Genomic DNA, 232365 nt, shown 5'->3' with positions numbered 1-232365 from the left:
GCGTGGGCGAGAGGACAATTAGCATCTTTGTATTGTGATTGCTGGAGGGGCTTGAGTCAGGACAGGGAGTTTAGTTTGAAGGCCAGCACACATGGCACAGTTGCTGCTGAGGAGACAGAGTAGTACAGCAAGCTATGCCTCTGCCAGGAACAGAGATTTCTCACCAGGTGTCACCACTAAAACCTGGTCCATGCGATGGGATGCTGATCGTAAATAGATGATGAGAGAGCAGGAGTCTGAGGATGCTCCCAGGTTCCAGTTGGAGCACTGTTCGGACTCCTTTAGGGCTTGGTGACCCTAAAGGAAGAGCATAGCTGCTGCCAGATAGGAGGGTCACATGGCACAGGAGCCTAGGGAAGCTGGGCTGAGAGGCTGGGTAGTGAGCTCTGGGGGGCAGATGTGGGGCCAGCGGCTAGTGAAGAGGAAAGGAAAGATGGTCAGAAAGATGTCTGTGTGGGAGGAACTGAGGAACCCCAGGAAGTGAGTAGTGTCCAGCCCTATGAAGAAGGAGTCACACGAGTGCCTGTCCCACTGTTGGATTTAGTCAAGTTTCCCCATGGACCATAGGAGATGACAGCATGTGTCATCAGTAGGTTGAGGACATGGTGGAATGGACAGCTCTGGTACCTATTTGCAACATCTGGTCCTGTTGATCCAAAGTCAACTCCAAAGGTCAAAGTGGCTCCAGAGGGAGGGTGGACAAGGACCCTGCCCTATGTGACTAAAAGGAGCTGATCAACGGAGGTCTTTGGCCTCATGTCAGGAGCCTGGAGTCTGGGAGCATGGCGAAATCCATGCCATCCCTTGCAGGTATCCACATGTTGGCTCTCCCGCCATCTCTAGCCAGTTTCTCCACCAGAAACCAAGCTATCCTTTCACAGTCCCACAGTTTTCTGTGGCTCAAAGATGAGCCTGGTCTACCAAGTTGTTTCCCCAAACACAACTCCTCCTTCTCTTCCTCCTCCTCTTCCTCCTTTTCCGTTCTCCCTACTTCTCCACTTCCCAACTTCTTCCTTTTCCTCTCCCTCCTTCTTCTCTTCCTCTGCACCACCTTCTCCCATATCCCTAGGGTTACATCATCAAGCATATTTGAGGGCACTATGACAGAATATGTGCAGGGTGGCTGTGGGAAGCTCAGGGGTGGGGGAACAGGTCCTGGGGGAGTCACATATGGTCATCAGAATGAAAATATAGCCCAATATTTCTAGACCCTGAAGAACTGAGGCATCCTCCCCACCCCCCTGCAACTAGTGACCTCAGCAAGAGAAACTAAGACATGCGCAGGGCTGTCACTCCCAGGTGGATGCATGCAGAGGACAGCAGAGGCGGCAGCACTGGTGCTATACCCACCCCCTGGGACCAGTCAGACCGTTTTCATCGTCAGCCAGTGTTTGTGACTGAGAGCAATGTTTGGTCATCTCACATTGACCAGAAACGTCTTGGGACTGCTGACTTCCGACCTGAGCAAGGGTGAAAACTTCCCGAGGTGGACTCCTAAGATGACACTGGAAAGCAGCTTGACTTTTCCCAGCTGCTGGCAAGTCCAGTTTACCCAACACAAACCAACTCAGTGATGGCATGTGAGTGTCTTCACAGCCAGTGTGTACTTCTAGGGGCCAGGACCAGATACATGGTCTTCCTGCCTTCCCCGAATTTTCTGAGGAGGTGGCCTGAGGGTCTGGGGTAGTCCAAGATCTCAGACAGAACAGGCTTTCAGTCCATGCTTTCTGGCATCTCCATGTGTCAATCATGTAAATCAGTTCGACAGTTTTTGAGGCCATGAGGGAATGAACCAACAGACTGTCAGAAAGTCAGATAGTCGGGCATCGATTAGGAGATGGCTGGCCACTAGTCTTGCCAGTCAGGCAGTCAGACAGTCTGAGTGTCATTCTCTGCATAGTATAATCTGATCACCCTTCTCTAGAGTCCCCTCTCAAGACACCAGGGGGACTGTCCTCTCTGGAGCCCCGCTTCACTCCCCCACTCAGGAGGCCCCTAGGGTCTGAGGTAGTCCTGGCTGGGTGCCCAGCCATGTCTGAGGACTGGGACTTGGCAGCCTCCTGGCTGAAGCTTACGAACTGCCCCTCCTCCTTCCCCCTCCCAAGGTGGGAACCCAGGCTCTGCCAAAGAATTACTAAGCTGTGGTGACGTCATCTTTCTCTGTTCCCACCACCCTTATAGCTTACCCTTCACTCTTGGCTGACCCTGTGAGGATGACACATCCCACGTGGGGGAGGGGCCATCCCTCCCGTAGGGCATCCACAGAAGGTCCCCTCTCTCAGCTCAGCACATGCAGACCACAGGCTGCCTCCTTGCAGTGGAGTTGCTAGGCTCCAGCCATCATATCCAGTCCAAATGCAAAGTAGGATGCCTTCAGTTACCAGCTGGGTGGCTGGGATGGGTGACTTCACCTCCTGAACTCATATAACTAGGAGCAGTAATAGGTCCTTATTGGGCAGGTACCAGACTGACAGGAGGAGTCCAGCTTCTGCCGTCCTTGTACAGGGACCCTCCATTTACTTTGATTGCCTGTGAGCTGCTCACTCCTGCCTTCTCACTGCTGTCCTGCTTACTTGAGGGAAGGGACCCTTCAGCAATAAGCTTACCATGCAAGGTCAGCATTGGCTTCCAGGGACCATCAAAGCCATCCCCTACTGTGGGGTACCACTTGGGAGGGGGCCCCAAGATACCACATGAAAACTCCCAGCATCATCCCTGTACCCTCAGTATGGTCAACGGCTCCCACCCCAACTCCCAACATGGGCTCTTCTTCCTCGCAACCATGGCTCAAGGTTTATGGAGGATCAGCCTCAAAATTTACCCCATAATTCACCTCACACCCTGCCCCCTGGAGTCTGAGAATGCAGAATTCAGAACATAGAGGGCTAGCTGCCTGCAAAAGTCGGCCTCCATTTGAGCAGGAGGCTAGAACAGGAGTGGCCCCTGCTGGGGTGCTCCATCCACATCCCTATGGGAAGATCATTGGGCTGCCCCACAGCTGCAGCTTGCTTCTCTCAGGTGTGCCGGCCAGAATTCTGCTGCAGTAAGGCATGTCACAGCGCAGAAGCCGTTCTCACGGACAGTACCAAAAGTAGAATCTGAGGGTACTCAGCTCCCCAAGATGGGGAGTCTGTTAGGGAACACACCCATGGAGCAGCCTGGCACGGGAGTGTCTCACAAGATTCTGCCCTTCATGTAAGGGCGGCTGACAAACAGCCCACCACACTAAGGGGAAATAAGGTATGCCCACCTTAAGCACAGAACCATGGGAAGGGGAAACACGCATGGGGAAGTACAAGCCAACCTGAGGTGAGTATACTTTCCATGGATGCAGCCACTGGACCACGAGCTTTGGCAGAGATGCCAGTAGTGTGTGGTCCGTTGTTGGTAATGCTCAAATGTGACTTTCAGGATAAAAAATTTTTAAAATTAGGAAAGCAAAACAAAGAGGGCTCGGGCTAAACCTAGGGGTGGAGTGCTTGTCTACCATGCATGAGGCCCTGGGTTCAATCCCCAGTACTGGAAAAAAAAAAAAAAAAAAAAAAAAAAAAACAATAACAAAACCAGAAACAGTTTCTCTGGAAGAATATAACTTTAAAGATTCTCACAGAGAGCATGCCAAGAAATATGATATCCCGCTAAAATAGTAAATCATAAAACACACAGAGAAAATAGTCCAAACAAACCCAGAAGAAGCATGGGTAGCAGAAGCTGACCAGGGACAAGGAACAGCACTGTGATTAGATTCAGAGGCAGAAGGGGGTGGGAGGGGTTGGTGAGTTGTTTTGAGACAGCATCTCACATAGACAGCCCAGGCTGACCTTGAACTCTTGACCCTCCTGCTTCCACCTCCATTGTGCTGATTACAAGTGGGCAGCACCCCTGTGCCCGGCTCAGGGTGTTCTTGAAAAAAATTAGAGAGCCTTGAAAAACTGAGCATGTTACAAGGGTCCTCACAAACAAAATGGCTTGGGAAGTGGAGCTTCTGGGAATATAGTCTCTACATTGTCAGGATTCAGAGTGTGGGTCAAAGGAACAGGTAAAGCTGAAAACAAAGATGTCCTGACCGTGGGTCTAAGGAAAGGATAGGGTGCAGTAAGGGACCCTGAGAAGACAGCAGGGAGGGCCCAGGAAGCAGGCAATAACTGAAGAGATGACAACTGGCAGTGTTTAAAAATTGGAGAAAAGCATTAGCTCTTCAACCAGAAAACCCAACATCTCTTAGAACGAGTCGCCCACTCAGTTATAGTGGTGCACAGCTTTAATCCCAGCACTCAGGAGGCAGAGGCAGGAGGATCCCCATGATCTTGAGGCTAGCCTGATCTACATGGTAAGTTCCAGACCAGCCAGGCCTAAGCAGTGAGACCATTTCAAAACAAAAGCCAACAAAACAACAAGGAACAAAAACTGGGGCTAGAGAGAGAGCTCAGCAGTTAGAGCACCAAGTGTTGTTCCAAAGGATCCAGGTTCAGTTCCCAAGATCAGCATACAAACCCCCTCTTTTTTCTCTAGCACTGACCCTAATGGACTTAAGCTAACAGTTCCTTTTTCAGCGGCATCAGTATGAGTAAAATACTCAGGAATACAGTTAACAAAAGAAAGGCTAAGATTTCTTCCTAAAAACCATCAGTTATTGCTGACATAAATTAAGGGAAGCATAAATAGATGAAAATACCTCCTTCTCCATCCACTGGGAGATTTCACATTGATCAGATGGCAGATACAGTCCAAATTGATTTGCACACCCAGTGCAGCTCCTATCAAAATTCCAGCAGGCTGTTTTTACGGAAAGTGACAGGCTCATCCTAAAATGAGTATGGAAATTTAGAAGAAAAAGAAGAATTAAAACAAACTTGAAAAAGAACAAAGTTGGAGGCTTGGCACTCCCTGAGTTTAAACCAACCATGACGCTTTTAAGTAATGAAGACAATGTGACTTTGGCAGTGCCTGGATCAATGGAACAGCACTGAGATCCTAGAAATAAACCCGACAGGAACAGTAAAGGTGCCAAGGCAATTCGGTGGGCAAAGAATATTCTTTTCGACAAATGGTTTTCAAGCAACTGAGTATCAACACACAGAAGAATGGAGTTGGGTTCTTTCCTCACACCGAGTACTAAAATTATCTGACGATCCGATCACAAGCCTGTATCAAAGAACTGAAAATGTTAACCCTCCTCAGAGTGTGTAGGAGTGCACATGAAATCCTAAGAGAACCTTAACCCCAAAAGGACATCAAAAGGAAGAGTAGACAAAAAAATGTCTGCCCCATGACAAACACTAGGAAGACAGTTCAAAGGACTGCAGCCCCTGAGAATGTGTCTGCAGACACACAACAGAAGCCAGTGCCAGACTGCAAGGAGAAAGACCACCAAACTGAAAAGCAGGCAGGGGGTTTGACAGTTGTATTCAGGGTAGTGTGCTAGAAGACCAGGCAAAGATTTGAAAAGTATTTTCTTTGACCAACCTGTCTGGGCATGTGGGGGAGGGGCTTAACATCTTTAGCTATTAGGGAAATGCAAATCAACTCTAATATGAGATGTTACTACTTCACACCTGGCAAGATGGCTGTAAAAAGGAGAGGGAGGAGGGAAGGAAGGAAGGAAGGAAGGAAGGAAGGAAGGAAGGAAGGAAGGAAGGAAGGAAGGAAGGGAGGAAGAAGAAGATGGGAAGAAGGGAGGGAAGAGAGGTAGGGAGGTGTGGTGTTTTGAATAAAAATAGCTCCCAGACGCTCATATATTTGAATACTTGTCCCCCAGTTGGTAGAACTGTTTGGGAAGGATTTGGAGGTGTGGCCCTGTTGGAGGAGGTGTGTCACTGGAGGTGGGCTTTGATGTTTCAAAAAATACATGGTGGTTCAGTTGGCTCTCTATCTCCTCCTTCCTGTGGATTAGATGGAAAGCTCTCAGCTACAGCTCTGGGTCCATGCCTGCCTGCCACCATGCTTCCCACCATGGTGGTCATGGACTCTAGCCCTCTGGAACCATAAACTTCCAGATAAAATGCTTCCTTTTGTAAGTTGCCATGGTCATGGTGTTTTGTCACAGGAATAGAAAAGTGACTAACACGGGAGGAGGGGAGGAGGAGCAGGAAATACATTATTAGCAAAGATACTGAGAAACAGGAGTGCTCACACACTACTGGTGGTAGTACAAAATTATGCAGCCACTTTGGAAAGCAGTTTGGCAATTTCTCAAAACATTAAACAAGAATCTATTGCATGATACAGCAATTGGATTCCTGGATATAAATTTCATTTAAATGAAAACCCAACCACATAAACATTATGTCCTGGCTGGTTTTATGTCAACTTGATACAAGCTAGAGTCGTCTGAAAGGAGAGACCCTCAACTGAGAAAATGACTCCATAAGATCCAGCTGTAGGCAAGCCTGTAGGGCATTTCCTTCATTAGTGATGGGGGAGGGCCCAGCCCACTGTGAATGGTACCATCCCTGGGCTGATGGCCCTGGGTTCTATAATGAAGCAGGCTGAGCAAGTCATGTGAAACAAGCCAGTGAGCAGCACCCCTTCATGGCCTCTGCATCAGCTCCTGTCTCCAGGTTTCTACTATGCTTGAGTTCTTATCCCAACTTCCTTTGATGAAGAACTGTTATACAGAACAGTGAGTGAAATAAACAGTCTCCTCCCCAAGTCGCTTTGGTCATGGTGTTTCATCACAGCAATAATAATACTAAGACACATTTGGTACATAAATGTTCATAACAGTTTTATTCTTAATAGACACCTAAACACTAGTTGAAAATGATTAAGTAATAATAAATAGTAATAATAAATAATAAATACAGTGGATTACTATTTGTTAATAAAAGGAATATAGAGGTAGTTACATGGGACAAGATAATGAACCTCATTTTGTTTTAGGCAGGGTCTCATGTAACCCAGGCTGGCCTTGAACTCACGATGTAGCTGATGATGGCCTTCAACTCCCAATTTTCTTGCCTCTAACTCCTGAGTGCTATGATTACAGGAATTGACCACTAGAATGGACCACTGCCTCTAAAAACTATACATGGTATGATTACACCATAGATTGTATGATAAAAACAGAGAAATCTATAAAAATAGAAAATAGAGTAGTTACTGGCTGCCAGGAGCTGAGAAATTTAGGAGGCAGTGTGGAGCAACTAATGGTTCTGTAATTGGTTGGCAGGTGATAAAAACATAGGTTGGCTATTATGTGTAAAAGCCACTGAACTGTACCATTTAAATGCATGGCTTTCATGAATATAAAATGATAGAGAAATAAAGTCCCTGGCTTTTTAAAGCATTTATTTTGTACTTCACAAGGAAGAAAAACATTTCATTTGGAAGACCTAAGAGGCCAAGAGAAGGGTGGGACGCATGTGGTTAAGATCCAAACAACGACTGCCTACTCCACGGTCATAACAGCTGCCGAGGGGCTGCCTAATAACAGAGAAGGGAAGTGCTGGGCAAGAGTGGCACTTGTGTTAGAAGCAGAATGGGTGGAAAGAAAGGCCAGGAGCCCTTCACGCTGTTTAGCAGACGAGTAAAGTGAGGTTGACCTCAACCTGTTGAGTAAGAATAGAGAGATATTAAAGACAGCAACGGAAAGGCAGTGCAGAAAAAATAAAACTGTGAGTCATTAGGAGTGAAAGAAATTGAGCACATGCAAACTCTGACCTTGTCTTATACTGGCCATCCAAGCCTACAACGAGCCCCATGGGGCAGGTGCATCTCAGTCCAGGTGGCCATGTCTGCTGCTAGATCACTGAGCATACCGGTCAACATGGCCCCATACTCTGCTGGCTGTGCATTCCTTTAGTGTGCTTTTTAGACAGGATAAATTCATTCAGTACAATCACTCAGCCCTAAGCTAGTTTGTTTGTTTCATCATCATTATTATTTTTTAACATGGGGTCTCACCATGTGTCCCCAGTTGGCCTGGAAGTTGTTATATGGACCAGGGTGGACTGGAAATCACAGTAATCCATCTACCTGTGCCTCTTCAGTGCAGAGTTTAAAAGAGTGCACCACCATTCCTAGCCAGCTAGTTTGGTTTGATCTTTGAGCCCTCAAGCTTGTCTTGTCTACCTGTTTCTTTTTTTAATAACAGATTTTAAATTTATATTGTATTTATTTAATATTTACGTGTGTGTGTGTGAGTGTGTATACATATGTACACACTCATTCATGCCACAGTATACATTTGGAGATCAGAAGACAAAATTTCTGGAGTCAGTTCTCTTCTCTCACCAAGCCTGACCACCTGAGTTTATGCCTCAGAATAAACTTGGTAGTTGAGAACAGACCTTCATGGATTTTTCTTTGACTTTTACACACATGCCATGGCACAAGTACATATGTCTATACATGAACGCACACACACAAATATAGAAAATACTAAATAACGAGACAAAGGGTTATATTGAATAAGTTCAACAAATAAGATAAACACGATCCAAAAAGACAGAAAAGCAAGAGAATAAAAACATAGGACAGAAGATATTCAGAAAATAAAGACGATACTGTTTAAACCTTATTGTGATGGCTACTTTGGCTGTCAATCTCATGTATTTCTAAATTCTCTGTGAGGGTATTTCCAGACAAGACATACGGGTATGTGAACTGAGTGAGAAACACCCATCCTGACTGTGAGCCCCTGAATCAGAAGGGAAAACGCTCACAGGAACACAGAATCTCTGCTTGGGCAGGAACGGTTTCTACTGACGGTCATGAGCATCAGGACCTTCAGCCTTTGGAAAATGTGTGTACTGTGGCTCTGCAGGAGGATTTCAGCCAAGATGGGGTGTATCACACACCTCATTCTGATCCTGAGGCTCCCAGCTTCTTGGCCTCAGTAACTACTGACAGATGGATGTTACCGTAGGCTATTAAGCTTCTGATCTTGTAAGCTAATCTGGTAAATCCTTCAGTAAGTGATGAACAGAGCCAGAGATGGAGATGGATAGACAGACAGACAGACAGACAGATGCCAGACAGATAGTTCTGTTGCCTTTGTTTTTCTGGAGAACTCTAATATACACAGCAATAATCACATTGAATGTAAATGGCTTAAACATCCTGTCTGTAGAGGGTGGTTCTGATGTCTTGATAGGGAATCTGTGTTTACCGACACTGAAGGTTCTTGCCCCCAGTTGGATTTTGATCTGTCACTAGCCAATAAGGATGCCACTAGCCAATGACTGAGCATGGGGTGGGACACTGAGAGGTGGGTGGGTAGGAAGCAGAGAGAATGAGGGGTAGGTGAGGGTGAGGATGGGGTAAGACTGGCTACTTCCTCGACTTGGCCTGGGATAGCAGGGGAAGATTTAGAAGTTCCCAGTCATTGAGTTAGCAAAGGCGTGTGTGTGTGTGTGTGTGTGTGTGTTTTCTATTCACAGATCCAAGATAGCTCCTGGGCAGGTGCTTGCATGCAACCAGCCAGGAACACAGAGCGGGCAGCCAAAGACTCCTGCAACAACATCCCAGTTAAAAGGAATGAAGACATCAAGGGACTGGAGATGCAATCAAGACCCAATAATACATTGCCTATAAATGTAAATATACAATAAATTTAAAGTATGGGAAAGCTAGTTAGTATTAATTAAAAGAAAATTAGAGTGAATATACTAATTTAAAGCATATTTCAGAACAAAGACCACACATGAGTCTTGTGTAACATTGTAATTTTATGACGATAAAGTAGTCAATTGATAAAAAAAAGGTAATCCAAAATGCTCATGAATTTATAATGAGAAATCAGGTTCGAGGGTAGGCTGTTGTAGCTTAGATGGTAGAGTGTTTACCTAACATGCATGAAGTCCTGGGTAAAATCCCCAGAACTGCTGTACTGGCTGGTTTGTGTGTCAACTTAACACAAACTGGAGTTATCAGAGAGAAAGGAGCCTCCCTTGAGGAAATGCCTCCTTGAGATCCAACTATAAAGCATTTTTTTCAATTAGTGATCAAGGGTGGGAGGGCCCATTGTGGGTGGTGCCATTCCTAGGCTGGTAGTCCTCGGTTCTATAAGAAAGCAAGCTGAGCAAACCAGGGGAGGCAAACCAGTAAATAACATCCCTCCATGTCCTCTGCATCAGCTCCTGCTTCCTGACCTGCTTGAGTTCCAGTCCTGACTTCCTTTGCTGATGAACAGCACTGTGGAAAGTGTAAGATGAATAAACTCTTTCCTCCCCAATTTGCTTCTTGGTCATGATGTTTTGTGCAGGAATAGAAACCCTGACTAAGACAGCCGCATAAACCACGTATAGCGGCACATGCCTGAAATACCAGTACTCAAGAGCTGGAAGCAAGAGAATCAGAAGCTCAAGGCTATCTTCAGGTACATAGCATGTTCAAGGCCAGCCTGGACTCTGTACAACCCTTTCTCAAAAAGGGAGGATAGAGGATGGAGAGATGGCTCAGTGGTTAAGGACACCAACTGCTCTTCTAAAGGACTTCACTCTCAGTACCCATAACAGTTCAAAGCTGCCTGTAATTTCAACTCCAAGGGATATGACATCCTCTCCTGGCCTCGGCATGTACCTGTACTCATGCATATAACCCTCACAGATGCACATACTTTCACATAATTTAAAAAGTAAAATAGGCATTTTTTTAAAAAAGAGGACTAGAAATTACTTTGAATTGAATAAATATTTAAATAAGACAATAAATATTTTATGATACATGCAATACAGAAACCAGAGCCATTGTTGATGCTATTAAGTACATAGATGAGGTAAAATGAGTCTGACATAAATTACCTCTGTTTTTACCCAAAGAAAGTTGAAACAGAAAGGAAATTAAATTCAATGTAAAAGAAATGAGGGAAAGGTGATAACAATTAAAAATAAAAAAAGCATGTGTGAAGAGTGAAATCAAAGCTGAGTCAGGGAGAAGATGAATCAATAACCTTCCACCCAGGGAGAGGGAACAAACTGCCAGGATCAGGAACCAGAGAAGACGCACCGCTTTAAGCGCCTCAGCTACCAACATAACACGAGAACATTATAAACCTTACACCAGTATGTTTGGCAACTTTAATTAAATGGATATCCCTTCAAAGACACAAACTATCAAAGCTCACTCAAGAAAAAAAATGACTTGAGTAACTCAAATTCTAACAACAACAACAACAACAAAAAGAATGCATATTTAAAATGTTCTATAAGGAAGATGCCAAGTTCAGATAGCTTCACAGGGGAATTCTATTAAAACTTTAAAGAAAAAAAAATTATGAATAATACACAAACTCTCTCTCTCTCTCTCTCTCTCTCTCTGTCTGTCTGTCTGTCTCTCTCTCTCTGTCTCTCTCTCTCTCTCACACACATACACATACACACACACACAAATGAGCTCAACTCATTCTGGTGGGTTGGTATTATTACACTGAGGTTATTGGAAGCCAAAGACATAAGAGAATCAGATTACAGCTGGGATACAGGCAGATGTCCTCATGAACACAGGTACAAAAGCCTTACCGCAGGATCGATGGTGCCTCGTGACCAAGTGACTCTCTCACAGAATGTAAAGTTAGCTCGCCACACAAAATCCATCAAAAGAATCCACCATACTAACAGATTAAAAATAGATGCCATTGGATCATCCGAACAAGTATAGAAAAAGTGTTTGTCAAATCCAGCATTCATTCTGTAGAAAAGGCCTCAGGGTAGAATAAGATAACAGGATAGATTAGAACAGAAGGAGAAACTAGGCTGGCCCGACACAAAGAGTTGTGTGAATATATTTTATGAAAGTCTGGAAAATGCAAGCCAAGGGAAAGGGTTGACGGCTAGAGGCATGATCGGAAGTGACCTGGAGAAGACCAGGAGGCAGGGAAATACAAGGGAGCATGGGGTATTTTGTTTGAGCTGTTAAAATAATCCAGACTTTAATAACTTTATCCAAACATGCTTTTAAAAGTATGTGACAATCATGAATTTTTAGACATATGAAACTTACGACTAGCAGCATGGCTCAGTGGGTAGTGCACCTGCCACTAAGCCAATGACCTGAGTTCAATTCCCAGGACCCACATGGTGAAAGGAGAGGGGATGACTCTTAACAGTTACCTTCAAATCTCCACACACTTGCTAGGGCATGCACACCCCCAAATACCATTTAATTAAAAATTTTAAAAAGATTCTAGAAAGATGGTTCAGTAGTTAAGAGCATTTCTGCTCTCAGAGGACCCAGGTTCAGTTCCAAGCATCTTCATGATGGCTGACAACTGTTTGTAACTCCAGTTCCAGGGAATCTAATACCTCCTTCTTGCCTCCTTAGGCACCAGGCAAATATATGATACACAGACTTACATGTAGGTAAACATTTTTGCACATAAAAAATTAATTGCTGGGTGTGGTGGCGCACATCTTTAATCCCAGCACTCAGTAGTCAGAAGCAGGCAGATCTCTGAGTTCGAGACCAGCACCAAAATAATTAATAATAATAATAATAATAATTTCAATTAAACATTTAAAAATAATTGTAAAACTTAAGTAATATGATATAAAAGTCTCTCCTAAGGAGGTCCCACCTGGAACCTTGACCCAGTGATCTCAGGTCTTAATCAGAAGTTTCAAAGTTTCCACAGTTGGTAGCCCACTCAGACAGCTTCACAGACAACTTCTGCCCAAGCACTCCAGATGCAGATGACTCCAGTGTTACCCAGCACACTTAGCACATTTAAGAGGTCGAAACAGAAGAGGAGACAAGTAGCACACGCTGTTGAAGTTAATATCACCTTGACACCCAAGCCACAAGCATGGAAAGGACACTTACACCCTTCTTGTTTTCCCAAAGTTGACACAATATTCTGGGCAAGGTGTAGACCAAATGAATCTTGGAATACATGAAAGCCACAACCTCTCATGGCCGAAGTCAACTTGTCCCAGGGGTGCAAGGCTATTTTGACTTCGGGATAAAAACCTGACACCATGCACTCCAGCTCTGATGTTGTAGAATAGTCATGGCAGACTGGAAAGGAAAAATCTGATTTGTAAACATGAACAGTTCAAAGGAATCCAGAGGTGTATGGTTAGGGTTAAGAAAGAATTTAAGAGCCAGGGAGGTGGCGCAGTGGGTAAACATGCTAACTGGTCAAACTTTGACAACACAAGTTCAGGACCCATGTGTAACCTGATACAGGGACGTGCACCTGTAATCCCAGCAATCCTAGAGTGAAATGGGAGGTGAAGACAGAATTATGAGGAAGCTTATAGACCAGCTAGCCCAGCAGAAACAAGAGGAACCCTGCTAAAAAAAAAAAAAAAAGACAGAAGGAAGAACTGACTTTCTTTCATATGTACACACATACACACACACACCACACACAAACACACATACACACACACCTCAAACAAACAAAAAACCCACTAAAAATTTAAGATTAGTTCATTTTGATTTTAATTTTATGTGTATGAATGTTTTACCTGTGTGTATATATGTGTGCACACATGTGCACTGTCCTCAAAGTCCAGAAGAGAATGGCAGGTGTCCCTGACACTGGAGTTACAGCAGTGAGCTGTCATGTGGATGCTAAGAACAGAAAGTGTGTCAACTGCAAGAGCAACCAGTGCCCTTAACTGCTGAGCCATCTCTCCAGCTCCCCTCCCCTGGTTCTCTTTTTAAAGAGTGGAAAGTATAATGGAATTAACCTTAGTTGTAAGCCTTGGTACCAAGCGTGAGAAGCTCAGAGAGCACAGATGCCCATGCTTACCATGGCTGCGTCTCCACAGACTAAATGGCAATGTCTACCTCCAAGGCCATGTGACCATCAAACAGAATAGCAAAGTAAACTGTCCCAAGAGTAGAGTGGCCAGCTTATTAGAGGTCAGTCCTGTGGCTCTGGGTCCAACTCCAAGAGAGACCATCTGACTGGGCTCAGGTGCCTTGGTCCTACAAATTCTAGAAGCATAGGTAGAAGCTTTTCATAGACATCATTACATAAGGCAGACAATGATCCAATGACAACAGAATAGGTCATAGGTGGTGAGCCCTTCACTTGACACTTGTCCCTGGGCCTTTGACAGGTGGTGAGGTTCGAGGCTCTCCATGCAAGTGTGCTGGGTCTACAGCTGGGGCTGAGGGAGAATGCTCAGGGAAGGGAGGGGCTGGTATGCACCACAGCTGAGTGTAATAAAGAGGAATCTCTGCACCAAAGAGATGGCTACAGATGGTGGGATGTACCACACAGGTGAGAGAGCACAGGATGGGAGCCCAGGGCAGCAGCATCCTGTTCTCTTTTGGTTCACACACTCTCTGCTGGCCTCAGAGCTCAGTAGAGACATCCTATCTGTTCCCTGCTCTGATGACCTGGTACCCCCCCCCCTCTGCCACTCCCCACTGGGGTTTTAGTTTTCTGGCCTGTGGGGGCTTAGAGACCTCTTCTGTCTGTAGGAGGAAATCTCTACAAGGTGTTTACTGTAGAGACCACGGGAGCCAGGGTGGCCTTGAGCCAGGCTGGAGTGCTGACTGGGGATTTGGGAAGGAAGAGGGAAGGGGGCCTGGATGTTTGAACAGCTGGGGTGGATTGGCCATTCCTCTCCCCCCTCCCAGCTTCTGTGTTTAGATGCCCATCCTGCCCTGTCCTATGCTGGGGCCCTGGCTGTCTGGGAGTCCGTTGGTGGGGGTTTGTCAGAACAGTAATAATTTGTGCTTTGTGTTTTCTCTTGAGTGCACTTAAGGCTCAGGCTCTTGAATGCACTCTGGCAGGAGAGTGTCACAGACAGAATTGCAGAGCGGGCAGAGCTGTGGTGCAGAGCACAGAGGTGAGCTCAGGACCCAGCCCAGCCCTAAACACAGATACCCAAATCTATTGGAAGTCATGGCTAAGGTAGAGAGTACCAAGAACCCCTTCTGAACAAAGGACACAGGTTCCACCAGACTGGGAGTGTGCAGGCAACTAGGCTACCTGTCTTTGAGCCTCCTCATGAAAACAAGCTAGAGAGAAAAGTAAGGGCCCTGAAGGTTGTGGGATACCTGAATGAGAGTCCCTAAGCCAAACAAGTCACATGAAAACACCAGCACGAATTCCCTTGTGTGGTTACAGAAATGTCCTGACAGTGACATTGTGGCATCTGATATGTTTAGCACCAGCTTTTTCTTGTTCATCTGCTCATGGTAGGATGTGTAACAGGGAAAACATGTCTATGGATGGTCATACTGAGCCTTCCCCCAGTGGACAATAACCAGGGACTCTGGGTTCTAACCGGTAGTTCAAAGCTGAATGCAAGAGTGTCTTGCTTAGGGAGCCTGTGCTGTCCATACACACACACACACACACACACACACACACACACACACACACACACACACACACACAGATTTGTGCAGGCTAATTAGGGGCATGCATTTAAGTACAGGTGTGACCTACCCACCTCAGCTGGGTACTTCTGCCTGAGTCTTGGCATCTGTAAAAGTTGTGGAGGTCTCCCACTCACATGCTACCATAGAGACCTAACAAGACACTCAGTACTTGTCACAAGAAGGGCTTGCTGAAGGCCAGCTCTTTTGTGTCACCAACCTGGGGCAGTCTTCCAAGAGAGGACCTCCTAGAGAAATCCCCATGCTGAGCCCCAATGTTCATCCACGAAGGAGTCAACAGCCTTAAACCAGGACATGTGGGGAAGAGGCACTGCGTGGCGAGGCCAGGGACAGGATTTTGCTGACTGTGCCCTTTTTGCTCCTGACTGAATCAGAGTGAGCAGTGTAGGGCTCTCTTCATTCTCAGGCAGCTTTCTCTCCCTGTCTTTTCTGCTAGTGAGATTCTCAGAGCCTCAAGCTGGAAGAGGTGGAGGCTGGGCTAGCTCCAAAGTTCAGGGGGCAGGGCTCAACTGTGTCTCCATCTCTGTGTCCCACTGTCCCTTGGATGGTTCGCAAAGCTTTCTCCCCACCCTCAGGCAATGGGCACCTGGGCACTTGGGCAGATCCAGAGTGTATGATGTACCAGGCCCCTGAGGAAAGTTGCCTTACAGGCACCAAGGGCAACACATTGCCCACCACCTAGCCTAGGAGGACACAGTGGATTGTTGCTGTCTCTGCCCCTTCCAGCCAACCAGGGACCTCACAAGATGTTACCTTGCAAGGCACACTGGGCTGAAGTCAGATTTACAACTTCATTTGTCCACCCAGCCTGGCTGCCCAGGAGACAGAAGATCAAGGGTTGAGGTCATTGTGATCCTTCTACGTCCCAGCAAGAGCTTAACCATACACTCTCCTCTCAACAAGTGTAAATATCATTACTCCCACCTTACAGTCAGAAACACGGGCAGGGGAGGGAAGTGATGCAATCACTGGCACAATGCTGGCAAAGTCAGGCTCTGCAAACTACATGGGCTCCTTTTTCAAAAAGCCTTTGCCATCTCAGCTGCCACAAACCCCACAACCAGCAGTGATCACCCTATGCCTGGCACCGAGTTCCAGTAGGCCACACCTATCACTTAGGGTTAGGTAGGTTCTTTCAAGAAGAACGTGTGTGGGGTGTGGCTGGCTGCTGCTTGTCCTGAGAATCTCTGGATTCTACTCCTGGCCCTGCACTGGCTAGGGAGTCTTGGGGAATCATCTCATCTTCTGAGACTCCAGTTTCCTTATCTGCTGCATGGGGCTGATATGGGTCAGGTCAGCTCCACATTGAGGGCACCTGACACCTGTTAGACATCAGCTCATAATGTGGTTCCTGGGTTCCCTACACCCTTTTCCAGACTGCTCCAGAGTTTAAATGGAGCTTGGCTAGGGTAAGAAAGGCAAGACAAGGAGGGCTCAGGTCTGAGATGGTCAGATCAAGTTCAGAGCTAGGGCTGTGGCCACCATTGACCTCCCCAGATACGGGAAAAAAAATACCAGCTTCTTCTCCAGGTTCTGGTGATGTATGCTTTCCTGGAGATGTGAAATAGAGATGAAGAAGTGATTTCACCTAAGCCTAGCTCAGTGAACCAGTGAATTTATTGGGGTTACTTATAGGCATGTATGTGAAGGTTATTTGCAGATGTTGGCATGAGTGGTTGCTAATCAGAACGTGGGTGAGAGGTTATTCACAGGAGGTGAAGGGTTACTAACAGGAACATAGGAGACTCAAAGACAGATGCATCACTCTCTCACACCCATTAGGAATTGGTTCTAATGCTTTGAAATCATCTGGCCTCCAAAATCTGGAATTTGTGTGTCCAAACGCTGAAGGTCCTTATCCCCAATTGGTTTTTGATCAATCAATAAAGAGTCAATAGCCAACAGCTGGGCAGATAGACTGAGGCAGGACATTTAGATTTGCACGGGCTAGGAACTGGAAAGAGAGGAAGGAGAAAGAGTCACCATGACTCAGGGGAGAAGGATGGGACATAAGAGATGCAGGAGAGAAAGCCAACCAGCCATGTAAGAATTCAGGGAAGTGGCCACTGGTCACTGGCCACTTCCCCGATTAGGCCTGGGGTAGCAAGGGAAGGTTTAATAGTGCCCAACCTTTGAGCTAGTCATAGCATGTCAAAAATTAAATGGTGTGTGTGTGTGTGTGTGTGTGTGTGTGTGTCTGTCTGTCTGTCTGTCTGTCAGTCTGTCTGTCTTTCGTTCAAGAATCCAAGGAGCTCCTGGGTGGGTGGGTGGGAGCCAACGTGGTAGAGCTAATTTGTCACTACACACCCAAGCATAGAGACTCACAAAGCTGCAAACTTGGATCTCCTGGATGACTTTCAGCAGCTCCTCAGAGGCCCCTCCCCAGCAGCCCTTACTGCTCATTATAACCTTGAGGAGGGGGTCTTGGGAATCTTAGAAGTTTTAGGAGTTTCTGAAGACTGAAGTTTGGTTTATTTCCTGAGCCTTAATGGAATTTCAGAGGAAATTATCTAAACAGTGGGCAGGTGTCAGGTCATGAGGGGCTGGGAGCAAGCTTGGTGCACTTTGAGAATTGCAGACAGGGTCTATGGCCATATTGCCCTGAACAAGCCTGATCTTGTCTGATCTCAGAAGCTAAGCAAGCTTTTTTTTTTTTTTTTTTTTTTTGGATGAGAGACTTGCAGTCAGGGACACTGCCCATCTGGCCCTTACTGTTCTCCTGGTCCATGCTTTGCTGGTTGATAGACATAGTACCCTCCCAGCTATAAATCTGGCTCACTGTTATTTATCATTGTTTTGTCAACTGAGTACCTTCTGGCTCTAGACTGCATATGTGAGAGGACTGGTGACTGACAGAGAAGCCACACCCTGTTGGTGTTGCTCAGAGAGAGAAGATATATCTTCTCTCAATGCATCTTCAGGCAAGACCGAGAAGAGCCAAGTATGAGGGAAGGTAAACACACTGTGTGAGTTCTCAAAATAAGGGGCCCTTTCTGGAGTTGACACGAACAGGCAATCCAAGGAGAACTTGGGGGCATGGGTCCCTGGAGAGGTGTGCTGGAGGAGTCCCTGGGGTACTCCAGGTTGGAGGAGGTGATGGGAGGCATACGTGCAGGCAGGGCTGTTTGCTGGAGGAGAGGTCAAAGGTGAAGCTGGCAACTTCATCTGCTAGAGCCCTCTACACTTTGAGTTTAAACAGTCCCATGTTTAAACACTTGGTCTGTGCTATACTGGGAGGTACTGGGAGGCTATGAAACCCTTGGCATAGGAAGCTTGGCTGTGGATGTAGTCCACTAGGGTGCAACTTGGGAGGTTCCAATGTAGCTCACTGCTTCCTTGTCTATTCACCATGTGAGAAGCCCTGCCACAGGCTTCCATGGCAAAGGTGGAGAACCAGCCTCTCATTTGTTCTCCATCATGATGTACAAAGCCTTCAGAAACTCAGAGGCCATGTAAGTGCCCTTGTAAGGATGTCAAGTATATTGTCTGAGACACTAGCAAAATAACTGACAAAAATCTACTGTGAGTGGGGCTGTGGGAGGGCAGAAGCACAGTCACATCTCCTACAGTGCCAGGGTGGAGGCACACTCACACCCCCACCAGGCCAAGTCAGAGACACACTTACACCCCCACCAGGCCAGGGCCTCTGTTCTTGTACTTCACTGACTAAATGGAACAAACAGAGTTTCCTTATAGTTTCACAGGGAAGGGCACAGACAGAGCTGGGTGAGACACCTGGCTCCTTGTATGTGCTCACAATAGCTGGCTCTGTGCCACGGTGTTTCTCTGCTGTCCAGCTGCTCCCCAAGCACAGGCCTCATTCTAACTGCAGACCCTCTGACACTGAACTTGCCAGGAGGCTGAACTCTCCGGGCTGCAGAAGCTCTGGGAGGCAGCAGCACCCTGAGGTCCAATCAGAGACACATGATGACACACCACTCACTCTGTGAAGCCTGCTGCTCCAAAAAGAAACAATGCTGAGCCCAGGCCAGGAAGAACTCAGTCATTAAGTGGACAGAGACATGGGGCTGGGGAGGTGGATGGGTGAGAAGGTTATTCCTGCCTCTGGTTATGGTCTAGCTCTCTGCTTTCTAGCCTGGTCACTATTTGAGGAGCCCAGCCATGTGTTTCTGAAGCACACACGGAGAGCCATTCCACCTGTCCTTACCTGCCATGTTGGACTGAAATCATCTGAAACCATGAGCCCCAACAGACCTTTCCTCCCTTAAATTGCTTCTGTTAGATAAGAGAGATGGGGGGGATGAGACACAGGGGTGATGGAGATACAGGTTGTTTGCTGTGTGAAAGATAAAGGGATGGAAAGAGAGGTGGAAGAAAAATGGAAGGTAAGGAAAGAGGAGGGGAGGGTGGAACAAGAGAGATGAATGAAGAGAGGGAAGGGTAGAAGTTGGGTGGGGCAATAGAAGGATAGAGAGGTTCAGGGAGAGATGAAGCTATGGAGTGTTCATGGATAAATGGTTAAGTGGGTGGCTGGTTGATTGCAGGTTGTAATATGGGATGGTGGAGGGAAAGCTTGTTGGTTAGATAATGGTTATGGTAATGGGTAGAGACTTGAGGAAGCAATGGTTGGAAGGGCAGAAAGACAGATTGAGAAAGATGGACAGATTAAGATATTGAAAGGCAGATAGAGGGAGCAGAATGAGGTCTGTTTCATGCTGCTGTAAGAAATGGCTGAAGATTGGTCATTTAGAATGAGTAAATATGTATTTGACTCAATATGGAGAAGATGTCTGGGCAGGGCCTTCCTGATTGTGTCCTAACAGGGAAGCGGGGTTCACAAGGCAAGAGAGAACAAGAGACACTGGTTCACCCTTTGCAGTGAGTTCTCATCAACCCATCCATGACAGCTCTTTGGAGCCCACATCTCACCATCTCCCAATACTAACAACCCTGGGGATAGAGTCCCCAAACCAGGAACTTGATGTCAGAGGGCACAATCAAACATAGCCAATTGAGAACCTGGGGAAGATGGAGAGGCAGAGAGAGGAGGCAGGATCAGGGGAAAGGTGGAGGGAGAAATCTGTGAAGTAGGGCTAACAGTGAAAGATGGTTAGGTGGGGATAGCCTGGAGAGAGAAGGCTGCACAGCCCCACCCCTCCCAGCAGCTTTCTCTGGCCTACCAGTTCTGACTGGAGGTGCCTGAATACTTAGCTTGATTCCTGGGCACTGCTATTGACTTGAAACTAGTGCTGGCCAGCACAGCATGCGCCATGACCCAATCCCACATCGTGTCTCCTGCTTGGTCAGAGTAGAAGGTCCCTTGGGAAAGACAAAGAGAAGAGTAGGGGGGGTCTCCATCTGGGAAGGAGGAGAAGAGGCCATCTCTGCTGTTTGGTCCAAACCTTCTATCCCAGTGGCATATGGGGAACATGTGGCCCTCTCTTTCTGGCATTAAAGAATTGTCATGCCGGAGATGCTGGCAGCCGAGGGCACAGAGCGTTCCCGGAGGGAACTGGCAGGCAGGCAGGCAGGCAGGAGGCAGCACTGAAGTGACAGTCTGGAGCCTGGCTGTGGGGTGGGCCATGCAGGAAGCTGAGCTGAGAAGAAATGGGGTCGAGGCTTGTCTGTCCACAGGGCTGTAGGCTAGGCCAAACATCATTAGGATGCCTTCAGCCCATCACCAAAGCTTCTGCTGGGGAATGACAGAGTCCTGGGGCCACCAGTAAGGACAGGCTCCTATCACTTACAGGGTCCTCTTTGCCACTAGCTCCCCCATCAAGCCCAAGAAAAAGAGTGATGATTTGGGGTTCAGAGATCTGACCCTCAGTCCTAGTTACCACGGCTATACAATGGAACCTCTCCCCAGGCCTTCCGCAGTTTCCATATTGTGCTGATACTATGCTGCCTGGAAGAGCTGATGGTAGTGAGGTTCTCAGCAGCACAACACAAAGCATGGAGCATTAGACAGTCCAGAAACCCAAGGTGCTCAATGTGGACCACTGCTCATCAAGGGGGAGTCAGGCCCACCTTCCTCTTGCAAGTCTGATGCTCAAGTCAGCCAATGCTCTGTGCTTCTGTGAAAAAGGGCTGGCTGGGAAATGGTTCTGCTTGTGTGCGTGTGTGTGCGTGTGTGTGTGTGTGTGTGTGTGTGTGTGTGTATACATGTTAATGTGTGTGATTATGCACATATGCACACATGCATATTGAAGTCAGAGGTCAAGTTCAGACATCTTCATCAATTGTTCTCCATCTTATTTTTTAAACATTTAGTTATTGATTATGGTGGTGGGCACACTGTACCATAATATAAAGGTCAGGGGTCAGCTTTGGGAAATCAATTCTCTATCTCTCTGATGAGTGGGTTCCAGGAATTGAACTCAGGTTTTCAATGGAACTTGGGTAAGCAAGCTTTGTTACATGCTGAGCCATCTTATCAAATCTTCAATCATTACCACCACCACCACCATCATCATTTGAGACTAAGTCTCTCAGTGAACCTGAAGCTTCCTGATTTGGCTGTTGGCTGTCTGGCAAGCCTCTGGGATCCTCCTATCTCTGCCTTCCTAGTGATTACAGATCCACACTACCATGTCTAGCTTTTGACATGGATGCTACAGATCCTTAGGCTTGTGTGGCAAGCATGCTGCCCACTGAGCTCGCTGGTACAAAGGACCTAAGATTACGAAGTACTATACAAGCCCATTCTAAAAGGCCTTTCAGAGAGAGGTAGAATCCCTGTCTTAGGCAGAGCCCAGAATGCTTTCCCTCCCCACATCTCTGATAGAAACCTGATGGCTACTGTGTCCTTCTTGAGTTTACTCACTGACCCTAGAGGTATTTGTATCCTATGGGTGTGGGTGCAGGCAGAGTCCTCTTAGGCCCAGCATGGTCCCTTGCCCCCACACGCAGAGTCTCAACCTGCATTTGATGATCTGTCCTTCTTCTGTCCACAGCTCAATTAACAATGTCCACTCTCTCAGGAATCTTGCAACCAGCCATACAAGGATACCCCAGGACAGCTCCATACAAGACAGCATGGGCTGCCAATTCCTCCCTGGGAGCATTCTGTCTGGAGAGCCTCAAGCTTTGAACTTAAGTTCAGTCTCCACTGGGCTGGGTGGGTCAGGCCACACAAGACAAGACTAAAGACTGAGAATGTTCACACATGTGGACGACTGATTGGGAACACCCTTCCACCTACTGAGGCCCTGCAGGCCCAAAAGACAGATAAAGGGCCCCTTGGAGGTGGTGGTATGTGGGGCAGAGGCTTCCCAGGCCAGGCTGGATCATCACCTGGGAGCTTCCCTCGGTGTCTTCCCTTCTAGCCCCCCTTCTCTAAGACCAGCCATTCTCAACCACTTGCAGAGAAACACCCACACCCCACGGGAGACGGGCCAGCTCAGCAGTTTCCCCGTTCCAGCTGGACTCAGCTGCCCTCCTGCTTGGGGCCGACAGTAGGCAGCCTGGGCAGCAGGGCTGCTGCAGACAGACAGAACCCAGCCCTGCGCTCTGCTTTCCTGGATATGAGAGTTTACATTCATTTATTATTTAGCAAATATGTCCTAATCACTGGCTAAGGGATTCGTAAAGTGCCCCAGAGGATGAGGGTGTGTGCGCACTTGGCTGGGAATTCCTGTGTGTGTCCATCTCTCTGTGTATACACACATGTGTGATTGTGTGCATATGTCTGTCTGTGTATCAATGGTTGGATGAAGGCTCTCTGAATGAATCCAGAGGAGTCCTCTATGTTCCACAGGGCCTGCTGGAAGCAGGTTGGGGGAACATTCACAGGAGTGTACTCCAGGCCCTGAGTCCTTGTCACCACTGTGACAGGCTCCAGATCAAGTGAGGCACCTCAGACTTACTAAGAAGATTCTGTTTATGGACGGAAAGGAAGTGTGGAAGGACTTAGATTTAAAACTTCCTTTATCTAGTGTGTGTGTGTGTGTGTGTGTGTGTGTGTGTGTGTGTGTGTGTGGTGTAAGTCAGAGGACAGCCTTAGAAGAGCTTCCCCTTTGCTGTTCTGCCTTCCAGGAGAAGCATTATCATCTGCTGTCCCCAAGACATCCCATGTTGACGGGGACATTATGCTATAAAGGCTCTGTGGCTATGGGGATCGACCCACAGTTCAGGAGGGTAAGAGGCAAAGAGGTGACCATCAGCATCTTCAACTAATCACTTGGGCAGGGTGGAGCTCAGAGTCCCACCTTTTGGTCACCATGCAGTGTCTTCTCTCTTGAGCACACAGCAAGAAGCCTGGAACACGGGCGATCTTAGAGCCCTCCTAAGACAAGGCTTCAATCAGCAAGGGTCAGAACTGAGGCAGGAACCCATGGGTGGCTCCTAAACAGGAAGTTCCTGGTGGACCTCTTTCCTCGGTAGGTGCAAACCGAGCTTTGGCTATACCTCAACTGGCTTGTCATTGTTGGCATCTATGGCACCTCTTTAGATGGCCTCTCTGTTGTCATTTACAGAGCTGGAGGGACCATGGAGCCAGCTTAAGGTGACTAAGTGGGGGTGAACCTGTGGAAGGCTGGCAGCTGGTGCACCACTCAATAAGGTTTAGTGCAAGTGAGACTGCTGAGACTGTCCCCCCAGCTTCCCCCAGCCTCCCTCGTCCCAACAGCCTGTTAGTGTAGGGCACTGTGAGTTTCATATTCAAGGATGGCATCAAACCTAGCATGTAGCCCAGGATGACCTTGAACTTCTGATCTTCCTGCCTCCACCTCTAGGGTGCTAGGCTTATGTTCTGTTTCTACAGTGCTGGAGATCAAACCCACAGCCTCCTGCATGCCAGGCAAGCAGTCTGCCAACGGAGCCACATCAGACCTTGAGCCCTTTCCCCAACTCTCTGTGCACATTCCTTGCTCAGAATAATTCCCCAGCATCTGGCGCAGTAGCTAGCACGGTGTCCAACACAGGAGAAGCTGTGAGAGTTTGTTGAATGAATAAAAGAAGCAACCAGTGAGGGAGGGATTGTAGCCATTCTGCCTTGACCTTAGAGCTGGCCTACAGGGCTCATGAAGGGCTGTGGATTGAATGAAAGGAGAGGATGAATGGGTGTTTTCTTCAAGTTTATCTAGCTCTGGCTGCTTATGATGAAGGTCCCCACTTCTACCAAGGGTGACAAGAACCCCTGAACCAGACTCAGGAAAAGACAGAGGATCCGGGAGCAGAGTTCCATGTGTCTGAACAGCTGAGCTGTGCATTGTTCCCTGGGAAGGGAGTAGGCTGCTTGATCATTGCTCACCCAGCTCGTTGGGTAGCTAGGATTCAGGGCCCTTGTAGATTAAAGAGTAAAGGGTCAACTGGGTAAAGGGTTAGGAAGACAATGTGGGTGGATAGATGAACAAATGAGTGAATGAATGAACAAATGAATGAATACATGAGTGAGTCAGTGAATACATGCATGAACAAGAGAATAGGCCATCTGGCCACGTGGGTAGATGCAAGCATTGTGTATGTATGTACTGGGGTGTTGGCCCTGGTTCTCCGGCAACCTATGCGGCCGTGGTCCCCTGCCACCACATTTTTGGATGACTGCCTCAGTACCAAGCCTGTGTCTTCTACATCCTGGTCTTGACTACTTCTCACTGGCAATCGTAATCCTAACGGGTGGGCACAGACCTCTGTCATCATAGTATCCTTCATACCTGACCACCCACTCCCATGCCTCAACCCCTCCTCCCCCTACCCCTCCTCACTTCTCACTAAAATAAACATCCATTTTGTAGGACTTCCTCTGCCTCCAGCTCCCAGGGCTGCCCTGGTCTGGCTTGTAAAACTGCCTCCCCTGGATTTCCTCTTAATTGTCCTCTTCCTTTTCCTTGCTGGGGTGGGGGTGGGGCAGAGAGAAAGGAGGAAAACAGAGCTGGGCCTGCCCAGCTGTTTCCCCAGAAGCCTAGAAAGGTTGGTCAGGAAAGGGAAATGGGAGACTAGGTGACAGGCCAGCCCCCATCCTGGTGAGGATTAAATTTAAGGCTGCCAAATGTTCCCGGGCATTTCCCTGCCCCACCCACCCACAGGACCCACCCCCAGCAGGAACTGGGTAGAGGGTTTCCTCCTAGCCGGTCCCTTTTCTTTCCCTTGATCTTTCTGAAGTTGCAGTCCCTAGGATTGATCTGTTGTGTGGCCCTGGGCCGGGCTTCTGATCTCTCTGGCCTCTTAGTTTCCCTTGTGGTGGGCTAGGCAGAAATGACCAGGCTGGGAGGGTGGAGGACATAGCTTTACACTCTGAGACCTACCCACCCACCCATCCACTAATCCCTTCATCTTTCCTCTGTCCAGCATCTACAGGTTAGTTCATTCTGTCTCAGAATGGCCTGGCCAGGTGTTGGGGACATAGCCAGATGGCCAAAGAGTGAACACGTGCATGCGTGCATGTGTGTGTCTTTGTGTGCGTGTGTGGTGGCAGGAAGGGGACAATAGGGCAGACATGGAAAAGACAAGAGAATTGAGCCACAAGGTTCTTGGCATGTGGTATGGGGGTGGGGTAGGGGTGGGACACCAACGAAGGTTGAGACAGTCAGCCCTTCTGTTACAGGGGATGTCCTCACAACTTAAGTGGGCCCTGCCCACTGGTGTCAACAAGGCCCACCTCTCAGCCACCATCTGGCTGCTGGCACCTTGTAACCAGGACAGCTTCCCTGGGCTCCAAGTGCCCTTTGTAAGGCAGGGGTGGGGGTGGGGGTCACTTGTCCTCCCCCTGGTGTGTCACCTCTACTTTCCTGAGTTCCTCTCTTCCCTCCTTTGCACTTGCCTTTTAGATTCCAGTCCTAAATGTTTGAGTTCTCTCTACCCACACCAGGAAGGCAGAAGTAAAATACCTTTCAGGGACCATCACCCTGTAGGGCTTGCAGGAGCCAAGTCAAGCATGGTGGTATATAGATAGTGAGGCAGGGGGATCACACAGTAAGTTACTGAGAAACATCTGTTAAAATTCTCCACCCAAGACAAATAATGATAAAAATAATTGAACCCCAACATGGTGGAGAACATGCCTAGCATGTTTAAGGCCCTAGATTCAATGCCCAGTATTTCACTGAAAGAAACAACCCATTTTAGCTGCTGCCCTCACCTTCTTCCTGCACAGCCAACCTCCCCCACCCCCCACAACTACTTAGCTCTGGTTTGCTCAGTGCCCTCTGAGGTCTCAAAGCCCCAGTGTTTTCTGGGGGCTTGGTAGAAAAGCAACAAACTGAAACGTTTGGAACAGGTTCTGAGTGATTCCCAGACTTCTGAGAAGGCTGAGGTGGAGGGAAATGAGATGCTGTGTGGGATCCTAGGTAGTCAGGAGGCTGAGGCAGGAGGACTGCAAGTTCAAGGCTGGGTCCCATAAGTTTGTGAGGCCTTGTCTCAAAAGAAAGAGGGAGGAGGAGAGGGAGGAGGAGAGGGAGAGGGAGAGGGGGAGGGGGAGGGGGAGGGGGAGGGGGAGGGAGAGGGAGAGGGAGAGGGAGAGGGAGAGGGAGAGGGAGAGGGAGAGGGAGAGGGAGAGGGAGAGGGAGAGGGAGAGGGAGAGGGAGAGGGAGAGGGACAGAGAGAGAGAGAGAGAGAGAGGACTCAGCTTGTAAAGTGCTTGTAAAGTGCTTGCCTTGCAACCATGCAGACCTGAGTTCAAATCTCTTCAGAACCCTCATAAAAAGCAGGGTGTGTGTGGCATTTTCCATCTGCAGTCTCAGCACCAGAGGAGCAGAGACAGAAGCATCCCCAGGGCAGGCTGGCCAGTCTAGCCAAATCAGTGTGTTTGAGGTTCAGAGAGACCCTTTCTATTGACGGACACTCGGTGCTGATTTCTGCCCTCCACAGGTACACGTCTGTGTCCTCCACACATAAAGTAAAATGAGGATAAAGGCTATAGCTCTGTGATGGAGAGCATGCCTGTTTAAGGCTCTAGATTAAATGCCCAGTATTTCATTAAAAGAAAAAAAAAAAAGACAAAATGCTATGGCCCCTGGGAAGGTGCCCACCCTAGCCACTGTCCTTAAGGGGACAGTCTGGCTCCATCAGGCTCCAAAGATGACCCTTCCCTCACTCAGTCCAGTAGGAGCACCCCCCCCCAGCAGTCTCCCACCTGCCGGCCACTTCCTCTCTTTCTGCAGAGAACAATCACAGTATTGTTTTCTGTAAAAATATACATTTGTTATCAAAATGAATGATAATCTATGGACTTGCACAATGTAAGTTACCAAAGTTCATCATCTAAGGGAACTACAGTTAATGTTTAATTGACGCATTTCTAAATATAGCCTTAGGCAGATGTACAGAAAGAAAGGCAGACAGACAGTGGGAACAATAGAGGGTTGAGCCACAATATTATGGGCTAACAATAGCCTGTGGAAAGTTGAGATAATTGCATTGAACTTCATGGATTTTTAATTTTTTGCCTTGTGTGTGTAAGTGTAAGCAGACCCGTTCAGGCTATACTGTCTACATGTGGATGTCAGAAGCTAATCTGTGGGTGTCAGTTCTCTCCTTCTATCCTGTGGGTCCCTGAGATCAAACCCAGGTAGTCAAACTTGGCAGCAAGCACTTTTTCCTGCTGTGCCATCTTGCCAGCCCTTTACCATCTTTCTAAACTGCATTAAAACCAAGTTTGGGGGGAAAAAAAAGAGAGCTGAAGTAAGTAACTCTGAAAACCAGTCGACAGCGTTGCTTGGATACAGCAAAAGCTGAAGAAGAAGAGAGCTAGGCACGAACACTGAGCTCCTTCATCCATTTCTCAGCCGGCCCAGGTTAGGAATCTTAAAATGACTTTATTTGTCTGCTAGGTTGAACAAATAAGTCCCCATATGGTGGGTAACGTGAGCCAGGCTTCTCTCAGCAAGAAGCTATCGGCAAGTAAGTGCGGAGCTGCAGTGAATTCTGCAGCACTAGATGAACACACGATGAAGTCATGTCTGTTTTAATGCACTCTTATCCCTTGGGAGAGCAGTCCAAGGACCTGCCACGGACACAAAACTCTTCAGCTTCCAAAATCCACAGATGCTCCACTCAAGCTCCTTGTAAAAACCACCTGACATCTGCATGTAACCTGCACACCAGCCACACCTTCCTGCAGGGATTATCCCTAGGATGCTTCTAATGCCTAATGCAATGCAAAAGCCTCATAAATCCTGGTTAGATCATTGTGCTTAGGAAACACTGAGAGGGCCAGTGAGATAGCTCAGCAGGCAAAGGTACCTGCTGCAAAGCCTCACTACCTGAGTTCAATCCCCAGGACCACTGGTAGAAGGAGGGAAGCAGCTAGGTATCCTCTGACTGCCGCATATGTGCAGTAGCATGTGCACACACATATAAGACATAGATGTAATTAAAAATGTAAATGTATGAATTTATTTCCAATTGTCTGTGCACTACTTTTATGCTTGCTGACTGTAGAAACCAGAAGAGGGCATCAGAGTCCCTGGAACTGGAGTTACAGAGAGTTATGAGCTGCTGTGTAGGGCTGGAAATCAAACCTAGGTCCTCTGGAAAAGTAGTCAGTGCTCTTAGCCACCGATCCATCTCTCCAGTGTCCTAAAAAAAAGAGGGGCCAGAAAAATGACTTAGTGGGTAAAGGGCCTGCTGAAAAAGCCTAAAAACCTGAGTTTGGATCCCTAGTACCCAGATAAAAAGCTGGGTGTCGTGTAATCCCAGTACTGGGGAGACAGAGATGAGCAGACAGTGTTACTGGATTAGTGAGCTACAGTTTCAGTGAGACCCTGTCTCAGAAAGATGGAGGACAACGGAGGAAGACACCTGGTGCCAACCTCTGGCCTACACACACACACACATACAGAGAGACACAGAGAGAGCGAGAGAGTGAGAGAGAGAGAGAGAGAGAGAGAGAGAGAGAGAGAGAGAGAGAGAGAGAATATGGAAAAAAGTTGTGGGGGGAATAAAGGTGTTTTCCCAACCCAAGTCTCTACCCTACTCTGTGTCCCTCCAGGTCCTGAGGTCTCTGCCTTCCTCCCTTAGGCCCTGGCTGGTCCCTGGCTTCTAGATGAGAGTGGAACATTGTCTGGGTTGCTCAACTTACCTTGTCTCTGCCCTGGCTGAGTTAGGTTGCACAGTGGGAGGCCAAGGTTGGGTCACCATCCAGCCCAGTTGTCCCCCAGCCAGGCCATCCATCTCTGCTAGTCACTGTCTAACCATGATGCTTTAACATTTGGAATGTGTACTAGGAACTTGGCTAACTCTTAGCTCTCCTGTCTTTGTCTTGTCTCCTATATACAGACAAATTTCTTCTTTCTGAATATCTCTTACCCAAGTTTTGTTAAGTCTATGAGTGTAGAACCCACAGATATGCAGGGCTGACTGAACAGACATGTAGCTAAAGAATGTGGTTTGTGTTGAGGGAAAAAAAAAAGTAGTGATCTTACAGGAGATGTTCTTGACCAAGTGAGCAGGGTATAATGGCATCTGCAGCAGGTCACATGGGCATCATATCTCTCCTGATAAGATACAAGAAGGGCTCTTCTGCCTTTGTGCTATTTTCCTCCCTACCCACCTCAGTCAAGTCAATAGAGAACATCAGGATAGTCTGCAGGATATCTGCACAGGAATCCTCAAGAGGTCCAAGGTCATCAAAAGATGAGGAAACACCAAAAGACTGTCTTAGATTGGAAGAGATCTAGGAAACTTGACCTCAGAGGTACTGAGGTGTTAGGGTCCATTGTGTGAAGGTGTGTCTCTGTATTGTCAGTTGTTAATTTCTCTACCAGCAGAGAGCTAAGTACTAGCCAGATCTTGGTATTGTTATTCCTATGGCCCATTACCTGCCTCAGATCTTGTAAACATGCATCCTTCCTTACCTGCTGATTGGCTATAATAAAAATCTGATGGCCAATAGCTGGAGCAGGAAGGGAGGACAGAACTTGCAGGCAGAGAGTGGGACTCTGGAGAAGAATTGAGAAGTGGAATTTGCCAGTGGGATGTAGAGGTGGTTGGGCCTAAGCTATAATAACTATTAATAAGTCTCTGTGTCTTTATTTAACTACTGATGGGTCCAGAAAGTCCCACTTATTGTGACATCCCAGATTCAACACTCACACTGAAGGAATCAGGGAAGAACTGGGGAGATCTGAATTAAGATGGTGATTTCATCAATAATATCACATAAAACCAGCCTCTTCATCTAGACAGTGGGTTGGCTAAGGAAGCCAAGCTAAGAGTATATTTTCAGTGTTTATTTTTAAACTGGCTTTTATTATTACATTATAGTAACTGTATGCCACAGCGTGTGTCTAGAGGTCAGAGGACAACTTGAGGGAATAGGTTCTCTATGTCCACCATGTGGGTCCCAGGGACTGAACACATGTCATAAGGCAAGTGACTTAACTCACAGAGACATCTCTTCAGCTCTTCAATAATAAAACTATTTCAGAATCAAAAGCTTAAGAAAAAATAAATGGAAGAAATTGCTAAATTTCACATAAATTTCACATAAATGATTGACATGAAAAAAATATTTCACCACAAGCAACATGACCTCCTACCTAGGTCCTTTAAAGCTAAGAAATATAGGACTTAAAATGGGAATTAGGAGATTATAATAATTGTGTTATTTTCAACATGACATTTCCCCAATTTGACATCATATTGCATGACTGTCACCGTGAGGAACAAAGAAATAAGCATGTTCACAGTGTTCCTTGCCATCTCTCATCTGTCTCCTGGGTCGTACTCACCACATTTCTACAACTTTTAGTGTTGATGTTTATAACATTAATGGTGTGTTATATACACCAAATTCACAGTCTCACTTCTGTATTTGATGGAATTGACCTTATGACTGGTGTGTTACCCAGCTCTCCCATGCTCTACCACTTGTGCTGACAAATCCCATTGCCAACTGAATTTTCTTGCCCAATAGTATGTTTCTTTGTGGAAAGACAAAGTGCCACTTCTTCCCCACAATTTTCGTTCAAGGGCATGTCTGCGTGTGATGGTCTCGGCTTTAATTGTCAACTTGACACAAACTAGACTCACCCATGAAGAGTCTCGATGAGGAATTGCTTACATTGAGTTGGCCCATGGACATGTCTACAGGATGTTATCTTAAGATGATTGACATGGGAAGACCCAGCCCACTGTGAAGGGAACCATCCCCTAGGCAAGGGGTCATGAACTGTAGATGAGTGGAGAAATTGAGCTGAGTATAAATAAGCAAGTAAGCATGTATACATTCATTTCATTGGCTTTTGACAGAATGTATGTATGTATGTATGTATGTATGTGTGTATGTATGTATGTATGTATGTGTGTATGTATGTATGTATGTATGTATGTATGAATGACTGTATGCATGATGTGACTGTTTAAAATTCCTGCCTTGCTGGGCAGTGGTGGCACACGCCTTTAATCCCAGCACTTGGGAGGCAGAGGCAGGCGAATTTATGAGTTCGAGGCCAGCCTGGTCTATAGAGTGAGTTCCAGGACAGCCAGGGCTACAAAGAGAAACCCTGTCTTGAAAAACCATAATAATAATAATAATAATAATAATAATAATAATAATAATAATTCCTGCCTTGACTTCTCCCACAATGATAGACTGACCTGGAATTGTGAGCTGAAATATACCTTTGTCCTCTGAGTTGCTTTTCGTCAAGGTATTTGATCACAGCAACAGAAACAAAACTAGAACATTGCCTGTTGCCTGTCTCTTTGAAAGAAACACATCTGGTCGATTTCTTTGTTCATATATTTTTTATCCTTTGGGACCTTGTGTAGCCCATCACTCCAAGACCATAGACTTCTAGAAAAAAAACCCACACAGCCCCCGAGTCCCCAGTCCTGGGACTTGAGTTTCAGCATAGTGCTCTCACTAATTTCTCCCTTTGTCTCAAACTCACATTCATTAGAATGTGGTGCTTAATACTGATGGTCTAGTGCCCGTGTCTTACTGTCACACTCATCTCTATTTCAGAAGCCAAGAGATGGCTAAGTCAATAAAGCACTTGATGCAGAAGTCTGAGTACCCAAGTTTAGCCCCTAGAGCTCACATGAACATGCCAGGTGTAGTGGTGTGCATGGGAATCCCAGCACTGGGTGCCAGTGGGATGGAACCAGAAGATCTCTGCTACTTGCTGGTCTTTTTTTTTTTTTTTTTTTTTGATTTATTTATTTTTATGTGCATTGATGTTTGCCTGCATGTATGTCTGTGTCTGTGTGAGGGTACCAGATCCCCTAAAACTGGAGTTACAGACAGTGAGCTGCCATGTGGGTGCTGAGAATTGAACCTGGATCCTTTGGAAGAGCAACCAGAGCTCTTAATCACAGAGTCATCTCTCCAGCCCTACAGCTCCTCTTTTTATTGTTTTATTACTTTTAGTTTTCATTGTGTGCGTGTGTATGTGTGTGCGCGCACACGCGCGTGCACGTGTGTGCACGACATGGCACATATGTGGCAGTCAGAGGACAGCTTGTGGGATCTGGCTCTCTCCTTCCACTTTTTGGATTGCCAAGTTCAAACTTGGGTCCTCAGGCCTGGTTTGGTGGCAAGCATAATACCCCTTTGAACCATCCTCTCCTTACAATTTTCTATTTTCAATGTGTCATTTATTTCAAAACATCTCTTTCTACTTCCATTTGTTTCTAGAGTGCTGTTGACAGGCTTTCCCTCCCATGTCATCTTAGCTGCACCTTATGGATTCCACACATCTTTGCATCTTTGTGTCCTGTCCATGGGGGTACCTTGTTCCGTACTTTAACTACCATCTCTCTGCTTTTCTTCAAGTCCCTGATGTGTGTGTGTGTGTGTGTGTGTGTGTGTGTGTGTGGTGTGTGTGTGTGTGTGTGTGTGTGTGGTGTGCGTGTGCGTGTGCGTGTGCGTGTGTTGAGAGGAACGAGAGAGGAGAGAGAGAGAGAGAGAGAGAGAGAGAGAGAGAGAGAGAGAGAGAGAGAGAGAATTACTCATCTTGGAACAAGGCCAGCCATTGCTGTGGGGTGACCACGAAGGAGACAGTGTGAGAATTCAGAGGGCAATGGGGTTGGTGCCCTCCAACATGCTGATTCTAAACCTCTTCTTTCTTTCCCTCAGAGTCCCCCCAGCTCCAGAACTGCAGCCTGGAGTGCTGACCTAAAGGTCACTGTCTAGGTTGCTGAGCTCCTGAATGAATTTGCTGCCTGCCTCTTCTGCTTCACTTTCCTAATCTCTGGAGCCAGGGAGGGAGAAATGACATCAGCCAGGCTCCTCCAAACCTGGGTTCTCTTGGGTGTGGAACTGTCTCTGCACTGTCTCAGATATCTGTGTGGCTGAAACCCAAGCAGACACTGTTCTCCACATAGGAGGCCCCCAGCAGTGCTTTATGAAACCTAAGGATCTTACTGTGTTTCCCTTCCCTCCAGACTGATTCTTGTGTTCATGGATCTTCAGAGGAAGGTACAAAGACATGACCTCAGGTAGACCCTGCATACTGAGAATCCTGTTCCCATTCTCCTGGGATGCAGATCGTTCCAGTCTCCACTTGGTCTTCCTTCTCCAGCTTCCCTGCTCCCGTTCTTTCTTTGAGTCATGAGACGGCAGGAAGGAAGCAACTTTGCATAGTTTGATGCTGTGCACACCAGAGGAGTGTGATATCCTCAGCTTTGTCATGAATCTCCACTAGGCATTTTGTGACTGTAGCCTTGAAGGAGCACACTGCCATCTTGTTCCCTCCGTAGGCCAGCGACTCTGGAATAATAACCAGGGCCTCAAAGATAGAGGAGACTTGGCCAGATTTTCTTCCATCAGCCACAGGGCCTGAGGCTGGAAATGGAGGTCTGCGGTGGCTCTCAATGTCTTGGGTACTTCCCTGGACTCTTGTGTGGGTGTCATAAATGGCATGGCAGTTTCACCAGGTTCCTGAAGTCCCCTTGTGGATCTGCCCAGCAGCCACTGAACAGAAAACAGGGCCTGGGCGATGAGAGTCTACCCATGTGAACGATTCTCAAGTATACTGTTATCTACCAACCCATTAATACCTCATCCATCTATCTATGCATCCATCCATTTACCTATATATCCACTCACATCTGTGCACACAAACACTTATATATCCAATATCTGTTATCCACCTACATATCCATCTACCCAACCACTTGATGTGGGGAGCAGATGACACCTTAGAGTATGAAGTCCTGAGTGGGTGAATATTGTTGACGTGAGCTAGATGTATCAAAGACCAAAGCTTCAGACCCATAGGAAATTGGTGAAACTTTCTCCCCGGTTGAGGCTAAGAGAGTTAGCAAAACCTTTTTCTTCTAGTCCATTGATAGAGTGTACAGAAGATGTCCACCTTAGCTTTCTCTTCCCAGATGCTTACATTTGGAAGACTGCTCCATATGAGCTTAGTAGAAGAGACTGTCCCTACTGAGATGAACTACACCTGCCTTCTTGTTCAGCTCTATTTTGTAAACCCTTTCTCCTTGATTTAATATTATGAAATAATGCCATCTGCTATTCAGTTGTATATAATAAACATGTCTGATGTTCTGCAGTGCTGCGGCTTCTCCATCAGAGAGTCCGGTCCATCCATTTCCAGTCTCTTTGTATGTTTACTTTTTCCTCATTTCCTCACTGCCCCAGTCAAGCCAATTCCTAGAGCCATTCAAGGATGCAGCACACTTATCCATCTACCATCCACCCATGTGTGCACCTCATCCATCCACCCACCCACCTATTCATCTATCCATCCATCATCCATCCATCCATCATCCATCCATCCATCCATCCATCCATCCATCCATCATCCATTCATCTATCCATAACCCATCCATCCATCTATCCATCATCCATTATCCATCCATCCATCCATCCATCCATCCATCCCCCATCCATCATCCATCCGTCTTCATCTATGTACTTACCTGTCCATCCACCACCCTCTCATTCATTCACTTGCCCATCTATTAATCTATCCATCCATCCATGCAACCTCACACCCATCTTCTTATCCACTCATCTATAATTCATCCATCATTCATACATACATAAATGTGCCGTGTATTCATACATTCACTCACTCTCTCACCTACTTACTCACTTATCTACCATCCACCCTTCATGTACCCATTCCTCTACTTATCCATTCATGCATCCACCTATCCTGAGATTGTCCACTCATCCTTAAGTCATCACTCCCCTCTTATCACCATTTATATTTTTAGCCTTCCATTCATCATCCATCATCTGTCCATATGCTCATCACCCATTCATCCATCATCCATTCATTCAGTCAACCTCCCATCACTCTATACATCCCTTCTTCAAAGCCCACAAGCTGAATAACCACTACAGTGATAATCTGAGTACAAACCATAGCCGGTATTTGCTGAAAGTTTGTGCAGATTGTTTGCATAATCTCACTAGGTGTGTGTCTATCCAAAACATACCATGTCACACAGATGAGGACATTGAGATAAAGTACCATCAAAACACTTCCCTAGGGGAGAAAATATGTAGCTGGCATAATTTCTCTGGCTTTCTGTGTTCACTGAGGAGAGGGAGAGAGAACGTGTACTTTCTGTGCTTGCTGATCTGTGAAAATGCACAGCATTCATCTCATGAGAAGCACAGAGAGCAGCATAAAAGTAATAAACACATATGATGCATTGAGCATATCCTGGACAGCATTATGTGTATTTGCTTGCATTTCTAGACTTTCTTAAAAAGATACTCTATGCAGTAGATATGCACGATTACAAGATCCACCCCCATGATCATCTACAAAATTTAGCCAAAGCACTTCGGGGAAAGGGGACAAAGTACAGAGTGTGATGCTGGGATACCTGTATGGGAAGGCTTGGCTACAGACATGCCACTGGGGTTGAGTAGTCAGTTGCTAGGCAGAGAAGGGCTTGAAAAGCAGAAGTCACAGCAGAGACAATGGCATAAAGGTATAAAGGTGTGGACTGAGAGGTCAAATCCTTTCTGCTGCTCAATGGAGGCATCATGGAAATCTCTTTCAAGGAAACAGTCTTCAGCCAGTGGGGTTACTGGAATGTTAGCCAGGGCTGTGTTCCTGCGGTGCTATTCTTGAAAAAGGTGAAAAGGGTGCTAGATTACCAAACTATTTGCCATTATGTATGTTTATAGACGGGGACTGGAACAGTATTCTAAAGCCATAGAGCTTTCTGGGTAGTGGAATTTGAAGTAATTTTTCCTTTGTCCTGCTGATTTCTCTTCAGTGATCTGAGGCGAAGGGAGCCAGGCTGGAAGACAGGAACCTGAGTTCTGATCTTGCCTGAGTCCCTGACTTGCCAGCAGCCCTTGGCAAGGCCCTTCATGTGTCTGGCTCCAAACTTCCTCATCTGCAGAACAGCAGATGGCCAGCGTTCCCCCAGGGTCCCAACTGGCCTTGCGGCTCTAGGCTGGGGTTTCTCAGGGTATGCGTGGCAGTATATTCTTAAGGGCTCTTGCATTCTATGAAAATTGCCCCCAAATGCTTACATGCATGCATCTTGATAAAATTTGAAGAATGAATGTATCCATGTAAGCATTCAGATCATATCTGGCAGCTGCAGCCCACACATACATGTGGGGTTTTTTATTTCTTTTTCTTAAGAAAGAAAAGCTGGGGGCTGGGTAAATGGCTTAACGGTTAAAAGCATTGGCTATTTTTTTTTTCCAGGACCCAGGTTCAATTCCTAGTATGCACATTGTGGCTCACAACCATCTGTAATTTCAGTTCCCAGGGAATCCGAGGCTCTCTTCTGACTTCCAGGGGCACCAGACACACAAAGAGTGCACAGACATAAACGCAGGTCAACACCCATGCTCAAAAATAAAATAAGAATTAAATTTTAATACTAGAGAAAGAGAAGCTGTGGACATCTGAAAAAACAATGACTCTGCTTTGCCACTTTAGAAACACAGTTGTCTAGGGTAAGATTTTTGCTCACTTCTTGGGCTACTGTTTTTCATACTGGGGCTTTCTGACATCAGGAGTCCCCAAGACACACTATCAGCTATAAGGGGGTGTGGCCTGCTGTTCTGGTTTGAGTGGGAAACAAAAGTCTAGGGCCTCTGAAGGGGTGTGAATGCACCTCATGGGTTCTCATTCAGCCCAGTGGCTGCCTCTTGCCTGGGATTGAAGGTAACTTTGGAAACACAGGCACCTTTCCCAGGAAAAAAGAGTCTCCAAGGAGCCTTCCTGCTGCAGGCTCACTCCAGCACCTGTGTTCTGTAACGCAGCCCTAATTGAAATCACATTAACATTATGATTCCATTAGGAGGAACAAGAGGCTGGCTGCAGGAACGCACCCCGAGGGGCCTCATCAGCTGGACCGGATCATTTCTAAAGGGCTGCGCATCTGCTCAGACCTTCAGTGTTAAGTAAGGCAGACAGGGCCTATTCATTATTAACAAGCCTTTATGCATTTGGCCAGGCAGGAGTACAAAGCTGGCCTCAAGGAGAGTCTGGGGAAGAGAGGCATTAAGGCACTGGCTGCAAATGTCCCGTTCCCTTGTCCATTGGTGGAGTCCAAGATGGAGACGCTTATGCCCTGGTGGAGGAGACCTGCTGTCAGCAAAGCCCTGGCTGTGGCTCCCTGTCATGCTGACGACAGTGGCTTGAATGTCACTAATTTGTACCAGGACAGATGCGTCCTTAAGCTGTTGCTTGACCAAGTTCACCCGTGACTAGCCATGCTTCTTGTGATCTGTGTTCCATCTGCCAGTTCTCTTTGAAACCGTGATACAGAGAAAAACACCGGAAATCCAAGAAGGTAATGAGCAAAGTAGACAGAGTCTTGGTTCTCCCATTCATTAATCACTTTCATAGCTCTGACTCCATCAACAATCCCGTGGGATTGCTATGCTACAAGTTACTATCACAGTGATGCTACCAAACATGGGTTCTCCAGAAGGCCAAGAGTCCCCAGAGCCCCTGCTCTGCTGGACCTATGCATCAGGTCCTAGCTATGTGTGGTCTCTTTGGATCCTTAACTATAATGGATGAGCTGTGGCTATGTTATGTGTAAGTACCATGAATAGAAAATGCTACTTTCTATTCCATATAAAAATTCCTCTGTCAGATTGAATCCTATGGATTTACATCTAAAGGCTGCTTCAAGACAGCTGAGAGCAGGGCCTCTAGAACATGACAGACCCAAGTTCCAGTGTCACTGTTATGTGATGTCACCTCCCTGTGTCCACCCTTTCCTGTTCCTTCTGCCTGGTTTTGTCCTGGGGAAGGAGAAAGGGATGGAGGAGACAACAGGGAAAGTGATGTTGGTTTCTTGGAAGAGGATGGGTTCATGGTCCTAAATTCAGCTTTGGAGTAGGAAAGAGCCTGCTGGGAGGTAGAGTGTGGCCTGGAAGTGGAAGCTCTGAAGGGGGAGAAGCAGTCACTGCGGTCACAGCTCTCTGTTCTAGTGACTCTGTGGCCAGGAGTGGGTATCTGCATCAGGGCTGTGTGCTGCACCTGTCCAGAGAGTCACACTTTAAAGCTGCCCCCAGGAGACCCCTGGCATGGTGGCTCATGCATTTAAATCTCACCACTTGGGTGGCAGAGACAGGTGGATTCCTGTGAGTTTGAGCCTGTTCTGTAGAGTGGGTTCAGGCCAGCCAGCTTTGGGGACTGGGTGAAATTTTGGTGACAAGGTCCACATACATGGCACAGGTTCCCCAAATAAAGGCAAGAACAACAACAACAACAAAGCCCTTAGAGTAAATGTCACACAACCTCCTCATCATCACAGAGGGACATCTGGAAGTCAAGGCATGGTGGAGTGTGCATAGCTTGTCCTAGCTGTGAGTCTGGGGACAGCTTTTTTTTGTGACTGTGATATTTGGATATGATGTAAGGAGGTGGGAGCAGTCCTGGCCTGAGTGTGTCTTGCAGGAGTGGCCATGTTTGAAGGCAGACCAACTAAATGTATATGTGTAGCTCCATAGCTGGGCTAAGGTAGGGGAGGGGAGAGCAACTCAATACTCCACCCCAGGAGAGTCCAAAGGGGAGTGGCATCAAACATCCAGAGGCCCCTTGTGGGTGATGTCTACCAGAAAGTGCTGCATAAGGAAGCAGAAGGTAGGCAGTTCTGGTCCCTCCCTGTCCCTGTATCTATGTCTGTTTCACTGGGTCTATCAGATGTCTATGTCTTAGCCTTCACTGAAGTGGAACTGTTCAGTTCCCTTCCTCCAGGGTACCAGGGACCTTGATCCTGTCCAAAGAATCAGTTCTATATGAACAACCATCCTTTATCAAGAGTAAGATGATCCACATCCTCTGCTGCTGTTGTGTGGGGAAGCAGAATGAGACACCCAGGGTCAGAGAGGTGACTTAAGGGACCACTCTGCATGATGCCCACTGGACAGTGTCTGTATTTAGTGATTCAGGGGGCATCTTCCTATTCCACTCTTTATTCCACCACAGACAAGAGACTGGGATGGCAGAGGTCTAGCTCAAGGTTGCACTGTGGTAGTAACCTCGTGTTATTTGTTCTTTCCTCCCAATCTTCTTGTGGGAAAAAAAATTAATAGTAACCACACCGCTTCCCCCTGTTTGGTGTGCCCGGTAGCTAATGCTACAAGAGTGACATTTCTCTGGATCACATTCGCTGTGGTGGCGGGCATGGTCAATACATTTTGCCCACAAGGCCATCGACTTTTAGAGAGGTAGAGAGGCATGCAGATCTGAGTGTCTGGCTTCCTGCCCTAGAATTTCAGCTTGGCTTCCTCACTCTCCTGGCAGAAGCTGGAGCTAAGAACTGCTGGTCATCAGTACCCACTGGGGGTGGGGCTTGCTGGTACGCCATCTCACAGGTGAGATAACAGGTTCATAGACATCCTGCAACTGCTTCCCATATGCCCAAGACAGCTGGGACCAGAACCTGGAGCCTCATCTCCTCTGCCTCCTAGCAGGGGCTCCTGGTGACCTTTCTCATGCTGGGGCTGAAGTGTGGTCCCCAGGACAAGGTAAAGCAACTCAGCAAGGGGACAGGAGGCAGGATCTCCTTTCAAAGCTACTGAAGACCCTGGTTGTTTTCACCCAACTGGCCTTGATTAAAAATAGAGCTTGTGTGCCCCGCTGCCCAGCAGCCAGGCTGAGATCAGAAGCCCTTCCCAGCAAGCCTGGTCTTTAAAGTTATTTATCTGTCTGCATTTTGCATCTTTTGCCATTGATTCGCATGGGCTCTTCTTGTGAACCCCTCTGGAGCCCGTCTGGCATGCAGAAGCTCCAAGCTCCCTTCGCCTTGCAGTGCCTTTTCCCATTGTCAGCTGCTCCTTTGTGACTTCTGTATTGTTATCAGAGCTGCTATGGTATAGACCAAGGGACCCACCCTCTTCTTACTTTGCTCTCTTTGCCCCAAGAGGTTGACCTGTAGGGATTATACCCCAGCATCACATACACTCTTGACTAAGATTAGGTTTGGGGGCTGGGAGGTACCTGCTGGACCCCAGAGAGGAGATGGGGACAAAGGGTCAGGCCTTTCTAGTTCAGCTGACTGCTCCCTTAGTGCTTGCAGACCTGGGAGCTTTGTGGCTTCCCACTATTGTGCTGGTGCTTGTATACTGTGCCTCAGTTTCCCCTGTCTGTAGCCCTTTCACTGTGCTATGCTCAAGATCTGGGGTGAAGGGCTTCTGCTTCCTGACCAGACCCTAAACTGACCCAGGGGAGCCTTGGTCTCTAGGGCATGCAGACATGTAGGCACAGGCAGAAACAGAAGCCCAAGTTAGGGAGGTCAGAGATCCCAAGATACACTACAGACCTTCTATTTAGACAGAGCTGAACCTGGACTTGCAGCTTGATTGAAGGACCCTCACAAGAAAACAAGGGACCCATCTACAGAGCTCTCCACAGAACCATAGTGTTCCACTGTCTTTCCCTGCTGGGTGATGTCAGGCAATTTGTCCATGAGGCTGATAGCAAACTTCAGTTGGCTTCCTTGTCTGTAGGTGCTAGAAAACCAGCGAGAAAACCCTGATGAAGGAGAAAGGCATCATTCTGTGTAGCTTGTTCTGAATGTGGGTTGTCCCCAAAGGCTCAAGTCAATACTTAGTGCCTGCTTGGGGACGTTATACAACTTTCAGGGGTGCAGCCTTGCTGGAAGTATGCCACTCAGAGTGGACTTTAAGAATTTATAGCATTGGGGGGGGGGTGGGAAATGGGGAAAGGGGATGGCATCTGAAGTGTAAATAAAATATCTAATAAAAAATGAAAAAAAAAAAAAGAATTTATAGCCTTGTCCCAATTCCAGAGCCTTCAGTTCACTTTCTGCTTCATTTTTGCAGCTGAAGATTGGATCTCTCAGCTTCTTGCTTCATCCTCCTGCTGCTGGGCCTCCTCCGCTATTATGGACCTCCTTCTTGGAACTGTAAGCTAAAATAAATTCTTTCTTCCAAAAGTTGCTTATAGTTGTGGTGTTTGTTTTATCACAGCAACACAAAGTGACTGATAACATAACAATGGATCCCGAGTTGGCAAATTCAGGAGCACAATGAAGGAGGACTCTTAGTTGGATTTTCAGCTTGCCTCTTGGCTTCCCCTTCACAATCACAAGATGGATGCTACAGCTCCTTCCATAGTAATGTCTAAAGAGGAAAGATAAAAGTCTCTGCATTAAACTCTGACATAGCCATTGTTACAGTAACCAAAACAGTAGTGGGATTGATAAATACTGACATTTATTTTCCTCTCTTTTTCCATCCCAAGACCAGTTGGCTGTTAATGGGGGAGCTCAGTGGTGTTTGGACAATGTTTCTCTATCTTGCTATCTTCGCTCACAATGAAGTAGCTGACAAATCATTGTGAGTGTACCAGTCATCCAGAGGAGAGAGAAAGGGGAAGACATACTCCTCCCTTCATGAGTACAACCACAGAGGATGCATGGACCACCCACATCATAGAGTAGAACTTGGTTACATGACCACACCTAGCTGCAAGGGATGCTGGCAGATGTCACTGTTGGTCTGGACCAAGCTACAAGCTCCCTTGTTTTACAAACCGGAGAAACAGGTGTGTGTGTGTGTGTGTGTGTGGGTAATACAGCATTCTTCTCTTTCCAATGGAAAACAAGACCACACAATTGAATATATATATATATATATATATATATATATATATATATATATATATATATGGCAGGGAATTGTGGGTCTCAATGTGCAACTTCTCACAGGTCATGACTCACATGCCCTTTGAACATGAGGATCCTTTCCCAGGCACCCCACTAAGTCCCACAGAACCTCTGCCATCCTTCATTCTATGCCAAATCAGTGAAGGCTGGCTGGCCACCTCAGCCTCTGCCAAGAGAAAGAAGAAAAGAAGGCCTGGCTGGTGTATGACCCACTAAGAATGTGCAGGAGACAATTGGTCAAGTAGCTTTATTCTTCTCTGATTGATTGACCGATTGATTGACTGGTTGATTTTTCTCCTCTTCTGGAGAACAACTGAAATGAGCATGCCTTAGCCAGGCCAACAACACCAAGAGTCAACAGCCGAGCTTGGGAAAGCCTGAGGATATGAACACAGGTCTCTCTGTTCTTCATGCAGGCCATCTTTACTTCCCTTCCTCAACACTAGTGAGAGACTGATTGCCTGTGCTCCTGCCATTTCTCACCACCACTAGGTAGAGACCCTTCCTCCTTTCCATCTTGAGAAACCTGACAAAGAAGCCAATTAACCATCTAGGATCAGTTGCCCTCCAAACAAATTAACAGTGACCTTAGAGTGGAGCCAAGGTCCTGGAAGCCACAGGTAGAGACAGCTCGGGGGAGGGTGGGATCACCAGAAAACCCTGGGACAGCCCAAGCCAGTCAAGGCTAGGTGGGCTCAGTTCTTGAGTAGAACTACAGGGTGAGCTGGGGAGACAACTTTGGGGTAAGAGGAGATGGTCAGTTCTAGAAAGCTTCAGGCCAGGCAGAACTGTCCTTGGCTAAACAGTGTGACTCAGAGTCTTCATGTTTCCTGGTTTGGGTGCAAATATGGTGTTTAGTGGTCAGTGCCTTGGTCTTCAAACTGTGCTCTAGGTAACCTCTGGAGCCAGAGCCAGGCAGCAGCATTTTGGTCATTCATTGTGCTATAGTTTTACACCTTTAAAATAATGATAATATTGTGATAAGAGTTATTCATAGGATTATTTTCTGGTTTAGAGTAGATGATCCAAGTGAGGTGTTTGTCTTCTAGAAAGTGTTCAGATGTATTATTATTATTATTATTATTATTATTATTATTATTGTAGTAGTATTTGTAGTATATTCTTCACATGATATTATTTGGAACAGGTGTTCGATGGACCAGTACTACTACTACTTGGTGAGATGCTATGTGATTTTAGGCAAATGACCTCCCTGGACCCATGGAGACACAATGAAGACAGCATACTGTCTCCATCAGCGTGCCCCTGTGAAGTCTGAGGCCATCAGGCTAGTGACATTATCAGATAGCAGTGAACACTCTGGCTCTTGGGACTATCAGTATCCCAGGCACCGCTGCTGCCCCAGGATACTGGGTGGCTTGAGTGACAGGGATGGAGGCCCATGTGGCCCATGGACCAACATCTAGTCCCATATGTTTCCTCCTTGGGCCCCAGAGTAAGAGCTTACCCTGTCTACCTCGGGGCCTGCTAATGCCATTAACTCTGCTGGCCACACCTCACACTCAGCACCTTCCTCCCCAGAGTCCTATCAGTTGAGTCTGCTTCCCCCATCAAGACCACCGCTCATGCTGCCTCCGGGTGAGAGAAAAGCAGGTTCTACCTCAGTGATTGAGGGACTGAAGGAGGTGGGACTGCAGAAGCCCAGGGTAGAGAGGGAGGTTCCCACAGGCTGGCTAACAGCTCAGGGAATGCCCTCTGTGCTGGGACAGCAAGCAGTGAATACCAAGTCACCCCTGGATGAGGTGGCCCAAGAGGAGAACAGACAAGCCCGGCCCCACTGGCTGCCTCCTTCCCTCTCCAGCCAAGGGCCTGGGGTTGCCAGATGCAGACAGCAGACATCCTCATGGATGCTGCAGTGTGTACCAAGGCTGCTGAGATGATGCTCTAGCACCCCAGCTCTCACACAAGCCAGGAGCAGAGCATGTCCAGCCCTGCTACTCAAGCACACCCCACCTCACTGGACCCCAGCTTCCCTATGCGCAACATGGGCTCTTATAAAAGCCCATATTCCTGGTTCTGGAAGCATGCATTGTCAGACCGGGTGACGCACTCATGGCTATTCATTCCCTCCCTTCCTCCCTGGAAGCCTTTCTGATAGCTGTACCTAGTGAGCATGGTAATAGAAAACAAAACAGGCTGAGGAGAAAGCAGAGCAGGCAAAGTGTTCTGTGCAAACGCGAGGACCTGAGTTCTATTCCCGGGCCCCACATGGTCACAGGAGAGAGCTGACTGACTCCTGAAAGTTGTCCTCTGACCTCCACATGCTCACTACGGAGTGTAACACCACCACCACCCCCATACACCTCATACACATAGACACAATAAATGAGTATAAAAGAAGAAAAGAAAGACCACAACATTGACTAGTGGTCTCCATACCTGCTAGTGCACACATGTGCAAAGCATGCACATGTACAGACACCACCCACATATGGCAAATCTAAAAACAATCAAAGGCCTCTCATAAACTACCTGGAGGAATGAGTTAATGCCCACCAAGAGCTTCTAGTGCCATGATCCAGTGACTGACCCGGGGCTGGTTTGGCTACCAAAGACTGCACAGCTCTCTGTGGTCAGCCTGGCCATCCCCCTGCCTCTGGTCTGGACAAAGTTCCCTGACACCAGCTGGGAAAAGCCCATGCATGTGCATGCCCTCTTCAGAGTCAGCACGAGGGGTTCATTGCACCACACAAGGATCTTGCTTGTTCAGGCACTGACCTTGACCCAAGCCTCAGGATTGTACTGTCTGCTTTTCTTCTGAAGGGCTTTTGTTCTTGTTTTGTGTGGCCACCCTCAGATGGTGAGGAGAGTCCCATATGTGGAACCTGCAGCCTTGGGCACAGACTCCTGGACTCCCAGGTAGAGTCTACTTATGCAGGGAGATGAGTCCCCCAATTCTCACCTCTATGGCTCTCTACCTCCACACAGTCATACCTGCTTCCAGGGAATCTGCAGGAAGTCCCCCATGACTAGCCTGTTGCTGCTTTCTGCCTCAGCAGCATTCCTGCCTCTGAATGCCCTATTCCACCCGCATGCACTGACTAGTATATCCTGATCCTTCCACACACTCAGCCCAGGCTGCCTCTGAGCTAGACGTCTGTCGTGGATGCTCTGCAAATAGACACACCCACTGTTCTGCAACAAACACAAATACAACTTTATAACACATGCACTGAAACCTGATGGCCCAATGGAAATGTCAGCATGTCAGGCTTCAGGTACAGCTGGGTCCAGGAGATCTGGGACTCAGCTCTGGCCATCTCTCTGTTTAGTTCCTCAGGAGATCAGGAGTATTTGACTTCACTGTAGCTCAGACACTACAACTTCCCTTCCCCCAGAGTCTCAGCAGGGGCCAGAGTTAATTTCTTTCTCTCTAGATTGGTCCTTAGTGTCCATCATGACCCTTGTTCATGATATCTTCTCACTAGAGGCTCATGAGTGAGGGTTTCCTCTCTGTATAATTGTAAGAGCTAACACCTAGGAACACAAGGGCCATGTATTTAGTTAACTCCTCTGAGCCTCTTCCCCATCTGAGGGTCAGCTCCCCAAACCAAATCTGCTCTCCTCTCTGCTCCTCCCTTCCTGCTCCTCCCCTCTACTCCCCCGCTCTTCCCTAGCACTTCTTCCTGCTCCTCACCACCTTCAGTTTTTTTTTTTTGGGGGGGGGTGTTTCGAGACAGGGTTTCTCTGTGTAGCCCTGGCTGTCCTGGAACTCACTCTGTAGACCAGGCCAGCCTTGAACTCAGAAATCTGCCTGCCTCTGCCTCCCAAGTGCTGGGATTAAAGGCGTGCGCCACCACCGCCCGGCACCACCTTCACTCTTAACCAGACCCACGGGATTCATTGCATCTTCCCCTGTCTCTGCATGGGAGGGGCAACAGTATCCCTCTTTTGCAGCTAGTGCAGCAGAGGTTCAGAGAAGCAAAGGGAATGGCCTGAAGTCACACAGTAAAATGAATCTGGCAGAGACAGGAGTCCTGGAACAAAGGCACAATTAACGTGTTGACAGTCTTCAGAGAGACCTAGAGGAGAGAGGAAAAGAATGGGTTATGAAGCAGTGACCCAGCTTAGTCCAGCCCAGCCCAACCCAGGCTGCCCAGCCCAGGCACTTTTCTGTTGTGATACTCAGGCTCTGGGCAGAGGAGAGCCGGGGAGAGAGAAGCAGTTCAGTCCTCAGCCTCACAATGAGGGCTGTCATGAGGTTGTAAGGTAGGCCTGGGGGCTTCCCATGGTGACACACACAGGAGGGATGCTCCTAGGATCCCACAGGACAAGTCATGGAGCTAGTCCTGGGTAGTGGTTCAGAGCCATGGGACCAGCCAGACTCCAGTCCCCACCACACCACATATTAGCTAAGCTTTCTCCTATAAACACCTTTGCTCTCTCTTTTAAAAGAAGATTTATTTATTTATTTATTTAATATGAGTACACTGTAGCTGTCTTCAGACACACCAGGAGAGGGCATTGCAGAAGATCTCATTACAGATGGTTGTGAGCCACCATGTCCAGAACTCAGAACCTCTGGAATCAGTGCTCTTAACCGCCGAGCCATCTCTTCAGCCCTTGCTTTTTTCTTTGTTTTTTGGATTACATCTTGTCGCAGGGGCTCATGCATGTGCCATGCTGTGTATGTGTGGTTCAGGGGCCTGAACTCAGGCCGCCAGGCTTGGTGGTCGACAGCTTCACCCACTGAGCCATGGCACTACCTTACTCCTCTCCTTTTCTGTGACTCAGTTTCCTGGTGTGTGAAACAGGACAACCATTGCTGACTCTTTCTAGAATCATTCTGAGGACTAAGCAAGACACTGTCTACGTCTCCTGGTATGTGTGGAGTTGTGAGCTATGCTGAGGTGTGGTGTGGTCTGTCATCCACTTTCCCTCTTTTTTTTTTTTTTTTTTTTTTTTAAGTTTTTTTGAGACAGGGTTTCTCTGTGTAGTCCTGGCTGTCCTGGAACTCACTCTGTAGACCAGGCTGGCCTCAAACTCAGAAATCCGCCTGCCTCTGCCTCCCAAGTGCTGGGATTAAAGGCGAGCGCCACCACCGCCCGGCTACTTTCCCTCTTTTTCTTTTCTCTTTTCTTTTATTTTTTTCTTCCCCTAGACAGGGTTTTTCCGTGTATCCCTGGCTGTCCTGGAACTTGCTCTGTAGAGCAGGCTGGCCTTGAACTCATCGATACCTGTCTGTTTCTGTCTCTTGAGTGTTAGCCAGTTACAGTCACAGCAATACAGTGAAATGCAGCTGCTCTCAAGTTTTGCTCTATAAAGTCAAAATCACCTATGCAACAAACATGGGGGACTGCCCAGAGCTCTCCTCTTCTGAGAACTCCCCAGCAGACACTGGCTCAAGTGCACAAACAGAAACACGGGAAGGTTTTTTTGTTTGTTTTGTTTTCTAACTTTCATTTGGAAAAATAAGAAAGGAACATGGGCCATATGAGCAGCTAGAGAGAAATTAGCATCTTATTAAGTCTTCACCATATGCATGTGTTCACTCTATGAGAAAAAAAAATCAGTTTAATGAAACCATTTAAAGACAAATTAACAAAGGTGCGTGCACAGAGAAAGCACCGTTAAAAGAGCCTACTTGCTGGCAGGCGGCCTCCGAGCCCCACGCACCGTCAAAACAGACTTTGCAGTTAACAGACACAGTGTGTTCTGGATTTTGTAAAGAGAGAGAGGAAAAAAAAATATTTAAAGTGAGTGGGCTCAGGGTTGAGCAAAAACACGGAGCCAGCCACAGTCAAAGTCATTAACAATGCTATCCTGCCTCCGGATTGTAAAACAGGGGAAAGGAACGGAAAATTCCCAGCTCCAGTGCATACGCAGCTCTTTTGACAACAATCATGACTTACTTAAAAGAGGAAAGCTATTAAGGCAAGAGAGAAGATGTGAATCTGAAGCAGAGGCCTACCCCGTCCACCATTCTGTCTTTCCTCCTGCCTGTCGGGCCTGGTTGGCACTGAGGACAACAAGGCCTTGCACTCATCTCCATACATCAAGGACCCAGGTGGAGAAGTGGACAGAGTGCTGGGGACATGGTGGAGGGTTGACTGTAGCATCATAGTCATTGTGTAGGGCCATGATCAAGGGGACCGGGCTCAGGGAAGGGGACTGCATGAGCAAGTGTGCAGAGGACAGGCAGGTGATGTGCTTAGAGCCACAGGAGACCTCAGCTATGTGGTTTGCCATTGGCAGGTCATGGGAAGCCATGGGAGGATTTTTGAGCCACCACTCATCCCAGTTATCAGAAAATTCAAAGGTAGATACTCAGTAGTTAAGTGTTTGCTGTTCTTGTAGAGGATCCGAGTTCTGTTTCTCGGCATAGAGGGTGAGTAGCTCACAATCACCTATGACTCCAGCTTCAAGGGAATCTGGTCCTGAGGGCACACACACACACACACACACACGCATGCGCACACATGCTATCATGCACAGATGTGTACAGCTGAAAATACTAAAAGTAAATCTTTTATGGAAATGTAAGGACGGTGCTCCCAGGCAATAGTTCCCTGGAAAGAGCTTGCCTGGTCCCTTGCCCAGAGGAGTCTTTCATCCTTCCCATCCCAGAGCTGTGTGGCCTCCATCACAAACAGTAACTGCAATTAATCTTGTCCAGCTGGTTTTATTATTTCTAATAGTAAGGGATCTTCCTACCTATAGTCCCCTCTCAAGCTGTATTTGTCACACATTGGTGCTTGAAAACTGTTCATTGAATGAATAAATAAAATATCATATGCATCAAGGAAATGTCCCATGAGTACTCAGAAAGGCCCCCTTGACACCACCCCTTCCTTCTTGATGTCATTCCTGCTGGTTCACTTTAAAGTCACAGGAAGAGACATTAGCATGTCTCACTGAGACCTAGTTAGGAAGGGATTCGGGCTTCTAAAAGCCTTGGACAGAGACTTTGAGGTTTCTGTGGCTTTCTCCACAGAAGTTCCCTTGACCCTGGATATTCAGGGGGATTTAAGCTCAGAACCCAGAGCCCAGATCCTTCTGGAAGTTCAAGGCATCAGGATGCCAGCAACAAATTTCCCAAGAAATCCTGGTGTGGTAGCCAACACAAGCTCAGTAGAGGGTGGCCCCTCCATGCCTTCATACGTTGCTCACCCCCGATCCATCGCTCTTGGTTCAGCTATGACTTCCACTGTCCCTGGGTGATGTGACTGTGATGACTATTCATGGTTGTCGACTAAGATTGGCCCTCCTTTTGGTAGACAGCCATTGCTGAACTAGCTGGACCACAGCCTGTATGCCATTCTAATAAATCCCCTGTCTCTCTGTCTCTCTCTGGCTTCTGGCTTCTCCCCTCCCCCAACACACACACACACACACACACACACACACACACACACACACACACACAGAGCATATCATCTGCAAAAGTAGTTATCTATCTATCTATCTATCTATCTATCTATCTATCTATCTATCATCTATCGTCAGTTCAGTTGTCATAGGTGGAGGCTGGGTAAGAGCTATAGAGCTAGGCACATCTTCACATCACCGCATCTGCTCAGCCCCATGCCTGGACACTCCACAGTGGCAGACGGAGTAAGTCTCCAGTGCCTCTTTCCCCACCCCCATCCGCAGGGCCCACCTTCTCTCCCTATCTCCCTAAACAGGAAACACAGCAGGAGAGAGATAAGGGAGCTGGGAGGCTGGGGCAGCTTCTCTGAGCCTCCAGCCTCACCACAGCTGCCCTGTGGACAGGCCAGAAGAATGGAAGGAAGCAGGAAGAGGCCAGAGTTTGCACCTGTGAGTAGGAGGCTGTGGGCGCTAAATAACTCTGTCTCCAGGCCAATCTCTCTTGGAGACAGGGAGGCCTGAGGCCAGAGGTCTTTCTGTGAGGCTGGGGTGCGCAGCCGTCATGGGATCTCATGCTCTGGGTTGTAGTTGACCAAGCAGGTCATGTCTCTCCATCCACAGATCCTTGAACACCTCAACCATGGTCATCTTCATTCCATCACTCCCAAATCCACCTCCTTGGTGCCTCTCTGCCTCTGGTGACTACCTGCCTCCCCAAAAGGCCACTCCTGCCACCCACACGGATAGTTTTGGTCATGGAGAGCAACTGTCGCTGCCTCTAGCAGTTGTTCCTGCCCACGGTGGTTGTACTCTGCTTCCACGGGGGCTGTTCCTTCTGTCCACTGTGTCTGTTCCTGCCCGTGTTTTAACAGGGACTTTCCCTACAGCCACGGTGTCTGCTGCCCACGGAGGTTTCTGCCCAAGTATGTGATCCTGCAGCTCACAGCAACAGTTCTTGCCTACCGTGATGTTTCCTGTGATGCTGACTGTTCCTGCCTAGGACTGTTCTTGAGCCCACAGTGATCTCAGGGACTAATTCTAATACAGCCACTGTTCTTGCCTACAGTGCCCACCCCTGCCCAGAGTGCCCACCCCACCCACCCACAGTGCCCGCCCCTGCCTATGACAGCTGTTTTTGATTACTTCCACTGTTTTCCTCACAGTGCCTGTTCCTTGTCAGAAACTGTTCCTGCTCACAGTCACTGTTTCTGCTGATGTGACAATTCCTGTTCATCCTTCCACACTGACTGTTCCTGCCCACAGTGACTGTAACTGCCCACACTGACTGTAACTGCCCACACTGACTGTTCCTGCCCACTGCAACTGTTCCTGCCCATAGTGACTGTAACTGCCCACACTGTCTGTTCCTGCCCACTGTGACTGTTCCTGTCCACTGTGACTGTTCCTGCCCACAGTGACTGTTCCTGTCCACTGTGACTGTTCCTGCCCACAGTGACTGTAACTGCCCACACTGACTGTTCCTGCCCACTGTGACTGTTCCTGTCCACTGTGACTGTAACTGCCCACACTGACTGTTCCTGCCCACTGTGACTGTTCCTGTCCACTGTGACTGTTCCTTCCACTGTGACTGTAACTGCCCACACTGACTGTTCCTGCCCACTGTGACTGTTCCTGCCCACTGTGACTGTTCCAGCCCACACTGACTGTTCCTGCCCACTGTGACTGTTCCTGCCCACACTGACTGTTCCAGCCCACACTGACTGTTCCTGTCCACTGTGACTGTTCCTGCCCACAGTGACTGTTCCTGTCCACTGTGACTGTTCCTGTCCACTGTGACTGTAACTGCCCACACTGACTGTTCCTGCCCACTGTGACTGTTCCTGCCCACTGTGACTGTTCCAGCCCACACTGACTGTTCCTGCCCACTGTGACTGTTCCTGCCCACACTGACAGTTCCAGCCCACACTGACTGTTCCTGTCCACTGTGACTGTTCCAGCCCACACTGACTGTTCCTGCCCACTGTGACTGTTCCTGCCCACAGTGACTGTAACTGCCCACACTGACTGTTCCTGCCCACTGTGACTGTTCCTGTCCACTGTGACTGTAACTGCCCACACTGACTGTTCCTGTCCACTGTGACTGTTCCTGCCCACTGTGACTGCTCCTGCCCACTGTGACTGTTCCTGCCCACAGTGACTGTTCCTGTCCACTGTGACTGTTCCTGCCCACTGTGACTGTTCCTGCCCACTGTGACTGCTCCTGCCCATTGTGACTGTTCCTGCTCACTGTGACTGTTCCTATCCATTGTGACTATTCCTGTCCATTGTGACTGTTCCAGCCCACACTGACTGTTCGTGCCCACTGTGACTGCTCCTGCCCACTGTGACTGTTTCTGCCCACTGTGACTGTTCATGTTCACTGTGACTGTTCCTGCCCACTGTGACTGTTCATGTTCACTGTGACTGTTTCTGCCCACAGTGACTGTTCCTGTCCACAGTGACTGTTCCTGTCCACTGTGACTGTTCCTGTCCACTGTGACTGCTCCTGCCCACGATGACTGCCCGTGCCCACTATATCTGTTCCTGCTCTACACAGCCACGGCCCTTTCTCACTGCCACTGTTCTTGCCTCCCACACCACATTTTTCCCTGTCTTCTCGCTGCTTTCCCCCAGGTCTTTAGGCAGAGCCAACACTCCCAGGAGCTGTTGTTTGACTCTCAGATTCAGTGTCAGGAGGGCACAGCCCTTGTCTGTCTATAATGTTGGCCATAGAGACCACTTCATATTCTCATGCCCTCCCTTGCCCTAGGAAATTGATGCTGCAGATCCAGGCCTGGCCCACAGTATGTGCTCAGTGACCTCATCTGGAAATGGTTTTCTCCTCTGATCTGCTTTGTATCTCTGCCCTCCCTATCACCCCATCCAACACCTGCCAGAGCTAGGCCTGCAGCCTGCCACTACCTGTGAGGGGAGCAGAGGCTGTGTAGGAACACACAGGCTGAGAATCTTCTGGAATGCTAGAGTGCAGGCTTTCAGCTTGGAGGGATGGGTGGTTAGAGGTGCTTGGGGCAACCACACAGCAGGAAAGCTGAGAAGTGGGAGAAGCCCATGTCCTAGGAACCGTGGGAGTCAGTACAGAGAGAACTGAGGCCAGGAGAAAGCATAACCAGATAGCAGAGAGAGAGACCAGGTGTCACAGACAGAGGGCAAGATACTCTGTCCCCATATATACCCCGGATGCATTTGGGGAGGCACATCCTGCCTCTGAGGCAATGAGTGGACAGATCTAAGGGGGGCAGCTGACTGCTGGCCTCCTCCAAAGCACTAACTATAGTCACAGGCTTCTGTGAAGGGTGACTCACAGCTGGTGTGGGGATGGGGTCAAACAGGCGAGGCTCTGGACACAGATCTGGCTCCAAGGATTAGACATCCACAGCCAGCATGGGCACCTCAGCACAGACAGGCAGTGCATAGGAGTGGTCCAGCCAGCTCCAAGCCTTCCCAGCCTTGAATGAGGGAGGGTAGCCTAGAGGGGTAAACTTCTGAAGTGACCAGGAAGAGGGGAAGTCAAGGATGAACCTTGCAAGATCCCTTTGTGTGTGCAGTTGGTGTGTAACTGGCTCAGGGTCATTCCTGTGCTTAACTGAAGGCTCTAAAATCCATGAGTTCAAAACTTAGCCCGCAAATTCGGCAGCCTTAAGAGGTGGTGAAAAGGGTAAGAGGGGTCCCGTTGGTCATCCTGGTTGACAGAAGCAGCAAGAGGGTTTCCAACAGCAATCTGACAGGCAATGAGACCCTCAGAGCAAGAGCAGGGTAGCAGCAGCAGGCACACTTAGCCTACTGCAGGATAGCCACAATGTCAGTCCTTGCAGCCAAAACCAAGCCCACACTCCCTGGCACAGCAGACTACTTTGTCCAATGGCTATCAGAGCTGGAACACAGGGAAATGTGGGGTTCCTCCCACTTTCCTCTCTTCTGCTGAGAGGTCAGAAACAGGAATAGAAAGCACAGGTTGGGGTGGGGGAGGGGCTGCTGAGATGGCTTAGTGGTTCAGAGTGTCTGCTCTTCTAGAGGGCCTGAGTTCTGTTCCCAGGTCCCATGTCAGGAACCTCACAACTGTCTATAATTCCAGCTTTAGGAAATTTAGACCCTTTAGCTTCCTGTGGTGCCTGCATACATGTGTACAGACCTAATGTGCTTACACATATACACTTACACACACAGAAAACCCTACACATAAATTAAAAGATAATTGTATATTCAAAATAAGAAAAGAAAAGGAAAGGAAAGGAAAGGAAAGAAAAGAAACGAAACATGGGTTTTGGGAGGCTTTCCCTTACCCAGTGTTAACATCTCTCATGTAATTCGTCCTGTTCTACTTATTTGCATGCACACATGCCCAGCCAATCACAGCCCACTGGGCTGTATATACTGTGGGTCCCCACAGCATTTTTGTCAGTCTGGATCCTGGCTAGGGTCCAGCTCTCAGCCAGCTCTGTCCATTAGAGAAAACTGCTCCCGAGACTCACCAGACTCCCTTCCTCAGCTCCTGCTGCTCCTGCCCTGAGAGTTATCGCTCCATTTCTGAGATCCGCCATTCCAGCCTCGGCCTTCCAGACTTGCTACTCTCTGTCACCCTCATTGGTGACCTGCTTTCTGAATCCTTACTCTGCAGGCGACTGCAGCATTTGTTCTACCCTGAAACCTGTGGAGTACATGGGGCTGTACTAGGAACTTCTGTTAGGTGGCCATTCTGCTGCAACTGGGGGCTTCAGACTCTCCCTCTTCCCTACTGGACTGTCAGGAGTTCGCCTTGGCTTGTGGGCCCTTTGCTGTCTGCAAGCTCAGTTCTCAGAGAGAGGAGAAGTAACTTGAGTGGGACTTTTGTGGAGCTGGGTGTGACAAAATGCCCAAGAAAGCAGCTCCAGGCTGAGGGCTCACAGGTTCAGAGTTCAGGCTGTGGTCTCCTGGTGCTCTGACCTAACAGAGAAGCACAATGGAAGAGGGCTGAAGAGTTTCTTCATATGGTGGACAGGAAGCAGAGAGTGGGGACAGCCCTGGGGACCTGACATCACCTGCAAAGGGCAAGTAGCAGTGACTACTTCCCATTGTGAGATCTGGAAACTAGCCTGCCAGGAGTGAAGATATTCTAAAGGGGGACTTGTTTCCCTGAAAGAGACAGGCCGTCTTACAAAATGAGACTGAAGCTCAGATAAGGGTGGGTCAGTGGTGGGCCAAATTACGTCTTAACTAAGACCACCTGGATGTGCAAACTCTGAGTCCTTTATTTAAACGTTGATTTAACCTCAGAACCCTGGAGATGGACTTGAGCAGGTCACTGGATCTCTTTGTCCTTCTTCCCAATGTGTCCGAACTGCATACATCTCCTTGTTGTGCTTTCCGCTTTGAATCTGGTTCTTTTCATTGGCTTATTGCGGACAGGTAGTCAGACCCAACTCGGGGAACAGATTGTGACCCCCAAGTTGGGTAACAGTCTTATCTAACCAAGTCCTCACCATCTCCAAAAGTAATTCCACCCTCGGGGGACAAAATGTTCAACACATGAGCTTGTGGGGACATGGCATTTCTGAAACATGGTGGGATGATCAGGTACAATGGGTCTGTGGATCGATACAGGAACTGTGGGAGTGGGTTAGAGGTCAGAGGCATGGATAAGGTCTGCCTGTGTACTTGTGCCAGCCCGCCCTTCCCCATCTCTCACATCTCTCTCAGTCTCTGTCTTTATCCTCTTCCTCATGGAGGTCCCCATCACATGGGAGCCTCTTGACTTTGGACCCCCAGCCTAAGAAATCAATCTCTGATCTCATGACCCAACTTCAGGCATTCTATTATAACAACATAAAGTGGACAAAACATCACACAGTGGGACATGGAGTGAGCGGGAAGCCCTGGGGGACAGTTTCCCTCAGAACCAAGTGCTCAGCCTGGCCTTTTAAAACTTGGGGTCTTAACAAACACCCAGCCTCACCCAGGCCAAGATCAAGAAGTCTAGATTCTCCTCCACCCAAGAGAGGGACTGATTAATGAGGAAGCATTCTATCAAGAAACCACTGTGTGGGCTGGGTATAGGATTCTGTGGTGTAGATTTTTTGCTTAGCATACGTCAAGACTTGGACCCAGTCTAGATGGGCATGGGGGAGAGAGAGAGAGGAAGAGGGAGAAGGAGAGGAAGAAAGGGAGAGAGGGAGGGGGAGGGGTGGAAGAGAGGGGGACTCACTTGAGAGAGAGAGAGAGAGAGAGAGAGAGAGAGAGAGAGAGAGAGTCATTTTCTCTCACTCAGACATATGTCTCAACCTCTAAACAGTAGTCAGTACTAAACACAGCACCCTGTATGAGCTGCTACTGATGGGTGGCAAGTGACTCTAAAGCCTAGTGTCTTAAGAGACCCTACATGCATTAGCTCATAGCTTCTGTGGGTAAGAACCCCAGTCACTCCCACCTATGCCCTCTGCTTCCAAGTGTCCTCATAACAAGGCTGCAGTGGACTTCAGCTGAAGGCTTGCCTGGGAAAGGGCTCATTGCTTAGATCATCCTGGGACTGGAGGAAGAAGCCCTAGGCAGCAGTGACCAAGGCCATGTCCAATGGTCTTCCCAGTCCTTAACCCCCAGGCTTCTCCAACATGGCTGTCAGCTTCCCCAGGCTGCCAGCCAATAGGAACCATGGACCTCTCCCAGGGCTAGGTGCCCTTCCTATCCTGGTGCAGCCCTGTTCAGAGGCACTATCTTGGGCTCCCAGGTGAAGTGTGACTCTACTCTCATTTTCCACCCACCCCTGCCCTGTCAGAACACGGTCAGAGAAACACTCCATGGTGGAGAACTCCTTGGGGCAACTGTGAGAGAAGCTCCAGGAGAAAAGGCAGAGGCCTTTGACCACAGGTGCGTGTTGAACCCTGCATTGTTATTGGATGTGGTTTTGTGCCTCCTGTGACAAACACTTACGTTTAATTTATAAGACATGTTTATTTTTGTTGGATGTCAGGACGTAGCTATAGCGTCGAATCTGGTGAAAGGATGTTCTGAGTGCCGGATGCTGTCCTCACTGCACCCCAGATCTGGCCATGGCCTTCTGCCTTGCTTTTGTGCTTTCCCAGATACAATCTACATTACATGCCAGGCTATTGTGTTAATGTTGTTCTGTCCTGAGACAGTTTTGGGAAAGGGCTGCTCTGTTAGTATTTAGTGTGTGCCTACTGATGTTTATTTACATGTTTTTCTGATCGTGTTTGTTTTTCTGAACTCAAAGAACCTTCCTTGGATCATTGCTCTCTTTGTTACATCCGAGTACAAAAGTACGTTGAGACTAAAATGAAGCGACTGTAGTCTGCTCCATTCTTCAGGTCCTTGGATCTCAGGTCCCACAGACACGGATCTGACATTTGTGTCAGGATGGGCTTTTATTTAAATCTGGCTGGAAGGACCCTTGCTTCCCACTCCAAGACTCAGGGCCCTGGCTTCCTCTCCAGTGTGACAGCGGAGCTCACTATAGCCGCTGTCCGCAGGCACCCCATAGACATCCATTCAAGGAGTAAATGAGAGACTGAAAGAATGAATGAAGGTTTTGCATCACTGAGGGGTCAGTCAGGGGAGGTGTCTCAGATCCTTCCTCCACTTCTGGCTCATTTCTCCATTCTTTTACCTTCTGTTTCTAAAAGAGCAGGGTAAAAAGGAATTTTCTGGAAACAGCTGTAAGAAAAGCTCCCCTGTTGTGACTCAAAATAGGATAGAAAATGGCTGGAGGGAAAGCGTTACTCTAGAACCATCTTCCAGCAGCCCTGGCTGCCACTAGCCATGGTGCTTCAGTGCTTGCCCCCAAGGCGAGCCCATCTTACCACTTCTGGTGTCCTTACCACCAAGTAACTCTGCTCAGGCTCAGCTGTGACTATTCTAGCTTAGATGTCACCTGGCTGGCCAGAGTAGACCATTTTCTCAAACAGTGATCCATGGGAAAAGGCCAAGCCCACAGTGAGTGGTGCTATCCCTGAGCTGGTGGTCCTAGGTTCTATAACAACTTTCCCAGTTCTTAGCAAAGCAGGTGGCTGCTGAGAACACCTTCCCTGTCCTCTGGCCTTTGGGGGAATCTTGTCTTTCCCACCTCCTTTTACTTCAAACAGTTCCTGGATAGAGATGAGGCCTTGTGTTCCATTCACAGTTAAAGAAAGCCTTAGTAGGAAACCACAGAGCAGCTCATGTTTGGTGAAGTTGTATCAGGTGTCACAGCTAACCTCTCAAAACTCACACTGAGGCCTTAACTGCCCATTCCTCAGATTGTGACTGTGCATATCTGACCTTGGGGATCTGGGCCTTTAGAGAGAGGGTAAAGCTAAAGTGAGGCATTGGGTCGTGAACTTACACCATCGGAGGAGAGTTGAGGAAGCAGACTTCAGAAGCTGGGCACAACACTGTCATCCTGGAGTGGGGGTGGGGGCGGAGGCAGAAGGGTCAGAAACTCAAGGCTTTTCATAGCTATGAATTAAGTTTAAGGTCATGCTGGAAACATGAGACCCTGTTTCAAAAGATAAGAGGAAAGAGGAGAGGGGACAGGAAGGAAGAGAGGTGAGGAAAGAGAAAATGAAGTCAAGCACAGGCGCACCCAGAGGAAGAGCCTGTAAAGATGCAGGGAGAAGACACTAACAGTAAACCAAGGAGATCCTCCTCCTGCTGCATGGAGAGCAGTGAAGCCTGACATTGCGATCATCAAAGGGGGGCTCTAGGAGAAAGGGGATCACTCTCTTTGGGCCCATGGGAAATGCCTGGGCATGTTAAGCTTAGGCCTGCTGCAGCCATTTTGTTATCATGAGGCAAAGAAGAGAGATGGATACACAGAAAGTTAGAGAGAACCTTGTTCTTGATATCACTGAGTCTTATACCTCATTTTAATTCTGCACTTCTATTTATACAAGAAAAAACTACAGGTGGGGAATGCATAGGTTCTACTGGGGAAGCCACTGGCTTTTTTTTCCCAACTGGGTATGATGTGCCTGTGAAATTGCCCGTAGACTAGTGCTCCCCCAGCTTTGGTGAGAGAAGTTTGCTGTCTCAGTGGAGCATCAGTTGCCAGAAAGACCCATGACTGGCCAAAATGTTAAGAATTGGACTGAGCAGGGGTCCCCAATGGAGGAGTTAGAGAAAGGACTGAAGGAGCTGAAAAAAGAACAACAATACAACCAACCAGATCCCTCTGAGCTCCCAGGAACTAAACCGCCACCCAAAGAGTACACATGGAGGGACCCATGGCTCCAGCCGCATATGTAGCAAAGGATGGCCTTGTCTGGCATCAATAGGAGGAGAGGCCCATGGTTCTGTGAAGGCTCAATGCCCCAGTGTAGAGGAATGCCAGGGTGGGATGGTAGGAGTGGGTGGGTGGTTGGGGGAGCACCCTCATAGAAGCAGGGGGAGGAGGGATGGGATAGGGGGTTTCCGGAGGGGAAACTGGGAAAGGGGATAACATTTGAAACGTAAGTAAAGAAAATATCTAATAAAAAAAGAGAATTAAGTGACTATCAAATACTCAGTCCAAGATATGACATCTTAATTGCCCCTTCCCCAAGGCCCAAGGAACTTAATGGAAAAGAGGGTTGGAAGAATGCAGGCTCTGGGGATGAGGTGGCATATGGAGGAACACTGTCTTCTGGGTAGGGCATGGCTGTCAAACTCTGGAACTCACAGCAGCTGTGATTATCAGCACAAGCCCCTCACAAGGCAGGACCAGTCAACCTTTTGTCATGGAGGGGGAGGGGCTCCTGCGGCCTCACTCCTCCCTGAGGATCCATAGGCAGATAGTGGCTGGGATGAGGGTCAGGTATTTTCTTTAGTAGCGTGGCCACTGGAAATCTGCTCATGCTTCTGTGAATAGCGTCTCCTGCAGATGCATGTATGCAGCTCTAATTAAACTCACTGGTCACACACAAAGAAGATACAAAAGTCAAAAAGGACGAGGAGAGAGGTCAGCGTGTAGGGGAGGGCATGAGAGACGGTCACCATGGTCGAGTGTGATCAAAATGCATTAAGTACATGTAATGGAAATGTCACCATGAAACCCACTATTATGTAGATTAATATACACTAATAAAATCCTGTTTAAAAGTTTCATTCGGGGTTGAGAACAGCTCAGTGGACAAGTATCTAGTCCACTCCCACTCCCATCCCCTTCAAAGAAAACAGAACATCTTGTCTGTTTGGGCCTCTTGGAATCAGGACTTTTCTTTGCATTGCACCCAGAGATGGAGGCAGGCTGGGGAAGCCCCTCTTCCACGCTCAAGGAAGCATCCTGAGTCTAACCAGACAATGAGTGAGTGAGTTTGCTCTTGGCCTCAGGCCTCCTCCTCCTAAGGCAGGAAGTCTCAGCTCTCTGGACTGGGTCAGGCTCCCATTGACATTTTTGGATGGTACCTAAGTCCAATCTTCTGAAACTCTGTGAACCTAGTCTGTCACAGGAAGCAAGGACTTGGGGAAGGGGACTGAGCAAAGAAGACAGCATCTGAGACCTGGATTTAGGGGATCCAGAACTTGATCAGAGCTGGAACCTCAGCGGCATCTCAAGAGACCCAAGGCATGGAGATAAGTCTCAGTTACCATGGCGATACAGCAGGATCGAGGATGGCCCTTCCGCTCAGTCTGTGCTGAGGATTGACAGGACTATGAAGTGCTGAGTGCTGCCTCCAGCCCATCATAAGCTACAACAGATCTCATCTCTCCCTGTCACCAGCAGCACATCAGTCCTGACTACAGCTCTGCCCAGTCTCTGTCCACTAGGAGCAGAAGCATGAAACAGCAGCAGAGTTTGGAAAATTATCTAGGAATTTGATGCGGCTAGAGGAATAGTGGCTGGGTATTGTGAATTGAAATTCAGGAGTCTGAATGGCAGTTTCTGGGAGGGCAAGAGTTTGACTTCGGTGGTGCTCAGGGGACAGGCTCAAGTTACCATTGTGTCTGCCACTGGGGACGATGTATTTGTTTGTTCTTTTGTTTGAGACATGGTCCCAGGCTGGCCCTTAACTCTACCTATATAGCTAAGGGTGACCTTAAACTTCTGATCCTCTTGCCTCTACATAGCACCTGCTAGTACTAAGCTTATAGGCGTGTGCCACCATGCCTGGTATATAAGGTGCTGGGGATGAAATCCAGGCTAAGCTGGTGACGTGGAGGTGGAGATTCCAGAGACTGACTGACATTTGAAAGGTAGCTACAACACTAAGACTGGAAGCCCTCAATCTACCTGGGTGTGTTTCAATCAAGGATGCATGCCCCCAAAGAGCCAGAATTAGGAACTTGGGTGAGGTTAGTTTTGTGTAAATGACCCATAAATGGTGCAGCCAGCCTCTGCTCTTTTACTCTCTTGAAGCCAGGTCACAGTTGAGGTCTAGCAAACCTCTGAGCTCCTCTGGAGCTCCTGAATCCCATCTCCCCATGAGTCTCCATTTATACAGAGGCACATGTGCCCTCGAGCTCCAGTGACTGTCCTCCAGACTCAAGCTAGAGTCTCTAACACAAACACTCTACCAACGGAAGCATCATCCCCAGCCACCCAGCCACCCAGTGTTCTTCAAGGAACAAGCCACCAGATCAAATAACAAACAGAAAACCCTGGGTGGCCAAGCCATAATGTCCCAATGCTTTTCTCTTAAGCTGAGAGTCTTTTGGAAACCTGCCTGCTGGGACTTGGAGTACCTCAAAGTTCCTGTGACATGGTCTCTCTCTAGCCCAGGCTTGTCTGAAATTCTCCATCATCCTGGGTCTGCCTCCTCGATGCTGGGACCACAGTGTGCTTCCACACATTCTGCCGGTCAGAACCTCGGTCCCAGAAGAGCAGCTCTAGAATAGGGGGCTCATGAAACACATTAGGTGGTGAAGGTCCATCCCCAGGAGTGATGGAAAGATGTTACTACAAAAGACCCTATCCAAGCCCAAGAAATGCCAACCTCATGTTCTGATTAGTGTGGACTACATTGGGTTTCAGATAACTATGTCATTTAAAGGTCTGAAACAGAGCTGGTCTCCTGTTTACTCCAACTCCTCTTGCTCCACTCCTTTCCAGTATAGATGACACACCACGAAAGCCAGACACCAGCACCAGATATTTGAACTTCAGAACAGTGACCCTAACACATTTTCATGCATATAAGTTACCATCTCAGACATTGTGTAATTATAGGTTATCCTCCTCGTCCAGCTTTTCTTGCACAGCCATTATTGTCCTTATCTCTGGCCTGCATGGGACCTTCAGCATGAATTCATTCATTCATCATTCATTCATTCATCCATTCATCCATTCATTCATTCATTCATTCATTCATTCATTCATCATTCATTCATTCATTCATCATTCATTCATTCATTCATCCATTCATTCATCATTTGTTCATCCATTCATTCACAGAGCATATGTTTAATATCTGTATGCCAGATGATGAAGAAGTCACTAGGGCTACAACTTCCAAAGTGTTAGCAATCTCCACATCACATCCTTCTCCACCCAGGACCTTTGCATAAACTGTCTCCTTACCTTAAATGCCAGTTGTATCTTCCCTGTCCCTATGTACCCCTTAAGTTCCCTGTTAGCTAGAAGCCTTCCAGATGTCCATCACACAGGAGGTCATTATGTCCAGAGTCCTCTGCACTGTTACCTGAGATTCTCAAGTCAGGGTAATGTCACATGCATTGAATGACTATCAATGAGAGACCAGCACTTGGTCCCAGGCCACTCCTACACTTGACTAATTTCATCCAGGTTAAGGACCCAAGAGGTTGAGCTTGCAATGGATCTAACATCTTTTCAAAGAAGCAACCAGCCAAGTCCCTTGGAAAGTTGGGTGTCCCTCTCCAGTTTATGTCAGGAGATGAGGTCTGTTTAGAGTTCCAGGTCCCAGAATCCCCAGAGATGCTTTGTGTCTTGACTGGGACTGGTTCATACCATCAGCTCTAGACTTCCCCTGTGGTCTCTGGGAACCTCCATAGTTATGGCAATTGTCCTCCATCCTGTCGGCTGCATGGAGAACAGAACCAAGTCCACAGCCACATTGGATGGGAGGCAGGGAACAGGATCTCAGAGACCAGGGGACTGGTATGGTAAAGGGTATCATTCATGTGGCAGACTATGTCTCAATGGCCTTGTGCTTTATGCAATATGAGGTCTCCAGGCCTCAACCCTTTCCTAAAAACCAGGAAAGAAAGGAGAGTGAAATTAGGAGAAAGACATGACTAATGGGAGAGGAACAGGAGAAAAAAAAAAACCAGGGATGGAGAGAGTAGAGGCAGACAGATATAGACACAGAGAGACAACGACAGACACCAAAACACAGAGAGAGACACAAGGAGAGACAGTCAGAAAGACAGACAGAAACTCAAAAGAGAGATACACAGAGAGACATAGGAAGATAGAGCCAGACAGGAACAAAGAAATCCATCACCCATCTATCTATCCACCTACTCACCATCTATCTACCCATTTATTTTCCTCCTATCCATCCACCTACTTATCCATCTATTTATTACCCACCAATCCAAGTGTAGACTTGCCCACAACTTATCTATTATTCATCCATCTATCCATTTTTCTGTCCATCCATCCACCCACTTATCCATCCATCCAGTTCATCTACCCATACATTCATCTACTTATCCATTTATCCATCTACCCATCCATTCATCCACCCATTTATCCATCCATCCATCCATCCATCCATCCATCCATCCATCCACCTATCCACCCAGTCCATCTACCCATACATTCATCCATTCTTCCATCAGTTTATCACCAAAATATCCATGCACACCATCCACCTATTCACCTACCCACCTGCCACTCATCCCTTAATCTATATTTACATTCTTCAATATAATCCACCCATTTATCCACCTATCTAACCATCCACATAGCCACCCACCCACTTATCCACTCATCCATCCATCCATCCATGCATCCATCCATCTACCCACCCATCTACCCACACAACCATTTTTTAAAATTTTAATAAAGGAGATTAAACCCAGGGCCTTATGAACGTTAGGCAAGAGTTCTACCACCAAGCTGCACCCACAAGGCCACTCCAATGCCATTTAATCTTAAGTTAGAGCCCTACAATGTAGCCTGTTGGCTTTGATTTCAGGTCCTTGTAGATTGTGTGTGTGTGTGTGTGTGTGTGTGTGTGTGTGTGTGTTTGTGTGTGTGTGTGAAGAGAATATGCTATTTGGTGTCCCCCACCCCAAAGGTTGTAACCTCTTAATTCCATTACGTTAATGCTAATATTTATTGGTTATTTGCTTTGTTTATTATTTTCTTTTTTGATTCAGGGTCTCATGTAGCTCAGGCTGGCCTCCAACTCCCTATGTAGTTCACAACTGGTACTTCTGACCTCCCTGCTTCTACCTCCTGAGTGCTGGGATTAAGGCTGTACCACCATGCCTGACATGCTGGGGCTAAACTCCAGAGCCTCCTGCATACTAGGCAAGCACTCTTCCAACTCTCCAGCCACGCTTGGTTCATATTTTGATTCACTAAATATTCTTTTTGAGTCCCTTTTATGAGTCAGGCACTGTGAATGGACCTTGGGATAAGGCTGTTGCCAAGCAGCTGGCTCACGCATGCGCAGACCTGAGCTGTGGTGCGCTGTGCTGTAACGGAAGAGTCTCGGGGTCTTACAGCAAAGGCTGGATTCTTAAAAACCAAGCCACTAAGCAAACATTCTGGGGAGCTTTATGGAGCTCAGCTGTTTGTACTGGGCCAGGCCGGCATCTGTAAGGAGATCTCCTGGGGATGCTTATGTACCTTGTAATTGGCTCCTGCTCCTCTGTCTCCAGGGAGTGGTCAGACAGAAGCGTGTCTCTAGTTTATTAGAGCTTTACATGCTTGGGATAAAAGTAAGGAATCAGTGGACAGTTGCAGATCTGGAGAAAACCCAGAAAGAGAGGAAAGCTAGCATTAAGATGAGTATTTGCAGCCATGGGTGCGGCCATTGGCATGTTGCCTGGCAGAGCAAACTTGGCCAAGGCACGTTCCCATTCTGACCTGGGATGCTCCTTTTCTGATCAGAATCATGGTTTGCCCGTTATCAACAATGTCTGTTTGCTCTTTCTGCCTGGAGCCTCATCCCTTGCCTTTCTTCCTGCATAGGACTCCTCTGTCCTATTTGGCAGACCACAGTGGGGTGGTAAGCAGGCTATGCGGTGACAAACACACCCTGGCAAAGCAAAGCTGGCTGCCGGCCAAGAATAAGATGCAGGTGTTCTAGGAAAAAGGCTTTGGAGGGTCAGTCTGCAGTCGGGCCTGTAAGCCCGCTCTTCCCACTGAGTCAGGCAAGATCAGAGTGTTCACTTAGTAAGAGAACCAGCCTCCCTCTGGAAAACAAAGATGTCATTAGGCAGGATGGATGACTCCCATACACAAGCTTACACCATCATACCGGACACAGATGTGTCTAGACTTCTCCATCCAGAGGATCTGTGAACGCCACAGTGGGATTCAGTGGCACAGAAGAGCAGCAGGTGTCTCCTAGGTAGGGACTCTTGTTGTCCTCAAACTTGCTTTCTAGACAACTTAGCCACAGAGCACAACAAGAAACTGGATGATGGCCCCTCCCAGTAGAGGCTCCAGACCCCTGCCCCTTTTCTGTAAAGTGTGTGTGTTTGTGCGTGCATGTGCCTAGGCACATTCAATTAGCCCCTATTTCTAGTAGCATCCCAGGTGGGAGGAGGCAGTGGTCCCTGGAGGGTTTGTGCTAAAATCTCAAAGACTTGGCTGGGCTGTGGGCTGGAGGAGTGCATTGGAAAAAACGGGAGCAGGACTAGGGTTGACAACTGTTTTAAGACCTGGAAATGCAAAAAAAAAAAAAAAAAAAAAAAAAAAAAAAAAAAAAAAGAAGCATCCCTCCAAACTCAGGGGGTGTCCTTGGGACCTGGGAATTCATTTCAGTGAGAGGCTTTGGGAAGATAAACAAATGCAATCACTCTTGAGTGTATATTTAATGAACTGTCAATGTTTTGGGAAATGATTGCAAATTACACATAAAAGGAGACAATTCAGAAAAAAAATCAAGGAGGCAGTGATTAAAATGTTCAAGTGCCTCAGGGAAGCTAGATTAGATTGGGAGGTCAACCACCTGGGGGTGGGAGTGGGGGTGGGGAGAGCTGTGCTGGCAGGTGTCCTTCAGGAGTAGCTTTACCTAGTAGGGAATGTGTGCCAGAGATTCCCCCCCCAGTACCTCACCACCCACAGTGCCAGGAGGATAACCACTATGGGGCTTTAGGAAAATTTGGTGGCTTGGGCCGGCAAGAATAAGATGTTAGTGAAGGAAGCCTTACCACTTGAGTTCAGTCCCTGGAACCACATGAAGGTAGGAGAGAACCATCTCCACAAAGTTGTCCTCTGAGACGTGTGTGTTGGGGCGTGTGTACTGCTGTCCCATACACACACACACACCACATACACAGGCAACACATACATACACACACACACACCATATACACACACACCACATACACATACACCACATACATACACACACCACACAAACAACGCATACATACACACCACACACACACCACATAATGCACACAACATATACATACACACACACCACATACACACACACCACATACATACACACACCACATACACACACACACCACACACACACACCACACACACACACCACACACACACACCACATACATACACACACCACATACACACACACCACACACACACCACATACATATACACACACCACATACACACCATACACCACACACACACAACACATACACACACACCACATACACACATACCACATACACACACACCACATACATACACACACACACCACATACACACACAACACATACATACATGCACACCACACACACACAACACATACATACACACATACACACACACACCACATACATACACACAACCCACACATACAACGCATACATACATAACACACACCACATACACACACACACACACACATTCACAGAGAGAGAGAGAGAGACAGGGAGAGAGAGGAGAAAGGAAGCAAGGGAAGCAAGGAAGGAAAGAAGGAAGAAAGAAGACCAGAGCTTTTAAGTGGCCTACTGCAGTCAGCAGGGTTGGAATTCCCCATGCAAATGCCCGAGGGTAACCTTCACTTGGGGTGCTGGAAGCAAGGCAGCACTCCAGTCCTAAGAAGCTCAGTCTAATGGCCTTAACATTACTAAGCTGGAGTCCCCTGCCATTCTTCCCTATGCTTTCAACCCTTTCTTTGTAAAGACACTTGCTCTTTTAAATCTTAAGTAGTTTGCCATGGCACAGGGACCACCACAAAGGCCTTGGTGGAGCTGGGGAGAGGAGATGGTGTTTCTGTCCTTTTTCATAATTCTCAGGGTCTGATGGTCCAGCCGGAACCCACGTTCACATCTGGGGCCTCATGTTCCAGTAGGGAGCACTGAGGCTGGGTGAGGGCGGAGCTCCAGGCTGCAGGCTCCTGGCTCCTGGCTCAGGGCTCTTTGTGCAGGATGTCATTGCCCCATGTCCCTTGTTCGGGGGCTGAGTTCCAGCACCTGACTTGTCCAGGCCAAACTCTGATCCTAACAGACTTGAGACTTTTAGGCCAATGGGACATTTGGAGCTTTTTCTTCTTGTAGATGCCAGAGAAAAGAACTCCAAAAGAACTCCTTGAGGGGAGAGGTAAGCATTTTCAAAATCCATGTCTTCCGCTGTTCCTGTATTACTTTCCTGTTGCCATGGCAAAATGCCTGTGGGCAGCCGTTTACAGAAACAAGGGTTTGTTTTGGCTCACAGTTTGAAGGGACAGTCCGTCACCAGGAAGACATGGTGGGGAAGGCAGGACAGCTGGTCACATTCATCTGCCATCGAGGCTCAGAGAGATGAGATGTGACGCTCAGCCCCCTTTCTTCTTACTCAGGCCGGAACCCCACCCCCACTCTCCAGCCCCTGCTAGTGCTGCCCAGGCTCCTCCCACTTCCATTAGCCCAATTTAGAAACTCCCTCATAGACATAACAGATCCATCTTCTAGATGAGTCTAGATCCTGTCAAATTGGCAATATTAACTATCAAAATCCTCCCTAAGGCAGGGAGTTAGGAGGCCTTGACCTAGGTAGGATTCAGGAGGCCCAGGTCACGGCTGAGCTTCTCATTGGTCAAGACTGCTACTATTTCTCAGCATCCCCATCTAGACAGTGAAGTAGCTGGACTACAGTGAATTCTCCACAAGGTTTCTTTGGAGTGGGCAAATGAAGAATCTACAACTTTCTGAGCCAGGTTGCTCCTGGGTCCATGCTAACCTGAACTCTCCTTGGTCAGGGCTGGCCAGCCCTTCTTTTTCACCCCTGGGCTGTCTCTCTCCCATCCCCACTCTCTCCCCTTGGAATATTCCATTGTCTGCCTGCAAACCTGTGATAAGCCACCATTTGGGGAACTTTCTTGCTCTCCTGACAGAACAGTTGAAGGGATCCTACAGGTTGTTTGCTCAATTTTGCATGTGGAATCACTAAGACTAAGATTGGTCTGTGAATAGGAGACTAGCTCTCCCAGAAACAAAATGTGGTCTCATTTGGGACTAAACTTCCAGGGTCCCCATTCTGGGGGAGAAAAGGGCACTTTTCTGTCTCTGATATACAGGTATCATGTTTCCTCATGGTGTCCCGAGTTGGTTGCTAGTGTGACTTTAGTAACCTTTCTGGAGCTCACTAAACTCCAGGAGGGAGTGAGCCAGGAGGGAGCAAGTGATGTTCAGCCCTGCTTAGCCAAAGCAGCCAGTGGGATCTTGTTACACTTTCTTTTATTATGACTGAAGATCCTGTTGGAGTTTAATGACACCATTTTATTCGAACTGTGTTTGTTTTATGCTACCCTTCTATTTATAGCAATCCGACACTGCTTTTCCATTTATGGCCGTGGTAGAACATATCACTGTTTAAAAACAAACTCATTTAAGTAAAACAAAATATAAAATAAGTGCTGATTTAAAGAAAGCACTTAAGCAGGCAGCCCTCATCCTGGGGCTGTGTCACGCTCACGTTCTCAAGGAGGCAGAAGGAGACTGAGGCCAGGAGCCAGAATCACTGTCCCAGCAGGATGGGAGATGTGCAGCCATCCCAGTCTTTTCTTCATCTTCTTAGTTGGTTCTGGGGTGGAATTCAGGTGTCAGGCCTGGTGGCAAGCACCTGTAAGCAGTGGGCCATCTTGCTGGCCCCAGCTTGTGCTGTCTCCCCTAAACTACTCTGTGCTTGCCTTTACCAAAGCTAATCTTTAAAGGCCCCTCCTGTCTGCCAAGCCCGAGCCCGCTTGATTCTCCTTATGTTCCAGTGATGCTTCTCCCTGCTCCCAGGAGGTCCATGCAGCCGTCTTTTACAGCCCTGCCTTGTAGTAAGGAGCCTGTGGGGGTTCTCAGCCAGAGGGTTGGGCCTTCCCTTGACTCTGTTTGGAAAGATGAAGAGGTGTCTATGTATCGACAGACTTCCATACCTATGCCACTGGTCCACTGGTCTAGCAACTGCAGGCCACTCTGGCAAATCCCCTCCTTGGCCTCTCTCTTGACTCTGTGAAGTGGTTCAAAGGAATAGCCCTGAGACCTTAGACATTTTACTTCTTGGACTGTGGGCTTGAAAAGACCAAGTCTGTTTTTCTGTTCACCCTTCAAAACTCTGTCTAACATGCGGACCTCACCAACTTCCACACCGAAGTCAGAGTGTCTGTCCTGGGTGACATCAGTGGGGTAAGCAGTCTCCTGTAGAGTGTAGTTTGGGGTGTGTGTGTGTGTGTGTGTTGCCTCACAGGACTTTTCAAAGCTGTGACACTGATAATTGCTGCCAACGAGAGAACAGGAGTGCAATTTGAGTCCTCTCATGACAGTTTCCCTTAGGTAGTGGCTCTTGTGAATTTTGTATGGGCCCTGTATAGCATAGTGAACCCCAGTGCCCAGGTGGGGGAAGAGGATGAGGTGAGAGCCTCAGGTCTGGTCCTTAGTAGTGCTACAGTTTACAGCTGATGGGGTTGGGAGGCTCACCAGGCTAGAAGCGGTCCCCAACAATGAACCCAAATAGAGCTTGCTGCACAGGCTCCTATCCCGTACTCCCCTGGCAGTAAAAGGGAAACCAAGAGGCGGCATCGCAATGGAGAGTACCACATCCCAGCCCTGCAGTCCCACACAGGGTGTGATGACAGCGAGAGACCTTCCAGGGAATAAATGTCCCAGTCCAGCGTGCCACCCTCGTCCTCCTCCAGCAATCTCCTAAATTCAGACGCTGAGGCTAGGAGTGCAGAGGACGTCGGGAGAGCACAGCCTCAGAAATCACGCGCTAGGACCGGGTGAGAGAGCGGCCGTGGACCATGAGGGCCGTGTCCGCCCCGGAGACGCGCCAGCACCGCGGGCGGCAGTAGTGGCGACAGGAGACCGAGGGGCGGAGGCTGGGGCGGAGGGAGCGGGAGGGCGGGCCGGAGGGTGGCGGGAGGTGTGGCCGGCGGCGGTGGCGGGTGAGCCTCTGCAGCTGCCGCCGGCGTCTCAGGGGCTGCAGGCTGCGGGCGGACGCAACGCTGTACGGTTCTGAAGCCCTGCCACGCCAGGCCATCCGGCCCTGGCCCCCAGCGGGCGTCGCCGCTCCTCGTCGCCTTGACGCCTGGCCCAGCGCTGCGGCGCAGGACTACCAGTACTCCGCAAGTTGCGAGCGCACTCTGCGCCTGGGGAAACTTTACCCCGCGGCCGAGTCTCTGCCAGGTAGGATTCAATCACTAAGCCCCCTCTGTGCGTACTGGCCCCGGGACACCGCGCGCTTCAGGGGAGATCCCGGATCAATTCGGGTCTCAAGACGCTCGGGGAAGCGGCCCCCAAGTTCTGCTGCGACTCCCCTGGGAGCGGGGACAGCGCTGCACTGAGTGACCCCAAGCATGCTCGGGTCTCGGACTTCACCCTGGTCAGGTGCAGCCATTCTGCGCCCGGCGATCTTCCGGGGCTCAGGCGACAGTAAGGCGGCAGGTGGGACTCCCAGGGCCGGTGTGTTGGTCGGGGCTGTACCGAGAGTGAAAAGGTGAGCCCAGGTGACCCTGGGCAGGGGTAGGTCACGACGGGGGACTGGGAGCCAAGCTTGGGTGCGGCGGATCGCCGATCGGGTTGGGGCACAGAGCGCTCGTCGCCTTCATGGGACCCTGGTAGCGGGCCAGGAGAACGCTCCTAGATTTGCTCTCGCACTCAGGTTATCATTCCCTGATCCGGAAGGTGTCCAGCTCCGTGGATGTGGAAACCCAGGAGGCTCACGGGCGGGTCCGGAGCTCCTTGCGGCCGGATGTGGGGTGTGGTGGCCGCGGGTTCTCAGCGTGGCTGGCCGAGGTGGGCGCGCGCGGGCTCCGGGTCCTGCTTGCGCTAGGGGAGTTGTCCCGCCAGGGGGCGCCCTTCTCCGGCCCGATCGGCTTCCCAGACCAACCTAGGCGCTTCTCAGACCGAGAAGGCAAAGATTGTGGGGTCTGTCTGGAGGAGCTCCCCACCTTGTCCCAGAGAATAGGGCGGAAGGCCCCACTATGGGACTGGTGTGCAACGATCAGAGGGATCATAAGTTGGTCTGCTGGCAAGTATGAGTGAACAATTTACACCCAGCACAACAAAAGAAACTTTACGTGAACAGCAAGCCAGCATGGAGACAATGGGATAGAACATTAGTTGGGATTTACTTGAAGTTACTGAAACCCAGACCTTTTTTTTTTTTTTTTTTTTTTTTTTTTTTTTTTTTTTTTTTTTTTTTTTTTTTTTTTTGTAAAAGTAGCATCTTTTGTCCTGGTCCTAGCCAGATCTCTGGGCATGGTGGGCAGGATTTGTCCTCTTTCTGGACATAGGTACATTAGGGGTATAGGAATTTCTGTTGTTTCATCAAAAGGGTTACACTCCCCAGCCGTCATTGACAGCTCCCCATGTCCTGGCCCTGAAGTCCCACATGCATCTATTTGATCACGTCCAAATATGCTGGTGAAAACTCATCTTCCTTCCTGTGCTCTTAGACTCCTGTATTGTGTCAGTGGAAAGAGACATGCTGACTGCCATAGTCTGTGGAAGTGTCATCTCTGTTGTGTGAAGGGCTGTTCATATGGAGGGGACTCTGGAGGGACTGGTGTTTCCTCTTCTGTCTAAACTCTGTTCCCCCAAGAGAGTACAGATGAGCTCACCAGAGACCATGGTTTCACACTGACTGGAAGTTTTTATGTGTCCTTGCTAGGAATTTGTGTTCACTATATAAACTACCCCACCACACACCCCAATACACACACACACACACACTAAGGTGTTGGGAATGGGTTCTAAAGATACACATGGGGTTCTTCCTTTAGCTTGGGTAGAAGCCACATGTGTTTATTGGATGCAGCTTAGTGCCCTGGTCCAGGACAAAGTTTCCATCAGACAGATCATCCTATCAGGATGGCTTCTGTTTGGAATGGCAGAGCCAACGAAGAGAGGCAAAGGGGGGGGGGGGGCTTGTCTCTGGGTTTGTCTTTAAGATATGCCAGAAAACAAAAGGAGTGTGTTGTTTGTTTTGGTTTTAATGATTGTGTGTGTGTGTGTGTGTGTGTGTGTGTGTGTATGTGTGAAGCCTAATAGGACAGCCCCGCCCACCCCTAGGACTTGGGTATTAGCATGTTCCCAACCCTAAGACCTGCATATTCTTCTCTTTCTGTCTCTTCTCTTTAATCATTACTCATTCCAACAACCACACTGAAGAGAACACAGGCTCTTCACCTTCTAAAGTTGCTCGTGCCTCTGGTCCTGCCTCTTGAGCTCCAAGTAGATTCCCCAGTGTCTGACTTACCTGTAATCCAAGCCCAGGCTCATTTCTTTGTCTCCTCTGTCCCCAAGTCCAAAATGCCAGCCAGTCATTGAATCTCCAGGGAGCTTTGAGGAAACAAATCTCTGGACTTGCACCTAGGACAGACTGATCTGAATCCAGAAAAGACCCCTCCCCTAATCTTTTAGTAACTTCCACACCAGCCTGGGAATAGTTCCCTACCATGTAAATGACACTTAGCCCAAGCTTTGGGCTCGGGGCTGGCTGGGTTTGGAGTCAAGGTATTAGGGGGATTTGTGGGAAGGGGGCTGGTAGAGGAGAAAGGGCAGATTTGACATCTAGCCAGTTAGCTTCTCATTGAGGCCTTGGGTGAGCTCCTTCCCCAGTGGCTCTGCTTCCCTCTCTGTAAACAGCTCTGGGGATGGGAGTCCTTGTGACTTAAATCTAGGGAAGCCTTTTGGGGTTCTGGACAGCCAGGCTGGATGCTGCCTCTGGTCTAGCTGAAGCAAATGCTGCTTCTTCTCCAGGGAGCTTGGCCTCCTCTCGCTTAGCCTCGGGTTCTAGAACCCAGTGGGTTCACACCCAGTGGTAGTCATTCAGCTTGTGTGGATCAGTTCAGCAACTTGGGGTAGAGAGAAGAAAATGGTGTGACCTATTCCTGCTAGGAGTGTCACAGCAGCTGGTGCAGGTGTCTTTGTCTGAATGGCTATCTAGCCCCCATTCCCTGGGAAGAGCCAGGGCCTATGGCTGGACCACACATTTTAGTAATTCCTCCCTGTTGAGAGAGGTGCTCTTCTGGCCTATGTAATCAGCCACTGCAAAGGGGAAACAGGAACGTTTGTCTGAACTCAGCTGGGACTCCATAGAGAGCGCGCAGAACCCAGCACTCAGTCCCAGGGGACAGGTGACGGCAAGTGATTGGCATCCCTGCAACCTGATGTTCTTGGGCAAGCACGCCAGCTTGGGTTCCTCCTGCCACCAGGACTGGCACCTTGGACTAGTGTTGGTGCTCTATGTGACGGTGTGGGGCAGATCATGAGGGTTTTTTACAAAGAGAGATGGAATGACATGGTGAACCCTGGGTCTGCAGCTGACACAGGCTCTCAGTAGGTCCCTGACTTCTGGGTTGAACATAAGCAGAACAGGCTCATGAGTGCCGTGACTAGACACAACAGAGTAGACAACCCAGAGAACCAGGAATTAGGAGGCTTGATCTGCCATAGATGTGTGACCTCAACTAAGTCACTGTCCTTTCTGAGCCTCGGGCTCTCTGTTTATGATACTCTAATCATGGTGATTAGAGTAACTGGGTTTAAGTTCTCTCTATCAATTGTCAATTATGTGACCTTAGGTCACCCACCTTCTGGTGCCTTCCATGTTCTATAGAATTTGCAGTCTCTCCCTTCAGCCTGCAGTGGCCCCTCAGTGAGATGATCCTTGTGAAATACTCGGCACAGCAGACATTGTTATCTTCCCATTGTTGGTGTTTAGGGGTGGTATATTGTCAATAAGTTGGTCTCCTGGTTGTTTTCTTCCTCTCCTACCTCAGTGGGCAGCCCCGTCCCTGTTGCAGGAGAGCAAGTGTTATGTCTAGTCCCTCCGCCATTGTCTGCCAGTCCTTCCTTTCCTCTCTGCTCTGTTTCCCACCTTAACTGGGTACCAAGCCCGCCTATGCTGATGAGAAGCTGGCCCGATAAACAGCTTCCAAAATTACCCCAGCCATGGGCTCTTCTAAAGCACTTTGGACTTTCAGATAAATGCTCTTGTGATCTGTGGGCTGCATTTCCCCAGCTGATCCAGATTCCCTCTTCGGATGTGGGCGGGGCCAGGTCTGAGGTCTGTGAAGTGGGACTGTGTCCATTGTCTGGGCTGGGGCAGCTTCCTCAAACTGCTTGGGAGGGGGCAGTTCAGACTGCACCTGCCTCTTACCTAGGAAGGCTGTTCGAGTCCATCGTGACCATGATGTGTGCACGCTATTGACACTTGAGACTGTTCCTATGAGTCAGGGCTGGACTACACACTGTCCTCATCTCCTGTTTCTGGGGGCTTTAGTTATTGTTCCCATTTTATAGGTAGGAGACCAAGGCTCTGAGATAGTGGAGTCAACAGTGGGGCTTGGGTTTGAGGTTAGCCCATCTTGGCTCTTCATCTTGTGTGCTCAGCCACTGTGTTGTGCTTCTTCCTCTGAACCCCAGAACCCCAATAAGACTCTTTGAAATTGGGCCACCCCCTCAACACACACACACACACTTTTGACCATTCTTTCTCAGGGCACCGTCCTGAGAATCTTTCCTTTTACTTGCAGATATCACTCAGCCATCTCTGGGGACAGGTGTGTTAGGAAGTTTGAAGACATAGTTGCTCACAGGAGGGGCTCAATCTTAGGAAGCCACAACAGGCTGTAACAGGAAGAGGTGGGTTGCTGCTCTGGATCTGCAATTAGTATGCTGTGGCGTGGCCTCCGATTCCTTGTCTGTGGAAATCAGAATGATGGCCTCTGCGCTCTGTTGGGCTGAGTGACGGTGAACCTCCACGACTGAGCACGTTAGGTTCCCTGCTTGCTCACCTGCTTGGCTTGGCCTCCGTCTCTGCTTTTTGTGGTGCTTTGCATGGTGACCCTGGAATGTCTACGGCTGCGCTTCTAAACCACGTAGATGACACTGAAGTCACTACAGGAGGAGATGATGGGAATGCCAGCAGGCACTCCATGCTTCAGCAGGAGGTGGTACAAATCACTCAGCTCTGGTATGTTGGCCAGATCTGTTACCTGGTCCTAACCAGCCACAGGGCAGCTGGGACCACGAGAAACCCCAGCTTGTTGTTGGCATTTGCAGCAGCGTCCTGAGAGGAACATTCAAGGCTCCTTTGGAATGACTGGGTCACCAGCCCTTCAAACATTAGGCTTATCCCTAACTGACCCCGCTGGGACACAGTATGCACGTGGGGGCATTATTTTAGATGATCGTATTAGGCATGTGACACACTGCAGGTGGGCTGACAAGTGGCACTTGGCAAACACACTCAGCCATTTCTTGACTTTCCACCCAGTACTCTGTGGCCTCCTTTGGCTTGCTGAAGCTTATTGCTTTGAGAACTTTCCAGAACTTTCTCCAAGTTGTTCCAGTAATCACTTCTGGCCCTATCTCCTTCCATTTCCTCATAAGGTGACTCTTCTCTGTTCATCTCTGTGGGAGTGGGGATTCAGAGAGCCAAGGGCGCTGGACTCAACTGGAAGTCGGGAGAGAAGGGTGAGGGTGTGGAAGGAGACTCTAGTTTGTGATATACAGTGTGAACACTTCAGTGTGAAGCCATGTGCCCTGGCAGAACAGCTAGATACTGTCCAGCACAGGGACAGGTTCTGGCTATTGGTGAAAGGTTCCAATTTCTGTCCATTCTGATCCCCCTATGAGCTCAGGACTGATCTCTCTCTCTCTCTCTCTCTCTCTCTCTCTCTCTCTCTCTCTCTCTCTCTTAACAGAGCTTCTGTTGAGAGATAGATTTGGAGTGAACTAGCCCTTTCATGGGTCCTGAGCCCAGAGATACTGCTAGGAATGGCTTCCTGCCACCCACCCCACCCCAACATGGCCATCTCTACTGCTGAGACAGATTGCTCTCAGGCTGGCCAAGTGTGTACAGCCTCCTGGGGAGCAGGCTGGGCCACCTGCTTCCTGACATTCAGGGACCCTGCGAGTGGAGCAGGCTCTCTCTGCTCGTGGCTGTGGCTTCAAGCAGGTTTAGCAGGCACACATGGGAATGACGGGAGTAAGGCGCTGGCTCCGGCTCAGTCAGAATGGCCCTGTGGACCCCACATGGAATGACTGAGGGCTGGATGTAAGCAGCAGAGGAAAGGCCATCCCTGGCCCCAACCCAGGGAAGCTAAAGGGTTCATATACCCAGGTCCTCTCCCTGACGTAAGAATACAGAGGAGGCAACTTGTCCTAGGGCATAGGGACAGGCATGTCTAAGCACAACCACCTGGCTGTGTTCAAGTCCCCAGCCAAGCTGGAAGCTATGACAGATAATTGGCCTTTACTGAATCCCTTCACTTGTTATGGCTTCCTCCACACTGTTCCACACTTGGCGTTCACTCGCTCACCCTGTATTGGCCTGCCTTGCTTTAGTAGGGTATTTCCAACAACAGATCTCCAGCCGTGGATTTGAGGGCCAATCCTTTATGCATGAGAAAGATGTGAGTTGCCCTCTCTGGGCTGCTGGGCCCAGTCCTTTGAGGACTCTCTAAGCAACTGTATAAAACACACTTCAGTCTTTCCACCAGGCGGGAGAAGCTCGCGTGTTACTCTCCAATTTTAGTGTCGCTAATAAAAGGATGCTCTCAGAGGTTCCAGCTCCTGGATACTTCCAGCCTGCCTTCTGGCCAAGAGGCACTGCTGAGTACTCAAGGGAGGGATGACCAGAGAGAGCAACACCTTTTAGCAAAGCCTCAGGAGCTCTTGCTGGACCACCGGCACATGCAGGGTTGGGAGCAGGGCTGGATTGGAAACACAACTCACCTGCCGGAGGCAGAGGCATGGATTTGTGATAGATTCAGTTATCTGTGTGGATGGCCACATGCTCATTCTTTCCCTGCCAAGAGACTGAAGCGTCACATACACCTCAGCAGATAACCAACATCACATACACCTCAGCAGATGATAACCAACATCACATACACCTCAGCAGATAACCAACATCACATATACCTCAGCAGATAACCAACATTACATATACCTCAGCAGATAACCAACATCACATACACCTCAGCAGATGATAACCAACATCACATATACCTCAGCAGATAACCAACATCACATATACCTCAGCAGATAACCAACATCACATATACCTCAGCAGATAACCAACATCACATACACCTCAGCAGATAACCAACTCATGCGACTTCTGCCTCTCATGGTGTTCTGCCCTTCTCTGAGCTCTACCTGTTCTCTATCCATCTCGACTGGGTTCTCACAAAAATTGTATTTGCGTTTGCATCTCCTGGGGTCCAGGGGCCTGGGCTTGGCAGGGTCAGGAGGACCATCTGCTCCCTGCCAGGCCTTGTGAACTTTGACTCAACAGGTGAAAATGGAGGGCCATTTTCACTCTCTCCCAGACTCCTCCAGATTGTGTTGTTGGTCTTCAAAGGGCTTTTTGTTGTTGTTTGATGATTTTTTTTTTTTCTGGAGGTGTCTTGCTGAGAAAGCCAGCTGCTGAGCCAAGGCAAGCAGTAGCCTCTGAGGCCCTGCCTACTTATGCTGTGAGGGAGCAGGGCCTGGTTGCTTGGTGCTGCTGATGCGTCAGATCTGTAGCACGAGCTGAGAGCTTCCTGAGGGACTGCAGACCTGGGGGCCTTTCCTCCTTTGTGTCTAAAGACTCATAACATGAAGGGGCCAGGCTCTGCGCCTGGGTCCCTAGCAGGCTTGGGAATATATCATCTTCACAAAGTGAATGAAGAATTGGACTAGACTGTCTCTCATACTTAGCCTGCAAGTGGCTGTTGGTCACCTTTCATTATAGAGTGCTTGGGACTAGGAGTCCAGAGCTGCCACGCCTTGGGTTCTGTGTTCTATTTAGCTCTGGCAAACTCTGTATAGTCGGTGGGCTTCTGAGTGTGTGTGTGCGTACATGCATATATAGGTGTATGTGTATATATGTGCATTGAGGTCAGAGGTCAGTGTTAGGTATCTTCCTCCATTGATCTCCATTTTATTTTTGAGACAGGGTTTCAAAAGAGACTGAACCAGGTGCTCATAGATTTGACTAGACTATGAGGCCATTGAGACTCAGTGGATGCTACAATCTCCCCTCTGTCCCAGGATAAAGATACATGCCACACATCCAGCTTCTTTGTGGGTACTAGAGATCTGAACTCGGGTCCTCAGGCTGGAACAGCAGGCACAGTACTGGCTAGACAATCTTCCAGTCCTACTGTGAGCTTCTGATGTCTCATCCTCATAGGAGAAATGAATTCTGGTGAGTTTTGGGGTCTCTTCCAACACCAGAGTCCCTGGGTTCATCTCAGAGTCTTGAAAAGGGGAAGAAAGGGTTGAAGCCGAGCATCTCTCAGGAACACACTCAGGAAGGCCACCATGGTAAGCAGGGTGTGATCTAAATAAAGAGGGATAGGTTTCTTTTCAATTGCTGAGAATATATATATATATATATATATATATATATATATATGTATATGTATATGTATATGTATATGTATATACATATATATACATATATATATTATTATTCTTGTTTGATAATCTTTTCTTTTTAAGATGGTTTGAAGAATACAAGCAACAGATGATTGCCACATAATAAGCTCAAATAAAAATAATCTTTTAAGAAAGTGGTTGCTATGTAATTGAATTTAAATAATGAGTATTTTTGTTTCCCAGTAGCACAACTACTGGTAAAGATCCATTCAAACCTGTGTGTGTGTGTGTGTGTGTGTGTGTGTCTGTGTGTGTGTGAAGTCCTTGGTGCTGAGAGCTCCTCTCTAGAAAATAGTAATAGCAGTAACAATATCGTCAGAGTTGTATGTGTGTTCACACATGTCTTTGGGTGATCAACATATGGATCCCTATGAAGCACTTTTAGAAGGAAGTGTTCTGAAAGCTTCTAGAATGTTCCCCTGTGTTCCAATGGGGCCGTGAGCAACTGAGGCCGGCTTCAGCTTTGTAGTCCCACAGGTTGGGATCAAACTCTAACCCTGGTCAGCTGTGTGGCTGTGGATGACTTATATAGTTTATCGAAGCCTCAGTTCAGGGGTGGGGACAGTAAGGCAAAATCAAGTGCTCCGGCCCTTCCTCACGCACCTGCACAGAAACAGGGCTCTTGCTGAGGACCAGCTGGGCCCACACACGGTGTCCTGTAGTGCCCAGCAGTCTTGTTACAATGGGTTTTATACATGTTTTGCAGAATGGAGACCTAAGGTGCATACGTTATGTGTTTGGTAGATAGCCAAGGAAGGGGAAAGAGGTGTGAGGTTTGTCTGAACCCCTCCAAACTCGGGCATGGTCCACATTAAGTTATGACAGCTTCATCTGAAATATCTCCCACAAGTTGTTGGGAACATTTGCCAAGTGGCACTACTTTTGGACACTGTGGAGCCTTTAAGGGCTGGGGACTGGCTTGTGGAAGAGGGTTGTTAGGGGTGGGATTTCGGAAGCAATACCCATCTCTAGTTCTTGCTGCATTCTTTCTGGCTGCCACTACACACTACAGCATCGTTGAACTGAGCCGCTCTTCCGTGCTCATCCTCACCGCCATGACTGCCCAAAAAGTCACAAGTCAGAGTAAACTCACCTTCCCGAAGGTTGTCTCTGTTACATATGTTGGACATTGTGACACAAAGGCCCTGATGTGTAAGGGGACGCCTGCCTGGGTTTGTTGATATGCAGTAGCTGCTCCCTCATCCACTGTGTACTGAGGACTTTGAGTCTGAGGGTGGGGACCCCTGACCAGCTGCCTGGGCACAGAGTCCTTCCCACCCTCACATACACTTCAGCCTGCCCTAGGTCCTTGTCTCCAACTGGGGGAGGGGCCCTACCTAAGCTTATCTCCAGTTGAGGTCCCCAGACCCTATCTTCAGTGCCACTCGAAGGACCTAGAGGGCTTTTTACCATGTGAGTAACTGGGACTGGGCATTGTTAATCTGGCAGGCCCCCCGCCCAACACTGATCTCCACCCCCTTCCTGCCTTTATAAACCCTTGTGTTGCTGTGGCTCTCTCTCAGGTGCCCTGACCCAGGACATGGTTAGGCAAAGCAGGCTTACCTGGTGAGCTCCCCCCGCCACCCTCCACCCCCCACCCCTGTTCCCTGGCAGAGAGTTGCTTCTCCCTGTGCTTTCTTCCCAGCACTGCCTGGTCCCTGTTGACTAAGTTACCACTGGCTACCTGGAGGGGGTTCGTACAAAACAGTCTCTCTCCATCACTGGCCATCTGCCTTATGCACATCTGGAGTCTCCCCTCTTGTTGGTTACCAGGCTGTCAGCGGCAGCAGCCTGACCCCCTCCAAGACCCAGGAACTGGTGATGCATGTCTAAGTACTGTGTGTATGGAGTAGGTATGCTTTCTATCGCTGTGATGGACACCATGACCCAAAGCAAGCCACAGGAAGAAAGGGTTTATTCTCTTACACTTCCACCTCACAGTCCATCTTCAAGGGAAGTCAGGCTAGGAACTCAATACAGGAACTGAAGTATAGACCATAGAGGAAGAAGGCTGTTCACCGACCAGGCTCATGTGTAGCTACCTTTCTTATACCTCCTCAGACCACCTACCCAGGGGAAGCATTGCCCATCACCTACGTTAGTCACTGATCAAGAAAATGCCCCACAGACTTGTCCACAGGCCATAATGAGGGAGGCTTTTTCTTGAGTCGAGGCTCCTCTTTCCTAGTTTGTGCAAAGTTAACAAAAGGCTAACCAGCAGTGGTTGTGCCATAGATAAAGGCGCTTGGAGGCAGAGGGTGATGGTTAGAACAGTGGTGGTAATCACGCCTTCCCTGCTGGCTTGTGGTCATTGAAAGAGCCTTGTGGTGCAGTGGCTACACTTAGCCCCGCTGTTTCTGACTGGGGTGATCTCTTGCTTTAGTGACAGTGACAAGACAGATGTGGTGGATGGGAAGACAGAGTGGCTGAGTATGGGACACACTGAGCCCAGCATGACAGCAAGGACTCCTGTGAGCATCTCCTCTGACATCTGAGGCCCAGTGAGACAATCCGACCAGAGCTGGGCCTCTCTTACAGCAGGAGCTGCCCCAGTACTGTACATGTTCTCTCAGAGTAGGGGCAACAGAAAAGTCCTACAAGGATGGCTTCTCAGGGGTCCTGCCTCACTTGCTGACGCTACACACAGGTCAGCACTTCCTCTCTGGCCTACAACCCAGTAGAAGACTTTGGGTGGGAGCACCCAGCAGCTCTGAAGAGAGTATGTTCCATTGTAACTCAATCCCAAGGCTCAGGACCAGCCTCAGAAAGGCAGGCTGCAGATGCTGGGAAGGATTCAGGTTGGGTTTTGTTGTTTGTTTTCCTTGTTTGATCTCTTCTATGGACGGAGGAGGGGTCAATGTGAGAAGGAGCCAGCGTCTGGCCTGGCTGAGGGGAGAAAATGAGATAGCTTGGGTTTCATTTGCAGCCAGGCGCACTGTGAGCTTGTCTGCAAAGCTTAATAAAGACAGGAAGCCTGAGACAACAGAGGTCTCCTGAGCTGTGCAGAAACACCTCCCACAGCCTCCTCCAGTGGGCTGCCTCCTCCTCAGGCTTGTGTATATTAGTGCCTCGCAAAAGGGCAATTTTCGGCTATGTTGGATTTCCAATCTCAGCTGCATTAGTGAAAATCTCTTTCTTAAAGCCCAGGATCAGCTGGAGAAGGAGGCGGGTCTGCTCTGTGCCTGGCCCCATCAGCTTGGAGAGCCCAGTCACCAGCCAGCCTGGGCTGACACTTGCTGTTTATTGTTTAGCAGGGAAGAAGTAAGCTGTGGGATTAGGTGGACTGAAATGGGGCTACCAGCCTAGCTGTGACTCTTCCAGGGGCTCCCAGTTGACCAGGAGAAACTCTGTGGGGTGGAAGACACAGCCCTTGATTAAAAATTAGTGCAATATCAAGTTCTAGCTTTACCACAGCCTCTCTGGGTGACCTAAGGCAAGGCTCTAGATTTCTCTGGACCTGTTTGCCATCTGTAAAACCTGGGGATGTGATAAGGAACCCAAACCAACTAACCAACCAGCCAACCAGCCAACCAGCCAACCAGCCAACCAGCCAACCAGCCAACCAGCCAACCAGCCAACCAGCCAACCAACCAACCAACCAACCAACCAACCAACCAACCAACCAACCAACCAACCGACAATGAAACTATACCACAGCAGAGACAAATAATGAGGTCAGGTTTGGTTTGTTCTTTCTTTTTTTCTCTGCTAGTCACTCTGGGTTCAAGAAGGCTGATCTACTAAGGGAGAAACCAGGCTTTGGGGACCAAAGCTGACCAGCAGGACCAGCATGCTGTAACAGTACCTGGCAGGCATGCGTATGTTTGATCTCAAATGTCAGTGCTGATCGATTAATAGGGTCTGCCTTGAGCCCCATGATGGGTGGATGGGTCTGTTTGATCCAGGCACAGCAGGATGGATTGCCAAGATCAATTATTGATGTCTGGCAAGATTAGAAAAAGAAAACAGAATGACAGGACCATGAGGCTCTGGGTACAGCCTAGGGACTGAGAAAGCTGTTGCCAGTCATGTGGTCATGTGACCTAAGGACTGAATTCAGTTAAGCGTCACACATAATCTCCCATGGATGTCTTCCTTGCCCAGCCATCTGAGGCTGGACATTAGAATGTAGAAGAGTCTGCTCGGGTGATCTGAATGCAGTTCACCTGAGCAGAGCAATGCTAGACACAGTAGTCAGCATCTGCCTAGGCTCCACTCACTCATCGGGACTTAGGGTACTTACTTCGCTATATGAATATGTGAGGCACCCGTGAACTCACAAAGAGGATATTTGGTCCAGTAGAAAAAGTAAATGAAGCCCACTGGCAAAGGATGAGGAACTGTGGCCTACAGTCAAGGTGCCTGGATATTTAGAAGAAGAAGCTCACTTGACATTAATGTGGTGACTTTGGATGAGACTAGCCCCAATAGGTCCGTATGTTTGAATACTTGCTCCCTAGTTAGTGGAACTGTTTAGGAAGGCTTAGAAGGTTTAGAAGGATTAGATGCTCGTTCTTGATGGAGGTGTGTCACTTGGGGTAGGCTTAAGGCTTCAAAAGATTTCAAAAGCATGTCTCTCCCACTCTGCTTTACTTCTTGTTTGTGGATCAGAATGTGAGTTGTCAGCTGCTGCTCCAGCACCATGCCAGGCTGCCTGCCTGCTGCCATGCTCCCCACCATCATGGTCATGGCTTCCCATCCCTCTGGAAACTGTACGCCCCAAAGAAATCCTTCCTTCTGTGAGTGGTGTTTTATTACATGTTAGAAAAGTAGCTAAGATAAGGGACCGTTAACTGAAATTCAGTTACAGGTGCCCTGTGAGCGAGTACACACGCTCTTTGAAGGACAGCTGTGAAAGGGGCTTGCTGTGTAGCTTCAGGAACTCGGGAACTCAGCCAGGAGTCCCGGCAGGAGCATCTTCTCAGGTCACTCTCATTAGTCGTGACTGTTTGCGGTGGCCTCTCAAGTGTCTTTAGACCAGTGGTCTTAATCACCTAGAGACACATCTTTTGGTATTTCAGCTGATCTTTTTCCTTTCTTCCTTGTGGATAAAGAGGAAGACTGGTTGGGTGTCCACTGAGATGTGAAGAAGTGGAGAGAAAGGAGCCCTTCTTTTTGAGACACGGTGTTTACCCAAATAATTTTGCCTGATCCCACAAGGGTCTGGAAACCAACGAAAATATATTTGAATAAATAAATAAATATTAATGTTAGGTGCGATGCCACCGATTCTTGTGATAGCTTCGTTTTGGCGAGACATGTATCCTCCCTCTCCCCCTCCTCTCCTTGTTTTGCAGACCCCCCCTGCCCCCAGTTTGGTTTGCTGCATCTCATAACTTGCTTCCCTTAAAACCTCATTCTGCATGTATCCAGCCAGCAATGACCCAGCACATGAGGCACTTTTGTAAGAATTTATATATTAGGAGAGTCTCCTGTGACTGTAAAGCACCCTGTGAGGCTGGGGAGTCGGTGAAGAAAGGCTGAAGCTAGGGCTCAGAGCCCCTTTATTTTAAAGACAAGGGGATATGGTTCAGAGAGGCGTGGTGACTTGGCCAAGGCCAGTGAGTTAGAGACACAGCCATGTCCCCTGGCGTTCCTAGGCTGGAGGCTTCCCAGCACGCTGAGACATTTGTTGGCTGAAGAAGACAAGCCCCTTGCTTTGTGATGCAGTAATCAACTACTCCTGCATTGTGTTTGGAGGTGATGATACAGTTGGGGCAGGTTGGGGGTCACCTCTGTGTGTCCACTGTCCCCAGATGATGGGAAGAGCAGAAATGGAGACTCAGTGCCTGCCCACGGATGGTGAGGCTACACATGTGAGTTCAATTCCAGGCTGGCGCAACTCGGGCTTGGCTCTCAACACACTGTGTGTTCTGGGAGTGGGTGGGGACACTGTCTTCTGCAAGCCTGCCCCTGGCAGCTCAGCAGATGTGTTTATTTCTTCCTTCTCCACTTAGGAGGCAGGCAGCAGGCCTCTGTCAGGACAGGGAGAGGGAGGCTCTGGGGCTGATGCCTGGGGCTCTGATGTGGCAGTTCAGTGTCCGCACCTAGGACCTCAGGCTACCTGCTGTGCTCATTTGCAGTGTGGGGGCTAAAGTCATCCTTTCTCATGGAAGGTCAGGGGCCTCAATGCATTAGTCAATTCCTGAGGGCTTAGGAAAGTCCCTGATTGGGGAGCAAGCTGCCTGCCTTAGCTCTTAGCTTGAGAACTCTCAGAAAGGAGCATGTGTGACTCTGGAGTTAAAAAAAAAAATCCTGCTTGCCCTTCTTTTTTTGATTATCAGAATCAAAGATACATATGCCAACAACCTAGAGGTAGCATTCTGCTCATGTTTCTTGCTGTATTTATTTCCCCTGTGCAGTGTGTGTGTGTGTGTGTTTGTGTGTGTGTGTGTGCGTGCTGTTAATTACAGTTTATGAGAGGCCATTGTTTTGGATTGAGCTCTACAAGGCCCCAGCAGGCCACCCAAAATGGAAACAGGCAAGCTAAAAAGTTCCAAATAACTAAATTAAAACCTGAGGGCTGGGTAAATGGCTCAGTGGGAAAGGGTACTTGCTATTAATCCCGACAACCCAGCATGATTCCCAGAATCCACATGGTAGAAGGAGAGAATTGACTCTCTAAAGTTGAAGATCATAAATGCCATGCTCACACGTGGGCATACACACATATAAACACACACATACACATCACATATCACACACGCATGCACAAGCACACATATACCATAAATAAATATAATACAAACATTGAAATCTCAGCAGTTTAAGAGCCGACCTGAGGAGCCAGGTTAAAGACAATAACTACCTCACAAGTAGGCCATCACTGACTAAAGTGGTAAGAAGTCCCCTGTGCCTTAACTCAGATCAAGAAAGTGAGTTTAGAGGCTGGGGAGATGGCTTAACAGTTAAGAGCACTGACTGCTCTTCCAGAGTGAACCAGGTTCAAATCCCAGCTCCCACATGGCAGCTCACAATTGTCTGTAACTCCAAGGTCTGATGCCCTCACACTGATGTACATGCAGGGAAAACACCAGTGCACATAAAATGAGAATAAATAAATTTTTTGAAAAGACAAAAATTTTCCCATCTGACTTTTGATCCTTATTTTTGCTTTGCCAATCTTTATTTTTTAGATTTCAAAAATTACTTTAAATTGTGTGTGTGTGTGTGTGCGCGCGCGCACCTGTGTCTGTGTGAGGATATGTACATGTGGGACTAGTGCCCAGAGAGGCCAGAAGGAGGCACTAGAGACTCTGGAGGTAGAGTTGCAGGAGCGTAAGAGCTACCTGATTCCAGTGCTGAAACCTGAACTTGATTCCTCAGGCCCTTAACCAACAAGCCATCTCTCCAGTCTCTGCTGCCTAGGAAGCCCCTCATCAGTGCTCACCTCAGTGAGTGCCCAGCCAGACTCAGCCCCATTCATGAACCACTGATGAAGCCATGAACTCTGCTCACCACTATGAAAAATACCTGACAGAGGCAACTTGAGAGGAGAAAGGTGTACTCTTAGCTCTTGATCTAAGAGAGCACATCATAATTGTCAAGTCCTAGCATTAGGAGCTCAAGGAAGATGGCCACAGTCACAACTGCTCAGGACAGATGGACACTGTGGTTCACAACCACTCAGGAATCAGAGAGTCACAGGCTCTGGTTCAGCTCTATTTTCTTTCTTATTCAATTCTAGTCCCCTCCCTGCAGGATAGTACCACCCACAGCTGAACCTCCCTCAGCTGACCTCCCTCAGCTGAACAGTCTCTGGAAACACTCTCACAGACATTCCCAGGGGCACGTCTTCTGGATGATTCCGAGTCCAGTATGCCATGAAGATGGACCATTGCAAGCCAGTTTGATTTCTGATACTCAACTTGCACAGATTTTGTTGACAATTTGTGTATGTGTGCATGTATATAAAAGTACATGTCCCTATTCAGACACACTACACATATAATTGAGCATGTATTATCAGTATAATTGAGAAAAAATTGAAACCAGGCCCACGTACAAATCTAGCATGAACGCAGTCCAAGGCTGATGTGACTCTGTCTGGAGGAGCCAGCAGGATGTTGGAGGGCGTTCTGAGAAGAACCAGAGACGGAGATGGTACAGGCATCAGGGGAGGATATGAAACCGGTTAGTGTCCTATGTAGGGCGATAAAAACATAACCTTGGGAGTGATCTTTTTACACGGCGGGGAAAAAAGTCTGCAATATACTCTTATGTAGCCCCACAAAGTTCATTCCTCTGGAACCCCGAAGAGAGTCCTCCACACTCTGGGTGGGCTGCTAGGTGGTGGGAGGCCAGGCTTCTCCCCATCTTTCCCCATGATGCTTAGTAGTGTCTGAGTGTGCTGGCCACCAAGACACAAAATAGCTTCACCTTCCACACAACAGTGATGTGTATGTGTGTGTGTTGCCATCTTGGACTTCAGTTTTTGGGGTACTGAAGAGTGAGAGGAATTTGCATTTATCAGCCTGGTTGGAGAAGGAGCCAGGAAGCCTCCAAATGTGTGAGCGGCTCACAGGCACACCTGTGCCTCACTCATTCACTCTGCTTCCTTGAGCTGGTCACGTTCCCTGTCTCCTTCAGCTGAACTGAGTCTCTAGGTTTCAGAGGTTTGTGGAGCTGACGTTCCCTCCTGAGCCTCTCATCTAGGGGGGCTAATATTCTGGTGCACAGAGATTCAGGCAGAGATGCTAAGGTTAAAAGGCCAGCCTTTGTCCATGACAAACTGATGAGCCAAGCTGTGGGGACGGGCAAGGGTTCCTCGCAGGAACTTGGCCTTGTTGCCTATGAGTACAGACATTTCCGGCTCTCTTTTTTGATTCTGCCATTTACAGTTCAGAGAGTTGGACACATTCCACATAGAAAACGGCCTTGGCTCTGCTCTTTTAGGATAGGACCAGGCTTCTAAGTTTGTTTCACAGTCAAGGCCCTGAAAAGGGGTAAAAGTTGCTGGCTATCTCCAACTGAGAAGGGGAGCTGCAAAGGGCTGTTTTAATCTGCACTATGAATTTTAAAGCCCTGTAGCTTCATGTGTTGGGAGACCCCATCAAAATGCTAATAGCTCTGTGTTCCTACCTCCTGCAGCCCCTTCTGCATTCGGGAATATTTATGTGGGAGCAGGGAAGAATTACAAAGAGTCGAGGTGCCGTTTGCCTGGACTCTACCGCAGCCCTGTAGGTTATAAAGTCTGAATTAATAACCCCAGCTGCGCAGGAAAGCTGCGGTTGGCCACAGGCTGGGCACTTCCCTCAGCGGCAGGTTCAAGTTCTCAGCTTTCGGCTTCCTTTCTAGCGGCAGGGTGGCCACGTTTAAATATCTCTATTACCGCCATGTGGCTTTTAAAATACTGTGTCTCCGGGAGGCAAAGTAGCCGAGGACATGTAGTTCACAGGGGTACGGCTGCATATTGCAGCCACATGGCATTCAAGGTCTAGAACGCATGGAGACAACTGGCACCAAAGCCCACACCAGCACGGAGACTGGCGTTCTAGATTCCTGTGCCAGAGCATGGGAGGGTCCAGAAGCCTTTGAAACACTAGATGTCTAGACTTAGGCAGTCTAGTGACATGGGAGCATGACAGTTTGGGTGTCTCTATGGAAGGATACACATCATGGTGCTGCTCACCAGATGCCTGGTGTTGTACCTTGGGTGGCTTTGACTGCAGTCATTGGGTTTTGATGTTCCCTCTTCCAGGTTTGGCTCTGTGGCTTAGACAGAGCCTTTGTCTCCCTTGATCCTCACCATCTTGTGTAGGAGACACCTGCCTCTGTCTGGAAGCTCTGTAAAGCCCACACCTTCCACAGGCTTCTTCAAGCAGATGGCTCCCCAGGAAGGCTATGGGACTTAGGAGTCTAGGTTCCACCCCTATGGACAAGTCCCTTAAGCCACCAAGGCTTGTAGGTTTCTCTGTTGCAAAATACCCAGTAAGTCTGCCAGCATGGGTGAGCGGCAGCCAGTAGGATTAGGAATCAGGATCCGGTCCTTCCTCTATGAGTCCTCATCAGGATTTAATTGTACATATGTGCTCTGGATCCCATCCCCTCTGCCTATAGAATGGGCATACTGCTCATGATTCCCTTGCAGCTGGGGCCAGGGAGCAGGATGAGAGTAGGGTTCAAATGTGAAGTGAGGTTCTGGGGTGCTCTTAGCCATATTCTTCCCCAGACCAGGAGCAGGGGACTCCATATGGGCTGAAATGGACACAGAAGCAGTTTCATACCAGCTGATGACAGGAGGGATCCAGGGCCATACACTCTCCCTCCTGCCTGTGTGTCTAGGGCAGATCTGCACAGGAAATCACAGTGAGACTCTGGCTAGCATGTGCATTTGTCACAGACAGTCCCCAAGCCCCTGAGCAGATGGGAGGCGGGATGGGAGGGTTATTAACAGTGGGTACCAGGAGTCCACAACTTCTGTGCTGATTCATGGGGTCAGTACGTTGGTGCTTGTTTTCTCTGACTCCCCGGGTCCTTGACAGCTGACCACTGGGAGTCTTATATGGCCCTGGAGCTCTTTTGTCATCAACTGCTGACAGGCTGCATTTGTGCCCATTTCATCCTATCTCGATCCACCTGCTTCTGGCCTGGAGCAGGTTTATGGTCAAGAACACCTCAGGACCTCACTTTATATTTGAACCCTACTCTCATTCCTCTCCAGCTGCAAAGAAAAATGAGCAACATGCCCATTGTCTAGACACAGGTGATGGGAACCACAGCAGGCATGAGCAATTGAATGCTGGTGAGGCTTCATAGAGAAAGAGCCGGTATCATGACATCCTATAAGACCCTTCCTTGGAGGACCCTTGCTGTGATGTCTAACAGACCCTGTGCTGTTGGGGTGGTCCTCCATTCATCCTTTATGATCTGAGCATGCTGTGATCCCAACACCACCCTATTGAGACCCTGGAGCACAGTTAGAAGGCTGACTTGGGATTTATTACTAGGTCTGGTGAGGCTGTTTGACAGGACTGGTGCAGAAGCCCCACCCCTATTTACAGGACAAGTGCGGATGGAGAGCCTTGCTGAGCCTTGGATGGGCCCAACACCCCAGCAGCTTCATTAAGGGACCCATGACATACAGGACACAGCAGGAATGCATCCCAGCATGCCTGAGTTCTGCTCACCCTCCACTCCCAAGCTAACCACCCCCTCCCCTGTAGCTCATTTAAAACAAAGCAAAACAAAGCCATGACTTGGTTTGGAGCCATGAACTGTGGAGCTTTTATCTGTCTGCAATAACGCCTCAGGTTGGCAGAGGGCCAGCCTGGGTTCTGGGTCTTAGCATGAATGCCCTGCAAGGTGTTCAGGGACCGCTCCGTCTGGACTCCACAGCCTCTTCCAGGGAACCGAGACCCCGAGTCCTGGTCTCAGGACTCACCAGCAGCTAGGAGGTATTATAGTGGCTGCAATAGAGCAAGGAGCCAGGGTAAAGAAGGGGGTGCAGACAGGGAGAGAAATAGAGTGAGGGGCTTCAGGCAGGAGCTGGTTTAGGAAAAGATGGGCTGTCTTCATCCTGGAACAGCCTGCTGACTTGGGTCCCACCACATGGAGAGACTAAACCCATGTTCTTCAACATTATCTGGGAACAATGTAAGGAATAGTCCAGAGTCCAGCTGTTGCTGATTAAATGCTGGCTTGTGAATGGGGAGGAGACATATCTGTTCTCTGGGCAGAAGCCTCAGAAAAAGAGGAGGTGGCCTTCTAGGAGTATAACTAGGGCACACTCGTTTTGGCCACTCTCAATTTTGTTATTGTAGTAAATAAATACACATAACACATTCACCATTTTGAGTGTGGTGTGTGTGTGTGTGTGTGTGTGTGTGTGTGTGTGTGTGTGTGTGTCTGCTGAAAGCCAGAAGCCATCACTAGGTGTCTTCCTCAATTACCCTCTACCTTATTTTTTGAGATAGAGGCTTTCATTGAATCAGCTTGCTGGTTTGGCTGGACTGCTCAGCCAGCGATCCAGTCTGAGCCTCCACAGAGCTGATGGGTGCTGGGGATCCAAACTTAGGTCCTCTTTTTTTCACTCCTAACTAATGATCTTATCTTAGAGACCCATTTGTCCTTCACCTGTTCTTGTATTATCCACCCACCCATCCATCCGATCAGTCACCCACCCTCCCACCTATACATTATCTAACTGTCTTTATGCCTACCTACTTACCCCATATCTTTAAGTTTCCATACCTACACCCATCCACACATTCAGCCACCATCCATTTATACAACCACCCATCATTTATTCATTTACACCCTGCAACCATTTACCCATCCACACACCCCCACATCTGCCCACCCTCTATCTCCCCATCCTGGCAGTCAACTCTGACTCTACTCCTTTCAGCCATACAAGTTTTCACATGTCATTCTCCACCTGCCCACCACCCACCTCATAACGGCCCTCCATCCATTCAACAATTATCTTCTACTAAGCCTGGGACTGAGGTTCACAAAAGGGCAAAGAATAGGGTAAGATTCTGTCCCTATCTTGGCAGAGGCTATAGTCAGGTAGGTGGAAAAGAAATCACAAAACCCAAACAATATATATCCTGTTATCCCCACACCCAGACACACATTATTAGGATAACATAAGAGAACCATGTTTTATCATGTCTGCCATGATACTGGGAACACTCATCAGAAAAGATCATTGAAGCGAGGTTTTGAAGGTAGTTAGGAATTTTGTTAAGTGTTGGCAGGACTAAAGTTTGGAGCTGGAAAAGGAAAAGGGGGAATTCCAGGAGGAGGGAACATTAGTTAGGTAGAGCCAAGCATGCTGGCAGGGTCACTCAGGTGAGTTTAGTCTGACAGGCATGTGTTCCTACCATGTCGGCCTGAGTGGGCCTGGGGGCCAGTGGAGGATCAGATGACAAAAGATCTGTGTACCAGCAGCAGGAGGCCATGAAACCCTCTGCAGCAAGACAGAGACAGCACTTGCTGTACACTTAGCGGCTCACTGTGACATCAGAGATGGCAGGCTGGTGGGAAGAGAGGCTGGAAACTGGCAGTCAAGCCTCAATCTCCTCTGAAGCCAGTGGACAGGCAATCATGAACTTGAGCCTTGGTGGACATGGATAGAAGCCATGACAATGGAGGATTTAGAAAAGAGGAAGGCTACCTGGAGAACCACACGGCAGTGTATGGCATGTTGGTTTTATCAGTGCTATAGGACTCAACAGACACCACTGTAATGGCAGAGGGCATTATCAAGGGGGTACCCATGCTGTGTTAGCTTGCTGTGTTTATTGACTTATGTTTGTGTGTGTGTATATATATACATATATATGTATATATATGTATATATACACACATACATGTATATACATGTATATATATACATATATGTGTATATACATATACACATATACATCATATACATACACACACATATATACATACATAGACATAGACAGACAGACAGACAGACAGACAGATAGATGTTTTATCTGCATGGATGGATACACTTCACATGCACACCTGGTACCCAAGGAGGCCAGAAGAGGCCATCAGATCCTCTGAATCAGTGTTACAGATGCTTATGAGCTGTCAGTAGGTATAAGAGCAGCCAGTGCTCCTAACTGCTGAGCCATCTCGCCACCCCCAACCTGCTGTATTTAAATCAAAAGGTAGGGGGATGGAAAGAGAGATGCCCATGAGTCCCTCCAACTCGGGCTTTGACTGTGAGAGATTTTTAAGATGTCACTTTTTTCAAAATTAATTTTTAGTATCTCAGAAACCAGGCTGAATCACATAAAAAGTGAGGTCATAATTAATTAAATTAACTGGTGCTATTAGGTGTAATTAAAACTACAGTGATTGTGATCTTGGAACTTGGTGTCAGGCTCTCTGCTGCCTCCATCTTTGCCTTTCTTAGGGAGTCACCCATCAGCCCCCTAGTTACCAAACTTGGCTGTCTCCCAGATGTGGTTTTGGGCTCTGTGTAGGTAGATCTCTTGTACTCAAGCCACTTTCTGTTTCATTCAAGGCTACCTCAGACATCAGGGAGAGCTTTATCCAAGATAAATCTGGCCTACAGGAGTGGCAGTCGGGTGGGAGTTGAGTCCCTTCTGCTCTGCCCCGGCCTTTCCTTTCATTAGGTCAAGGGTCACTGCCAACTTCATCTGGCTACCATCTTTCCACAATTGCTTCCTCAGATCCCTTTCTTGTCTCCCGGGGGTCTCTGGCTGGAACATGGGGGACCCCCTCTCCCCAGGGGCAGAAGAAGTGGGAAGGAGATCCCAGCAGAGTGGCCTCTCTGGGAAAAGGCTTGGCAGGAGGTTTGTCTGTCCCGGCTATGTGGTCACAGCTCATCCTTTAGGCTGCAGGATGGAGGGATCTGTCTGCCCTACAGATGCTCCAGTGGGAGCGGCTGACACGGAAAGTGATTTTGTCAGAGCTGGGCCCTGTTCAACCTCCTGACACGAAGCCTGCAGCTGCTTCTGGCTGGAGCCTTTAATTTCGTTAATGTGTGACATTCACCCAAGCTGCGTAGCTGACGGGCATGCTTGACATTAATACGTGTTCTGAGTGTTCCCTTGAGCTCATAAAAACTCATTATCAGTTCTGAGCCAGTAAATGTAGTTCCCGATCCTCAGAGGTGCCCCGGGCAGTAGAACCCTGGACATCTGTCTTCACCAGCCGTCAGACTCCTCCCTTTGTCCTGGGACTCAGTGTCTCAGCTCCGGGGTGGGAGGAACCAAAACAGACATCCCCAAAGCAGAAACCTTGTTTCAGGTTTACAACCAAGACAAGAGGCACCTTCTGCTTGTACTTGCTCTGTATCTATCTGATGAAGACATGCTGACGTGGACACCAAAGCATGGTGGTAGAAAGGTTCTTGTGTCCTGAAATAGATATGGCCATGGTATCTGATAGGCAGATGGTAAAGAAGTTTGCCCCACAAGCAGTATGGGATAAGTTAAAAGCCAGGAGTATAGCCATTCTTACATTCAAAGGGGTACAGTGCCTCAGACTCATGAGGTGTCCATTCTCTGTGTCAAGACTCCGTTTGTTGTCTGTGTATCATGGATGCGTGTGCCGCACGGTCAGATAGTCATAGATGTGGGTCACAGTCTACAGCTGTACCAAAGTTCTATCGAGTATTTTGGGTTGATGAGGATGGCCACTTCTGTGTCTAAAATGAAAAATATAACCAGGAATGGTGGCTCACAGCATTAGGGACTTGGAGGCAGAAGGATCAGGAGTTCAAGGTCAGCCTTACCTACAGAGTGAGTTGAAGGTCTTCATGAGGCTAGGTGAGATTCTGTCTCCAAAATATAACAACAACAACAAGAAACAAATAATAACAATAAAACCTTCCAAAATGAAAATTCTGTATGTTCATATGTATGCACATGTGTATGAGATAGAGAAAATACTTTTCTCTGTGTGCATGCATATCATATGTGCACGTGTGTGTTTGTGCGTATGTCCAAGTGTGAACATAGCATATGTGGTATGTATATGTGCATGTGTATATTGTTGTGTGTTTGCTTGGATTTCTTCAACTGAAGCTGTCTTCTGGCCCATGATGTATGAGGTTTCCAGGGCTCTGACTGATAGCACTACAGAGATAGCCAGGTAAGGCCAAGCCTTGCCCCCATCTGTACCGCTCCCCATTGGTTAATATACTGAGAGTCTGACTCATTAGGGGACCTTACACTCACCCACACCCTACTGGGAACTCCCTCATGTGGAAGCTGTACCCATGTCAGTCTGGGCTCCCCAGGTCTAAGTTCTGATCACCTTGCCAAAACTTTCTTTTTAGACTTTGAGAAGTTTGCTTACCTCCTTTGTGCTCAAGGTCTTCAAAGCTGAAGCAGACAGGCTTTCTTGTGGTGGTGTCCTGGCTCCTGTCTGAAGTGGCATGAAATGGCAGGGCCTCCACTGATCAGTTTGGCTCAATTTTTGTGGTCCCAGGGTCACAACTGAAACCTTGCTCCTGCCTACTTGCCATGGTGGCTGTAAGCCTTGCTTACATTGTTCCTCTGTACTGTGACAAGCCAGTTCCTAGGACTAGCCTAAGCCTTGGCTAGCGAATACGTCACTAGGATGTGGTGAATTTTACCCTTCCTCTGAAACAATTCCTCCTCCTCCTCTTCCTCCTCTTCTTCCTCTTCCTCCTCCTTTTCAAAGTGACAGGAGAGGCTGAGCTTCTGGGCCACACTGTGAAGCTGAGATGTCACTTCCAAAGCCTCTCTTCTGGTTGCTCATCTCTTTGTGCACAGTACTTGAAATTATAGGTCTGCCCAAAGAGCCAGCATTCGTGAGGTGATGCTGGACTCCCCTTTTTCAGTTATCAGAAAGGCCTTTGCAGCTCAGAGCAAAGATGTACATGCTGGCATTGGGATCCACAGCTCATTGTCTTGGGCACATGAGTCCCAGTGGTCCAGGGCTGGCGTGGGAAGACTAACAAGATGGAAGATGCGTTTCTTGCTGGCTTGGGCTCTCTGCCCTGCTCTGGGAGTCCTGGTCTGGTTCAGATTCCAGGGGAAGGGGAGCCTGGAGTGAGAGTGTATGCCATGTATGGGCAGAAGTGCTCTGGAGGCCACATGTCATGCCCCACTAACCCGCGCTTTCCCTCTTCCCCATCTAGAGTTGCCCTGACGCTGTCATCAGGAGACTTCAAAAGCATCTCTCAGTTCCTTCCCAAAAGGAAAAGGACAGCTGGAAGAGGTAGGGTTTCCTGACAAGGTGGCAGTGGCCTGGCTTGTTCAATCATATAACTAAACTCTCATCTGTCTCCTGCCCTCCAGGACCAGCTTTCTGAGGGAGGGAGAGTCTTTGGGCTCCTGCCCTAGGGATAGAGGGCAGGGGAGGGCAGCTTTACATCGGTCTCTGTCTCCTGATGTTAATTCAGGGATGACAGAATCAGCTGGGGGACCATCCAGAAGGGAGAACTAGCTCTTGGAGGAGGGCACACAGCTCCCAGGAGCCCTTTCTGGTCTTCCTCAGCATCCATCTCAGTCATGGACTGTGAAGAAGAAGCAGATCCCTTGGGTACTCACCACCCTGGGGGTGACACTTAACATTTAACATCACAGAACTAGTGTCTGTCCCCTTGTCCATGATAATACTGGGCATGACAAGACTGACTTCCACCTCTGGGGCTCTGGGACCCCAGAAATGCTGGGTGGCCTTGTGGAAGATTCCTGAGTGAGGAGTTAAGGCCTACTGTCTCCTGGCCAGCTGTAGCCACTTCAAGGTGTGATCTTGGCATTATATCTACCTCTGTTTTAAAAGAGAAAAGAAACTTGGTCTTAGAGGTGAAGAGACTTTCTTGGGGGGTCACGAAGCACTGAGTGGTGGTGGTTGGGGGTTGAATCCCTGACTGAACAGCACCAGAGTTCTGGGTCCTTTACTCATTCGATGACTTGATGGTCAAGATTAAACTAAACCTATGAACTAAGTTGCCTGTGTGAAATTCTGGTTCTTGAAAAAACATGAAAGCCGTTTGTTCTTTTGTCTGGAGTTTGTTCTTTCACACTGAACTTTTTATAAAATAGCCATGGGTCTTCTTTTTCCTGTTCTTGTTTTTCTTCCTGTTTTTTTTTTTTTTTTTTTTTTTTTTTTCTGTTCCTAAAACTAGAAAGAGAGTAAGTAACATCTTCTCACATCATCTGGGGAGAGCTGAGATGAGGAAGATTCTAGAAGTATCCTACACAGTTCCTTGTGTGAGCCCTTCTGATGCTTTCCCCATGCCAGAGGTTGTCTTCGGCAGGACATGGTGCATGCGCACAGATTCGCTTTAACAGTGGGCTGGTGGTACTTTCTTTCTAGCTGCCCTGCTGCCTGTGGCTGGCCTGCACTCGGCCGCCTTCCTCATTCCCAATTCAGTTCCTCAGCTGTTTTTTTTTTTGCACTGTGCAGAAGGCTGCCTGTGGTTTGTTCTGGCTGTGATCTAAGACTGAGGGGCTAGCAAATGCTGAGATGGGCTGAGGTTCAAGTGGATGTTGGTCTTTTGGGCATCTGTAGCCTGCAGTTCTCTAGCTTTGCATCCTCCAGCAGTAGCTTCAGCCTTGATCTCCACAGGAGGCATGTATATACACAGAGCCTGGATCTTCCTTTGTCAGAGGCCTCCTGCTACTGGGAGTAAGCTTGCCTCCCCAGCACAGTCTTTCTCCCATACACATCTTTGAACACCACAAACATCAGGAGTCATCACTGGGTGGCCTTCTGGAGAAGTCAGAAAGCCTGACAGTTGAGCCTGGGCCCTCCTGTAAACAGACAAATGCTTGTCACAGAAAACAACATAAAATCGCCTCAGATTAACAGGCAGAGGCCAGGGCTGCATGGCCCTACTTGTGCTGGGGCCTAGCTATATCCAGCAAGTGAAGGACAGCTCATCTGTGAAGAAGACCAATAGCATGCATCTCTTTGGGCCCGGGTTATGTACACTTCCCAGGTCATCTGTTCTATCCTCTCAGTCTCTAACCACCCTGTAACCACAGCACTCTTATCCCATGTCCTGAGGGAAGGTGATGGCCAGAGGGAGTCACCTACTCTACTTGCTTAGAACAATGACAGCTCTCTTGGGGTCCTGTGGCTTCTCAGAGGACCTTCCTAAAAATACCCAGGCTTCAAGGCATGAGCGTGGGTGTTTATCACCGAAGAGTGATGCTACCCAGGAGACGCATACCTTTTCCTGAGCCTGGTCTAAAAATGGCTGGGAAAGGGGTCTGGCTTGTGTCAGTGAGCACTCAGTTCTCAAGTCCTGGGGCTCAAGGCCATCGGGGTGTGAGCTGCCTTTCCCAGCTTCTACTCCCAAGTTGACGTAGTTCTCCCAGTCACTCTTCCTGGGCCCTTTCAGCAGGAAACTACTGTTGATTGCAACAACATCCAAAAGCCAACTTCATGAGTTTCTTATGGGTGGGGTCATTTGAGCTTCAGAGAAATGATGCTCCAGGGTACATGTTTACCAAGAAGTTAGGGGAGAACTCACGACGACAGGCTTCCTGACCCTGAAACTGTCTGCTGAACATGCAAAGGCCACATCTTCCATGCATGGCGACAACCTTCCCTAATTCTCTACTCAGCTTTGTACAGTGTGCACAGGACAGGACAAAGGGTGTTCCCGGTCAGGCACCTGTAATCCCAACACTTGGGGAGACTGAGGCAAGATCAAGAGAGGCCAGAGGGCTACACAATAAGATATTGTATGTGGAGATTATACATACATACACATATACATATACACATATGTGTGTATACGTGTGTGTGCGTGTGCGTGTGCGTGTGCGTGTGCGTGTGCGTGTGCGTGTGTGTGTGTGTGTGTCATTCCTTCTTACACACATAGGGTTGGGAGGGCACCAGCGGGTCAGGATACAAAGAGTTGGAGTAGCTGAAAAGTGACTGAACAGATTGAATCTCTATCTTGGGGTTCTTCACTCTCAGGAATTTATACTCCCACTGCTAGGAACTGGCTCTGATGGATAAGAACATCTCCTTGGGCTGAGCAAAACCCTGTGTGCCCTGTCTGCCTGCCCCGAATATGCTCCCTGGGGCTGCAGAGATGAGTGTGGCTACTTTTCTTCTCACACTCACCCAACCCTGCTCATCTACTGGCTGAGGATCCCCAGCCACCTTGGCCTCCTTGGCAGCAAAGGTAGGTGTTGCTCCTCTCCACCCTTCTCTGAGCAGACTCAGCCTGCATCAAGTCCCTCCTCAGCCTCAGAGCCCAGCCTGACTCTAGCTGGGTTCTGACCCCAGCCAGGAAAAGAAGCCAGCTGTCTGTCCTCAATGCTGGGTGTGATACTGAGATACAATGATTCTCATATCCTGTTGGGATTCCAACTTCTGCTCTGTGTATTTTCAAGGTGTAAAAGGAGTCTGCTGTGGTGGCGGACACATTTGCCCGTGGTTCATCCCTAAGCATGAGGGTACCATGTGATGGAGAGAACTTCAGCCCCTCTCCTTGCTTGCTATCAGCCTAGGCGATGTCCTCAGTCCATTCTCTAGCCCATGAAGATGTCCGTGAGCATCTCTGCTTTCAGGGCAATGACTGTGATGTTGGAGAACCAGTGTCCCCAAAAGATGACATCATTGTCTTCTGCCAACTCCATACAGCCTGACCTGAGGCCTCCAGCCAGAACATAACTTCATGAGCCATCATCCTGCCCACGCCTTCTATAGATTTCTCCTGGCTCTGTGCCTGAGATACTTGTACTGAGGGGCCTCTTCCTCACTCATCTCAGTCAGTATCTTCCAGAACTTTCTAGCTTCAGGCTGGTCCTGTGTGTACCTGTAACTCACAACAGCCCCTACCATTTCCGCCCCTTTTGAAGGCTTCCAGCCACATCTGTGCCTTCTTCCCTTTACAGGTTCAGGGTTGCTGTTTTGTTTTATGTATTTTTAGATTTATTTTACTTTGAGTGTATTAGTGTTTTCTTCTTGCATGTATGCGTTACATGTGTGCCTAGTGCCTATAGAGGGCTTCAGGTCCCCTGAGTATAAGTCACCAAGTGAATGCTAGAAACTAAGCCGTCATCCTCTGTGAAACCAACAGGTGTCCTTAACCACGGCCTATCTCTCCAGCCCCTCAAGTTTAGTTTTAAGTCTACACAGAAAATGTTCACTAGCAGGGGTGGGGGAGGAGCACACACTTGTAGTCCCTACAGGAAGCAGGGCCAGTGGACCTTCTTCTGGGAGCCTGCAGATCTCTGGCATGGTTGTCATGGAGCCAGGCAGACAGATCTGCTTGCTCACCGGGGTCTCCATTCTAGGACATTTTGGAGATATAATGATGTGTTCATTTCCCCCGGCGAGCAAATTGATTGTCTGTGTCACACAGCAGTGATGAGCTGACACTGCCCAGAAGCTGCCACTGTTTAATAATGATGCAAATCCAAGCTGTGAATCACAGCTGGAGAAGGACTTCAGCTGCAGACTGAGTCGGATGACGACTGCATCATCAAGGGCCCTCTCAGCATCAGAGAAGGGTAGTGACAGGCCCAGGGTCACACAGCAAGTAGAACTGGACCTCACTATATATTTTCTGACCTGCTCTGTACCCAGCTGCCTCTTTTCTTGGTGAAAAGATAAAATAGAATATCATCTTAAACAGCCTGCAAACAAAGGAAGAAGCCTGGCCCCCTAATCTTTATCATTTGTCCCCTGCCCCAAGAGCTGCTGACTACAGGACAAGGGAGTGACCCACCCCATGTGTGAAGGAAGGAGACTGTGGGATTAAGTAAGAGACTTTCTCTGGAACCTGAAGCTTTCTTTCTTTCTTTCATTTGTTTTCTTAAACAGATATTACTTGCCAGAGAATTTTCATGTTCATAGCAATTGAAGGAAGGAGGGGGCATTCTAATACACCCCCATCACCACAGACACAGCTGCCCACTAAAAACATGCCTCACTGAGACTGTGCCACATAGTCAGTGAACACATACTGACATGTCACTGCCACAGTCTGAAGCCTATATAGGGGATCATTCGTGTCTGCTCCGTGTGTTCTGATAAATGAGAACATGTCACGTGTCTCCTATCAACATGTCCACAAGAAAATTTCACTTTCCCAGAGGTGTCTAAGCACCACCTGGTCATTCCTCTGTTCTCCCTAGTCCCAGCACCCACATATGTTTTTGTGTCTCCACAGAGCTGCCTTTTCCAGGGCCTCTCATGACTCGGTAGACGACTGAGTCCCAAGCCTGCCATTGAATCTGCATCTTCTCATGACTAGAGGGCTCACCTCTTTCCCCCACTATCTCCCTCCCTCATTCCCTTTCTTTCTAAAACCAAGTCTCACTCACCATGTAGATTTAGCTGGCTTCCACCTTGCAATTCCCCTGCCTTGGCTTCCTAAGCACTGGAGGTACAGGTGTGACCACAGTGTTGGGAAAGGTTATCTACTTTTTTTTGTTTTGTTTTCGTTTTCTTTAACAAATTATATAGTTTCACATTTTACATTTTGGTCTGTGTTCCATAATTTTTGTAAATGATGGCAAGCCTTTGTCTAGATGATGATGGTCGTGGTGATGGTTATGATGGTGGTGATGATGGCTGTGGTGGTGATGGCTATCGTGGTGATGGTTATGATGGTGGTGATGATGGCTATGGTGGTGATGGTTATCATGGTGGTGGTGGTGGCTATGGTGGTGATGGTTATGATGGTGGTGGTGGTGGTGGCTATGGTGGTGATGGTTATGATGATGGTGATGATGGCTGTGGTGATGATGGCTATGGTGGTGATGGTTATGATGGTGGTGGTGATGATGGCTGGGATGATGGTGATGGTGATGATGGTGGTGGTGGTGGCTATGGTGGTGATGGTTATGATGGTGGTGATGATGGCTATGGTGGTGATGGTTATGATGGTGGTGGTGGTGGTGGCTATGGTGGTGATGGTTATGATGGTGGTGGTGGTGGTGGCTATGGTGGTGATGGTTATGATGGTGGTGATGATGGCTATGGTTGTGATGGTTATGATGGTGGTGGTGGCTATGGTGGTGATGGTTATGATGATGGTGGTGGTGATGGCTATGGTGGTGATGGTTATGATGGTGGTGGTGGCTATGGTGGTGATGGTTATGATGATGGTGGTGGTGATGGCTATGGTGGTGATGGTTATGATGATGGTGGTGGTGATGGCTGGGATGATGGTGATGGTGATGATGGTGGTGGTGGAAGTCATGGTAACAATGGTGATGATGACTTACGTGTAGTGTCTAGTTTCCCCAGCACTACTTATTGGATAGACTCTTCTTTATCATGTCACCTTTGCTTCTCTGTCACAGATCAACTTTATGAGGTCTGTGTCTGTGCTCAAGTCTGTTCCATGAACAAGTTTGCCAGTTCCTCTTGGTCATGATTACTCTAGCAGTGCAGTATGTCCTCACCTCAGTAGCTCCTGTCTCCCCATCTCCGTTCTTTCACACTGGATGGCTGTCCTGATTAACTGGGTTTTGGTTTTGACCATCTATATAAACCTTAGAATCAGTTTGTTATTATCCACAGATGTTTTGAGAGATTTTGAGCAGATTCTGCTGAATCTGGAGCTCCAGTTGGGAATCCCTGACGAGTGGGTGGTAGTGAGCCCTCCCACCCACGAACACGGACTGCCCTTTGTTTTGGCTTTCCTTTGATTCTTTTCATCCAAGTTTTGTGTTTTTCCAAGTTGGTCTTGTACAAATCTAAAGTCTTCCTTTTGTTTGGGTCTTAGTAGAAATGGTTGCATGCTTTTTAAAAACTTACTTTATTTTTAAAGTATATGAATGTGTCTAGTTCTGTGCACACCAGTGAGAGTGCCCATGGAGGCCAGAGGCACTGGGTCTTCTGGAGGTGGAGTGAGAGGCAGTTGTGAGCTGCCCCACATGGGTGCTGGGAACCTAACTGAGATCTTCCACAAAAGCAGTGTGCTCCCTCAACTGCTGATCCATCTCCCCAGCTCTGTTTTTTTTTTTTTTTATTTCAAATGTCATATGCTTATTGATATGTGAGAAGGCAGTTGGTTCAGTAGAACTATACCTAGGTGTGTTAGACAGGGTTTCCCACAAGAATAGAAACAAGAATCAACAGTGTGTGTGTGTGTGTGTGTGTGTGTGTGTGTGTGTGTGTGTGTTATAAGAAATGGGCTTCTGCAAAGATGGAGGCTGAAGAGAACCAAGGCCAGCACTTGGAAAGTTGGAGATCCAGCAAAACCAGTGGCGTAAGTCTGAGGGCAGGGGAGGAAGGAAGGACAGCCAGTGTCCCAGGTCATGAAGTCCTACAGTCTTTTCTCACTTAGAGTCTTAGTCCATTTTATGCTACCCAAAGTGCGAGAAGAGGCACTTGCCACCAAGCATGGTGGTCTAAGTCTGACTCCTGGGACCCTCATGGTGGAAGGAAAGAAATGGCTTCTCAAGTTGTCCTTTGTCCTCCATGTGTGTATTGTGTTTGCATGGTCCTATGTGCGCACACACACAAACAAAATGAAAGAAATAAATGTGATTTTTAAAGGGGAAGGACAAAGCCATGAAAACCAGTGAATTGATACTGTTTTGTTTTGTGAGACAGTGCCTCCTTGTGTAGCCCAGGCTGGTCTTGAACTCACAACCTACTGCCTCAGCATCCTGGGAGTTGCATTTGCAGGCATGTACAACCATATCTTGTTTGATTAATACTTTAACATTTGTATTTGTATTTTATTTTAACATTTTTACATGCAAGGACCCTTTGCCTGCATGTAGTGCACCATAGGCATGCAATGCCCATAGATGCCACAAGAGGTCATAGCATCCCCTGGGACCTGGAGCTACACATGTGACCTGTCATGTGGGTGCTAAGAACTGAACTCAGGTCCTCTGAAAGAACAGACAGTGCTCACACCCACTAAGCCATCTCTCCAGTTCCTGTATTAACACTTTTTCATTACACTTACAGATATTTTCACACAGAGAAAAATGTACTTGAATAAATCCCTGGAAGTGACACCCACAAGGTTCAGTGATTAGTGCAGATGGGACAGTAGTGTTGACAGCAGCCCAGTGTGCATGTCCTCTTCCCCATTGCCACTGTGCTACTGTTTATTTGAAAACTGTCGTCTAACTGCAGGGTAGCCAACACCATGGGGGTCTCCGACGACTGTGGCTGCTTGCTCTGGAAAGGAGCACATGACTCTGAATCCACAGCTGTTTGCTCTCTCTGAATTATGGGTATACTCTACCCAGTCATCCACACAAGCATCATGCTCTTCAAAGGCTAAAGGGCCAGGCAGGGGTAGAACACACCTGTAGTCCCAGCCCTTGGGAGGCTACGGCAGGCAGGTGGATAAAGCAAGCTCTAGTTTAGCCTATGCTACATGAAAAGACCTTCATATATATATATATATGTATGTATATATATATATGTATATATACACATATATATAATTTACTGTCCATGTATGTATACATACATACATATATACATTCATTTTTTCTTTTGTTTTCTCAATACAAGCTTTCGCTATGTAGTTCTGGCTGTCATGGATGCTCTCTGTAGACCAGGCTGGCTTTGAACTCAAGGATCTACCTGCCTTTGCCTCCAAAAGTATGTGCTATCATGCCCTGCGACATACATGCATGTGTATGTGCACATATGCATTATGAATACACGAAGCATGTGTACATGAGTGTGCCAGGGCTTGCGGGGAAGGGGTCAGAAGGCAACTTTCTAGAACTGAGTCTCATCTTCTACTCTGGGTGCCAGGGATTGAACTCAAGTCATCAGGCTTGAGTTGTAAGCCTTTTACAAGCTGAGCCATCTCACTGGCCCATAAGACCTTCAAGGAAAGAAAGAATGAAGAAAGGCAGCTACACAGACATATTCTTTGGAAGTATTCATCATATTATTAAAACCTGCTAGAGACTGCAGCATTTTCTCAAACCCTATGAGATTGCAGTGGTCACTTAGACCTTGTGAGATTGCAGCAATCGCTCAGACCCTAGCTCTCCACAAGGTCATTCTCAAGGCAATGTTTTATTCCTGACCCTGCTCAGAACTGTTTGCTCTTAGTTGGTCTCAGGTTTGGTTTTGGTTTTACTTTGATTTGTGTGTGTGTGTGTGTGTGTGTGTGTGTGTGTGTGTGTGTGTGTGTGTGTGTCTGTCTGTCTGTCTGTCTGTCTGTCTGTCTGTGTATGTGTGTATATGTGCACTATGTGTGTGCAGTGGCCTTTGGAGGTCAGAGGAGGCATTGGAGCCCCTTAGGGCTGGGGTTACTGACAGCTTTGAGGCACCATGTAAGTGCTGGGAACTGAACCAAGATCCTCTGCAAGACTAGTAAGCAGTTCTTGATGGCTGAGCCATTTCTCTATCCCCTGATTTGAGGTTAGTTTCAAAATCCCATATATGCAAGTCTTACGCCTGTCACTTGTCCCCTGGAAGGATAGCCTATTGCCCTGTTCCCTCACTACTAATGTGGAGATGGCTCCCAGGGGTCCTTGCAGGAGGATGGGCTGGAACTAGGTGAGGACAGGAAAGGGACCTCTGACGGAGCCCTGCCATATGACTCTGGAACTTCAGGTGGCCTGTCCTGGAGATCAGCCCTAACTTGGTATTGTTCAGATGTAGCTTCCTATGGACAGAGTTGTGGGTACCATCTTTGTGTCTGGCCTGGTGTTTGAGGAACTGAACACAAAGCTTGGTCCTCAGAGTGGCAGCTTACTCTGCTGGCCTCTGGGAAGTCAGTCCCACTTGCTTTTAGCTCAGTGATACTCCTATTTTTGCCCAAGCCTCTCCCTCTCTCTTCACCCCTTTCCCTTTCAGTACAGCTCTGTGTGGAGGCAGCTGTTTTAATTAAAAAATTGCATAAACACCAAGAGATAAAGATCCAGGGGTTTTTGTCTTGTATTTCTGCCAAGACTCCCCAGACAGTCCTTTCAGTAGGAAAGGTCCCTCAGGATCTAAGATCAACTTCAAAGAGAAGGCTTCTTAGGAACCGTGGAGCCATAAGGCAAGCGTGTTCCGCAGGAGACCCTGAGGCTGGAGCATGAAGTGCCGAGCCTGTCTGCTGTCTTGCTATCCAAGTCCTCTGGCTTGTTCTGCATCCTACAGTGGCAGTCTGGATGATGATTGGGAAAGGCAGAGGACATCTGTCATCACAGATTGGGGTTCAGGCCAGAGACTGGAATTGGGATTTCCCACTGTCCAAGTAGCATCCATCCCATGCATGACCTTGAAGCCTCTGGAGGCAGTGAGGAGAGCCAGGACAGCACTGTCCACTTCCTTTAGAGAAGTCCCTGTGGCCTTTAGGAGGTCCTTAGCACATGGACTGGCCAGCCCTGGCATTCGCGTCTAAGCAGTCTCTGTTGCTCATTCTCCTCCCCGTCTCCTCTCACAGGCATTCCTAGCATCTCTTGGTGTAGACATTCCAAACCTCAATCTCTGGCCTCAAAGTGCTTGCTATAGGTTAGACCACCAGAGCATTCTCCAAAGATAACAAGGTTGCGTGAGCGTGTCTGTTATTGTTCAGGCGGAAAAACAGCAGTCGGGAGCTAAGGAGAAGCAGCAAAGCCGTGCTCCCTCTCAGGATGAGAGGCCCCTTCCTTTCCTGCCTTTGTTCATGCCTGCCCAGACATGGAATCCTGGCGAAAAAAAGCCTCTCTGTTAGCTTCCTGCTTTTCTTTACTCCCGTCTCTCACGGCAGGACAGTGTGTGTGGCTGCATCCCAGCAGAGGGCAGAGGCCTCTGCTGCTCACAGAACCACTGACTTCCAGCAGACATCATTGTCTGATTGCCTCTTGAGAGCCTTTCCAGGTCTCATGAGCAAAAATCACAGATGCTCCATTACAAGTGAACTCCATACAGACAGGGAAGACATTTGTGCATGTGTAAATATGTGCATGTTCAAGCATGTGTGCACACATCTGCATGTGTGTGTGGAGGCCAGGGGACACCTTCAGGCGTTATTCCTCCTTAGGACCATACAGTTTGGCTTTTGAGGCAGACTCTCTTGCTAGGATCCGGAGCTCAGCAGGGATTTTTCCAGCTTCCACATCCCTAGTGCTGAGATGACAACTGTGCTGCCATGTCTGGCTTTTTACAGAGTGTGGGGACGAAATGTAGGCTCTTCTTGCATGATGTGCTGGCTAGTTTTACATGGAGGAGTGCTGCTTACTGGCTTGCTCCTCATGGGTTGCTCAGCCTGCTTTCTTATAGAACCCAGAACCACCAGGTCAGAGGTGGCCCCACCCACAACAGGATTACAGGCTTGCCTACTGTCAGATCTTAGAGATATATTGTCTCGACTGAGGCTCCCTTTCTCCAGTGACTAGCTATGTCACCACAACCTGAGGAACTGTATTAAAGGGCCACAGCACTGGGAAGGTTGAGAGCCACTGCTCATCTAGAGGTTGGTGGCTTCCTTCCACCCATCAGTGATTTCATTTTAATTCTGACAGCTTTGGGGTGTTAAAGATTTAAGCTAAGTGTCAGACTGCTAAAAAGCAAAAGCATAGAGGGAAAACCTTGGGAAGAAAGGGTGCTGCCTTGTGGCTAAGTGGATTTTCTGTTTAACTGAGGGTTAAGTAGGACACTTGTTCTGATTCCACCGCCGTTGTTGCCAATCTTTCGAAAATGTATTACCCCGCTCCCTGGTTTTCCTAAGTGCACCATAATGACCATAATTGAATCTCTGTGCTGGCAGAGGATCCTTTGGGGTGGTGGGAGCACCACGGGAAATGTCAATCTTCATGGAGTGGCCCAGGCCTGACTAGAGGAGCCTGCAGGCATGAGTGATACGCCCTGTGTGCTTGCACTCTATGTCCCTCCATACCCTGCACCGAAAGCTCAAGGAAGCTTTTCAGACTACAGCGTGGACACGGAAAGTCAGGTCCACCTGGTGTTTGACTTGCAGTCACATCTGGCTGGTGAAAGAGCAGAGTCTAAAACCAGCAACAGTGGCCATGGTGTTGGCACCGAGAGAAGCCCTGAAAGAATCCAGGAGCGCCACAAGCACCTGACCCTCAGTTTCCTCCTTTGTGAGGCAGGCCCATCCTTACACAGGGTTGGTATGCTAAGATGATGTGAATGTGCTGGGAACTAGGGTTTTTGTATATTTAAGGTGATAAAGCACACCCTTCCTGGTCCATCAGGATCACACTTGTCCTGGGATTCTGTGTGTCCACCCACTTGTCATTTGCCTTCCTTTCTTCCTTCTCTGTGTCCTGGTGGGGAAAAAACCTGCAGCTAGGATAGCCACTTTAAATTTGGATTCTGTCCCCTTCTCCCTGTGTGACTACAGTTCTGGGTCCCAGTGTGACCTGAGCTGCCTTCCACAGCCACCAAGGGGATTCAGTGAAGGGCTCTTGACTCCCAGGTACTACCATGGCTTTGGTGCCATCACCCCAGGACTTGGTGAAGCAAATTCAAGTCCCCAAGCTTCCATGAGTTTGGCTCATGGTGAAGATACGATAGGACTGGGCTCTGGTTCTCCACCCTCAGCCTGGAGAGGAGGGAGACATTAAGCTCCTGACCAGCTCACTTACTGCCAGATCTCCCCAATCCCACCTGGTTTCAAGGAATGGTCTCTCTTCAAAGGGACTGTGGGTAACCTGTGATAGGTCCCAGGACCCAGAAGATTTCTCTCTAACAAGGATCAACTGTAAGCCCCTCCCAGGGCTGTTCTGGCCCTCTGATAGCCCCTCTGCTAGGGACCTTCCATGTATTTCTCCTTGGGCTATAAACGTGGAACATTTAACAGACTCCCCCTCCTCCTTATCAAAGGATTTAAGGAAAGCAGAAGTGTATCTGTGAGTGACCTCTGACCCTGTTGAAGGGGAGGGGTATTTTGCTGAGACAAAGTCAACCAGGTGAGTCCACTTGATGTGGTCTCTTAGGGTGCTGGGTCAAACACTCCTGGGTCCTGTGAGACAGTCTGCTTCCACTCCCTGGGAAACAATACCTATTCCTGATGGCCTTGGTCACACATCCCCCTGGATAGTTAGTCCCAGGACTATGTATGGCTGGGGGTAATTGCATCAAACCAGCTAGTCACTCTGGGGATGTAGCTTAGTTGTTGAGTACTTGCCTAGCATGTACAAAGCCCAGGCTTCCCCCTCCAGCACTGGATACTAGGTGGTTTCTAAACCTGTATGTTAAGATGACCCTGTGTGTGTGCTGGGCACCAGGGTCATTGTATATTTAAAGGGATAAAACACACCCTCCTGGTTCATCAGCTCTGGGAAGGTGAAGGCTGGAGAATCAGGAATTCAAGACCATCCGTGGCTATAAAGTGAGCTCAAAGTCAGGGTGAAATACTGGAGACTGCTTTAAAACAAACACACCAACACAGTCACTGTCATGTTTTAAGCGCTGCCTGGGTACAGAGCACCTACGCTGGCTTCTTTATTTATGCATTTATCTTTAATGGGAAGGCTGAGAGAAATTGCATGGTTTGTGAATATTTACAGGCAAATTACAGGGAGGAAATGAATTCACTCTTCTCTCCCACTGTTACTAGATCATGCTGGTCCCTGCCTCCCACATCCCTCCCTTTTCTTTCTTGCAGTTTCTTGTAGTCTTTCTGCCAGCCAGCTGGGTAGATGTGAGGGTTTGATGTATTGTTGCCTATGGAGTATCTGCTGTATGTGGACATACAGCCTGGAATACATTCGTATGTGCAGGATACTGGCTGGCCTAGTGATCCTGTGGCTGCTACCTTGCTGGAGGCCGCTGTCACCTGTGTACTGAGTCACTGTCACCCAGGTTCTAGGCAGAGTCCCTGGCTCCTCACTGCTTTGGTAGAAGAAGAGGCAGGGCTTTTTTCCCCCCATGAAAGTCCAGATGATGTAGGCTTTAGGGAAAGGAAAGACAAGGCTGAGTGGGTTTTCTTAATTTTGAGAGAAGAGGGGAGGGGGTGTTTCATAAAGCTCAAACTGGCGTTGAGCTCACTATGTAGTGGAAGATGACCTTGAACTCATAATCTTCCTGTGTTTTCTGCCTAACCCTAAGGCTGAGGTTACAGATGTGTGTTACGATGCTGGTGATCAATCCCAGAACTCTGTGCAAGCACTCTATCAGCTGAGCTACCGCTACAACTCTGCGTAGCTTTAAAAGAATGTTTTAACACCTTTAATCGGATATTAAAACATCTAATCTCTGTGATGCTTTGGCACATACCTCTGTGTACACACAAGCATGCAGGTGTCCACTAAGCTTTCTTGGTGGATGATGGACACTGTGGTGCCACCTTCTGTTCTGGGGGTTGTAAAAGCACACAGTAGGTCAACAAATCTTTGTTGGCTAATGGTGGAATCTTCCAGCAAAACATCATATATTTACAATGTTCTGTAACAATACAGGGCTTTACAGGTTCTAAAACTGACCTAGAACTCCCACGAACCTCCATCCAACCACATTTTGTTCCCTCACCCCAGAGAACTGCAGGTCTTGAATGACCCAGTGACAGCTCAATCCCTTTGACCTTGCACAGCACAGTCCCGTCACGATATCGGAGTTTCCGTCAGCCCAGAAGTCTCTCCTGTCCAGCTGGCAAGATGACTCAGTGGGTAAAAGCACTTGCTGCCAAGTCTGGTGACCTGATTTCAGTTCCCAGAACCCACACGACGGAAGGAGGGAACTAACTCCTGCAAACTGTCCTATGTCATCCATGCACATGCGTGGCACGGTTGGGAGTGCAAGCTCACACCTATGCATACCCATAGATAAGTACATTTAAGTTTTTTAAATAAAGTTTTCTTCCGTCTGTTTCTAATCTCTCATTGACCCCCTCCCCGGGGACAACAGTGATTTCTATTTCTACACTCTAGCTTTATCTGTTCTAGAACATCCTAAACATGGAATCCTACAGCAGGGGTTTCCTACCTCCAGTTTCCAGGACTGAGCTTGATGTGTTAAGACTCATCCTGGCCATTGCCAGCATCAGTAGCTGATTGCTTCGAAGTGCTGAGTAGAGCTTTTCTCTCTGTGTCGGTAACAACTTGCTTAGCCACGAGTGTTGATGACCTTTCTATTGTTTCCATTTGAGGCTATGATGTAATTAAACCTCAATGAAAACGGAGTCCAAGTCTGCACTTGGAGACAGACTCCCCCCCACCCTTGGCAAACGTCTTGGAGTCATAGTAATTGTATCAAAGATCAAACATAGGCTTAAGGTATTACGAGACACCCCTGAGGTGTATTCTAAAGAGCAGATGGCATTCCAGGCTCCTACCTGTGGTTTTTGAAGCCTGCTCCTTCCTCCACTGTTCGGTGTTTTTGAGGCTCACCTTTCTACTTTCTCTCTTCTATGCCTTCCACTGTTGGAGCTCTCTGTGTCTTGATATTGTTAGCTGCGTTGTAGACAGAGTCTTGCTATGTAGCCCAGGCTGGGATCTTTCTTCCTGCCTCAGCCTCCTGAGTTCTAGGATTATAGGTCTGTGCCACCATGTCCCCCCCCCCCCCCGTGTGTGTTTGTGTGTGTGTGTGTGTGTGTGTATGTGTGTGTGTATGTGTGTGTGTGTATTTTCACATGTGCACAAGTACATATGATATGTGTAGATGCCAGAGATCAAGGCTGGGGTGCCTTTCTCTATTGTTCTCTATCTTATTTTTGAGGCAGGGTCTCTCCCTGAATCTAGAACCCACTGACTAGATAGACTAGCTGGCCAGAAGGCCCAGAGCTCTTCCTGCCTCTGCTTCCTCAGCGCTGGGATTAAAGCACATGCTACCACAGCTTTTTAAGTGGGTGCTGTACTCATGCTTACTCAGAAAGCACCGCTGGAACGAAGCCCTCCTTGTCTTCGGCTGCACTCTGTTGAGCCGGTGGTAGTGAGCATGTTTTGCTGCGAACTTTCCGTCATTTGAATATTTTCTTGCCTGAAATTATCTGTCTACTTGTCTCCTCTGTCGGGTTTTTTTTTTTTTTTTTTTTTTAATTTGTGTTGTTGTTTTATTGTTAAGGGAAAATTTTCAATTTCTCACAGAAAATATAGGGAACCCTCTTTAAGACCTTGTAAGTAGGCAAAGATTTCTTGGGCCATTAAAAATAGTAACCATAAAAGGAAGATTCAATAGATTGGCCTTCATTAAAATGAAAAACCTCTGCACAGTGTTAGGAAATGAACAGGAAAGCCACAGACTGGGAAACAATAACCACAGCGTGTGTATCTGGATGCCTTGGCACTGGTTCTGAGCTAACGCACACAGGAACCATACCCAGTTCTCTATGCACCTACGATTTAACTCCCTGCACATGCTAGAGAGCTCTGCAGGACCCTGTCTATCGTGGATGGCCCCATGGAATTCCCTAGCTCTCTGGATTGTTCCCAACACCTTTGCCATGGCCATAGGTTTTGTCTCTCTCCTTTGCACCATCTGCACCAGTATTTTGTGTCCTGCCTCCCAGACCCCACAGCATCATGGGAGCTGTCCTCTCATAAGCTGTTCTCCGGAACACACAGTCTCTGGCTGTTCATGCAGCTTCTTCAACTCACCCAAGAGGCTTTCATCAGGCAAGCCTCCAGGGATCCCAGGAGCACATGAGAGGAGAGAGGCACAGCCTCTGTGATTGGCTTGAGAGAAACTGAGGCACGTCTTAGAAGCAGATCATCTGATACAGGCACCATCCATAAATGGTTCGTAGCAAAGTAGGGTGTGGGTACTGATGGGTTTAGGGCACAATGGCCATCATGCTACTGTCAGAGGCTCCTCCTGGGACAACCCCCACCTTAACTGTCAGGCCTGGGGAGAGACTGGAGCAACAGTTGATCACCAAACAGCTGTTTATTTAGCATCTTTACAGTAGCCATGTCAACCCATTATCTTCTCCCAAAGCCAGTGCTCCCAGCTCTGCCCTCAAACTGGGCTGGACTTCTTGCCATTGTAAACTCTCCAGAAACTGTTGCTGTGATGAGACACCTACCAAAAAAACTTGAGGAAGGAAAAGGAATACCTTTCCCTCGAAGTTTAAGGGTGCAGTCCATCAGGGAGGGGACGGCACAGCAGCAGGAGTTTGATTCAGCTGGTCACACTGCATCCGCAGTCAGGAAGCAGGAAGAAATACATGCTGGTCCTCCTCTCACTTTCTCCTTTTTATTCAGTCCAGGGACCCCTAGACTATGGGATGATGCTACTCAAATTCAGGGCACATCTTCCCTCTTCAGGTAGACATCCCTGGAAGCACCCTAACAAAAACACCCAGTGATGTGCCAACCAAGCTAACACGTTTAACCATCACAGGGAGTCATCAGGGACCCGAGCTCCCGCCTCTCATGTTTATTTCAGCATAAGAAGGTGCCATTGTGACATTCTTTGTCCACTGTCTGCTTTTCTTCCTGGACAGTGGACTCTCAAGGTAGCCAGTCCCTTAATCTTGCTCTCTGCTTATGTCTCAGAGCTCTGAGCTATGCCCAGAGCATAGAAAGGGCTCAGATATCTCAGGCTGATCCAATGCCAGCACATAGCCATCTGCAAGCTGTATGGAGTGAGAATCTTCTTCCTGTTGGGAAACTGAGGCTGGGGGGGAGTGGGGGGGAGGGGTTTCACAGCAGGTTCAGGGAGGGTTAGGAAGTGGGAAGCAGATGTAGTTTTGAGAATTTCTATGGAAGGCTGATTTTACTCCTTATTCTAAATTATTCACCGATCATGCCTGCAGCGAATGCTATAAAAATGCAAGGTACTATATAAATAAAATGTATCATTAAAAATCTTGGTGGTGATTTTAATCGCCCTAAACATGGTAACAAGACGAAGTGTTGGGGCTAAATCTGAATAGGGCAGGCTCTGAAGTCAGGTGTTGCTCAGGGTTTGAGAGACTCCATGTCTGCAGAGGCTTTTGCTAACAACAATAAAAGGACACTTGTGGAGTAAAAACAAGAGATACACACAGCCATTCCTGGGCCCCAAGGCCAGGAATTCAGGAGTGACAGCTTGCTTTCTCCAGTCAGAGTTCACTTGCAAAGTAGATGGCCTCTGACTGCTTCTGTAATCTCTCTGGGTTGGCGTGTTAACAGCAGGTCCAGCTGAGTCTCCTGTAAATAGTTGCAGTTTTCAGATGCCAGTCTTGAAGTTGGGAACTTTAACTCTGACGACAAATTTTCCTGTATTTATGCATCCCACCACCCCCTAACACCATCCTTCTCTCTTCAAACACCCCCTTTGTCTTTCAGCTATTGCACCCCTGGGGGTGTTTTCAACTTTCCACAGACCGTGTGCAGCTTTGGCACAGTGGGTTTCTAGCGTTCACAATATCCTCTTTGTTTGGAGGTTTCCCCCTTTCTTTTTTATGGTGTAGACATTGGGGTATTGACTGGATTTAGCAGGACTAGATATAACATCCTGTTTGTTTGGAGCAGGGTCTTATGTAGCTCAGACTGGCTTTGAGCTCACTATGTACCTGAAGATGACCTTGAACATCTGACTCTTCCTGTCTCTCCTTCCCCAGTGCTGGGGTGACAGGTGTGTGTTGCCATGTCCAGTTTATTTAGTGCTGGGACTCAAAGTCAGGTCTTTGAGCATGATAGACAAGCCCTCTATCACTGAGCCACACCTCCAGTCACTCACTGTACGTCTATGGGAGAATGACAATGGGTTTAGTGGGCCACAAACTCCTCATCTTTTGATGAAAAGGTCACAAATTTAGAGCTTGGAAATAGGAGCTGGCTGGTAAGTGTTGTTCCTTTCTTTCAAGGGCCACATGAGAGTTCAGAGGGCAGAGTTCAGTAAACATTTGACAGGTGGAAACTTCAGAGAGCAGGGGCCCCAGGCAACAGCCTTTCTTCCTAGGATGGTTGCTCCCAGGACACTATGATTTATCAGCAAGGTCATCTCTACAGCTCTCATTGTATGGAGTTACAATAGAATGCTCCAGATGTGTGCTGTCCAAACTGAGATCCGTAAGGATTTTCTTTTAGGAAGTCATGGAAGATAAACCTTGAGGAAGCTTGAGAGCTTTGAGGTCAGCTATGATGCATAGAAGGCTGGCTGACCTTGAGTCATTTTATCATTTGGGGGAGGCATGCTCTGGAGGAGGCATCAGTTTTGAGGATGCTGATCTGGAAGCCATTCAGGGGTGGGGTGCATGCTGAATACCAGGGATTATGGTATTTGGGGAATGAGAAGAAAAATATCCCCAGAAGCAGCAGGAAATGTCTTTATTTTTGCAGTCTGCTGGTGAGGCACACTGGGAAGGAGGAAAGCAATGATGTGTGCTTAATTAAGTTCTAGGGGCTCTGGAGGCAAGTACCCGGACATTCTCTTCACCTCGTATCTATTAGGAACATGCAGGGCATCAAGGACCCTGAAGTCCTCTCAGATCCTCAACCTATAGCAAGGTACTTGGGTGCTTATTTGGGGACCTAAGGGTGGAGGGACACACAGCTCATGCTCAGGGGAGTTAGCCTATCAGGGTTTTCAGGGTAGTCAGGTGGACACCGTCATGTATGTGTTTCCACCCTGGCCCTGAATGTGGGACTTCAGATATCACGGACTCGGTGCCCTTGGTCGGTCACTGAAGCAGGAGCTTTGTGGCTGAACTATAAGGGCCCACGAAGAGTGGAGTGGCTATAAGTGTGGATGAGAGTGGTGTGCTTAGCCTGCAAATGCCCCCTTACTCTGAAACAGGAAAGCAGACAGACAGACAGACAGACAGACAGACAGACAGACAGAGGGAAGGAGGGAGAGAGAGAGAGAGAGAGAGAGAGAGAGAGAGAGAGAGAATATTAGAGAGTCTATGGATATATCTGGTAGTTTTGAATAGGAATGGCCCCCATAGTATCACATGTTTGAATGCTTGGCCCATAGTGTGTGTCACTATTAGGAGGTGTGGCCTTGTCAGAGGAAGTGTGTCACTGTTCAGGTGGGCTTTGAGGCTCCATATGCTCAAGCTAGCCCTAGTGTGTCTGTCTCCTGCTGCTGCCTGCAGATCAAGACATAGAACTCTCAGCTCCTTCTCCATGTCTATCTGCACGCCATGTTTCCACACCATCACAATAATGAACCAAATCTCTGCAACTGTAAGCCAGCCCCAATTAAATGTTTTCTTTTATAAGTGTTGCTGTGGTCATGGAGTCTCTTCACAGTGATAGAAACCCTAAGACAGTGTCTTAGCCTGGCACTGAGCCAGAGTAAGACAAGCCAGACAGACATTGTAAAGTTTCCAAGTGGACCTTCCTGTCTGGGGCATAGCCATCTCACCCTGGATGACAGCTGGAGGGGACATTGGCAGCTGATGGTTGCAGTGGCCACTGGAGGCTATCTCCCACGCTGAAGAACAGCTCAGTTTCTGTCCTGTTACACAAATGAGTGCTGTATTTGTTAGTTTTCTAATTGCCATGATAAAAAGACCCAATAAAAGCAACTTAAGGAAGAAAAGGTTTATTTTGTCTTATGGTTTGAGGGTGTCGTCCATCAGGTCAGAGAAAGAGCCTGAGGCAGGTGGTCACATGGCCTCCACAGTCAGGAGGCAGAGAGAGATGGACGCTGGTGCTCAGCTTGCTTCTCCTTCTTCTTCAGTCCAGAACCCTGCCCATGGGATGATGTCACCACCTTGAGTTCTGGGCTGCAGTGAGTCGTTTAACCCAGGCAGCTTCCGTATTTCACGGCTCTTATAGCAAAGACTGTCGCAGTGGTGCTAGCCTTAGATTATCCACGGGAAAACATTTATTGAGCACCTTAAGTATAGTGCTGGCCGTTTTCTGAATCCTAGAGTTATAACACTGGACAAGAACAACCCCCTCCATGGAGTTTCCACTCTCCTTGGAATGCCGACAGCCCAGCGTGGATTCGGTGTGAATGAATTCATAGATGACAACTACTTCCCCATATGTTATGTGATATGATGTATTCATAAATCTATGCACACACAATTAAATATCTATTCTTGGCTCATCTTGATTATGTATAAATATATTGAAATATATACACATATGCAGCCTGGAGACTGATGAAGGATGGTGGTGAAGGCTAGTTGTCTTTCTGTGGGCTGACATCTGAACAGAGACAGCCTGATCATATTCTGTGGCATGGCCGTGGGCAGAGGCATGGCTGTGAGCTCTTAGGGCTGAAGATAGTGACTGGAGCAGAGAGTGACTTAGGCAGAAGCAGGTGAGGAGGAAGTAACCAAAGGCAGCCATGTAGGGCCTTGCAAGTGCTTATGGGACTGTGGTGTTTATCTTGCTGTTTGGCACACAGTAGGTGCTTCATACATACAGCTTCACTCCTTCTGCTTCCTTGATACTTTCTCAGTGGCACACCATAGGTAGGCAGTAAGAACTTGGTGATGAAGACAAGTAATACCCTTGTGGTTCATGGCAGCCCCAAGCAGCAGGAAGGAAGCTGGTAGTTTACTATAGGACTGCAGTAAGCTGGGTGTGAGTGACATCATGGCTCCCTGGCCATGGTGGGATGAGGGCCAGGAGGCCCTGCATGGAAGATACCTTGGTTGGTGTGGAAGGTCAGTAGACCTCATTCTGGGCAAAACCAGGAAAAACTCCAGCAGAGTGGACGGACAATGCATGCCAAGGGCCAGCTTGGGGGGAAAGGATAGATCTCAGAGCAGCAGAAATCCCAGGGTGTGTGGCCTGTGGAGACACAGGAGATGCAGCTGGGCCAGGCTTCTAACTAGCGATGTATCTTAGAAGTGGATCCAGAGGCAGGAATTGAAAAAAAAAAAAAAAAAAAAAAAAAAAAAAAAAAAAGGAGCTCTAAGGGTGAAGGCTTGGGCATAGCTTCACTGCTGGAAGTGAGTAGCCTAAAGTCCTTCTCATTTTCTGTTCTGAGTGAGCAGCTCAGGCCCCGGGGTCCTCCTGTTCACCAGTGACAGGTAGGAGTGTAGACTTGGTCCAGAGACCTTCTTGGCTTCAGGTACCCAGCTGGGACTCTATAACTAGTCATATCTACTATGATGATTTAATCTGTTAACCCTCATTTTCCTCCTCTGTAAATGGGCATCACTGAGTCAGCTTCTAGGAAGAACTGGTAGGGAACACTAGGAATTACCTGGGCAGTGTACAGGCAGCTGGTGACTCCATGCTCTCAAGTGATGATGGCAGGCTTATCCAGAGCTGGGTCCGCCTGGTTCTTCCTCTCCTACCCTGCCTTCCCCCAGTCATTTGACTGCTGCCCCATGGCTGAAGGCCAGGGAGGAAGCTGTGTCTTTAAGTGTTCCAAACCACACTGAAGTGTTATGACAGCATCTCACAAGGGATGCTGTTTCCATGGCAACATCACACTAAGATAAGCAGTCTGCCTGTATTTTTTTTCCTCCCTGAAAGGTTGAGGAGCAGGGAGATGAGGGAATCAGGCGGGCTGTCAGCGGGTGGGACTTAAAGACAAGAGCCATGTCCATTAATGCACAAGCTCTGATTGCTCCATCCCAGAATAAATGCAAGACATTTGAGATGGGAGAAACAGGGGCCTCTTTCCAGCACCCCATGTCGTGGACCCAAGCTGGGGCCACCTCTAGATATATGGCAAGAGGAACAAAGAGAAAGACACACTGCACTTTAGTTTGAGAAAACACAGCCCTGTAGGCTTCATTACTCCTATCAAGAGCTCCCCAGTACCTGAGAGTGTCTGGCCTGCAGTGTCGTGTGTGTGCGGGTGCGTGTGCGCGCGCACGCGCGCTCACGCGCGTGCATGCACGCACATCTGTGTCAGTGTGCTGTTTATTTGGGGACAGGTATTAAGGACTCAGGCTCTGCTACTGACAGAGAATTAGATGAACCACCCAGGCTGCCAATATATGGGGAAGTTGAGACTTAAGAAAATTCAGCTGATTCAGGACTCTCTGGCTAGGGAGTGAGCCCTTATGTCTGAATCCTGTTTCTTCATCTATACAGTGGACAATAATGGAAGCATCTTCTCCTACAGCAAGCATGAGGATTGACTGAGAGGTAGAGTATGTGTGGCAGTGCTTGGCCCACAGTAGGTGCTCAATAAATGCTCATGACTAACCTTATTGTAATGAACTGGACCCAGGAGGACAGTGGTGCCATTTGGTACAGTGTTGTTTGGCATACTCCGTGGCTCTGGGGGAAGTGACATCACAGCCTGTCCCCAGAAGATACTTCCCTTTCTCCCCTCCTCCACCCTGCCCAGGTCTTCTCATGGCTCCCTGGATCAGACCTGTGAGCTAGCTCCTGCCTTCACTCTCTTTACTTCAGCAACTGGCCTCCCCAGCTCCTTCCACCAGCTTCTGTGCTGGGGTTTTCCTCTCTGACGGAGAAGAGTTTTGACATCACCTCAGGGATGCTGCTGCCATAGACTACTCCCCAGTCCTGATTCTTCAATGTCCACCCTAGAGCTGCTCTGCCTAGGATTAGATGCAAGAGCTCACTAGCCACCGAATAAAAAGCCAAATAACAACAGTTTCTCTCAAGTACTTTGGGGTTTTCCATGTGGGGTATTCTGCACCCTGAGATCTATGAATTTGGTCCCAGGGCCTTAAGCCTTCAGGATAATGTGAGCCCATCACACATGCAGCCAGACACTGCCTGCCCAAGTCCTCGGGGTGTACCCCAGCTGTATGTGTTTAGCCTGGTCCCACTTCGGTCCTACACAGCCCTGGAAGGTGTTCCTGGCTCTTCCTGTGTCCGGAATTCATCACACTCAATTGCTCTGTGTCCAGGAGACCCCATGCCCACAGTCAGCTTTCAGAGAAGAGCTGAACTCACAGCATGGCAAGGCCCCTGGTTCCCTGCTAATTTATTTTGACAACTGTAATTTCATTTTAATTATTTATGGTCCGGCTTTGGAGTCAGTGGCAGTGACCCAGGGCATGTGTTCTGTGTGGTAGAGCGGATGTAGCAATGAGAAATTGCAGCTTTCATGTTTTTAATATTCAGTTGACTCAGTGAAGGGGGAATGAGGGTCCTCTGCCCCAGGCTACCCCACCTTTGGGGATTCTCCTCCACCAGTCTGGAAACTTGTTCTATTTCATGTCCTGGAGTTACAAGATGAGAACATGGTGCCCAGGGCCATGTGGGCTGGCTTGAGTCACTGACCTCATTCCTAGCTGGTCTCCTTGGATTTTATGGTCAGCTGGCCTGTAAAGTATGACAGACTACAGGATGGAACCCAGACGACAAAGGAGAAAGCTCCTTATTCCTGCTCACACTCCTCGAGTCTGAGCACCGGAGAGGCTCCAGACCAGAAAAAGGAATATTCTTTATCACACAGCAACAAACCCAGGTCAGCCTAAGCTGAGCCCACCTCCCTGCAGGTTCCCCTTCATTCCTGCCCTGACTGTCAGAGCTTATGAATGGGCTTGTTTCCTATCCGAGTCTGCAGGGCTGTCTCAGGCTGTAGGCTGGTCCCCCAAAGTGTGCTCAGTTTGGTGGCTGGTGAGGTCTCATGGTGCTGGCTTTGAGGGTGCTAAGAATGTGCCCCTCCCCCAGGATGTTTCAGGTGTGTACCTTTGAAGTCTTCCTTGGGGTGAACATTGCTCTCTCATTCTAGATGTCCTAAGAGAAAAGACTCCTGAGGCCCTCAGGAATCCCTATGAACGCCTCCCCTGTTGTCTCTTGAGCCTGCTGTACCATCTCTGCCTTTCCACAACAACCCAAGAGGTAGACAGGGAGAGACTGACTGAGGCCATTTCACAGATGGTCACAAGAGACCCCAAAAAATCTGCACCTTTGAAGGCACATGAGAGCAGAGCAGACCTAGGACAGCCGGAAGAGCTGCTTACAGGGCTGGGAGGAGCCTCGAAAACTGGTGAGACCTCCCATTGTTCCCCTGTTATTTTGGCATCTGGAAAAGTGATCTGAGGTAGGGGCTTGAAGGGAGAGAGGACCTCCACGTTTACCACAGCGGGGCTTTCCTCTCCAGTGTACAGACATGAATCCTGGGTGAGTCACACCCCATCCTTTGTCCACCATTTTTCATATGCAGGTGTCAGGCTCTGAGCTGGTCACAGGGTGAGTCCCCACAGGGAGGCAATGATACAGGGTATTGGCCCCCAACACTAAAGGACTTGTAGCAGAACAATCTAGAATCTGGTATGTAGTCTGCCTCCATTTCTGGAAGCTCAGAGTGTACTTGAGGTGGAATAAAAGCTCTGAGAAGAGGCCTTTTTAGCTCAGGGTATTCCTGCAGTCCCCAGACCTGTTGCATGCTTTTTCTGTGTCACTACTCATAACAGAGGTCCCTTCATCTACTCAGTGTTTGGCTGCTCTTGAAGAGGTATGGAGGGCACAGTGACCCTTGCTCTTTGGAAGTCTCTGTCTGCTGTTGAGGGCATGCTGGAGATATGCCACCATCAGCCTTGTGGCCAAGAACTATGTTCAATCCAGCAATTCACAAAAAGCTCCGTGTGACAGAGACCCTGTCATCCCCAACCTTACTGTAAGGAGGGAAGCACAGCTGGCAAGGATGGGGCCACTCACTCAGAGTCACCCCAGAGCTGGGATGTAGGCCTAGGAAGCCTGCACACAGCACCCCCACCCCTCCCCCACCCCGCACGACCAGCCACTCTGTCCACTGCCCTATCCATCCCAAGCCTCGGCCAAGCCACATAACCCACATCCAGAGTCTGCTGCTAGCTCGGGTCTGGACTCTGTCCAGGAATATCCCACCCCACCCTCCCTTAGCCCTGCTGGAGCTGAGGCAGAACATACCAGAAGCCCAGGGAACTGGAAGGTTTTCAGCAGGAAGCTGGTATAACTTTGGTCAGGAGCTGGAGTAGGGGTGAGGAGGCTCTGCCAGACAGGGCCACATCCAAGAGAAATAGAGAGGGTTTAGTGTTTCAGGTTGTCCGTTCAAGGGATGGTAAGACCAATAAGGGAGTTTTATTCAACCCAGTCCAGGCCTGACCGGCATTCGCTGTTCCAGTTCCCACATTCCTGCTTATTGAATTGAGCAGGACAGGGCCCTTCAGGGGAACACAGATCACTAACTAGCTTTATCTCCTTGCACTCACCCTGCCCCCTCCAACACCATTGTTACTTGTGTAGCCCTCTCCTCCATCCTCTCTCAGATTCTGTCCCTAAGGGGCCTCCCTCCCCATCACCCCTGCCCTCCCTAAGCTGTGTTCCTCTGGGAGCTCTCAAGAGTATGGCCACTGAGGGGCCCTCAGTTGGCTGGGACACAATGGGAAGCTTGTAAGGCTGCAAACCCCCTGCCCCCTCTCCAGGGTCCTGTGAACATTCCTCACCCTTGCCCAAGACCTTCCTGAACCCTTGTCTATTTGGAAAACCAGATTAAACTGGCTTGGTGAGGAGGGGATTTTTCCCCACCCTAGAACCCTTCCAGTCCCTCCCTGAGACCTTCAGAGCTTCATATTCCCCTGGGGGGGACTCTAAACCCGTGGTCTAAGGTCACAATCCCCAAACAGCTCTGGCCTCAGATTTCTTTGATTCCTCATGCACTGGTCAGCTCATTCTTTCCAAGGGTCCCTCCCCCCACCCCCCAGTACATTTCAGTTCTGCAGACATCCATCTGCCCCTGCAGGGGTGGGCTTGATGGAGCCAGACAGACTCAGAAGCAGAGGCCATCCCTTGTCCTGCTCAATTTAATAAGCAGGGATGTGGGAGATGGAAAGGCAAATGCCGTTCAGGCCTGGATGCGTTGAATAAACCCCTTATCGGGTGCTCACTCCCAGGAATGTTGCACAGAGTTGCATTTATTGAGCATTGACTGTGTGGAAGCCCTGGCTGAGATGGGTAGGTCGGATGAGGAGATAGGTACTACTGTACCCTCTTTCTGCAAAGTGTCACACGGAGGCATGGAGAGCAAGGTCCTTGCTTAGGTTATGAGTAAGAGGAAGCTTCCCTGAACAGCACCCAGCCCTTGGTTGAACATTTGGGAATACTGCTGACAGAGCATTCTCCCTCCCTCTGGCAGGCTCAGCTCGGCTGAAGCTCTGAGACCACAGTGTGTTCTCGGCTTTCTCTTGAAGCTGACAGAGGCCCGCGTTTTGTTCATGTCGGTGACTGCTGTCTCCCCAATGCTTCCTGGGCAGGATGCTGGGCAGCAGTTTCCTGCAGAGATTTCTAGACCAGGGTTCTCCTAGGTCCATGTGGCTCCTTCCCTGGAAGGAGTTGGTAGGCATTGGGTGAAGACATGAAGACAGGAGCAACTGTCCAGGTTTCCCTTCAGCAGCTACTTGTCTGTCTCCTGGGAAAGGCCAAGGGGACACAATGACTTCTATGAAGGTCCCAGCTGGGCTGAGGGGCTGTGATTTGATGACAGCCCAGAATCACATGTCTGGTGAGGCCAGACCTGGGCCTCACACCTCATGCCTCCTGGCCACACCACATTTACAGATGTCTCTGTAAAAAGCATGGTAAGTATTGCCAGGGCTGAGCCACTGGGTCATGGGTCCCTTGCAGTACTTTGAGGGTGTGCTTGTGAGTATTTGTAAATTAGTCAAATGATCAGTTACGCTGATGAATGAAGGGCCAGTTCTTTTCTCAGAAGGGCCTGAGCCAAACTAGAATATTCTACCGCCCCTTTCCGCAGCCTTGGCTTTCCATCCTTCACTGGCTGCGTTGCAGCTGAGCAAGCAGTGCCATCTGCCTTGTTCGTGTCTCTCACTCATCACTGAGATCTTGTTCTAGACTCGCCTCAGCTTCTCAGCCCTTGTGATCTCCACCGGGAGAATTCAAATGAGACAAAGAGTAGTGTAGAAGACAGGCAGCATGTAGTGTCGACTGGAGAACACACTAGGTGTGAGCGTGGGTGGTGGCCACAGGACCCCTGCAGAGCAGACAGTGTGAGAGTGGAGAGTGGCCACAGGGACTGTTGATAGACCCTGAATTTTACACAGGATTTATGCTGTCTCTAAAGCCCCCAGAACAAGCCGCTTACTAGTGGGACATGTTCTTGCTCAGGTGATTGACAGGACAATGTTATTTACTCTTATCAAAAGGGCCAACAACATACGTTTGTTCTTTATCAGAAAGCCTCATGCTAAACAGTACTCTATTTTGAAAAATTCACACTACATTTGTTTGCTTTGTTCATGCCATAGCACACATGTAGAGGTCAGAGGACAACTTCCAGGAGTCAGTTCTCTCCCATCATGTGGGTCTCAGGGACAGAACCCAGGTCATCAGGTTTGGCAGTAAGAGCCTTTGCCCACTGAGGCCTCTTGCCTGACCTCCTGCTGGGCGATCATCTTATAAGGGTTAGAACACTTTCAAGTGGTGACCTTCCAAGTTGTTCAGGAGGTCACAAAGTCACTCTTCCCAGGCCAGAGTTAGAGCTCAAGTCACTCAAATCTTGACTCTGACTTCTAGTCAGAAATTAAAGATGTGTGTGTGTGTGTGTGTGTGTGTGTGTGTGTGTGTGTGTGTGTGTGGTGTGTGTGGTGTGTGTGGTGCGTGTGGTGTGTGGTATGTGTGTGTCGTGTGTTGTATGTGTGTGTGTTGTATGTGGTATATGGTCTATGTGTGTGTTGTGTGTGTTGTGTGTGTGTTGTGTGTGTTGTGTGTGGTATGTGGTGTGTGGTATATGTGGTGTGTGTGGTGTGTGATATTTGGTGTGTGTGTTGTATATGTGTGTTGTATGTGGTATGTGTTGTGTCTGTGGTGTGTGTGGTGTATGTGGTGTGTGGTATGTGGTGTGTGTGGTGTATGTGGTGTGTGGTATGTGGTGTGTGTGGTGTATGTGGTGTGTGTGGTGTATGTGGTGTGTGGTATGTGGTGTGTGTGGTGTGTGTGTGTGGTATGTGGTGTATGTGTGTATGGTGTGTGTGTGTGGTGTGTACATGTGTGCCTTATACAAATATGAAGGTCAGAGGATACATTTTCATGAGCCAGTTCTCTTCTTCCACCTCGTTTTGAAGTGGGGGGTCTCTCTTGTTTCTGCCACTGTACTGTGTGCTCTCCTGTCAGGCTAGCTGACAGCTCTCCTGTCTCTGCCTCCCGTCTAGGGCTGTTAGTGTTACGGATGTGTGCCACCGCATGTGGTTTCTTATATGTGGCCTGCAGCTCACACTTCCGTCCACTGAGCCACCCCTCAGCCCCACCTGACTCGTACTTGAGAGTCCTAAAGCTCTAGGCCTGAGTTTTATAAGCTGCTGTCTGAACTCCAGCCCAAATGCCCTTGAATCCTGCTAACGTGTAACATGCCGCCTAGCCACTCAGCTAGCTGACTTTGCCAGGTGCGTCTGTGTCTGTGGGCTCAGAGTTGGCCATGCAGGAGGTTCCCACTCAATACCCAAGGGAGAAATGAATGTCTGATAGGAACCTGGAGACCCCTCCGAATTTGCAGACAGGGTGAGGGAAGTGGGTGTAAGTAGGATCCCACCCATCAGAGCGTGGTTGAGAGTCAACCTGGAAGGAAGCTGCTGGGTTCAAGCCCTGGCTGTGTCCTGCTTCCCCAGGAGAGGGCCTGTCCTGCTCCAAGTCTGACCACTGATCTTGTCGAATGGTGACAGCCATTGTCTGTCATTGTCAGAGATTGTCAACTGTACACTTCCAACTTGGTTAGAGGTGCATACCCCAAGGGTGAAGAGGCCACAGTGGCTGGTGTTGGGGAACGTTGGTGGTGGAGTTGAGGCTGTCCTCAGATTTGGATGGATTGTGAATCCTGTGAAAAAGGGGACTGGCTCACACAAAGGATCTGCACTGATTATTCTGTACTGGGGACCCAGCTGAGGCTGTGAAAGGGAGGTGGCTAGCTGGGGTTTACATCTTATTCTAAGCACATGGAGAAACCTTTCCAGGGTCTGAAAGAAGCACTCCAGGGTCTAATTTGCATTTTAAATAAATCCCTCTGGCCGCTTCGAGGAGAATGAATTAGAGAGACTGATGGGGGCTGAGACCTTATAAGGGGGAGGCAGCAGTCCCTAGCAGCCCCAGTGTCCACTGGGAGCAGGCAAAGTGCTGTACTCAGGGCACACAAGCTCACATCCACTCACTGGTGTGCCCTGCCTGTAGAGCTGGGGAGAGGTGGCTGGACATTAAATGGTAGAAGCTATGGGGTAGGAGCTCCAGGACATGAAATCTGGTGGGAAGGAGCCTCAGTGTGCCCGCCGCCCCATGCTGGAAAGAAAGGGGAAAATAATGAAAAAGAATAGCCCAGTCCTACTCCACCCCATCCTGCTTACAACCTCTTCAATACTACCATGCTGTTCAGAGCGTTGTTGTGAGCCATGACATGAGCTCATTTGGACAGTGGAGGGATAAGTGTATGAAGGAGGTGTGGTAGATATATGCAGTTCAAAGGAGGGTTGCACACCCACCCATCACTTGAGTGCCATATTTTTCCTAGGCCACCGACCAGTTAGCACTGGATGTTTGCTAGGTGTGGAAACTTGTACAGCTTCTATGACCGAGTTTCCACCACAGAGGATGTCAGCTTAGCAGGAAACTAATAAGAACCGTAGATCATGGTGTCACAGGTGAGATGTGATGGCACAGGGACAGTCTGGGCTTTTCAGAGGACACGAATTGAAAGAGAGGTCAAGAACACCTTTACTGAGGTCTCTATAAAGGACTGAGGCTGAGAAGATGGCCTTCCCTGGACATGGGACAGCCCGTGGTCATGCTTGGATGTGGGAAACATTGGTGTGTTCCAGCCAAGGGATGTTCCTTTCCTATGACAGTTCTGCAACATGTTGAGACTCTGGGACAGTAGAATCATAAAGGCAGGCCAGGACCAGGCTGCAGAAGTCCTTAGGAGTCCCAAATTGGGCCAATGGCCTGGGGGTCTGGCTCTGATAGGAACAGAGCAGAGACTGAAGAGATGAAGAGACAAGAAGGCACAGTCTGACCACAAAACAGAGTCCCTGGCGTGGACATCGGGAGCAATGCAACCAGTAACAGGAGGACTTGGTGAAGGCCGAAAGCACAAGGTTAGAAATGTCCTAAATGTCTTAAGTTCTGCACTTAGAGATGTTAGGAACAACAGCAGAAAGTTGAACAGCCAAGCACTGTAGCATGGACCTTTAATCCCAGCACTCAGGAGGCAGAGACAAGTGGTTCACTGTGAGTTAGAGGCCAACCTGGTCTACATAGTGAGTTCCAGGATGGTCAGGGATTTGTAGTGAGACTCTGTCGCAAAGCACCAAAAGAAAAAAAGGAAAGTTAGGGAATGTCAAAAGAGCCAGAGGCAGGCTGGATGACAACCAGGCTTTGGGCAAAAAAAGTAAAAATTCCTTCTCGTCCCCTGCCTACAGCTGAATCCCCTCTCTTCAAGATTCTCTGTCCAACAGAGAGGGGGAGAGAAACGTTATTCTTCTCTATTCTATAGAGCTGCCTCCCAGAAGCCCCTTCCTCGGCTGATAGTAAGGAAGCAGTGGGCAGGGTGAGTGATTCATCGTGGGCTTGGGTCTGGGGCTCTTTGGCTCCTGCGGTAGCTCAGTGCTTGTGCTTACAGCGGGGTGTGTTTATCCCTAAGGTCTGGATCGACATTTTTCTTTTAAGTCCAAAGGCCTTTTACAAATCCCAGCCTAAAACAACAACTGGATTGCATTTCTGAGGAGGAAGGGGGTGGGGGAGAAAGCAGAGAAGAAACCGAGAGAACCTTTCCACTCCCCTGCCCGCCCTCCAGCCCTCCACCCTGGCCACTAATGATCTGGGATGGAGTTTGAGCAATAAAAACACAACGGGGTGTTTAAGTGGGGTGATCTGCAAGGCCCAGCCCCCAGAGGGCCTGGGAAAAGGAGAAGAATCAGTTTATGGAGAAATAACAGACCTTTCTTTGTGGGCTGTATTTAGTAGTAGGAATCCAGCTGCCCTGGGGAAGGGGATTGGGAGGAACACCCTGTGGCACCACGTGGGATGTGCCCTGGCCTTTCTGATGGGAGCCATGCTCCTTCCCAGGGGATGCATCTCCAGGGATAGATGCCATCAAGAGAGGTTGTCATGGTTGGGCACACTGCTGTGTGAGGCTGCCTGGTAGAATGGAGGCAGCCCATAGGAGGAGCCCTAGATACTGGTGTCTTTGCAGAGTCACAGAGAACGCTGAGGCACTTGGCTGGGAGCAAGGGCACCTATCTGGCTACTTGCATAACTTTTTATGAGGTGGACATTGTAGTAGGACATTGGTTCCTACTAAAGGCATCCGGCCGGGCAGCTTCTGAGGTCTGTTGGGAAGGGAAGCCTGAGGAAGGCTCTTCAGATCCCTCTCTGCCCCACGTGCTGGCCTGGCTTTGGGAGTCCAGGAAGTGGTAGGTTCTCTTCAGATGAGCTCCTGCTGTAGACTGGGAAGCTGACTCCTAGCCCCAGTTCTAAAGGGAACTAGTTTTGGGGTCTGTACTCCATCCTTCAGGTCTCTGGATGTTTTTATCTACCTCTTCTGTCAGTTTCCTCCTGTGCCAATTGCATGCTAACTGAGAAGCTTAAAGCAACGCAATTGCAACCTCAAACTCATGAGGCCCAAAGTTGCCTACAAGGTGGGAGGGACAAAGTCTCTCTGAGACCTCAGGAGAGAGGTCTCCCTGCCTGCCCCAGCTGCTGACGGGTTACTGGCCACTCTGGACATCGGTTCCTCAGGCTGAGGCTGCTTTGTCTAATCTGACAGCCCTTCCCCTGTGCGCTCTCATCTGTCTTTAAGGACACAGACGTGGGACCTGGCATGACCTCATCCTGCTAGCTACATCAGCAGATGTTTTCCAAATAAGGCCACTTTCGGAGTTTGTGGATGACAAGAATTTCCAGGGGATGGTATTTAATCTCGAGGACCTTCCTTCTACACACCGCTGCTTGTACTTTACACAGCTGAACATTTGTAGTTCACTAACCATTAGTAAGTGTCTGTTGGATACCGAGTTCAGGGATGAGCTCCACCACAGGGAAAGAGATTCTCTCCTGGGCTTTCAACCTTCACTCATAATTAGCCACTGATTGCTATATGTGTGTGCAGCCTGTCAGAAACAAGCAAGGATTCTTCCCAAGATTCATCTCTTTTGCACAGCAACACCTGTGGCCTTTGCCGTGACAACTTCAAATCTGCTCAGATGTCTTAAACAGTGAAAGCGCTCTCTCATGCTCTCCCTTCCCATCTCTGACTCTGTCTCTCTCTGTGTGTCTGTCCTTCAATCTCCTCTCCCTCCCTCTTCCTCTCTCCCTCTTTCTCTCTATCTCTCTTTGTCTTTCTTTGTGTGTATGTGTCTGTCCTCTCTTTCTCCCTTCCTCTCTGTCTCTCTCTCTCTCTGTCTCTCTCTCTCTGTCTCTCTCTCTTTGTCTCTCTCTCTTTGTCTCTCTCTCTCTGTCTGTCTCTCTCTCTCTCTCTCTTCCTGTCCTTCCCCCATCTCTGTGTTTGTCTGTCTGTGCTATTTCTCTCCCTTTCCCCTCTGTCTCTGTGTGTGTGCCCATGTGTATGTAAACACACACCAATAAGAGTATGCCTACTATCATAGTTTGTATGTGCTTGGCTCAGGAACTGGCACTCTTAGAAGGTGTGGCCCTGTTGGAGTAGGTGTGGTCTTGTTGGAGTATGTGTGTCACTGTGGGTATGGGCTATAAAACCTTCATCCTAGCTGCCTGGAAGCCAGAATTCTGCTAGCAGCCTTGAGATGAAGATGTAGAACTCTCAGGTCTTCCTGCACCATGCCTGCCTGGATGCTGTCATATTCCTGTCTTGATGATAATGGACTGAACCTCTGAACCTGTAAGCCAGCCCCAATTAAATGTTGTCCTTGTAAGAGTTGCCTTGGTCATAGTGTCTGTTCACAGCAGTAAAACCCTATCTCAGACACCTATTCATGCTGAAGAACACTAAAGGTTCTCATGAGTGCAGCTCATCGTGTCTGAAGCAAGAATGTTATTGGCAATGTCATTAGGCCATGCTTATTGGCCAGAGAACCACAAGGCTCCTTCTCTGTCTGCCTCTTCAGCACTGGATGACAAGCACAGGCCATCAAACCTGCCAGCTTTAAATGGGTGCTGAAGCTCAAACGCAGGTCCTTGATCTTGCAAAGCAAAGCACTTTACTGACTGAGCCCCTTCCCCAGCACCCCAATTTTACTTTTAATGTCACCCATCTCCATATAATAATCTAACTCACCATGGGGCTGAATGCCTCTGATTCCAGCAACCCTCTTCAACAGTTGTGGGGACTCTGGCCAATAATCTAAGAAGTCCTTGGCGGAACTGAGTCAAGTATGACGTGAGGCTGGCAATGGTGCCGTGTGATTTGTCTGACTCATGTGACTCAAACCCTGTTCATTCATATGGTCCTGGAGTTGCCTGAATGAGTTGTTGGTAGAGTATATTTAGCTGGTGGATTCTTGGGTAGTGTGCCGAAATAAGGGTGTGCTTAAAATATGAGTTTGTTTTGAAGTCATTTGAAAGAAAAACATTTAGTAAAGAATAGTGTGCTGGGAGGACGCTGGAAATGGAGTAAGCTGGGTGCATGCAGGATGCAGATTGGGTGCAGGTGGGATGCAGATTGGATGCAGGTGGGATGTAGCTGGATACAGGTGGGATGCAGATTGGGTGCAGGTGGAATGCAGCTGGGTATAGGTGGGCTGCAGCTGGGTGCAGGTGGGATGTAGCTGGGTGCATGTGGGATGCAAATTGGGTGCAGATGGGATGTAGCTGGGTGCAGGTGGGATGCAGATTGGGTGCAGGTGGGATGCAGATTGGGTGCATGTGGGATGTAGCTGGGTGCATGTGGGATGTAGCTGGGTGCATGTGGGATGTAGCTGGGTGCATGTGGGATGCAGATTGGGTGCAGATGAGATATAGCTGGGTGCAAGTGGGATGCAGATTGGGTGCAGGTGGGATGTAGCTGGGTGCAGGTGGGATGTAGCTGGGTGCAGGTGGGATGCAGATTGGGTGCAGGTGGGATGCAGCTGGGTGCAGGTGGGATACAGCTGGGTGCAGGTGAGATGCAGATTGGGTACAGGTGGGATGCAGCTGGGTGCAGGTGGGATACAGCTGGTTGCAGGTGGGATACAGATTGGGTGCAGGTGGGATGCAGCTGGGTGCAGGTGGGATACAAAGGTGTGGCTTCTGCAAACAGGAAGATGAAGGGCAGCTGAAAGCTGGGTCCTCTACTCCTGATACTGGCTATCAGGGAGCAGTTTCCACAACTTTCAGTGTCAGAGCTTGGGTCCTGGCAACCCTAATGAGCTAAGTCACCAAGCTCCAATAGACAAATTAAACAGACATATAACTAGTGCAAGTCAGGGAAGATTTATTTAATGGGACCACATTGGGAAGCGGACCAATGACTCTCCTAGGTGCATTCTCAGGATCCTAACATGAACTTTGGGCTTTCAACGAAGGCAAGATGTGCACATACCTTGCTTCACCCAGCTCTGTCTCTGACCCATCATGGTCTCAATGCCAGTGGTCTAACAAGTTCTCAGATGTGTGAAGTCTCTTCCTGGGAAACCGGCTCACCCATCAGCTGGCACCAAGTTTCAGCACTTTCCTTCTCCCATCATGATAGTCCTCGGAAATTTTAGTTTCTTGGGGTCCATTGTTTCAATATCTAACAGCCAAGGGATGGACCCAACTTCCTCACCAGAATCTTCTTATCCCTGCAGGACAGTTACAGATTTAAAATTTACTCCTGGGCTTGAGTCTCTGCTGTGTTGCTTATAGGCCTGGTGACCACAGGTCTGTCACTTGTTGAGCACCTGCTTCTCATCTTCCAATGGTGTGGGAAACACCCTATGGTGTGGGAGACCTCTGACATTGTTGGATGTTGACACCAAATCCCAGGTGGCTCCTGTGGGATGTGGGGGCAGACATAAACCCCAGTACTTAAGGGAGGGGCCATGTGGGGCTGGCCTGGTTCCAGGACCAGAGAGGTTCCCTTGAATGCTGTATGTTAGGGTATAGCTCTTGGAGACAACCACATGTGATCCTAAGATGGGAGCACGTCCTGGAGAAGACACTGTTCTAATTGTCCAGGGAGATGTATTTGATTTCTCCCATGAGCGTGTGTGTGTGTGTGTGTGTGTGTGTGTGTGTGTGTGTGTGTATGAATGTATGTTTATCAGTGTAGGCAGAAGGATACCATAGTATGGTATGAGGGTCAGAAGACAGTTTCCAGTTTGGGGTTTGCCCTTTACCTTGGTTGACCAGGCTGGCTGACCTATATGAGTTCCTGGAGAGTCTATCTCTGTCTTTGTGAGTACAGAGATAATAGCTGCACAGTGCCGTTCCTAGCTTTACTGGGGAACTAGTTTTCTGGAGAACCTTCTCAGGCTCTTGTGGTCACACATCTTATATACACAATAATCAGTGTCTGGGGAGATTGCGGTCTCTCCCACCCTGAGCATCTCCCCAGCCATTAACTCTGCTTTTTTCAGGCTCCAGGTATACATCGGGTGCTTCACATGAATGGTTCTTTCTCTTGTACCATCCCTCTGAGGAAAGTGATATTACTGCTATTTTATAACCTAAGGCATTGGGGCTCAGAGAGGCAAAGTAAGCGGACTAGGTCAATACAGCTAGAAGAAGAAGCAGGGGACAGATCAGAAACCTGTGCCGTCTTCCTCTAGCATGTGCCCTAGTGGGCATTCACAGACAGCTGTGGCATTGGACAAGAGTCAGGAGACCGACAGAAAGCGTCTAGCCCTATGTAAAGAAAGCTCTCCCCCAAGAAGAGAGCTCCAGGGAAGGGTGCCCCTGGCATCTCAATCACCCCCTATTCTTGTGAGTTGGTGTAGAGATACCATGGAACCTCACTGTTCAGTTCCATCAAGGCACAGAGTGAGTGTTGATATTCAAATTCATCCCCCTGAAGCCCCAAGGATAGGGGGCTGCAATCTTGTAGGATTAGAAGGCAATTTGAACATGAAATTACCCCCTGGGGTCTTCTCTCTCTGGGGAAGGAGTGGGATTTGACATTTCTTGGAACTGATATCCCTGCTCCCCAGTGGCTCTATGGATTTGCAAGCAGCCTCCGGTCCCATCTCCTCTCCACGGTGTGTGTTAACTGCCAGCCTCCCTGTTTATATGAGACTTGTGATTCCTCCCAGACTTTAGAAAACAGGCTTTTCTGGTTGGACAGTTTTATATTTTACAGTTTATCAGGTAACTGCCTTCTCCTTAGGCATGCTGGGTCTCACACATACTAGAAACGCCCTGTTGCTCAGTTGTCTCCCTTTCATTTTAAGACATCATTTATGTGCATGGGTGTTTTGCGTGCTTGTATGTCTATCTACTCTATGTGTGTAGTGCTCAGAGATCTCAGAAGAGGCCATCCCCTAGAACTAGACTTACAGATGGTGGTGAGCCACCATGTGGGTACTGAGAGATGAACCTGGGTCCTCTATAAGAGTGGACAGTGCTCTTAACCTCTGAGATATGTCTCCAACACCACTTTCATCTTGTCTTATTAATTTTTTTATTATTCTGCATGCAAGATGTGTGTCTGTGTGTGTGTGTGCGTGCGTGTGTTTGTACCTGGGTCAGGACATGGGTGTGGAGGTCAGAGGATAGCTTTGTGGAATTGGCTCTCTTCTTCCACCTTTTTGTGGGCTCTGAGGTCTGAATTCAGGCTGTCAGGCTTATGTGGTAAATGCCTCTACTGGCTGAGCTGTCTCGGTAGCCCAACCTTCATTTTGAAAGAACAGGCAGATGTGTGCCCCATTGTCGTTTCTTAATACTACCCAGCAGGCATTTATAATTAAAGAATTTGGCTAATATCTGTCTCATCCCAAATAATAATAGGCTTCCTGTTGTACAAACGAAGCTGGAGCTCTTTCATCGGCTTCTTCCATAATTAGAATTTTAAATGTGTGCGTGTACCTCACCCTGCACCCCACCCCCACTGCTGTTCATCCCTAGCCATGATCTGATGTTTTGATTTTTTTCCCCTTCTGCCTCTCTGAGGCCCCTGGAGCCATTCAAAGTCTGTGAGAAGAAAGAGGGGAAGAAAGGTGTTCTCTGCACTGAGCCTTAAGGGCTCCACACAGTGACCTTCCTGGTAGTGAACTCTGCAGCCTGTGTTATGTCTCTGCCCTTTCAGAACATCTAAACTACTTGTGCAGTGGACAGTCACAGGAGTGGTTGCTTGGGTCTCCAGCCATCAGTGTCACTGACGATGCTGCCCTGGCGAAACCCAAAGTCTCAGTAAGAGAATTAAAGAGACAGCTGAGATGACACCTGTCCTGGTCTCAGAGGCCCTGTCCTTCTCTCCCCCTAGCACACATAGGCTTAGATGCCAGCCTTGGGTTGCTCTGGGTTGGAGGGAGAAATGTCATCAAAGCAAGTCTCACCAGGGAAGCCTCCAAGCTAGGAGCATCTGCTGTCCCCCACACCCACCCCAAAGCCAGGTGGGTCATAAGGCTAGGATAAAGAACATATGCTTTGCACACTGTAGACCTAGGTTCAAATCTAGGCCTGGCTACTTCCTGAGTGTGTGATCTTGGTTCCCTGCTAGAGTTACCGAGATGACTACATGAGCCTGAGCTGCTGTGTTCAGCGAGCTCCCAGCAACATGACAGGATGGTCTACTGCTCTCCTCCATGGTTTGGGTATTTCCCATATTCAATGCACAGTAGTCTCTGTAGTTGATTAACTAATGGGCTTCTCTGCTCTCTAGTCACTGGTGCATAAACAGTCTCAAAGGGGGTCCACGGGCACCTGGAATGCAGGGTGAGATGGGAGAGCTTCCGTGACAGTGGGACCCATCATCATTGGGCACCACCACCTCTAGGGTAGCCTTAATGACAGCTTCTTCCTCAGGCCTGGGGGAGAGCTGAATCAAGGTTAAAAGGTAGGGCCTGCCTTTAGAAGAGGTGGAGGGATAGTTTGGTCTAATCCCAAATCTTTTTAAGGCGGTCGCAGGAGGGTAATGTTTAAGACAGGGTTTCTCTGTGTAGCTCTGGCTGCCTGGAACTCACTCTATAAACTGGGCTGAACAATCTGGTCACCCCCCACACTCCCCCCAGAGCTATCACTGCATGGTGAGGCTGCTGAGCCTCAGAAGCCACAGGAGCACCGAGGGAGACACAGGCAGCCTCACCCCGTGTAGCTGCCGTGTTCAGTAGAGCCTTAGGGTTTCCGAGAATGTTGCTATGTCAGTGTGTGACAGGGGTGGGTTGGGGAGAATTTATTTTGCCCTGAGACAGAGACTAGCACTCGGAGAGCAGCCTAGTCTGCTAGTATGGCTTCAACTCAGGTTTCTCTCTATGTGTCTGTGCTCCTCACCTCTCGGCATCTGCTGAGTGCACAGTGCTCAGGATTCCCCTAGGGGACAGGGATTAGACATGATGCTCCATAGCTGTGATGATCCCACCTGTTACCAGCATCTTGTCACATCCTCCTCCAAGAAAGATGTCAGGTTAAGCTGTTTGCAGAGGTGACCCCGAGCAGGTGACCCCGAGCAGAAACGGTCAGTTGGACAGCTTTGGGCAAGGACTCACAGATGGTGGTACAGGGCCAGATCAAAGGCCAGAGTGTTCTATGAGTGGATATGAATCCTGTTAGTTGATTACTGTGTGTTCTTAGACAGGTCACAGAACCTCTCTGAGCCTTAGTTTAAATGGGGAAATCATAATACAAGCTTGCCTTTGTATAGTTGGAACAATATATGTAAAGTACCCGGCATAGCCCATAAGTTCTCCATATGGATGTTATAAGAACGGAGTGTGTACGTTGTAACATGCTTGCGGTTTCTCAAACCAGAGAGCAGCTCTATGGTATTTTTGATGTTTCCAGTTAGCCAGCAGTACTGGGGGAGACCTCTAGGTACTAACCTTTGCCTTCCCTTGCTGTGTGACCTTGACCAGAATGCTTGTCATCTCTGAATGAGTCTGAAAATGGGGTTTTGCGCAGCAGTGCCAGCTACCAGAACCTAGCTGCACGAATAGTGGAAATGTGGCTCTGAAGGTGTCACCAGGTACTCAAAGCCTGGCACAGACAGGGCCAGCATGGAATGCTTGAGCAGGAGGTCTGTGACCCCATCTGGTCATTATAAAGACCAAGCTGAGTGGGAGCAGATCTCGCTCCACCCCTGCTGGCCCTCTGTGTGCGGGGATCCATTCACATCGACAAGTGGAGAAAAGAACAAGATGCTAAGACATGAAAATAAAAATCAGGGGCCAGAGACCCTGGGAACGGGACCTTGTAGACAGAGCCTTCAGAATCACCAAACTGCACAAAGCAGCAGAAGTGTTTTTCAAAGGAGACCCAAAATAGAAAGCAGACAGAAGTCAGAAGGGCCTCCACAGTGGTTTGATTCTTCATTGTTTGCTGGGGAGTCAGCGTTGTTGGGCCATCTCTCAGAGTGCCGGGATTCTCAGAGTGCCGGCGGAGGCCCCAGGATTCATTTCCTTTACCAGTAAAACTGCTCTGAAGTTGGGATCTACATCTACAGCCACTGCCAGCTTCTCGAGTGGATGTTTCCCAAAGCAAGCCAGTGTCAGCTCCCGCCGCACTGTGGGTCTGCTTTTGCATGCACTGTGCCTTGATTCGGGCTGTGGCTTTCAGAGAAGGGCCAGCTAGGAGGACCAATCCCATTGTCCTCATACAGATGTGGAGGAATCACTCGTTCATTTTTCTGCTCAGTTATTCATTTGTGCATCTATTCATCATTCATTTTCACTTGTGCATTCACTAATTCATCCATGTGCCCATTCATTCATGGGTGTCATTTATTCATCCTTTCATTCATATGCCCATTCATTCAACTGTGAACCCATTCACTCATTCATGTTCTCATCCATCCATGTACACACCTGATAATCTATGCACTCATTCATTAATTCATGTGCCCTTTCATTTGTGCGCCTGTTCATTCATGCGTTCACTCATTTGCGAGCCCATTCACTCACTCATGTGCCCGTTCATTCACATGTGTACCCACTCATCTGTGCAGTTGCTCATTCATCCGTGTGGGCATTCATCCATCCGTCAGTAACTCCTCGATTTGCTGTAGCATACATGTCAGCTACAAGGACAAGCCATAAACAGATTTACACGGTCCAACTTTCTAAGAGGATCTCTGGTTAGGAAGGAAGTCTGTACCCTAAGGGCAATGAGTCAGCAATAAGTCACCACTGCCAGGATACCTCTGTCTCCCCTTACTCTTGCCAGTCTCTCTGCCTTTGGTGGTGGATTCTGCTAGCAGGTCTAGAGCTGAGTGGTCCCAGTGGCTGTCCTCCTAGGTGTGGGGGCAAGAGCCTGGCAGCATGGCCACCCAACAACTAGCTGCTACTTCTTCTTTACACCATTTTAGCTCAGTCTTGCCTTGAACAAAAGAGTGCTGGATCAGCGGTGGGTCTAGGCTGGATTACTGTTAAAGACAAGAAGCCTATATATGGTCTGGTGCCAGGCCTGTGAGAGCCCTTCAGGAGGGTTTCTGGGGTAAAACTTCCCCCGAGAAAGCATGAGCCTAGAGTGGGTATCCCAAGACTGGCTTGGCTTCTGTTATCTCCAGATCAGCCTGTATGAGAAGCTACCTGGGTGTGCCCAAGGGTCATACTGGGTCTCAGCGTAAGCCTTACTGTCTGTTAACACTGTGAGTTTGAGTGAGTCCCTTGGTCTGTCTTTCTCAGAGTGAAGTGGGAACTATAATAGTCACCAACAAAATCATTCCACTTAACAAAAGCCTCCAGAGCCCAGTAGCTCTGCATAGCTTTGGTTCTCAGGGTCAACGGCTGCAGGCCAGCTGCCACCTGGCAGGGCTGGTATAGAGTCCAGGCCTTCTTCAGGTCTCGTGTGCAACTTTGGTTTGAGTCTAAGTTTTCTGGGACCTGTGATCTTGATCTCTTGTAAATATTCATCCGAGGCTCAGGCTGAAGTGGCTTTCACTACTGAGACCTGTCCTTTGGGCTGTTGGCCAGCAGACAAGGGGCCTTGGCATTCCTGACATTGGATTCATCCTGCCTCAGCTGTGGTATCCCATTGGCCAAAGTGAGTCATGTGGTAAAGTCAAGGTTGGGGAAGTGGACAGTCTACAGGGGAGCTAGGAGGTAGCAGATCCATGAAGGGAAGCAGACAGGGCCTGGCATCTTAACTGGGCAAGAAAGATGGCAGACTTCTAAGACAGTGGCTTCCTTCTCACAAAGTCTGGTATGTGAGGTTATTCTTGTATTTTAATGCTTTATCTGCCAGAGAAGTCAAACCTAATCAAGACTCCTAAACAGAAGCTCTATGAGGCTAAAGCAGGAGTGTGGAGACAGTAGATTCAGGAACTGTAGCTGTGGTGGAAAAGAACTTTGGACAGATGCTGACCCAGGCTTGTACTCCTGAGCACACACTGTATTCCACGAGCAGTGAAAGGCCTCCTTCCGGTGTACATCACAGAGGGCGAAAAGTCCCTGGAGCTGAAGTCCCACCCAGCTCCTGACCCTGGCTCAGCCAGTCACCATGGTCCAGGTAATTTTCTCAGTATGGTTTCTCTGAACATCTGCCCAACAGGGTCCACAGAGGGTCACCATGGCTGTCTCTGCGGAACCTGGGAACACCGAGGACGCCAAAGAGAAGCTTAAAGCCAAGTTAAGATCAGCTGACCTGGGAGGGGGAAGTGAGAGTTGATAGGGGCAAGCAGATGTTGAATCCTTTCCAGGCTGTGTGCTGACATCTGTGCCCTTTATCCTGAAACACGTTCTAGGTTAGGAAAGCAGGGTGCACCTGCCTTCAAGTCAGGAGATCCCGTTTTGCAGGCAGCTGGATGGTGATGTGGCTGAGTCCTGTTGTTTAACTTGGCCAGGGTAGAAGTGTCTGAATGACAGGAAAGGCCCTTTTTCTGAAGGAGCACTGTCCTCACAGCCCTCCTGGGCCAGGCATTGCTATTTCCATACATCCTTCAGGATAAGACCCTCCCAGACCTCTGACCCTTGCCTTCCTCTCTCCTCAGCTCTGCAGCCAGAGAGAGCCAGGGCCAGGGGCTGCAGGATTTCCTGGCCCTGCCCACTAGCTGCTAAGCATTGGCAGAGCCCTACCACTGTTCTCCATGTTTCCCACTGGTCAGCGTGGGTGGTTGCCCCAGTGTCCTACATCTGCCTGAGACCTGAGTCCCTAGTGTTCTCTTCTGGGAAGCAAGAGGGCAGGCCATCCCACAGGCCGGAAGAAGGAGGAAGAACTGGAGCACCCTAGTTTCCCTTACTCCTTCTCCCTAGCAGCTCTCCAGAGCCACCAGTGTCTGCTTCTTATCCTTGAATAGCAAAGAAGAGGGCTGCTATTGACCTTCCCTTTCTGGACCAGATATTGTGTAGCAAATTACTCCATTGAAATAATGCCAGATGATACAAGCTATCTGAGATTAGTTTATGGCATCTTTGGAAGAGAACCTCAGGCCTAGAGAAAGTACTGGGGTTGATTTTTAGGAACCTCCAAGTAGCCCAGATGACCTCGCCCATCTGTCCTGACCATGCTGTTGCAGAGGTAGACTGGACAGGCCCCTGAGGAGAACAAGGCATCTTCTTACTCCAGATGTGAGAATCATCTGGAAGCCTTCCTCATCCTTAAGCCATCAGTGCAGGCTTACATCTAGATGCCTTTAGATGTGAGGGCATTCTCTCCCTCTGGGGCCCCTTCCTTGGAGGGTGTGGGGCTTCACAGGCCTGGGCTGTCTCTCCTGGCTGATCTGGAACAGTTTACCTGAGTCAAGACAGGCGTAAGTCTTCACTGTATCTTTGAGCTTCTAGCCTAAGTCTGAACTTCAGTGCAGGAATTTACTGAGATGAGATTCTTGTGGTGCTAATTAGAGAGAAAGGTGGGGCTGGTGATTGCAGGGACTCTGGGGAGTGGGGACTAGGAACAGAAAAAATTGCGACACATCATGCCATTTCTGGGGCCTGGCTCCACATGTATGTGCATATGTGTGTGAGTGTGTGTGTGTTATGTTCTTTAAAACTGCTAATTGCCAGGGTGAAAATATTTTCACACATCAGCTCTTGGGGAGAATGTCATTAAGGAACACACTGGCAGCCTGGTGGAAGTCAAACGGTTGCAGCCAACATGGAAGTCCTAATTAATAGCTGTTCCCGCAGCTCTTGGGCACGGCAGCGGAAGTAATTATCATGATTTAATTGACTTTTCTCCCCTCTGTTATGCACTCTGCTTTTCCCATTTTCTTGAGCTGGAAAGGTTTTATTTCCCCCTCCCTCTCTGTTTTTCCCATCATGCATAGTTCCTTACACCTGCACTCTGTCAACTCTTATTAGACTGAGTACCGTGACAGCTCAAATCTTTATGTCACAGAGAAGTCTGTAACATAAGGTCTGATCGATGACTCAATTTTTACAAACATTGGTTTTGTAGAGGTGTGTTGTGACCCAGCAACAGTGTAATCCATGGATAAGAGAATCGTTTCCCTCACAGGTTAGTTCCTAGGGACTACGGGGGGCGGGGGGGGGTAGGGCCACTTGTCATTCCACCAACCAAGAAAGGTGGCTCTTGTGCCATCACAAGGGTTCCAGGGATTCCTAGAGAAAAAATGTGGCACCTCTGAGCTCCTGGAGTCAAAAGGTAGGACCTACCTTTACTGTGGCTTGGTACCTTCTCTGCTTGGGCTGGCTTGGCCCCTGTTGACCTTCACGCTGTCCCACCTGGTGATGGAGCCCTGAGTCCTCATGGTTTGACTTCTGCCTCTTAGGTCAGCCTGAATGCCTCTTCAGGGCGGGCTGACACACCAGGCTGAACTTTATGCTTCCTGGGTCAAGGATGAGCTCCCTGGGGCCAGCTCTGCTTCTTGGTCTCAGCCATGGTGCTTGGGTCCCGTTTCCTGGCGCACCTTCTGCTTCTCAGAAGCACAGACAGGTCATTTAAAGATTTGTGAGAGGCCAGCATAGCACATACTACTTAGATGGCTTGGGTCTACATCCCGATCTGGCCACCTACATGCTGTTCAAGTTACTGGACAAGTTATTTAAACTTTCTGGGCCCAAGAACTTAATGTTATATCTGTAACATCACCTGCTTTCTAATATTGTTATGCAGGACAGATGATTATATCTTAGGGCACACACACATGCAGTGGAGCTTTAGCTTTTAAGGTGCAGGGGAATAGGTAAGGCAGCTCCTGGTGTCTAATAAAGCAAATGAGAATACTGTGGAACCACAGAAACTGAAGCCAGAGAGGTCTGCCTCTGCCCACTGGGGCAAACACAAGGACGTGAAGTACAGGAGACAGCAGGTAACCTTTTAGAAGGTCAGATAATATTGGCTGATACTATACTGGACTATTTCTCATGGAGCTAAAATCGAGACCAAGACATTTTCTTGGGTCTCACTGGGGATTATTGAGCGTGCTTGACTTTTAATTAGAACATTATAGGTAATAATAAAATCAGCAGAAGAGATGATGAGTAGGAATTTCTCTCCCTCCTTTGTCCCTGCTTGGGAATTGAGCCAGGCTTATGTAAGTACACACACACACACACACACACACACACACACACACACACACACAGAGAGAGAGAGAGAGAGAGAGAGAGACACACACACACTCAGAGTCCATAGTCTTTTTCACACATTCCATGTTGGGTCTTCAAGCAACAGGATGCTTGCTAATTAGCCATGCCATTTTAGATACTGGGTTTCTCTGAGCCTCAGTTTCCTCATCTGACAGACAGAGCTATCTCCTCTGCCCACCTGGACTCAAAGCTTCTCCAGGCTAGAAATGGTTTCCTCATCTTCTCTGACAAAAACATTGCCTAGCATGTGCTAGGTTGCCGCTATGTGGGCAGGCTCACTATGTGGGCAGGCTTTTGAGCTCTGAGGCCATTCTAGTAAGCTGAGGTTTGAATGTCACTTCCAAAATCCAGTTGAAATGAGCTATGCTATGATGGGATGACGAGATGGCCTTTATGATGTGATGGGGGACAGGGATGTGATCACAGACAGAGTGCATAGCCAGCAGGTACAAGCACCAGTGTCCAATTCCCAGAACCACAGACACCTGATGTAGTAGTGTACATCTGAAATCCTGGTGCTTACATGTGGAGCAAGAAGATCAGGGTCATTCTTAAAGGTATTCTTAAGGCATTGTTAAACAGCAGCCTGAGCTAAAACAACAACAGACCAAATAAACAAATAAAGACCAAGAAGAGAAAGAGAAAAGAAAGAAAAGAAGGAAGGAAGGAAAAAAGAAAAGAAAAGGAAAGAAAGGAAGGAAGGAAGAAGTGGTCAGTTGGTAAGGATTCTGTCTCCATAGATTGGCCAGTGCTATTGTGGAGAGAGTGAGGTGGTCACCAGAGGCTGTGGGCACAGCACAGTCTGCACCTTGTGAGCTCTCTTGCCTCTATGCCTTTCTCTATGGGATGGTGCATCATGAAGATGCACCACTTCTTCCTTCCTTCCTCCTTTCCTTTCCTTTCCTTTCCTTTCCTTTCCTTTCCTTTTTTCCTTCCTTCCTTCTTTATTTTCTCTTTCTCTTCTTGGTCTTTATTTGTTTGTTTGGTCTGTTGTTGTTTTAGCCCAGGCTGTTTAACAATGCCTTAAGAATACCTTTAAGAATGACCCTGATCTTCTTGCTCCACATGTAAGCACCAGGATTTCACTCACTAGATGAAAAGTAAATTCCTTTATAAATACCAAGTCTGCAGTCATTTGTTAACAGCAGAGACAGTATTACGACAACAGAACTATGGTTATCCCCACAGACTTGTGTGAGACTCCGATTTTCACAGTTGAGGTTACCTGTGATCTCAGTTACCTGTGGTTAAAGATATAAAATAGAACATTCTAGAGATAAACATTTCACAAGCTTTATATTGTGTGCCATTCTGAACATTGAGATAAAGTCTTGCACCATCCCCAGTCCATCCAATCCAGAGTACAGGAATTATTCTGTTGTCCAGTGTATCACAGTGGGTACACTACCCTTCCGTAGACACTTAGTAACTATCCTGGGTTTCAAATGAACTGTTGCACCTCAGAGTTTATTTTTTAAGCAGTTCTTACTTCTTAGTAAAACCACCAAAGCACTGTCCCTGCTGCTAACTCAGATTCACAAAAGAAAAACATTGAAGTGTTTCCTTTAAGTATCAGGGTTATAACAGGAAGAGCAAACTAACCTTGCAAAATGAGATGCTGAGAGAAGCCATGTTCACATACTTTTATTAAGTATATTGCTTTGACTGCTCTATTTCATTTTCAGTTGTTTTGCCAATCTCTGTACCAAGTACACACACACACACACACAATATATATATATATATATATACACATATATACATATATATGTATACACACATATATATGTATGTATACATATATATGTATATATATGTATGTATGTATATGTAAAAGAAATACAAAGAACTGAGCACCTGGGGAGTCAAAATCCTCCTTACCATGACCATAATGTACGCGGGAGGCCAGCCAGCAGAAGTGAGGAAGAGAGTGCACTGGGCGGGAAGCAAATTCCTCTTGGAAGTGAGTATAAAGGACAAGAAGCAGGTGTGCAGGTCCTGTTTTAAAAGAGTTCCCACCTGAGGTCTCTGGATTGCTGGGCTTCCTCAGCTTTCTGGAACATGTGGATGAGGTAACTGTAAATGGTGCAGTTCTCAAGAGTGTCTATGGTTTAGCCCACTGCTAGTATCTCAGTCAGCAACGGGGCTGTGGAAGGCTGGTGGCGTTTCCCATATCGTTTAGAGCCCAGATTCCTGACCCCACTCCTTCCACCTACCCACATTTGCCTTCACATGGTTCCCAAGGTCACCACAGAGGAAGCAAGAGTCCTAGAGAGGGCCCTTCTGCTCCCTAATAAAACAAAGCTTAAGAACACTTCCATCAGTGAAAACAAGTTACAGACACATGTGTGCAAAGCATCCTGGGTAACCCCTTTCTTTAAAAAGGACACAGTAGTGTTGTGTTGGGAGTGGGTCAGTTGGCCTTCTAGGCTTTGAACCTCTTTCTGCAGTGCTTCCCGAGAGTCTCAAGAGAGGACCTGTCTTAGGGTTCTCATCAGAGGCAAAACCAAGTTGGGGTACTTTGAGCACCCCCTTCAGTAGCATCCTTCCTTATCTCTGCTGTGGGACACTGGGGCCCCTGCCTCACCCCACACCACAAAGGGCTTCACATAGGACAATTGCCAGAACTAGCAGAATGCCTTCAACATTCGATGACCACAAACTCATGTGTCGAGTATTGCTGAAGGGGGTGCAGAACAAGAGGGAGTGGGTTGCCCTGCCCAGAGCTGTTGCTTCTAGAAGTGGAAGAACTGTGAGCCTCGGCTTGTGTGTTTTAGGACCTTATGCTGGAATTGTCTCAGCCTTCCTCTAGGTATCAGTTCAGACAGAGTCCTTAAGTCTTGACACTGCCCCACCCCCTCAAGCCTAGATCTTATTCCCACTCTACACCCAGCCAGGCTAACGCCAGTGAGGGCTTGGCTTTCCAGCTGAGTGACCCCAGGGTCTCAGACCTCCTGCATTCTTCTGTCAGAAGGGGGAGAGTTTGTCACTGCCCCCACCTGCGGTCATTGTTTAAGGTCCGAACTTATTGACCCTGGTTATTTATTTGGCGGGGTGATTTGTAGCTCTCACCTCCCCCATCCTTGGTTAATCAGTGGGACTCTTTGCAGACCTCTGACCAAATCAAACTGTAACAGGAGCGAGCTGGGCAAGGTCCAAAGGAACATCAAAGAAGGGAACTAGCCTCTCTGCTCCTTCCTTCCTGTACAGTCAGGGCCCCCTGTGACCTCTGCATACAGACATACAGTGCCCTTGGTCTGGGTCTCATGACACCAGGGAGGACAATGGGAGGAAGGAGAAAGGTCAGCAGTAAAAAAAAAAAAAAAAAAAAAAAAAAAAAAGGCCTGTGCCTGGAATGTCTCTCAGCTTGGCCCCACCAGGAAAGAAGAGGAGGAAAGGGCCTTTGGAGACATGGGGCCAGGCTTCCACCCTCTGTGGCTAGGACCAGATTTCTCCTGCTGTTATCGATCCCAAGAGATGACTGAATCAGGGTAGGCTGGACACCTAGTGCTTCACAGAGACCCTGTTATCATTTATCCATTTCTTTCTTCATTTGTGCCATGGACATTAATTGGCACCAGCTGGATACCAAAAGTTTTGCCAGTGTTTGGAAAAAAATTATCAACCCTCCCTGTTCCCTGTCTGTTTCCCTAGAATGTTTCCACAATCATCCTTGTGGTCACAGACTAGAGGCCCTGCCCTTGATGGCTCCTGAATGTTTAACTGGGTGGCCCCCAAACCCTAAAAAGTAGGGAGACCAGTGGGCCCTTAACCAATGCATTCCTTGTTCCTGGTTGTAGGAACAACCAGGACACCCTCAAGCCAGAACTGGCTTCTGTTTCCCTTCACAAGCAGGGCAAGGCCTGGCCCTCTGGGCAGCCTGAGTCTGGGGCCCTCTAGTATGCTGATGCTTCTGCCCCTCCCCCACCCTCCTTTGCTCCTTGCATTTCCTAATTCTCAGCAGCATCGGGTGGAAGCAAGGCCAGGCAAGCTGTCATGCTGACCTGAGGTGGTTGGGCAATCAGGAGCCTCCTGCCAGTTAATGGCCTCGTGGAAGTTCATCTGGTGATCATATGGTCCCTCTGTCACCTGCAGCCTGTGTTCTCAGCCAAGGCTGTCATTGGTTTGACAGTAAGCCTTGTGTTACAGGCCTGGTCACTGTACTACTTCACAGTCAGGACTGCCCTGTCTCTTTCCTCCACAAACTTGCCAATACCTAAAAAGGATGGATTCCTGTATGCTGGTTCTGATAACAGCCCCATTTGGACCCTCCAATCAGCCTGTCACCTACAGTACTTCAGCCTGTTCCAGCTTCTGCCCCCTGCTCCTTGGGATTCAGCCTTACGTTCTCCTTTGGTTCTTCGGAGCCTTAGAGCCTGAATGTCTATGTAGGCCAGAAGGGCAACATCCCAGGATCAGGTCCTAAAGATTCTACAAGGAGCCTGCACAAGTTGAGGTGTGTGGGGGGGGCGGGGGGGGATGGAGAACGAAGCCTGACATCAAAGGGATGGTGGGCGTGTCCAGGCTGCTGGTGTCTCACAGGATGATGGTGGATCCAGGGCTTGGCTGCAGTAGAGATGGCTGATTCTTGTCCCCAGTCTGAGTACAGGTCATACTACCCTCCTGGCTCACTTGGGAGTTTCTTTCCTTCTTCCCATCCTTCCTTCCTTCCTTCCTTCCTTCCTTCCTTCCTTCCTTCCTTCTTCCTCTTCCTCTTCTTCTCCTTCCTCCTCTCCTTCTTTTTCTGTTCCTCCTTCTCCTCCTTCTCCTCTTTCTCCTTTTCTTTGTTTTTTTTTGTTTGTTTGTTTTGTTTTGGTTTTTTTTGAGGCAGGGTCTCACTATGTAGCCCTGACTGTCATAGAACTCACTACATAGACCAATCTGGCCTTGAACTCACAGAGATCTATTTGTCTCTGCCTTCCCAAGCCTTGGGATGAAAGGCATGTGTCACCACACCAGCCCATTTGGGATTTCCAACCCCTCTCAAGACACTCACTTCTGCACACCATGCTTTTCTGTCCGGGACACTCACCTTCCTTTGATGGAAGGCAATACTGAGAGATAGAGATCAGGTCATTTGTGTGAGGTGGCACAATAGGTGCCCTGCTCACTCTGTCATGTAGACGGCAGGATTTGTGGCAGTTCTCCCTGTTTCAACAGGACTCAGTTCCCTAACATGCAGAGAGGGCCCCCAAGACCTCTTCAGGTTAATGCCATTAAAGGAATCCGCAGTGTGATCAGCTCCATGGCAGAGCCGGGGGGGGGGGGGTGTGGAGCAAGGGGGCCTGATAGAAGTTGTCTTTGCAAGCTCTTGTGTGTTCAACAGCCCCTGTGTGCTGAAGCCTCCAGGAGGCTTAGCTGGATGACTACCTTCCTTCCCTCCTGATCTGCATCAGCCTATATCCTGTTCCCCTGTGACCCCACTCTGTAGCCTGTGTGAGCAGGAGTCCTCCCAGTGACTTCACTCTGTCCTCCTCCCTCCCCATCAGCTCACCAAGGGGTTCTGGTTCTTAAACAGGGAAGAATTAAGTCCACCCTTCCTTTCTACCATCAACCTCACCAACGTTACCACCCTCTCTAGACATTGTCTGGACAGTGGTCTAGACACTGGCCAGCCACCCTGACTTCTGCCTTTCCACCTACCCTGTATCATATGCTGTAACTCAGACAGGCCCTTTAAAATCTGTTGGGTTTTTTTTTTTTTAATTGACTTTTTAAAAACAGAGTTTTAGGTTTACAATAACAAAAACAAAAACAAAAAAGCAGTCAGAAAACAGTATTTCTCCAACCTCTGAACTGAGATAGCCACACCTTTATTCCCATTTTGTGCTCTTTGGTGTGTTTGTTGATACATTGTTGTTAACTGGAGGTCATAGTTCACATTAGGGACCCTTGTCCCCCTTTGAAATGTAGCTTTCACAGGTTGTGAGGAATTCCAGGTGGCCACCATGGCTGTATCACTGTCTTTGCCTTCAAATTCTTCCCTGAGTTGTCTTTTATTTCTCTCTGCTTCATCCAAACCCCATTTTCTGTGTCTTCCTAGTCCCCTTCAGGAATATTGTGCAGCTGTAACCATACATTGTATAGGCCTTTCAGACCAGCTCCCCTGCCCGGAAGGATGCATTTAGGTTTCTCCGTGTCTTTCTGCGAGTGGTAGCTCACTTACTTTTATCTCTGGGTAGTATTTTACCATATAAGCACGGGGTAGCTTAGTTGTCAACTCCCCTATCAATGGAGCTTTTGAGAGTTTGGGCAATTATGAATAAAGCTATGGTAGGGACATGAGTGTTTGACAGCTTGAGTCAGTATTATGGAGGGAAGTTGTTAGGTGGCATGGCAAGGTCCTTGTATTTGTGGAAGAAGCCACTAAACTCTCTTCCAAAATAGCTGTGCCAGTTTCCTTGCTGGCAGCCATCAGTGAGAGTTCTAGTTGCTCCATGTTCTTGCTGGCATTTGGTATCATCCTTTAAAAAATAGTCATTTTAATAGGTGAGTTGTGCTGTCCTATTGTATAACCCCAGATGACTGCATGTTCGCAGTTGGGGCATGAGTTTGGATAAGCCATGTGTGTGAGCATTCTCTGGTTCCCACTGCACTGAGATGAACCCTCACTTCTTTGATGGTACTGGGAATGCTGTGAGATCCCACCCTGCCCACTCAGCACCTCTCTGCCTAGCTTTCCCCTCCCCCACCCCATGCATCCACACCAGCCTTCTCCACTTGAACCCTAGAACACTACCTGTCCTTTCTTACCTGGAAGCCTCACACAGGCTACTCCCTCTGCCTGGAGCTTGTCCAGCCCTTCCCCAAGGGAGCCCCTCACTTCCTCAGTGCTTAGCAGATCACCCCTCTCAGAGGAAACTACCTGGGTTCTCATTCTCCTCTCAGCATTGCTGTGAATGACTTCCCACTGGAGTCATGGACGCATTTGCTCAGTTATTTATGACATAACTGTTTGTAGGGCTGGGGAACAGAGCTTAGGAGGTAGTGTTTGCCTAGCACGCATAAACTCTATGTTCAATCCCCAACATTAAATAAACCAGTTATGGTGGTCTGCATCTGTAATCTCAGGTTTCAAGAGGTCAAAAAGGAAGGTCAGAAATAGAAGTTCAAGGTCATCCTCAGCTACATAATGAGCTAGACACACTTTCTTAAGACACGGTGGTAATGATGGTGGTAGTGATAATGATATTTTGCAAGGCCCCCAAGGACAGGGACTTTGCTGGTTGGCTCATAAGCCCTCCCAGTGCCTTGGCTGACCCTTTACCAAGATGTTGCTTTATGTTATCAGCTACTCAGGGAATGAATACCTGTATAGAAATAGGCATGGACACCCAGGAAGCTATGAGACAGTGGGCAGCTTGAATAGAAACCAAACACACAAGCAGACCAGTAGCTAAGAACATTTAAAACCTGGTCCCAGCAAGTGTGAGTCACCAGGACACAGAGGGGACTGTGGTCCACTCCAGCACATGCTCGATGTTCTTGGAGGGATTATTTCCGGAATCCAGCAGCTGGGGGGCACCTGGGCCTGAAGGGGACTGTAGTTCAGCACAGGCTCTGTATCCTGGAAGGGGATAATCTTTGGTCCTCAGACTTTCGAGAATGGCTTTCGCTATTGTTCAACACTGCGGATCTACTTCACAAGGCTTTAAGTGCCCCTGTACCCCTGATGTGTTGTGCCAAGTAAGCAGGGGGCCCAGTAGATGCAGGGAAACAGATGTGAGAGGAGTCTCCTGGGAATCTCTGCCTGTCCCACCTCACCAAACCTGTTAAAAGGCATTTTTCTGCGTTTTCAGAAACTAATGAAAACACCCTGTGTGTCCAAAGCTTGGCATTCAGACCAAAGATGTGGCCCAAAGATGTCAGGAGCACACTCATCTGGACCTGTTGTTGTATTTCCTTATCTCCAGTTCTCAATGCGAGGGAAACCTAGAACTTGGCATTGAATAAATGTGTTGAGAGACCAGATCCCATAACATGGTCCTCAAGTGCTCCCAGCCCACCGGAGAAGACTGGGTGGCCAGTGTTTGGGTTAGCTGTGACTCAAAACAGGGGTTTCAGAAGTGGTAGTGCAGAAGAGGAGGGGAAGAAGGGAGGGAGCCATAGCTTCCTATTTGAATGTGAACCAGATACTGCCTGGGCACCTGGCTTGTCACAGGCATCTCCTGCCTTGTGGCTCAGCATCCCTGGTCTCCATCAGATAAAGGCAGGCAGGTAGAGACCACGCACCTCTGCCAAGGCTGGCACCTGGCCTCAGGCAAAGAGTGCGTGGGAGGGCCCAGGCAGGCTGCCTTGTGGTGCCTTTTTCTGTCCACCCACCCATATAGTTCTGGTTCCCTGCACAACGCCTGGCGCAGCCCATGCTGTAAGGGATGGATGACCTTGCCACACTCTTCTGGACAGAAGCAAACCTCTTTTCTGTGCTCAGCTGCCTCCCTCCTGCCCTCATCTCCTCTGTTATTCCACTGTTATCCATCCAGATCCCGATGCTCCCACTCCACTCCTGCCAAAGCGTCTTCCCTGATCTGCCTCTCTCCATGACAACTGAAACATGGGCCTAGAGCAAAACAGTCATATTCCCCCTGAGCCAGCCCGTCCTAACCCAGAGAGACCCATTCCTCCTTCTGGCACCGTCTCGCACTCAGAGAGGGGCCTCCTGGCTTTCCTCTTCTGATCTCTCAGCCTGAGCTGCTGACCTGTCTCCTATCCACTCTATTGCCCCATGGCCCTTTGCCTCTGCTCTTGGGAGCTTGGGCCACTCTGGAGACACCCATGGAACAGTCTTCATGATCTTGGGACAGGAAAAGCTAGGTGTCCTTAGTGTTCCCGGCACTGCTGTTTCCACTGATGCCCCTTGGGAGCCTGCCAGGTGAGGCTGTTCACTGCCTCCACTCCACCTTCCCTCTCTGGGCCCTTCCCTCACAGCCTCCTCCTCAGCACTGCACCTCTGCTCTTCTCTGCCTGCCTGGGTAAAACTTCTGTGTTTGGAAGGCACCTCTTCCAGGAGGTGCCATCTACAACAGAAACACTCTTCAACTTGAGCTCCAAAGCCCATTTATTTAATGTTCATTTATTCATTGATTTATGTGTATATGGGTGCTTTGCCTGCATATATATGTGTATATGTTTATGTATATGTATATATGTGTACACACACACACCACTTGCACACAATGCCCATGGCGGTCAGCACAGTGACTCGGGCCCTCTGAGAGAGTTTCAGATGGCTGTGGGCCACCCTGTAGGTGCTGGGAACAAAATCCGGTCCTCTGGAAGAGCAGCCAAGTCTCCAGGGCTCAGTCTTGTTCCTAATTCTAGCTCCAGGCAGGGGATAGTGAGGTTACTGGGGACCAGGAAGAAGTTATATTCCCCTTTTCTCCATTTCCAAATGCTGTAGTAGTGGGGGCATTGGGGAGCATGGTGGTTTCTGTATTTCCCAACATGGACCTGAAACAGGCCTGACAGGGAGACCTACGAACCCTTTGGGCCCCTGGAGTCTAGTCTCTAACTTAGGAAGTAAGTCCTGACCTGAGCTTCAAAAGGCTGCATGTGGAGGGAGCTAGTCCAGGGGATAAATGCCAGCCTGTGTCCCAGGGCTCACTGTGTCTGGCTCCTAAGATGGCAAATGAGACCACAAGACCCCATGAGGCATTTTTACTGCCATTCATTCCTGCGTGTATCTCCCCAACTCCCGCTTTCTGTTCTTTTGGGTCTGTAGGGACTTGGGCAAGGCACTGAGGTGATGAGGCACAGGTCTGGTGTCAGGTAAGTACGAGTTCAAATCTCAAAGCTGGTAGCTGGTTCTGTAACATGGGCTTGTCACCTGATTTCCTCCTCCGAAGTTACAACAGTGGCTGTACTGCCCACAGGACCATCAGCAAAGGAAATAATACCTGCAGCCTCTAAGGCAAGGGTCTGCGGACAGGGAAGCAGAAGAGGCCATTCAGGGGCCATGCCATGCCCACCGGCTGCTGCACTCTGGGATTTGTGCCACCCCCACATTTAGTTTGTATCAACCTGGGATAAAAGAGCTAGGTCTTCATCCCACCACTCAGTGACATTGCCCTGAGGGCCACCTGATGGGGAAGGGCTGGGAGCTTCCTGGCACTTCTGACTTCTATAGGAGACTCCACTAAGTCTAGGGCAGCCCTCCCTGCTGAGTGTCTAGAGCTGCTTTCTGAGACACACAGATATAGAGGAGTCTGGAGGGGGCCCTGTACCTGGAGCCAGGGATCAGAATCAGAGAGGTTAGGCTGTTGGCCTGGAGTTGCAGAGCACAAGATTGTTATTGTTAGAGCTGGCATAGACTTGAGTCAGAGTTCAAGGCTTGGTCTTATTCCTGATTTTTCTCAACCCCCTTCAGGGCATCTGAGATGCTCTCTGGGAAGGAGGCAAGCTTGGGTGAAGCCTGTAGCCCAGCTCTGAACCAGCTACTCTGGCATCCAGTCTCTGGGTCCACTGTGTTTCCTGGTTGATGGTGGCACATGGATGGACCCAGTCCACAGTTGATGAGCTTCTGGGTGGTATGGTGGACAAGATGACACTCCCCTAAGATGTCATGTCCCGGTGTCTAGGGATGGTGAGTGTAGAGACAGCCCTCTGCTTATGATGGCTCAGCACATGATTTTTTTTAATTTATGGAATTGTGATAATAATATGTATTTAATAAAAATGGCTCTTTGGGGATATAGAGGTGGCTCAGGAGCTAAATACACTTGCCACCAAGTCTGGCCACTTGAGCTCCATCCTCAGAGCCCACACAGTAGGAGAGAATCAGCTCCCACAAGTTGTCCTCTGGCTTCTCACACATGTGCTGCAGTGGTGCTCCCCACCCTCCACACATGTGCTGCGGTGGTGCTCCCCACCCTCCACACAAAACAAATAAATAAATGCCTAAAAACATTTTAATGCAGAAATTCTATCTGTAACTCAAATCTCCTATAGTCTATATGCTGCCTCTCAGGGTGTGGCTAGGCGAAGATCAGTAGGTTAGAAAAGTTTCCAGTGTTTTCCACATAAGGTGTTTTCAATTTACGATGGACTTGCAGGGCACACTCCGAGTCCAAGTGTGCTTAGGTATTCTACCATGGCTAAGGTGACTTTGTAGATGCAATGGAGTTAACAAACATTGGGGGACAGTGGCTATTCTGGACGATCCATGTGAGGCAACCTACTCACACAGGATCTCCAGACAGGTCAGGGGAGGTCAGAGGGACCCATGCTCTGGGAATGATGCTCCCAGCATGTCCTGGGATGACAAATTGTTAAAGAAGCTATAAACAGCAAGGAGATGTCTCAAACACTAATCCCAGCCTCTGGGAGGAATATAGTCCAGCTGATGCCTTAACCCCGTGAGAACCACACAGAAGGCCATGCACAGGATGAGATGTGATTGAGTGTAGGAACCTTTGCTAGTCTATGGGATAGTTTTACTTCACTGCAGCCTCCACCAGGCTACAGGGCCCAGATAGTCTTCACAGGCTGCCATTGGGGTTGTGGCGAAAGTATGCCGATGTGGCTGGTGGCTGACATCCTGAGCCAGGAGGATATAGGTCCTCTGAGAGTTAACTGTTTCACTGAGAGGCCTTGAGAGCTAAGATGAAGGTTCTCTGAAGAGCCATGGTTCTGCCTCAGACCTCAGCTGCAGCTCCTGTTCTGGTTTTCAGCCATTACCTGCCCGGCAAGCTGGCTCCAGCTGATCCCATGAAACACTGTAGCACAAGGATTAGTGGCTGGGATGCTGCTCAGACCTCTCCTGTCTTGTTCTCTTTAAGGCTGACTCCTTTGCCGTTTGCCTCCAGGGACTGTTTCTCAGACACACTGAGATTAGATCAACAGCCCCCCGCCCCCAACCCCTGTCTGCCATCCCATAAGGAGCTCCTCCACTTCTTCCCAGACCTTTTCCTGGGACTCCACATCACCTCTTTCCCTCCCAGCAGGTCTCTGGTAGCCTTTACCACTCTCTTTCTTCCTCTGCACAGCCCCTGAGTCTAAGTACCTCTCATCCAGCCTCCCTGTCTTCTTGCTTCTCTCTCCCACAAAGGTTCTGTACCCCAAGACTGTATGTGGACAATTCCCTACTACTAATAACCTCCTCTCTGCCCCACTCACCTTCTCTGATTGCTTTCTGGAGTCAAGATGTTCAAATGAGTGTGGGGGTGGGGGCAGAAATTTCAGAAGCGTAAGGGGTACAGCAACCAAGACAGCCTCAGGTCCATGAACGACCAAACAGCAGGAACAACCTCAGCTGGCTGTCAGTCTAGGTGGTCAGGCCCTATCCCCCCAAGCATACTACCTATTCTGTGTGCAATCCAAGTGCCATACTCAGCATTGGTGGTCATCCACGGTCCCCTGACAGAACCATGACAGGAGAAAATGTCTTTGGTTGACCTGGGCATGACTCTGCAAGGAGCAAACACAATACCTCCACCAAGTCCTCCAGGGAGACTCTTCAGAGGCCTCATTGCTAATGAGGGAACCAGTAGTCTATTTACCAATCTGTAGAATGGGCTGGTGAGGCTACCTGCTGAGCAGGTGCTACTTGAGGTGCCTCCCTTGCACCCTGATGTGAGACAGGGACTGGAGACTCCCAACAGTATTGTGGTAGAGAGGCAGCCCCCTGCATTCTCCCCCACCTCCCTCACCTATCCCTCCTTGTCTGTCTTTCCAGAGAGCCAATATAATTATAACTAGATGTGTAAGACATCAAACGATAACATTTGCATTGCACTTTAGAAAAAATGCAAAGTGCTTTTGGTAAGCGATCTCCTGTTGGCTCAGCAGCCCCGGGGTGGAGAATTATTCTTTTTATTTTGCAAATGAGAGAACTGAAGTTCAAAGGACTTCAGTCGTGGGTGCCCAGGGGCACCTGAGTCTGGGCTGGGCAGGAGCCTGATTCTAGATTCTTCAAGTAGGGCAGAGTAGCTCCAGGAGGCACTCCTGGGCTGTCGCCAGAAGGGACCTGAAACAGACTCTGGTGGACAAGGCAAAGCAGGCTTCCAGATTTCCTTTCAGCCCTGGCCCAGCTGCCTGCTGCTTGGCACACGGTGTTAATCACTCTGCTTATTCATGTTCCAGCCTGCTACCTGGCTGTCCCACTTCGCAGACAGGAAAGCACGGTGTGGAGAGCCGGACTCACACATCTGTGTTCCTCAGCCAGCAGGAGGCACAGGGCCTCTGGTTACCATGGATGACCGTGGGCAGGCCTTTAACTCTCAGTTTGCCTTCCTCATTGACATCCCCTCCAGAGTTACCAAAGCTGAAGCTGACACCTTCACCTGGTGGGCCTCCACACACAACTTCTTTCTCTCTCTGGGAAACTCCTACACTGGCCTCCGATGGCAGCTCTGCGGTAGCACCTGGGAAGCTCAACAAATAGACACTTTACTTTTTGGTAGGCCAGCAACCTGTAGCCTACAGAACCCGTGTACCCCGGGATAGCCATGAAGGCGGCCTAACACAAAATCTTAAACTTACTTAAAACTCAAATCTTACTATAAATTCAAAGTTGCATATAAAGATGTAGATAAAGCTTTGAACAGGAAGGGTTAGGATGTGATTTAAACTTTGGAAATAAAGCAGTTGGAAGCTGATGACACAGCTGAGTTGGTAGTGTACCTGCTTAGCATTCACTAGGCCCTGTTCTCAAACCTCAGCCCTGCCTAGACTGGATGGTGGCAGTGTCTGTAATACCAGCACTTAGGAAATAGAAGCAGGGGGATCAGAAGTTCAAGATCACCCTTGACTCATAGTGATGCTGAGGCCATCCTGGGCTACAAGATTCTGTGCCCATAAAAAGGGAGGAAGGAAAGGTGAGATGACTCCGTGGGAAATAGCACTTTCTGCCAAGCCTGATAACCTGAGTTCTATTTTCCAGGACCAGTTGGTGGAAGATAGAAGTTGGAGAGAGCCAACTCCCACCAATTGTTCTCTGACCTCCACGTGTGGGGTGGCACCATACTGGATTGTTTTCCGTTTTGTGTGCTTGTGGTAGAAGCTTCAGTGAACATTCTGCTCCACGTCTTTCTGTGGTCAGGTGCAGACATTCCTCTTGGGTATATGACTAGGAGTAGGATGCCGAGTGGGGCTTGGCTTTCATAGCTGTCAAATTGAGTAGGCGTGGCATCTGCCTGCAGTGTGCGAGCCCTATACTTGGCTTCATCCCTCTGCTCAGTTTCAGCCTTCTGTCGGAGCTGTAGTGATGTCTCACTGTGGATTTTAATTACCATTATCCAAGCAATGATGATACAGGGAACAGACATTTATTCCATAGATGGCAGGGAGCTGGGCTGGTCCAGAAGTCACCTTTCTCTGCTTTGGGTTTCACCTGGAGAAAAGATGATCCCTCCCCTTATCGTGTCCCAGCGTCTGCAGAATTGCAGAGAGCTGTAACCAGGGAAACTGTCGCTGCACTCTGGAGTCGGGAGAATTTCTTGGCATCTTCCCCTAGTTCACATTCTGGTGCAGATTATGAAGTTTCCCACAGGGTATTGGAAGGGCTGCTTCTTGGTGTTTGGGATTATTCTCCATGCCAACCCTTCAATGTATGATCTCTTTGGTGTGTAAAGTGCTTCTGTGTTTGTGTGGCTTTACATCCATTAGTTTCAGTCAGTGAGGGAGGCGTGGCATCTAATGAGAGATCTCAGCCACTAGATATTTTTACTGAAGACTTGCCTGCAGCCAAAGGCACAGCTGAGAGCAATGGAGTCTAGTGAGTAGCATGCAGAATAACGTACCATGAATAATATATCACAGAGACTCCCTAATCGCTCAGGAATATAACTGTGCAGTGTGTGCCAGATGCCATGCTTTTTGCTTAGGGAGACACGCACACAGGAGGAAGCATGAGTTGGGCCTTGAAAGATGGGCCATAGTTTCATCAGATGTGTGATGTTAGAGACCAGCAAAATCACAACCCTGTTATCCTTATCCACAGTTACCTGTGGCAGGACATAGGTGGGTGGTGTCTTCTAACCCAGCTATAGGTACTGAGCTGAGACTCTATGGGTGTACTCTATATGATGTATTACTCAACTCCTCCTCCTCCTCCTCCTCTTCCTCCTCTTCCTCCTCCTCCTCCTCCTCCTCCTCCTCCTCCTCCTCCTCCTCCTCCTCCTCCTCCTCCTCTTCCTTTCTAGATTTATTTTATATATGTGAGTACACTGTAGCTGTCTTCAGATATACCAGAAGAGGGCATCCGAATCCATTACAGATGGTTGTGAGCCATCATGTGGTTGCTGGGAATTGAACTCAGGACCTCTTGAAGAACAGTCAGTGCTCTTAACCACTGAGCCGTCTCACCAGCCCCTCCTCCTGCCTTCTTGTCATCTCTCTTTCTGCCTGCCTCCCATCTTCCTTCCTTCTTCCTTCCTGTCCTCCTTCCTTTCCTCCCTCACATTCTATTACATCGTCCCTCACATTGTACGATCCAGCAGCTGCAGGCACATCCACAACATTGTATGGCCATCACCTCTGTCTGTTTCCAGACCTTTTTCTCACCTGGAAAAAGGAAAGCACTACCAACCCTCTTCTGATGGAGCCAGAGTTGGAGACTGAGAGGAAGGGGGAGGCTGTGACAGTGAGATCACCCAGAGGGGATCTTTGTCCTTTCCTATCTCAACCCCAGGCACTCAAGTGCTGTCTGTCCATAAGGATCTTCCAAGGGTGGGATTTTCACAGAATGAATCCTGGATGTTTGTAATCTGGCCTTGGCGGAAGCTGCTTCTCCTCCACTGATACAGGAGCTTCCTCCACACTCCTGGTGTCAGGCTCTGTTGTCTGATGGCAAGATTCTGCCATCTGGAGACAGGGCCAGGACCAGAGTTGCTTCCCCTTGGATGCTATGAAAATAGGGATGCACACCCCACGTGCAGTCTTCTTGAATCTGGTGTTGGGTTCCTTCTGGTACAGATCCAGGAGTGAACTTGGTGTGAAATGTGGTGATTCTGTGTTGGAACTCTTGCGAGCATGGATGCCTCTTTGCGCACTACAATGATAGCCATCAAATGAAAGACAGAACAGGCAGTTAAGAAATGATGCAAGGCAGCAAGGCAGCAAGGCCTCGGAGTGTCCGGGCAGGCTACACTAATGAGGCTGAAAGGCTGGGCAAGCAGAGAGAGACAGGAGGCTGCATGCTCCATTGACTGCTTCTGTCCCTGGGCCAGCAAGCTCTTAGGGGATTTCCCCATAGGATGGGAAGGAGGAAGCAGGTGCCTGGTACCCTGTGAGCCCTGAAGCCTGGGGTGGGCCTGGAGGCTGCGCCTCAGTACATCCTCTCTCAAGGAACAGGCTCTTATGGATTCCTGTGCTAAGGAGCCCCAGCCTGCTGCCTGGGTGGGTTCTTTCATCCGCCAGATACCCCTCACTCAACTTTGGTGTTGTTCAGGCTTGGCCAGCAGCCCAGCCTCTCTTTGTGCCTCATGCTGTCCCTGATACCTGCTCTCCTCTGATGGAGCCAGAGGTGGAGACTGAGAGGAAGGTGGGGGGGGGGGGGGGAGGCTGTGACAGTGAGGTCACCTGGAGGGGATCTTTGTACTTTCTGCAGGGTCACAGCATCCTGGTGACTCCTACTCTTGCCTTCCTCTCTCCCAAGTTTCTTCCCCAGAGGGGCTGGACATGGTGGTGCATTCCAGTAATCACAGATTGGGGTGTAAGGCAAGAAAATCATCTGTGAGTTTAAGGCCAGCCTGACTACAGAGTGCGACCCTGTCTGAAACAAACCAAAACAAAAATTTTAAACTGACAGAATGCCAGGCCACTGGGGAGGAGGCTGCAAGCCACCTGAGCCCTGAATGATTGGGACATCAGCCCAGAAGAGTCATGGTAGGGAAGGGAGGGAAAAGAGAAAGGAGAATGCTCGCTGCCCACCAAATGCCCTGTGATTAGCAAACCCAGTAATAAAATATTTCTTTCCCGTGTAATTGCAAGGTAATTATGCAGTGGGGTTTGTGTATTAATCGTGTTGATTAATTACACTCAGGTACTAATTAAACATCTGCTTCATAATCACACACAGCTTGAAGCATGGCATACACATGCACACACACATGCACATGTGTGTGTGTACTTGCCACTCACTGTAATCCTCATGCTCATGTGTGTGTGCACGTGTGTGTGTGTGTGTGTGTGTGTGTGTGTGTATGTGTCTGTTAGAGCCCACTGAGTTTAGAGACAACTATTCAACCCAAACACAAATGCATACAATAAGCCTCATCTGGGACCCAGAGAGCTACTGACCCAGATTGGAGATTGGTGTCATCTACAGCCCCTTGGTCCAGAGCACAAGGTCCCCAGAGTGCGGTTCCTTCCTGGTCTGGCACATGGGCTCCACCCCTGCACAGGCAACTTGGACATTAACATGTGCCCCTTTGCTGTGTAGCTTAAGGGTCTCTCTCTCTCTCTCTCTCTCTCTCTCTCTCTCTCTCTCTCTCTCTCTCTCTCTCTCTCTCTGGCTGCTGGTCTGTAAAACAAAGAAATCTGTAAGCAGAGGCTCCCCAGCCCTTCCCAATTCTCTCATACATGGATTCTAATTTCATCCTTACTAATTAGGAACGAGAGACAGTTTAAATTCAGCACCTAGCATCCTTGTGCGTGAACAATGGGAAATAACTCCTTCCTTTATGACTTCCTGGAGACCCCATGAGTGAGGAGAAGCCACTGGGATCCGTGGCTGCTCCCCTGCAGCCTCCCCCATATTCGTTCTTGCGCTTTAAATTTTCATGCTGATGTTTATGGGCCACCGTGAGGTGACGAGATCCTTCCTGAAGGTTGTTTTTTTCATTAGCTTAACTCATTTCACTTATTAGCTGGAGTTTAACAAACAGGCTGTTCAGAGTAACACAACAGTCTTTTTAATAATATTTTAAGATCAGACTTCTGAGAGTCATCATGGTTTATGTGCTTGTAACTTGCTACTCCTGCGATACAGGGCCTGATGAGGCCTAGAGAGGCCAACCCTCACTGGCTGTTTGACCTAGAGCATCAGGGTCCTTCTTTGCAACAGGAAAGGCATGCTGAGAATACAAATCAATAGCACGTCACCTAGCACCCAGCACCCAGCACCCAGCACCCAACACTCTGCACCCAGCACTCACTTACTGTATTTAAAGTGCTTGATTGAACTCTCTAGCTCTATGAGATGGTTTAATTTTTTTCCATTTTATGAGTAGTGGGTTGGGAAAGTGAGTCAAATGACTTGCTTGAGGTTACAGTTGGTGGCAGTGACAGACAGGCTGTGAATACCACAGTTCACTGTCTTGCAGGGTCTCTGCCTCATCTTGGCTTGCCTTACAGTTCCTTCACAGCACCTATCTCCCAGGACCCCTCTATGCTCAGCCTTCTAGGCCCTACCCATCTCCTGTCCACCCTGCCATCCCTTTTCCACTTACCTGGGCTCCCTGCTGTCTCCGGTGTGTCTGACGGAGACCTCAGCTCTGTATCCCTCAACAGTTCCTCATGGCCTGTGGCCTCAGCGTCCTCAGCCTGACATTCGAGGACCTAAACCACCACCTCTGCCTCCCTTCCTTGCCTGTGTCATCCCAAGCTGGTCACCTTGGCACATGGCCTTGAGTCATGTCTATCCCACACTTGGGCACCGGCTTTCCTCAACCTCTCAACCTCATCTCTGCAACAGTGCCCTCTCTAATCCTCAGATATTCAAATATGCCCTTTGCTCTGAGAAACCTTCCTGGGACCCATCTCCCCTCTGAAGTCAGCCACATAATTGTTAACTCTTCCCTCCTTCCCACACTTGGGCACTCCAGGTCCCCTCTAATTCCAGCAGTGTGGTCACCCTCCCTTCTTCCATCTCTCTCTCCCTCCAGCTCTCCCTCCCTCTCTCCCTCCTTCCATCTCTCCCTCAACTCATCCACCCTCCCTCAACTCATCCACCCCTCCCTCCTGCCACCCCTTTATTGATTCCATCCCCCCATCTGTTTTACTCCCCTCCCAAGGTGGCCCCTGTCCTTCCTGGTCAATGGCTCAGACACAAGTCACTTTTTTTTTCTCCCCTTGTCCAAACTTTCCTGCCCATGACTATTTGTCCAGCTCCTGCTGCTTGAAGGATCTCTGGTCTCTGACAGGTTGTTCCAGTGAGGGCCTGAGAAGTATGAGGCAGTGAACACAGGACATGGAGTTGAGGGACTGTGTGCCCCGCTGCAGTGAATGTTCCTTTTTGCTTTAATCATGCTGGCACCAGGGCCTGGCACATACTAGGGGAGTTCTCTTCCACTGAGTAGGTAGCACTTCAGCTGATTTCTCAGTTTTATAGAGGGGAAAACTGAGACCCAGGAGGGAGATGGGATTTTACATAAAGGCATGGGTGGGTCCTTGGTCAAGGCCTACTGGGAACTTGGGAACTCTGGACTGTTTCTTTGGCCTGTGCTGGCCTCTAGGACAGGGACTAGAGCCCTTCATAGTAAATCCACTCTGCCACATACGTGTCTGCAGCACAGGTTCAGATACTGTCCTGCCTGCTGTGATCATGCAGGCAATAGAAGCTAGCGTAAGAATGCAGGCTTGAGGCTCCACTGGACCCCTCTTCCTCCAAGTACTTGAGAACTTCCCTACACATGCAGCAGGCCCAGGATACACTAGCCTCCATTTGCAGGACCAGTTTCCCCAGGCTGGATGGGCCACCCATCGATGGAGATACTGAGCCAAGGACAATGTGAGGCTGACCCTCTGAGAAGGTCCATGTGGACAGATCCAGCTCACTCAGGCTGGGTGCCTGTGGGGTGATCTTGAGCCTGTGGCTGTCACACCCACTGGGCCATGCCCTCTCCAGCTGGCCCTTCTAAAGTCAGGCACTTCATTCTGTGACAGAGATGACACACATGTACCACATGTCCTGCTCAACTTGGAACTGGAAATCCCCACTGCCCTATGTCCTGCTGCACACATGTGTGTGACACCTGTGGTGTTCTAGACGTGGCCTGTTTCAACACACGCAATGGCACCATTTCATGGTGACCAAATCCTGAAACCATGTACAACTCTGTCTGATGATTTGATCTTTCTGAGCTTCAGTTTCTCATCCATAAAATGGGAATGACAGTGCCATGAGGCTTAAATGAGAAACCTGTGGATTGTGGATCAGAGGATTTTCCCCACCTGTTCAGCTGTGGGCCTTTGCACTGTCCTGAGAGACGGCAGAAGTGGATAAAAATCACAAGTTACTTTTCCCAGATGGGGAAATCAAGGCACTACAGGGCAGGCAGGATCTGTGGAAGCTAGCCTGGCCTTGTGGCCAGAACTCTGATTCCTTGCTGCCCATCCCTGGAGGATCTGCTGCCACTTCTGAGAGGAAGACTTCACTCTAGGTCACCTCCCTGTCCATGATTGATGCCTCTGGTGGCTTGAGGGGTATGGGTGCAGGTAGCCAAGGGCCCCCAAAATAAATCTCTTCAAGGGCGTGGGGGATACAGAGAGAAGAGGAACTCTGGGAAGGGACTCCCCAGGGAGGCTGAAAGACTTCAGCCTTGGTAGCTGAAGTGGGGACAGGAATAATGAGCGCCATCCAGGAGCACATGGCTTGCCCTGCTTCAGAGATAGGCTTGCACTATACTGTTGCAACTATACTGTTGCAGCTGTTTGCTCTTTATAAGGTCCCTTTGAGAACTCGGAACGATCCCCCTAGATGCTCCCCAGTGTCCCCCAGTTCTCAGCTCTGGTTGCCTTCTGGTGCAACAGTAGCATTCAACAGCTTGTGGCGTGCTAATGACATTTGTGTTTCTCTGGCTGGCAAAAGGTGGTGCTTGGTGGTTGGGACAGAGGACATCACTGGCAGGTGGGGGATTGGAAGCCCAGAGAGAGGGCCAGGAAAGCCAGGTGGGGGCCTAGATGGGCTGTGAGAGGAACACTTGGTGTGGGAGGGGGGTGGGGGGAGGAGCGACTGCAGAAGTTTATAGTTATTGTGTGTCTAAACATTTGCCAGGACACCAATGCATGCTCACCACCCTTTCATATGTGGTCTACACACATGCACACGCACCTGCACATGCACACGAATGCATACTCATTCCATTACCTGCCTATGTGCATTGAGCAGCTGCTCTGTGCCAAGACTCTCCCACTTCCTCAACTGGTGAACACCTGCTGGACAGCTTCAAGCCTGCAGGAGCCAGCCCTCCAGACACTGCTATCTCTGCAGGTGAACTCCTGGAGAGTTCACCTTTCTAAAACACAGCTTCCTAAAACACAGCGACACAATCCTATGCAGGCTACTCAACTCGGCTACTACGCAAGGGAGTGGGTCGCTTTTTAGGGAAAAAAAAAAGATGGTCTTGTTGTCACTGAGACCATCGGCAGGTCACCCTGTCTTGCACCGCACTATCCGATCCTGATAGGTCAGCACAAGGACTCAGTGATCAAGCATCTAAGAGGCCAGAGGTTCCCACTGTGCAGCCCATGTCTGCCCGATCCACAGGTGGCATCAGGCTTACCTGTGAGCTCCCTTCTGCCTCCTGAATGGCCACCCTGCTGTCTGAGCACCCCAGAGCCTGGATTGAGTTCTGTTCGCCGGAAAGAGCTCCTCCTTACCCCTTCATGGTGGAGGAACTGGATTTAGCCTCAGAAGACCCAGGTCTAGGATGGGCCCTTCCCAAGGACCAACTCAGCCTGGCCAAGGAGGGAGGGAAGCGGGGGACACAGTCTCAGGGGAACAGGCCAGCCTGGTAGCTCCCACTGGGGAACCTGAAAGCAACAGTTCTGCTCTGTATTTAGGGTGTGATATAGAATTTGATGGTGGTGATGGGGTGACCAACAAGAAAGATTGCTCGGCAAAAAAAAAAAAAGGAAACGATTGAAAATCACAGCTTAGCACGCTGCTGCCAGGCGGCTGTGGTCAAGGGCTGCTTAAAGTCTGCCCTGTGCCTGGTGCTGGTCAACCACAACCCTTCAAACCTTTTGGCCCTCCACCAGAATACATTCTCTCTCTCTCTCTCTCTCTCTCTCTCTCTCTCTCTCTCTCTCTCTCTCTCTCTCTCTCTCCCCCTCCCCTACTCTCCCTCCCCCCCCCCCCCCAAACTCTGAGTCACCACACAGACCTGGCCTTATATGGTGTGCTTACTCCTCATGGTCAAAACCTGCTCACTCCCTGGTCTAGCCTCTGGGTTCTGAGTGGCTGCTATGTGCTGTGTGGTTGGGCACTGGGGACTGGGCACGAAGGCCTTTGCCCTTCTGCTCTGTTCTCCATGAGATCCTTTGAGGATAGGATTCTCCTAGGCGGTTTTATCTTCCCCCTACCACTCCTAAGGATCTCCCTCTGTGTTCAACTCTAGTCAGGCATGGGGAGTGTTTGCAGGGCCTGTTAGCTTTCATAATTCTTTAAAGGCCTCCTCATGTGGGTCTGATACACCAATGACTTTGTCTGTGCCTTCCAAGGCTCAGAGTTCCAGATGGCCTAGATATGGAAAAAGCCCTACTAGAGATTTCCGTGCAGACCTCTTGGATTCCAAGCCATTCTGCAACCTAACAGCCAGAGCCTCTTGTACTATTATTCCAAGCTTCTGGGGTTCCTGGGTCACTCTGCAGGAGACCTCAGGCTCCAAACCAAAGGGAAGAGATGCTTCTTTGCTGGACAGTAAACTGGGGTCTCAGCGTCTAGGAACTGGGTTTGAAAACTGGCTTGGATACTGGCTAGAAGAAGACACTTGGGATGTCATGCGGGAAGCAAGAGTACATGTCAGAGAACACGAGTCCTCAGAGGAGGCCAACCTGGTGCACACTGAGACTGGCTGAAGGCCTGGGACAGCATCCCTGCAAAGCCACTTCAGCTGGAGCCAACTAGATCTTCTCTCAGTTTCTCTTTTGCTCCTGGGAAAGCCTGTAGGAGACTTTCTGAGGAGCTTGGCCACTAACTTCATTCCCTAACTGCTTTCAGGATTTCTCTGGCTTGTTCTGGCTTGTTTCTTGTCTCACCATCTAGTCTGGGCCAGCCTCGAGGTCACCATCCTCCTGCCCTCACCTTCCTGGTGCTTACATTTCAGGAACACACCTCTGAAAGCCTCATGGAAGACCCTGATTAGATTTGGCTATATTTGTTTTGTTTTTGACATAAGAGTTCATGATGGCCTCGAACCCCTGTCCTTTTGCCTATAGCTCCCATGTTCTGGGATTGCAAAGCCCATGCCTAGCCACTGTTTGTTTGTTCGTTTGTTAATTCATCCATTTATTCTAGTTTTTGCAGGTGATGACCCCATCTTCCCTGTACTCCAGTTTGTCATCTGTGAAGTGAGAGCAAGCCCCCCCCCAGCTTTAACTAAGTTACCCCCAGTCAGTAGCCATCCACACACTCCTCTCAGTGTTCCTCTGCCACTCTCAAGGGCCTCCCTCCATGCTGGGAAGCACACATAATCCACTTTTTTCAGAACTCATGTGCCGATCTGATGTGCTTCCAGAGTACGCACTGATGAGGCATGCCAATGCCTTTATTATTTAGATTTCAACTTGCATTTTAGTCTTGGTTATGGTGCATATGTGTCTGCACACGTGTGTGTGTGTGTGTGTGTGTGTGTGTGTGTGTGCACGTGCGCGTGTGCGTGTGTGTGTGTGTGTGTGTGTGTGTGTGTGTGTGTGTGCATGTGTGAGCGTGTGCTAACCAATGCACATGTAGGTCAGAGGACTATCTTTATAATTGTCTTCTTCCTCTACCATGTAGGTCTTGGGTATTGAATTGGGTCCTTGGGTTTCCTGCTGTGGTGGTTTGAATGAGAATGGCCTCCTTAGGCTCTGGGATTTGAACACTTGGTTCCCAGTTGGTGGTGCTGTTCCAGGAGGTCTAAGAAATGTGGTCTTTCTGGAAGAAGTTTGTCTCTGGAGGAGGTCTTTGAGGTTTCAAAGCCACACACCATTCTCAGCTCCTGCTTGCATTTTAAGATGTGAGCTCTCAGCTGCTGCATCTCCTGCCTGTGATGGCCATGGCCTCTTCTCCCTCTGAAAGCATAAGCTCAAAGAAACTCTTCCTTCCATAAGTTGCCACAGTCTTGGTGTTTTATCACAGAAACAAAACAGTAACCAGGACAGGTGGCAATCATCTTTATCTGGTCAGACGTCTTGTCAACCATTAGATTCCAACTTGAACATTTTAAGCGGGATTTGGCGCACGGGTTATTCATCTAAGCACCCAAACTCTGGTGTTGGGCTGGGAACCACACCCCTAATTACAGCTTTCTTCTCCCTCTACACTCATTAGCTGATATGTAGCCTGAGATGCTACCCTGAGCCCTTAGCATCCCCTTGAACAGGACACCATGTGACCCGCTCACATGGCTCATTGGGCCTGCAGACCAAAACCTTGGGCATAATCCCACTGCCCTAGCAGCTCCTAGAACTTTCATTAACCCCTTCTTGCCTTCCTAGACCAAAGTCTGAGTGAAATTCCGGGGCCTAAAGTAAGGGTTGAATTGCCAAGGGAAAGCTCTGCCCTCTGCCTATGGAAGTGTCCCAGGGAGGCCAGAGGGTCTGCTTGTTGGCAGACATGGTAGCCTGACACTTTATTCTCGATGCTTGGATCCTGAATTAGAAGGGGCTGGGGTATTTGTAGACAGCACAAATGTAGAGGCTGCAGAGGTTCCTTCTTGGCCAGCATCCTCCTTGCCCCTTCCTAAGGACTGTGGGCATCTCTCTGCTCCTGACTCTAACAGTGTGCGGAGCCTGGTATGTGCAGCATCTGGGGCTGGCGGATGGGTGGGACCAATGGACAGATTACAATGACTCTCTGCAGTCTGTGTTTCCCCAGTTTCAGGCCATGTGTAGAGATTCTAGTCTCCAGCTTTGTGTCCCTGTGATAATTTGATTTTGCTCCTGGAGAATGTCATATGTTTTCCAGTAATGCAGTGGACAAAGAACAAATGGCTTTGAGTTCCTCGGTTTCTACATCAGTGGCAGGAGGCAGCCTGTGGTGTTGGCTGTTGAAACTGAGAATTTAGGCCCAGCTTCCAAGCAGGACGACCTTGAACTAATTCTCATGATGTCCAACTATAGAAGGCTGTGACAAGCATTAAATTGAACCCTGTGTACAAACCACCTCATAGCACATGGGATAAAGTTTAGGAAGGATGCTGGGAGGGGGTGTGCATGGACCCACTTAAACTGTTCATTGTGTAAAGCCTTCTTCCCAGTAGAGTTCAGCTCAGTGCTTTGCTTAAGACAAGACAATTTTATGAAAATTGTTTTAAGGAGAAGCTGAAGGGATGCTTCAGTGGTTAAGAGCACTTGCTGCTTTTGCAGACGACCTGGCTTGGGTTCCAGCACCTACATGGAGTGGATCGAAACCATCTCCAGTTCTAGGGGACCAGACACCTTCTTCTGGCCTCCACAGGCACTCCATGGTTGTGGTGCATGCACATACACTCATGCATGGCCACGTTCACATAAAATAAATGAAATAAATGAATGCATCTCTTTTAAAAGTCATTAATAGGACAATACATTTTTTTTTAATTCCAAAAAGGAATTGGAGTTGTTGGCACATACCTTTAATCCCAGCCCTCAAGAGGCTGAGGTAGGCAGATCTCTGTGAGTTTGAAGCAAGCCTGGACTATATAGAGAGTTCCAGGATAGCCAGAGCTACATGATATAGAGATCCTGTCTCCAAAAAACAAAGAGGGCAAGGGTTGATAACCGAGTGGGTAACATGCTTACTGTGAAGGCATGGAAACTTGAATTTGACTCTCAGACCCCATGTAAAGAAGCACAGGAACATGTTCATAATCCCAGCACTTCATGAAGCAGAGACAGGAGGATCCCCGCGGCTCTGTGGCCAGTGAGCATAGTCTTCTTGGGAAGCTCCAGGCCAGTGAGAGACTCCATCTCTAATAAAGGTAGACTGGCCTGAGAAATGGCATCTGAGATTGGCTTTCTGCCTCTACATGTATGCACGCATGTGCCTGTATACTGGCTCACACATGTCACATACACATGAACAAAATAAAACAAAACAAATTCAAACCATTCAGAAGGCTTAACCTAAGAAGCAAGAACCCCCTGCCACCTCGCAGCTCCTCCATGCCCACTCCACAGTCGTGTTCTCTCTCAACATGGAGTTTCCCCAGACTACAGTGTGTCTCCATGGCTTTTCCTGCTAAGAACAGTAACAGGAGCGTAGTCAAGAGGGGGCAGTCAGCCAATGGCTGCCATGGGTCATGCTGTCCGTGCCATAAGGTTATAGAGATGTCAGTGCAGAACCATCCCATGGGAGTGGGGCACCCCAGCTTCCCTGCACTTTCAGGCTATGACCCAAGTCTCTGAAGCCTCAGAGACTTGGGGAGGGCAGAGCGTAAGCCCAGCCACATTCTGCCCAGGCTGGAAGAGCCAAGTAAGCAGATGTGGCCACGTGCTAGGTCTTTCTCTCTCATCACATGTTCTAGGTCTTAGTGAAGCCCAGCTTCCTACAGCCTGATGGGACAGCTGCTGGCTGCTCTCCACCTGTGGAGGGTCTGTGCCACACTCAGTGTCTTCCACTGCCTTTCTGGGGAAGAGGCTGAGGCTGAGAGAAGACAGTTGGTGCTAAAGGGATAACACATTTGACCCTGACACTGCCATCTTCCCTTTCCTAAGTGGTGGGCGAGAGGAGGGAGTGGGAGAGCAGGAAACCTCTATGTGGGGTCCAGGCTTTCTCCTAGGGACACTAAGGAGCCATGCATGGCAAGGTTTATAGAGAGAACAGCTGATCTGTGCCCTTGGACAGGTGGTAGGAGAGCAGTGTCCAAGGGCAGTGGTCACGAACGAGTCATGGAGGGCCCATCAAGGGTGAAGGAATTTCTGGTATCCAGAAGCTGTCACTGCAAGGCCCCCAGCCAGTGCCAGCTTCTTTGGAACATGGTGAGCCTTCAGGTAGATGGGGAAGAAGACAGGGCGGATCTCAGATGCCCTTCATCAAGGAGGAGCCCTGCGCTAGAGCTAGAAAGTTCTTTCGTGAATAAAGCCTGGAGTCTTTCTGCTGTTCCTCCTTGTCTGAGGACTCTGAGCTCTTGGAAGGGAACGGGCTGGGTGGAGGGACCCTGAAAGAACAGGCTCTTCTTGAGTAGTGCATTAGGGCTCCTCCTGTGGGAGCCCACCTCAGGGAGGAGGGACATCTGTAAAGGGCGGTTCAAGCCTGCCCCTAAGGGCATTAGCAGAACAGAGGGAGGGTGGAGCTCCCAAAGGTCCAGAGTAGGCAGGGATTACAGGGTCAGCCAAGTGGAGTCCCGAGCAGGCCCTGCTGTACTGGGGTGGCAGTAAGAAGGGTTACGCAGTCTCTCGTTCACATGTGGCCATAGCCCAGGCCAATCTAGGCTAAGGTGAGTTGGCTCAGAGCCCATTAAAGGTTACTCTGGTCCTGATCTGTGTGTGTTCAAATGTCACATCGGCTTCATCTAACTTTTCACAGAGCTGTGACTCGGGCTAGAAGGTGCCATTCAGGTCCTACCCTCCAGTCAGGTGCCACCCTCCAGTCCCCTCCCTTGGGTGCCTCCAAGCCTTCTCCTTACTTGACCTAGAATGTGTAACTCTCTAGGGAAAAAGGTCTGGGAGGATTTGTCCCTCTGAAGGCCAGTGACTGGGAAAATGACTCTCTGAAGGGTGGCCACTGAGTCTCTGTTTACATACCTCTAGCAATGGCCAGCTCAGTGCCAACCAAAAAAGCTGAGTTCAGACTGTTTTGAAAGTTACCCGTCCCTGCTTTCCACAGGCACCTGCTACTTGCTGTGTGCCTCCACCAGGAACTTACCTCCTGGCACTCGGCACCTTCTTACCTGAAGTGGCCTTGGTAAATGTCACCCTCACCTATAATCAGATCCCTGCTGTGTCAGCGGACACAGAGGAGCATTGAGCAGGGGGTCCATTCTTGCCCTGGCTGCAGTTGACCCTGGGACAACCTAATAAACATGTATGTTATTTAACGATAGCAGACATGATACGTGTCATGCTGTGTGCCTTCAGCCCCACAGTAGCCTGGTGAGAGGCATGCTCATTGTATGTATCTTCATCGTGCAGGTTAAAAGAAAGAAAGAAAGACCACTAAAGCACAGAGAAGTGAAGTGACCTGCCTAAGACCACACAGTAGTCAGTTAATTATTCAAGGCATATTTTCCAAACAGAGTCTGTCTGGGCTGGCCACCTGGCTTTGCCCTCCAGAGAGTCAGTCTTGTAGGTGAAACAGAGCTGTGAGGATGCTTCCTGGAGGAAATTTTTGTTTGTTTGTTTGTTTGTTTCTTTTCTTTTCTTTCTTTTTTTTTTTTTTTTTCCAAGACAGAGTTTCTCTATATAGCCCTTGCTGTCCTGGAACTCACTCTGTAGACCAGGCTGGCCTCAAACTCAGAAATCCGCCTGCCTCTGCCTCCCAAGTGCTGGGATCAAAGGCGTGCACCACCACTGCCTGGCAAAATGTTTCATTTGAAATCAGAAACAAGATGGGAAGTGGACTTAGATTGGGACCAGAGGTGGGAGAGTCCATGGTTGAGGTTCTTGAAGGCGAGCTGATGACTGCAGTCCTGTGGCAGTGTGAGACCCCACATGGCCCAGAAACCTCAGAGCCTCGTGTGTGGCAGCGAGGATTTCAGGTCATTTCTAGGACTGTTTGGCAGGAGTTTGTCCAGTGCATAAAGAACCCAGGAGCAGGCTGGTAAAATGACTCAGCAGGTAAGAGCACTGGCTGCTTTTCCCGAGGTCCTGAGTTCAATCCCCAGCACTCACATGGAGGCTCACAACCATCTGTAATGGGATCTGATGCCCTCTTTTGACATGCAGATGTATATGCTTCAGAGCATTCATACATTAAATAAATAAAATTGAAGAAGGAGGAGGAGGAAGAGGAGGAAGAGAAGAAAAAGAGGAAGAGGAGGAAGAAGAAGAGGAGGAAGAAGAGGAAGAGGCAGAGGCAGAGGCAGAGGCAGAGGCAGAGGCAGAGGCAGAGGCAGAGGCAGAGGCAGAGGCAGAGGCAGAGGCAGAGGCAGAGGCAGAGGCAGCAGAAACAGAAGCAGAAGCAGAAGCAGAAGCAGAAGCAGAAGCAGAAGCAGAAGCAGAAGCAGAAGCAGCAGCAGCAGCAGCAGCAGCAACCAGGAGCTCTTGCCATACTTCAATGGCCCATAGATCTTTGATAGTCTCTGATAGATCTCTGATAGACACTACTATAGTCAGCGGGCACAAGACAATGGCAGGATGTCAAGGCAGCTTCAGGGTCCTGTAACCTCTGTGGGTGTGCCTGGGGAAAGAGGAGTGTATAAATACAGGGTGGGTGACCTGGTTACTTTCCCATTGCTTTCCCATTCCCAACACCATAACCAAGACAACTTATAACAGAAAGAGTTTAATTGAGCTTCTGGTTTCAGAGGGTTAGAGTCCACAGTGGCAGAGCTGTGCCACTGTGCACTGCTGTGCACTGATGGATGACACCTAGAGACTGCACTGGGGATGATTGGGAGAATTTTGAAGCCCCAAAGCTTGCCTTCAACAAGGCCGCACCTCCTAATCCTTCCCAAACAGTTCAGCCAACTGGGGACCAAGTATTCAAACCAATGAGCTGCTCCTGCTGTGCACAGCCAATGAGACCTCTGCTGTCTCTGGAGCTCAGACAGGAAATGAGTTGCCCAAGTTCACATAGCATCCACAAGCAAGTTGCTCCTCTCCCCCTGGCACCCAGCAGAAGTTCAGCCATGTTCCTGTGGTCCCTGGGAACACCACAGGCATTCAGAGCCTGTGGGGTTTTTCTGTCCCCTAATCACCTGACATCCCTCACATCTTTCCACTCCCAATGGGGAGGCTCTGAGGCCCACTAATCTTAGCAGGTCCCTGTTCTCCTCAGGCCACCTTAGCAAGTGGCTTTGCATAGTGATGCCTCTCCTTTCTCTGGGGGGTCACACCCCCAGGACAAGGCTAAAGGACTGATGTACAGGCCCCACACAAGGCTTCTGTAAGAGATGTGGTTCTCTCTCTCTCTCTCTCTCTCTCTCTCTCTCTCTCTCTCTCTCTCTCTCTTTCTCTGTGTGTGTGTGTTTGTGTGTGTGTGTGTGTGTGTGTGTACATGTGTGTACTTGTATGCATACACATGTTTATATAGAAGAGAGAAGGAAGGCCAACAGGGACTCAGAGATAAAATTCACATGGGTCTCAAGGCCAAGAGAGTAGAGCCTGGCAATGCCCCAGAGGCAGCTGGCTGGCCTCGGAGTCCACAGTTGACTCCCTTTATCTTTATAAGCTTAGGGACTGAGAGAAAGTTCCTATTTTGACTATTTTGGAGCAAAGCATGGTGCACCTGGGGCCATCCATCGGCACCTGGCAGGGGCTCACAAGGGGCACACTCCTGGAGACCAAGGTTATTGCTGCCATGTACAAGCATGTAAACATGTGTGTAACCTTCCCTACCCAGCTACGATGTGCGTAACACACACACACACACACACACACACACACACACACACACACACACACACACACACCATGTGGCCCTGTGTACCAGTAGTAGAGAGATTGAACACTCACAACAGATGGACTTCTCTGTGCTCTAGTACGACTAACTCTTAAACCCTGACCCTGCTGAGTAGGACCAGGGTTTGGGCTAGCCTCACATTTAAGGGACGAGGTCTGTTCACTGCCTGTGCAGCTCACATGTCCATTTCCAGAAGGACCATTCTAAGGCCTGCTGGCCCTGTAGAATGCCCTTGGGGAACTGAGACCTGAGGCTGAGCCCCAGGGGCATGGACTAAAGCTCTTCTTAAGAACTGGATGCTACAGTCTCTTCTGGAGGACTACCCTGCTTCCTCCTGTGTGGATCCTGTGAATGTTCTTATGACCAGCAGGACTGCAGGAGCACCTGGGCTCAGAACAGCCAAGGTCATACAAGGTGACGAGCCAGGAAGAAGATCCCACTTGATCTTTGTTCTGCTCTCGTTTGGTTTGGTCTACTACAGCAGTCCTGCCCAAAGCACCTTACAGATGAAGGGCTTTGCTTAGTTTACAATTCCAGGGTACCATCCAGCACTGCAGAGAACTCACAGAGGTGAAGAGCTTGAGACAGCTGGCCACACCACATCCACAGTCAAGAGCAAGGAAAGCCAATGCACCTGTGCTGCCTGATTACTTCCATTCATCTGGCTTTCTTCACTTTCCGCAGTTCTCAGCCCAGCCTAGGGGATGATACTGCCCACAGTAGACTGGGTCTCTCCACATCCATTAACATTCAAGACAGTTCTCCAGTTAAGGCTCTCTCTCCTTACAGATTGTGGCAAGTCCCTGGGTATCCAGATTGCCACCACACCATGGACTTTGTAGTGGGTTTTCAAATTTTGGACAGCTCCCTGTATTTCTCCACCAGCTTTGAGATACCACAAACACTGCTCCAGCCTAGATGCCAGACAGAACCACAGTGCTAGGGTTCAAATGATGGCCTAAGAGCTGTGCTACTCAGAGGACATCACTTCACCTCTCTGATCTGTAAAAGAAACATAATAATTATATCTACCTCATGGGTTGCCACAGGAATTAAATGAACTACTAGATGCAATGTTGACATCGTGCCTTTAGTAAGTATGTATGTCCCCTTCTCTCACTGTTGACACTACCATTACTACCTCAGTCCCCTTTCCTATACTCATGTCTAATCCTTTTGTTCAAGCTGAGTCTCTGTTGTTTCTTAAAATTAGGAGACCACTGGTACAGCCCCAACTCCTGCTCAGTCTTTCTCTGAGGCTAGACTGTCACAGAGCCAGGCCCACCTTGCTCAACTCCAGCCCTCTGTGATGGCGTTCTCTGGCAGGGCTGATAGGCTATGGCTCAAACCAGATAGCAGCAGAGCTCAAGTGTGTCTTGCCAGTGTGGGACGTCATCACCTCACAAGCTTTGACCCCACCTCTCTTGTCCCCTTCAAGTACCCCCTGTCCATTCCCTTAGCTCCTTCCGACTGCTGACTGCCGACTGCAGGCTATACAAGGTGGAGCTAGGTAGGGACCTCTGTCAGTTCTCCAAATGCACAGACCAAGAACCCAAGGAAATGGTGGCGGTGGTAGCAGTCACTGTCTCTGGGCCCTACTTTGACATCTGAAAATCTGAAGCATGAAACTCCTGAAGAGTTCATGAGATACTCATGAATTTGGGGTTAGGGATATTCAAATAATCCAAACCCTGAATAACTCAGAAATCTGGACTGTCTCTGGTCCCAGGCATGTTGGATAAAAGCCAGGATGAAGTAGGAGACCCAGCTAGAGCTCTGTCTGGAAGGGCCAGCATCTTCCCTATCTCTGAGTGGTGTGGAAATGGTAACCAGCCCGTCTGTCTCCTTCACACCCTCACCCATCCATCCATGCCACACATTTCTTGAAGACTCCAGGAAGTAGCTGAGCTGTTCCTTTTAATTTTTAAATTTATTTTATTAATTATTATTGTTATTATTATTATGTGCTGGGGGTGTACATGCTGTAGCCGTCACGTGGAGTTAGAGAGCAATGTTGTGGAGTTCTGTCTACCTTGACGTAGTTTCCAGGGAGCTAACTTGGGTATTAGGCTTGCATTGTCGGGTGGCAGGCACCTTCACCCACTGAGCCCCTTGGGTCATGTGAGAATGGATGTAGCTGCACTGGAGGCCCCCACCTTCTGCATTTACCATCCTGTGAGCCCTCGGGCCTGAGTTCTGCTTCTGCTACTAAGGTGTTCCTGGCCCTGGCCTGTGGGAAGCCAGCTATGGAGAGATCCATCCCCAGCCCTGGAATCTGAGTTTCCCAGCAGTTCAGGTAAGAGGAGGTGAAACTCAGTACCGAGAGAGGAAGACAGTGAAGACGACAGAACAGTGATAGGTCCAGGATGAAGGAACCAAGACATCATAGTGGCAGGAAAACTGAAGGCCAAGGGCCTGAACTAAAGCAAGCAAGTACAGATGTAGCTGTGCCACTTAAGGGGGGATCCTTAACCTCTCTGGTCCCCTCGCCCCATAAAACAATCACCTCTTCCTGCCTGGGTATCGTAAGAATCAAGTGAGAGCATAAAATGAAGGGCTCAGGGGTTGTCAGGCAAACGGATTGGTGCAGGGTTGGGCTGTGATTGAGCTAAAGCAGGTGTGAATATGGTTAGATACCAGAAAGAACTTCCCCACCTGAAGAGGCATGAGAGTGAAGCTATCCTCTCGGAAGGTCTTTAACATCCATTGGCTGTTTAGAGATCGTGGTAATTGATACCTCAATTTCCCCATCTGTGAAATGGAGTTAGGACCTGTAAGGTCTGTGAGCATGTTTGCTGCTGTGAGTAACTAGCTGGCACCGCATTTCCTGACATGGTTTCTGACAGGCAGGCTGGGTACAGAGAGCACTGGCTTGCAGTCTACTGCTTGGCAGCTGTGTGGCTTTGGGCAGGTTACTTCACCTCTCTGATCCGCTCCTCAGCTGTCAGGGATGACGATAAACCTGCTCTGTGGGGTTATGGTGAGACTCGGATGAAACACATCCAGGGAAATGCAGTGTCCGTTTCCTACCTGTGAAGGGAGAAATTCCTTCAGGACACCCCCTTAGCTCACCCCACCATGTTTCAGGACACCCCCTTAGCTCACCCCACCATGTTTTCTCAGGACACCCTCTTGGCCCACCCCACCATGTTCTCTCAGCTAGCACATTGCTCATCTCTCCCTCTGCCCGACTGACCCATGTCACCTGTTTAAGCCTGTCAGACACATCACAGCAATGGCGACCAAGATCCTTTTCCTGTGGGGGTTGGGAGACAGCTCCATGAGGAATTCCTAGGGTCCCCTATGCCCCCTCTCCCCAGTCAGACCTGTGCCCCTGCCATCCCAGTTCCCAGGCCCCCTTAATACCCGTGAACCCATTCACCATTTCAATTGTGGCTGTTTGATAGGCCAGGTTGCCCCAGCAACAGCACTAAGTATTTTGGGATGGATCACTAAGCCTTTCAAAGGGTCTTGTTCCAACTCAGGCTCTGAGAGATGAAAGACAGAAAGGGAGAGCAGATGAGGGTGAGAGGAAGCTTCCATGAGGCAGAGGGCCTGCTGAGCAAGGCCTGAGACCAGGGCTTCTGCAGCTGAATTGCATCCCAGCACTCAGAGCTACCGGGAGTTAGTTCAGCAGGCTGGCTGTCCCTGGATGACTTCATCTGGGGGAAAGAACTTTTGTCTCGGGAGCTCCTCCAACCTGTAGTGTGTTTGATCTAATGACACCATGTCTTTATCTGAGACACAGGGATGCCACCTCCCTGTGTAGACAACCCAGCAAGGTCAAGTGTGCCAAGTGCTTTTGCTAGTCAACCGAAGGCAGAGAACATTCTGAGGATCACAGGATAAAGGGTCAGCAGCACGGGCTGTCGGAGCTTGTGGTTCTGGACATGTGTGTGGCTTGTGAAATGAGGAGTTAGAGACAGTCCCCACCTCGTTGCTGTCTTTGAGGATTCTCTGGTGGGAGGAACCCTGGGAAGTGTCTGAATGCAACAGGGGGACCATGGCAGAGCTAGAGCCCCAAACCTGGCTGGCTCACAAACTTGAATTGAGGCCTCCCAGATGCTGCCTTGCCCCGCAGCCCTGGATATTCATGGCTCAGTGAGCACCCGGCAGGGGAGGCTGTCCTTTGAATTCAGTTTCACTACAGTGGCCCTCCCCTCAGGCACTGCCCCTCTGGAGCCTAATTAGGCTTTCGTCCCCTCCCCTTTCACTGGGTCTGCCCTGTGCCGTGGGCAGACTCCCCAGGATTTCAAGCCAATTGCTTGTTTACGAGCCCAGCCCGTCTGTCTTGGGAAGAGGCCCAGAGGCACAGCCAGTGAGCCAAAGAGCCCTCTCCACCCCCTATCCAGAACTCAACGGCCTGAACTGGTGCTATGCTCACAAGTGCCTTACACGTTAGTGCAGGTTTAAGTCTCCATCTCAGCCAGGTATCATTTTATCCATTTCTGGGACTTTCTAGCCATTTGCAGCCTGTGTGGCTTCATCCTGCCTACCGTAGTGATAGCATCATGAACTTTTACTGAGCCTTTGGAAGATCAAGTGAGCTTACAGGCCCTGGCATCATCAGCAGTTCACATTAAAAAAAAAGTCAGTCCCTGCCCCTCCCCCCCCCCACCACAACTCAAGACCTCCAGGCCCCTCCAGATATGCTGGGTTGGTGCACTTTATCCTGTGTCCTGCCTGGCATGCCCAGGCGGGCTGAGGGTGTAGCTGTTAATACTTGGAACTGGGTTATTGGTCTTCACTAGTACTGGTGGCAGTGGAGAGAGGATACAGCCTCTAGCCTCTGCTGGACCAAACCCAGGCTTGGTTCTGTAGATACTGGGAGAAGAGTGACAAGGGAACTACTGTAAATCTTAGCAGCTCTTCCATCCAGGCAGTGACCAAGGGCAGGGGGTGGGGAGTTGGAGCCGAGCATGCTCATGTTCCAGGTGAGAGGTGCAGACTCCCCCAGAGGAGAGGAGACAGGAGACACAACCATCCTCAGCTTGTTGGAGTAGAATCCAAATACTAGTTGCACTGGGACCCAGTGGAGGCTCCACCCAGGACCACAGCACCCTCTGCTGGCACCAGTGTGTGCAAGACAAGCTGGGCCTGGATGTGATTCCTCAGACCACCTTTCCATCCTGCTCTGGGGGCACTGAAGGCAGAAGGAGTGATTTATGAACCCAGCTATTCTTCTTACACAGGGCACCCCTCCTAGCCCCACATCCCTGCAGATGGGCTGAGCTGCCATCTGGGACCATGAGAGGGGCAAGATTAATAAAGCTGTCTGGCCCAGGCGGGAGCCTGCTGAGGAAAGCCCCAGGGCGCCGCCTAACCTCAGCCCCATCCCTGCCCTCTCTGGGTCCAGGGGCTCCCATCTGTCAGGGGATGGCAGGGCTAGGTCCTGCCCCTACAGTCTCCAGCTGACTCAGGGGAGGATTTGAGCAGCTTTCCCAGGCTCTGTGCTCAGCTACTTAGCTCAGGTCAGAGATATTGGGGACCAAGGCATGGCTCTTCTTCTCTCAGGGGCTGCCTCTGCCTCTGTTCCATGGACACTGTCTTTCCGGGAACTCTGGTTTTCAGTTAAATTACCTGCATCTGGATCAGAAATACCTTACTAAGCAGGAAACCCTGACATCATCTCTAAGCCTCTGCTTCCTCAGCTCTGAGGGGGTCCACTCTTGATTCCAGTTCTGTAGGCAAAATACAGATCTTCTCCTGGGTCTGTAAACATGTCTGGGCTATAGAAATCCTCACAGATGTGACCAACACAAGCCTCCACAAAGTAAGCCCGGCTTCCTTTGCCCTGCTGGGATCTGGCTCTCTCAAGAAACCTTATAGGGAATCTTAATGCAGAACCAAGAAAGGCTCTCTGCATCAAATTTCTCCCTAAGGGGAGCCTGCATTGCTGGGAAAGACTTGGTGGCATGACCCTGCTGCAGAGATGTCCTAGCAGATGTCCAGATGGCATCAGACGGGTAGCCACCGAAGCCTGCCACTTCCTCTTACTCTAAGGTCAGCATGTTAGTCTCAGAGTAGCATTGATGATGACACAGCTCCCATGCAGCCAGCAGGGTACAGGGGACTTCTGTGTGGTCAGGAGATAACCAGTGCAGCCCCCCCCCCACAGGTAGCATGGAAGTCTCAGCAGCTTTTCCTTAGTGCCATGGGCCAGTTAGCAAGCCATTGCCTGGGTGCACATCAGGAGCCCTGCCTGGGTGCACATCAGGAGTCCTGCACTCATTGTGTCCTGATGCCCAACATTCTGTCATGGTAAACTTTCTCTTCTAGGACAAGCTGGGCTGCTGAGAGACATACCTGAGCCCCTCTAACTTGGAGACTTCATCCTGTCAACTCCTGGAGAGCTGCCCAGGTGAGGCTTCTGTCTCCTGTCACTGTCCCCCACTCTGACTCTGTCCAGTCTGTGTCCTTTCCTGCAGCCTTCCTTGCTCACTCTCTTATCATCCGTCCCCTCCCGTTTCTCTCCTGAGTCCCCATTTCTGAGTTGCTTACTCTCACCGTTTTGTTGTCTCTTGTCTCGTTCCCACCATGCATTCCTTCAGTCATTCATGAAGTTGTATCAACTACTGCCACTGTGTTGGTCTGTATACTCTGGTCATGGCCTGGTGCTTCTGAATAACCACACAGCCCCTATAGTGGGCGGTGTATGTACAGCGATATGCTCCCCCAGGCAGGGCCCATCACTGCCTGGTTATACAGCGTGGTCACTGGCCACATTAGTACTTCTCAACTCTTCAGAACGAGTGATGACTTTCACTGATGCGCTAGTGATGTAAAGCATCCCAGGCCAATCCTAAATCAGCTTAGAATTGTTAGCTGTGTCCGACATAAGCACCCCTCAAAGCCCCAAGGTTTTAATCTACTTAAAGCAGTAATTTGGATGACATGCATCTGTAAGCATAGGACTCTCCGAGGCTTGGCTGAGGGATCTCTGGGATAAGCATCCAAGCCCTGGACAACAGGTCCAGGCTGTCACTCCTGTCTCCCTGGGTTGTCTTATGGAAGGGTCATGTGGAAGCAACTCCCAGCCTGCTCTCCACTGCCCTCCGCCTGCCCCACAACCCCAGTGAGAGAACTGGGTTCACACAAGGTCAGGTTGGCCCTGGACGCTGGCCTTGCTTCTATCCTTCCAGGCCAAGACTGAAGGACTTTATCTATGTCCTGTCTTTATCAAACATCCATCATTCTCATGGGCCTTTGTTCTGCAGAGTCACGCAGGCCAGAGAACTCCTGAGCAATCTGAAAACCACGGTCTCCTCAGGGGACTTTTCTTCTCCCAGTCCAAGACACTGGCCCCTAAACCTGCTGGAGAGAAAGGCTGAGTTCTGGGCTGTGTGGGATGTGGGGGATTCTGAAGATAATTAGGGTTAGGCTGGCCTCAGAGAACCCAATCAGAACAACTGACTACAGCCATGCTTCCCAGTGAAAACCCCCAGCCTTCTCCAAACCTGGCTTGCTGCAGCCAGGTCCCTGGTGTTCAGGAAGCATCTGGGCAAGAGGGAGGAGATGGCAGGATGGAGCCTCCAGCCAGATATAGAGAAATGAACCCTCTAAGTTGGGTTTTTAATCCTCCATCTCTGCAAGTCCTCAGGGAGCCCAGCATTTATTTCCGAGGAATAAATAAATAAATAAATAAATAGACCCTAAAACAAACCCTGCGGATACCCTAGGGTGGTAGGGCTGGTCTGTCCTCACAGCCTTTATCCTCATGTCCTGTGGGCTCTGGGCCTGACACTCCATGAACTGTCTCTTCCTTGGTATTTATTTGTGTGTGATATAGTATATGGAATGTAATGTATCTGAGTGTGGTGTGTGGCATGCACCTCAGAGGAGGGTGACAGACCAGAGCCAGGGAACTAGACGGTGAGAGTTAGGGTCCCAGATTAAAGCTCCAGCTGGTCTTGTCCAGTTGCAGATCTTAAAAGAGAATTGTTACTGGGTCTCCTGGCTGGGGCTTGGGCTGGGCTCTAACTGAGAAATCTGAGTGTCTCCAAAAGGATTGAGTGACCCTGTGTTTTCTAGGTGAAGAACCATGGAGGGCGACTGTCTGAGCTGCATGAAGTATCTGATGTTTGTTTTCAATTTCTTCGTATTTGTAAGTGCCCCTCGCTCTTACTGGCTCTCCGCTGGCCCTCTCCCGAGTCTCCCTGGCTCTCCTCAGCTCTCATCCCTGGCTCTCCCCTGGGTCCCTAGCCTCTGCTGACAAGGATAGCCTTCTTCCTGAAATGCCCACAGGAGGCTGAGTACCCACAGGCAGAAGTGCCTGACCAGTAGGCTTCCTGGGAGTCCTGGCACTGACTGCCCTACTCCTGAGTCCCCGCCCCCAGTCCCATCACAGTAGACATTTCAGCCAGAGCTTGAGATGGGACAGCCTCTGGCAAAGGATATGCTAGAAAAGGAACTAGGGAGATGGGCTCATTTACAACCCAAGTTCAGTCCCCAGAACCCACATTAAAAGCCAACAGACACTTGTTCATAACTCTAGCTCCGAGGGACATCCCAGAGGCTTTGCCTAACCTAACACTGTCTCAAAAAGAGTGTGTATGGCTCCTGAGGAAGAACATGTGGGATTGAAATCTGGCTTCCACATGCACACTCTTGCACACTCACACACATGCACATGCACACACATGCATATGCACCTGCTCACCCCCCACCCCCCAACCCCTACCCACAATCAAGCAGTGACCTCAGAACTGTTCAGGCCAGCCTTGTAGTTGGAAGCTTCTCAGAGGAGGCTCTCTTGGCACCCCAGCTCTGCAGCCTGGAAGCACATTTCACCACTCTGAACCTCAACATTGTCCTGTCTTCATGAATCACCAAAGTGGACTTTTGAAAATTTAGCAAGATCCATGAACAAGGTGACTCGAATGTGGCCAGTATAGTTCTCCCCTCTCCCTCCAAACTCTGGTATGAAGGAACAGAGGCTCTGGCATCAGGCAGCCTGCCCCATGCTAACAGGCCATCCAAGACCCTGATCAGGCCTACTACCCCTTTCTATAGCCAAGCCCCCTCCCCTTAGGCCCCCATGGCTTCCCTGACCAACCCAGGCCTCCATCTCAGGCACCACTGCTGAACTCTCAGGACAGTCCTGGAAGAAGAATGCCTTTGTTGGCAGTGCAGGCTGCCATTTTCATGTCCCTTTTCATACCTTTTTGTGTCTCCCTGAGATCCACGTCCTGGACCTTGGGGCTAGGCAGCCTACAGATGTGAAAATGGCATTCTCCTAGCTGGGGACTCCAGCCCATTTCAGCTATGCCTGGACCTTCCTTGTCAGCCCTTGTCAGCAGATGACTATTGAACCCCAAAACCACCCACAGTAATGGGAAGAGCAGACTTTACTGAAGAATTTGTGGGGAAACTGAGGCAAAAGTTAGGGCACAGCAGACAGCAATCAGTGTGGGCCTCTCCTCTCCAGTCTCTCTACTCGCTCCACCCCATGCACCAACCAATCAATGGCTCTCACCTCTACCCACAGCTCACAGACCCGCTGAACTAGCCAGAGCTGGCAGGGCACCCCCAGCCTACCAGCTGTCCCTCACCTGTGCTACCAGGAACATCACGCCCTGTTAGTCCCTATAGTCAATGTCAAACCAGTTCTGCACACAGCAGACCCCCTTCCAATACTGTCCATAATCAGGATAAACGGTGTGTCTTGCTCACTGAAATCTGCCGTGACTGCTCTGCTGAGGCTGCTGTGTGAGACAGGAATTCAAGCGGCTGGTTAAACAAGAAGGTGGTAAGGCTCGGAAAGAGTCAGCCACTTAAAGCCACACCAGCTAATAAACAGCAGACATGGCCCCTGCTCTGGCCTAAGTAGTTTCTTATCCAAGATAAGCAAGGCATAAAGAGAGATGGGCCACACAGAGACATCAGTGAGAGGCTTTGGGGCACATATTTAAGAATGGGAGCTCACTGAGCAAATCCTGCCCTTAGCATGGCCACTGTGAGCTCAATATCACCTTCAGAGCTTGTCCATGGAGGAGTCAGACAGGCCTAGGCTGCAGCATTGACTCTGCCATGAACTTGAGAGGTGACCTTTGAGAGTCATTGGTCTCCCCTGGGCCACAATGTGGAAACCTCATAAGCTTGGGTCTGTGACATTTAAGAAATGTATGAAAGTCACAAATAAACCCCGTGGGGCACAGTCTTTCACAGCCTGAGGTGGCAAATGGGTCAGAGATTAGATTGAGAGGGTGTGAGCTACGCTGAAGGCCAAGGAACTCCACAGAGACTCAAAACAGCCAGTGGGCCTTAGAGATCTGGGTTCAGCATGAGATCCTGCCCAACTCTGCAGACCCCAGCACCTCAGCCCCATGCTTCACTCAGGTGACAGTGTAGAAGGAGCATCTGACTTCACTGTCTCTCTGTCTTCTCTTCATGCCTGCCGATGGACAGCTGGGAGGCGCTTGCCTGCTGGGCGTTGGCATCTGGGTCCTTGTGGATCCCACCGGCTTCCGAGAGATCGTGGCTACCAACCCCCTGCTGACCACCGGCGCCTACATTGTACTGGCCATGGGTGGTCTGCTGTTTCTTCTGGGCTTCCTGGGCTGCTGCGGGGCTGTCCGAGAGAACAGGTGTCTGCTGCTATTTGTGAGTGACCCATCCCCCACCCCACTTTACTTATGGTTGCTATGGGAGGGATATATAGAGGGCTGTTGACTCCCAAACCCAACCTGGCTTCAGAAATCAAAATGTTCTTCCCACCAGGATGGTTGTCAGCATTAAGGCCATTGGGTCCTGGGATCGGGGATGTAGCTCAGTGGTCAAGTATCTATATGCCACACACAAGGTTGGGTTGAATCTCCATCCTACTGACTGTTGTCAGTGGTCCTGAAGCCCTGAGGTGTCCAGCTACTTACCCACAGCCCTGCAGGAGGTTGATGCAGAGGCCACCTGTCATTGGTGCACTGAATTGTCAGGCCATCTGTTACTCAAGAACTAGACAGTTATCCCACCCTGGGTGAGGATGCCTAAGGTCAAGGACCCTGTCCCAGGGCATCTTTCCAGAAACATGAAACAGAGACAAAAAGAAAGGTTGAGAGAGCTTTGAATTTGGCAGAAGTAGGAAGACATGCTTTTGGGAAGGAGGTCAAGATGAACATGTGTGAGGGAGTAAAGAACCGGGTCCATCAAGTCTTGGTCGAGTGAGGCTTTTGAGGTGGGTGTGAAAACTGAGTTCGGCCCAGGATGACATTAAACTTTTTAGTAAGAAACTGGCTCTCCACTTCTGTAGACCAATCATAGAAAAAATAACTAACTACATTCTATTACCATTGGTTTAACTTTGGATCTGCTCAGGTCTGCTTTGAGTAGCCCCAAACTCAAGGTGGCTATTTAAAGATAGCTAACCACATGGTCACAAGCTTACCTTTTAGCTTCTGGCCAGGAGGGAGTCGGTAACTGTATTTACTGTCACCAGGAAGGAGTCAGTAACTGTGTCACCAGGAAAGAGTCAGTGACTGTATTTACTGTCACCAGGAAGGAGAGTCAGTCAGTAACTATGTTTGCTGTCACCAGGAAAGAGTCAGTAACTGTGTCACCAGGGCACAGTAACTATATTTACTAACACCACAATGTAGATGTAGTTATTGTCATCAGTTTGCATTTTGGCTTTGTGACCAGTTGAAAGGCCTGGGCTGTTCTGGTTTATTCATGGCTCAGCAGTGACAAGCAGTTTGAGGCTGCTTGGTGGAACATTAGTGTTGGAAGATTCTTAGCTGCCTCTTAAGACCATCTCCCTCCTGTCTCCGGGTCTAACTCCTTGCCACCCCAATATTTAGAATGGCTTTGTGCTGCCTTGGGGTGTCCCACTGTGTCTCTGGGAGTTCTCCTGGCTCCCCTATCTCCCCGCCTCAGAAGGTCAAGCCATTGTCTTTGGCTGTGCTCATGCTAGGGAGCACCTCTGGGCTCTGAGATGAGTGTACTGCCCTCTGGGAACAAGGCAGCTTCCAGGCTTTGCTGCCTCGCTCCTGAGCGTGCTGGTTTGCATGGAGCCTCTGCCCAAAGTTCTTGGGAGTGGCCTTGGCCTCTGAGTTTAAACAGCCTGGCTTCTCGGGATACAGTCCACTGAGACATTAGCATTGGCTATGATGTCCTCCTTCCTTCATGAGCCCTGATCTATAAATCCAGAGTAGTGAAGCCAAGCTGGCTCTTGGCCAGATCACTCACCCCGCAAGTCTCCGTTTCTGGAGTAGAGACGATGGAACTCTTTCCAAAGAAGCTGATTCTTAATTCTTTGCATCTGTCACTTTTCTCATGGCTATGACAAAATGCTGGGCACAGGCAACTTAGGGAAGGAAAGGTTTCTTCAATGTGGAGGTATACTGTATCTGGGAGGGAAAGGCATGGTGGTGGCAGGAGCTTGAGGCAGCTCGTCACAGCATCAGGAAGCAGAGAGAGATGCATGCTGATGCTTTGCTCACTCTCTCCTCTTCAGTCTGTGGGATGGCGATGTGTACATATAGGGCACCTCTTTCCTTCTCAGTGAACCCAGCCTAGAAATCCCGCACAGCCATGGCCACAGGTAATTCTAGACCTTCTCAAGGTGACAGTCCACATTAGCCATCACAACCTTCTACTCCTGCTTAGGGGTTCACCCTTGCAATTCCTTCCATGTTAGAGATGTGTCAGGGCCCTGGAGTAACTGTCTCCTCCCTCATGCCCAAGCTGTGAGAGGTGACCTCACCACAGAGGTTGTAATAGGCAGGATGCAAGCCTGGGTGTGAGTGTGCACCTTGCTCCTTGCTCCGTGCTTCCCCTCTGGGTTCTTAATCTCTTGGCCATGGCATCTTTGCCTGTCAAGGAGCCGACTAGCTCTGCTGGAGGCTGAAGCTAAGCAGATCAAATGGCAGCAGAGGATCTTTTTCTAGATGACCCTGGACTGTAGAGAGGTAGGCCACTGCTTTCTGTCCTGGTCTTGGTAGGTGGGTTTCTCACCCAGGAGTATCGGTGGGCCTGTCAATGTTGAAACATGACCTGCTGCAGGGTTCCTGCTTAGAGGTGCATGCATACTCAACTTGCAAACGTTCCTTGTGTGTAGATGGCATGCAATTCAGTGACAGGGCCACCTGGGCTTGTGGGCTGAAGGACTTTCTTGTGGGGAGCTACTTCACAAACTATGGGCAGAGGCCCAGAGAAAACAGCAGGCTCAGAGCTGGGGCAGGAAAGGCTGGCCAGTGCCTCACTCCTGGAGAGTAGGCCACTGAGTTCAGACCCCATGGGGATTCCCTGAGCATGGACACAGCCAAGAGTTCAGAGATCAAAGGCACTGCCTTGCAAGCACTGCCTTTCCTACAGTCAGTGGCACCAGGCATGCTAGAGGAAGACATCTGGCCTGGGGCTTCTCCCAGATTAAGACATCCCCAAGTGGCTCATTCCTATCATAGCTGTGTGCTCCACCTCCCAGAGAGGAAGTGCAATGGCCTGTGACACGAGCTGCCGGGGAGTTGTAGGTCCCTTTATTTCTCATAGCATAACATGGCCAACTTTACTGGGAGAGACAAAGAAGCCTGCGGGTGCCCCCTGGTGGACCGTCCCCTTCCCTGACAGCTCCTGCATGTAGCAGCTCTGGCTGGGGAGTCAGAGGCTTTAAGAAAGACCTGGTCTCTGTGTGTTGACCGGCTGTACTGCTCCCAGGCATGTACCCAAAGGGCTCCGTATCCTCCTACGGAGATGCTTGCTCATCCCTGTCCACGGTTGCCCTGCTCACGATAGCCAGGGGACAGATGGATGGATGGGTGGATGGATGGGTAATGAGAATGTGGTGCATATACACAAAGGAATTTTATCAAGCCATAAAGAAAAATGAAATTTATTAAATTTGCAGGCAACATGAGTGGAACTGGAAAATATTGCATTAAGTGAGGTAACTCGGGCTCGGGAAGACAAAGAGCTCCTGTTCTCTCTCATGCAGATCTGAGCTTCTAATTTTTATTTATGTGTATTTATGTGGGAGTAAGTATTGGGTAGAGGCCAGAAAACTAGCAAGGGGCCTAAGAGAGGAAAAAATGAGGCCTTAAGGGAGGGGATGGGAAGATACCAGAATGTATATGATATGAAAGGGGGGCTGGGGAGTCGGGAAGGGAAAGATCGAAGGGATGGGGTATCAAGGGAGCACATGGGGGGATGAACCAAAGCTCAGGTGTTGTGAAAGTGGCATAAGAAAACAGGCTGCTGTGTGTGTTAGCTGAACATATGCATGTATGCGTGAAAAGAGAGTTTGTGGGCCCTGCATGGTGGTGTGCGCCTGTAATCCCAGCATTAAATTAAGGGGGCTAATGAAGGACCACTGTGAGACCAAGGCCAGCCTGGGCTACAGAGTTAAAGTCTGGAGAGAGAGAGAGAGAGAGAGAGAGAGAGAGAGAGAGAGAGAGAGAAAGAGAGAAGGGATCCAGAAAGCAGGTTGTGCCTTCCCCTCCTCACCCCCCCCCCCCCAGGGATGCATCACTGTTAATGGGCCCATCTCTGCAGCCAAGCCCGGAAGGCAGCCTGTGCTCTTGGCTGAGAGCAGGCTGTGCTCGGCTGCTTTGCCAGCCTCGGCTAAGTGTACCCTGATCCCTGCCAGCCGGAGAGAAAAATGGGACATTTGTTTTGCATGAAGTTTAAGAAGGTTGAGGGCTGGGGACAGGCTAAATTAGTCCGAGAGCTGGCTACCAGTCAGGTCCTCTCTGACCCTCCGTTTCCACTTGAGCCTGCTCACCTCTACCTCGGCCCCTCCTCTCCCCTTTATCTTCTTCCATTTCTCAGTCTCTCTTCCTGCTATCCCCCCGCCTCTCCATGATCCCTGCTCACCCCTCTCCCAATCCCAGTCCACACAAGGCTAAAGTCAGTGTGGGTCAGAGGCAGGGCGTAATGCTAGTTCTCAGACTGCTGCCATCGAAACCAGGCCCCGGCCCAGAATACATCTGGACAAGCTAAAATCATGTGCAGGAGGGATACACTGGGGATGTAGGCATGTATGTGTGTTCTAAGTGAGTATATACACGTGTGTGTGGTGTGTGCGTGTGCAGTATGTGGCACCCTATGTAGTTGTATATAGTTTGCTATAGTGCATGTGTGCATATATGTTTGCCCGGTGTATATGATGTGTGTACCTCTGTTGTGGGTTTTGTGGATTATATAATAGTGTGTGGCTTGTGTGCAAACACATGTGCAGGTGGCATGTGTGCGGTAGAGTGGAGTTGCCGGGGCACAGAAGCTTTGAGAAGCTTTTCTATTTTTCTAAAACAGGATCTCATGTTAGCCCAGGCTTCTATGGGGGCAAGGATAACAATCTTGAACTTCTGGTGCTCCTGTACCCCTCAAGCGCTGGGGTTATAGGTGTGTCCCGTGTCCAGTTTATGCAGTTCTGTAAGCCAGCCCAGAACTCCCTATATGCTAGGCAAGAACTCTGCCTGCCGAGCCCTTCTAGAAGGTAGTTTCTAAAAGGTCCAGAACCTAAAAAAAAGTTCTCCTTTCCAGCCTAAAGCTGGTTGTGTAGTTACTCCAGTAGAAAATGGCCACTGAGTCAGAGTTTAGTAGCATCTGGGGGCTTCCTGAAGACTTTTGACTTCCCCCATAGCCAGTCTACCTAGAAAGGGCAAACAGCGGCTCCAGTCATCCTAGGATCCTGGCCTCAAGATCTGCGTAGATATGGAGCAACCCCTGCTTGCTTCTGGGACTGAGAACCCCAATTCTGAGGACAATCGGCCCTGTGACCAGTCACCTAATGACTGGCTTAGCCAGTGACAAGAGCGCATGTGTAGGTCAGTGTCCCCCCCCCCCCCCCATTTCCTGTGTGTCTCCTCTGAATGTCCCAAACACTCCTGTGGCCAACTTACCTAAAGACTTTAATTTTAACAAGGGCAGTGGGGTGGGATAGAGAAAGGAGGAGGGTAAGGAGGAGAGAGGAAAGGAGGGGGAGGGGAAGAGAATACATGAGCTATACTTGTGGAACTTGAGGACTGCTTACCAAAAAGGAGAACCCGGCCCCTCCCCATGAGTAAGGGCACCAAGGCCCTGCTAACCTCACAGCTTAACAGAGGTCAGAGGATGGGAATTCCCTGGGAGGGCAGCATGTGGCCCCTGGGGAAAGTCCCTAAGCAGCCGGAAGCTGTGGGAACAGGAGGAAGCCACTGGGCTGAAGGGGCAGGGACAGGGTGTAGCATTGTCTCTGTTGTGTGTACTGCAACCTGTGCTTTCCTCTTGAAATTCACACCCTGCTGAGATGGCTCAATGGTTAAGAGTACTGGCTGCTCTTCCAGAGGTATTGAGCTCAATTCCCAGAACTCACACAATGGCTCACAGCCATCTATGAAGGGGTCTAATGCCTTCTTCTGGTATGTAGGTGTACATGCAGACAGAATGCTCATACAATTTAAAAGGAATATAATTTTTTAAAAAATATTTATTTTTAAAAAAGGAGCGGAGCTTGATGTTTTGGCTGTGTGTCCTAGGGATGGCTGTTTAACCTCTCTGAACCTAAGTTTCTTCGTATGCAAAATGGGGACAACCAGATCTTCCCAGCTATCATTCTATGGTCACAATCCCCTGGGAAAATGTGCATCTTGCTTAGCTCGGCTCCTGACTTCACTTGATACATGGGAAATAAAAATACTTAGTCCTGGCTAGTCACAACTCTGCTGGCCATCAATAACTCTTAAAAACTAGAAGCTCTTGCAGTCACTCCTAAACTGCAGTAAACTCCTCTTAGAGCCACAGCCCAGAAGTAAAATGGAGGGTTGCTGCCCAGGGTCTTGCCCCTCCCCCATGCTGCAAAAATCAGACCACCATGAGTGGCCTGTAACCCTGAGCTGGCAGCATGCCAGTTGCTGTTCTATGGCGCACAGGCTTTTGTTGGTGCTCTGTGGCCTTCCAAGAGACCAGCACGGGTTGCTGTCACACAAAGCTCATCACCTACAATCTCATGCAGGGTACAAAGTGACTGTCCATGTGTCATCCATAATTTGTGACTCTTGGCCACAGCAGGCAATGCTGGTGTCACTGTGAGGCCAACAGCCTGAGGACCTGCCAACAGTCGAGGAGGACACAGAGCAGGGAGAGGGCCATGCTGAGTAAAGCTGATGACCAGCCAAATGGAAATGCCAGAACTCTGGGGTGTTGGGGGGAATGGCCTGAAAAGAGACACTCTCTCAGTGGCTGCACCACACAGAGCTCTCAAAAGCATCCACCATGGCCCAGGGCACCCAAGAGGTCAGGACTGAGTGGCTGAGTTCTTAGCAAGAGGAAGTTTCTACAGCTTGTCCAAGTGGCCCAAGACCTACATTTTCACAGCGTAAGGACACCGTCCATTCCCTTCCATTATATCACCAACCCCTCTTTACTGGGAAAGTGGGACCCGAGATATCCTCAGGCTGAACCCAACACTGCCCTCTCTTCTCACTCAGTTCAGCCAATACAGGCTGACCATCCCGAGTGTGGTTTCTACTTGGCCAGGATAAGACATAGGGACCAGGATTGGACATAGGGATCAGCCTCTGTGTGTGTTCCCGGTGAGTCCCTCTGCTGTTGGCTCCAGCTGGGATGAGACCAGAGTTTGCAAGTGTACTGAGGAAGGCAGGCCAAACTGCTTCTCTCTCTCTCTCTCTCTCTCTCTCTCTCTCTCTCTCTCTCTCTCTGTCTCTCTCTCTCTGTGTGTGTGTCTCTCTCTCTGTCTCTCTCTCTCTGTCTCTCTCTGTCTCTCTCTCTGTCTGTCTGTCTCTCTCTCTCTCTCTCTCTCTCTTTTCATCCAACTCCAAAATAGTGCCGAGACACTGAGACACACAGCATGCCACAGGGTCACAGTGACAATCTGTTCTCAGACCTCTCAGGTGCTGGAGGCAGCAGCCTGTAGTGGCTGGGTGCCTCTGTTCGATGCTATGATGTGGACATGGGCCCCTCTGCTGGGACAAGTCAGGACAGCCTCTAAGGGGTGGGGCTGGAGCTTAATTTGGGCACAGGGAAGCACCCAGCATGGGAGGGCCCCACATCAGAGCATCCTGGGTAATCTGTGGAACACAGGGATTTACTGAGTGAAGACAGGGCTGTGTGTGAGACATCAAACACCCCTCCCCGAGTCTCACTACCTTTCTGCTCATCTTGTGTCTCTGTTTCAGCTGAAGATAGCATGATCTCCCTACTGCCACTCAAGATAGCATGGCCTCCTATTTCCACAGCAACCGGAGACATGGGGACAGGGAAAAGTGGCCTTGAGGTTGCCAGGGTAGGAAACTCAGCCTGGGATCCCCAATAATTTGGGATCCCACAGCTTGGACAATTCACGAAAGGAAATGTCCCCAAAGGGAGCCTCCTCCCAGGGCCACCAGGTAGGGCTGCTCAGGTCGTGCAGGGCCCAGAGCAGTGTCTCTCAGCCACCATGTGCTCAGGAGACAGATTTATTTGTCTGCATCGCTCATACTTTCTGTCACAACTGTGCGGCTCCAAGGGTGGATCGTCGATGTGTTTGTTATGAACGCGGTGATTTATGGGAGTGAAGGTCTGTCTGTCTAACAAGATGAGTGCACTCCATCCATCACATGAGGATGTGCAGTAAGACTGCACCTGCGTGGGCCTCACCGCTGCCCCCTCTCTCTCTGCAGTTTTTCCTGTTCATCCTGATCATCTTCCTGGTAGAGCTCTCAGCAGCCATCCTGGCCTTCATCTTCAGGGAACACGTATGTACCACTCAGCTTCCCATCCTGCTACATTGGGGGGGGTTACTGAGTGACCCCTGCCAATTCAAAGACACCCTTAGAACTAGCTGTCTCATCCAGTGCCTCGAGCCTAAACATGACCTCAGGGAGGTTTTGGGGTCCAGAGAAACCCAGCCAAGCGAGGTCTCCTCCTATAGGGGTAGTTAATTTCAAAAGGCCTCCAGCAGGGGTGCCTAAGGGTCCTCACTCCTGGAGCACCTGGTATAGGCCCCAGCCTGGTTCTAGAGTCTCCATTTGATCTAGGACAGTGTGATGATGGGAGTCACATGGTCATGTGGTTGGAGACGGCAACCCCAGTCTGGGCATGCTGTGTAGCATGCTAGGCCACCAGCCTCTCCCTGCTTAGCCTACACCACAGGCTGTTCAGTCCAAAGGCTTCAGCCAGCTCCTCACCCTGAGCCTAGTGAGCCTGGTACCACAGATAGAAGGGCTCCAGATCGAGGGACTGAAGGACAATGAAGGAAGCTGTTGAGAACAGTGACTTTGAGGACATAGCGGGCAGCTATGGGTGATTGAAGTCTCCCTCTTTACCCACACCTTGGCTTCCTGTAGGTTGGGCCTCACACCTGCTGATTCTGAAGGATAGAATGGCAATCATCTCCCCTATCCCCAGCACATCCCCATACTCATCTTCTGAGGAGAGCTGCAAGGATGAGCAGGGGTCCCAGTGTCTTCCATCCTGGAGTTAGATGAGGCCCATAAATGCAGATATGCTTGTCTCAGCTCATAATGACACATCAAGGTCCCAAGCCTTGGGAATTAGGTGCCTGCTCAAAATGGACAGCTTAATATCACTCGGAGAAGACAGGCTGGGAGGACTCAGTGCCCTCTCCTCTGTCCCCAGCTCACCCGAGAGTTCTTCACCAAGGAGCTTACCAAGCACTACCAAGGCGATAATGACACGGACGTTTTCTCTGCCACCTGGAATTCGGTCATGATCACAGTGAGTGCCCCTCCCCATGTCATCCTGGGATGGCATGAACACTCAAAGCCACAATGTTGACATGAGAAGGCCTGTCCTCTAGAGCCCTCCTAGTCCCTTGCCTGGGCCAGGCATCAACAATCCATCAAGAATTACTGATCCCACTCTTGGCCTGTGAATCATCATTTGCACAGCTCTCCAAGCTGTTACGGCTAGTGGATCCCAGTCCACGGGCCCTGACTTAGGTCCTCAGTCAGTACCATTGTGAGTGATGTCAGTGATAATCAGTACAGAGGCTAAGGGGATGGGTGAGTCAGTAAAGTGCTTTGCTGTGCAATCAGGAGGAAATGAGTTTGATCCCCACCACCCATGTAAAAAACCAGGCGTGATGATGTATGCCTACAATCCTAACACTGGAGAAGTGGAGACAGGTAGGTTCCTGGGACACCCTGGCCACCTAGCCGAGCCTCGTCTATGAACTTTGGGTCCCAATAAGAGCTCCTGTCTGAAATATAAGATGAACAGATTATTTATGAAGAATAACATCCAAGATTGACTTCTGGCCTCCACGCATATGTACACATGCTCCCACAACACACATTCACACACACACACAGTTGCACATGAACAAATGTACACCATCCAAAGCAAAGATAATAATTAGCATAATATAACATCATGACAACTATATGTGTACTGCCTACCAAGTGCTGGTGAGGTACGGAACATTAGCCATGCCCCTCTTACAGAAAACCCAGAAGCTCAGGGACACAGGTCATCACCACAGTCACATGCAGGGCAGAGGGATCTTGACCCTGGCAGAGGCTGGCATCCCCTCCAGTCCCACACTAGCTCCCACACTGGCTTGGCTCTCTCCTAGTTTGGCTGCTGTGGGGTCAACGGACCTGAAGATTTCAAGCTGGCCTCGGTGTTTCGGCTGCTGACGTTGGACACTGAGGAGGTGCCCAAGGCCTGCTGTCGGAGGGAACCCCAGACTCGAGATGGCGTGGTGCTGAGCAGGGAGGAGTGCCAGCTGGGGAGGAATCCGTTCATAAACAAGCAGGTAGGTTCCCCAGGCGGGGAGACACTCCACACATATGGGCAAAGCTGGGGGAAGCAATGTCTGCCCAGAGGGTCTGATGGTGGTCCGGAGCTTTGTAAACCATTCTGGCTGCGGCACAGGCTACCCTTGCCTCTAAGAACCAGAGAAGTGGGCAGAAGATCACACTGACAGAGGAGATAAGCTGGGTTCAGGCTCGGGTGAGAATGTCCATGGTTTCAGGGTGAGTTTTCCAAACTTTTGATAATAAAAGAGGAGGGGTAGGGCTCCTTAGGCATGCACTGTATTTATGGGGAAGCTCACTCCAGCCAAGAAAGAGCACTCCTTGATCTTAGAGGAGCAGGTTCTCATTGATCTGGCCCCAGACAACCAGGTTCAGAGTTCTTTCTTTTCTTGTAATCTGAGGCCTTCCTCTCAGCCTTTGCCCCAAGGCAAACAGAGGTCTTAGGTTTGTCCCCCCCCCCCCCCCCCGCAACAGGGAGCACAGCCCACTTCACCCTTGGTCCCTTCCTTCCTGCTGGCCAGAGACCACCCCCTCCATCCCTGTCCATAAAGAGAGGCAGGGAGAGATTGGTCGAGGCAGACGGGGAGGAGGGAAGGGATGAGGAGAGCCACACCTGGCCTTCTCCTTTGGTCAGACTTCTGGGAGAATCCAAAATACTGGGGAGCTGACAGGACACAAGAGACAATGCCGAGCTCCCACGGGAGAGGTGGTAGACGTGAGCCAGTGAATAAAAGCGAGCCTTGCCCACAGGGCTGGTTGTGAGAGTGAAGACGCTTGAATGAAGTGATCTGAGTGTGCATGGCCTGGAGCTTAGGGTTCTCGGAGCCCCAAGGGAGGGCATCGCTGGCCTGAGACCCGATTCCATGATCTCAGCTTGACACCAAGAGCTCAGCTCCTGACCTTATACCTTCCCTAGGGCAGGCAGAGCTCGGTTTGTCTGTTTGTCTGTCATACATCCTGCTTTCCGGGAAAGAGACAGAAATGAAGAGGAAGGGCCCTCCATGTCATGGAGAGAGTAGGCCACTGAAGGTTTCCATTGCAGGGATCTATGGGAAGATCGAATAGAATTTGGGAAGGATTAAAGGATGTGGGGACCCTCATGCTTCCATTGCTGACAGGCCTAGGCTGACACCTGCCTAGTGAAAGCCAAGCCTCCGTGCTCCATTACTCCTCTGCTGGAGAAAAGTCCGCCACAGCTCAGGAGTGTGAAGCAGAAGCCTTGCTTCTCCTGATGTCTCTCAAAGGCCCTGGAACCACACACATTTAACCAAGGGAGAGCACATTCTGGTAACTGAGTCACACCCTCTTGAGAAAGTGTTGTACCCCCCAACTTCATCCAGAATGCAGCCACTCAGGACCTTACTAAGGACAGGGAGCCCTGAGGTGGCAGAAGACATGCAAACAAGGAGCCAGACCACTAGACAAGATGCACAGTTACCTCACAGAAAGACCTACTGGGGCTCCACAAGTGGGTGGAGTTGGGAGAGAGCCCCACAACCAGAGTCCTGCCTTTCAAATGCCTCTAGCCAGCCTCAGAGAAGCTTCTCGGGACCCTCAGTCCTGAGCGTTCACCATAAGATACTTCCCCATGAGAATCCTCCTGCTGTCTCCTGCACTGAGGACCACACAGCCAGATTGATTCTCCATCACAGATCCTCCTCAGGCCCAGGGAGACTAACTCCCAGGACTGGTCCTCCCACGCTCATCCCCTCTGAGCCATATTTTCTGTTAAGAGCCTCCACTGGGAGACCATCTTCAGTTGGGTTATCTCCAGAACTGCCTCCTACAAAGCCCAGGACACATTTGTGACTGGCACAAACCACACTTGTAGAGTATAGAGTTCCCTTGGGGATGAACATGGCTGGGTTGGCACTCAGGCTGCTCTGGGGCTGGGAATTCAAGACAGTTCTGCATGAACAGCAGTCCCAAGGAGGGTGAGGTGAATTACTGGCCTTGTAACAGATGTCATGAGTCCAGGCATGTGACAAAGGTGCTTCTCTGCCTTCTGGGTTGGGGGACATTGTGTGTGAGGTTTGGGGAATGTTGAGAGTAAAGTACCTTTGAAATATCTAGGCAGGGGTCCCAGTGGGAGGTGGGGTACTCATCCTGGAGCCTAGGAATGGCATGCTAGTGATGAGAATGTGGGTGTTGTTGCCCAGGACCAGGTGCTCTCTGTCTAGTTAGTTTTGGGGTGACTATGAGCAAGAGCCGAGGTAGGGAACATTCCTCCCTGAACATTGGAGGTGCTATGACAGGCATCTAGACAGTGATGTTCCATTCCCTGTGCCAGATGGAGATGCCTCATTGTGGGCTGATACCCAGGGCATAGTCATTTCCAGGCTCTGATCAAAGGGCTTGGCTACATAAGGACAGGAATTTAAAAACTATAGTTCCCGTCCCCTCCATATAAAGGGAAAGGAATCCTAGGCCCCCTTTTTTAATTTGGGCTTCCCCACTTGCTGTATGTGGCCTCAAGGGAGCCACTTGCCTGCTCCGTCCCAGTTTGTAAGGAGGTAAACCACAGATAAACTACTTCTCAATAGGGGCTGCACAGAGGACCAAATGATGCAGGGCACATAGAACCTAGTAAGACCCTGGAAGAGGATGCAAGTGTAGGTAGTACTTTCCACTCTGCCCACTTATGCCAAGGGCTTTCCTGTCACCAGGGAATTTCCACCAGCCAATCTTCTCCTCAGCTCAGGTCACTTGTGTTAGGCAGAATATGTCTACCCACTCCATAGGGCTCCAGGGACAATGGGGTCTCCCTTGCCCAGTTCCTAGTCAGTCCTCACTTAGAAAACACTGTGACTCCCATGGTCCTTGGTCAGGTCTTACTGTCTGCGTGCTCAGATTTAGCCTCCCCAAGTCCACATAGCCAAAGATACTGGGAGTCTGGGTAGGAAACAGCAAGACCCCAGTCTCATCAGAACCTAAAATCCAACATGTGCCCCACACAGATGGGCACAATTCCTACCCCTGCTCAACCACCAAGCCGTTCACTTAGACATCCTCTAGTTAGGCCCAAAGAACATTCAGGTAGTCATAAAAGAAAAAAATAACTGTTTTCTTAAAAGAATATGTTTCAAATGGCTGAGGTTATATGGCTCAGCCAGTAGACTTATCCAGCATGCACAGAAACTAGGTTCCATCCCAATACCTCATAAGCCAGATAATGCTAGCACTCAGGTGATAATGACAGGTTTGGAAGTTCAAGGACATCCTCAACTACAAGGAGAGCTCAAGGGTAGCCTGGACTACATAAGATCCCATCTCAAAAAAGTGCATATATCTCATTCAGGGCTGGGGTGAGTATGGCTCAGTGGTTTGATCCCCAACACTGACTGGTGTGTGTGTGTGTGTGTGTGTGTGTGTGTGTGTGTGTGTGTGTGTGTGTGTATGATGTATACGTATATGATGTATATTTATATGATGTACATGATATACAGTATACAGTATATGTATGGGACTTGTGCCTGTGGCCTGCATGGGAGTGGGGAACAGTGGACACAAAGTACAACGTGTTTGGGGCCCAATGGGAGAGGTCTTGGCTCATCCTGCTTTATGTCACCCACAGTGCTAGGGAAACGTCAGGCACACGAGTCATATGAAGGGCTGCTCCTGTGGAGCTGGGCTGCCGGTCTCTCAGCAGTCAGGCAGGACAAGAGAGAGACTGGAGGCACTGTGGACCTCTGTGAGCTACTGTCCCACCTGGGGCGGGGCCACCATTTAGCATTCTGATTGAAGAGATGCAGCCCAGCCTGCTCTGCCCTGGGGGTCTGATCTCCACTTCTGAAGAGCACCAGGAGGCCTGGGCATTTAGACCTATTCTAGGTCTGTGGCTGAGTTAGCCGCTGTAAGTTTTCAGCCTGTCTTGGGGACTGGATGTTGCAGAGGGAGGGATGTTGGTGACATTCTGCCAATGACCGGATGCTTCCCCACATCAATATAAAAATACCAGTCTGCAGCTACTGAGCCCCGGGGCCAAATGCCAGGGACTTCAGAGCTGACAATGGTCCTGACTGCAGGCCATACCTCCCTGCTGTGGTTTCATCTCTGGCCTTTCCTTCCCAGGGCTGTTACACAGTGATCCTCAACACCTTTGAAACTTATGTCTACCTGGCTGGAGCCTTTGCCATTGGGATACTGGCTATTGAGGTGAGTGGGGTCCTGGGGGGAAGCCCCAAGTCTGTACACTCAGCCTACTTCCCAGGTCCACAGCTGCTGCCTGCTGCCAAGGTCTGCTGCTAGAGTCATTCTTGTGGCCTGAAGCTACAGAGCTGTGCCTATCCTGCAACCAGGAGAACAGGCAGGCTCAGAGAGACACCCCACCTCACCCAGCTCAAGTGCCAAGAGGCACCCCACCTCACCCAGTCCAAGTGCAGGAAGGCTTCTCTGAGGTCGTGCCTTTGCAAATGTTCAGGGGTCTTTTTAACTTGGCAATGGAGTACCCTTTAGTACCCTTCATCCCAGGGCCCAGCACACAGCTGAGTGGCTGTCAACTTTTGAGTTACCACTCAGCATCTCCTTCTCACTGCCCCTGCCCAGTTCAGGGATGTACTCTGAGGCAATGAAGCTAGCAGCCTAATGCTCAGCCCTCACCTTCTGCTCTTTGGGGACCCTTTCAAGGAAGCTCTGGTCACCTGGCACCCTGGTGTGCCACTGTTCAGTGTCCCCATGTGCCTTGTCTCTCAGGATAACGGTGCTGTGTAAGTCACAGAGGAAGTACAGGAATCATGCAGTCACTAATTTCACATGCATATATTGAGCCCCTGCTGTTTGTGCCAACACTTCTGGAAGTGAACAAAGCCTCCTGGGAGAGCTAAAAGCAACAAGAAACATGCAGATCTTCCTGAGGAGGGGTAGATTTCAAGAATGTGTCCAGTGCACATGGCCTTGCCTCGCTACAGCCATAGATCAGGGTTAGGGGAACAGCAGCCTCTGCAAACCTCACCAGCTTCCTGTGAGCTAGCTGACAGTGCAGGCAGGGGCTTAGAAGCAAGGGCTCTGGGGGACGGTGTGTCTCTGCTCAAGCTAGGTTACCCCACTGAAGCTGTGTGACCTAAATCAGGTTGTAGGGCATCTTCACACCTCACTTCCCGCTGAGTGGAGAGGCTGCTGATAACAGCATTTAGAAACCTACTTTACAAGGTAAGCACTTGGTACATACGCAGGTGCCCAAGAAGGGTTGTGCTTTGCTTAAAGTCGCTGTCGACCCAAGAAAGGCAGACTGTTTCAAGTAGCCCCTCGAATGCACCCAGTCTGACTCCAGATCACCTTCTTCCTTTCTCCACAGCTCTTCCTCATGGTCTTTGCCATGTGCCTCTTCCGGGGCATCCAGTAGGCCTTGGCCTGAAGACACTCAGCCCACCACTGCCCAGAAGCCAGCCCCCTCCCTTCCCTGTCCTCTAGCCCCAGGGGAGGAAGCAAGGCCAGCCCAAATGGCCAGGAGCATAGAGCTGATTTTTTAAAAAACAAAACCAAGACAGACGTGAACTGAAGGGGCCTCATTTAGGCTCTAAGGCAAGGGACATGGGCTCTACAAGGACCTAGGGCTGTCCTGGGACCAGCTGTTCTAGAGACCAAAGGTTCATCAGCCTCAGAGCCCCTTGGCCCTCCCTGCCAGACTAGAGTGTCCCTTGGCCCGGGTCTCCTCTCTTGGCATTTCCAGGATCTGAGCAACCAGGAGGCAGAAACACATCCCGGAGGAGAAGCCAATGAATGCTCAGGCCCCAAGGAGACCGCTTTTCACAACACAAGGACAGACTCTGCAGTGCCATCTGCTGGAGAGTGAAGCTGTCCCTGCTCCTGACTGCTGGCTGAGGGTGGCTGTGTGTGGGCACTGGACCGGAAGGTGGCTCTTTCATTTCCTCATATTTTGGATCAAAGCCTCTCCATGGCCCAGGAAAAGGCAGTGGCCCATTCAGTCACACAGCATGTGCATGACAAGGTCATCTCCAGGCTGCTGTTTCTCCAGCCAGGACTCCGCCCCAATGTAAACTGGCCAGGAACTGCCCGCACCAAGTTCTACAGCTGAGAAAAGTCCATACTGTGTCCACTCTGCCCTGCTTGTACCTCTGTCAGAGATCCAACTGTGATACATCACCTGTCCCCGTGGGTCACACCCCATCCCTATTCTCCCAGGTGGAAGACACCCCCAACATTGTTCATTTCTCTTTCTACCCAGAGCTGAGGCTTGAATGTGTTCTTTAAGGTCCCTGCCAAGAATTCCCCCTTGCATATCTCCACATATGGAGCTCACTACCTCCCAATGCAGCCCCCTGCCTTCAGATGCTCTGATGTCACCATCACCTCAGCAGACAGAAGGGGTTTCCATTCCCCCTCTGTGTACCCCTTCACTCTCCTTCCTAGAGGTTAAGGTCATGCCTCTTGTCTGCGGACTTAACCCCATAGCATCTCCTACCATGACACTTTCTGACCTTTTGCTGTACATGTATTTTGTTATTCTCTCTGAGCTCAGATTACCCAGACTAATAGGTTTACAACCAACACACACACACACACACACACACACACACACACACACAAACTTGAACTGCAGACTAGGTTAGCAATTGCTTGCAAGATGTCCGATCCTGCCAGGACCGTGTTGAATCCATTAGTGTTGTCTGTCGAGATCTCAAGATTGATTAATTATGCCTGCCGAGGGCACAGCAGGGAGGCAGTGGTGGAAGGACTAAGACAACCCAGGCTGACTCAGAACCTAGTAGTACTGGACTCCAACGGTCTAGGAAGGCAAATGGCTCAGCTGTTGATTGGAAGCTCATGGCCAGGCTGAGGACAGAGTCCAACCCCAGCAGCTGCCACCCAGAACTAGCCCAGGCTTCCAGAGACCGGCAGGGCTCGGACAGAGAGGGCTGAGAAGGCGGATATCAAGCCTAGGCAATTCCAGAGTAGATCAGAGACTCTCACCAGAGCTTTCCACACGTATGCTGAAGCCCTCCAAAGTAGCCCAGATTCAACCCAGCTGCAGATCCAGCTCCTCAGATAGCATCCTCATGGGACCCGCCAGAGATAGTCTTCGCCCTCTGAGGTTGCTAGTAGCCAGCTATAAGGCTGTCTGAGGACATCCTGGTGGGGCTTGGTGAGCTGCTCTGTGTACTCCCAGGGGAGGGGAGAGCCCTTACTTTCACCTCTCACCTCAGGCCCAACACCCTCACCTAGGTGTGAAGACCCTCACCCAGTGGTGAGCAGAACAGCCCTTTCCTGTCCCAGAGCCTAAGAGACAACAGCTGTATCTGACAGGCAAGGAGCTAAGACTGGATCTGTGGCTCATGCTCCTCAGTCCCCTGTCCTAAGACCCTGGCATACCAGGGTTCTGAGCCCAGTACTTTTATCCTTGCCCCCAGGAACTCTGTTAACACACACACACACACACACACACACACACACACACACACACACACGCCATATGCTAAAGTCTATTTTGGAATTTGTAGATGTCCCTTGCAGTAGGAAACAGAGCTAATTTATCATTGTATCTCCCAAGTCCCCCCTTTTTATATTCTATATCAAGAGAAATTTTGTAATATAAAGCAAGACACCAAACAGATTGTTTCTCATTGGTTTTTTTTGTTTTGTTTTTTTGTGACTGTTTCTTACAAAAAGAAAAAGGACCAAGGAATAAATAGTGACCATGACAGAGGCGGTCTTTGGGGCCAGGCAGAAGCACGAGGAGGAGCTGGGGTGGGGAAGGGGCAGTCAGGGCACCCTGAACTCAGATTCAGGGTGGAACCCTATCTCCATTGCTGCCACCTTTCAAGCTGATGTCTCCCGGAGGCCACAGACGTCTATACACCAGCCTTGGTCTGGCCTTGACCCCACCCTATCTAAATGTATCACTGCAGTCATACCAGGCTGACCTAGCCACCACCGCCAGGGCAGGCCCTACCACTTCCTGGTGCTGAGGGGAAGCCTGGCAGACGTTTTCTCAGGCTGTGCATGGCTGGCATCTTTCTTTCTGCGACTACCTCCCTTGGGACTCTATCTGCATTCTTAGAGGATTGAAGAGAATAAATCCTTACCACCTCTGAGAACAGTCAACAAATGTCACCTGGTCTACGGCAGCTGGGACTGTACTAAGAGCTGGCAGTGGCTGAGCCTGTGCTCCGAATCAAGTGGTGGGACTGAGGGACTGGCACAAAGTCAGTGACAAGAGGCAGATATACACAGTGGGCCCTTCCTGAACACGCAGGGACTCACCACTCTGCCAGACCTTGGTTACAGAAAAAGCCCTGGCCAGTGGTGAGCATGTCTTCCGCTGAAACTTCCTGAGTCCCTTCCACTAGGCATAGGCCATTGTCATGGGGCACTTGGCAACAGGAACAACTGAGCCCAGGGAGGCTCTGAGCCCAGGTGTGCTAGAGAAAGATTCCTGGAGCATAGGGGGCTACCCCCGTGCAGAAGGGAGAGGCCTCAGGCCAAACCTCTTACTTGTGTGCTTTGCTGCTAAAGGACAGGAAGGTGCTGGGAGTTAGGACCAAGGGGAGGGGCCACACAGGCTGGTGGCGCCAGGGGCGTGTCTTCAGCTCTAGAGGCCCACTAGAGGTTGCTAAGGGATGGGAGGCTCATTTCTGTCTCTTCCTGTTGTTGCATGTGAGGGGCTGTTGGCTTTAACCAGTAGGCCTTGGGGCAGCCTCAGGCGGGGATCTGAAGGAGGCATTGAGCCAGGTGTAGCCATGCAGGCCTTGGAGGCCATGCCAAGGAAATGTCCCCACTTTGCTTCTCCTCAGAATTCCTCATGCACTAGGAGTCTACAGACAGCCAGGTGCCAGGGACTGTCAGGCCTGTGGTATATTGTCTAACCCTGGCTTGTTGAGAAAGGACTCCAGGGCTCTGGGATGCAGCCAGCCAGCCAGAGAATCAGAACATCTCTTACAGCAGGCCAAAGAGAGGGTCAGATGTGCAGGCTGGGGATAGGGAACTTGGCCCAAGGGAAGCAGTCACTCCCCTTGCTAGAAGACCTCAATTGGATTTGGTCTCTAGAAACGTGTGTGTGTGTGTGTGTGTGTGTGTGTGTGTGTGTGTGTGTGTGTGTGTGTGTGTGTGAGAGAGAGAGAGAGAGAGAGAGAGAGAGAGAGAGAGAGAGAGAGAGAGACTCACACACTGGGTTTCTGGCTGGGGAGAAGCTGAGAGCCGCTGCTGGGGCTGATACAATCTCCTAGAAAGGGCTTCCCGGCAGAGGAACTAACCTTGACTCAGCCCAGACCCCAAAACTCTACTCTAGACTGTGCCTGTTTAAGTCTCGAGGCCGAGAAAGACAGGGCAAGGAGTTGTCCCTGTGCCGGGTGAGGGGTGAGGTGCCGAGGCCACAGTCTGGTTTGTCACTCCTAGAATGCTAGGAGATCCAAGCTGACTCCATGGAGTGCCCGGGAGGGAAGGAAGGTGTGTGCACCCTGCCTGCCTGCAGGCCTGCCTGGGACCCAGGGACAGTGAAGTCCCCAGGCGCTCTGGCCCAGGTTCAGGCCCAGGCAGGTCCCAGCCCGCTACACTTTCTTGGGTTTCCGGCCGACTTGGTAATAGTAGTAGATGCTGACAAGAACAAAGAGGAGGCGGCTGGCCAGGAGCAGCAGGGTCCCCAGGGACATGAGGCCGGTCTCAGCAAGTGTGGCAGTGACCACTGTGAAGGAAGTTGGGGGAGCCAAAGGTCAGGGGCAGACACGTGCTTGAGTCTCTCCCATCATGACGCTATGCTGAACACCCTCCACCATCCCTGTGGGGGTGGGGTGGCTGTGGAAGGGCTGGCTGACCTCCAGAAGTTGAACAGGAGCCTAGGCCAGCTGACATTATCCCTAGTCTGCTGCCCCCAAGTGGCAGGTTCCTAGAAGTGCACCACCCTGAGTGTCAGTGGGTGGTGGACTTAGAGGATACACCTATGAGACGAGACGGGACGGCTGGGATGTGGATTCAGGACACCAGTCTATGTTGCAGGAGTACCTAGTGCTCCACCCTCTTCCTCCTGCACCCTGCTAGCCTTCCCACCTTACACCACTCACCCAAGGACTGCACCCCGAAGTAGCAGGCCTCTGTGAGCAGAGTCCAGCGGATGATGACCTTCTCGGCTGTGTAGAGTGCATTCCACATGATCAGAGAGATGCCTGGTGGGATCAAACAGAGGGGCAGCTTGACCCCTAGCCCAGGAGTCAGAACCCACTTTTTTCACAACACCCACTCCTCAGATCAGACGGCCCCTCTTCCAGTCCCCAGCTCTGCAGATCCAGCTTTCCCCCGAGGCAGCTCACATTGCTTCTAAAGCCCTAATCCAACACAGGCAGGGTGCTCATTCCCCCAAGACTTGGTATCTTTATCTACACAATGGAGCGAGGGCCTCCAGCCCCAAGCTAGCTCTGTCCTTGTGAGTCTATGTAGAGAAGTTTGGAAACTTAATTACCTGGGCCTACAATTTAGTGTCCCTTAAGAGAGGAGCCCCTGGAGACAGGAAACTTGTGTCAAAGAAGAACTTACTCTAAGTAATTCTCCTGGGAGAGAGAGAGCAGGGCAAGCCTTGATTTTAGTGGAAGGACAGCTATCATGGCTAATCCCTCAGTGTCTGATCTCTGGACACCAGAGAAGTGGCCAGAGCGTGTTCATTTGATGACAGCCACCACCACTGCCTCACTCACAGCAAGCTTAGGCCCAACAGTCCTAAGACTGGATGAAGAAGCTGCATGTGAAAGGCCCTGTGGTCTTCTGAAACTGAAGAGTGAGCGTCTTTAGTGCGGCTGCCATTGAGACCCCACATATAACACAGAGGAAGCAGGTATGGGAAGAGAGGCTGGATCCCCTGAAGTACCCAGACACAACACGGGCCTTGAATGACAGACATAAATGCCAGACTTTGGTCTGCACACAATGGTGAGCCATATAAGGTTTAGGGAGTGGAATGATGTCACTTGTGTTGAACTATAATTTGGCTTCCTGTCACCTGTTGTGCCCTCAGATTAGAGAAACCAAAAGGACCAATGCCTTGGGGATAAAGATGGAGTGGGAGAGGAAGTCTGGAGGACACTGTGCTGAGAGTCTGCCCCTCTTCTAGACCATGAGACCCGCCCTGGTAGGCAGGACCTGAGCTTCATTCACCTCTGTACTTCATTGCCAGTGAACCAACTACATACGTTCTAACAATGGCCACATGGTGGCAGCACAGCCACGGATGAAGGCGCCCAGGCTACCAGCCTGCTGGAGAAGGAAGGGAGGCTTTCCCAGGATCCCCAGGAGTCCAGGAGTGGCCTTGAGGCCAACTGGGCCTCCCCACTCTCCCACTGTTGGCCCAGCAATACTTACTAAGGAGGGCACCACCGTAGAGGCGGATGGGGGTCTTGCTCGTGACCTCAGCCCCATCAAAAACTGCATCATAGAGCTGGTCAGGGAGGGCAAGGGCCTGTGGGTAGCAGAGGAACACAGGGTCAGCTATGAGCTGAGACAAATGCTAGGGACATAGGACAGCATCTGATGCTGGGGTTCCCAGAGCCCAGCACATGTGTGCTGGTTGCTTTGGGGCACAGCACCAGTAATAATAGGCAGGATGTCCATCCAGGAGCTGACCGAGACTGGGAAGGATGGGCTTCAGAGTGGAGATAGCAACAGATAGGTATGGCATGAAGGAGCATCTCAGGGAAGGCAAAGTGCCACACCCAACCATCCCCCCCACCCCCCAATCTAGGTCTAACTCTGAGGTGCAACTAGCTGACAAGCACAGGACCTACTTGCAGCCTGGGCAGGGACACACAGGACTCACCATGATGGCCACACTGGAGAACAGCATAGCAGAGAGAAACTGCCAGACCCTGGGGGAGGGTCAGAGAGGACAGTTACAGCCACATTCACCCTGACCCCCACCGTCAACCCAGACCCTGGGAGGAGGCACCCCGTGCAGTCCAAACAGCCAGGCTATGGGAGGAGGCATGAACAGTGTGGATGAGATTCAGAGCAAGGCCCAGAAATGGAGGACCTTACACACACCCGGGACACAAAACTCCATCCAAACAAGACCTGCTGCTCACCTGAGCCCCAGAGGCTCCCGCACAGCAAACTTTATCTCGTTGCCCAAAACCTGGCTGATCTGTGAACACACAAGTCAGAGGTATCAGGGAGGACAACCTTCAGCATCCCAGCCACCCACCTTACTCCAGCTCCTGTGTACGCCTGGGGCCCATCAGAGCATCCCTGATTGAGATGGAGGTTTCTCTAATGCAAGCTCAACCTTTCCTGCCTCCCTTGGCAGCCAGACAAGAGAAGCTGAAAAGAGCTGGTTAGGAAACAAAGCCCAGGGTCTGCCCTCCATGGGCTGGAAGCCGGGTTCTGTGTTACTAATATAACCTTAAGGAAGTTACTTAGCCCTTCTGAGTGAGTCTTAGCTTCCTCATCTGTACAGTGGGTCAATAACCACATGGATAACTTGCAGGGATCTAAGACAGTCTACGTCTGTACCCTAAGAAGCACTGAGTTCTTGCCCAAAAACTTGTGCCACTAGCCATATCATTCCTCCAACACTGCAGGGTCCTAGAAGCACAGGGAAGTCGTAGGCTCACGGCTCCTCTTCCTAGCATGGCTCACCTTTGACCGGTGTACTTCTCCATCATCATCCTCCCCGCCCACGCCCAGGATCTTTCTGGTCTTCAGGCGGCTCACAAGATCTGTCTGGCTGTGCTTCTTCATGAGCGGAGGAGGCTGTTTGGCTGCCATGTTTTCTTCTGCTGAGGAACATGGGGAGACACTGGCCTCAGCCATCGTTCCTGCTGGACTTCCAGACCCCAGGTCCCAGTGTAGGGTGAGAAGGATATGGCCAGGCCCTACTTAGGGCCTAAGAGAAGATGGTGCTGCGGCTGCCTCAGTATCCTCTCCTGTAAAATGGGTTGAGGAGGATGCTTCCAGCCTGGCCTCCGTGGACATGACACAGACCAGGTAACTGGGTCAGACAAGGCCTTACAGCCAGCCCTGGAGCAGTATATGGACTTTATGAAAGGCATTGGGACCAAGATGGAGCTCAATGACAAGATCTCTGGGTCATAGAGATAAAGGAGACTTCAGAAAGGTAAGGACCCTGCCCAAGCTCAGAGTGAGCCTCTTAAGTCCTAGGCTACCTGCCCTGATAATCCCCACTGCCTACAAGCTGGCCTGCTGGTCCTTCTACCTCCCAAACAGCCTTCACTACCCAGAACCTAGAGGAGGAGAGGGTTAGTCATGAGGGAAAGAGACATTAAGCCCAGAAAATGAGGTTTTAAGTATTAGCCACACTGCCCAGACCTAAACCACTCCCTGGCACCAAAATCCATAGCCTCTACCCCCTCTACGCCTACATCTGCCACCATCTTCCACAGCCCAGAATCATGCCACCCCATTCCACAGGCCAGTCCTGGGCACGTACTGAGATGGGCAGTGAGCAGATGCTGAGATGTGCACTGGAATCTGAGACGAGGGTACCTCTCCTGTGTTCGGTCCTCACAACCTAGGAGAGAAGACACGGCATGGAGGGGAACAAAGTGAGGCTTTGGCTGACCCCAGTCAGCTCCAGTCTCTGCATCACAAGGTTTTGAAAGATGGGAGCAAATGAAGACCACTCCACACATGAGGAGAGCTCAGTCAGAATGTACAGGGACCCACTCAACATTAGAACAGCATCCGGGTCTCTGCATCCCCACCAACCTGTACACCCAGCCAGTGCCAAGAGTCCTCTGTACCCCACCATCTCATTTTCACCCCAGCACCCCGCCCCTGGCCCCAAGCAAACTCATTTCAAGACAGATCTTAGAAGTTCCTCCTTCCACCTGCTGTTCAGCCCCATGTCCCCATGTCCCTGAGCAAATGTCTTCCAGCCCCAGGGAATGTCCCCAGATCATCCAGATTCCTTTTCAGACCTCCGGAGTCTTGAAATGAAATAGACCATCCCAACAAATACAACAGCAGAAAGGTGCAGCCAGTGTGGGTACAGGGTGCAGTGGCTACATCCAAAGAGGTCCTGGGGGTTTTGTTCAAAATGATAACACCACAAACCCAGTCACCACCGGGGCTGAAGGGCAAGCGAGACCTGGGCCTGACACACAGCCCTGCTCTTCATGTGTGAAATGAATGGCTGTTTTCCTTCCTGTACCTGATGGGGGTGGGGTGCTGCAGACAGGATGGGACAACAAAGGCTGCCCATGCCCCATAGAGAGATACCTCAGCCCCCCTAAGGGGAAGCAGGGATGTCCTTTCAGTCACACTGTTCCAAGTGGGGCCCAAATCCCCAACCCAGACCACCACTTTCTCCTGACCCCAGACAGACTGGACACCACACAAGGGTGCAGAGCTCAGCCTGGCCAACCCTCCTTGAAGGACAGAGATATCAGTCACCTGGTCACATCCTTCCCATGTCCCTTCTGACCCCTCATATTAACCCACACAGAAATGATGGTGCAGATAATTCATGTCACAACCACCACCAGGTCAGGACACAGTGTCTTCACTTGTCCAGACTGCAGTGTGCTATCCCAGGTATACCCTGATCTCCCACTTCCAGCAGTTACAGGTCTCAGCTCTGTCACTCTAGCTTCGTCTAGATTTTTCTCAAATGTAGCAAAAACAGAGTCATAAAGCATCTGAACATTTGCCCGCCCAGCGTCTCCCACTCAGTGGGATGCCTTTCCCAGCTCGACCAGGCCCAGTGCCCCAGCTGTTCATCCCTTTCTACTGTGCATCAATATTCTGTGTGACACTCGTGCCAAACAGGGACATTCGGTTGTTTGTACCTGTGCTTTGTGTGGTTCTGGTGGGACCACACATGTGCAGGCCTCTGAGGTAAACAGCCCAGGGTGGGCCTGCTGAAGGGTGTAGACAAATGGAACACCAGGGCACCACACATGCCTTCCAAGACATACGAGCTCCTCCACACTGCGGGCAACACTTGCTGTGGGCTATTTCTCCTTTAGCTATACTCTTTGGGAGCTCTGGATTCTTATACTTTCTCATGAAGCCAGATGTGACAAGCCACTTGATTCGATCCTGCTGTGCCCCTTGGGCGAGTCACATCACTAATCCGAGCCTCAGTTTCCTTATCTGTGAAACAGGACTTCAGCTCCAACTTTCTAAGACCTTGAGGTAAATATAAATCACAGTACGAAGAGAGGCGCCTGCACAGAAGACAGCCCATCCACTGAGTCCCTCTGTGTGTCAGGCATGGACAGTGAGACACCAGGGCCCTACTGGTGTCACCAGTAGTCAGAGAAAATTATTTCTTTTAGTGTTCTCATCAGGGATATGGAGACAACCACCCACCCACACACCTACACACAACCCCACCCCAAGCTGATCTAAGGAGAATCAAGACCCTGGAAAGAGAGACTTATTCAGAACATGACTGCTGACCCACAGCTGGAAGGACTGCTCAATCTGCTGCCTGGACTCACATCTGGGATCGCTAGTGTTTTAAGTGGCCTGTAAGCCATCTGCTTTCCTCTGTTCCTCAGCCTCCTCTCTCATAGGGGAAAGAAGGGGCTAACTCTCAGAACGCTGAGAAGCAAGTTGTCTACCTCAACTCAGTGGTCAGCGTCCCGCGTTGGACAGTGTCCAGTGAAAATGGCAGTTATTAGACAGGATGCCGCCACCCTCCCGAGTATTTCCTCTACACTGGGTGGTGGCTCTTGACAGGGCCAAGAAAATGATCTTATTCTCCTTTTCCCCACCACACGGGACCAAGACCCCAGACCTCAGCATCCCGTGCAAGGCTGGTTATATCATGTCCCTCTGTGTTGAGCTGGAAGTGTCCCAGCTAGGGGCAGTTTTCTTCTGCTCCGTGACTCATTCACCAACACACACACACACACACACACACACACACACACACGGCCTTTTGGCCTCTCCTCTCTCACTCTTCCCTACCAAAGCTTTTTGCCAAGGGTTTCAGGCACCTCTCCCACTCCATTCCTGGGAAAGCTGGCTACATGCTGGCTTTGAAACTTGGTTCTACCCACTTAGGAGCTGCAGGCTTTAGGAGAGCCAGTAGGGCACCCCCCCCCCCAGCCTCAGTTTCCCTCTGTGAAAAAGGTGAACAGGGATGCAGAAGTGCCAGGGAATGTAGGCTGGTACCCTCCAGCCATTACCCCTGCCCTGGGCGTGGTCTGTCCTCCCTCCCAATGACCCTTCTTTCCTCACCCTGATTCGGAGAATTGAAAAGGCCCCTTCCACTCAGGCCTGCTTGGTCTCCTGCATGCTGTGCTGAGGGCCTCCACATCCCCACTGTGACTGTGGAAGTGGGAGGAGGGGCTAATCATCCACCTTCATGCTCACAACTGTGGAGACGAAATAGGTGCCTGCAAGACCGAGTCCTGCCTCCTTTCCCTGTCAGAGTCCTTGCGAACATCCCCAGCAACCCTCCATCCTTCTAGGAGTGACAGTCACTCTGAGCACTCGTCCAAGTGGGACAGTCCTCCATGCTCTCCACAGGCCAGCTCTACTCTGCCCTCCTCCTCGGAGTTCGGTTGGTCTCCTGTGTTCATCCCTCGACACCTACAACCTACGCCTCCTCACTTCCCATTCCCTAGTTCCAAAGGTTTACCCAAGAGAAGAGCAGAGAGTCTGCTCCTCAGAGCCTCTTTCCTCTCAGCCCAGGCCTCCCCAACTCTGCAGTCTACAGGGACAGCCAGGGAGAGAGAAGAGGCAGGCTGTAGCTCCTACCACACACTGAACAGGCAGGAACTTCAGGCCCATGGGGCAGGATCTGCCCTCAAATACACTCAAACTATCGGTCCAGGGCGGAGAGGGCTGTGTACCAGGCTGACTTCCAACCTGGTCACTCTCTAAGAGGCGGGGCCTTTGTTCCAGTAGTGTCATCTGAAGCTCCAGTATAATGGCTTAGATGATAATACCTTCCTGGGGTGCTGCAGGCTCCAGGGGAGTGGGTATCTAAACACAGGAAAAGGAGGGTTCCTGGGTGTACAAGGCCAGAGGATGAGAAACGACACCCCCTGCCCTTTTTTGGACACAGAGTTTCCCTGAGTAGCCCTGGCTGTCCTGTAGACCAGGCTGGCCTTTAACTCAAGAGATCTGCCTGCCTCTGCCTCCCCAGTGCTGGGTTTAAAAGCACATGCCACTACACCCAGCAGAGGAACACACTCTTAATGATTAGGAAAACTTGGAGTCAAAGTTCAACTCTTTCTCTTCATTACTCTGTGACCTTAGGAAAATTACTTCCAAGTCCTCATCTAAGAAACTAGACTGAGTCTACTCAGCAAGTTTGTGATTGATACACCATAGAGTGCAGCCGAAGAACCAGGCTCCTGGTCTGTGCTACACAAAGGACAGCAAAATGTCCTGTGTTATTAATGAACTCCTAGCCAGACTCAGCCCTGGGCAGCAGACCTGATGAGGCAGGGGCCCACACCTCCCATGCTGATCCTGGAGGACTTCCCCATCCTTCCCAGGAAGCCTGGTTACCATAGAAACCAATGGACTGCAGAGCTGTCCCGACAGGGAGGCTGTGCCCAGGAGGGCTGGCTTAGGAAACCTGCTGGCCTGGGAGGGGGAGGGGAAGAAGGGACCCAGAACACCCACAGCTGCTCCAGTGACTTCCCCTGAGTAACAACCACAACCCCTCAACCAGGGAGCCACTTCCTCCCCAGTGTGGGCACAGGTGCAGCGGCTGCAAATGCCCTCCCGCCAGTGAGGAGAGAGCTAGCTGCCCACACGTCCTGCCTGAGCTGGGGACAGCAGCCAGCTTGTCAGCACATCCAGCCTGGGAACCCCCTGAAGTCCACATTATTGCCTGTGACAGTTGCCATATTTCCATTCCATTTTTCAGACGAGAGCACTAAGGCCCAAGCGATGACTTACTTAGTTAAGAGTCCCTGGCTTTGGGGGTGTGGCTGAGCTGGAATTCAAGTTCACTGTGAGCTGAGCTTACACTGGACTTCCTGAGAGGATCTGGGGGGGGGGGGAGGCTGGGGGAATGGATGTGTGTGCTTGTCTGTGCACAAGTACCTGGAATACCCCTCCCCCAAAGCATAACTGAGCTTCAAACGGTCTTCTAGAGCATCCTCCCCTGAAAATCTTGGTGTGTCCCCAGTCTGAAGCCTCACCCCTATCCCTGTTGGGGTTCTCTTGGGTTCAGGGCCTGTGCTGTGGGCAGGGCTCAGGAGCCAGTGCCACCAATGGGAGCCCATTGTTCTGTTATCGCTCTGTGTAGAATAGCTGGAAATGGGTCTGAACAGGGCTGCATTCAAGTGAGGACAGAGACGGGCAGAGTTCAGAGTTTGTGGGCTCTAGGCCGTGGAGCCTGTATCATCTGAGGCCTCTTCTAGGGAATCCCACTAATCTGGGACAAGATGGAGGGCTAGCAACCTGCTAGGAACCAACTGCTAGGGCCCTGTGGCAAATTGGCCTACATCTTGAGGTTGTCAAAAGTGACAGAGGGTGAAGGTACCACATTCCCACCCTAGGCTTACATTCCCAGACCTGGACTCAGGCAGACCTGCTGCCCTGCAACACATTCCCTGCAAATGGGGGCCACGCCTCACCCACAAAGCCAAGGGTCATGGGACACAGCCAGTAGGACTGTACGGGTCTCTTCAGAGATCTTCCGGCCCAAACAAAGGGGAAATGGAAGAGACGCTACTGTGCTCCGGGCCTGCTGGCAGACGAGCAGAGCCTCAGTCCCTAGAGAATGGAATTATTCTATAGCATGCTGCCTGGGTGGACAGAGCAGTGCTGGTGGGCTGTCACCTCTCCGCCACCCACCTCTCACCAGCTTGATTGTCACTAAGATGCTGTGAAAGGTGCAGATGACAAAGACCATGCTGTGAAAGCCCTTAGTGTGGCATCCCAGTGACAAAGCTATGGAGTCCATGCCAGATTCCTCGAACCTTCAAGATCCTGACTCTGGGATCTGGAGTCACAGAGTTTGCCCTACCACTGGGAGGTCGGGGTGCCCTGAATCACTATACTTCAAGGAGGACAGCTGAGGTCACAGGCATGACGAGCCAGGGCTTGCTATCAGGAGAGTTTTCTGTGTGGGTGGTGAGTGTGGTCTCAAGGGCCCTCCCCAGGTCTGACTAGGCAACCCTGACTGATCCCAGCTATATAAACACATTTATTTGCATTTCAATGAGGCCCTGTCCAGCTTCAACAGGCCCTCCAGCCTCTCCCACTTCCTTGTGGAGATTTTCTCTTCTCATCTTTCCTCTCTGTGTCTTTGGAAGGTGGCTGATTTCCAAAGGGATGGAAGGAAGCCCCTGAGCTCTGATCTGAAGATATATAACATATATCTTCAGAGCTTAGGGGACAAAAAATAAGCAATCGTAGCTATGTGGGAGAGTGTGGGTGGGGCTCAGGTCTGGGAGGCACACCCCTGCGGGGAGGGGGGTTTGGCTTCACCCAGAGGTCTGAGTCTACTGCCCTATGTAAGCCAAGGCCAGCTTCTCAGGCAGCCTCTCAGAAGTCACTGACAAGGCCTTTCCTGTCCTTCTGTCGCAGCATGGAGAATTCCTGTCCTTTTCAACCCTGAGTGGGCCAGCCTCCCTGGGTCCTGGTGACCGAGTCAGTGCCCTCAAGGGCAGCTGGCTCTGTTGTCCATTAGCTTCTAGTTCTCAGGGGGCCAGGGCTCTTCTGTGAATGGGCAGCAGCTCCCCTCCCCAACTATTGTCATTCCTCCCCAGGCCTCTTCCTTGCTGCTCAACAAAACAGAGGGGCAACTAGGGGCTTCCTTGAAGACATGCTTCATGTTACCCAGTGTCTCCAGACTAGACGGTCTGAAGCCCTGCTTTCCCCTGGGCAGGGATCACAGTCCAAGGCTGAGACTTCCCTCCTCATACTGGTGTTCTGGCTGAGTGGTGAACAGGGCAAGCCACTCCTCCAAAGCTCCACACTCACATCCTCTACCCCATACCCTATGAACTTGCATGGCGTTAGAAGAAAGGCCTGCCTCTCTAGGCCTCAAAGTTCCCCATCTGTCAAATGGGCATAATGACACTTACTTCCCCCTGAAGAGAAGATGCCTGCAAACATCCAGAACAGTTTTGTAGCCAGCGATCAACAATGCTACTGTTCAGACTGATAGACTCAAATACTTGGCCTCAGTTTCCCCCTTTACTAAAGCAGTTTCCGAGCACATCCCCTTCCAGGAATCCAAACCCACACAAACAGGATGTTCCAAGGAGGGTAGTATCAGGAGGAAGTGGAGCAAGCAGAATCAAGGTGACTCTGGGTCATGACCAGCACACTGACCCAGGCAGGCATGAAGAAGCATGAGGGTCTTGAGAGTCAGGGGGTTTCCAGGGCACTCGGCCTGAGCGGCCGTCTTCCTGTCCCTGTCTACTGTGGCTGTGGGAGGGACACAGAGAATGCTACTGGGGATGTGGTCTTCCCACCTGGATTCAGAACAAAATGGCTGCCCTGTGGCTGCCCCTCCTAGCTAGGGGCCTGGGGCATGCTGGCTTATAGATCCTCTCTTACCTATGAGATAGGGAGTCCCCACCCTTTCTCACCAGTGCCTCCTATCTCTTCCCCACCCCACTGCACAGGAACAGCACGGTGCTGCCTCAGGCTCTTTGCACAGGCTATTCTGCAAGACTCAAAATGCAGCACGGACCACTCCTTAAAAATGGCCTCAATACCCCACACTCTGCATGTTCCCCTGACTCTGGCTTTCTTTCTGAGACGGGGTCTTCCTACATAGTCCAGACTGGTCTGTAACTCAGACTCTTCCTGCCTCAGCCTTCTGGGTACTGAGACCACACCGAGGCACGGCACATGGCCCAGCGACATATTTATATTCCTCTTCTTGCTCAAGTCACAGCACTACCTAGAGTCTTGACAGCTTCCACAGGTGTGCAGGGACCTGTGGGCCCCATGCTGGCCAACTGCGACATCACTCTTTTGTAGAGTACTCACAGATACTTGGGGCAGTAAGCGAACATACAGAAAAGCCAAGAATAATTCGTGAAGACCCTGCTCCTAGCCAGCTGCCTCCGTTCTCTCTCCAGCAGAGGGGGCTGTCACAAGTCCAGGCTGTGAGTTGGGATGAGAGGAAGGGCAGAGGTCCTGGACTGGGAAAGGTCAAAGCCAGGGACAGCAAGTGGAGGCAGCCAGACTTGAGAGTCTTGAAGAAGAGAGAAGCGAAGGCAGAGGGCACCTAGGGCACTGAGGCTAGCGGGGACTCTGGGAGAGGGCGCTGTCTGTACGAAGGCGACAACAGAAACCTGAAGAATATTCTGACTTCCCAACGATCCTACAGGAAAATAATATTTTCTTGCCTCGGACTGAGCCAGAGGCTGCCACTAAGAGGCAGGTGGTGTTCCTCCGGATTCTTCCAGGAACCCACCACAGTCTAGCCGGCGGCAGGTGGCGGCCTCTCTCCAGGAGCCTCCAGACGAGAGCCACAGCCGGGTGGGTGTCTCTGCAACCCAGGGACTGCTACACTCTTGCCAGGCCCCATCCAGAAAGTTTGACTAAAAGAAACGAAACAGGAAGTCCGTGCTGGGGGGACTTGAGAAGGCCTTGGTCGTGTGCTTAAGGCTTTGGGTCAAAGTGGGAGTGGGTCCTGGGCCTATCCCTGCTCCTCCACCTCACAAGCGGCAAGAGAAGTACGCTCCATCCAGGATGCAAAAAGGCGGCGAAAGGGGACCCGAAGCGAGCGGCTGGCCTCGAGGTGCCCTGAGGATGGTGCGCGGAGTGTGCACTACACGGGACCCCAATCCATCCTGCGCCAGGCAGTGGCGCTACACCACACAGCTGTCCGAGCGGTTTGGAAGAAAGAGTCGCCTGGGTCCACCTGCAATACACTCCTGACACCACCACCCTAGGCTGGGGTCAGGCCCAACCACTTTTCTGGCCGCTCCACTCCAGCAGGGACTCTGGAATGTCACTGGCTTTGCCCCTTCCCCCTCTGATCTATCCTCATCGCCACGCCGAGGACACTCCCCCACTTTGTGAGGCGGGAGTCCACGACTCCTTCAGCCCCCGGCACCCACACAAAAGGTCCCGCCAGAGCAGTGGACAGCGGGAACCCTTCCACCTTCTCCGCCCGCGCACCCGTGGGGCGAGGACCCGGAAACTCGCAAGTTTACACAGCGCAATCCTCGGGCCAGGAAACAAAGGCGAGAGGGGGAGCGGTGGCGAGAAAGGGGGAGGGGACCGAGAACCAAGCGCGGAAGACAGAGACCCCGGGATAAAAGAAACTGTTTTACTCTCCGCTCTTTCTAGCTCCGAATCAAAGAGATAAAGCCCGGGAGGAGGCCGAGGGTGAAATAAACAGCCCCTGGGGAAGGAGGTGGCGGAGAAGAGAGCTGGGGGAGAAAGGGAAACCGAGTCAGTGCAAGGGGACAAACAAAAAGGACAGAGGATGGTGCAACGAGGAGCTCAGCGGGGGTCCCAGGCGCCTGCCGACCCGCAGGTGCCAAGCTGTCCCGGGGCCGGCTGTCGTGCCTAGGGTGCTCGCTGCCCCCAGCGGTCCCTAAGGCCCCTGGCGTCCCCGGGCTGCGCTGCGTAGTCAGCTGCCGGCGCGGTGGCAGCGGCGGCGAAGTGTGAGGCTAGCGGCTGCAGGCAGCAGACTTACGTTCCTAGCGCGCGGGGTGCTGCGCTCGCGGAGCTGGCGTGCCCTGCGGACGCTCCGGCCCGGGGAGTCTCACATCGCGGCGCCGCGCTGGGCGGGCAGGGCAGGGCAAGCTGGACTCCTGGCGCTGCCGGGCTTGCCCGAGTCTGGCGGCCCGCACTGGTCCCTCCTCTAGTGCCGCGCACAAGCCAATGGCGCGCCGTCCCCTCCCACGCGCTGGGCTGCCTCGCCCCCGAGGTGGCCGGGGCGGGCACAGAGGGGTTGGGGGGGACCCAGAGCTGCAACGAAGGGCCTACCGGGAGCCGCCTGCGGAGGGCGCACCCACGCTTGGCTAGGGGATCCCCGGACGGGGACATCCTGCCGCTGCGCCACCCAGGACTTTCTCGGAAGTTCTGTAGACAGCGCCCCTTTCCCCGGACTGCAAACATAATGTTTAATAATCCCGATGGGTTTATTAAACACCCATTCTCAGACTTAGGCTGGTGTCTAGGATGGAAGGAAGGGACCGGCTTTGGCCGGTAGGGTCCCCCACTTGTGAAACGACACGATTAATAACAATCGTCACCGTTTGCTAAAACATTTTCAAGAATAAAAACTTGCGTTCTCAACAGTCCAAGAGATATTGAGAACTAGTCCCAGTTCACAAAATTTTGAGTCATTCATATTTAGCCTAGGCCTGAAGATATTGAAGAAATGATGTTCTGTCACCCAAGCCACCCTTGTCTCCCAAGTTTGGTGTGAATTCCAAATGACAAGAACTCTCACCCACTGAGACTTCTACCGCAGTCTCTGTGCTATGTGCTGCATGTGGCAGGGTTGGGGGCTTATCAATGGCTTCAGAATATTTGTTGGTGGAACCAAACAGCTCATGCCAAGAGTGGGTTCCAGGTGAGTCTGGAGGGGTCCTGGGTGATCTTCAAGAGTCTTTCAAACTAAAAAGATGGGCACCTACAACCCCCATCCCATGCCTGGCTCTGGACTCCCTGGGAAGTCCACAGCAGGGGAGGGAGGTAGGGGATGGAGAGAAGCAAAGTTGAAGGTAAGGAACTGGGATAGAGATGGAGAGTGGCTGCCCCTCACCACAACCCAACTAGGTGTGCCCCTGGCTCCTGAGTTAAGTTTTGCGTTTCTGCCCCAGGCTACAGAACTACAATATCTGGGTTCAAATCCCGGCTCTGTCTTTAGGCTTAGCCCTGGGCAAGTACGTTGCCTTCTTAACTACAAAGGGGTGCGACCTTATAGCAGGAAGTGCCTTGTGGCTGTTGCTGGGATTTTCAGTTAGAGCAGCAGTCCATGCTAACCAAACCTGACCATGTGTGAGGTGTTAATGTACCAGGCAGGCTCTATGGCCCTCCCAATGGCTGGGGCTGGACAGGAGGAGCTGTGCCCTTTGCAAGGAAGTAAACAGAACAGTGCCTGGTACATATAAGTCAGCTCTCAGTGGCTGTTAGCCTCTGATTACCAAGGCAACTAAACTCCTTTCCCACAGTGCCACCCTCTCTTGCTGAGCACCTGGCTAGTGATGACCAGTAATGAATGAATCACTCAGCCAGTCACGTCTGTGGCTCAGGATTAGGCCTGCCTCGAGGTGTGGGGAGTGAAGTGCACAGCCAAGCCACCTGTCCCTGCCCAAGAGCTTCATCTTGGCCTGGTTCAGAGTCTCACCTCTAGATAGAGATGAGATAATGGATTCATTGTTGCACTATCGGCATGCAGGGCTCTGGGCTGTGTCACTGGAACACAGTGTCATCCCTGAACACCTCCCGGACTTAGAGGCCTCCCAGTGTTCCATCAGAAGCAGGACCTGAAGGCAGAATTCCAGAAGCTGGATGTGATGGTAATGACTCCAACTTCCTCAAAGAAGAGGCTGTGTTAGAAGTAGTGATCTCACTGTCATTAACAGCATGTAAGCAGAGCCAAACAGGGTCACGAGTGTCAGGACTTACACTTTCAATGGTGCTTGGTGTAGACAGAGCCTATAAGCTCTAGGTATCTGTATTCTGGGGTTTCCATGTGTGTTTATCAGGAGGTGAGAGCTCTAGCCCCATAATGCTTTGCAAAGGTGTCTTAGTTAGGGTTTTACTGCTGTGAACAGAGTCTGTGACTAAGGCAACTCTTTATAAGGACAACATTTAATTGAGGCTGGCTTGTAGGTTCAGTCCATTGTCATCAAAGCAGAAACATGGCAGCATCCAGGCAGGCATGGTGCTGGAAGAGCTGAGAGTTCTACATCTTCATCTGAAAGCTGCTAGCAGAATACTAGAATACTGGCTTCCAGGCAGCTAGGTTGAGGGTCTTAAAGCCCATGCCAACAATGACACACCTACTCCAACAAGGCCACACCTCCTAATAGTGCCACTCCCTGAGCCATGCACATACAAACCATCACAGAAGGTATGGCTATCCAGATGGGCCCTGTATGCCAGGTAAAGTGCTGAGTCCTGGGGCCTTGGAGTTGACAGAAGGGCATCCCTGTTCCAGAGGACTCCCACCCTACTGGGAAGGCATATATGTATCCATGATCTCGAACAGAAGAGAAACTGATTGAAGTCACAGCTGATAGACTGGGAGACTGAAAGAACAGAGCTCAGAGGGTATCCATGCCTCCACCACCAAGTACAGACCCCTTTGGTACATCACCCCTCTCTCTCTAGCTTCTGCTAGACACAGAGTGCTCACTCACTATAGCAAAGGAGCCTCTTCCTAATTGGAAAAATAGTGTTGAGGGACAAGAGACTATCCATCCACCTCGACATCCTCTTAGTGTGCCCTCCTCTGTGCAGACACTTCTCCAAAACAGTGTGCACTTGTTTAAGAACATTCTTAACACCACCACTCAGTCCTTGGTATTTTCTTAACCAATAAATGGAGACAGCATGGGGTGTCCTTCCCAGAGTTTTCTGGCAATGTAAGAGAAAATGTGTGTCGAGTCCTTTGTTCAAACATGTTTCTGAGTTACCTCATCTTTTCATCGGCTGCAGGCAAGCTTAACTGGTCAGGCACATAGTAACGTGAAGCAACACGTATATTTAGCATGGACTCTGATGGTAAATGCCTCTCCACACTCCCTGTCCTGGTGACCGGCTGTTGCATCTGGGAGGGAAATGGACACACAGCCATCACTGCTCCTTGGAGCTTGTGAGAAGCCAGTGAGGTGACTGCTTTAAAAGGTTGCCAGGTGGAAACTCGGATTCCTATTGTTCCTGTGGAGGCTGGATTCTGAAAGTGCTAAAATGTTCTTCTGAAGCCTTAGGAGTTGGGCAGGAGTAGAGGCAGCTAACCAGTCAGGGTCACTCCCACGGAGATCCAGCAACTGCTGTTCCATCTGTCCTGTCCTGGGCTCCCTCTGCAGGAAAGCCAGCACCTCTGTGCCCTAGAGGGAGGGAGGATGTTCAAGTATGTGGTAACTGTGCCAGCACTGTGTGCAGGTGGGTGTGAACAATAGGGGAGGGGCATGCAACTCACTTCTGTTCATGGATACATATGGACCCTGAGGGAGAGAGTACGCTTCTATGAGCAGAGCATGGTGACACATGCATGCCTGTGATCCCAGCACTCCAGAAACAGAGGCAGAGGGATCAACAGTTCTAGGACATCCTCAGCTACATAAGGAGTTCAAGACCAACCTAGGCTATCTATGTTATATGAGACACCATATCAAAAGGGAACAAAAAGCCAGATACAGGCAGGAGAGGTGGCTTCGTGGGTAAAGAGCTTGCTGTGCGATCCTAATGAGTTCAATCCCTGGATCCTACATGAAGGTGGGAGGAAAGAACTGGCTTTACAAAAGTTGTTCTCTGAGCCCAGCATGGGTGCCACGGCATGGGTATCTCCATCATACACACAGCGCTATAATGACAGTGACGATAATTTAAAAAGAAGGTGTGTGCAGTTAGAGTGGGGTTAGCGGGGAGTGAAGCAGGCTTATGGAAGTTTCTAGCACTGGACATGATCTTTGGAGCAGGGCTCATGCAGAAAGGTCTCAGCGATGTCACCTCTCTAGACGTGTTAGATGAGGACAGAACTGTCTGAGTTCAGTCGTAGTTCAGCTTAGGAATACTGGACCGGCATAGGTTTAAATCCTAGCTATGGGACCATGGGCCAATAGTGCTACTTCTCTGAGCCTCTGTTTCCTTCTCTGTAAAATAGAATGAAGGACTGGGTGGGCCTCTTTGGAGTCTCAGAAACTTCAGCTTTGACAGTGCATAAGCCACAGAATGCTGCTGCTGCCACCGCCGCTGTCAGGAACAGGGTAAAGCTGCTTCTGACACTGTAAAGGGTGGTTCTGAGGTGACAACTGATGGCCCAGGGTGAGTTACAGCCATGTGGGTACCTCTGAGGCACAAGCAGAAGAGTACGCGGAGTTGGTTCCTTTCCCCTCTCCTCTCACTTCCACGACCCCTGAAGACTTTTGAGGAAGCCTTAGGCTGAACACAGCTTTTGGGGTCTGAAGGAGGTGGGGAAGATCAGGAATTCCCAGGCTGCCCCTCATTCACGCTGCTTGCTCCCCCTCTTCTCCTCCAGTCTATAAACTAGCCATCCCCAACTCACACCCCCGTGGCTGCCCTCCCTAGCTGACTCATCTCCACTGAGACACTTGGCCATGGATGCTGTGGGAAATGGAAATGTCACACAGCTCCTTACCTGGAGAAGGAAGCCATCAGCTGGGGGGAGGGGAATGATGACAGTGGCACTCGGGCCTCTCAGAGAAAGAATGGTGGGGCAGCTTGGGAAACCAACCCATGCCAGCAGTGGCAGGAAGGCTGAGGAGCTGACAGGACCAACCCAGGAAATTCTTCCTGGACCAAGTAAGGTGCAAGGCCCTGGTCCTGTCTAATTATCTTAGTGGCCTTTGACAGGTCCGTTAGCCTCTAGGAGTCCATTCATCTGTTAAACAGAAAGAGAAACCGTGGTGGTGATGTCCAGGGTCCTGAGAGAGACTGAGGAAGCTGCTTGTGTGAATCCTTCACTCAGGGCCAGTTCTTCATAAGACACTCATTGATTTCATGATGAGTGAGCTACAGGTGGCAGGGATAGGGGCAGCAAGAAAGGCATTCTTCACCAGGTCGGGATAGGGTAAGGGCCTGGTAGTCTAGCTCAAGGGTGTATGGTTCACCTGGAGGAGCAGATGACACTCACACAAATCAGATAAGAGCCTCAGGCTGGCTAGAGGCTCTCCTAGTGCTGACCCTGGTATGAAAAGAATTGCTGTAGGAATGAAGGCAGAGGGCTGCAGATTCTAGATCCTCATCTGATTCTTGGTACCTCCCCAGAGCCCTCACAACAGTAGCTCTGGGCCAAGGGCCATGTTCTGGACCCTGGACCTCCATCTTAGCTTATAACTATTCTTTTAACTGCCTCTCAAAAGGATGTTGGGCCCCTTGGGTACCACATTTAGCAGACTTCATATTCTCTCAAAGAAGGACATTCTGACGCCACATGAGGAGCTTTCCTGGTCTGAGTGGGGTCTTATGAGGTTGGTCTCATTAGTCACCCATTTTATAGATAAGGAAACTAAGGCTCAATGAGTCATACATTAGACAGATCAGGATGCAACCCTGGCAGTCTAGCCCAAAATGGCTCTGTTTCTGCTGGTGACCACAGCAGAGATTGCCATGCCTCCCATTGACAGTGTCCCTTAGGGTCCCAACCTCTCTTTCAAACTGTCACCCATTTTTACCAAATGAAGTCTCCTGTTGTCCCAGGAAAACATCTGTCAAACAGAATGCTCAAAAATGTGCATGTATGTGTTTGCACACACGTGTGTGCCTGTGCACATGTGTGCCCACACATGTACAACACGCCCACAAGTTCAAGTAACATCCTCAGGAATGCTACCCTCCTTTGAGACTGGATCTCTATAGCTGACTGCTTTGGCTGTCCAGTGAGCCCTAGACACCAGTGTCTCTGCCTCCTCAGCGCTGGGGTTGCATGTACAAGTCACCATACCAGGGCTTTTTCATGGGTTCTATGGCTTAAACTCAGGCTCTCTTTCCCAGGCTCTGCATTCATAACTGCAAATGGATTTACCAAGCAGTGGTTTTCAGAACATATTGGGAGACAGTCTTAAAAATGTATGCACCCCTCCCCAAGCAAAAGAGTAGAAAGCTGGGGTGGGCAGGGGTTCCCAGGGCAGTAAACTTGCCACAAACCTCTAAGAGATTCCACAGACTGCACTGAGCAGACTTAGGGGAGGCATGAGGCGCCTACATTATTAGCTCATTAAAACTGACTCTTTTCTAGGCAAGATGCAAATTAGTAATCCCACCTCAGGAGGCTGAGCTAGAAAGGTGCTGAGTTTGAGGCTAGCCTCTCAAACAAAACAAACAAAAACACTCTTAACAATTGAAGGCCTGGGGGTGGTGGTAACTGGGTGCTACAGCACTTGCCTAGCACACACAAACCAGTAAGTTTATTCTCCAGTATACAGAGGAGGAGAAGAAAGGAGAGAAAAGGAGGGGAGGGGGATGTCGCTTAGTGGTCCAGCCCTGCTGTAGTATGGGATCTTAATTTTATTAATTCACAGCACCACAGAAGAGAAGAGGGAGAGGGGGAAAGGGAGGAAGGAATGGAGAAGGGGGAGAAGATCAGGAGGAGGCAGAGAAAAAGTGGGAGGAGGGAGGGAAGAAGGCCAGGGAGAGGCAGGGGAATAGAGAGGGGTTGTGAAGACCAGAAAGAAGGGGAAGAAAGGAAGAAAGAAGTCGGGAGAAAGAAGATAGCCGGGCATAGTAGGAGGTGGCAGAGGAGAACAGTGTGTGTGTGTGGGGGGGGGGGGATGTACTTTAATTAACACTTAGGTGATTTTCTGCTGTTTTACAGGTAAGGCCAAGGCCAGATAACATGCATCATGGAAACGGTAGCAAAGCTGCTGGAGCCCACACTGGTGGGTTCTGGATTACTGTTTGCGTTCTTAGCACCTACCTGCGAAGAAGGCAGGTGGGTGGGGAAGGGAAGGGCGCTGGAGAGAAGCTTGGAGGGAGAATCATTCTCCTGCGTGGAGGACGCCGTGGGTGTCGCTCCCTCCCAGAGCTGCAGCCCCAATCGTCCCGCAGCTCGCCCGCCCGCCTGCGTTCCCTGCGTTCCGGGCGATCGGTTTATTAATACTCGGCGCTGCCGAGGCGGATCGCAGCAACAAAGGCGTCTCTCCGGCTCCCAGCGTCCTTATGTAACTGCTGGGAGCTGCGCAGCCCTGAGCGGCCTGCCTCACCCCTGGCTGGGCCATCTACATGGGCACCTGTGTGGCTGCTCACCCTGTGTTCCTCCCTCTGTAGGGCTAAGCACAGCCCTCCATCCTCAGAAGGGGCCTGGCGGATAATCTCCAGTCCCAAGGGACCCCTAGGACTAAACAGGCGCTCCCTTCCCTCAGCCTTCAGCTCACCAGCCACCCACCTCCCTCCATCACAGCGAGGGAGAAAAAAATAATAATAATAAAGCCCAGTATTATATGAGGCTTCAGGGTACAGATCTTATGCATGCATCTCAAACGTAGAAACTTCTGGGAGGTGGCCCATCAGTTAGATGAAAAACTAGGGTCCAGGTCGGCTTTATACACAAAAGAATTGAATCCTTAAATCTGTGGGTGGCAAGGCTGATGTTCCCCCCACCCACAAATCCTGCAGATTTCCAACCACCACAGATCTTACTGCCCCTACTTCTTCAGAGAAGAGCTTCAACCAGCCTCTTCTGACCTTTGCTCAGCCTGAGCTCCCAGCAGCACCCTCACCCAGAGAGGTCCTTCCTGCCAAGAACTGGAAGGGCATCCTCCAGATCAGAGCACACCTGGCCATAGCAGCTGCCACAGCGAATCGCAGAATCCTTTGTCACCTGTCTGTCCTCATAAGTTCACAGTCACTGAGATGGTGGCTCTTTTGGCCTCGGCACAGGCCCCCCCAGACACAGTAGGACTTTCGCAGCACTGGGTAATTTTGAGATCCAACCCTCAGAGAGGCGTCATGTTTGCTGAGCGTCTCAGTCCCTCAGACTGCCAACTCTTAGCTGTGTAGCTGTGACTGGCAAAACAGTGTCATGATTCTGGGATTCTTTGAGATCTCACTACTGTGCCAAACATCACTGTGGTGGGTGACTTTTGGAAGTCTGCACGTGAGCCCTGGGAGGGGGGGACTGCTGATAAAGACAGAACCCTGGTCTCTCCTCTCTCATAGGATTATTTCAATAATTCAATGAAAGATCATGAAGAGCACATAGTAGGTGATCAGTTGCCTTGACAACATTGTTTGGCCCTTTCTCCTGCTCCACTATGCTCCAGCACCAGGGCATTCTGGGAATCTCTCTGCCTGGCTTGAGAAGGGATGCAGGAGAGCTGGCAGAGGCAACGATCTGGTTTCTGGGTATAAATAAGTTACAGCTTTATAGCTTTATGTGAAGGGCACAGGGTGTGCCAGCCAGCCCAGCAGGCGTGTGAACTGCACCATTCCTGGGGTCATTAAAGGCTAACATGTGCTTTCAGCCCCAGCCTGAGCACAGAGGCCTGTGATGCCTGGTGGGCAGGGCACCTACATTCACAGAGATGGAAGAGAGAGTGGGGATGCTGAGACAGGGAGCCATTTTTTTTCAAGTCTCCCCAGAGCCATGAGAAACAAAGTGGTGTTCCCCATATCTGAGCCTGTTGGCTAAGCTTCTAATGGGAGCACAGTCAGTATCTTACTCATTTCCTTGATGGTAAAGCAGGCTTAAATGTGCTTTACCCTCCTGACAGTAAGACGTTGCTTTACCCCCATTCCCACTGGAGTAACCCTTGCATATTTTCCATCCCTCTCTAAGTGGTCAGTTCTGTTTCCTCTTCCCCAGGCCACTGCCAATGCTGACTTGTGCCCAGCACTACACACCGCCTTCGAGCAACCCAACAGAACCTATGCAAAGCAGAGCAGAGACTGGGAGATACAGAGACTGGGAGAAGCCTCTCTTCTCGCCTGTCACTGTGGGCACTGTGTGCCTGTGGGCTCGGTTCCCTGCACACAGCCCCTCCTGGTTAACAACAGGAAACTCACCTTCTCGCCTGGTGCTTGCAGCATCCAGTGACTGTGTTTCCACCCCAGGCTCTTTGCATGCGCCCTTTCTTCAGTGGCAAATGCTCTTCCTATGCCTGCTTTTGGTTCCTTTCCTCCCTCTCTGGCAGGACACCTTGGTAGATCACGTTAGACCGCGCCCCTCAACTGCTTTATCCTATCCAGTCCTTATCACATGCATTTCTCTCTGATCTGTCTCCTACTCCATATTCTTAGCTCTTACTCTCTTCATGTTATATAAACAGAGAGAAAGAGAATGGGTAATTACTAGTAATAAATGGCAGTGCGGAGCAGGGCCACAGGCTGTTACTCTTGAAGCAGATGGAGCTGTTCAGTGCACAGCCTGTACAGTGGTACATTGTGACCGCAGGGTCTAGGCCATCATGGATCTGCCGTTTTCCTTGGTAAGATTTGTGGTAGACTTTAAATGGTGCCATGTAAAACAAATGAAGGAAGGAATGCACACCACACACACACACACACTCACACGCGCGCGCGCACACACACACACAGTATAACCCATCACAGTCCTTCTACTGCAGTGAAGGAGAGAGCAGAGCAGATATCATTGCCAGGACCCCTCTGTGTCTCACTCTGTCCCCATGCTTGCTGTCCTCTGCCCAGCTCATCCCCACTTTTAATTAGCATTCCTTTTTACGCCAGGGTGGATATTATTTTCTCTGAAGAGCCTTCCTGAACCATGACCCTGTAGCCAAGGCCCCCACAGACACCTCAAACTGGCAGCCACTCCCAAGAGGCACTGAACTAGATTTGACAGCTGCGTTCTAAGTGCCCAGGGCTAGCTCTGGGCTCCATGGCCAGGACCATATGTTTCTTTGTTTTGTCTCTTTTCTTCTTTATCCTCTCTTTTTGGCAACCTCGTGTAACCTAGGCTAACCAATAATAAACTCAAACTTCTGATCCTCCTGCCTCCACCTCCCCAGTTCTAGAATTACGTGTGTGTCTGACTCCGCCCAGTTTATGAGATGCTGGGGGATGGAACCCCAGGCATGCATAGTGAGCAAGCCTTCTACCAACTCAGCTACATTCCCAGAGGAGATTCTTGCTTCTGCTCGCCCAATCCAGTGCCAGGCACATAGGAAGAGGCAGGGAACCAAGGGCCACTTGAAAGGGAGGTGGGCTGGGCTGCCCTCCAGTCTCCCATCAGAGCTCCAGAAAGAGCCAGGAGCCAATGGCAACCTCTGACCCCGCCCACACCTGCTGTCGGACCTGCCCCTCCTCCCTCCCTCTCTGGGTGGCCTCCCAGATGGTGAGAAATCCGGCAGCCCAAGCCTCTCTCAGCCTTAGGCCTCCCTCTTCCCCACCCCATGGCATTTTCTTTGTCTTCCTTTTGTTTCTTCCTCAAGCTGAGTCCCCTCCCCCTGTCTGGCGAATGCGAACTGAAAAGAAAATAAAAAGGCCACCTAGCTGCATCAACAGTGCAAAATCACCCATTTAAGGCGTAATTGCTGCTGTGATGTTGTCCAAGCCTGAGTCACCACAGGCAATCAAACTGCGGCCCGGCCCGGGACTCCTAGGCTTCCGGGGCCCGAGTTTAGTGCTTAAACCCAGGACATCATTGTCCCTATAGGCACAGTGGAGGAGATGGTTTCAGCCCCCAGAGACTGCCTCTGGGGCTGGAACTCAGAATGACAGTGGGACACAGCAGTGTCATCAGACTGTCAACCGGGCCCTGCCTTTCCTGCCAAAGGGGACTGAGAAACCCTGTGCCAAGAGCTTCCATTTGGGAGGGTCTTGGGGCAGGTGCCTAGAGATGGTTGGGGTCAGTACGTGGGAGCTATAGAATGCTACAGCGAGAAGTCACCTCTTTTAGGGACCAGGCCATGGTTCTAGCCCCACTTTCCCTTTGTAGATTGTGAGACTGAGGTTCTGAATAGTGATGGGGATTGGCCAGTTTCCCAGACAGTACCAGGCATGCCACACGGGCATCTTGTCTGGACCATTCTTGACTCCAGTGGCCAACTGCTCTAGGGCACACAGGCCTCGTGAATCTTGGCCAGTGGCTCTGTGCTAAGCACTTTCTGAAGGGCATTGCCTTGCTGCCTTCCTTCCTCAGAGTCAAGGCAGACATGCAGTGTAGGCCTTGTGTTACTTCCTAAAGCACAGGGAGGTTAGGGAACGTACTCAGGGGCACACAGCAGGCCTTTGGGTTACTGTAGCCCCTCCAGGCTTCCCCATTTTCCTATTTTCTAAGGTCTCAAGAGACAGTAGGTCTTTGGTAAATTGTGGAGGACTTCCTTACCTTCCAGGGGAGATGATTCAATTGAGGAAGGTGGAGCAGGGGTGGTGGCTGGAGGAAACCAGGGATGTCTTTCCAGGGAAGCTGAGTTGTCAAGGAGATAAGAGTGCAGCCTTCCTGGCCCAGAGGTTGCTCCAGCTGTCCACCTACCCAGATCCCATGCTAAGGGTGGGAGTCCAGTGGGGGTAGGGGTGGGGCAGGGGGTGGAGATGCCAGGAAGAACAAGATGAGAAATTGTCTCCTAGACTCAGGCCCACTAATAAAATAGGAGAGACATTTCAAACAATTTCACTTTTTCCTTTTAAGAGCTGCTTTTTAGAGTGCCTGTGGTGCGGTGGGACTTCCTTACAGTTAATTTGGAGTTTCTGTTATTTTTATTTAGGATTCACTGGGGATGAGGGAGGTAGCATAATCTTTTCAGGACTTGGGGCCTTTCAAGGGAACTGTGTCAAGGAAGGCAGTGTTTCAGGGGATCCCTCCTTTCCCCTGAGGATGTGAGTGTCCAGAAGTCATTAACTAGGGAGCCACCAGCTCTGCAAGAACAGACCTAGTGACATTTGTTTTGGAAGACTGCCTGCCTTTGGGAGGGGTGTGTGTGTCTCAGTTTCTTCCTGGGTTAAGTGGGGATCACAATTATTCCCATGCCCCTAGTCACAGACCTCTGACTGTTACCCAGGCTGGAAATAAACAGAAACGGCCAGAGGGCAGTATTCAAGAGACCTTCATGGACTCTTGTGAGGTCTATTAAAAACACAGCTGGGAATGTGGCTCAGTTGGTAGAGTGCTCTCATAGCATGCATGGGGGGCTGGGTTCTCTCTCACTTAAGCTGGGATTGATGCCCCTCCCCCACGTCACGTGGTCCCAGAATAGCATGGAGGGAGGGGCAGCAGGAGCAGACATTAAAGGTCATTGACAGCTACAGAGGAGGCTGAGGTCAGGGGTAAACCTCCTGCCATAATCAGTCATTCAGTCAGCTGGCCCTGGTGCACCCCTGTAGTCTCAGTATGGGGTGGGGTGAGGCGGTTGAGATGGGGTTGGGGGCTGAGGCCTTCCAGAGCAACTTAGGAAGACCCTGATCAAAAAGTAGAAATAGGGGTTACCTAAGACCATTGGAGAACACAGGTATTCACGTTATGACTCACAACAGTAGCAAAATTACAGTTATGAAGTAGCAATGAAAATAATTTTATGGCGGGGGGGGGTCGCCACAGCATGAGGAACTGTACTAAAGGGTCACAGCATTAGGAAGGGTGAGAAGCACCGCCTTAGAGCATAATTTATGAGACCTAGACTAGGTGACTAGTGTCTCTTGGGGTAATTCAGGGTCCCAGGAGGAGAAAGCAGCCTTAGAATTTAGGATGGGTGTCTTCGAGCTGGGTGTGGCAGGCTGGCTCTGATCGAATCCTAGGACAAAGGAAGATGCCCGCCTATGTAAGTGCAGGACAAACCCACCACCACCCACTGATCCTTAGGGCTCTCAGACTCCTGGATGGCAGCTGGGCCATCTGCTCCTTCCTGGGGTAGGAAGGGGCAGACACAGGCCACGGAGCTCTGAATGGCCTCTCTGTAGGTAGCTAGCTTGAAGGACAGATGGTTAGCCTCTGTCCCCTGCTAAGTCACAAGGCCCTCTTCCTGGGAGAAGAGGCCCCCACAAGTCATCCTGTGTCCTGTGTCTTGTGTCAGAAAGAAGCTGGTGTAGGAGATTGGTAGATTCCAGCAGAACGGTGTGAGGAGGGGAGAGGTTTGCGCAGCTGGGCACAGCCACAGCCCTGACAGGCTATGAAATACAAGTCATCAGCTCCTTCGGGAGGGTGATGGGGGACAGGGAGAGGGGAAGGGGATGGTCAGAGCCACCGTACCAGGGAGCTCAGGTCATTTACTGCATGGCTTATCCAGCACTGAAGCTGAGGCTGGGGCTGGGGCTGGGGCTGGGGCTGGGGCTGGGGCTGGGGCTGGGGCTGGGGCTGGGGCTGGGGCTGGGGCTGGGGCTGGGGCTGGGGCTGGGGCTGGGGCTGGGGCTGAGCATTCTGTTTGAGGAGCCTAGAGTGCTGAGGCTACTTTCTGTCATCCCTCCTTCCTCACCACCCTCGTTCTTGCATCTTTCTTGGGCTGCACCTCTTGCCTTGTGGTATCAGGACAGGGTAGATGGTTGGCCAGGTCTTCAGCTGGAAAGATAGAAGCCAGACTCCCCAGGTTCAAGCTGCGACTGAGGCCATTCAACCTGATTCATTCATTTCCCCAAGCATTATCCATCTGAGCACCTACAGTATAGCAGGTGCTGGGCATAGAACAGGCTAGACCTTCTGATGAGCCTCGAACTTAGCATTTTCTCATAAGGGAGACAACAGAGTCTGTGTCCAGACTGACATAGTACTAAATGTTTCAGAGGTTCTAAAACAGACAGAGGTCCTTTGAGGCCAACATTGCAGCTGAGACCAAGGAGTATGTGTTGAGGGGTGGGGGTAGTCACATCTCCTACAGGGGAAGCATGGCCAGGAGGACTTCATTATTATTATCATGAGATAGAGTCTTAGAGGCCTCAAACTTCCTATATAAACAGCTTCTTGACCTTGATCCCCCTGCCTCTACCTTCCAAGTGCTAGAATTAAGGGGATATGCCATCCAGCTCATGCAGTGCCAGGAATAGAAGGTAGGGCCTCCTGCATGCTCAGCAAGCACTCTACCACTTAGACCACAGCCTGAGTCTCCAGATTTGCCGTTTTCAAGGCCAGAATCCAACTGGGAGGAGAGGGCAGGCTAACATGTGAAGAGCCCAGGCTGGGCCCACTGATGGCTTCCGTAGGAGGTGGCTGTCTAGATGGTGACATACACGGTCTCTGTTTTTTGGCCGGATACTGCTAAGAAACCCTTGATCTGCCTGGCCTTTGCAACCATCTTTCTATTCGCCTGCCTGCCTGCCTGTCTGTCTGTCTGTCTGTCTGCTTTGCTCAAGCCATAATAATCCTGGTAAGCGGCACTCCCCCAGCCGACTTTGATCTGGGGCGGTGCTCTCTCCCTCTCAAATGAACTGAGCTCTATTCCCTTAAAGGGTAAAGATCCTGGCAGAGCCTTGTGGTTATTTATTCACTGCCCAGTAATAGACTGGAACACACACCCTGGCTGGAGGGAAGGGGACTCTGAAGGGATCAGGAGCCCATTGTCCCCCTTATGCTTATGAGGTGTTTGATCTGGAGATACCTCCTCTGACGGCATCCTTATCAGGAGTAGATTCCACAGCTGTGGACTCTGGTGTGGCAGTCCCCTGGCCATATATTTAACATGTGAAATTGCCAGGTCCCTAACAGGCCCTAGGCCTATATCTTCTTTGAGGCTGGGTTTACTCTCTGACTAAGCTTGTAAGGTCCTCTGCAGGGGCATTGTAACAACCTTGAACTCTGATCCTTGCTGCCTGAGGCACAGCAGCTCTTGGAGGAAGTGTGCCCATCTGTCACTGTTTGGGCCAAGCAGGCTTCTATGTTCATTTGGTTGTGGGGTTAAGGCAAGGCTTCCTCCCAAGGAACTTTAATTTTTTTAATCCTATTTTTAATGATGGTTCTTAAGTGCTTTAACCTCCTCATTAGCCCATCACCCACCAGAGATAATGGAAAAGAAAGGATACGGGGGAAGCGAACCTGTTTTAAAAATGGCTCTTTGGAGCAACTCCCGTATGTGTTGTCTGGAAATTGGCAGTTCAATTCACAAGGTAACAGCGATACTCCCCTCTGGTTCCTCCAAGTCCCTGAGGTCCTCAGATGCCTCCCCCCACCCCCCGTGTCTTGCATGGGCCATCCAGTGGCCTGCCTCCTCTCCCCTTGGATCTCTGTCTGTTTCTCCTGTAGCCACAGCTCAGAGAGATGATTCCCCAGAGCATGTTTCTGATGCTGTTCCCAGGCAGCAGTTTCCATGTGCTTGGCATCAGGACACATTTATTAATAAAATGAGCAAAATAACCAAATGCTTTGGCAGCATCAAGGCTTGCCAGGGAAGCCTGAAAGCCCAGAGACTCCAGAACGTAGAGGTGGGAAAATGTCTGTGAGAGCCACAGAGGCTGTGTCCCTGACCAGTGGTGTCATACTTTCTCAATCCACAGACTTGGCCACATCTCCGTAATTTGGCTCTATGGCTTATGGAAAAGGTGCTCCCTATGATGAGGTCAGGGTGGCTTACAAAGGGTCACTTGGGCAACAGTCTCACCCAACTGCCCTTCAGAGTAGGGGCCAGTCCAGAACTCCCAGCCTAGTGTGACAAGGCAGGTTGGTACAGGTGCTAGGGAGGTGCCCTGTGCACTAAGCAAGGCTTAGTGTCACCTACAGGGGTCACCTGACATTCCAGTGTTGCTCCTGCCCCTGTGGTCTTTGCTAGATCACATGATCTGTAGGCTTCTCATCTCTAAGTCTGATCCTGTAGGGTCCCCCCAACCTCATAAACTCCACACCTCCTCCAAATGTCCTGACTTCATTCGGCTTTCCTATTTCTAAAAGCCTCGATCCTACAGCTCCCTTCTGTCAAGTCCCCTGACCCAGAACTTGTTTCCCAGCCTCCAAGTTCCCTGACTTCTAGGATTTCTTTCTCGGATCAGGTCCCCCATCTCCAAGTCCCTGATGCCACAGGCCTCCACTTCTGTCCACACTGCAAACACAGTAGGTTCATCCTCAGCTCTCAAAATCAGCTTCTCCACAAACACAATTTGTTACATGCTTTCCTTGTGTATGCCAGGAGTCTGGCGAGCCCCAGGGAGTCACCCTTTTAACATCAACTGCTTTCCCTTTCTTCAGAGTAAGGAAGGCTGCATCAACAGATGCCCAAAGCCAAACCCCGGATCTAGGTAACATTTGCACTAGTTTATTAGTCATCCAGTCCCCAGCACAGCCCTAAGAGTTGATGCAACTCCAGTTGTTAGGACAATTCACAGAGAGGGAGACTGAGGCTCAGATACAGGAAGTGATGTGCCTCGCCGCACAGATGGTGGTGGCTGGGAGTCATTCAGCCGCTTGGCCCAGTGCCCAGAGCATCATAAATACTCATTAATTTGTGGTCATCTTTTGCATGGGCTCAGTCCATGACTGTCTTTGGAAGAGAGATGTCCCTGCGTCTCTGCACATTCTGCCCCGCCCCATACTACAGGCAGCGCCCAGCTGCCTGATGGATTTCTAGCCAGGCTTGGCATCTGAGCGAACACCCTTAGCTGCCTCTCCAGGCCTCCCCCAGGAGCATTCTGGGAGCTGCATCCAAGCCGGGCTCCTTAGCCCCAGGAACACCCACTAGGCCCACGCACTCATCCGCTTTACCCTGAGTGCTGGAAATTCTCGCCAGGTGGAGAGGGAAATGGAACCGGCGGTCTGTTTCCTCGGCTGGCGCGCCTGAGCGTTCCAGTTCACACGTAGGGCTTTTCTTAGAGCGGGTGTCACTTACTCTAGCAGCAAGCAAAGCTTCTACAGAGGGAGGGTTCCAGACACTAGGACAGGACCTGAGTGCATTGTCTCCTTCGTGTACCCAGCAACCCCACTAAGGAAGGTACGGTCATTCAGCCCATTTTGCATCCTAGAAAATTAAGGCCAGAGACAAAACAACCTGGCAATGCATGGTAGCTGACATTCCTCGAGGGCTTCCTTCTGTTATCCTAACCTGTATATCCATTCCTTTAATCTCCATGTGACAGATGAGTCACTGCCCCAGATCCTACAGGAAAGCTCAGAGAATTCAAAGCTAGGTCTGTGTGCTTTCAAAACATTTCCTTCTGCTCTAAATGTCAGTGTTTGGGAACTGCATGGATTCGCTTAGTCTTTGGAATCCCTCTCCAGGTGTGATCCAAATGTTCCCCTGTGGGATCCCTGAAGTACATGGAATTGGGAACCTCTATTTGCTGTATGAATTTGGGCAACATCCTGTCTGTGCTTCCCCTTAACCAGAACGAAGGAAGGGTGAGCGTAGCTTCCTTTACATTACATACTTGTGAGAAAATGCCTAGAGAGAAATCTCACCTGTGGGTACATCTGCAGGTCCTAGGGAGAATTTGGAGGGTAAGTTGCTCATCTGGCCCCTGTGTTCCTGCTCTGGGTCACTCACTGTTACCATTATTCCAAGTTAAGTCCATGCAACAAACATTGGGAGCATGTATCCTCAGTGTACCAGGGCCCAAGGTGCAGCAAGAAACAAGGTACAAGAAACCAAATGACTGTTCATCCAACAGACACCTGTGGGAGACTCCTATGCTGAAGCTACTTGGACCACACCCCATCTGATCCTACTGGGACCTTTCCAAAGCAGTTCTCCCTCCTACATCTCCCCTATCCTCTAGGACCCAAGTTCACCCCTAAGAAGCCCTCACCCCAGCTTAGACATCTCCGAGCATCTTTCCTTGGGGTCCCCTCCTTGCTTTGGGAGAGGCCTGGAGAAAGGACTAGAGCCTTTCCTGTGCATATAAAGCCAAGCTGCCAGTCAGGGACTCCAGCCCCAGCTCTGTCCTTTGTGCTTTGAGCCTGGAACCCAGGAAGGTCTCTACACGTGACCAAGAACATCAACAATAATTACCAGGGAGGATATGATACAATGAATTTCTTTGGCAGGATCAGCCTTTATCTGAAGAGCAACAGATTTATTAAGACCTAGAACCAACATAATATTTAAAAAAATATTCCTTGCAGGGAAATTTGGAGGGTAGCTTTGTCTCTTCACTGTTGGCCTCTTCACTGTCAGGCTGCTATGTAGCTATGTCTTCCAGTTGAATGTGACTGTCATCATCTTACATCAGAAGAGCTGTGCTGGCCTGCAAGAGAAACTCAGGAGGTCAGAACTGCTGACATTCTCTTATGGAGGGAAAATGAGACTCATGGGGACAGGAGACACTCAAGCCTTTACCTCCTTGAAATGCCAGTTACCACTAAGAGGTGAACAGTGTCTGAGGGGAGTCCCCTGCAGTGCTGTTTAGACAGGAGGTAAGCAACCCTTGGACAGTAAGGTGCCACCCATGGTAGATCATAAGCATGTTAGGTAGCACACTTAACTCCTCCCCTGGATGGACGAGCAACTCTCCATTGGGCTGGGGGGAGCACAAACAAACAAAACAATAATAACAGCAACAACAAAAATGAGTCTCATATGGACTCCTTATTGGCTTGGTTCACAGCATCCTCAAAATGGACCAATCTCAATAAAGATGACTTGATGAAGTTTCCATCTAATTC

General features: G+C 49.7%; 2 protein-coding genes and 2 long non-coding RNA genes across 11 annotated transcripts in view; 1 reads left to right on the top strand and 3 right to left on the bottom strand.

Annotated features, from left to right (window-relative positions):
- The first annotated feature begins 70072 nt into the window (after positions 1 to 70072).
- Tspan18 (tetraspanin 18) lies at positions 70073 to 198927 on the top strand. Of its 4 annotated transcripts, none has more exons than XM_034495065.2 (10): positions 70073 to 70333; positions 95187 to 95266; positions 176950 to 177031; positions 178702 to 178774; positions 181078 to 181272; positions 189258 to 189332; positions 190216 to 190314; positions 191174 to 191356; positions 195429 to 195512; positions 196651 to 198927. In XM_034495065.2, the coding sequence occupies exons 4-10, from the start codon at positions 178712 to 178714 to the stop codon at positions 196696 to 196698; spliced, it is 747 nt and encodes a 248-aa protein (XP_034350956.1). In that variant the 5' UTR covers positions 70073 to 70333; positions 95187 to 95266; positions 176950 to 177031; positions 178702 to 178711; the 3' UTR covers positions 196699 to 198927. The 4 variants fall into 4 exon arrangements, with proteins under 4 accessions (XP_034350956.1, XP_076785426.1, XP_034350957.1 ...); XM_034495066.2 differs by lacking the exon at positions 70073 to 70333 and adding an exon at positions 81985 to 82260; XM_076929311.1 differs by lacking the exon at positions 95187 to 95266.
- Tp53i11 (tumor protein p53 inducible protein 11) lies at positions 172646 to 214174 on the bottom strand. 5 transcript variants are annotated; one of them, XM_076929314.1, is made up of 8 exons: positions 213898 to 214081; positions 204742 to 204822; positions 203931 to 204217; positions 203378 to 203436; positions 203113 to 203161; positions 202659 to 202755; positions 201371 to 201472; positions 172646 to 173700 (listed from the first exon to the last, which is right to left on the bottom strand). In XM_076929314.1, the coding sequence occupies exons 3-8, from the start codon at positions 204102 to 204104 to the stop codon at positions 173615 to 173617; spliced, it is 567 nt and encodes a 188-aa protein (XP_076785429.1). In that variant the 5' UTR covers positions 204105 to 204217; positions 204742 to 204822; positions 213898 to 214081; the 3' UTR covers positions 172646 to 173614. The 5 variants fall into 5 exon arrangements, with proteins under 5 accessions (XP_076785429.1, XP_034350960.1, XP_034350958.1 ...); XM_034495069.2 differs by lacking the exon at positions 172646 to 173700 and adding an exon at positions 198928 to 200994 and having other exon boundaries at positions 203931 to 204070; positions 213898 to 214174; XM_034495067.2 differs by lacking the exon at positions 172646 to 173700 and adding an exon at positions 198928 to 200994 and having other exon boundaries at positions 213898 to 214075.
- Positions 214175 to 216026: 1852 nt separating this feature from the next.
- Positions 216027 to 221115, bottom strand: LOC143441169 (uncharacterized). Its single transcript, XR_013108397.1, has 3 exons — positions 220816 to 221115; positions 218539 to 218781; positions 216027 to 217267 (listed from the first exon to the last, which is right to left on the bottom strand). It is a non-coding gene; the product is annotated as an uncharacterized LOC143441169 (long non-coding RNA).
- Positions 221116 to 231791: 10676 nt separating this feature from the next.
- Positions 231792 to 232365, bottom strand: part of LOC143441371 (uncharacterized) — a 12106-nt gene continuing 11532 nt past the window's right edge. The window contains exon 4 of the long non-coding RNA XR_013108704.1: positions 231792 to 231947. This is a non-coding gene — a long non-coding RNA (uncharacterized LOC143441371). The remainder of the gene's footprint in view (positions 231948 to 232365) is intronic.

Source organism: Arvicanthis niloticus, chromosome 2 (genome assembly GCF_011762505.2).
Source record: "Arvicanthis niloticus isolate mArvNil1 chromosome 2, mArvNil1.pat.X, whole genome shotgun sequence".
In the NCBI taxonomy this organism is placed as follows: Eukaryota; Metazoa; Chordata; class Mammalia; order Rodentia; family Muridae; genus Arvicanthis; species Arvicanthis niloticus.
The sequence above is the reverse complement of the archived record's forward strand: the minus strand, read 5'-3'. Positions and strand labels throughout refer to the sequence as shown.

Excerpts from the sequence above, each read along its gene's own strand:
- Tspan18 (XM_076929311.1), top strand. The coding sequence starts at position 178,712 with ATGGAGGGCGACTGTCTGAGCTGCATGAAGTATCTGATGTTTGTTTTC. Across the intron at positions 178,775-181,077 it reads TTTTCAATTTCTTCGTATTT|CTGGGAGGCGCTTGCCTGCT; the intron begins GTAAGTGCCCCT and ends GCCGATGGACAG. Across the intron at positions 181,273-189,257 it reads ACAGGTGTCTGCTGCTATTT|TTTTTCCTGTTCATCCTGAT; the intron begins GTGAGTGACCCA and ends CTCTCTCTGCAG.
- Tp53i11 (XM_034495067.2), bottom strand. The coding sequence starts at position 204,104 with ATGGCTGAGGCCAGTGTCTCCCCATGTTCCTCAGCAGAAGAAAACATG. Across the intron at positions 203,437-203,930 it reads GAGAAGTACACCGGTCAAAG|ATCAGCCAGGTTTTGGGCAA; the intron begins GTGAGCCATGCT and ends GTGTGTTCACAG. Across the intron at positions 200,995-201,370 it reads CTTCGGGGTGCAGTCCTTGG|TGGTCACTGCCACACTTGCT; the intron begins GTGAGTGGTGTA and ends CTTCCTTCACAG.